Here is a 288,358-nt window from a genome sequence, read left to right on the forward strand (position 1 = left end):
AGGCACCCTGGTAGCCCTGTTGGCCTGGTACTGGATGAAGTGAGGCACCCTGGTAGTCCTGTTGGCCTGGTAGTGGATGAAGTGAGGCACCCTGGTAGCCCTGTTGGCCTGGTACTGGATGAAGTGAGGCACCCTGGTAGCCCTGTTGGCCTGGTACTGGATGAAGTGAGGCACCCTGGTAGCCCTGTTGGCCTGGTACTGGATGAAGTGAGTCACCCTGGTAGCCCTGTTGGCCTGGTACTGGATGAAGTGAGGCACCCTGGTAGTCCTGTTGGCCTGGTAGTGGATGAAGTGAGGCACCCTGGTAGCCCTGTTGGCCTGGTACTGGATGAAGTGAGGCACCCTGGTAGCCCTGTTGGCCTGGTACTGGATGAAGTGAGTCACCCTGGTAGCCCTGTTGGCCTGGTACTGGATGAAGTGAGGCACCCTGGTAGTCCTGTTGGCCTGGTACTGGATGAAGTGAGGCACCCTGGTAGTCCTGTTGGCCTGGTACTGGATGAAGTGAGGCACCCTGGTCAGGACCCGTTGGCCTGGTACTGTATGCAGTGAGGCACCCTGGTACCGCCCACCTGGCCTGGTACTGGATGAAGTGAGGCACCCTGGTCAGTACCTGTTGAGCCAGGTACTGGATGAAGAGAGGCACCCTGGTAAGACCAAGTAGGCCTGGTACAGTGATGAAGAGAGGCACCCTCGTCAGTCCTGATGGTCCTCGGTCAGCTGGATGAAGTGAGGCACCCTAGGTAGCTCCTCTTGGACTGGTACTAGATGAAGTGAGTTACCCTGGTAGCCCTAGTTCGCCATGGTACTGGACGAAGTGAGGCACCCTGGTCGTCCTGTTAGGCCATCGTACTGGATTGAAGTGATGCTGCCTTGTAGTCCTGTCGCCCTGGTCTGGATGATGTGCAGGCATCCCGTGGCCCTCCTGCTTGTGGCATCTAATGAGCAGCGTGAGGTTGTGTCATTCCAGGACCTCTTCTGTCACGTCTGGGCCCCATCTAATGAGCAGCGTGAGGTTGTGTCATTCCAGGACCTCTTCTGTCACGTCTGGGCCCCATCTAATGAGCAGCGTGAGGTTGTGTCATTCCAGGACCTCTTCTGTCACGTCTGGGCCCCATCTAATGAGCAGCTTGAGGTTGTGTCATTCCAGGACCTCTTCTGTCACGTCTGGGCCCCATCTAATGAGCAGCGTGAGGTTGTGTCATTCCAGGACCTCTTCTGTCACGTCTGGGCCCCATCTAATGAGCAGCTTGAGGTTGTGTCATTCCAGGACCTCTTCTGTCACGTCTGGGCCCCATCTAATGAGCAGCTTGAGGTTGTGTCATTCCAGGACCTCTTCTGTCACGTCTGGGCCCCATCTAATGAGCAGCTTGAGGTTGTGTCATTCCAGGACCTCTTCTGTCACGTCTGGGCCCCATCTAATGAGCAGCTTGAGGTTGTGTCATTCCAGGACCTCTTCTGTCACGTCTGGGCCCCATCTAATGAGCAGCTTGAGGTTGTGTCATTCCAGGACCTCTTCTGTCACGTCTGGGCCCCATCTAATGAGCAGCTTGAGGTTGTGTCATTCCAGGACCTCTTCTGTCACGTCTGGGCCCCAGTAGCAGCCTCCACCTCGCACCTCATTGGGGACACAGCCGTTCTGAGGCATGGGGGTTGCTCCACAGCATGTCCACAATCTGTAGCCCAGACAGACAACACCAGGGTACAATTACTAGTCAGTAGCACCACTAAGGAACGGAGTCATGGTCGCCTTCCACTCTATTCACTGGTCCTTTAGGAAAAATGTCCATCCAAATCCATCCATCCCAGCAATACATGTGGCATAAATCTAAGCATTCCGTCTGATGTCAGTCACCTGTTTTACTCTCTGGTGACAGCTGGTGCACGCAAGATTTACTTCTGAGGACAGATATTACCTGTTTCCAGTCGTCCTGTACTTCTCCAGCAGCTCCCCAGAGTCTCAGTCAGTCTGGGTCAGAGTTAGTCAGGGAGTTACGGAGATCTCCATAGGACTGGCTGAGGTCCACTCTGGCTATGAAGGGACGGTCTGTGGTGTCCAAGATTCCGCCATGCAGAACCAACACCTTGTGATCAATTAAACAGCTGAAGATCTTCTGAAGAAGCTTTAGAATCTCTTTGCCATGAAGCTGAGGACAAACCAAGCAACAGAATATTGATTATTATGCATAAGTTAAAGCTGCAATATGTAACTTTTTGGGCGACCCGACCAAATTCACATAGAAATGTAGATCTGTTATTCTCATTGAAAGGAAGTCTAAGAAGCTGTAGATCTGTTCTATTTCTATGCTTCCCGTTCTTAAGTTTTGTGCGTCTGACACTTTCGGTTTTGTACACCAGCTTCAAACGACTGAAAAAAACTATATTTTTGCTTATGGAAAATATTTCACAGCAGGTTAACATGGCACAATGATTCTCTACACTATACTTGATTGTTTTGTCACAAACTGAAAGTAGGCGAACTATTCAAACTTCAGCAACCAGGAAATCGTGGAGCGATTACAGCATAGTGCATCTTTTAACAGAGATTAAATATGTCAGCGTCTGTGATTACAGTGTCAAGGAGTTGGAAAGTATTCAAACTTTTTCCACATTTTGTTACGTTACAGCCTTATTCTATAATTGATTAAATCGTTTGTTTTCCCTCATCAATCTACACACAATACCCCATAATGACAAAGCAAAAACTGTTTTTTAGAAATCTTTGCTAGTTTTATAGGAAATAAAATGACTGAAATATCACATTTAGATAAGTATTCAGACCCTTTACTCAGTACTTTGTTGGAGCACCTTTGGCGGCGATTACAGCATTGAGTCTTCTTGGGTATGATGCTACAAGCTTGGCACACCTGAATTTGGGGAGTTTCTCCAATTCTTCTCTACAGATCCTCTCAAGATCTGTCAGGTTGGATGGGGAGCATCACTGCACAGCTATTTTCAAGTCTCTCCAGAGATGTTCGATCAGGTTCAAGTCCGGGCTCTGGCTGGGCCACTGAAGGACATTCACTCCTGCGTTGTCTTGGCTGTGTGCTTAGGGTTGTTGTCCTGTTGGAAGGTGAACCTTTGCCCCAGTCTGAGGTCCTGAGTGCTCTGGAGCAGGTTTTCATCAAGGATCTCTCTGTACTTTGCTCCGTTCATCTTTCCTGACTAGTCTCCCAGTCCCTGCTGCAGAAAAACCTCCCCACAGCATGATGCTGCCACCACCATGCTTCACCGTAGGGATGGTGCCAGGTTTCCTCCAGACGTGACGCTTGGCATTCAGGCCAAAGAGTTCAATCGGTCATCGCCGGTCTGGCCTGGCCCATCAGACCAGAGAATCTAAAGGTCTGAGAGTCCTTTAGGTGCCTTTTGGCAAACTCCAAGCGGGCTGTCATGTGCTTTTTATTGAGGAGTGGCTTTCATCTGGCCACTCTACCATAAAGGCCTGATTGGTGGAGTGCTGCAGAGATGGTTGTCCTTCTAGAAGGTTCTCTGGAGTTCAGTCAGAGTGATCAACGGGTTCTTGGTCACCTCCTTGACCAAGGCCCTTCTCCCCCGATTGCTCAGTTTGGCCGGGCAGCCAGCTCTAGGAAGAGTCTTGATGGCTCCAAACTTTTTCAATTTAATAATAATGGAGGCCACTGTGTTCTTGGGGACCTTCAATGCTGCAGACATTTTTTGGTACCCTTCCCCAGATCTGTGCCTCGACACAATCCGGTCTCGGAGCTCTACGGACAATTCCTTCAACCTCATGGCCTGGTTTTTGCTCTGACGTGCACTGTCAACTGCGGGACCTTATATAGGCAGGTGTGTGCCTTTCCAAATAATGTCCAATCAATTGAATTTACCACAGGTGGACTCCAAACAAGTTGTAGAAACATCTCAAGGATGATGAATGGAAACAGGATGCACCTGAGCTCAAGTTCGAGTCTCATAGGAAAAGGTCTGAATACTAATGTAAATAAGGTATTTCTGTTTAATAAATTAGCAAACATTTCTAAAAACCTGTTTTCGCTTTGTCATTATGGTGTATTGTGTGTAGATTCATGAGGATTTTATTTGTATTTAATCCATTTTAGAATAAGGCTGTAGCATAACAAAATGTGGAAAAATTCAAGGGGTCTGAATTCAAGGCACTGTATGAATTCTGTATGAATTCAAGGCACTGTATGAGCTTGTCTGACCACCATGCAATTTCTAAAAACCGGTTTTCGCTTTGTCATTATAGGGTATTGTGTGTAGATTGATGAGGAAAAAAAGTTATTTAATCAATTTTCGAATAAGGCTGTAACATAACAAAATGTGGAAAAAGTCAAGGGGTCTGAATACTTTCCGAATGCCCTGTATATTGGAAACTCTGGGACCTATTCTGTAACCTGTGTAGTGCTCCCAACCCCTTGGTGTGCTGCATATTTGTTTACTCTATTCATACATAAAACATTTGTATTTAATCAATAACTAAGTGGATGTGTTACCAGCCAACCTGTCACCAATGTAATAATGTAACCCAAAACGAACTGGTCACCCTAACCCTTAATGGGTCAGTGTCCTGGCTATTTACGGCTGGCTCACTGACGGACTGACACACACACACACACACACACAGAGAGAGAGAAGGAGTGAGAGAGATTGTCACACATTTGGCAGAGAGAAAGGTCCTGTAATCTCCCATATTGAAATAGAAATGGACAGACTTGGTAGAAGTGGACTCTGATCATGGGTACACATCGTGCTGGGGAAGATTAGATTATTCTGCTAAACATAATCAACTACCTGTGGTAAAATATATTGGTGTAGCCTGAACATTCTAGTTTATCATACCCTTGGTTTGGGGACATGAAAGACAAACATGTCCAGTCTTTTAGAATGACACAAGGTGAGCCCTGTATTTCCCAAGCACCTGAAAATAACATGTTAAAAGATTGCATGGGTTGAATGATGTTTCCTCTGGGGAGTACCAAAGAAGAAGATATTATACTGTACATACAGTACAGTATGTCTGACAGTACCTGAGGTTAAAATGTGGTCCTCTTTAGATTAGACCAGGAGGAAGGATCATTAGGTTAGACCAGGAGGAAGGATCATTAGGATAGACCAGGAGGAAGGATCATTAGGATAGACCAGGAGGAAGGATCATTAGGATAGACCAGGAGGAAGGATCATTAGATTAGACCAGGGGGAAGAATCATTAGGATAGACCAGGAGGAAGGATCATTAGAGTAGCCCAGGAGGAAGGATCATTAGGATAGACCAGGAGGAAGGATCATTAGGATAGACCAGGAGGAAGGATCATTAGAGTAGCCCAGGAGGAAGGATCATTAGGATAGACCAGAGGAAGGAAAACAGGATGTGGAGTGTATGCATGGAATCTTTTCCTCTATCCACAATGTCTCTGTTGAAGACATACGGCTTCTCAGACGATGGCAGGCCATTCTGATCAGGATAGGAAGAGACGTGTAAGGGGGGTGTTGATAAGAAAGTAAAGAGAATGTTGAAGGGCATGCACATGTCAAATGCTTAGAGAAAGCTGAAATTGTTTTGCATCTATTATGAAGAATAACCATGTATTCTTCATACAAAAAAAGACACCATTTTACCCACCTTGTAGAACACCAACAAAAGATCCTCAAGATACCCATGGAAACTCCTGTTGAGAGAGAGGAGCTTTACAAGTGAGTGACAGGCTGGTAAAACATGGCAACAACATAGTGACAGACTGGTAAAAAACATAGTGACAGACTGGTAAAAAACATAGTGACAGACTGGTAAAAAACATAGTGACAGGCTGGTAAAAAGACATAGTGACAGGCTGGTAAAAAGACATAGTGACAGGCTGGTAAAACGACATAGTGACAGGCTGGTAAAACATGGCAACAACATAGTGACAGACTGGTAAAAAACATAGTGACAGACTGGTAAAAAACATAGTGACAGACTGGTAAAAAACATAGTGACAGACTGGTAAAAAACATAGTGACAGGCTGGTAAAAAGACATAGTGACAGGCTGGTAAAAAGACATAGTGACAGGCTGGTAAAAAGACATAGTGACAGGCTGGTAAAACGACATAGTGACAGGCTGGTAAAACGACATAGTGACAGGCTGGTAAAACATAAAAAGAAGCTACTGTATGCAGCTATAAAACCAGGGTATTCTTTGAGGACTGCCACGTTGTTGCCATGTTGTTGCCACGTTGTTGCCATGTTGTTGCCATGTTGTTGCCATGTTGTTGCCACGTTGTTGCCATGTTGTTGCCATGTTGTTGCCATGTTGTTCCCATGTTGTTCCCATGTTGTTGCCATGTTGTTTTACCAGCCTGCCACTACGTTGTTGCCATGTTGTTGCCATGTTGTTGCCATGTTGTTGCCACGTTGTTGCCATGTTGTTGCCATGTTGTTGCCATGTTGTTGCCATGTTGTTGCCACGTTGTTGCCACGTTGTTGCCACGTTGTTGCCATGTTGTTGCCATGTTGTTGCCACGTTGTTCCCATGTTGTTGCCACGTTGTTGCCACGTTGTTGCCACGTTGTTCCCATGTTGTTGCCATGTTGTTGCCATGTTGTTGCCACGTTGTTGCCACGTTGTTGCCACGTTGTTGCCACGTTGTTGCCACGTTGTTGCCACGTTGTTGCCACGTTGTTGCCACGTTGTTGCCACGTTGTTGCCATGTTGTTGCCACGTTGTTACCACGTTGTTACCACGTTGTTGCCATGTTGTTGCCACGTTGTTGCCACGTTGTTGCCACGTTGTTGCCACGTTGTTGCCATGTTGTTGCCATGTTGTTCCCATGTTGTTCCCATGTTGTTGCCATGTTGTTGCCATGTTGTTTTACCAGCCTGCCACTACGTTGTTGCCATGTTGTTGCCATGTTGTTGCCACGTTGTTGCCATGTTGTTGCCACGTTGTTGCCACGTTGTTGCCACGTTGTTGCCACGTTGTTCCCATGTTGTTGCCATGTTGTTCCCACGTTGTTGCCATGTTGTTCCCATGTTGTTGCCATGTTGTTGCCATGTTGTTGCCATGTTGTTGCCATGTTGTTTTACCAGCCTGTCACTATGTTGTTCCCGTATTGTTCCCATGTTGTTCCCATGTTGTTCCCATGTTGTTCCTACCACCGATGGGGATCTCTTTGCTGTGGCAGGTGGAGATCTGCATGAGGTTGGGCAGGATCCTCAGCAGCCGCCAGGTCTCCCCAAGGAGTTGCAGCCAGGACATAGAGAGAATGAATGGAGCTGCTCCTGGAGGAAACAGACAGGGAAAACAAGAGGGGGAATGTTTGGTCTCCTGGAGGTGTATTAGAATAATGACATTGATTGATGGATGATGTAGCTAGGCAACAACACTACTGTAGGCATCGTGCTACATTTCTCCAATGCCTGTGGCGTAGTCGGCATGACGGCGTGAAATGGAGCTGCCAATGCCCGCATGTTATATTTGATGCATTTACTTAATATAAAAATTCACAACTCGTATGTTGTGGCCAGAAATGGGGATACCTACTTGTTTGTTCTTGAAGGCCTCCACCAGCTCAGCTGCGTTGGAGAAGGTCATAGGGAAGGTGAGGACCAGAGTATAGCTCTGGTACCTCCATGCTCTTGTAGCAGTAGTCCCTCTCCCACCCTATGTCACGACAGATGTGGTTCTCACGGAAGAGGTATGAGACCAGGCTCCCTAAGAGGAAGATTCAACACAGGCGCTTTGTTCCAATGTCCCTAGCATTGTACTGCTTAGCATGTATGCTAAATATATTGCTTCATTCTAATGAAATCCAAATCAAATCAAGTGGTATGTTAGTGTGGATATATACATGTTTTCCACAAGGGGTAGATTGGTTTTATTGGCTGATAGCAAAGTGAGCTAACGGAAAGAACTAGTAAAGCTAGTCTCCTGCGCCAGACTTTATCCCCTGTAGCCTCGGTTGGGACAAGGTTAGAGGAATGCTCTTACTCTCAGATGCCCTTTTCATTTTCCCAGACATTCTCAGAAAGTTATAAATGTCTTGTAAACAGTTTCACAAAAGGCCAAACCCAGTCCAAGGTTACAAGAGGCAGGCTAGATGCACTATAATTAAAAAAAAAGACAAAGTATGTTTGTTAACAACACAAATGTGGTTCAACGAACCGCCGCCAATCCATTACACATATTTCTTTCACAAACTGAAGGACTTTGTCTGTTGAATCTTTACTCATCACTATGTTTTCAAACACTCCAGGATCGTCATCTATGTAGTTTGCTTTTAGACAACCTGCGACACACCCTCTCAACACAACCTGCGACACACCCCCTCAACACAACCTGCGACACACCCCCTCAACACAACCTGCGACACACCCCCTCAACACAACCTGTGACACACCCCCTCAACACAACCTGCGACACACCCCCTCAACACAACCTGCGACACACCCCCTCAACACAACCTGCGACACACCCCCTCAACACAACCTGCGACACACCCCCTCAACACAACCTGCGACTACACCCCCTCAACACAACCTGCGACACACCCCCTCAACACAACCTGCGACACACAGCCTGTGAAAATAAGTACTTTGTGAGGCATTGATTTCCTCTCCACCAGGGCCTGTACTCCACCTCTCCACCAGGGCCTGTACTCCACCTCTCCACCAGGGCCTGTACTCCACCTCTCCACCAGGGCCTGTACTCCACCTCTCCACCAGGGCCTGTACTCCACCAGGGCCTGTACTCCACTTCTCCACCAGGGCCTCTACTCCACTTCTCCACCAGGGCCTGTACTCCACCAGGGCCTGTACTCCACTTCTCCACCAGGGCCTGTACTCCACCAGGGCCTGTACTCCACCAGGGCCTGTACTCCACCTCTCCACCAGGGCCTGTACTCCATCTCTCCACCAGGGCCTGTACTCCACCTCTCCACCAGGGCCTCTACTCCACCAGGGCCTGTACTCCACCTCTCCACCAGGGCCTGTACTCCATCTCTCCACCAGGGCCTCTACTCCACCAGGGCCTGTACTCCATCTCTCCACCAGGGCCTCTACTCCACCAGGGCCTGTACTCCACCTCTCCACCAGGGCCTGTGCTCCACCAGGGCCTGTACTCCATCTCTCCACCAGGGCCTCTACTCCACCAGGGCCTGTACTCCACCTCTCCACCAGGGCCTGTACTCCACCTCTCCACCAGGGCCTGTACTCCATCTCTCCACCAGGGCCTGTACTCCACCAGGGCCTGTACTCCACCTTTCCACCAGGGCCTGTACTCCACCAGGGCCTGTGCTCTATCTCTCCATGACACTCAGTGAGGAGACCGTGGGAAATAGGCCACAGTCAAGGTCTTTATTCATCTTCATGTTCTAACCATAAACAATGCCTTGCTGTGCACCTGCATTGTAACCGCTGCCTACTCTGGACCACGTATCCCCTCTGGCGACAGGGCTTTGATCCCCGGATCAGCCACTTTCCTGCCATGCCTCTCAGACTTACTACTGTCATGTCCAGAAATGTATAAGAATACGAAAGGAGGTCAAAATTCCAAACTATACTGAACAAAAATATAAGCGTAACCATTTAAAAGATTTGAATGAGTTACAGTTCATATAAGAAAACCAGTCAATTGAAATAAATTCATTAGGCCCTAATCTATGGATTTCACATGACTGGGAATACAGATATGCATCTGTTGGTCACAGATACAGTACCTTAATAAAAAGTAGGGGTGTGGATCAGAAAACCAGTCAGTATCTGGTGTGACCACCATTTGCCTCATGCAGCGTGACACATCTCCTTCACATAGAGTTGATCAGGCTGTTGATTGTGGCCTGTGGAATGTTGTCCCACTCCTCTTCAATGGCTGTGCGAAGATGCTGGATGTTGGTGGGAAATGGAACACGCTGCCGTACACATCAATCCAGAGCATCCCAAACATGATCAATGGATGACATGTCTGGTGAGTATGCAGGCCATGGAAGAACTGGGACATTTTCAGCTTCCAGGAATTGTGTACAGATCCTTGCGACATGGGGCTGTGCATTATCATGCTGAAACATGAGGTGATGGCGGTGGATGGCACGACAATGGGCCTCAAGATCTCGTCACGGTATATTTGTGCATTCAAATCGCCATCAATAAAATGCAATTGTGCATTTTTCAAAACCGAAACAATCCCTGTCACCGTCCCCTAAAATGAAAAGTGTGGGTTTAGTCAAGTCTTTGGCTCGTCCGTTGGACCGAGATATTGATTCAGCATTTGAGAAACTGCCGGTTGTGTTTCCTTAACTGGAGAACAAGCTGATCAAAAGCCCATACGAATCTTACGAGACACCGGTGCAGTCAGTAATGGTTACTGATGCTTTACCCTCGTCTCCTGAAACGTATTGAGGCTCGCATGTCATATTACAGGGGATAGAGACAAAAACAGTACCTGTACCATTACACTGGGTCCACTTAGTGTCTAGACTTGGTATCAGGACGTTTCCGTGTTGGTGTAGTGTCTACACTACCAGTAAAAGGAGTCACATTGCTACTAGGGAATGATATCGCCGGTGGTAACATCACTCCTGTGTTAGAGGTAGTAGACAACCCAGAAATCAAAACTACAGATGATAAATTGGTTCAAGCATTTCCCCATGTGTTTCCTGCTTGTGTGTTAACGAGGACACAATCTCGCAAGCTAGGAGATGTGGTGGATTTGTCTAGTTCCATTTTTGAGAATGTTGAGGTAGAAGACAATGCACCGAGTATTCCTTCTGCAATGCTGACAGTTTTTACCCCCGTAAAAACTAAGGCAGGGGAAAGAAAAATCGCGCCCCAATTACATGACATTCTTTTGTCTGTCACCCCCGAGAAGGTGATTGAATGTCAAAAGGGAGACACCAGTCTTCGCAAGTGTTTTGCTTCGGTAATTTCCATTGAGGAAGCTAAAACTAGAGAGACCGCCTACTTTATGGAAGCAGGAGTTTTGATGCATAAATGGGCAGCTCATGACACCGTTAGTGACTGGAGTGAAATGTGTCAGGTGGTTGTTCCTACACCGTTCTGACAGCAGGTGTTGTCACTCGCCCATGACCAGGCGTGGTCCGGACATTTGGGGATCATGAAGACTTATAACCGAGTCCTTCGACATTTTTTCTGGCCAGGTTTGAACTTTGACGTTGTCCAATTTTGTAAAACATGTCACGTATGCCAACTCACTGGGAAAGCGAATCAAACAGTTCTTCGTGCGCCACTCTGCCCGATTCCTGTGGTGGGGGAACCGTTTGACAGAGTGATAATCGATTGTGTAGGTCCATTGCCGAAAAAAACAGGTCAGGTAACCAGTTCTTACTAACAATAATGTGCAGTGCTACTTGATACCCAGAGGCTATCCCTCTCCGTACTATAACAGCTAAGACTGTGGTGAAGGCACTAGTGAAGTTCTTCTCTACGCTTGGACTCCCTAAAGTAATCCAAACTGATCAGGGATCCAACTTTTTGTCAACACTGTTCTCAAATGTGTTAAAGACGCTGTGTATCTCCCATCAGGTCTCCGGTCCGTTTCATCCGGACAGTCAAGGGGCACTCGAACACTGGCATCAGACGCTAAAGGTGATGCTACGCAAGTATGCATGGATACCAGTACCGATTGGGATGAGGGGGTGCCCTTTGTCCTATTTGCTATCAGGGAAACCATACAAGAGTCCTTAGGGTTCAGCCCTGCTGACCTTGTGTTTGGACACACCCCACGGGGTCCGCTGAAAGTTTTGAAGGAGCATATCCTATCTCCTACACCCAGTAGCGCCCCTAAAAATGTGTTGGATTATGTCAGTAAGATGCGGGAGAGACTGCACGCCGCATGTGCATTAGCCCAAAAGTCTCTCTCCTTGTCTCAAAAACGCCTGAAGTTGCATTATGACAAAAAGGATGTTGGCCGTTCTTTTGCACCAGGGGATCAAGTTTTAGTTTTGTTGCCAATCCCTGGCTCATCTCTGTCAGCACGTTTTTCTGGGCCATATCTTGTGGAAAAGAAACTCAGTGACACCAATTATGTGATAAAGACCCCGGATCGAAGGCGTTCTTCCTGTGTGTGTCATGCTAAAATGCTGAAAGCATATTATGTGCGGGATTCTCTCAACAGTTCCTCAGGTAAGCCGGTCCAGCCCGCCGTCTCCAGTGTGGCTGCGGTGGTGCTGAAGCCTGGCTGGGACCTAGAGGAGGATAAGGAGTACGGGTTGGAGTTACGCCATACGTTACAGCAGTGTGAACGCTTATGTAATTCAGAGATGCTGAAAAAGTTACCCTCTCAAATGGAATAGTTTTCTCAATGTGTTCAGGACGTTCCAAGTCGCACGTCCATCTTGGAACATGACGTGGATGTGGGGAATGCTGCTCCGGTACGTCAGCATCCATACCGGGTTAATGCAAAGAAAAGGGAGGTAATGAAAAGTGAGGTAACTTATTTATTACAGAATGACATGGCAAAACCCAGTAACAGCTCTTGGAGTTCCCCGTGTATTCTTGTTCCTAAGCCTGACGGTACGTCCCGCTTATGTACGGACTATCGTCGAGTAAATGTGGTTACAAAGTCTGATTCTTTTCCTCTACCTCGCTTAGATGACTGCATTGATAGAATTGGCTCTGCTTCTTACGTAAGTAAGTTAGATTTGCTAAAAGGTTATTGGCAGGTGCCTCTGACCTCTCGAGCTTCTGACATCTCGGCTTTCGTTATGTCTGATAACTTCGTACAATACACTGTGGAATGTGTAATGCACCTGCTACTTTTCAGCATCTAGTTAACATTGTGTTCGCGAATGTGCCAAATTGTACTGCTTACCTAGACGATGTGGCGATTCATTCGTCTACTTGGTCTGATCATCTCTCCACCTTGAAAAGTGTGTTTCAGCGGTTGGAGGATGCTCCTTTAACCCTCAATTTGGCAAAGTGTGAGTTTGGGAAGGCTACAGTGACTTACTTAGGGAAACAAGTGGGACGAGGTCAAGTGCGCCCAGTAACTGGCGAAGTGGAAGCAATTGTTGCTTTTCCAGCTCCCACGCCTTGCCGCCAGTTGCGCAGATTCCTGGGGATGGTAGGGTACTATTGTACATTCTGTAAGAATTTCTCAACGGTAGTAGCTCCCCTTACATCTCTGCTTAGTCCCAAGGTACCATTTATGTGGTCCCAGGACTGTAACTATGGTTTTGAGTCCGCCAAACCGCTACTTTGTAGTGCCCCAGTGCTTGCCGCCCCCAACTTTGACAAACCTTTTAAGTTGGAGGTAGATGCTAGTATAGTGGGGGTGGGTGCGGTTCTCTTGCAGGAAGATGGAGTGCATCGGCCCGTCAGTTTCTTCTCCCATAAGTTCAACTCGTGTCAGTCAAGGTACTCCACCATTGAATAAGAGACGGTGGCTTTATTGCTAGCCTTACAGTTTTTTGAAGTATATGTGGGCTCCAGTGCCTTGCCTATACTGGTCTTCACGGACCATAATCCTTTGGTGTTTTGAAGCAAATGTACAATCAGAACCGCCGCCTTATGTGGTGGGCTCTGATTGTACAAGGATACAATGTACAAATAGCCTATGTGAAGGGTTCGGCGAATGTCGTGGGTTTAGTAACTGGGGATGCGTTGGTTTTTGTTATTGCAAACTGTATGTTTGCATGTTCTGTGGTGGGCGTATTACATTCCCCAGTTCCTGTGTTGTGGTTTTGTTTTTATGTGTGTGTTTCAGGATGGCTTTCTGAAATTCCCCCAAGCAGCTGATTGGTCGGCCCCATTGCTAATTGGAGATGACCCCGCCCTCTCGTCAGGATACAGCTGTATCCCATTACAGACTCCTTCTCCAGCTATATAAGCCAGTGTTCTGTTGCTCAGAAGGGAGATGATGATGAGTGTGTGTGGGTGTGTGTGTGTGTGTGTGTGTGTGTGTGTGTGTGTGTGTGTGTGTGTGTGTGTGTGTGTGTGTGTGTGTGTGTGTGTGTGTGTGTGTGTGTGTGTGTGTGTGTGTGTGTGTGTGTGTGTGTGTGTGTGTGTGTGTGTGTGTGTGTGTGTGTGTGTGTGTGTGTGTGGGGGGGGGTTGGTTGGTGTAGAGAGAGAGAGAGAGAGAGAGCAGCAGGGCATTGCGTTCCCTCTTCCTAGAGGCGTGCGTAACAGTCCGTAGCTTATGCCTGGCCATACCATAACCCCACTGCCACCATGGGGCAAACCGCTCATCCACACGACGCAATACACGTGGTCTGCGGTTGTGAGGCCGGTTGGACATACTGCCAAATTCTCTAAAATGACTTATGGTAGAGAAATTCAATTCTCTGGCAACAGCTCTCTCTTTGTCAGTGTACCTTACGGAACTGTTGGCTGTCGTTTTGTTATTTTGTTTAAGTGTTATCATAAAATAAAGGAAATATGAGCACTTTACACGCTGCGCCTTGGTCCCCTTTCAACGAACCCTGTGACACACGCTCCCTCAAAACTTGAGACATCTGTGGCATTGTGTTGTGTGACACAACTGCACATTTTAGAATGGCCTTTTATTGGCCCCAGCACAAGGTGCACCTGTGTAATGATCATGCTGTTTAATCAGCTTCTTGATATGCCACACCTGTCAGGTTGATGGATTATCTTGGAAAAGGATAAATTCTCACTAACAGGGATGTAAACAAATTTGTGCACAAAATCTGAGCGAAATAAGCTTTTTGTGCACATGAAAATGTTCTGGGATCTTTTTATTTCAGCTCATGAAACATGGGACCAACACTTTACATGTTGAATTTATATTTTTGTTCAGTATACAAGTAAAAATGCCTTCTTAGCCTACAGTGATCACAGGAAAGTCTTGAGTCTTTAAATATCACAGCTGTACATGGATATTCTCTCTGGGTCGCCTATTGGAAAATGTATGGTAAGAGTCAGAAAAGGATATTACATGATGATGGACAACTTTGATACTATGATAACAATAGTGGTAAATCAATGGCCCAAGGGGGAACAAGCTATCCTGACAATATAAAAGGATGTAACGCTGGGTATATTGGAGCGATCTGGCTGTGCCTACCAGATCTAAGATGTTTAAGAGGACATTTCCACCCCTGATTGTTCCAGCAACGTTGAGCAATATAAATAATCTCACTCTCACTCTTCACCGATAGGACGGTCACAAAAGACTACAGTGATAGTGATGTCAGATTAATCCTTTCCCCTTAGTTGAACCTCTAACTGACATATCGGTTCATGTCAAGCTTGCTAAAGACCCCATTTGTAGGCCAGGGTCTTCCTGTGATGTCTATCAGATACAGCTTAGGCTGTTCTGGATGAAGAAACCCTGCATGTTCTGTATCAGCTTGTCTAAATTTACATTTACATTTAAGTCATTTAGCAGACGCTCTTATCCAGAGCGACTTACAAATTGGACATGTCTCTGTTGATGTTATGGTTCATGGGTTCTCTGGCTATTTGAAGTATTTGAAGTGTCAGAGAGAGAGAGAGAGAGAGTTAAAGTTCATCTCGGGTCATGTGTGTGAATGTTTACTTTGACTGACCCAGTTTGAGTCTCTGTAACGAGATCTGGACTGATCATGTGAGATCCACAGTAACAGACGCTACAGTAGCTGTAATCATAACTTCTATTTAACTCTCTCAGACAGTTTGGCTGGTTTCTGGAATTTATGTCCTTGAATGGCAGGTGCAAAGCAAAAATAACATTTTCTTGGTTATCAGAGGAAGATTGCCACCTTTTCATGTTGGGCCAGCACTATAGGGAGGTGATGGTTGCAGTCCCCTTTAACAAGGAGGACTGTCTGGTTATGAATCCAACTCCCAGTTTTCACGGCGAGTTATTATTATCAACAGGTTGAGTCACAAATGGCACCCTATTCCCTACATAGTGCACTACTTTTTACCAGAGCCCTATGGGCCCTTTATAAGCAATAGGGTGCCATTGGAGACGGAGCCTTCATAAAGAGCGATCTTATGATTCTCCGCTTCCCTCGATGATGGGCTGAAAAAAAATCCAAAGCTCAATCAATGGTATCTTTTGTGTTTGTTTTTTTTTCATGTGTAGCTTGTTTGCTGGTGTCCCAGCTTGCTGGATGTTTCATGTGTAGCTTGTTTGCTGGTGTCCCAGCTTGCTGGATGTTTCATGTGTAGCTTGTTTGCTGGTGTCCCAGCTTGCTGGATGTTTCATGTGTAGCTTGTTTGCTGGTGTCCCAGCTTGCTGGATGTTTCATGTGTAGCTTGTTTGCTGGTGTCCCAGCTTGCTGGATGTTTCATGTGAAGCTAGTTTGCCATGCCAGATGATTCAGGTAAAGTAATATCAAATATAAAGTTTTAAATACAAAGCATATAACAGCAGCTGTACTCTCAGGTGTTGTACCAGATATCGTAGACACGGTTGCTCTTCTCCATGAAAGAAGCATCTCCCCCTCCTTCAACATATTACATTACATCATTTAGTTTCATTCATGAGAAGTAGGCTATTTCATTTATTTTATTTAAGAAACACCTGCAAATTAATGTTTGTATCCTATTATCTATTCTTCCAGGCTGTATCACAACCGGCCGTGATTGGGAGTCCCATAGGGCGGCGCACAATTGGCCCAGCGTCGGCCGGGGTAGGCCGTCATTTGTAAATAAGAATTTGTTCTTAACTGACGTGCCTAGTTAAATAACGGTTACACACACATCTCTTCTGAGGTAACAGCCAGCCACACATTATGTATTACCCACTTGACAAGACCGTTATCTCCTGTTGGTTTCATAACCACGTCTTTATAACAATTCAATAACGATGAGACAGGAATCAGTTCAACCATTTAATGTGCTCAGTCTCAACGCACATTACCCAGGATGCTCTTTGTCTATACAACTACGGTAAGTAGTCTCTCTCGCTCTCTCTCTCTCTCTCTCTCTCAATCTTTCTCTCTCAGCTCTCTCTCAATCTTTCTGTCTCTCCTAATCTTTCTCTCTCAGCTCTCTCTCTCTTTCTCTCTGGTCCTTCTCTATCACCCCAACACTGTTTCATACTTGCAGGACATAAACAAAATGAAAAATATTCCAAGGACAACCTGGTGTACGAGGAGATAAAGCTGAGGTTTCCAGGCCAATACAAACAATAGCTATTCTCTTCCTGCCCCGTTGTGAGCTTCCATTGGATACCCAGACCTCTACCAGAGCATCATTATCAGTCAGACCAGTACAGCCTCCTCCTCTGCCAACTGAAGAACACCTAGTTCTTCCTCCATTACTGAACAGAGTCAAATTCATTTATTGCCACAAAACCAGAAGTTGGTGGTATTTGCTCTGATAGTTGCATAGTGGCCAGACTGACCACCATCTTTCCAAAATGTATTTTGCGCACTTTGTGATGATGCTGGTGCTCTTTGGTTGTTCTCTGGGAAAGTCGTTTGTCCTCCAGCCCTCGGAGAAGGAACCTGCTGCTTCCACTGGCTCTGCAGTCCTCCACCCTGACAGGTTAGTATTATCACCCCTCGCTGGACGACACATCACTAGATAGTCAGAAGGTCATAGAGGACACATCAATTCTGAAAATGAAATTTTCATTCAAAATGGCGTTTTGGTTATGCAATCTGTCCGTCTAACCAACACAGAAACTCAGTATGTTCTCATTGTGCCAATCTCTGACATAAACTATGTTCTAAATTACATGCCCAGTTCTACGGGTCATCAAGACTTGAAATAGCCAACCATAACCAGTGATAGGCTATTTTAAATCTTGATGACCCATACAGCTGCACCAGGTTATAACATGACTTGCTAGCTCACAGTTGATGGATGCTTGCTGAGGCCTCGTGAAATGAGCCAGGGCTTGTTTGAGAGGTTTACTTGGCTGCATCTAGATTTGAGAGAGCTGACCTTACAGTTCTAAGTGTAACATTGTGTTCTCCTCAGGCATGAACAACACTATCAATCTTTCTTACATGACAACATTCAGGGCATAGAGACAGAGCAACGCTGTCCGCAACACTATCTTTAGACATGGAGCCGATCCACCTCAAATAGAGATTGTGAGAACAAACTCCCTGAAAAAGTATGGCCTCCGGTTATAGATTTAACAATGCGTGCTTTGGTAGCACAGCCAACTTTAGTCTGAGTGAACAAGCTGTTTTAATACTTTAGAATTTAAAGGTTGAACTGGTTGGATTTGTAAAATCATCTTCAGGTTAAATCTATTCCATTAAATTACCTACATTACCCCCAATTTAACAGCATGCCATTAATACATTGATTGAAGTCCACCCCAAAAATTTCACTTACAAAATGCTGCTGTTGATTCTTTTAGAGATTGCCAGATCTCACAAAATGGATGCAAGAGATTCAAAAGTATCCATGGTTAGGCCCATGGGCCAAATTCGGCCATTTTGCAATTTTATTTGACTTACCAAAGATGTCTTAGTAAAAAAATTACAAATAAAACTTTTTTTTTTTTTAAGTCACCAGGAATTGTGTTAAAAAATCACCAGGAATTGTGTAAAAAAAAGTCTACACAAATTATGTTAAAAATGTCACCAGAAATTGTTTTATAAAGTATTTCCATGACCATATACTGAAAATAAATAAAAAATAAAAAAGACAACTGGAATGCTGAAAATATTTTATTTTTAGAAAATAAGCAAATCAAGTTCAAATGACTGATTTACAAATAAACTAATTTGATTTGCAATAAACTAATTTGTCTGTTTCTGTTCCGTGTGCAGGTGCCATGGAGAGTTGTTGAATGGCATCAGAAAGACCCTTCTTGGAGCCCTCAACCTGCAGCAGGAACCCCAGGTGGCGACTGACAGACTTACTTCCATCAGAGAGCAATGGAAGACAGCATTCTCTGCCATCTCTCACAAGACCCAGGACAAAGCAGGTAGCCACATGTTTGAGGGCAATAGAACTTCAGGATCCAACTTAATTTAGATAGTATGATCCTCTGGTCTACTGTATAGGACTAACACGATACACACACGTACATTATAATATTGTTGTACAGTGGTATCACACATTTTGTATTGTGGATATGTGGTGGTGTGACAGTGTTTATATGATGTACTGTTTTATATTTTATTTTATGTGTGATATACGTGTCTTAATGTGTCTGGAAGAGTATCTGCTACCTTGGCGGGAACTAACGGGGAGCCATAATAAACCCCACATAGAGTAGCTTCTACCTTGGCAGGAACTACTGGGGATCCATAATAAACCCCAGGAAGAGTAGCTTCTACCTTGGCAGGAACTAATAGGGATCCATAATAAACCCCAGGAAGAGTAGCTGCTGCCTTGGCAGGAACTAATGGGGATCCGTAATAAACCCCAGGAAGAGTAGCCGCTGCCTTGGCAGGAACTAATGGGGATCCATAATAAACCCCAGGAAGAGTAGCTGCTGCCTTGGCAGGAACTACTGGGGATCCATAATAAACCCCAGGAAGAGTAGCTGCTACATTGACAGGAACTACTGGGGATCCATAATAAACACAAATACACAATACAAATACCATCAGATGGTCAAATTATCAACAAACTATCTTTTGATAAGCAATTGCTTGCTAAGGTTACGGTTAGGGATGGGCTAGGTTTAGAATTAGGGTAAGGGTTAGAGTATGGGTTAAGTTTAGAATTAGGGTATGGGTTAAGTTTAGAATTAGGGTTAGGGTATGGGTTAAGTTTAGAATTAGGGTAAGGGTTAGGGTATGGGTTAAGTTTAGGGTTAGGGTAAGGGTTAGGGTATGGGTTAAGTTTAGGGTTAGGGTAAGGGTTAGGGTATGGGTTAAGTTTAGAATTAGGGTAAGGGTTAGGGTATGGGTTAAGTTTAGGGTTAGGTTAAGGGTTAGGGTATGGGTTAAGTTTAGGGTTAGGTTAAGGGTTAGGGTATGGGTTAAGTTTAGAATTAGGGTAAGGGTATGGGTTAAGTTTAGAATTAGGGTAATGGTATGGGTTAAGTTTAGAATAAGGGTATGGGTTAAGTTTAGAATTAGGGTAAGGGTATGGGTTAAGTTTAGGGTTAGTGGATGTTTAGTTGAAATGTTGTTGACAGTTATTGAACATCTACTGACTATCTACAAACCATTTACTAAGGACTATCCTAATAAAGTGTTCCCAACTTCAGTACCATCCTAATAAAGTGTTGCCAACTTCAGTACCATCCTAATAAAGTGTTCCCAACTTCAGTACCATCCTAATAAAGTGGTGCCAACTTCAGTACCATCCTAATAAAGTGTTCCCAACTTCAGTACCATCCTAATAAAGTGGTGCCAACTTCAGTACCATCCTAATAAAGTGGTCCCAACTTCAGTACCATCCTAATAAAGTGTTCCCAACTTCAGTACCATCCTAATAAAGTGTTCCCAACTTCAGTACCATCCTAATAAAGTGTTGCCAACTTCAGTACCATCCTAATAAAGTGGTGCCAACTTCAGTACCATCCTAATAAAGTGTTCCCAACTTCAGTACCATCCTAATAAAGTGGTGCCAACTTCAGTACCATCCTAATAAAGTGGTCCCAACTTCAGTACCATCCTAATAAAGTGTTCCCAACTTCAGTACCATCCTAATAAAGTGTTCCCAACTTCAGTACCATCCTAATAAAGTGTTGCCAACTTCAGTACCATCCTAATAAAGTGGTGCCAACTTCAGTACCATCCTAATAAAGTGGTGCCAACTTCAGTACCATCCTAATAAAGTGTTCCCAACTTCAGTACCATCCTAATAAAGTGTTGCCAACTTCAGTACCATCCTAATAAAGTGGTGCCAACTTCAGTACCATCCTAATAAAGTGTTCCCAACTTCAGTACCATCCTAATAAAGTGTTCCCAACTTCAGTACCATCCTAATAAAGTGTTCCCAACTTCAGTACCATCCTAATAAAGTGGTGCCAACTTCAGTACCATCCTAATTGTAGATAATAGCAGAGGTGAGTAGCTTCCAATGCGGAGAATAAAACCCGGTTCGCCTGACCAAACGTGCAAGTGTGCTAGCCAGTTTGTAATGGGCTTAAGAGGGCTATATGATCATTACAGTATTCTGCTTCTAGTATTCTGATGCAGAGCATCATCTCAATGTTTCATATTGATTGATATATGTTCTTTCCCTTTCTCCATAGTGGCTGTACCCCAGGCTGAGGGTCCTGCAGCAGACAACAGTAGTGGTCTGAAATGCTGTCCGCTGGCCTCACAGATCTTCCTGAAAGGTGACCAGCTCTGTTCACACAAAAATTTAATAAAACACTGTTCATCTATGAAACATAAATTGTGAGGTGTGTGTGTGTGTGTGTGTGTGTGTGTGTGTGTGTGTGTGTGTGTGTGTGTGTGTGTGTGTGTGTGTGTGTGTGTGTGTGTGTGTGTGTGTGTGTGTGTGTGTGTGCATGCACATATCTGTGGCCATCACCATAGCATTTAAGCCTTCTGTGCTATCTGTCTTCATTTCTCTATTAGATCTTGGCTGGGACAACTGGGTAATCTACCCTGAGAGTTTCACCTACGTCCAGTGCTCACCCTGCAACTCCCAACTGGATCTGAGCCCCTCGCGCTGCCCATCACTTCACACATCTCCCCCCGCACAGGACAGCCCCTCAAAGGTCAAACAACCCTTCATGTTTCTTAAAAAAGAATGTCCTACTACACACCAGTAAAGTGCCTTTGTGTGGATTATGATAAAGATCAATGTATTAGCATTATGTGAATAAGCTTACTATAATAGGTTTTTGGCTTGTTCGATTGGATAATTGGATTCTGAGTTGGTCCGCTACCCCGAGATCCACACCTGGTTTCCATTTTAGTCAGTCCGTAAGTCAAGCTCGATGTTCAGTTTAGTTCCTAGGAAAACAGCGGACCAAATACATGAATCAAAAACACTCAAATACTTGAAGTCATCAGCTTGCCTGGTACAGTAGGAAAGTGCAAAGACTTCCCACCCTACATACCAGTAAAGCTAAAAAAAGAATCAGGCGCACATCAAGATAAAGAGAAATTGTCTCAGGTCTGGGAAAACAGCACGGAAACAGAGTGTCCTGGAGAGACCACAGGCTGTGCTAGTGGAGATATCAATGTTTTGTCTAGGTATCTGTGGAAATAAGCAGCTCAGCCAGGTGCAAGGTCGATCATGAGGAACATCTAGCAGCTTTAGACTTGTCACGTTTCTCGCAGTGTTTCAACTTACTGTTAACATCTTTTTTTTTATATACAATTTATGTTTAAATGTATTTGGCTAAAACTTGCCATTCTAAATCCACTAATACGTCAGCTTAATGACTTTAAATACTGTTTCCATCAAGATAACATTGTGCCACCAGTAGGACTGGGACCACCATTGAGACACCAATTTTAGGTTATTGAGGATTTTCTTCAAAGGAGGTCACAGATGCTCAAATCTAAGGTCATTAACCCTTTAAAAAAACGTTTACTAAAGGCACATGATTCATAATTTTGCTCATAATGTTATTTCCCTTCATTTAAATTGACTAACACCAAGTGACACGGGATTCAGACAAACCAAATTATCAATGGGATCCTCAAATTTGTAACATACTAAAAGTGTGTGATTGCAAAAAAAAAAAGAGATTTATTATAAATTGGGTGGTTCGAGTCCTGAATGCTGATTGGCTGACGGCCGTGGTATATCAGACCGTTTACCACGGGTATGACAAAACATGTATTTTTACTGCTCTAATTACATTGGTAACCAGTTTATAATAGCAATAAGGCACCTCGGGGGGTTGTGGTATATGGCCAATATAACACGGCTAATGGCTGTATCCAAGCACTCCCCGTTGCGTCGTGCTTAACATCCCTTGGCCGTGGTATATTGGCCATATACCACAGCCGTTCTGGCCTTATGGCTTAAATATAGACTCCTCCCCATGTAAATATATTGTATATGCTAGTGGTTGTCTAGGTTAAAAGAAGGCTACTAGAAGTCTTCCAGACAGCACTTCAACTCCGAAGGTTGTGTTCAGGTTACTATATGATACTCTATTGTTGACTCCTCCCCCCTCTCTTTAACCCTAACCCCAGATGTTGACTCCTCCCCCCCTCTCTTTAACCCTAACCCCAGATGTTGACTCCTCCCCCCCTCTCTTTAACCCTAACCCCAGATGTTGACTCCTCCCCCCCTCTCTTTAACCCTAACCCCAGATGTTGACTCCTCCCCCCCTCTCTTTAACCCTAACCCCAGATGTTGACTCCTCCCCCCCTCTCTTTAACCCTAACCCCAGATGTTGACTCCTCCCTCTCTTTAACCCTAACCCCAGATGTTGACTCCTCCCTCTCCCTCTCTTTAACCCTAACCCCAGATGTTGACTCCTCCCCTCCCTCTTTAACCCTAACCCCAGATGTTGACTCCTCCCTCTCTTTAACCCTAACCCCAGATGTTGACTCCTCCCTCTCCCTCTCTTTAACCCTAACCCCAGATGTTGACTCCTCCCCCCCTCTCTTTAACCCTAACCCCAGATGTTGACTCCTCCCTCTCCCTCTCTTTAACCCTAACCCCAGATGCCGTGCTGCCAGACCACTTCTACAGAGCATGTGCCCTTCCTCTACATGGATGAGTTCAGCACCCTCACCATCTCCTCTGTGCAGCTCACCCGTGCCTGCGGCCCAGGCAACCCCCAACTGCCGGCTGAGGACTGATCATTGACCCCCCCTACCCCATCCCAGGGAGCCCCCATCCCAGGGAGCCCCCACCCCATCCCAGGGAGTCCCCCTACCCCATCCCCCTCTTCTGCTCATGAAATACCTATAGAGTGGACATGGTTGCAACATTCCGGTAATTATCCCAAAATTCCCAGGATTTCCAGAATTCCCATTTCGAAGATTCCCAGAATCAAGAAGGAATTTGCAGGAAATTCAGAATCCTCCAATCAGGAGTTCTGGAAAATCTGTCAATTTTGGGAAAATTACAGGAACTTTGCAACCTTAAATGTGAAGGTTTTGGCTTGCAGCTTTGTTTTGGCACATAGCCTACATTCCAAAATAGATTATGGCTATTTCCTAGTTATTTCCTAGTTAATTTTCAGAAACATTTGAATATTGAAATATGTTAATCTTGAGGAGCATAAAGAAAATTGATAATTGTGGCTTCATAGAATCTCTAGACTAGTTCCCATATGAAACCCTGCTCTCCTCTCTTTTCCCAGAAGGGGGATTTACTGTAAGAAGTAGCTACATAAAAAAATAGACCAAGAGAATCCTGCACATGCGGAGAAGCTTAGGGACATTTAGGCGGTCTCAAAATAAAAAAGGTCTGAGAAAAATCAGATCTGCAGCCAACTGACGGCTATTAGTTCTGGTTGAAGAAACGTTGGCAGTCTTGCTTTAATGACATTTCATATGTGCTTTGATGCTATTTTTAACGACGATATTTCACAACCCTGAAGCTCTAGACTGGCAAGGGATTAAAGCAGTGCTACTCCATGGGTCCCCACAAAAAGTCCAAAACTAGGTCCACAGCATTTTCTGGTTTTAGCAGTTGGATAAATATATACTATTTTTATATTTTCTTTGAGATACACTAAATAAATGTTTTCCTTTTACATTTACCTCACATTGTCACCTTTTTCACAATGTATTTTCATCATAATATTTATCACCACGATATGGAATGTGCCAGAGGTTGTCACAGCTTCACTAACAAGTTTTGGTTAAAAAAAATGTGGTGAAATGTGTTATTGGCATTGATCACACAGTTTGAGAATTTGTATCAATTATATGTCTATCTGATTAAATTCTTTAATAAACGCTACTACAAGAATTCTGGATTCCAATTTCATTATTTCCCGAGATTAAACAGTCAAATATTAGTATTTATTTTTTTATGTATTGGACAATTCTTACTATTTATAAATGCTGTCAAAATGTATCTTTATTCACTGACATTTTAACACTGCATTTGAAGTGTAACCTAAAAGTTAATAACTATTTATACAGTGACCTCTTAATAGAGGTAGTGATTCATAGCCCCCGGCTGTGGGATCAGTTTGACAGGAAACCTAAATGTACAGGGGACGCCAAGAGGGAAAACAAGGTTTCTGGGTCACTGCTCCAGCAATGCAGCACCATCTGTAAAACAGCATCGACATCCTGTTGCGCACTTCTTATTCTGGGTCGTTCCGTCGAAAATACTGCCTTTTGCATCCCTTTTGATATTTGAAGTAGAAATTGTGCACCAATATTGAATTTTAAATGCCTTTTATATTAAATAAAGTCCCCTTTAATATGGACCACTTGAACAGATCAATAAATCAGATTTGTAATGTAAATAAAGACTTGCTAAAATGCCAAGATTAAGTATTTTGACATTTTTCCTTCATGCACCATCTGTGACTTCTAGGAAGATTTTAACCCACTCAACCCCAACATTTCTCCCAAGTTATCACTGTCATTGTAAAGCCCTAGTTGGTCTCCCGAGTGGCGCAACTGTCTAAGGCACTGCAGTGTTTGAGGCGTCACTACAGATCCGGGTTCGATCCCGGTCTGTGTTGCAGCCAGCCGCGACCGGGAGACCCATGAGGCGACGCACAATTGGCCCAGCGTTGTCTTGGTTATGGGTGGGTTTGGCCGGCCAGGATGTCCTTGTCCATTCGCGCTCTAGCGACTCCTGTGGCGGGCCGTGTGCATGCACGCTGACACGGTAGCCAGTTGGACAGTGTTTCCACCGACACATTGTTGCGTCTGACTTCCGGGTTAAGAAGCAGTGCGACTTGGCGGTGTCACGAATTCCGCCGAAGTTGGTGCCTCTCCTTGTTCGTTCGGCGGTCGACGTCACCGGCTTTCTAGCCGCCACCGATCTACGTTTCTTTTTCTATGTTGTTTTGTCTTGTTTGTACACACCTGGTTTCCATTACGTTGTAATTTACTCCCTATTTAACCCATCTGGTTCCCACATGGTTTTGTGTGTGTTTGTTCATTGTGAAGTGGTCAGTATTTCTGTGAGCTGGTGTGTTTCCCAGTCTGGAATATATGTTTGGTTTATTTTAGAGTAAAGTTAAGTTTATACTCAGTTCTGTGTCCTGCGCCTGACTTCGTCCGACCCGCTACACACTGACACTTGACAGGCGGGGTCGTGTTTCGGAGGACGCATTGGCTATCGACCTTCGCCTCTCCCGAATCCATATGGGAACATCTAATAGTCCAGTCAGTGTAAAAGCAGATGAGCTGGTTCTACACTTTTTGGCAATTTTCTGGTGTTTTGTGGTGGAAAACTGAGCAGGTCTAGCATAACACGTCAACCCTGTTACCCATAAATAGACAGGCTAGATTTTTTTGTGAAGCTTGCATTCAATTGCCACTCCCTGTTTCACACAACAAGCTTCCATTCCCCCTATCACAAGGGGATTTATGGCTGGTTAAACATTACATCGTCACCCTGTTACTTTATTTGGCACTTAATAGGTACTTACTTTAATCTTGTTTTATTTTTTGGAGATGGGAAAATGTGTTTTTTATTAAGTTGAACATGTACTATTTATGACAGAATGTTCAAATTAGGTGAAATCATTTTTTTTTTTTTGTCAAGTTACATATCTCAAAAGCATCAGAATTGGTGGAATGTTGTTTATATTTAGTAGGTCCCGCGGGTCAAAGGTCATGTACACTACAGTGTGTTTATGCAATGTCTCTTTCTGTTTACTGGGGGTGTGACAGTTTTCCAAATGCTTAGAAGCTTGTCATCTCTTAACATCTTTCACACTGCCACATTCAAGGAGCAGAAAGCTCATTTGGACGCTTCTAAGAAATCCTGCTACGCCCTCCGACAAACCATCAAACAGGCAAAGCATCAATACAGGAGTAAAATCGAATCCTACTTCACTGACTCTGATGCTCATCGGATGTGGCAGGGCTTGCAAACTATCACGGATTACAAATGTAAATCCAGGCACGAGCTGCTCACTTTTAACTATTTAAATAGTTTTTTGAAGCTTGCATTCAACTGCCACTCCCTGTTGCACACAAGCTTCCATTCTCCCTGTCACAAGGGGATTTATGGCTGATTTAAGCAGACATTGAAACCCATTAGAAAAAGTTTAACTAAACTGAAACTATTATATTTGACTCCAAAACGAACTAAAATGGAATAAAAACCATTATGAATGATCTTGTTTTTTTCTAACTGTTGGGTAGGCAGGTAAATGCTGCCAGAAGGCAATGTTTCAAATAGGCCAAGCATCACTATTACTAGCTGTTAGTATCTAACAGGGGAACAATTGTCTAGGTAGTTAACTTGATCTGCCACGCAGATCCTCAACATTGAGGCCCCTCAGTGGTGTGTACTCAGTCCCCTCCTGTACTCCTTGTTCACCCACAACTGCGAGGTCAAGCACAACTCCAACACATTTTTTTTACATTTTAGTCATTTAGCAGACGCTCTTATCCAGAGCGACTTACAGTAGTGAATGCATACATTTCATTTTTTTCCCCCGTACTGGTCCGCCGTGGGAATCGAACCCACAACCCTGGCGTTGCAAACACCATGCTCAACCAACTGAGCCACACAGGACACTGTCATTAAGTTTGCTGACGACACAACAGTGGTAGGCCTGATCACCGACAACGATGAGACAGCCTATAGGGAGGAGGTCAGAGACCTGGCAGTGTGGTGCCAGGACAACAACCTCTCCCTCAACGTGAGCAAGACAAAGGAGCTGATCGTGGACTACAGGAAAAGGTGGGCCGAACAGGCCCCCATTAACATCGATGGGGCTGAAGTGGAGCGGGTTGAGAGTTTCAAGTTCCTTGGTGTCCACATTACCAACAAACTATCATGGTCCAAACACACCAAGTGAAGAGGACACGACAACACCTTTGTTTTTACACTGCTGCTACTTGCTGTTTATTATCTATGCATAGTCACTTTACCCCAACCTACATGTACAAATTACCTCGACTAACCTGTACCCCTGCACATTGACTCGGTACCAGTATTCCCTCTATATAACCTCATTATTGTTATTTCATTGTGTTACTTTTTTTTTAAATTATATTTTTGTTTATTTAGTCAATATTTTCTCTAATTCTTGAACTGCATTGTTGGTTAAGGGCTTGTAACTAAGCCTTTCATGGTAAGGAACATCAGATCATGTTGTGATGTCATGACGTGGGCCAAAAGTTCCATCCCACCTGAACAGGCAGAAATTCCCGGGATTTATTTCAAACAGCTTTTACACAAAAAGGGCATTATCCTAATTTTCACAATTTACGAGTGTTATTTTGACCTTCTAGTGTGTAAATATTATTTAAAAAATGAAGGAAATACATATTTTTAACTGCACTGATCCTTTTTTTTTTTTACCAAGTTACACTTCTCAAAAGGCACCGAATTGGTGGAATGACCCAACTGCTATTTCAGCAGCAGTGCCAACATTTGCTTTCTAAACAAATCTTTTTGGGGTGGGAGTGATGAGCAATGAAAATGCTTATTGGATTTTGGATACATGTCCACAGCTGCTACGACACAGCACAGCACAGCAGCTGCAAGAGGCAGCAGCTCAACCTTTTTTCCTGACTTGACTTTTGGCTGGTTTGGGTCAGAATGGCTAACTACTGGTCTGTTCAGGTTTTCTGTGGGCTTTTGTCTACCATGCTCTTGGCCATGGGGGCACTGGATGGTGGGATGGAATGTACAGACAAGGACAGATTACTGACAGAGATATCCAAAGATCTGGACCCACCGTCGGAGTGTGTGCTAGGCTGCACTGGACTGACTTACAGAGCTATGCTGGAGACCCAAAATATACAGACTGTACGCTTCAAAGACTCTACAGCAGGTGAGAACATGATAGATATATTCTGTGATGGGCACTGATATGGAAAATCGATATCAATATCAGTTGTATTTTTCAATTCAATGTTGATATCAAATCGGTTTGTAGAAAATACATTGAAAATGTGTGACTGTTCACTTTTCTGTGAAGTCCAGACAACTGATTGCAGATTTTCCATTTGGGAATTTTCTGGTAACATAAACTTACCTAACCAGTTTGAATTACAATGGGAAGCCCATCCACTGTTGATCGACCATCAGCAGGCAGTTCAGTATGTTAAGTCCAGAGGGTTTTGTTCATGCAGGAAGAGTCATGTATGCTTTTCTTACAGAACAGTGTAGGTTACCAGGAAGAAAAAAACGATTGATTACACAATATGCCTTGCTCATTTCGATATCAAATGATATCAATATCATATTGAATTATCGATATTGGTGCCCACCGCTAAAAATATGATATTAGGCACCATATAGCATGATATATCATACTCTAAGGGAATTGCTGATTGCTGAGAATAAAAAGCATTCATTTCTAGAAAACTATTTTTTTTTGGCACTGATTTAAAGGATATGCAGAATGTGGTGCTGTGTGTGGCTCAGTTGGTAGGAGTGTGGGGCTGGCAACTGCTAAGTGGCATATATCATATACCATGTACCATGCTAAGACCATCCCCTTTTTCTACAGGTGAGCATGGAGAATACTGCTGGTCCATGAGAACGAAGTGTAGCCCTGGAGAGAGCCTGATTCATGCCTACATCGTGTTACCTGTGGATGTGTCACTGGTTAACGAGGATACCCTTGGATTGAAAGCTACTCTCCCCCACCATAACAACATACTAACGCCTCACAACGGTCCCACGCCACTCTCCAAACTCTGTGGCCTCCGCTTTGACATCACAGACCAGTTCACCATGACAAAGAGATCGCCAATGTTCTGCGTGCAGGTTGTCCCACAGCAGAGCACCTTGGAAAACAAAATGCCTATTAGATGCCCACCTTTCCTGGTGACGATGTGGCAGAGGCTGAATAAGTAACCTACAAAGCAACGGAGGGGGATGAAATGGACTTGTTAAACCGACGACCATCCAAAATGTTTAATGGCATCAAGATTATTTTGTCCGAATTGTTAGGTAACCCTTCTCCTATTGTAAATGCATCTGGATCTGATAGTCTTGCTTATTTCACAGCTATCTATCTCGTCAGCATCATATTGTATATAACACAGTGTTTCCTTCATATTTTGATTTAGCAGCGGTGCCCCGCCACTCCCCCCCCCAAAAAAAAATATAGAGTGACAAGTTACGACGTATATTTGGTCTTTAGATTCCTGCTACCATTGTCACTGCTGCTGAAAGAAATCTTTAGGGGGGGGGGGGGGGCGACACTGTAACAGTCACAGTAGCTTATATCATGTTTATGGAAAAGAAAAAAGGATGTCCGATTCAAATGGAAAGTCAGTTAAAACAACGGATTGTCCGATGAAATACCCAGAACTTTTTGACACAAGACTGTTGACTAAATGGAGTACAATTAACGATGACTTGAAATGGACTCAGTTTGGCAGCGAATCTTTAACTCTGAGATGTTAAGGATGACGTTGAGAAGGAATGAGCAGAACCCGAGGTAAATGTATGGAAGGTGAAAATTAACCGTTGTATTTGATAGATAGATAGATAGATAGATAGATAGATAGATAGATAGATAGATAGATAGATAGATAGATAGATAGATAGATAGATAGATAGATAGATAGATAGATAGATAGATAGATAGATAGATAGATAGATAGATAGATAGATAGATAGATAGATAGATAGATAGATAGATAGATAGATAGATAGATAGATAGATAGATAGATAGATAGATAGATCATTGTTAATATACTGTATGGATGTGTGCTTTTGGGTCAATAGTTGATTCTAGATTGAGATGACATTTCAAATAATAATAAGGCCTTTGTGTTAATTTGTGCTCTATTGTGTGGAGCAAACATTTGATGGTACATATGTATATAGAATGTATAAGCTTCTTATATGAAATATACATAGTTACTAATTTAAGTGTGTGAACACCAGAAACTGTCCTAAAGCACATTTATTTTACTTAACTTTTATTATATTTACTTTAACTTTTATTTTATTTACTTTAATTTGCTATAACACCACACTAATTGGTTTGATGTAAACTGTGAGCTTTACTAGAATGCTTTTCCAACCATGTCAAGTATCCACAACATTAAAACAACTTCACGTGATTGTGTATGTCTGTGAGCTTGCACAAAAAGAAGGCCATAGTTTGATCTTACCATAACAAATCATTAAAAATTGAGAGAATAGGAACTGTTTCAGACCTGGATTTTTTTTTACACTTTATATAGAAGCAAGAAAGAGGAAAATGGTGGACAGTTTGCAACAACAGTGGGCGTTACCTCACCACAGCGAGCTGTAGAGAGCATTATATTGACTATAGCTCCCTCTGCTGGCAGAAACACAGTATCATGCACATGCCTACATTGCCCTATTTTACTCAGCGTGGCACAAAGCACATTATGGTCCCCACCAGAGCTGAAATTAAAATTCTAACTTGAAAAAAATATATGTTCAATGACTTCTCAATAGGAGAAGAAGCTATTTATTTGAAATGTTTTTTATTTTTTTTAAATGTTAAATAAAATCCCTTCCTGAATTGACTGCTTTCAATTCCAATAGACCCCAGCCCTGGTCCCCACTCCCAGCTATGGGAAACCCTGCAGCCACCCACTTATTCCCTGTTATCACATAATTCTACACATTTCTAATTCTCTACACAGCTGAATAGGGAGTATACAATTTGATGTCAAGTATAAGAAAGACTACTGTTTGCAAAACACGTAGGAAGATCTAGCATCCACCAAGCTGGCCTCTTTTGATTGTGGTGCCAGGAAGAATCTTCAGAGAGACTCGTGCCTGGACTGTACACTGAACTGGAACAGTATGTCCCCTGAAGAGTTTTCACCAGAGAGGGACATGCAGTGAACTGATGAGGGACATGCAGTGAACTGATGAGGGACATGCAGTGAACTGATGAGGGACATGCAGTGAACCAGTGAGGGACATGCAGTGAACTGATGAGGGACATGCAGTGAACCAGTGAGGGACATGCAGTGAACTGATGAGGGACATGCAGTGAACTGATGAGGGACATGCAGTGAACCAGTGAGGGACATGCAGTGAACCAGTGAGGGACATGCAGTGAACCAGTGAGGGACATGCAGTGAACCAGTGAGGGACATGCAGTGCAAGTGCAGTAGAGTCAAATAAAATAAAATACAATTGTATTCGTCACATGCTTCGTAAACAACAGGTGTAGACTAAAAGTGAAATACTTTTGATTACACAGTTGCTTGCCTCGAAGCGAGCATAGAAAACCTCTAGCTCGTCTGCTACGCTTACGTCTCTGGGCAGTTCGCGGCTGGGATTCCCTTTGTAATCCGTGATAGTTTGCACACCCTGCCACATCCGACGAGCATCAGAGCCAGTGTAGTAGGATTCGATTTTACTCCTGTATTGATGCTTTGCCTGTTTGATGGTTTGTCGGAGGGCGTATCAGGATTTCTTAGAATCGTCCAAATGAGCTTTCTGCTCCTTGAATGTGGCAGTGTGAAAGATGTTAAGAGATGACAAGCTTCCAAACATTTGGAAAACTGTCACACCCCCAGTAAACAGATAGAAACATTGTATAAACACACTGTAGTGTACATGACCTTTGACCCACGGGACCTAATGTAAACAACTGTGTCATTCCAACAAGTTGGATGCTTTTTGAGAAGTGTAACTTGGGAGAATTGTTTTGTTGATTTCACCTCACCTACAACAGTGTAATTTGGGAAGACGTGTTTTTTATTAAGTTGAACTTGTGCTATTTATGACAGAATGTTAAAATTAGGTGAAATCTATTTTATCTTTTTACCAGGATTGACCGTAACAGGGATGACCGTAACAGGGATGACCGTAACAGGATTGACCGTAACAGGGATGACAATTTAATCTTAAAATCAGCCATAAATCCCCTTGTGACGGGGGAATGGAAGCTTGTTGTGTGAAACAGGGAGTGGCAGTTGAAGGCAAGCTTCACAAGAAAAAAAAAGCTAATTGTAAAAAGAATTCTAGCCTGTCTATCTACAGGTAACAGGGTTGACGTGTTATCCTTGACCTGCTCAGTTTTCCACCACAAACACCAGAAAATGGCCAAAAAGTGTAGAACCAGCTCATTTGCTTTTACACTATGATTTGACTATTAGATGTTCAATGTTTCTTTTGAATAAAAAAGAAAAAAGTACGTTTCACCTTCTTAAAATGAGAGTTCAGTTCACGTACCAGGGTTGTACTGTTTAACCTTAAACGAGGGACAGACTTCAATGAATCACAAATCACATGAATAAATAATAATCTCCAGAAATGACTTTGTCAAAGCAACACAATAACTAGGTCTTATTATTTATTTACTTATTTTTCTGCCTAATTCCGTGATATACAATGGTAAACACAGTCTTGTCCCATCGCTGCAACTCCCGTACGAATTCGGGAAAGGCGAAGGTCGAGAGCCAATGCGTCCTCCGAAACACAACCCAGCAAAGCCGCACTGCTTCTTGACACACTGCGACCCTTAACCCAGAAGCCAGCCGCACCAATGTGTCGGAGGAAACACTGTCCAACTGGTGACCGAAGTCACCCTGCAGGCGCCCGGCCCGCCACAGGAGTCGCTAGAGCCCAATTGGACAAGGACATCCTGGCCGGCCAAACCCATCCATAACCAAGACGACGCTGGCCCAATTGGGCGTCGCATCATGGGTCTCCCGGTCACATTTACATTACATTTAAGTCATTTAGCAGATGCTCTTATCCAGAGCGACTTACAAATTGGTGGATTCACCTTATGATATCCAGTGGAACAACCACTTTACAATAGTGCATCTAAATCTTTTAAGGGGGGGGGGGGTTAGAAGGATTACTTTATCCTATCCCAGGTATTCCTTAAAGAGGTGGGGTTTCAGGTGTCTCCGGAAGGTGGTGATTGACTCCGCTGTCCTGGCGTCGTGAGGGAGCTTGTTCCACCATTGGGGTGCCGAGTGGCGCAACTGTCTAAGGTCACGGCTGGCTGCAACACAGACCGGGATCGAACCCGGATCTGTAGTGACGCCTCAAACACTGCAGTGCCTTAGACAGTTGCGCCACTCGGGAGACCAACTAGGGCTTTACAATGACGGTGATAACTTGGGAGAAATGTTGGGGTTCAGTGGGTTAAAATCTTCCTAGATGTCACAGATGGTGCATGAAGGAAAAATGTCACAATACTTAATCTTGGCATTTTAGCAAGTCTTTATTTACATTACAAATCTGACTTATTGATCTGTTCATGTGGTCCATATTAAAGGGGACTTTATTTAATATAAAGGACATTTAAAATTCAATATTGGTGCACAATTTCTACTTAAAATATCAAAAGGGATGCAAAAGGCAGTATTTTCGTGGAACGACCCAGAATAAGAAGTGCGCAACAGGATGTTGATGCTGTTTTACAGATGGTGCTGCATTGCTGGAGCAGTGACCCAGAAACCTTGTTTCCCTTTTGACATCCCCTGTACTTTAACCTGTTTAAAGGTCTTACTCACCTCGGCTACGGAGAGATTGATTACTTAGTTGCTTGCCTCGAAGCGAACATAAAAAACCTTTAGCTCGTCTGGTAGGCTTACGTCACTGGGCAGCTCACGGCTGGGATTCCCTTTGTGATCCGTGATAGTTTGCAAGCCCTGCCACATCCGACGAGCATCAGAGCCAGTGAAGTAGGATTCGATTTTACTCCTGTATTGATGCTTTGCCTGTTTGATGGTTTGTCGGAGGGCGTATCAGGATTTCTTAGAAGCGTCCAATTGAGCTTTCTGCTCCTTGAATGTGGCAGTGTGAAAGATGTTAAGAGATGACAAGCTTCCAAACATTTGGAAAACTGTCACACCCCCAGTAAACAGAAAGAGACATTGCATAAACACACTGTAGTGTACATGACCTTTGACCCACGGGACCTAATGTAAACAACTGTGTCATTCCAACAGTTCCGATGCTTTATGAGAAGTGTAACATGGGAGATTTATTGTTGTCAACCCTGGTAAAAAGATAAAATAGATTTCACCTAATTTTAACATTCTGTCATAAATAGCACAAGTTCACAAAAAACATGTCTTCCCAAGCTACACTGTTAAAATGAGGTGAAATCTATTTTATCTTTTTACCAGGGTTGACCGTAACAGGGATGACGATTTCATCTTAAAATCAGCCATAAATCCCCTTGTGACAGGGGGAATGGAAGCTTGTTGTGTGAAACAGGGAGTGGTCAATGAATGCAATCTTCACAACAACAAAAAAGCAATTTCGAAAACATTGCTAAAGTATTTCTAGCCTATCGGGAACAGGGTTGACATGTTTTGCTCAACCCGCTCAGTTTTACAACACAAAACACCAGAAAATGGTCGAACAGAGTAGAACCAGCTCACCTGACTTTACACCATGATTTTACTATTAGAATAGTTATTTTAAAGTAAGTTTGAAGTTTTAATGTCACATGCACACATACAGGGAAATGCCTTCCTTGAAAACTCAAGTTTCACCATATTAAAATGAGAGTTCCATTAATCAATCAAATCAAATTTTATTGGTCACATACACATGGTTAGCAGATGTTAATGCGAATGTAGCGAAATGCTTGTGCTTCCAGTTCTGACAATGCAGTAATATCTAACAAGTAATCTAACAAATTCACAATGACTACCTTATACACACAATGTAAGGGCTGGAATATGTACATATAAATATATGGATGCGCGATGGCCGTGCGGCATAGGCAAGATACAATAGATGGAATAAAATACAGTATATACACATATGAGATGAGTAATGTAGGATATGCAAACATTATTAAAGTGGCATTATTTAAAGTGACTAGTTATACCTTTGTTAAATGAATTTATTAAAGTGACCAGTGATTTGAGTCTGTATGTTGGCCGCAGCCTGTCTGATGGCCTTGAGATAGAAGCTGTTTTTCAGTCTCTTCGGTCCCAGCTTTGATGCACCAGTACTGACCTCGCCTTCTGGATGATAGTGTGGCGAACAGGCAGTGGCTCGGGTGGTTGTTGTCCTTGATGATCTTTCTGGCCTTCCTGTGACATCGTGTGCTGTAGGTGTCCTGGAGGGGAGGTAGTTTACCCCCGGTGATGCGTTGCGCAGACCGCTCTACCCTCTGGAGAGCCTTGCGGTTGAGGGTGGTGCAGTTGCCGTACCAGGCGGTGATACAGCCCGATAGGATGCTCTCAATTGTGCATCTGTAAATGTTTGTGAGGGGTATTAGGTGACAAGCCAAATTTCTTCAGACTCCTGAGGTTGAAGAGGCGCTGTTGTGCCTTCTTCACCACGCTGTCTGTGTGGGTGGACCATTTCAGTTTGTCCGTGATGTGTACGCAACTTAAAACTTTCCACCTTCTCCATTACTGTTCTGTCGATATGGACAGGGGGCTGCTCCCTCTGCTGGTTCCTGAAGTCCACGATCATCTCCTTTCTTTTGTTGACATTGAGTGTGAGGTTATTTTCCTGACACCACACTCCGAGGTCCCTCACCTCCTCCCTGTAGGCCGTCTCGTCGTTGTTGGTAATCAAGCCTACCACTGTAGTGTCGTCTGCAAACTTGATGATTGAGTTGGAGGCGTGCATGGCCACGCAGTCATGGGTGAACAGGGAGTACAGGAGAGGGCTGAGAAGGCACCCTTGTGGGGCCCCAGTGTTGAGGATCAGCGGGGTGGAGATATTGTTTCTTACCCTCTCCACCTAGGGGCGGCCCGTCAGAAAGTCCAGGGCCCAGAATATGTTCGTAAACACACCAGCCAGCTGGTCTGCGCATGCTCTGAGGATGCGGCTAGGGTAGCGGGCCATGTCGGTGGCATCAGACCAAAAACTACGATCTTTGTCCCCATGTCCAGTTGCAAACCGTAGTCTGGCTTTTTTATGGCAGTTTTGGAGCAGTGACTTCTTCCTTGCTGAACGGCCTTTCAGGTTTTGTCGATATAGGACTCGTTTTACTGTGGATATAGATACTTTTGTACCTTTCTCCTCCAGCATCTTCACAAGGTCCTTTGCTGTTGTTCTGGGATTGATTTGCACTTTTCGCATCAAAGTACGTTCATCTCTAGGAGACAGAACGCGTCTCCTTCCTGAGCGGTATGACGGCTGCGTGGTCCCATGGTGTTTAAACTTGCGTACTATTGTTTGTACAGATGAACATGGTACCTTCAGGCGTTTGGAAATCGCTCCCAAGTATGAACCAGACTTGTTGAAGTCTTCAATTCTTTTTCTGAGGTCTTGGCTGATTTATTTTGATTATCCCATAACGTCAAGCAAAGAGGCACTGATTTTGAAAGTAGTCCTTGAAATACATCCACCGGTACACCTCCAATTCACTCAAATGATATCAAATGATATCAATTAGCCTATCAGAAGCTTCAGCGGGCTGAACCCGCCCCAAGCAAGGTGGGTCCTTTTTTTCACGAGATTTTCTTCACCCTGTCATATTGCCCAGGCTCAAAGAACATCAAACCCACGATTCGGGAGAGGTTCCAGTTCTGAGTGTGCCTTTCATTCCGCCCTCCCGAATCGTTCCCCTCACACCTCCGTACCTTCAGGCTCTGATCAGTCCCTACACCCAAACAAGGGCACTGCGTTCATCCACCTCTGGCCTGCTCGCCTCCCTACCTCTGAGGAAGCACAGTTCCCGCTCAGCTCAGTCAAAACTGTTCGCTGCTCTGGCACCCCTTTGGTGGAACAAGCTCCCTCACAACGCCAGGACAGCGGAGTCAATCACCACCTTCCGGAGACACCTGAAACCCCACCTCTTTAAGGAATACCTGGGATAGGATAAAGTAATCCTTCTAACCCCCCCCCCCCCCCCCCCTCCCCCTAAAAGATTTAGATGCACTATTGTAAAGTGGTTGTTCCACTGGATATCATAAGGTGAATGCACCAATTTGTAAGTCGCTCTGGATAAGAGCGTCTGCTAAATGACTTAAATGTAAATGTAAATGTAAATGTGCTGGAGAGGTAGGAACCCCGCGCCTGCTACCTACCCTCGAGAGCACACCTACATCCCCACGTAGGTAAGGGATTGGCTGTTGACCTGGACACATCCCTTTCAGCTGGAGACCCAGATATCGCCCGCACCATTCAATCCATCTCTGCAAAGTACTGGTGGCCCACCTTGGTGCAAGATGTCGCCCGCTACGTCAACTGCTCCATATGTGCCCAAACCAAATCTCCCTGGCACGCTCCAGCAGGGAAACTCCTTCCCCTTCCCGTGCCTCAGCGGCCTTGGTCCTATCTGCCATAGATTATGTTACTGATCTTCCCCCGTCTGATAGTTTCACCACTGTTATGGTTGTTGTGGACAGATTTTCCAAATCCTGCCGTTGTATCCCTCTCTCTGGTCTCCCTACTGCCCTATCGTCTCTGACCGTTGCCCCCAATTCACGTTGCGGGTATGGAGAGCCTTCATGGAGAAGCTCGGGGAAAAGGCCAACCTCACATCTGGGTACCGGACTCAGTCCAACAGGCAGGTGGAGAGGACCAACAAGGAGCTGGGGAGGTTGCTTAGGAGTCAGTGCCAGGACCGGCAGGGGGAGTGGCCCGGTTCCTTCCCTGGGCAGAGTATGCCCAATACTCACTTTGTCACTCCTCTACCGGGCTGACTCCAGTACGCCCTGGGATATCAGCTGGCCCTGGCCCCATGGACCCCGAGCCAGACCGAAACCCCTCCAGTAGACGAGTGGTTCTGGCGCGCAGTGGAGGTTTGGATCACTGATTATGTGAGGCGCCAACGCATTGTCCCCACCAGAAGGTGCAGGTGGACCGCCACCGCAGTGAAGCTTTTGTGTTCCATCCTGGTGATCGCGTCTGGCTCTCAACCATGAACCTCCCAATCCGCCTTCCCTGCCGGAAGCTGAGCCCCCAGTTTGTGGGACCCTTTAAGGTCCTCCGGAGGGTCAATGAGGTAACATATCATTTACAACTCCCCATCAACTACCGGATCTTTTCATGTTGCCCTCCTCAGGCCATTGGTTCCTGGTCCCCTGGCTGGTGCCGTCCCCCGCGACACCCCTCTGCCTCCCCTGGACATTGATTGAACCCCCACCTATGCTGCCGACGTTGTGGGGGTCGGCTCCAGTACCTGGTGGACTGGGAGGGATACGGCTCAGAGGAGAGCCGTTGGGTCCCGGCAGCCAGCATCCTGGACCCCATCTCCGCTGTCTGGACCGGCCCTCTCCTCACCCTCGGGGCCACCCCCCTGGCCGGCGTCGTCCTGCGGCTGGAGCCATGCGTCTGGAGCCAGTAGCGTCCGTGTTCAGGCAGTATTGTTTTTTTTGTCACATTCAATACGCTTCTCCTGTTTTTGTTATCTACCTTTCTTATCATTAAACATACCTTCTGCACCTGCTTCCTGACGCCAAGCGTATACGTTCCAATCCTTTTCAAAATGCTAGTGGACGATAAATAAATCTGGCTCATTAATCTATACGGTCCAAATAATGATCCACACATCTTCTAAAATATTTCTAACAATCTATCAGAATCAACAAACAAGCCTATTATTATTTTTGGAAGATTATAACACGGTTTTGAGTACTTCAATGGACCATAAAGGAAATCACACTACAAACTATCACCCTCATGCACTTAAGGAGATCACAACTATCATGGACACATTAGAACCTGTGGATATATGGAGGCTTAAATACCGATCCCCTTGTTGTATGGGATACTTTCAAATGCACCTTTAGAAGCCATTCAATTCAATACTCATCTTTAAAACAAATTCAGTTTCTATCAAAAGACTAAGGAAATAGAGGAACTAATGGAACATGTAGCAATAACAACTGTACTATAGAGGCACAGAATAAGTTAGAGGAAAAACAAAAAGAACTGGAGGAACCTATTCAAGAACAATCAAGTGCAATTTACTACAAAAATAAAGCGAACTGGATGAAAAATGTCAACATCTAAATGATTCCAAAAATGATTTACAGAAACCCGTTACAAATGACGAAGTCATACATGATTGAGCAAATTATATTTTGATAGAGGAAGCAAAATATTTTAAATATATGTTTTCTTTTCAGTCTCCTCAATCTCCACTGAATGATGTAAGGATTTATTTCCTAAAAATAATAATGTAAAATGTAAAACTTAATTAAGACTTGTGCGAAGGCCAACTTACAGAGGAGGAACTTCTTGAGGCAATTAAATCCTTTCAGTCTGGAAAAACCCCAGGGCTTGATGTCCTAAAAAATGTGTATGTCCTCAAAGATCCATTATTAACATGTTTAAACTACTCCTATAAATAACTTTTAATATCTGGTGCTCAGCAAGAAGGTCTGATTGCACTATTACTGAAACAGGAGCCAGGGGGTAAGTATAAAGATCCAGTCCATAAAAAAATACTTCAATGTTGCTAAAATCCTGGCAAAACGCATAGCACATAGAATTTAAAATGTGTGGCGGCAGGTAGCCTAGCGGTTAGAGCGTTGGGCAAGTAACTGAAAGGTTGTTGGATTGAATCCCCGAGCTGACAAGGTAAAAAAAATAAAAGATTATGTAATTCTGCCCCTGAACGAGGCAGTTAACCCACTGTTCCCCAGTAGGCTGTCATTGTAAATAAGAATTTGTTCTTAACTGACTTGCCTAGTTAAATAAAGGTTAAAAGAAAAATAGGTTTAGCCAGATATTGTTAATTCTGATCAGACAGGTTTTTTACATGGACGATACATTGGAAAAAATATACCTCAATTACTTGAAATAATATGAAACATAAAAGAATCCAAGTCTTTATAGTAGAGGAAGCAGGCGCACAGAAAAACATGCTGGATGACTTGACAAACAAGACGAACGGGCACAGAGAGAGAGGAAACACAGGGATAAATACACTGGGCAAAATAAGCGACACCTGGAGGGGGTGGAGACAATCACAGGGACAGGTGAAACAGATCAGGGAGTGACACTTTGAGGATCTAGATAATTTCTCTAACTGTCACGTCCTGACCATGGTAAGCTGTTATTTTCTATGGTAGAGTAGGTCAGGGCATGACAGGGGGGTTTATTCTATGTGTTCTATTTCTATGTTCTTAGGTTCTAGTTTTTGTATTTCTATGTTGGTTTGTTTGGGATGATCTCCAATTAGAGGCAGCCGGTCCTCGTTGTCTCTAATTGGAGATCATACTTAAGTAGGGGTTTTTCTTCCTGGGTTTTGTGGGTGATTATTTTTGAGTAGTGTTTGTTTCTCCTCTGCGTCACGGTTTGTTGTTTTGTCTATTCAGTTTTTTGATGTATTGCATAGTTTCACAGAGTAAATAAAATGTGGAACTACACACACGCTGCACCTTGGTCCTCTCCTTTTGACAGCCGTGACACTAACCTCTGTATTACAACTAAACTATGACAACTGTACCATATTACCTATTGGATCGCAAAAAAATACAAGTTTTACATTACCGTGTAGTTGACCAATTAAATGGTCTGACGGTGAAGTGGACATACTCGGAATTCATATCCGAAATAAATGACAATAAAATACAATACATTTTAATAGAAAGTTAGCAAAAATAGATCAAATATTGCTACCATGGTGGGAAATTCATCCTGATGAACTCTTTAGTCATATTCCAGATTACTTATGGATCCGACTACTCCAGACAATTCCCTTTTTAAATCATATGAGCAAAAAATATTTCACTTTATTTGGAACTCTAAACCAGACAAAATTAAACATGCCTACTTATATCATGAATACAAATTCTGAGGGCTGAAATTCTTAAAGTATATTAAAGTATTAAACCTCTCACTAAAAGCTTCACTCATACAGAAGCATACTTAAACCCGAACTGGTTCTCCGGTAGATTACTAAGAATGATCATCATACCCCCAAGACATGCTAATCTCTCACCAATACAATAACAGGGGAGGTAAGCATTGTATGTCATACCCCCAAGACATGCTAACCTCTCACCAATACAACAACAGGGGAGATTAGCATTTTATATCATACCCCCAAGACATGCTAATCTCTCACCAATACAATAACAGGAGAGGTTAGCATTTTATATCATACCCCCAAGACATGCTAACCTCTCACTATTACAATAACATGGGAGGTTAGCATTTTATATCATACCCCCAAGACATGCTAACCTCTCACCATTACAATAACATGGGAGGTTAGCAATTTATATCATACCCCCAAGTCATGCTAACCTCTCACCAATACAACAACAGGGGAGATTAGCATTTTATATCATACCCCCAAGACATGCTAACCTCTCACCAATACAATAACAGGGGAGGTTAGCATTTTATATCATACCCCCAAGACATGCTAACCTCTCACCATTACAATACCAGGGGAGGTTAGCATTTTATATCATACCCCCAAGACATGCTAACCTCTCACCAATACAATAACAGGGGAGGTTAGCATTTTATATCATACCCCCAAGACATGCTAACCTCTCACCATTACAATAACAGGGGAGGTTAGCATTTTATATCATACCCCCAAGACATGCTAACCTCTCACCAATACAATAACAGGGGAGGTTAGCATTTTATATCATACCCCCAAGACATGCTAACCGCTCACCAATACAATAACAGGGGAGGTTAGCATTTTATATCATACCACCAAGACATGCTAACCCCTCACCATTACAATAACAGGGGAGGTTAGCATTTTATATCATACCCCCAAGACATGCTAACCTCTCACCAATACAATAACAGGGGAGGTTAGCATTTTATATCATACCCCCAAGACATGCTAACCTCTCACCATTACAATAACAGGGGAGGTTAGCAATTTATATCATACCCCCAAGACATGCTAACCTCTCACCAATACAATAACAGGGGAGGTTAGCATTTTTTGGGGAGGGGTATGATATTTGTGCATCTGTAACTTTCTCACTCATCATCATTTCACAATTCATCACTACGTACAAGAAGTGCCGTAATTTCGAAACTCTTCAACCGATATGGATGAAAATACCCTCAAATTAAATCTGACAATCTGCACTTTAACCTCATATGGTCGTTGTTTAATTTAAAATCCAAACTTATGAAGTATAGAGCCAAAGACAAAAAAATTCTTCACTGTCCCAATAATTATGGAGGGCAATGTAAATGGGAATGTTTGCTCAATCCAAAATTACAATCAACTGATTGCAGCATTACCGGAAAAATGGAGGAGACAAGTTAAAGGGGGAGAAGGTAGGGAGCTTGGTTTGTCTGTCATATATTAAAGACCAACATTGGCTGAAGAAGATTGTCATAAATAGACAAATATACCAGTTTCATTTGAGGACAAAAATGTTCACAGCAGGGGCCTCTCGAGTGGGGCAGCTTTCTAAGGCACTGCATCGCAGTGCTAGCTGTGTTACTGCAGATCCTGGTTCAATTCCGGGCTGTGTCGCAGCCGGCTGCAACCGGGAAACCCATGAGGCGGCGCACAATTGGTCCAATTGGTCCGGGTTAGGGGAGGGTTTGGCCGGCTGGGATGTCCTTGTCCCATTGCTCTCCAGTGACTCCTGTGGCGGGCCCGGTGCAGTGCACGCTGACACGGTCACCAGGTGTATGGTGTTTCCTCCGACACATTGGTGAGGCTGGCTTCTGGGTTAAGCGGTTATTGTGTCAAGATGCAGTGCGACTTGGCAGGGGTCATGTTTCGGAGGTTGCACGGCTCGCGACCTTCGCCTCTCCCGAGTGCGTACGGGAGTTGCAGCGATGGGACAAGACTGTAAACTACCAATTGGGGAGGGAAAAAAAATACAATAAAAAATATTTATATAAAAAATTAAGAATAATAAATTCAGAGCTTGCAAAATAACTGGGAAGAGATTTTTGTTGTTATGATTCCATGGCACATGGTATATGAACTGATAAACAAAACCACGCTTCATTCAACACTTAAAGTTCTTAAATTTAAATGATTATGAACATTTCATGCCAGCAATAGCATGTTTTATATATATATATATATATATATACAATATAATATATAATATAATATATATATACAACAATCTCAGCTCTGTAGATTTTGTGTGAAGAAACAGAATCAACAGATTATTTATTCTGGTACTGTCCCCCATGTAGATTGGTTCTGGTCACAGGTTCAGGAATAGCTGAAAATTCACAACGTTCATTTAAAATGAAATCTACAAATAGCAGTGTTGGGCAATTTGGAAAGCCATAGTCAATCAATCAACAATATAATAATGCTCTTAGGAAAAATATTACTCTTTAATTTACAATCTGTGGATACTAAACAATTATAAAAATTGAAGATTATGTAAGACGTCACAGCACAGTTGAGCTCATGATAGGTGGGATGGACAGAGAGTAGCAGAGGGGTGGGATTAAAGAGCTCATGATAGGTGGGATGGACAGAGAGTAGCAGAGGGGTGGGATTAAAGAGCTCATGATAGGTGGGATGGACAGAGAGTAGCAGATGGGTGGGATTAAAGAGCTCATGATAGGTGGGATGGACAGAGAGTAGCAGAGGGGTGGGATTAAAGAGCTAAGGATATAGAACACTAGATACAGCACCTTGTGCCACAGTATTCATACCACTTGATGTATTTCACATTTTGTTGTGTTACAGCTTGAATTCAAAATGGATTACATAAAAAAATGTCTTACCTATCTACACACAATACCCCATAATGACATCACAATACCCCATAATGACATCACAATACCCCATAATGACATCACAATACCCCACAATGACAAAGTGAAAACATGTTCTTAGAAATGTTAGAAATGTATAAAAAAAATGTAATACAGAAACATCTAATTTACTTCAGTATTAACAACCCTGAGTCAATACTTTGTAGAAGCAACTTTGGCAGCGATTACAGCTGTGAGTTTTTCTGGGTCTCAAAGAGCTTTCCACACATGGATTGTGCAACATTTGCCAATTATTCTTTCAAAAAGTATTGGTTGCGGAACACTCGGGAACATTCATTGTCTTCTTGGTAAGGAACTCCAATGTAGATTTGGCCTTGTATTTATGTTATTGTCCTGCTGAAAGGTGAATTAATCTTCCAGTGTCTGGTGGAAAGCAGACTGAACCAAGCACAGGATTTTGCCTGTGCTTGGCTCCATTCCGTTTCTTTTTATCCTGAAAAACTCCCCAGTCCTTAGCGATTACAAGCATACCCATAACATGATGCAACCACCACTATGCTTGAAAATATGTATACCATCAAGGGCGACATCTTGATGACTGATACACAGGAATGTTCTTGCAACGTTCCCATGAAAAGTTTCTAGAACATTCATATTTTATATTCTGAAAACATGGCAACAGTGTTCTGTGTATGTTTGGTGGGACATTGATGGAATATTCTCCTAACCCTTAAAAAACTGTACACAAGAATGTTCTTGCAACATTCCCATGAAACTTGTCTAGAACAGAATATTGAATATTCTAGAACATGGTAACCACATTCTGGCTAAGTTCTGTTAAGCATTAAAGGAATGGTCTCTTGGAAACAGTTCTTGCACGTCACTGGAACATTCATATGAAAACATTAGGTAATGTCCTAACGAGACTTTTCAGGGAACGTTCTCTAAAGTTGTGGAAAACGTTTGATGTCAGCTGGGAAGGCAATAATAATGTTAGCGAGAGGATGAGAGAGAGCCTTCAGGGCCTGACTCTAAATGTCAAGATTGACGGAGCTCCACTGCCCCACAGCCAATAAGTTACAGCATATTTGTGACACACTTCGAGCGAGGCACCCTCCCACCCCTGAGCGACCTGCGTATTCCAACACTTCTCCGGATAAATAGTTTCTGGCAGCAGTGCTGTATGTAATCCCTCAGCCAGAGCAGAGCAGCAGAACAGCAGAGCGGGAGGTAAGGCCCTAACACAGCCAAGCCTGCGAGGTGAGGGGAAGTTCCGTCCAAAATGGCACCCTATTTCCTATCTAGTGCACTACTTTTGACCAGGGTCTATATAGCAAACTGGGAAAAAGTAGTGAACTAGGGAATAGGGTGCCATTTAGGACGCCGACAGATTTTTATCTGCTCTGGCTCTCGGCAGCCTGCCAGACAGCCCTATGGAGAGAAAAAGAGAGAGAAAGGGAGAGAAAGGGAGAGAGAGAGAGAGAGAGAGAGAGAGAGAGAGAGAGAGAGAGAGAGAGAGAGAGAGAGAGAAAGAGAGAGAGAGAGAGAGCGTGTCCAGTGACTGACCTTTCTTAGGCAGGCAGACTTCGTTCTGGGCGTATTAAGGACTGGCTGCACAGCTCACAGACATTATTTGCTTGCCTGACGTGCCTTGGCCCAATGCCATCCAGTAGCCATGCACAGAGGGAGAGGCACACATTTGATTGGTTTAATCCAGCCCAGTGTTTTTGTTCTGTCGTCTAAACACACTCAGGATCATATTTCTACCCAGGCATCTTTACATCCAGCCATATGATCCCTATGTGACATATAGCCACATGTATAGCACACAATAGGCATCAGATCTCATTTACAGGCTGAACGAGATATAAATATAAATCTAGGGCTTGAGTTTAGTTTGAGTTTATTATTATTTTTAAAGGGACAGTGCACATTAATCAACGTTTCAGTAAAAGTGACGGTTTTAGCCAGCCGGCTAATTTTCAACCGCAGTCCCTGGGACTCGTCCCCAAAACTGAACATTCCACATTTTAAGACTTCAAAAAAACACTTGGGAATCAGTTGCATTTAACTACCATTTAACATTATCTCCTCTGTGAAACAAAAAAAAGCTTTGCATTCCATTCCAGGGTTGTCATGCTGATTAGTGTTAAAGCTCCTCCATGAGACATTAAAGCAATGCTTCCGGCTGGGGTACAGGACCAGCTTCCTTTGGAAAACAAAGTGCTTTATTGGCATGGGAAACATATGTTTACATTGCCAAATCAAGTGAAATAGCTCTCTCTCTCTCTCTCTCTCTCTCTCTCTCTCTCTCTCTCTCTCTCTCTCTCTCTCTCTCTGGCCCCCTGACTGTGCAGTGGGGTCTCTCTCTCTTCCTCTCAATTCAATTCAATTCCAATGGGCTTTATTGGCATGGGAAACATGTTTACATTGCCAAAGCAAGTGAAATAAACAATGAACACAAGTGAGAAGAAACAAAGACAACTTTAACAACAAACTGTTAGAGATGAACAGTAAACAGGTTTGAAAAAGATAAAGACATATCAAGTGTTATAATAGCAGCTATCTACAGTGTTTTAGCAATGTGCTAATAGTTGTAGTACGAATAGTAGGGGAAGATAAATAAACAGATACATTTTGGTGGTATTTACGATACTGTGTGTACTCCACTGGTTGCCCTTTCGTCATGGCAACAGGCCACACATCTTGCTGCTGTGATTGCACATTGGGGTATTTCACCTAACAGATATGGGAGTTTATCAATATTTGATTTTTCTTTTCAAATTCTTTATGGAACTGTGTGATCTGTGGGAAATATGTGTATCTTATATAGTTGTACATTTGGCAGGAGGTTAGGGAGTGCAGGTCAGTTTCCACCTCATTTTGTGGGCAGTCTGCCTATGGCAGCCTCTCTCAATAGCAATGCTCACTGAGTCTGTACATAGTCAAGAATGTTCTTAATTTTGTCTCAGTCACAGTGGTCAGGTGTCCCTCTCTCTCTCTCTCTCCGCTGTGTGGGATAAACAATAAGACTAGAGTCACAGTTAAGCAGGGGGAGTTCACGTCACACATGAAGTTTACACGTGCAGCAGGACACATGACTGAGCAGTTTGCTACCCCACAACTCAGGCTCAAATTCAGTGGAGGCTTGTGGGAGGAGCAATAGGAGGACGGGCTCATTGTAATGGCTGGAATGGAATTCATGGAACGGAGTCAAAAAATGTGGTTTTCATTTATTCCATTCCAATCAGCATGTCCTCCTATAATTCCTCCCACCAGCCTCCACTGCTCAAATTACACTGTGTGGGGTTATAAAATGGTTTCAGGGATTTCAAGTGTTGTAAAGGTGTTTTTCTTCTTTATCCTAAACCTAAAGGATTATAGCTTTTGAGTCATATTGAAACTACACATTTGCCTAATACCTTCTGGTGAATTAAAGGGACATACGAAATCATTAAACTATACTGAGCAAAAATATGAACAGAACATGTGACAATTTCAAAGATTTTACTGAGTTACAGTTCATATAAGATGTCAGTTCATTTAAATAAATTCATTAGGCCCTAATCTATGGATTTCACATGACTGGGAATACAGATATGCATCTGTTGGTCACAGATACAGTACCTTAATAAAAAGTAGGGGTGTGGATCAGAAAAGCAGTCAGTATCTGGTGTGACCACCATTTGCCTCACGCAGCGTGACACATCTCCTTCACATAGAGTTGATCAGGCTGTTGATTGTGGCCTGTGGAATGTTGTCCCACTCCTCTTTAATGACTGGTGCCAGAGGAGATGGCTGCTGGTTTACAGTCTCCTAACCAATTGTGCTATTGTGTGTTTTTTCACGTTATTTGTAACTTATTTTGTATATAATGTGTCTGCCACCGTCTCTGTTTATTATCTATGCATAGTCACTTTAACTCTACAGTTTTTTTAAATTCTTATTTACTATGATGGCCTACCAAAAGGCAAAACGCCACCTGCATGGACAGAGGCTGGGATTAAAAATTAAAAATGTAATAAAAATACAGGACAAAACACACATCACGACAAGAGAGACAACACAGCACTACATAAAGTGAGACCTAAGACAACAACATAGCAAGACAGCAACACATGACAACACAGCATGGTAGCAACACAACATGACAACAACATGGTAGCTACACAACATGGCAGCAGCACAACATGGAAGCAGCACAAAACAGGGTACAAACATTATTGGGCTCAGACAACAGCACAAATGGCAACAAGGTAGAGACAACAATACATCATGCAAAGCAGCTACAACCTACATACCTACATGTACATATTACCTCAATTACCTCGACTAACCTGTTCCCCTGCACATTGACTCTGTACCAGTACCCCCTGTATATAGCTTCGTTACTGTTAAATTACTGCTGCTCCTTAACTATTTTCTATTTTTCTTTTTTACTTATCTACTTTTTACTTTTTCTTAAAACTGCATTGTTGGTTATTAAGGGCTTGTAAGTAAGCATTTCACTGTAAGGTCTACACCTGTTGTATTCGGGGCATGTGACAAATTGATTTGATTTGTACAAAGTTGATGGATATTGGCGGGAACTGAAACACGCTGACATACACATCAATCCAGAGCATCCCAAACATGCTCAATGGGTGAAATGTCTGATGAGTATGCAGGCCATGGAGGAACTGGGATATTTTCAGCTTTCAGGAATTGTGTAGAGATCCTTGCGACATGGGGCAGTGCATTATCATGCTGAAACATGAGGTGATGGCGGTGGATGAATGGCATGACAATGGGCCTCAAGATCTTGTCACAGTATCTCTGTAGATTCAAATGACCATTGATAGAATGCAATTGTGTTCATTGTCCGTAGCTTATGCCTGACCATACCATAACCCCACTGCCACCATGGGGCACTCTGTTCACAACGTTGACATCAGCAAACTGCTCGTCCACATGATGCCTTAAATGTGGTCTGCTGAGCCGGTTGGGCGTACTGCCAAATTCTCTAAAACGACGTTGGAGGCGGCTTATGGCAGAGAAATTAACATTCAATTCTCTGGCAACAGCTCTGGTGGACATTCTGCAGTCAGCATGTCAATTACACGCTCCCACAAAACTGGAGACATCTGTGGCATTGTGTTGTGTGACAAAACTTCACATTTTAGAGTGGCCTTTTATTGTCCCCAGCACAAGGTCCACCTGTGTAATGATCATGCTATTTAATCAGCTTCTTGATATGCCACACCTGCCAGGTGGATGGATTATCTTGGCAAAGGATAAACGCTCAATACCAGGGATGTAAAGATGTTTTTTGTGCATATGGAACATTTCTGGGATCTTTTATTTCAGCTCATGAAACATGGGACGAACACTTTACATATTGTGTTGATATTTTTGGTCAGTGTAGTTTAACCAAAATAACTGCCATTAAAACAATCTTACACAACATTCTGTTGCATCTAACAATTCAACAACAAAAAGAGCAGCCGGCTGGCTAATGACCCAGTGATTATTTTAATGGCTGCTGGTCCGCTCACTGATACAGTAACGGCACGGCTTCTCTCAACGGACAGGTTGGATGTGTGTTCTGTCTCTGGCTCCAACCGATTTGTTAGGATGATAGATAGAATTGCCTACTACAGTCTGGTCTGTCTATCTACGTCTGTCTCTGTGTGGGTCAGGCTGCCACTATGCTACAGAGTCATGCCCTTATGTTGCCTACTGGCTCTAGCTCTAGAGACCTGGGGATTTCTGAGTCTCCACCATGGGGAGGTGAGGAGAAACAGGGCTTAAGAGCTTTTCAACATAGAAGCCTGACCTGATCACATGACCACAACAGCCCTAGCTATGAAAAAAGCGGTGCACGTGTTGCCAGCTGGAGAGACATCCAGTAGGATCTAAACACTGTGCTTCATTCACATCAGGTTATGTAAGAGCGGGCTAATACAGCATACAGTACAGTTGCCTTTCAAATGATTTCTTACCTGAGCAATGAGGATTTACTGTCCCCAATCACAATATCTGTGTCCATGGCAGTTACAGATACAACACAGTGACTTCATGCATGACATTTGAACATACATTTAGTGAAGCTCCCTCTCCAAGCTGTGGTGAACTGGTAATTGTGGAATAACTGATACAAATCTAGTATGTGTTTTTTAAAAGACTTACTTTCAAGGTTTAGAACCAAGTGACAAATGAACTCTGTAACATCAAGTACAACAGTCTGATCAGTTATTTTGTTTTCCAACTCAGCATGATTGTGTGAATAGAACGGATGAATAATAAAACTCCCTGCGCGCAGTTATCTAATGGCACAATACCACAACAATTAAGATAACTTATTGACAACATAGATTTTAGATTGTATTAAAATCATAATAATGTTTTACACTCTTGATTTATTGTAACATTATATTAACATGATTAGAGTAATAAACATGGGATATGCCTTTTCCATTATTATCAACACTGACCTAGTCCAGTAAGAAAATAACATTTGGTGTTATTCTGAGCTTCAAGGTTCCAGACTGGGGAGGTGGAATGGGTACAGTGACCTTTAAAATCCCGGTGCAAAGTCTGCTGGCGACTGATATTCACTACCATTGCCTGCTGTGTTGCTGTGTGCGGTCTGTTCCAGGCTTCTCCTTTCCTGGCTACCCAAACTCCTTTCTCCGGCCAAATGCTACGCCATATCCATGGATGTTCGTTTCTTCTCCTCAATGAGTCTGGATCTGAGTACCTCCCCGACAATTTCTAGAATGGATTTCCATTCTAGACTGTCTGATTTGTCCCAGAAACCAATGTGCTGGGCCAGAGCCAGAACACACGTGGGTAAAGTGACATTTTGAAAATTCGTCGTTGGTTTTGATACTCTGCGTGGTTAGAGTATGATCCAATAGCTGATGACTTTGTTTTGTACAAAACCCCTAATTTTTATGTCACCACAAACGACTTCAATGACTAAAGACTAAAGTATGCACTGAATGACAGGGCAGTGAAAGGATTCAGTTTGAGTCGTCAGGCAAGGCTTTTCCTCCCAACTCTTTACAGTATTAACCCCAAGGTGCCTAGGCCAAGCGACAGCTCCAGTAGCCTACACAGCAATGACTTGAAGTCGGAAGATTACATACACCTTAGCCAAATACATTTAAATAATCTGTCTAAACATTTGTTGGAAAAATTACTTGTGTCATGCACAAAGTAGATGTCCTAAGCAACTTGCCAAAACTATAGTTTGTTAACAAGAAATTTGTGGAGTGGTTGAAAAATGGGTTTTAATGACACAAACCTAAGTGTATGTAAACTTCCGACTTCAACTCTATATATGAATGGTCAAAGCCATCGATCACGTGACACAATTCATTCCTATCTGAAGACTCAATAGCACATTGAAGCCAAATTAAGTTGGTTAAGATGGCGTCTCATGGAGACATAACATGCGCAGTTTGAGCTACTCCAGGAAAGTACATTGCCATGTTGCCCCCTCTCATTGAGTAACTCAAGTGGAAGGCCGACCAGTATACAGCAACTAAATTATCCTTTTTTTTTGTTGTTGTAATTTTTCCCCCTTTATCTCCCCAATTTCATGATATCCAATTGTGATCCAATTATGATCTTGTCTCGTTGCTGCACCTCCCCAACATGCTCGAGAGAGAGGCGAAGGTCAAGTCATGCATCTGCCGAAACATGACCCGCCAAGCTGTGCTTCTTAACACCAACTCGCTTATCCAGGAAGCCAGCCGCACCAATGTATAATAAAAACAGACGATGTAGCTGTACAATTCTAAATCTCAGCTCTGGGAAGTCTGTATGAGTAATAAAGGACACAGGTCCTCGAAATGAAAACAGGTACAAGAGAACAGTATAGGCTCAGAGTACAGCACCTGTAACATTTACAGCAAGATATAGAACCCTTGTAATGAAACGGAAATGTAACCATTTTGAATGACACAGTTCAACTGACAACGAAAGTCAGCTTGCAGGCACCCAGCCCACCACAAGAGTGCGATGAGCCAAGTAAAGCCCCCCTGGCAAAACCCTCCCCTAACCTGGACGACACTGGGCCAATTGTGCACCGTTTTATGGGACTCCCGGTCACGGCCGGTTGTGACACAGCCTGGGATAGAACCCCAGGCTGTAGTGACGCCGCAACACTGCGATGCAGTGCCTTAGACCGCTGCGCCACTCGTGAGGTCCTAAATTATCCTTTTAACTTCTTCTGTGTGTGATTGTATAATAATCGGTTCAAGGACGTACATCTGGTGTATTAGAAGCAATTATTGCCTTAGAATTTGTTTTGTATTTACACGAAGGATTACCACGAAGATTGCCGTTTGTCCATTCACTATAAGAAGGGTTAGCTGGCGACTTCACGAAAACGATGTGCGCGCTTTCATGGGGCAGAAGCGTGTTGTTGTGATTCTCGATGGCCAGATTGTTAGTAAGAGTTACAAGAAGCTGACATGTGGTGAGTCGTAAGGGCCTCGTTTCATCTTGTTCTTGATACCATGTCTTGTTTTGAGGTGTTTTGACTGATTTCATGTCCACGCTAATATAGCTCAAATTCTCTAGATAGCTAACCAACAACTGTAACAATGTATTTGAGAGACAAATCAAATCAAATCATCAAATCAAATCAAATTTTATTGGTCACATACTCATGGTTAGCAGATGTTTTTGCAAGTGTAACGAAATGCTTGTGCTTCTAGTACTGACAGTGCCACAATATCTAACAAGTGCTCATTGTGCAAATGTATTTATATTTTCTATTAATATTAGAGATATAGCTTACATGTTGGCAGGTAGCCTAGCGATTAAGAACATTGGGCCAGTAACTAACTGAAAGGTCGCTGGTTGGAATTCTCGAGTTGGACGAGGTGAAAAATCTGGCGATGTACCCTGGGGAAGGCACTTAACACTAATTAAAGTCTCTGCGGATAGGAGCGCACTGCTAAATGGCGAAAATTGTAAATGTAAAAAACAATCCATAGTTGGTCTATAATGGTGATCCTGTTTTCTGCAGCAATGAGGTCGGCCTTTCTCTTCCTTGGCTTCATTGAGAGGGGGCAGTCGTTCTCTCCTGCGACACGGTATGAATTACAGGCCTTACACATTAAGGCTCCATTGAACTTTGTTTTTCATATCACTCTATTCAATTCAATGAGTGTCTCTACGAAAATATAATTTATTTAAAAAAAAAAAACGACTATTGGAATGTTGTTCAGGATCTATGGGATGCCATTATCAGATTGATTCTTCACATTTATCAATAACTTAGATTCATTTATAGCAAGGCATATTTTAAATATACACATAATCATAAAATATATCAGTAATTTTAATTTAATTGGGGGAAATTAAGATGAACTCTTTCAATATAATTCTGTATCCAGCAGTAGCCTGTGCTGTCTAATGGTATGTGTAATTCTCAGTTCAGAGATAAAATAAAACTGTTGAATGCTGTCCCTAGCAATAGTTTAGGAGGTGATTCAGAGAGAAGAATAACATGTCCATAATAGGAATGGTGTGGCTGTACCATTTCCAACGTGCAGGGGGGAACTGTGCAAACTTTGTTTTAAAGTTGACAATTGAAAAACGCAAGAAAGAAAACACATTCTATAATATACAAAAAAATAATAATATACAATTTGGAAATAAGTGAATATGAACAGTCGTTTGGTGTTTATTGCAGGTTGCTTTTCTGTTTAAGTACAAAGGCCATCGTATCAGACTCCACTGTGTCCCCCTGGATGACTGCATGAAATGGAACAACCCAGTATGCCCTGAGACCAGGATCCATATGCACAGTTACTAGCAGAGAACTATGAAAGAACAGTTAATTCATGTAAAGATTTCGATGGCATTTGACTGGTAAACAATGTAATCAAGAGGGGAGATTATCCAATCAAGGATTGTCAGAAACACATGGCAAGCAACTTGCAATTTGTTTTTTGAGGCGCACCATGGCAGCTCGCTCAAGGTAAGCAGACAACGATAACGTTAGCTAGCCTACGAACTCTCAAATCAATGTACACACCATAGCTAGCTAAAAGACGCTAGTCCAAAAGTTGAGTTTGGCTTGTTACTTTTGATAATTACGTTTTGGATATCTCTAGAAGCGTGTTGTAATAATTTTTTTTTTTAAACAGATTTTGGCAAAGTTATTTGCCATTTTTAAGCGTACTAAAACTGAATGGTAACGCAGCTAGCGTAGCAGAAGAAGGTGGAATCAGCTGGAAGTAGCCTGCTCACTCCCACAGCTGTGGTGTGATTTAGCTTGCAAGCTGGTGCCACTGCTAACCAGCTGATCGACGATGTCAGTGTATTTTTAGATAGTAGCTAACATTTTAGTTAGCTCATTTTAAAAACAATTCCGTCGTGTTTAAAAAATAAATAATTATATATATATATTTATATATATATAGTTTGCTAGCTAACAACAATATTTTTTGGGATAACAAAAATAACTGGCCATTATGTAACGTGGTCCTGCGAGTTTTAACTAGCTAGTTAGCGAACGTTACTCATGAATTTAGCTACTAGGTATTTAATTGGCAAGTCAGAAGTTTGATAATTCACTCACTCGTAGCCAGCCTGGCAGTGTTAGTGGGATGCCTAACTAGCTCTTATCTAGCAGTTCGTAGGCTGTTTTATAACTAGCTTTTGCGTTTTAACTTGATACTGATCGGTAACGTTAACCGTAGTTAAGCTTCGTACAGAAGAACTAGCTACTAGTGTACTTTCAATCATTCCTTGGTATACATTTTTATTTGCTAACCAGCAGAATTGAATATGGCGAATAGCTAACCACCGCGCATGAACAGCTGACTGCATTTTTAGAGGTCTCAAATCGAAACTTGTTTGTTTTGCAAATAAATCCCAATTTCCCTAAATGCAGGAAAAGGAAGGAATGCGAGTTGACCATGTCCCCATTCATTGTACCTTTTTAAAGTATTCTTATTTTTAGTTACTCAACAACTTTATCAGGTTTGAAATGAATTGCAAGTGATTCACAGTGTTGTCGAACACTACACCACTGACTTTAGAAACGGAGCGTCTCATTCACGTGAATGAGCATTGTTTATTGTTGACCAAACCCATCAATAGTTGCTGATAGTCCCTTGTCTAAAACTCTCCATACTGTCTCTCTGCGTAAAGCCATAATAGTCGTAGATATAGATGTATTATTTGCCTTATTAGGCCAATCAAAGTTAATTATGCCCACAGTACCCTGCAATCACATCCTTACATTGAGTACAGGCCCACACATCCCATGCAGACACACACCTGTGTTTAGGTTGATGAAAGTTAATTCCGTCTACTGCCTTTGTATAGCATTGAACCCTACCCTTGTCTACTACTGGGAGAAACAATTGCACCAGCTGATGTCGAGGGATAAACTGTCCTCATGAAGCTAAACCTTAAAGGTGTAGCGCAGGAGAAATGGACCCATGTTTATATAAAGAATGTAGCTATTTGGGCTTAGATATCAACTCAGTAGTCTCTTCAAATCACTCTTTAAGCATTTCACTGTAAAGTCGACACGCATCTTTTGCGCATGTGACAAATAGTTGATTTTTAAATCTAGACTAGAGAAAAATAAATGCTGTTGCACCTTGCTTACCAACCAAGGTGGAATAAAGATATTTGGCTAATTTAAAAAAAAAAGCCATCTTTTTACTGAAACAAACTTCCTTTGTTTACCATCAGTGGCTGAATATCTTTTCACCTCCAATGTATACTAGAGTCAGTGGATTGTGAGTAGTGATACAGGGTGAACCACATGTTGACCTTTGCCCACTGCAGGGGAAGGAGTCTCTCTGTCCTTCCCCTCCCCCACTCATCACACAGCCCTTCTCTTTAGTTGAGGCTAGTATGCTGCGTGTTGCTTCTACTTTGCTAACTACAGACAGCCCTGCGCCTCTTATAAAACTTAAAAGCCTGCCATCAGCCGACTTTTGTGGTTCGAAGGAATTTCAGTGCAGGCGCCTGCCAAGGTTTTGCCTGTAGGCCCCTCAGCTAGGCCTACGTTAGCTTATAGTATGCAGTTTGTATTTTAATGATGTCATGCAGACATGGTTGTGTTATAGGCCTACATTTTGGATAAAGGCTCATTCTTGCATCCCTTCTGAAAAGCCAGACACGACACATAGTCTACATCTATGGGACGGCTGGATTTAGAAGTAGGCCTAGCTTGATGAATGATCATTCTAGTCCTTATCAGTCTGGTGTGTTCTTGTGCTTTAATGTAAGAGACAGGAGAGGAGAAGAATAGATGTAAGATGAGATTTTGGGTAATCAGTTTTAAGGGGACCTAGGGGTTAGTGTGCATCAGACCACCACTGGGGTACCAGTACTGAGTAATGATAACTTGGCTATATACATGGGGTAGCAGTACTGAGTAACGATAACTTGGCTATATGCATGGCGTACCAGTACTGAGTAATGACTTGGCTATATACAGTTGAAGTAGGAAGTTTACATACAGGTTTTAATGACTCCAACCTAAGTGTTTTTCAACCACTCCACAAATTTCTTGTTAACAAACTATAGTTTTTCTAAGTCGGTTAGGACATCCTACTTTGTGCATGACACAAGTAATTTTTCCAACAATTGTTTACAAACAGATTATTTAACTTGTAATTCACTGTATCACAATTCCAGTGGGTCAAAAGTTTACATACACAAAGTTGACTGTGCCTTTAAACAGCTTGGAAAATTCCAGAAAATGATGTAATGGCTTTAGAATCTTCTGATTGAGTCAATTGGAGGTGTACCTGTGGATGTATTTCAAGGCCTACCTTCAAACTCAGTGCCTCTTTGCTTGACATGGGAAAATCAAAAGAAATCAGCCAAGACCTCAGAAACAATTGTAGACCAAGTTCATCCTTGGGAGCAATTTCCAAACACCTGAAGGTACCACGTTTATCTGTACAAACAATAGTACGCAAGTATAAACACCATGGAGCCGTCGTACTGCTCAGGAAGGAGACGCGTTCTGTCTCCTAGAGATGAACGTACTTTGGTGCGGAGTGCAAATCAATCCCAGAACAACAGCAAAGGACCTTGTGAAGATGCTGGAGGAAACAGGTACAAAAGTATCTATATCCACAGTAAAACGAGTCCTATATAGACATAACATGAAAGGCCGCTCAGCAAAGAAGAAGTCACTGCTCCAAAACGCCATATAAAAAAACACTACGGTTTGCAACTGCACATGGGGACAAAGATTGTACTTTTTTGAGAAATATCCTCAGGTCTGATGAAACAAAAATAAAACTGTTTGGCCATAATGACCATTGTTATGTTTGGAGGAAAAAGGGTGAGGCTTGCAAGCCGAGAACACCATCCCAACCTTGAAGCGCCCCCGCCCCCGTGCTAGCAAGCCGAAGAACACCGTGAAGCATGGGGGTGGCGGCATCATGTTGTGGGGGTGCTTTGCTGCAGGAGGGACTGGTGCACTTCCCAAAATAGATGGCATCATGAGGCAGGAAAATTATGTGGATATATTGAAGCAACATCTTAAGACATCAGTCAAGAAGTTAAAGCTCGCTCACAAATGGGTCTTCCAAATGGACAATGACCCCAAGCATACTTCCAAAGTTGTGGCAAAATGGCTTAAGGACAACGAAGTCAAGGTATTGGAGTGGCCATCACAAAGCCCTAACTGCAATCCTATAGAAAATGTGTGGGCAGAACTGAAAGTATGTGCGAGCAAGGAGGCCTTCAAACCAGACTCAGTTATAACCAGCTCAGTCAGGAGGAGTAGGCCAAAATTCACCCAACTTATTGTGGGAAGCTTGTGGAAGGCTATCCGAAACGTTTTGACCCAAGATTAACAATTTAACCTTTCTGGGAAGGGGGTTCCGCTAGCGGAACACCTGGCCTACAGCCAGTGAAATTGCAGGGTGCCAAATTCAAACAGAAATCTTATAATTAAAATTCCTCAAACATACAAGTATTATACACCATTTTAAAGATAAACTTCTTGTTAATCCAACCACAGTGTCTGATTTCAAAAAGGCTTTACCGCAAAAGCACACCATTCGTTTGTTAGGACAGCGCCTAGCCACAAAAAACCATAGACATCTTCCAGCCAAGGAGAGGTGTCAGAAATAGCTTTAAAATTAATCACTAACCTTTGATCTTCATCTGGTGGCACTCCCAGGACTCCATGTTACACAATAAATGTTTGTTTTGTTCGATAAAGTTTATCTTTATGTCCAAATACCTAATTTGAAATTGGCACGTTATGTTCAGAAATGCATTGTCTCAAACTAACATCCGGTTTTGTGTGAAAAGGAGGTTTTGCCTGCCATATGAGTTCTGTTATACTCACAGGCATTATTTTAACAGTTTTGGAAACCTTAGTTTTCTATCCAAAGCTACTAATTATATGCATATTCTTGCTTCTGGGCCTGAGTAACAGGCAGTTTACTCTGGGCACGCTTTTCATCCAAACTTCCCAATGCTGCCCCCTATCCCTAAAGAGTTAAAGGCAATGCTACCAAATACTAATTGAGTGTTTGTAAACTTCTGACCCACTGGGAATGTAATGAAAGAAACAAAAGCTGAAATAAATAATTCTCTCTACTATTATTCTGACATTTCACATTCTTAAAATAAAGTGGTGATGCTAACTGACCTAAAACAGGGAATTTTTACTTGGATTAAATGTCAGGATTTGTGAAACTTGAGTTTAAATGTATTTGGTTAAGGTATGTAAACTTCCGACTTCAACTGTACATGGGGTAGCACTAATGAGTAATGATAACTTGGCTATATACATGGGGTACCAGGTAATTGAGGTAGATGTATACTGAACAAATATATATAAATGCTACATGCACATCGATGCTCCTTTAACTTGGGTGATCTGTGGCATTGTGTTGCGACAAAACTGCACATTTTAGAGTGGCCTTTTATTGTCCCCAGCTGAAGGTACACCTGTGTAATGCTTTTTAATCAGCTTCTTGATATGCCACACCTGTCAGGTGGCTGGATTAACAGATGTAAACAAATTTGTGCTAAAGATTTCAGTGAAATTAGCTTTTTGTGCCAATGGAAATATTCAGGGGCTTTTTAATTCGGCTCATAAAACATGGGACCAACACTTTACATGTTGCGTTTTATTTTTGTTCAGTATACATACAGGTATACCTAGGAATACAGTGACAGATAGGTAGCAGCAGTGTACGGTGTATTCAGAAAGTATTCAGACCCCTGTATTTTGTTACGCTACAGCCTTATTCTTATTCTAAAATTGATTAAATAAATGTTTTTCCTGAAATCTACACACAATACCCCATAATGACAAAGCAAAAACAGTAACAAAAAAAAAATATTTACGTTATTTACATATGTATTCAGATCCTTTGCTATGAGACTCGAAATTGAGCTCCGGTGCATCCTGTTTTTATTCATCTTTTGATGTTTCTACAACTTGATTGGAGTCCGCCTGTGGTAAATTCAATTGATTGGACATGATTTGAAAAGGAACACCCCTGTATTTATAAGGTCCCACAGTTGACAGTGCATGTCGCCATGAGGTCGACGGAATTGTCCGTAGAGCTCCGAGAAGGGATTGTGTTGAGGCACAGATCTGGGGAAGGTGCCAAAAAGATTCTGCAGCATTGAAAGTCCCCAAGAACACAGTTGCCTGCCTCCATTCTTAAATGGAAGAAGTTTGGAACCACCAAGACTCTTCCTAGAGCTGGCCGCCCGGCCAAACTGAGCAATTGGGGGAGAAGGGCCTTGGTCAGGGAGGTGACCAAGAACCTGATGGTCACTCTGACAGCGCTTCAGAGTTCCTCTGTGGAGATGGTTGTCCTTCTGGAAGGTTCTCCCATCTCTGCAGCACTCCACCAATCAGGCTTTTATGGTAGAGTGGCCAGACGGTAGCCACTCCTCAGTAAAAGGCACATGACAGCCCGCTTGGAGTTTGCCTAAAGGACTCACACCATGAGAAACAAGATTATCTGATCTGATGAAACCAAGATTGGACTGAATGCCAAGCATCACGTCTGGAGGAAACCTGGCACCGTCCCTACAGTGAAGCATGGTGGTGGCAGCATCATGCTGTGGGGAGGTTATTCATCGGCAGGGACTGGGAGATTAGTCAGGATCAAGGGAAAGATCAATGAAGTGAAGTACAGAGATCTTTCAAGTCCTGTGCATTCTGGAGCAGGTTCTCAGACTGGGGCGACGGTTCACCTTCCAACAGATCAACAACCCTAAGCACACAGCCAAGACAACGCAGGAGTTGCTTTGGGACAAGTCTCTGAATGTCCTCGAGTGGCCCAGCCAGAGCCCGGACTTGAACCCGATCGAACATTTCTGGCAAGACCTGATAGTAGCTGTGCATCGGCGCTCTCATCAAACCTGACAGAGCTTGAGAGGATCTACAGAAAAGATTGGGAGAAACTCCCAAAAAACTGGTGTGACCAGCTTGTAGCGTCATACACAAGAAGACTCAAGGCTGTAATCGCTGCCAAAGGTGCTTCAACAAAGTACTAAGCAAAGGGTCTGAAAACTTATGTAAATGTGATATGATGATTATAAAAAAATAAAACATTTTTTTTCTAAAAACGTTTTTATGCTTTGTCATTATGGGGTATTGCGTGTAGATTGGTGAGGGGGGAAAAAACTATTTAATCAATTTTGGAATAAGGCTGTAATGTAACCAAAATGTGGAAAAAGTCAAGGGGTCTGAACTTTCCGAATGCACTGTATGTGATGAGTCAATGGGGACCTTATATGCTGCAGAAATGTTTTGGTACCCTTCCCCAGATCTGTGCCTTGACAAAATCTTGTCTCGGAGCTCTACGAACAATTCCTTCAACCTCACGGTTTGGTTTTTGCTCTGACATGCACTGTCAGCTGTGGGACCTTACCAAATCATGTCCAATCAATTGAATTTACCACAGGTGAAATCTAACCAAGTTGTGGAAACATCTCAAGGATGATGGGCTCCCGAGTGGCACAGCAGTCTAAGGCACTGCATCTCAGTGCAAGAGGCGTCACTACAGTCCCTGGTTTGAATCCAGACTGTATCACATCCAGCCGTGATTAGGAGTCCCATAGGGCGGTGCACAATTGGCCCAGCGTCGTCCGGGTTTGGCCGGGGTAGGCAGTCCTTTGTAAATAAGAATTTGTTCTTAACTGACTTGCCTAGTTAAATAAAGGTTTAAATAAATGATCAATGGGGATAGGATGCACATGAGCTCAATATATTAATTACTATATTAATATTTTGTATTTTTAAAACGTTTTTTTTTTTGTTGATGCATATCCAGGGGCACACTCCAACACTCAGACAGAAATGACCAATAAAACATTTGTGTTTAGTGAGTCCGCCAGATCAACGACAGTAGGGACGACCAGGGATGTTCTGTTGGTAAGGGTGTGAATTTAGCAGGACAGAGAAATGGTTAAGTATAAAAATAAAAAAAATGTAACGAGTACTTTTAGGTGCCAGGGAAAATGTATGGAGTAAAAAGTACATTATTTTCTTTAGGAATGTAGTTTAGTAAAAGTTGTCAAATATAAATAGTAAAGTACACATACTCAAACTGCTTAAGTAGTACTTTAAAGTATTTTTACTTAAGTACTTTATACCACTGGATTGTGAGTGTGTTCTAGGAACCTCCTATAAAATTACTTGATGCCGGGCAGAGCAGGACGATAGCCTAGCTGTTTGAGGGCAGTCTATATTTTGTTGCCAGATTTCCAAATGACAATTGAAGCTACATCCAAGTTCTCCACCCAGATCAAGTGATCCACACCCTTCTTACTTCAACAGAGCTGATTTTTTTTTTAAGATTTTTTTTTTTTAATCCAGTAAAGTAAGTCGTTGTCCTTTTTACATGTATTCTGGCAGCGTGCCATTCTAGAGGGAGTGTTTGAAACCGATGATGTCAACCCCATAGGACTGTATGTCTATAATTACACCTGTCTCCAGATACAGTGCCTTCAGAAAGTATTCATACCCCTTGACTTATTTCACATTTGTTACAGCCTGAATTCAAAATTGATAAAATATATTTTCTCTCTCACCCATCTACACACAATACACCATAATGACAGTGAAAACATGTTTTTAGACATTTTTGCCAATTTATTGAAAATGAAATACAGAAATATCTCATACAAATGTTTTTACACCCCTGAGTCAATACTTTAAATGCACTTTTGTCATTGATTACAACCGTGAGTCTTTCTGGGTTCCATACCTGGACGGCGCAACATTTGCCCACTTATTTATTTGCAAAATTCTTCAAGCTCTGCCAAATTGGTTGTTGATCATTTTTAACCATTTCAGGTCTTGGCATATATTTTAAAGTAGATTAACTGAAAGACCTTCACTGTCTTCTTGGTAAGCAACTCCAGTGTTAATTTGGCCTTGTGTTTTACTTAATTCACCTTTCAGCAGAATAATTTGTCTCCCAGTGTCCGTTGGAAAGCAGACTGAACCAAGTTTTTTACTCTAGGATTTTGCCTGTACTTGGCTCTATTCCGTTTCTTTTTATCCTAAAATAATTCCCATATCCATAACATGATGCGGCCACCAGCATGCTTAAATATGAAATTAACGCTTTGTATTCATAACCAAAAGTCAATTTCTTTGCCAAATATTTTGCAGTATTACTTTTGTGCCTTGTTGCAAACAGGATGCATGTTTTGGAATATTTTTTATTTTGTACAGGCTTCCTTTTCACTAGGTTAGTATTTTTGGAGTAAAAACTGATGGATCAACATTGTATTCTCCTATCACAGCCATTAAACTCTAACTGTTTTAAAGTCACCATTGGTCTCGTTGTGAAATTCCTGAGCAGTTTCCTTCCTTTCCGGCAACTAAGTTAGGAAGGATGCCTGTATCTTTGTCGTGACTGGGTGTATCAATACACCACCCAAAGCGTAATTAATAACTTCACCATGCTCAAAGGGATATTTTAATGTCAGCTCTTTTTCCCTTTTTTTTCCCATCTACCAATCGGTGCCCTTTGTGAGGCATTGGAAACCCTCCCTGGTCTTTGTGGTTGAATCTGTGTTTGAAATCCACTGCTCTACTGAGGGACCTAACAGATAATTGTATGTGTGAGGTACAGAGATGATTTTTGAATGACTACCTCGTGTTAAACAGTTATTGCTCACAGTGAGTCGATGCAACTTACGTGTTTAGCAAATTTTTTTGGGGGGGTCCTGAACTTATTTAGGCTTGCCATAAAACAAAGGGGTCTAAATACTTATTAACTCAAAAGATTTTCGTGACACAATGGGGTATTGTGAGTGTATACCAGTGAAATGTGTTTTCTCAATTGAATCACTTTTTAAATTCAGGCTGTAACCCAACACTGTGGGAAAACGTTAAGGGGTGTGAATACTTACTGAAGGCACTCACTGTATGATGTGCACCCCCCCCCCCCCCCCCCAATTACACCTGTCCCCAGAAATGATGGGAACACATCCCCCGTTACACCTGTCCCCAGAAATGATGGGAACACATCCCCTGTTACACCTGTCCCCAGAAATGATGCGAACACATCCCCCGTTACACCGAAGTGATTTTGGACCCTCAAAATCCTTCGTCAGTCATTGGATATTTTTTTCCTGGTAATGGTGTACTTTGTGTAATATCAATTATCAATCCAACTTGCTCTCCTATAAAGCCCAAATCTTAACCTGAGATCTACCCAAGTCTTCCATTTTTGATATCTGTGCATAATTTAATTGACTGAAATCTTAAGTGTATACTGACTTCAGAAATGTGTACTGTTCTAAGTGACCACTCTAAACCTATCTGTCTGATTCCCCACAGCTACAATGAAGAGAGGAACCTCCTTCGCATCCGAGAGCGGGAGCGGCGGAATCAGGGAACCTTCCAGGAGAAGGAGTTCTACCAGGAGACCGTTCCCCTGTTTGGGGAACCCTATAAGGTCAGACTACTTCCTGTTTTTTTCCCCCCTTTTCTCTAGGCCCTTATTAGGACTGCAGGAGGACATACTAACAACTACAAACATGCGACGTATTCCCAAAATGCAGGTTATTTCATGATGCTATTCATTATTCCATTCTATTTGAAATAAGAGAATTAGAGGCCAGAGGAAGTGTTTTGCTTGATGACATCATGACCAATGCATTTGCATGTTGATAATGTAACAGTTTGTTTTGTAACACAGTCCACGTGTCAGTGTCCAAGTGTAGCCTTCCCTGTGGCTCAGTTGGTAGAGCATGGTGTGTGCAACGCCAGGGTTGTGGGTTCGATTCCCATGGGGGGCCAGTACAAAAAAATAATAATGCATGAAATCAAAATGAAATGTATGTATTCACTACTGTAAGTCGCTCTGGATAAGAGCGTCTGCTAAATGACTAAAATGTAAAATGTAAGTGTGTTGCTCTTAAGAGATGAGCTGTTGTGAACCCGACTCCAACCTTTTATTAGAAACTCTTCAGAACATCTCGTTGATGTATTTAGGCGTTGCTCTGGACATGATGACCTGCGTTCATACTAGAGGTCGACCGATTAATCAGACTTTAAAAAAAAAATAATAATGACAATTACAACAATACTGAATGAACACTTATTTTAACTTAATATAATACGTCAATAAAATCAATTTAGCCTCAAATAAATAATGAAACATGTTCAATTTGGTTTAAATAATGCAAAAACAAAGTGTTGGAGAAGAAAGTAAAAGTGCAATATGTGCCATGTAAAAAAGCTAACATTTAAGTTCCTTGCTCAGAACATGAGAACATATGAAAGCTGGTGGTTCCTTTTAACATGAGTCTTCAATATTCCCAGGTAAGAAGTTTTAGGTTGTAGTTATTATAGGACTATTTCTCTCTATACGATTTGTATTTCATATACCTTTGACTATTGGATGTTCTTATAGGCACTTTAGTATTGCCAGTGTAACAGAATAGCTTCCGTCCCTTTCCTCGCCCCTACCTGGGCTCGAACCAGGAACACATCGACAACAGCCACCCTCGAAGCATCGTTACCCATCGCTCCACAAAAGCCGCGGCCCTTGCAGAGCAAGGGGAACAACTAATCCAAGTCTCAGAGCGAGTGACGTTTGAAACGCTATTAGCGCGGACCCCGCTAACTAGCTAGCCATTCACATCGGTTACACCAGCCTAATCTCGGGAGTTGATAGGCTTGAAGTCATAAACGGCTCAATGCTTGAAGCACAGCGAAGAGCTGCTGGCAAACGCACGAAAGTGCTGTTTGAATGAATGCTTACGAGCCTGCTGTTGCCTACCATCGCTCAGACTACTATATCAAATCGTAGACTTCATTATAACATAACACACAGAAATACGAGCCTTTGGTCATTAATATGGTCGAATCCGGAAACTATCATCTCGAAAACAAAACGTTTTCTTTCAGTGAAATACGGAACCGGTCCGTATTTTATCTAACGGGTGGCATCCCTAAGTCTAAATATTGCTGTTACATTGTACAACCTTCAATGTTATGTCATAATTATGTACAATTCTGGCTAATTACGGTCTTTGTTAGGAATAAATGGACTTCACACAGTTCGCAACGAGCCAGGCGGCCCAAACTGCTGCATATACCCTGACTGCTTGCACGGAACTCAAGAGAAGTGACCCAATTTCCCTAGTTTTAAGAAATTCATGTTAGCAGGCAATATTAACTAAATATGCAGGTTTAAAAATATATACTTGTCTATTGATTTTAAAGAAAGGCATTGATGTTTATGGTTAGGTACACATTGGTGCAATGAGTGCTTTTTTTTGCGAATGCACTTGTTAAATCATCACACGTTTGGCGAAGTAGGCTGTGATTCGATGAGAAATTAACAGGCACCGCATCGATTATATGAAACGCAGGACACGATAGATAAACTAGTAATATCATCAACCATGTGTAGTTAACTAGTGATTATGTTTGATTGTTTTTTATAAGATAAGTTTAATGCTAGCTAGCAACTTACCTTGGCTTCTTGCTGCCCTCGCGTAACAGGTAGTCAGCCTGCCACGCAGGCTCCTCGTGGAGTGCAATGTAAGACAGGTGGTTAGAGCGTTGGACTACATTTACATTTTTACATTTTAGTCATTTAGCAGACGCTCTTATCCAGAGCGACTTACAGTAGTGAACATTTCATTTCATATTTTTTTTTTTTTTTTTTTTTTCTGTGCTGGCCCCCCGTGGGAATCGAACCCACAACCCTGGCGTTGCAAACACCATGCTCTACCAACTGAGCTACAGGGAAGGTTGCAAAAACGAATCCCCGAGCTGACAAGGTAAAAAGCTGTCGTTCTGCCCCTGAACAAGGCAGTTAACCCACCGTTCCTAGGCCGTCATTGAAAATAAGAATGTGTTCTTAACTGACTTGCCTAGTTTGAATAAAGGTGTTAAAACATTTTTTTAAATTCGGCCACAATCGGTGTCCAAAAATACAGATTACCGATTTGTTATGAGAACTTGAAATCGGCCCTAATTAGTCGGTCGACCTCTAGTTCATACCGTGACCCCCCTCTGTGGCCTAGGTCTAGTTACCACGGAAGTCAAATAAAATTGAAAAAAATAATGGATTTGTCATATGCTTCCTAAACAACAGGTGTAGACTAATCGTTAAATGCATAATTACGGGCCCTTCCCAACAATGCAGCGAGAACACACAAGGAATAAATACACAATGAGTAACGTGGTACCAGTACAGAGTCGATGTGCAGGGGTATGGGGTAATTGACGTAGAGATGTATGTATAGGTAGGGCTAAAGTGACTAGGCAACAGCATGGATAATAAAGAGTTAGTGACAAAAGGGTCAATGCTGATTGTCCAGGTAGCTATTTGGTTAGCTATTTAGAAATCTTATGACTTGGGGGTAGACGCTGTTCAGGGTCCTGTTGGGTCCAGACTTGATGCATCGGTACTGCTTGCCGTGCGGTAGCAGAAACAACAGTCTATGATGTGGGTGGCTGGAGTGTTTGACAATTTGTAGGGCCTTCCTCTGACACCACTTGGTCCTCATTGGCTGGGAGCTTAGCCCCTGCGATGTACTGGGCCGTGCACACAACCCTCTGTAGCGGTTTGATGCCAAGCAGTTGCCATACCAAGCGGTGACGCAGCCAGTCAAGATGCTCTCATTGATGCAGCTGTAGTAAAGGCTAGCTCCAGGCTTAAGGGCGTTTTTTGATATTCTCTTATGTAACTGTCTCAGCCTAGTGCAGGGATGGGCAACTCCAGTCCTCTGGGGCCTGATTGGTATCACACTTTTGCCACAGCTAACACACCTGACTCCAATCGTGACCTTCAGTTTAGAATGCAATTAGTTTAATCAGCTGTGTTGACTAGGGATGTGGACAGTGTGTGACACCCCTCCAGCCCCGGAGGACTGGAGCTACCCGTCCCTGATGTAGGGAATAGGCCTAGTGCCCTGGCTTTGAGTCATTCTTAGGGAGGTCTGAAATGAGTAGGGGGCAGGGCCTATATACATGCATTTGGAAAGTATTCAGACCCCTTGACTTTTTCCAGATTTGGTTACATTACAGCTTTTATTCTAAAATTGATTAAATGTTTTTCTTCAATCTACACACAATACCCCATAATGATGATGCGAAAACAGGATTACCGGATACCTTATTTACGTATTCAGACCTTTTGCTTTGAGACTCCAAATTGATTCAGCTGCATCCTGTTTCCATTGATTATGCTTGATGTTTCTACTACCTGATTGGAGTCCACTTTTTGGTAAAATTTCAAATTGACTGGACATGATTTTGGAAAGGCACACCTGTCTATACAAGGTCCCACAGTTGAAAGGTACCAAAAACGTTCTGCAGCATTGAAGGTCCCCAAGAACACAGTGGCCTCCAACATTCTTAAATGGAAGATGTTTTAGAACCACCAAGACTCTTCCCAGAGCTGGCCACCAGACCAAACTGAGCAATCGGGAGAGAAGGGCCTTGGTCAGGGAGGGGACCATGAACCTGATGGAGCTCTGTCAGAGTGACCATAGTTCCTCTACGGAGATGGTCATCTTTCTGGAAGGTTCTCCCATCTCTGCAGTACTCCACCAATCAGGCCTTTATGGTAGAGTGGCCAGATGGAATCCACTCCTCAGTAAAATACACATGACAGCCCACTTGGAGTTTGCCAAAAGCCACCTAAAGGACATTCAGACCATGAGAAACAATATTCTCTGGTCTGATAAAACCAAGATTGAACTCTTTGGTCTGAATGCCAAGCATCATGTTTAGAGGAAACCTGGCACCATCCCTACGGTGAAGTGTAGCAGTATCATGCTGTGGGGATGTTGGAGACTAGTCAGGATCGAGGGAAAGATGAACAGAGAAAAGTACAGATCCTTAATGATAACCTGCTCCAGACCTTAGACTGGGGCGATGGTCCACTACCAATGAAACAATGACCCTAAGCACACAGCCATGACAACGCAGGAGTCTCCTTGAGTGTCCCAGCCAGAGCCTGGACTTGAACCCGATCGAACATCTGAGGCGAGCTGATAATAGCTGTGCAGCGACGCTCCCCATCCAATCTGACAGAGCTTGAGAGGATCTACAGAGAAGAATGGTAGAAACTCCGCAAATACAGGTGTGCCAAGCTGGTAGCGTCATACCCAAGAATACTCTAGGCTGTAATTACTGCTAAGGGTGCTTCAACGTACTGAATACCTATGTAATATTTCACTTTATTTTGAATACATTTACACATTTCTAAACCTGTTTTTGCTTTGTCAATATTGGGTATTGTGTGTAGATTGAGGGGGGGGGACTAATTTAATACATTTTAGAATAAGGTGGTAACGTAAGAAAATGTTAAGTCAAGGGGTCTGAACTTTATGAATGCACTGTGTATACAAAAGTATATGGATACGAATGCACTGTGTATATGGAAACGAATGCACTGTGTATATACAAAAGTATATGGATACCCCTTCAAATTAGTGGATTCGGCTGACATCACTCGCTACCGAGTTCCAAACTGCCTCTGGAAGCAACATCGGCACAAGAACTGTTCATCGGGAGCTTCATGAAATGGGTTTCCATGGCCGAGCAACAGCACACAAGACTAAGATCACCATGCGCGATGCCAAGCGCAGGCTGGAAGGGTGTAAAGTTTGCCACCATTGGACTCTGGAGTAGAGGAAATGTGTTCTCTGGAGTGATGAATCAAGCTTCACCATTTGGGAATCTGGGTTTGGAGGATGCCAGGAGAACACTTCCTGCCACAATTCATTGTGCCAACTATAGTTTTGTGGAGGAGGAATAATGGTCTGGGGCTGTATTTCATGGTTTGGACCCTTAGTTCCAGTGAAGTTACATCTTAATGCTACAGCATACAATGACATTCTAGATGATTCTGTGCTTCCAAATTTGTGGCAACTGTTTTGGGGAAGGCCCTTTCCTGTTTCAGCATGCCAATGCCCCTGTGCATAAAGCGAGGTCCATACAGAAATGCTTTGTTGAGATCGATGTGGAAGAACTTGACTGGCCTGCACAGAGCCCTGACCTCAACCCCATCAAACACCTTTGTGATGAATTGGAACGCCGGCTGCGAGCCAGACCTAATCGCTCAACATCAGTGCCCGACCTTACTAATGCTCTTGTGGTAAGTTCCCGCAGCAATGTTCCAACATCTAGTGGAAAGCCTTCCCAGAAGAGTGGACGCTGTTATAGCAGCAAAAGGGGGAACAACTCCATATTAATGCCCATTATTTTTGGAATGAGATGTTGGATGAGCAGGTGTCCACTTTACCAAAAGTAAGTTGTTTATATACCAGAGGATTAAATCTGGGCCTTTCCAGGTTAGAGGAACTACTTTATTGCTTTTCAGTTGTGTACTGCAGAAAATCCATATCAGATTGTAACAGGGGAGTCCGTTACGAGGCACATCTAGCTAATATGTTATTGTGCATGTTTCATAGTACTCACACCTTGAGGAGCTCTAGCAAGCTGTAGCAAGGAAACGGTGCCTAAATGATTTTATAATAGCATTTCATGAGGAATTGTTTATAGTACTACATCCTCATACACTGTACAGCAGTGGTTCTCAAAACTCATCCTAGACGGTTTACAATGTTGTTGTTAGCCCTGAACTAGCTCACATGATTTACCTAGTCAAGGGCTTGATGATTTAGTTGACAAGTTGAATCCGGTGTGCCAGCTCTGGTTGTAGATCAAACACATGGTTTTGAGAACCTCTGCCTAACAGACTACAGAGAGTAGGCTATGCAAGTAGCTATGAGATTTTGATAGGTTTGCCTCACACAGTTTGGTTTATTGATGACATCACTGAGGATGGGGCCATGTGGATGGAAATCCCAGCCTGTGATTGGAGACAGATGGGAACCCCCAGTCAGCCATGTCCTCTGGAAATAGATGGAATCCCCAGCCAGCCACTTCTTCTGTAGACCATGGAGCTGTTCGGGTAATGAGGCCTCTTGGAGCCACTACTCAGGAGGGAATGGGAACCCCTGAGGAGTACTCTAAACCGGAGGACCAACCAGTTGGTTCTGTCCCCCGTCAGAACCTGTCAGCTCCAGCAGCCGCTTGTTATTTAAAGCAGGGATGGTTTTGTCTAGAATGGATACAGCTTTAGTCTAAATTGACTTATTTTCATAGCAGGTTAATATAACTTGTGCAGCAAGTTGGGAGAATTGACATGGCAGATCAGGATAATTAGGTTAAGGTTAGGAAAATGGTTTGGGTTAGCTAAAATACAAAAAGTAATACATTTTTGTTGTCAATTTGACAAAAGCTATTTAGACTAAAGGTTCAGATATCTGAATTTGTAGTAATCATGGTCAAATTACCGACCATGAAATTAGTTATAAAATTGCTAAATCTTCTCTCTGCCCAATGGCAAAATGTGTAGAATTGCAGAAAAAGAACTCTGCATGAATCTCTGCAGTCAAGTGGGGCTGATAAAATGTTTTGCTTGCAAGGTGGGGGGGGGGTGCCCCGGAAAACACAACTTCGGTCCCCCAAAATGCTAGGGCTTTTGTCGGTATGGATGTGGGTACGCAGACCCTCTTCCTCATGAGTTACAATCAAAGTTGTCCACCCCTGATTTTAAAGGAACACAGTTAGCTATTTAGGCTCCTAGAAAATAAGAGGGTGCAGCTTAAAATAATGCAATTTGGTGAGGCTCTTTTTTAATTCCGTGTCTGTGTGCTGGTTGGCCTTGGTGTCCAGTGGGTCCGTGAGAGAGAGGCTGTATAATATATATTTTTAAACCTTTTATTTAAGTCAGTTAACATTCTTATTTACAATTACGGCCTACCAAAAGGCCTCCTGTTGGGACAGGGGCTGGGATTACAAATATAGAACAAAACACATCACAAGACACCACAACACTACATAGTCAGACCTAAGACAACAAAGCGTGATAGCAACACATTACGATGACAACAACATGGTAGCAGCACAAAACATGGTACAAAACATTATTGGGCACATGGGAAGTGATGCAGGGGTGTGTGTGTGTGTGTGTGTGTGTGTGTGTGGTCAGGGAAGTAGGCTAAGGCTTGAGACGTTTCTAAGCAATCCTTAAAAAAAAAAAATAGAAAATTACAAATGATTGTGAAAATATGAACCTAATAATGTTATTAGATCATTTTATAGTCCACCCTTTCTACTTAACACCGTCTCAATCACTTTCTTTCAGTCTTTTCTCCTGTTAACTCAGTTATTTCTTATAAAGAAGCACTACTTTCCCTTGGTGGCTGGCAGCTGTAAAGTATATCCCTTTACCATGGCTAAGCTGATTGCTTTGTTTGTTCAGTGGATGAATGGGAGGCTCTGTTTCCTTGGTCGGCTGCCTGTTGTGATGCATTTGGTTCATTCTGGCAAATCCTTATGTTGCGTTGTCGTCAGCTGGGTCTGTGAACAAGGCCAGCCTCTCAAGGTGAACAATGTTGTAGGATGTGAATTAGCTGTCACTAACATCCCAGGCTTAGGGTTAGGTACTGCTGGTTGATTCACAATGCATAGCGTCTCATATTGACCAGAGAGAGGCGAGGTAGGAGTCTTTTAGGGACAGGCATTGTACTTGCCCAGGCCATGTGAATTGATGGTGAAGCAAAGCGTAGGTGAATTCTTGGTCTTCACGAGGTGGTGCTGTACCAAAGGTGCTGGATAAATGAAGATGTCTTAGGCTGGTTTTTTTTCACCATTTTGACCCCAAAAATTGGCACAGTTCCCATCTGCTTAAGGGGTGGCTCTCCCATAGGCACCAATGCGATTGCAGCTTGGCCTGGTCTACTTAGTTCATTGACTGTATATGAACCAGAAATAAGGAGCCAGCGAGTTGTCTCGCTTTCTCTTCGGTTTCTGTGTCTTCTACTGTTGGTACTTTGGCAACCTTATTCTCCACCCTTCTCCTGACGTGTACTTGTGCACACTCCCCGCCATGCATTCCACAATAGTGGAAACTCCCTTCAAGCCAATGCTTACGCCAATCCTATACTTTAAAAAAAATCCATGACAGGGAGTGTGTTGGTGAAGGCTATTTTTCTATTTCCTGAACCACAGCCCAACGTTGCCCTTTTTCTGAGGAGGATGTTTTGGTGTGATGCAGTGAGCCCATACATGCAACCCACAGCCTGTGGGGTTAGCTAGCTAATGTAACAGAGAACTTCGTCTTGTCTACTCTCCTGCTTTTTAAAGGTCATATTGATTGGTTGCCAAAAAAGTCAGCTACATACAGAGACGAAGGGCAACAGTAATATTTAGATAGTTAAACTATCTAGAAAGAACACAGTTTAGCTGATTTTTCTATCTGTGAAACAACAGTTTCATCCTCACTGCATGTTACGGTGTTTTGGTTTTTAAAGGTAGACTCAGCGACACAAAGTAAACATTTTAGCAGTATCAGGTCAACTTTCGCAACAACAAAGAGCGTGTAGCAAGATGTTATTCTCCTCCTCAGTCTCAGACTGTATCGTTCTTATTCATTTTCAAGGCTAACTACTGCAGAGCTGATAAGAACCCTGCTATGATCCATCTTCTTAACAACACTGATGTACCTGAGTAACCTTTTCTTTTCTGTTTCAGACGAACAAAGGAGATGAGCTGTCCAGCCGTATCCAGAGGATGCTGGGTAGTTATGAAGACGTGAACAATCCCATCACTCACCAGTGTTTGGACAGCTTCTCTAAGGACCCTCAATCTCACGTCACCACAAAGTATGGGCGGCCATCTCGCAGCCGAGACCGAGCGAAGCCTCCATTCCAGAACCCTCCTCAGTACGGGGCAAGCCAGAGCCAGAGTGGTGGTCCTCCCCGTGGCAGCCACTCTGGCCAGCCTCTGAAGAAGATCCAGGGTCCTTCCTCCTCCTACACCCAGTCCTCCCTGGGTCTCAGCCAGGGCCAGGCCTGCCCAGACCCACACCAGAGAAAGACTGAGCTCTGGCCAGACCTGAGGGAGTGTGCCAGTCTTCCTCCAGTCCTCTCCGCCTTGTCCCCCCCAGCCGAGCCCCTATCCCCCCTACATTCCAGTGACCCCAGCGACTCTGAACACCAGGACTCCCCCCTGCACCCTGAGAGGCACCCGGCCTCTCCCCTACACCCCGACTCGCACTTCCCCATGGTGTCCCCCCTGGATGACCCCCAGAAAGACATCCCGCCTCCGGCCATCGAGGGGACAACCCTGCCCTCTCAGACCTTCCCTCCACCGCTGGCCTCCAAACCCAACCTGGTTATGCCCCAGAAGCCCACAGCCTACGTCCGGCCCATGGACGGCCAAGACCAGGTGACCAGCGAGTCTCCGGACCTCAAGCCCTCCCCAGAAGACTTCCATGGGCAGTCTTATCATGAACCTTTACCAGACTTGAAAAGCACCAAGCCCAGCCTTTCCAAACTGAAGATACCATCACAGTCTATAGAGGTAAGCAGAACCATGTTCTGTTTTTAACCGCGTGTGCGTGTGTGTGTGTGTGTGCGTGTTCCTTTTTTTGACTAGCCTATATAGCCTGCTGTGTGAGAAATATCAGTTAATACCAGACGCATAATGAACACACAAGCCTGGGAGATTGGGTTTGAACTGGACTTTAGATAAGAACTGGACGGTGGACTTTAGATGGAAGAAATAGTTGGTCAGCAAAGAGAAAGATAAACATCAAACTAACAAACCTTGAACATATCCTAAAATGGAACATGTATCAGATGGACCTGTTTCTTAGTTGGTTAATATTGTACTTTTGTGTGACTCGACTTGCTCTGGAAAGTAGCACTTCGATGTTTGATCAGCTTAAAACTACAGATGGATGACAATTTTTGGAGAGACTGCATTCATGTCCAGTGTCGATGTAGCTTATTGACACACCCTGTGAGGCTTGGTCAGCTCAGTGGAAATCATGCAGAACCAAATGTCAGATTTGCATGCTCTAGTCTAGTCCTATTCTCTCTATGGGGGAATATTTCCATAATTGGCATTGATGAGACTTTGTCTGTTTCCCAAATGGCACCTTGTTCCCTACCTAGTGTACTACTTTTGAGCAGGACCCCATAGGGCTCTGATTTAAAAGCAGTGCACTATAAAGGGAATAGGGTGCCATTTGGGAAGCAGACTTTGCGGTGGGACCTCATCCTGCCTGTTTACCTGCGGGAAGAACAGAAGACGGACACCAACAGCGAAATAATCTGTCCCCTAACTTTAGTGTATTCACACGTGTGTCCTGTAGTGATGGTCATTACAGTAGTCTCCAATGATAATGAATGCTCACCGAGACAGACAGGTGACAATTTGTCTCAATAAGTGAATTCTGGCATAATTAGCCTAGTCGTTAGGGTTGTGCATCTTTCTCTTTTTCATGATGATTTCACGCGTGTCTTGATACAGGGTCGCTTGGTAGCCTAGCGGTTAAGAGCATTGGGCCAGTAACCAAAAGGTCACTAGTTCGAATCCCTGATCCGACTTGGTTAAAAAAAGAAAAATGTCTGTCTGTGCCCTTGAGCAATTGCTCCTGTCTCTCTGGATCAGCGCTAAATGGATAAGATGCATTACCTTAAGATAGTGTTCATATTCCACTTATTGCAGCATGAATGCATTTTTTTTTTTTTTTTTTCTTCAAAATAAATCTCACACACTACAATGGAAACAGGATACCCCCATAATGACAAAGTGAAAACATGTTTGCACATTTTATTGAAAGTTAAATATCTAATTGACGTAAGTATTCATACACACAGAGTCAATGCATGTCAGTGACCTTCGGCAGTTGTGAGTCCATTTTCAAGTCTTGCCATAGATTTTTCAAGTAGATTTAAGTCAACTGTAACTCGGCCATTCGGGAACATTCATTACTTCTTGGTCGGAAACTCCAGTGTAGAATTGGCCTTGTTTTAGGTAGAGATCGACCAATTTATGATTTTTTAAAACACCGATACTGACTATTGAAGGACCAAAAAAAGTCGATACTGATTTAATCGGCCATTTCAAAAAAAAAATAATAATATATATATATATATATATATATATATATATATATATATATATATATATATATATATATATATATATATATATATATATATATATTTTTTTTTTTGGTGGTTCAATATTCCCAGTAAAGAAATATTTGGTTGCAGTTATTATACAATTCCTTCGATATCATGGCTTGTTTTTTGCTCTGACATGCACTGTCAACTGTGGGACCTTTATATAGGCAGGTGTGGCTTTCCAAATCATGTCCAATCAATTGAATCTACCACAGGTGGACTCCAATCAAGTTGTAGAAACATCTCAAGGATGATCAATGATAACAGGATGCACCTGAGCTCAATGTTCGAGTCTCATAGCAAAGGGTCTGAATACTTATGTAAATAAGGTATTTCTATTTTTATTTTTAATACATTTGCTTAAATTTCTAAACCATTTTCTCTGTCATTATGGGGTATTGTGTGTAGGTTGACGAGGATTTTTATTTTAATACATTTTAGAACAAGGCTGTAATTTTAACAAAATGTAGAAAAAGTCAAGGAGTCTGAAGACTTTCCGAATGCACTGTGTATAGCACAATCAAATGGTTTTTGACCGTTTGGAAGTTTTTATGGAGTGATCTTCTCGCTTCGTCCATGCAGTGCGCCTTGCAAAAGATTCCTCGTTATACAGGGTTTAGTTGATAATTTCATATCTAAAAATGACCATATACACTGATTTTGTTTAAAGAAACACTTTCAAAGCTATTGCTGATGGTGAAATGAAACAATCCAAGTAAAATCTATTGTCAGCCCCGTTCAGCAGGTAGACAGACGAGTTGTCTTCGGTAGCTTACTTTTATTCCAGTAAAACACAATTAGATGACCAGTAACCAAGGAAGTGACATGGGTTGTCACTCAATGAAGAAGACTCATCAATTGTCACAAAAGATTATGTATTTTTGGAGGGTAGAAAGAATGTAATATAATCAATAGATTTTGTAACGTTTGAATCCATTTTCAGAGCTATGCAGGCTAGATTTGGACCAATTTCACTAATCACCTCATGGCCCTCATCAAATCCAACTAGAGAATTCTCCGTCTGGTTGTTTTCACAGGGATTTTTCCGGATCAAAATGGGGCTTAGGTGGTGGGCATGGCGAAGGTGTGACACATTTTGCGATGGTTTATGCCGTATTCTTATTCTGAGTGACTCAAACATTATAGCAAAACCAATCATGACATTTTTTGGAATTTTAGAGTCTCCTTTTCAATTTGTATTTTTTTTATGTTGCCTGTCCAAGACTTTTCTATGCATAAAATAACCCTGGAAGAGCTGAGCTTGTTGACGATACTGTTTAGAGCCAAGATTATTCTCTAACTTTCTCTCCACCTAGAGAGGACATCTTCTGAGAGCAGAGCAGCACACGTCATAGTTTTATTAAGCCAGCCTTTCCAAGGCTGTCCACAATCCAGTTATATTAAACGTCTCTCTTGTGTGGAATGTGGCCAATCTCCTGTCCTCCCCCTCTACCCCCTCTCACCCTCCCTCCCACAGCCCAGGCTGCACCTGCAGCAGCTCTGCTCATTGTTGGGGCCCCTTTCTCGCCCTGCCCTGGCCCCTGCCTCGCCTGGCCCTGGTACACGTGGACACTAACCCAGCAGTGCTGATTTGGCAGGCTGCCGTTTCCACCCATTTGCGGGCGCTAATCCAGCAGAGGATAGCTGTGTAGTGACTCATAACCCCGACCCTTCAACTCACCCCCTCACTCTACAAACTGGACACGAAAAAAGCTGACGGGTCAGATAACTCCCCTAGTCATTGTCAGAGGGGCACATCTGTTCTAGATTATATATTTCTATCTGAACATTCCACAATGTTACGTCTTACTGAACACATGCAGCCCTGATGTTCCATTGATTTTGAATCCATAGTGAATGTCTTGGAGAGTGGGTGATGTTCAGGTGTTTTGTGTCTGGGGTTCCATTGGTTATCGAGCTTGAAGCTGCCTGCGCTCTCCCTCCCCGGATAATTTGAAGCATTGTGCTTCTACTCTGCTGTCTAAGCCCTGCCTCAGTCATACAGTAGTGTAATGCTTCTGCCATTTTATATTTTTTTTAAATTATTTTTATTTTATTATTATTATTATTATTATAATTTTTTTTTTTTTTTTTTTAAGAATGGAATTTAGCACAATAATCTCTCTCTGGTTGTTTGCCTGGGCAACTTAGACTCTGAGACACCCGGGAACTTTAGAGTGTGGCTGAAGGTACTGAGAGAAACTGTTTGGTTCAGTACATTTCCACATAGACCTACGAACTAAAACTAAAGAAATGCCTGCTTGTGAACGATCTTCAATACGCTCAGCAAATGTTTGCTGTTTTTAAATAAAGTACTGATTTACAAAAGTGAAGCCGAGACTAAACATAGTAATAAACATAGTAAAGCGTTGGATCTGTAGCACACATGTTGGCCATAATGACGTACGCTTAGTAGTGCGGACAGTCGGGAAAGTCTTCTGGGGTCAGTGACGAGGTTGAAGTAAAGGCGCTCCGAGAAATGGGTGTGTGTGTTTGTGTGGCTTTGCACTTCAGCAAAACGCCCACACGCACGCACTGTCATTAGGCCCAGCATTCTGGTGATTGTTTAACACGCAGTGAGACGATCACAGTCAGTAGTAATACATGGTTGTTGAGGAGGCTTCTCTGTAGCCACTGGCCAAACTCAAGGTAGGCCAAACGGATTCCTAGATTTTTATCACACAGCTGTACATTTCTGAGGCTGTATTTATACATCAGCCAAATTGTTTTTTCTACTATTTGGTCTCTTAACCAATCAGATCAGATCGTTTGGCCATAATTGGGCTGCCTATGTAAACACAGCCTAAGTCTCTCACCTAGAACTGCAATGCTCAAAGTAGCTAGACTATACTACTACCTGTCTGGTACACATAAGGAATGCAGTGAGGTGGTGTTGCTATGGTGATTGTTTATGTTGTGATCCAGACCTGCTTCCTGTTTGGAAACAGTCCATGCCATTGTACCCCATCCTAAATCCCCAGCGTTGGTTAGTCGTGTGTGTGTGTGTTGGAATGTGGCTGAGCAGTAGTCTGGTGGCCGACTACAGTAGTATGGGGTTTGGAAAGAAGGGTGTGTCGTGTTAACAGTAAATATGATTCATCTTGGCTACTGAGTTAAAAAAAAAAAAATTAATCTTGACATTTCGAGGCATACTCTGTAGGATTGCCAGGGACCTCATGATACCATATCGTTACGATACTTAGGTGCTGATACAATGTGTGTTACGATTCTATATGTATTGTAATTCGATGTTCCAAACATTGCTCACCATATGTCTGCTGCATATGTCTGCTGCAGAGACATGAGAGAACTAGTTTTGATCAGTCATGGAAATAATAGTGCAGACTTTTCTTTTTTTTTTGCTCCCTATTTAAAAACAAGATGGAGAACAAGCTATGGAAAAATACTGGGATTTCGGTTCAGATGCAGCCAACTAGCGCAAAAATTATATTGCGACATTGTCAACCCCCCCCCCCCCCCCCCTTCAAGAGGCTGAAGAAATTCGGTTTGACCCCCTAAGACCCTCACGAACTTCTACAGATGCACCAATGAGAACATTCTGCACTGCCTGCAACCGCACACTGCCTGCCCTCCAGGAGATCCACAGCACCCGGTGTCACAAGAAGGTCAAGAAGGTCAAGAAGATCAAGGACCTCTGCCACCCGAGCCACGGCCTGTTCACCCTGCTACCATCTAGAAGATCATCAAGGACCTCAGCCACCCGAGCCACGGCCTGTTCACCCTGCTACCATCTAGAAGATCATCAAGGACCTCAGCCACCCGAGCCACGGCCTGTTCACCCTGCTACCATCTAGAAGATCATCAAGGACCTCAGCCACCCGAGCCACAGCCTGTTTACCCTGCTACCATCTAGAAGGCAGAGACGGTACAGGTGCATCAAAGCTGGGACCGAGAGACTGATAGAAGCTGTTTATCTCCAGGCCATCATTAGCCAATCATTAGCCGGCCTCTGCCCGGTACCCTGCCCAGAACCTTACACTGTCCCTTTAGAGACTGCTGCCCTATATACATATTCATTGAACACTGGTCACTTGAATAATGTTTACATACTGTTTTTCCATACATTATCTATACTGAAGAACAAACTTCAATGATTTTACTGAGTTACAATTCATAAAAGTAAATTAGTCAATTTAAATACCTTTTTTTATTAGGCCCTAATTTATTGATTAGCAAACCTAATATACTAGCTAGTTAGCTAGAAAGCTAAGTGGTTAGCTTATTCCAGATTAGACGGAGTCTGAGGACAAAGTGAGGGAAATGATCTCGGAGAAACTGAAGATGGACCACAGGAAGATCTGAGTTGGAGTGCGCCCACAGGACTGGAAAACCCAGCACCGGCCCAGGTGACAGGCCCAGGTGACAGGCCCAGGCCGATAGTGGTCAAGTTCCTGAGGTTCAAGGACATGGTAGCGGTTCTGGAAAGAGCCAAGAACTTGAAAGGAGCAAACATCTTCCTCAACAAGGACTATCCTGAAGCTGTGTGCCAGAAGAGAAAATAACTATCCCGGCCATGAAAGCTGCCAGAGCGCGTGGGGACATTACTTACATCTGATATGACCGGCTCATTGTCCACCCTCCCTCCCAGGAGCCTGGAAGTAATGAGAGAACCAAGCCTATGGGTTCGTAGCTTCAACCCCGCAGCACACACACGCACACACACACACACACCAAATGATTAATGGACAAAATGTATATTTAGCTTTGTTTGCTCTTCTCCATATTATGACTATCTTGGAGAAGCTACCCAGGAAAGGGCTGAAAATAGCCCATATTAATATGTAGCCTTAGAAATAAGGTTCATGAAATCAATAAATTGCTAACATCAGATAGCATTCATATATTAGCTATTTTTGAGACTCGCTTAGATAATTCCTTTTATACTGCAGTAGTAACAGGAATGCTTATGGGGGAGGTGTTGCTATATATGTGTGTATATATATATGTATGTGTGTATATGTATATGTTCGTTCGTTCGAGAAAATCTCATGTCAAGTGTTATTGAAGTGTTGTGGTTGCAGCTTCACCTGCCTCATCTAAAGCCTATTATTTTGGGGTGTTGCTATAGGCCACCAAGTGCTAACAGTCAGTGTCTAAATAATGTGTGTGAAATGCTAGATGGTGTATGTGATGTAAACACAGAGGTGTACTTTCTTGGGGACCTGAATATTGACTCTTTCATCAAGCTGTCTGCTCAAAAGGACGCTTCACTAACCAGTGCCTGTAATCTGGTTCAGGTTATTAATCAACCTACCAGGGTGTTTACAAACACTACAGGAACAAGATCATCCACATGTATTGATCACATGTTTACTAATACTGTAGAACTCTATTCTAAAGCTGTGTACACACACACACACATTGGATGTAGTGATGACAATATAGTGACTATATCTAGGAGAACCAAGGTTCCTAAAGCGGGGCCTTAAAATAGTGTTAGAGATCATACCAAAGTTATTGCTGTGACTCTTATGTGAATGGTGTAAAAAATGTGTTGGTTTGGCGTGATTTAATAAGGAACATCCAGGCGCTACTCCTTAATGAATGTATGAAATTGCTTCTTCCAATTATTGATAAACATGCAACTGTTAAACTAACTTTTTAAACTGGCTCCATGGATTAATGAGGAGTTGAAATATGGGGGGGGGGGGGGGGGTCAGTCAAAGGGAGTGGCTAAGTCTGGCCGACTTACTGGAAATTGTGACTAAACTTAACAAAAATAAGAAACGGTTATAAAGCCAATATCAATGATATGGAAAACAGCTTTGGCATACTTTAAATTACGTTATGGGTGGAAAGACACATTGAACTCCATTGAATCAGATGGCTTCCTTTCGCTTTCACTGAATCAGATGGCTTCCTTTCGCTGAATCAGATGGCTTCCTTTCGCTGAATCAGATGGCTTCCTTTCGCTGAATCAGATGGCTTCCTTTCGCTGAATCAGATGGCTTCCTTTCGCTGAATCAGATGGCTTCCTTTCGCTGAATCAGATGGCTTCCTTTCGCTGAATCAGATGGCTTCCTTTCGCTGAATCAGATGGCTTATTCATGACAAAACTATGTAATATTGGCTATTATTTTAATGATTACCTCATTGCCAAAGTGGGTGAACTTAAGCAGGAAATGCCAACAACGAACAGTGAGCCATGTATTCATGCATAAAAATAAAAAAAAAATAATAATGAAAGAAAAGCATTGTAAGTTATAATTTTGTAAAGTTAGTGTGGGACAGGTGGAAAAATGATTGCTCAATACTGACAACTCCTGGCATTGACAACTAACACGGAACCCAAACCGGCTGCGCCATCGTGCATCAATTTATTTTGTCCCCCAACACCAAACGCGATCAGGACACGCAGGTTCAAATATCAAAACAAACTCTGAACCAATTACATTAATTTGGGGACAGGTCGAAAAGCATGAAATATTTATGGCAATTTAGCTAGCTTGCACTTGCTAGCTAATTTGTCTGCTGTTGCTAGCTAATTTGTCCTGGGATATAAACATTGAGTTATTTTACCTGAAATGCACAAGGTCCTCCACTCCGGCAATTAATCCACACATAAAACGGTCAACCGACTCGTTTCTAGTCATCTCTCCTCCTTCCAGGCTTTTTCTTCTCTGGACTTTATATTGCGATTGGCAACTTTCATAAATTAGGTGCATTACCGCCACTGACCTTTCGTCTTTCAGTCACCCACGTGGGTATAACCAATGGCACGTGGGTACCTGCTTCTATAAACCAATGAGGAGATAGGAAAGGCAGGACTTGCAGCGCGATCTGTGTCACAAATAGAACTGACTTCTATTTTTAGCCCTTGGCAACGCAGATGCTCGTTGGCGCGCATGAGCAGTGTGGGTGCAATAATTGGATAATATAGATTTCTAAATGTATTTTGTAACGCTCGCGTACGCAACGCGGTGTAGTCAGGGTATTAGATGGAAAGCTGCTGAGGATGGTAGCTGACTCTATAGCCACTCCTATCTTTAATCTGAGCCTAGAGGAAAGTCTTTGTCCTCAGGCCTGGAGGGAAGCCAAAGTCATTCCGCTACCCAAGAGTGGTAAAGCGGCCTTTACGTGCTCTAACAGCAGACCTATAAGCTGCCAGCTCTTAGTAAACAGTTAGATTTTATTTTTTTTTTTACCAAATACAATGCTATTGCTCAGTAAACAAATTAACAGGCTTGTAGAAAAAGGCAATCAACATGTTCTGACTGCACTGATACACATGACTGATTGGTTGCAAAATATTGACGATAAAATGATTGTGGGAGCTGTACTGTTAGATTTCAGTGCAGCCTGTTGAGAACTTGTTTTATGGCTTTTCAACCTTTGCTATATCGTGGATTCAGAGCTATGTATCTAATAGAACTGAGGGTTTTCTTTAATGGGATGTCAAACATGTAGGCCCTCTAGTTGAAATATTTTACCGACGACACGCCACTGGCATTAAAGCCTGTTCTTTATCTATTTGAGATTCTTCAAAGTAGCCACCCTTTGCCTTGATGACAGCTTTGAACACTCTTGGCATTTTCTCAACTAGTTTTATGAGGTAGTCACCTGGAATGCATTTCAGTTAACAGGTGTGCCTTGTTATAAGTGAATTTTGTGGAATTTCTTAATGCCAGTCAGTTGTGTTGTGATGAGGTAGGGGTGATAGCCCGATTTTGGTAAAATACCATGTCCATATTATGGCAAGAACAGCTCAAATAAGCAAAGAGAAACGACAGTCCATTACTTTAAGACATGAAGATCAGTCAATCTGGAAAATTTCATAGACTTTGAAAGTTTGTTCAAGTGCAGTTGTAAAAACCAAGCGCCATGATGAAACTGGCTCTCATGAGGACTGCCACAGGAAAGGAAGACCCAGAGTTACCTCTGCTGCAGAGGTTCAAGTAACACACATCTCAACATCAACTGTTCAGAGGAGACTGTGTGAATCAGGCCTTTATGGTGAAATTGCTGCAAAGAAACCCCAACTAAAGGATGCCAATAAGAAGAGACTTGCTTGGGCCAAGAAACACGAGCAATGGACATTAACCGGTGGAAATCTGAGCTTGCCTTTGTGAGACGCAGAGTAGGTGAACTGATGATCTCCACGAGTGGTTCCCACTGTGAAGCATGGAGGAGGAGGTATGATGGTGCTTTGCTGGTGAAACTCTGATTTATTTAGAATTCAAGGCACACGCTACCACAGCGTTCTGCAGCGACATGCCACACCTCCAGGCTGTGTAAGGGCTATTTGACCAAGAAGGAGAGTGATGGAGTGCTGCATCAGATGACCTGGCCTCCACAATCACCCAACCTTAACCCAATTGAGATGGTTTGGGATGAGTTGGACCGCAGAGTGAAGGAAAAGCAGCCAACAAGTGCTCAGCATATGTGGGAACTCCTTCAAACTGTTGAAAAAGCATTCCTCATGAAGCTGGTTGAGAGAATGCCAATAGTGCAAAGCTGTCAAGGGAAAGGGTGGCTACTTAAGAAATCAAAATATATTTTTGGGTTACTACATGATTCCATATGTGTTATTTCTTAGTTTTGATTTCTTCAATATTATTCTACAATAGTAAAAATAAAAACCCTTGCATGAGTTGGTGTCCAAACTTTTGACTGGTACTGTACACGTTAGCAACCACAGCTAATGAAGTCACCGAAGCCCATAACGAGGCGTTGCAGTCAGTTTTGGAATGGGTGGGCAGTATTAAGCTGGTCCTAAACATCTCTAAAACTTAAAGCATTGTATTTGGTACAAATCATTCCCTCAGCGCTAGACCTCAGCTGAATCTGGTAATGAATGGTGTGGCTGTTGAACAAGTTCAAGAAACGAAATTGCTTGGTGTAACCTTGGCTTGTAAACTGTCATGGTTAGAACCATATAGATTCAGTGGTTGTAAAGATGGGGAAAGGTCAGTCCGTAGTAGATGTTCTGCTTTTTTGACACCACACAACACAAAGCAAGTCCTGCGGGCTCTAGTTTTATCTTGATTATTGTCCAGTCATGTGGTCAAGTGCTGCTAAAAAATACATAGTTAAGCTTTAGCTGACCCAGAACAGAGCGGCACGTCTTGCTCTTTATTATAGTCAGAGAGCTGATTTTATAAATACTATACTACTATAAATACTATGCATGCCAGTCTCTCTTGGCTAAGAGTTGAGTAGCGACTGACTGCATCACTTCTTCTTTTTATAAGAAAGTGTTGATAACGCACAGCTCTGACACGCACACTTACCTCACCAGACATGCCACCACGGGTCTCTTCACAGTCCCCAAATCCAGAACAAATTCAAGAAGGCCTGCAGTATTATATAGAGCCCTTATTACATGCAACTCTGTTCCATCTCATATTGCTCAAATAAACAGCAAACCTGGTTTAAAAAAATATATAAATCGACACCTCACGACACAAGGCCTCTCCCTGATTTGACGTAGATAGTTTGTGTGTATGTATTGATATTAGAGGTCGACCGATTTTATGATTTTTTGATATCGATTATTGGAGGACAAAAAAAGTCCATGCCGATTATTATTTTTTTTTATATTTGTTTTATTTTTTTATTCATTTATTTTTTATTTATTATTTTATTTATTTATTTTTATTATTTTTTATGTATGTATGTGTTGTAATAATGACAATTGCAACCATACTGAATGAACTTTTATTTTAACTTAATATAATGCATCGATAAAATCAATTTAGTCTCAAATAAATAATGAAACGTGTTCAATTTGGTTTAAATAATGCAATAACAAAGTGTTGGAGAAGAAAGTGAAAGTGCAATATGTGCCATGTACAAAAGCTGATGTTTAAGTTCCTTGCTCAGAACATGAAAGCTGGTGGTTCCTTTTAACATGAGTCTTCAATATTCCCTGGTAAGAAGTTTTAGGTTGTAGTTATTGTAGGACTATTTCTCTCTCTACCATTTTGTATTTCATATACCTTTTGACTATTGGATGTTCTAATAGGTACTTTAGTATTGCCAGCCTAATCTCGGGAGTTGATAGGCTTGAAGTCATAAACAGCGCAATGGTTGAAGCATTGTGAAGAGCTGCTGGCAAACGCAGGAAAGTGCTGTTGGAATGAGTGCTCTACGAACCTGCTGCTGCCTACCACCGCTCAGTCAGACTGCTCTATCAAATCATAGACTTAATTATAATATAATAACGCACAGAAATACGAGTCATAGGTCATTAATATGGTCAAATCAGGAAACTATAATTTCAAAAACAAAACGTTTATTCTTTCAGTGAAATACGGAACAGTTCCGTATTTTATCTAACGGGTGGCATCCCCTAAGTCTAAATATTGCTGTTACATTGCACAACCTCGAATGTTACGTAAAATTCTGGCAAATTAGTTCGCAACGAGCCAGGCGGCCCAAACTGTTGCATATACCCTGACTCTGTGTGCAATGAACGCAAGAGAAGTGACACCATTTCCCTAGTTTAATATTGCCTGCTAAGATGAATTTCTTTTAGCTAAATATGCAGGTTTAAAAAAATATACTTCTGTGTATTGATTTTAAGAAAGGCATTGATGTTTATGGTTAGGTACACATTGGTGCAACGACAGTGCTTTTTTTTCTCGCAAATGCGCTTGTTAAATCACCCGTTTGGCGACGTAGGCTGTGATTCAATGATAAATTTAACAGGCACCGCATCGATTTATATGCAACGCAGGACAAGCTAGATAAACTAGTATTATCATCAACCATGTGTATTTAGCTTGTGATTATGTTAAGATTGATTGATTGTTTTTTTATAAGATATGTTTAATGCTAGCTAGCACCTTAGCATGTCTCCTTGCTGCACTCGCATAACAGGTGGTCAGCCTGCCACACAGTCTCCTCGTTGAGTGCAATGTAATCAGCCATGATCGGTGTCCAAAAATGCCGATTACCAACTGTTATGAAAACTTGAAATCGGTCCTAATTAATCGGCCATTCCGATTAATCGGTCTACCTCTAATTGATAGACTATATATATATATATTAGACCTAGATTGTGTGTGTGTATGTATGTACACACATTTAAAAAAACAGCACATATATGATAGATATACATCTATCTATCATATATGTGCTGTTTTTTTAAATGTGTGTACTTCTGTTCTTGTCTATTTTTAATGCTCTGTTATGTAATGTACTGTGTGGACATGTGGAAGAGTAGTGGTGGCTTTCGCAAACGCTAATGGGGATCCTAATAAAATACAAATATTTGAAAAGCAACCTTGCTAACAGCTGAGAATCCCCTCCTGGATCAAGAGCGTTGCTGTCTCTAATATTTGGTTTGTGCGTGCAGCAAACAGAGTATTTTTTTTTTTTAGTTAGTTGTATAACTTTATGAGCTGGGATGTCTGTCCTACAAATAGTTTTCGGACTGTATAAAATGTTTGCAATGCGCTCGTTAGCGTTTCTCTATAGGATGTTTTTACATACACTTGTTAGCATTGCTGACCTTCGGATTACAGAAGCCCAGTGGGGTTTTGAAAATAGAGGCCCTTGTGTTCAGTGCCAAATATCCCGGTATGACCATCTGGATACCGCCCAAGCCTACAGTATTCTAGCCATGGATCATCCTATATAACTACTGCTGAACACTGTTTCTATTCATATACGGTCCATACTGTCAATACACACCATTGACATACATACAGTTGAAGTCAGAAGTTTACATACACCTTAGCCAAATACATTTAAACTCCGTTTTTCACAGTTCCTGATATTTAATCCTTGTAACAAATATCTTGTCTTTGGTCTGTTAGATCACCACTTTATTTTAAGAATGTGAAATGTCAGAATAGTAGTAGAGTGATTTATTTCATCACATTCCCAGTGGGTCAGAAGTTTACATACACTCAATTAGCATTTGGTAGCATTGCCATTAAATTGTTTAACTTGGGTCAAACATTTTGGGTAGCCTTCCACAAGCTTCCCACAATAAGTTGGGTGAATTTTGGCCCATTCCTCCTGACAGAGCTGGTGTAACTGAGTCAGGTTTGTAGGCCTCCTTGCTCAAACACACTTTTTCAGTTCTACCCACACATTTTCTATAGGATTGAGGTCAGGGCTTTGTGATGGCCACTCCAATACCTTGACTTTGTTGTCCTTAAGCAATTTTAAGCCAACTTTGGAAATATGCTTGGGGTCATTGTCCATTTGGAAGACCCATTTGCGACCAAGCTTTAACTTCCTGACTAATGTCTTGAGATGTTGCTTCAACATATCCACATCATTTTCCTGCCTCATGATGCCATCTATTTTGTGAAGTGCACCAGTCCCTCCTGCAGCAACGTACCCCCACAACATGCTGCCACCCCCATGCTTCACGGTTGGGATGGTGTTCTGCGGCTCGCAAGTTTCCCCATTTTTTTTTTTTTTTTTTTCTCCTCCAAACATAACGATGGTCATTATGGCCAAACAGTTCTATTTTTGTTTCATCAGACCAGAGGACATTTCTCAAAAAGTACGATCTTTGTCCCCATGTGCAGTTGCAAACCGTAGTCTGGCTTTTTTATGGGGGTTTTGGAGCAGTGGCTTCTTCCTTGCTGAGCGGCCTTTCAGGTTATGTCGATATATGACTTGTTTTACTGTGGATATAGATACCTTTTGTACCGGTTTCCTCAAGCATCTTCACAAGGTCCTTTTCTGTTGATCTGGGATTGATTTGCACTTTTCGCACCAAAGTACGTTCATCTCTAGGAGACAATGTGTCTCCTTCCTGAGCGGTATGGCTGCGTGGTCCCATGGTGTTTATACTTGCGTACTATTGTTTGTACAGATGAACGTGGTACCTTCAGGCATTAAGAAATTGCTCCCAAAGATGAACCAGACTTGTGGAGGTCTACAATATTTTTTCTGAGGTCTTGGTTGATTTCTTTTGATTTTCCCATGATGTCAAGCAAAGAGGCACTGAGTTTGAAGGTAGGCCTTGAAATGCATCCACAGGTACACCCCCAATTGACTCAAATGATGTCAATTAGCCTATCAGAAGCTTCTAAAGCCATGACATTTTCTGGAATTTTCCAAGCTGTTTAAAGGCAGTCAACTTAGTGTATGTAAACTTCTGACCCACTGGAATTGTGACACAGTGACTTATAAGTGAAATAATCTGTCTAAACAGTTGTTGGAAAAATTACTTGTGTCATGCACAAAGTAGATGTCCTAACCGACTTGCCAAAACTATAGTTTGTTAACTTCTTTGGGGCGGTATTTTGATGTCCGGTTGAGAAGCATGCCCTAAGTAAACTGCCTGCTACTCAGGCCCAGAAGCTAGGATATGCATATAGAAAACACTAATGTTTCTAAACTGTTAAAATAATGTCTGAGTATAACAGAACTGAAATGGCAGGCAAAACCCCGAGGACAAACCACCCCCCCCCCCCCCCAAAAAAAGGATTTCATCATACAACTGATTTCAATGGCTGGCAGTTTTATAATGGGGCGAAATCGTGCCCGATTGCAGTTCCTAGGGCTTCCACTAGATATCAACAGTCTTTAGAAAGAGGTTCATGCTGGTTTTTGGACAAATGAGCCAGAAATTGTAGTTTTTCTAGGTGGCTCCCATTTTGGCTGTAGTGTTTCCAAGTGTGTGAATGAGAGCGAGTTCTTTGTTATTTTTTTCCCGGTAAAGACAATAACGATTCTCCGTCTTAAATTTGATCATTTATTTGCGTATTGGGGTACTTAATGTTTGATTATAAACGTTGATTGACTTGTTTGGATAAGTTTATTGGTAATGTTTGGGATTCATTTTGTATGCATTTTGAAGGAGTGAAACCGAGTGGATTTTTGACTGAAGCGCGCCAGCTAAACTGAGTTTTTATGGATATAAAGAAGGACATCATTGAACAAAAGGACCATTTGTAATGTAACTGGGACCTTTTGGAGTGCCAACAGAAGATCTTCAAAGGTAAGGCATATATTATATCGCTGTTTCTGACTTTCGTGTCGCAACTCCCTGGTTGAAAATGATTTGTTATGCATTTGTGTGCTGGGCGCTGTCCTCAGATAATCGCATGGTTTGCTTTCGCCGTAAAGCCTTTTTGAAATCTGACACGGCGGCTGGATTAACAACAAGTTAAGCTTTATTTTGATGTATTGCACTTGTGATTTCATGAAAGTTTAATGTTTATAGTAATTTCATTTGAATTTGGCGCTCTGCAATTCCACCGGAAATTGCTAGCGTCCCACTAGTCCGCAAGTAGTTAACAAGACATTTGTGGAGTGGTTGAAAAACGAGTTTTAAATGACTCCAACCTAAGTGTATGTAACCTTACGACTTCAACTGTATATATTTATATTCCGGACTCACATTGCTCTTTTTGATACTGCTCATTCTGTCTTAATTATTTTATAAACTTGTGGATGTGTGTGTTGCGAGATATTGCTGCTCTGTTGTAACTAGAAACATAAGCATTTCGCTGCACCTGCGATAACATCCACAAATCTGTGTATGCCACATATAAACTTTGATTTACATGTTAGGTTGGGATGCCCCTCTCTCTTCGCCCAGCCCCAGGTGGTGTAGTTCTGTCTGAGCAGTAGTAGCCAGCGAACGCCCACACACACACACACACACACACACACACACACACACACACACACACACACACACACACACACTCCCCTCCTTTTCTAAAGACTAAATCCTGGAACCCTTGATGTGTGGCTATCTACATTTAATGACCTAGTCAGCACTGGTTGGCTAAGTATTAAGTGGCTCTCCGGTCCAGGCTGTGTTTGTGCTGTGGTGTGGCATTGTTCACTCCAACAGAGAGAAAAGCCCTCCCCCACCCCTCCACGCTTAGTGCTGTTTGTGTGGTAGCCAGCCAGGCAGCTATTGACCTCAGCTGCCACTGAGAGCTTGCCAGCAGCAGTTCTCCACTCAGCCCTCCCTTCAGCAGCACAATACATTTGCTTTGTCATCACCACCTTACGTAACTATTGCTGTGAGCTGAGTGAGGACCACTTTAGTCCCCTTATCTGAAACATGGAAACCTGAGGGAGGGGGGGGGGGGGGGGGGGGACACAGCGAAAGACTTGTCACACAACACCATGTTTTCTGCTGAAACTTTTTGTTGTTGAGTAGAAATACCGTATCGGAGACATAATCCCTTCCACAGTTTTTATAAACAAATATTTCACTTCAAGATGGTATGTTGGAGTACAGTAGTTGGTCACTAACCCCTAACCACTGTTATTGTGCAGCAGTAGTCTGAGGAGAAGAAGTCTGATTTGTATTGCCTGTGGTTTGACATCTCTACTGTTTTGTGGTGTTTGTCCCAAAATGGCACCCTATCCCCTACATAGTGCACTACTTTTGATTTAGAAACCATAGGGTCCTGGTCAAAAATAGTGCACTATTTGGGGGTGTAGCCTAGGAGTCAGTGGGTAATTGTCTGAGTGCTGTTATGTTGATGAGTCAGTCTGTCTGACAGACAAAACACCTACACAGTTGAATTAAATCTAATTTAACTCACTGTTGTGTGTAGAGGGGTGCTGGAACTATGCAAGCGACTTCATCTTAACCACATTACACTCTTGAGTAATGCAACAATTAACAAGCATGTGCAGACAGAGTTTATTTTTCTCATCTGTAGGCTACACTCCTTTCATTTTTAGCTTCAAGACAAAAGTGCAGAGTTGTTAAAAGCATGTCTTTAAGTAACATTAGCCTATTAAAAAATACATATTCATATGAGAGGGTTAATCGTTAAAGTACGGTACACTTACTGTACAACATTACAACTAACCAGACTGCATTTTTATCAATATCATGCAAATCATTACATATGGTAAAAGCAAATTGTGACAGAAAACGGGGGTACAAGTGAATTCACTGTGGATTTGTGTCAGGTTGACAGATGCAGGTAGCCTAGAGCAGCCTACTGATTACAACCGCAGGTAGCCTAGAGCAGCCTACTGATAACAACCGCAGCTGCAGGTAGACTAGAGCAGCCTACTGATAACCACAGCTGCAGGTAGCATGGAGCAGCCTACTGATAACAGCCACAGGTAGCCTAGAGCAGCCTACTGATGACAACCACAGGTAGCCTAGAGCAGCCTACTGATGACAACCACAGGTAGCCTAGAGCAGCCTACCGATGACAACCGCAGGTAGCCTAGAGCAGTCTACCGACGACAACCGCAGGTAGCCTAGAGCAGCCTACCGACGACAACCGCTGAAATCACCACAATGTTACAAATGAAAGACAATACAAATAGGATATGTTTAGATGGTATCGTCATAAAAATATATATTTTACAAAGTTGGCGGTGAGGATGGGGTTCCATAGTTTTAGGCAGCTACTGCTGAATTTAACATACTGCACTTTCCAGTTTAAACTCTCTGAAATATTCAGAACATTTCTACATTTTACAGATTATACAGAAACATTGCTTTGCTATTACCATTTATACTGTAGGAGTGTTGGGCTGAACGAGATTCTGTTTTACACAGTCCTGCTTTGAGCGAGGCAACTGTCGGGCACGACCTCCGGAGGTAACGTTAGCGCACGAGACGTGAGAATTTTGCAAGTTTACTTCACAATAATGTCTTGAGAATCGATCCCTCTCAAAATTTTGTAGTGAAAAAAAGATGGAAGATAATAATTTCCAATGACATCAACCAGTTAGTAGGCAATGCTTACTCATAATTGGTTAAAACCACACGATGTACACCGCTGTCATTGAAAACACATTGTCCTCTATCTTTACTATGAAACATAATGTGTAATTTTCACATGTTGGTTGTGCTGGAGATAAATATGAAGTAGATTTATTTTATTTTTAAAGCTAATTTTGCTGCAATTCTGTGCATTTTGTCATGGTTAGTGTTATTTTGCTCAAACAAAATAATATAATCAATACTCTCTAAATTCTTGGGTTTTTGGAATTTTTTTAAATTCATGCTGACTGTCTAGCTCAGTGTTTCCAAGCTATGGGTCACGAGACACTGTGAATTAAAATACATTTGCGCTTGGTTCATGGAACCGAGGTTACCTCAGTAGCTGCTAGATGCGTCAGGAACACTGTCCTATCTCCCCCGACAACCATGGAACTCCAAACGCGCAGTGCCTTGGAAAATATTCATTTATTTTATTTTTTTGCTCAGCAATCGACACAAAATACCAAATAATGACAAAGCGCAAAACATTTTTTTTGATTTACACAAGTATTCAAATCCTTGGCTATGAGACTCAATTGAGCTCAGGTGCATCCTGTTTCCATTGATCATCCTTGATATTTGAAAAAATAGATTATAGTACACTTGTGGTAAATTGATTTGACATGACTTGGAAAGGCACAAACCTGTCTATATAAGGTCCCACAGTTGACAGTGCATGTCAGAGCAAAAACCAAGCCATGATGTCGAAGGAATTGTCCGTAGAGCTCAGATAGGATTGTGTCGAGGCACCGATCTGGGGAAGGGTACCAAAACATTTCTGCAACATTGAAGGTCCCCAAGAACACAGTGGCCTCCATCATTCTTAAATGAAAGATGTTTTAGAACCACCAAGACTCTTCCTAGAGCTGGCCACCAGACCAAACTGAGCAATCGGGGGAGAAGGGCCTTGGTCAGGGTGGTGACCAAGAACCTGATGGTCACTCTGGCAGAGTTCCTCTGTGGAGATGGTTGTCCTTCTGGAAGGTTCTCCCATCTCTGCAGCACTACACCAAGCAGGCCTTTATGGTAGAGTGGCCAGACGGAAGCCACTCCTCGGTAAAAGGCACTTGGCAGCAGTGATGTAAAAAGTACCATAGTGTCATATTTGAGTAAAAGTAAAGATGCCATAATAGAAAATGAGTCAAGTGGAAGTCACCCTTGAAAAAAAGTTTTGGGGTTTAAATATACTTAGGTATCAAAAGTAAGAGTATAAATAATTTCAAATGCCTTATATTAAGCAAACTAGATAGCACTGTTTTATTTACAACACTCAGACATAATTTACAAACGATGCATTTGTGTTTAGTGAGTCCACCAGATCAGAGGCAGTAGGGATGACCAGGGATGTTTTCTTGATGAATGCATATATTTGACCATTGTCCTGTCCTGCTAAGCATTCAACATTCAAAAAAAGTACTTTTGGGTGTTAGCGAAAATGTATGGATTAAAAAGTACATTTATTTTCTTCAGGAATGTAGTTAAGTAAATGTTGTCAAATATAAAATCAGCAATAAAAGAAATGTCCCTTTTTCAGGATCCTGTCTTTCAAAGATAATTAGTAAAAATCCAAATACCTTCACAGACAGATCTTCATTGTAAAGGGTTTTAACCTCTATGGGCTAGGTGGGACGCTTGCGTAACAGCCACTGCCAGCCTGTGGCGCGATTTTCAAAACCTTAAAAATCCTATTACTTCAATTTCTCAAACATATGACTATTTTACAGCCATTTAAAGACAAGACTCTCGTTAATCTAACCACACTGTCCGATTTCAAAAAGGCTTTACAACGAAAGCAAAACATTAGATTATGTCAGCAGAGTACCAAGCCAGAAATAATCAGACACCCATTTTTCAAGCCAGCATATAATGTCACCAAAAGCCAGAAGACAGCTAAATGCAGCACTCACCTTTGATCTTCATCAGATGACAACCCTAGGACATTATGTTATACAATACATGCATGTTTTGTTCAATCAAGTTCATATTTATATCAAAAACCAGCTTTTTACATTAGCATGTGACGTTCAGAACTAACATACCCCCCGCAAACTTCCGGGGAATTCGCTAACATTTTACTAAATTACTCACGATAAACATTCACAAAAAGCATAACAATTATTTTAAGAATTATAGATACAGACCTCCTCTATGCACTCGATATGTCCGATTTTAAAATAGCTTTTTGGTGAAAGCACATTTTGCAATATTCTAAGTACATAGCCCAGGCATCACGGGCTCGCTATTTAGACACCCGGCAAGTTTAGCACTCACCATAATCATATTTACTATTATAAAAGTTTGATTACCTTTTGTTGTCTTCGTCAGAATGCACACCCAGGACTGCTACTTCAATAACAAATGTTGGTTTGGTCCAAAATAATCCATCGTTATATCCGAATAGCGGCGTTTTGTTTGTGCGTTCCAGACACTATCCGAAATAGTAAAGAAGTGTCGCGCGCATGGCGCAATTCGTGACAATAAAATTCTAAATATTCCATTACCGTACTTCGAAGCATGTCAACCGCTGTTTAAAATCAATTTTTACGACATTTTTCTCGTAGAAAAGCGATAATATTCCGACAGGGAATCTCCTTTTCGGCAAACAGAGGAAAAAATCCCAAAGGCGGGGGCGGTCGGGGTCACCGCATAAGCCCAGTGTCCCTTGATCGGCCACTTGAGAAAGGCGATAATGTGTTTCAGCCTGGGGCTGGAATGACGACATTCTGTTTTTTCCCGGCTCTGAGCGCCTATGGACGACGTGGGAAGTGTCACGTTAGAGCAGAGATCCTTAGTAAATGATAGAGATGGAAAAGAAGTTCAAGAAATGGTCAGACAGGCCACTTCCTGTAAAGGAATCTCTCAGGTTTTGACCTGCCATTTGAGTTCTGTTATACTCACAGACACCATTCAAACAGTTTTAGAAAATGTAGGGTGTTTTCTATCCATATGTAATAAGTATATGCATATTCTAGTTACTGGGTAGGAGTGGTAACCAGATTAAATCGGTATGTTTTTTATCCAGCCGTGTCAATACTGCCCCCTAGCCCTAACAGGTTAACACTGTTTCCCATGCTTGTTCAATGAACCAGAAACAATTAATGAACATGCACCTGTGGAACGGTCGTTAAGACACTAACAGCTTACAGACGGTAGGCAATTAAGGTCAGTTATTAAAACTTAGGACACTAAAGAGGCCTTTCTACTGACTCTGAAAAACACCAAAAGAAAGATGCCCAGGGTCCCTGCTCATCTGTGTGAACGTGCCTGTGTGGGGATGTTTTTCAGCGGCAGGGACTGGGAGACTAGTTGGGATCAAGGGCAAGATCAATGGAGCAAAGTACAGAGCGATCCTTGATGAATACCTGCTCTTTGAGTGGCCCAACCAGAGCCCGGTCTTGAACCCAATCGAACATCTCTGGAAAGACCTGCAAATAGCTGAGATCCTCGATGGAAACCTGTTCAGGACTTCAGACTGGGGTGAAGGTTCACCTTCTAACAGGCCAATGACCCTAAGCCAAGACAACGCAGGAGTGGCTTTGGGACACGTCCTTGAGTGGCCAAGCATGAGCTCAGACTTGAACCCGATCGACCATCTCTGGAGAGACCTGAATATAGCTGTGCAGCAATGCTCCCCATCCAACCAGACAGAGCTTGAGAGTATCTGCAGAGAAGAATGGGAGAAACTCCCCAAATACAGGTGTGCCAAGCTGGTAGCGTCATACCCAAGAAGACTCGGCTGTAATTGCTGCCAGAAGTGCTTCAACAAAGTACTGAGTAAAAGATCTGAATACCTTTGCAAATATATTTCCAGTTAATTTTTTTTTTTTTATACATTTGCAAACAAACAAAAGTTTTTGGCTTGTCATTGTGGGATATTGTGTGTAAATTGAGGTGGGGGGACCCATTTAATCCATTTTAGAATAAGGCTGTAACAACGTAAAATGTGGAAGAAGTCAAGGGGTCTCAATACTTTCCGAATGCACTCTATATACCTTCTGTTTCCCTCTACAATGTCCACAAGCCTCATTAGAACAGAGTGGACGAGACCAGACACTAAGACCGGGGGGGGAAAGAACCTCAATGATGAGCTGCTTTTCTACACAGAAATTCATTTAAAAAAATTATTGCCTGATGATGATCTTTTGAACTTCCCAATACCTTTTCTGAATTATTTGTCACTTCAAACCATACTTCTTTCACAATAAAAGACCGTCAAAAGTACTGTTAGACTGATTTGTAATTGACTGTCATAACCCCAATTAAAACAAAAAACAACTAAAGAACCATTGGCATTAGATTACATCATTCTACATGGTGTGGTTGCATATCTATATATTTTTTTGTATCAAAATGGGGTCAAGGGTCAAAAGTTTGGGAACCCCCTGGTTTAGCTTTTATTTTGGTGATTTTTGTTAGTTCCCGAAGATGGTTATTTAATAATATAGTGATCCATTATCTTTTCTTCATGTTAGATATCTACCTGTTTTTATATCTGGATGTAGTTGAAGTTTACACTGAAAGCATATTTTCATCCCCAATGTATAGTTTTAAAAAAATATATATGTTTTTAACACTGTTTGGACTTAGACGACCCTGAAAAAACCGCTTAGGTGGCCCGCCCAAGGATTACAATGGCAGAAAAATCCCTGACATGATGTAATTTAGGCCTACATCTTTTAAAAGTCTGTCTTTGGTACTCTATAGGCTACTGAAACCAGGCAGTTGAAATGTTTCACTGAAAACTGCCTGGCTCAGCTGACTAAGCTGAAGTGACAACTGAATACTGTTGTTTTGTTTTGTCAGAATGTGTCCCACAATGTTAATCTGATAAAATAATTTGATGCGCCGCTACATCGTTCCTGCCTTGTTTTTACATTCCTATCAATGAATAGCCTAAATCATGTAAGCCTTTTAGTTGACACGTCTGTGCACTCAAGACATTGCTGTTCTTATAAGAAACAACTTAAAAAGTTGCTGTAAACAATTATCCCAAATCTTGAACATTTATTTGTTTGTGTGACATACAATGACGAGAGAGAGAGAACTAAAAAGGCAAGTTGTTAAATATGAAAGTCCACCCAAAAAGGCAAATTCTTTGATTGTCCGAACTTGAACTGAAATCCTGTGACCATCTTTGAGCTCTGAGATTCCAATCATGGAGAACACACACACACACACACACACACACACACACACACACACACACACACACACACACCCTGTCCTGGCCTCAGACTGACCTCTGAGAAGGGGCCTCTTCTCAAGCTCACTGGGCTGTATCGTGTGTGTGTGTGTGTGTGTGTGTGTGTGTGTGTCAGGGGAAAGTCACATGATCGTAGTTGTTTCAGAGCATTTACCACCATGCCTGTGTTATGTATGTGTTTTGTTCAAGCTTCCCCTATTGGCTGGTTTCTGTGTCACTCAAACAGTGTTGTGCTGCCTTCCAGACGCCGTCAAATGAAGCTGACTGTGTGGAAGACATTCTGAGGGTAAGCACTTCTCAAATCTTTACTAATGAATCGTGGAGAGGTGGAGGTGGCTCAGTTTGCTAGTGTTCATTATCATCATGGCTAAATAGGGATTTAGCCGCTGAGCACTTTTCACATTCTTGTGTTAAATCCAACCCATGTTTAAAGAGCTAGCTAGCTAGCTAGCATTTATTCAGGACAGAACCCCACTTCATGTGCTGTATGAATGAGTCATAGGTGTCCTGCTGGGTAGGGTAGTTAGTCCTCCTCTCTGGGTCCTGCTGGGCAGGGTAGTTAGTCCTCCTCTCTGGGTCCTGCTGGGTAGGGTAGTTAGTCCTCCTCCTCTCTGGGTCCTGCTGGGTAGGGTAGTTAGTCCTCCTCGTCTCTGGGTCCTGCTGGGTAGGGTAGTTAGTCCTCCTCCTCTCTGGGTCCTGCTGGGCAGGGTAGTTAGTCCTCCTCCTCTCTGGGTCCTGCTGGGTAGGGTAGTTAGTCCTCCTCGTCTCTGGGTCCTGCTGGGTAGGGTAGTTAGTCCTCCTCCTCTCTGGGTTGACTCCCCTCTCTCTCTCTGCCTCTCTCCCTCCTTCAGGAAATGACCCACTCTTGGCCTCCTCTCCTGACTGCCATCCAGACACCCAGCACAGTTGAGCCCTCCAAGTTCTCCTTCCCAGTCAAGGTGAGCCTGAAGGCCCTCTGCATTGCCTGAGCTGCACAACCTACTGTAACTAGTATTCACTTTAGGTATTCAACCTCAAACACTTCAGGCCATGGGTTCTACTCTAAATAGCAACTCAGAATCCCCCCCCAAAAATGTCCTTTTACGCATGTTCCACTTAGTCATTCACAGCACCTACACTACATACATTAATCATCAGTGTTGTAGTCTGTTGTCGTAGATTCTGAGGGAAAGCATAACGCCTCCCTTGTCGTGTGTGTGGGAGTCTATGTTAGTGTCACTAAGGCTGGTTGCCTCTACTTTGTCCCCCTCACAGGAAGCACAGCATGTCCCACCTGCATCTCCAGGACAAAGTAAGTCAATGTGGGGGATTGGGAGTCTATACTCACTGGATATACCATATTACAACACGTTAATGTGGGGGATTGGGAGTCTATACTCACTGGATATACCATATTACAACACGTTAATGTGGGGGATTGGGAGTCTATAGTCACTGGATATACCATATTACAACACGTTAATGTGGGGGATTGGGAGTCTATAGTCACTGGATATACCATATTACAGCATGAAGTTAAACACTAGCTCAGCAATGTACTTCTCAAAGTAGAACAAGGCTTTTATTAGCTCATTGGCAGTTGATGGGGGGGGTCGCTCTTGTGCAGCTCTGTTTCCGTGGTTGTGCTCTAAATACCACCTGGGTGCCCTCTCTTGCTTTCTCTCTCTATCTACATTTGTTCCTCTTGTGTGTCTTGCTCCCTCTCCTTCCTTCCCTTTCACTCCTCTCTCTCTCTCTCAATCCACCACGACGACACCTTCCCTTTTGGTGTCAGATTGTATTATCCTCATGACAGAGGAGACTTTAAAACCCTCCCATGGCCTCTTAACATCAAAACTACTGGAGAATGGTCACTTCCTCCACTCCTGTCGCTCTCTCTCTTTCGCCCGCCCTCTCTCTCTCTCTCTCGCCCGCCCTCTCTCTCTCTCTCGCCCGCCCTCTCTCTCTCTCTCGCCCGCCCTCTCTCTCTCTCTCTCTCGCCCGCCCTCTCTCTCTCTCTCTCTCGCCCGCCCTCTCTCTCTCGCCCGCCCTCTCTCTCTCGCCCGCCCTCTCTCTCTCTCTCTCTCGCCCGCCCTCTCTCTCTCTCTCTCTCGCCCGCCCTCTCTCTCTCTCTCTCCCGCCCTCTCTCTCTCTCTCGCCCGCCCTCTCTCTCTCTCGCCCGCCCTCTCTCTCTCTCGCCCGCCCTCTCTCTCTCTGTCTCGCCCGCCCTCTCTCTCTCTGTCTCGCCCGCCCTCTCTCTCTCTCTCTCGCCCGCCCTCTCTCTCTCTCTCTCTCTCTCTCTCGCCCGCCCTCTCTCTTTCGCCCGCCCTCTCTCTCTCTTTCGCCCGCCCTCTCTCTTTCGCCCGCCCTCTCTCTCTTGCCCGCCCGCCCTCTCTCTCTCTCGCCCGCCCTCTCTCTCTCTCGCCCGCCCTCTCTCTCTCTCTCTCTCTCTTGCGCTCACTATGCCTGAATCTCCTCCACTGAGCTCACTGATTTGGTGACGGGCCGTGATGCTGTTTAGTGCTGCATCCTTTATTCTGTCTGCGTTTTAGTAATGATGTTTGGTGTTATCTCTTCTCTTCCCAGAACACTATGGATCACCTCCACTAGACCCGCCCTCCATCTGTCAACAGAGCTCAGGGTGAGTATACACTCTTCACCCTGTGTCAAGTCCCCAACAAGGAGCTACACTGTGCCCCAGGCCCTGGCCTTCCGTTCGGGTTGAAAAAATTGTATAGATCGCTCTCAGATTAGAGGTTTCACCGGCAGGGACACATAGAGCCTCTAGTCACATGTGGGAGTGCCATTTGCATGAGTGCCACATACTCCATTTCTCTCTTTACAGACTGAGCCTGCAGAGGGCCAGCGTCCTCACACAGCCGTGTGTGTCACGGTTTCTTACCTAAACATCTTTCTATGTGTTGTAGTAGAACACAGCTGGGAAATTCCCACCCCGTCTCTTTAACGTCAGTGAGGACATGGTCAAAAAACAGCCGCGAAATTACGTACCAAAACTTTTTGAGGTGAGATGAATTCCCCCTTACAATATGACATACAAAAACGCCATGTCATGCATGCTCCTCACCTGTGTGTGATGGGGACCTCTGAAACAAAGTTTCCCCCAGGTGACCTCCCCCCCCACAACACCTGAGCCACCTGAGCACAGGAAGGAGTTGAGGGCTCAGGCTAGTGGGCCCCAAGCGTAAACGGCTTCTGTTGGGGTATGCACCCAGGGGACAGTCCTATTACAATAGACAGGTGGGCTGACAATCCTATTTATAGCTACAGTACATGTTGGATGGATGGTGAAAGAGCTCTACAGTATCCCCTTTCACTCACCTACACCTTGTTTTTAAGGAATTGTATTCTCTTTATTCAACCCTTCATCCACACAATATTTAATGACCGTAAACCCGTCCGCCCGGCGGATATAACCGCGGTTGACCACTGGTTATGAGTCAACACGCGCGTCATTAACCTCCACTCACTCTTAGGGGGCCAAACATTTTTTTGCTAGCTCATGGAATGTGTTCATCTCTTGTCAAATTGCAGCTATGCCACCTAGCCTAGGCTATATGAATTTGTGTAGGTAGCCCTCAATTCAGGGTATATAGTGATGTTGCAGGGGGAAAATCACCGTCTTTACTAGGGCTGTTCTGGTGACCGTATTACCGCCACACCGGGAGTCATGACCGCAGTAAAATAAAGGTTGGGTGGATGGTGAAAGAGCTCTACAGTAACCCCCTTTCACTCACCTACACCTGAAAACAGGAAGGTTTCCAAGTTGGTAGAACATGGTGTTTGCAACGCCAGGGTTGTGGGTTCGATTCCCACGGGGGGACCAGTACGGAGAGAAGAAATGTATGCATTCACAACTGTAAGTCGCTTTGGATAAGAGCGTCTGCTAAATGACTAAAATGTTGTTTTTTTTTAAATGTAAATGTGAATCTCCACAGAGGAAATCTGGAGCTCTGTCAGAGTGACAGGCATGCCTGCAGGATTTCTTTTTGTCTGATTTTAGATATGTTCCTGCTTATCATTTCTAACATTTTGGTAGGCTAATTGTTAGTCAACTTTGACTATAATTGGATACATACAGCTTCTCTTCTGTCATTATATGTTGCCCTAGAAGACTAAATCAACTCTTGCTCACCAGAATGTCATAAATCGATAGAATGAATGCTTCAATTTAGTTGACAACTGTAAAGTTTTCCTTGTCATCTCTGCTTCTTTCGTGGAGCAAAGACATTTAGGGACCGGGGAGAAAATGCAATAACAAAAAAGATTTTCCGTCTAAACTTTTGACCGGTTGTAAGGAAATAGAAAGCTGTGAAAAATGACTCAACATGTTTCTGATCATATTTCAGTTCGGCCTGGATGAATAGTATAAATTAAGATGTCAGCTTTTATGACGTTGGTGAAGAAAGCACCTGTACAGATGGTATCGAACTGCACATTCACACCCTCTCAAGATTCTGAAAGAAAGAAATCCTATTTCTCCACTCTTGTTCCCGAGTGAAAATCTTAATTTCATTTGGTGTGTCATGATAATGCAAGGAATGCTTAAATCTGCAGGAGTTAAGATTAAGGCAATGTGAGAGGTTAAAGATGCACAGTCAGTATCCAGATTTCAGTTTACATCTGAACAGTAGCCTGCAAGTTCCCTTAGGCCTATTAGAAGTACCCGTCTTGTGACTGTCGAATATGTTTGGCGCCTCACAATCATCACGCATAACATCACTGCTATCATCCTTTTTTTACCACGTCACCAACTTTTTTAAAAACATTATTTATTTTCAACTCTCTTTTTCTCTTACTGATTTAAACTCCGACATTGTCCTTTTTTGCCACCGTGGATCGATGTTAACTTTTTAATTTTTTTTATTTATTTTGCCCATCCCCAAAAGGATTTGGCAGTTGGCTTGTTGGCTATTTGGCGCACATGCAGTTAGGCCCTAAGCCTTAGGCTTTAGTCAATGATGCCAGATAGCCAAAAAGAATGAAAAGAAATACCTAAATGTAGCCTGTAAATATACATTTCACAAGAATTATACATTTATGTGACCGTTGGGTCTGCGTAATCTCCTGTTATGCACTATGGACATGCGTTTTGTAGTACCCAACTCGCTAATGATCCTCAGGTCGCTACTGGCCTGTTAGTCAGGACTCTATTTTCCCTCTAACCACTCTGACATCAATGCAAATTAAATCTAAAATCACATCAAACACTGTATCGTGCTTTTAAAACTCACCTCACTGTGATTTGATCCATTTTAAAGATGGAAGTTCAACAGCAGGTTGAAACTGAGTGTAAAACATGGTCCTTGTGGATGTTGTTTTAAAGCCTAACCTATTGAAATGGACAGCACTTTCTAAGGAGGTGATTAAATTCAAAACACCCATATGAATAGGCCTATATATGAGCCCAATCAGCCTACTGCATATCACACACAGCAGAAAAACATTTACAAATATATATTTTTTTAACCGTTTTTATTTGACCAGGTAAGTTGACAAGGGCAAATTCTCATTTACAGCAACGACCTGGGGAATATTTACAGGGGAGAGGAGGGGGGATAAATGAGCCAATTTGGAAGCTGGGGATGATTAGGTGACCATGATTGTATGAGGGCCAGATCAGGAATTTATCCAGGACACCGGGGTTAACACCCCTACTCTTACGATAAGTGCCATGGGATCTTTAGTGACCACAGAGAGTCAGGACACCAGTTTTAACGTCCCATCTGAAAGACGGCACCCTACACTGTGAATTGTAAGATGTCATAATTGATCTAGCAAGCCTATACTCCACAATTAATCATTCTAGTAATCACCTTTTTGAGTGTGGACTGTAAATGTACAGTACATCTCAAACAGCGTGTTTATATACACAATCTATTATTAATAAATGCGCTACAAAATGTTATCATCAGGTAAATAAGCCCACATCTATGTATAGTGGATGGACTTGGTTACTTTGTGCTACACATCACTTTTATGCTCAACATAGCCACTTCATATGAGCACTCGCTCCGCAATGGACTGGCCTACAGCCTGTGGCATGGTGCACAGCCACTTATACAAGGGTGGGTCTAATCCTGAATGCTAGTTAGTGATAACCGCATTCCAGCCAGTGTCTATTCCACAAATTACCACCGGCTAAATCTATGACGTTAAAATGCCTATTTACTCTGTTCCATCTGACTGCAATCCACTTTTTTTTTAGTGATGGTGAATATTAAATGGATTTTATTAGACATTTTTAAATGTAGATGTTCCAACGGCGCATATCAGTGGCTTTTAAATGTGTGGAAGCCTAGAGATGCTAAACGTGTTTTATTAATTAACGGTCAATTACCGTGAGACCGGGAGTCATCTGCATGACCATAACCGGCTGACAAAATGTCATCACCGATTCACCCCTAATCGTAACTCATTACATTTGCTTTTTAAACAGTATTGTTTTTTTTGTTGGTCATGCTGTGTCAGGATATGAGACTTTCATTCTCTGGCCTATCTTAACCTGCTGATCTGATTTTAATCTGTGTCTGTCTCTGTGTTCTCTGGTTGCAGGTAACCCTACTCTGTCTGTTTGGTTGTAACCCTGTTCTTTCTCTTTCTGGTCCCTCAGTACGGTTACAGCAGCACATTCCAGTGGGGTGGAGTCAGCCAGCTCCAGTGACTCTGAGAGCAGCTCAGGGTCAGAGTCAGGCAGTGAGAGCAGTGAGAGTGGGACAGAGGCCCCACCACAGCCCCTCAGGAGTAGCAGCCCACCTGTGACAAAGGTACAATCACACAGCACACTGATTAGTCATGCACTCAGAACACTTAAATAAATGTGCTTTGATCATATATACACTAATTTGTGTCCAGGAAACTGACCCCACAAAGTCCTGGACTAAAAAAAAAATTGCTCAATGGACAATCTCAGAACTAGATTTAGTCCTCTAATCTGTGCCTGGTCCAGTCAAACGTTTGGACACACCTACTCATTCAAGGGTTTTTCTTCATTTGTACTATTTTCTACATTGTAGAATACTAGTAAAGACATAAACTATGAAATAACACATATGGAATCGTGTAGTAACCAAAAAAGTGTTAAACAAATCAAAATATATTTGAGATTCTTCCCAAGTAGCCACCATTTTGCCTTGATAACCGCTTTGCACACTCTTGGCATTCTCTCAACCAGTTTCATGAAGTAGTCACCTGGAATGCATTTCAATCAACAGGTGTGCCTTGTTAAAAATTAATTCTTGGAATTTCTTTCCGTATTGCATTTGAGCCAATCAGTTGTTGTGTTGTGATAAGGTAGGGGTGGTATACAGAAGATAGCCCTATTTTGTAAAAGACCAAGTCTGTATTATGGCAAGAACAGATCAAATAAGCAAAGAGACACGACCGTCAATATGGAACATTTGAAGAACTTTGAAAGTTTCTTTCAGTAGAAATCTGTCGTTTGAGATTTTTGGACTCATCAGACCAAAGGACAGATTTCCACCGTTCCATTGTTCATGTTTCTTGGCCCCAGCAAGTCTCTTATTATTATTGGTGTCCTTTAGAAGTGGTTTCTTTGCAGCAATTTGACCATGAAGGCCTGACTCACACAGTCTCCTCTGAACAGTTGATGTTGAGATGTGTCTGTTACTTGAACCTCTGCAGCAGAGGTATCTCTGGGTCTTCCTTTCCTGTGGCGGTCCTCATGAGAGCCAGTTTCATCATGGCGCTTGATGGTTTTTGCGACTGCACTTGAAGAATCTTTCAAAGTTCTTAAAATGTTCCATGTTGACTGACCTTCATGTCTTAAACTAATAATGGACTGTCTTCTGTATACCAACCCTACCTTGTCACAACACAACTGATTGGCTCAAACGCATTAAAGAAGGAAAGAAATTCCACAAATTAACTTTTAACAAGGTACACACCTGTAAATTGAAATTATTTATTTAACACTTTTTTGGTTACTGCATGATTCCATGTGTTATTTCATAGTTTTTATGTCTTCACTATTCTACAATATTAAAAATAAAGAAATCTTTGAATGAGTAGGTGTCCAAACTTTTGACTGGTACTAAAATATATATATTTTATTTATTTATTTTTGTGGTAATGACTGGAGTAGCATGGTTTCCATGGTTTCCAGGTGTCTGATGCCATTCCATTCGTTCCGTTCCAGCCATTCTTATGAGCCGTCCTCCCCTCAGCAGCCTCCGCTAATATATATTTGTGTTTCTTTTCATTGATCCTATATTGTCTGTCCAGACGGAGGGCCCCGTGGTGACTAACTGGCAGTTGAACAACTGGATCCGAGTGAGCCAGCAGAACCCCAGCACAGAGAGCCAGAGTGACACTCTACTGAGCCCTCTACACAAACAGCAGCAGAGCCATGAGGAGGAGGCCATTCCTCCCAGGGACTACAAATCCCACACACCCCCACATCGCCCAGAGTTCAGTGACGGTGAAGCCAAACCTCAACGCAGTGAAGGCGCTGCCCACAACCAGCATGTCCAACACAAGTCCCCGGCCGCCTCGCACATTGGGACAGCAGCAGCAGCCAGAGAAAGACAGTGGGGAACAAACACCCCTCCAGACCAGCCAAGGCTACCCGCCCTGAAGACCCTCAGGCTGGGTTACAGGTGGAGAGTGTGGAGGTGGTCCCCCGTGACAAAGACTCCTCGTTCACAGACAGGCCAAAGGTCAAAACGAAAACCGGCCACAGCAGTAGCAAGAGCAGCGGAGCCAAAACAAACAGCAGGAAGCCTGCCAAGCGTGGCGCCTCTGAGAAGAAGACCGAACAACCAGAGTCACAGGGTGGCCCCAAGGTGACTCTGGTGTTGGACTGTAAGAGGGAGAAGTCTCCTAGTCCCAACCCTGCCCAGGAGGTAGACCAGCCAGCCCCAGCTGTGGTGAAGACCACCAGTGTCAGGACAGAGACCCTCCCGGCCCCTCAGAAGGGCCAAAAGAAGCCCCGGCGCCACTCTCTAGACCCGTCACACAAGGCCAAGCGGGAGTCCTCAGCCAAAGCTTCCAGGGTCCGCCAGGGGCCAACACGGGCCCTGCTGGTAAAGATAGAACTGAGCCTGCTGTCCAGGGTGCCCTCCCAGGGCTCCAGGCCTCCTTCAGGGGGCCAGGAGCCAGCCATCAGGAAGGGACCCAACACGGCCCCAGAGAGGGGGGACACCAACCCTGCTGCCCCCATCCCTACCAAAGTCTGCAAGAAGAGACCGGTATGTTGGCTTTTTATTGTTATGATGAAATGGTATGGTGTTGCAGGTTAGTAGTGGTTGTTGTTTTTTGCTTGATGAGCTGGTCTTGGTTCAGCAGCCCTTTGTATTAGTAGTAACCTTCTCCCACTCCTAGCCCGGTGTAGGTGTATCAGCAGTGCTAAAACACAATGGGGTTGTGCTTGCTATCATACCGGCAGACACCGTGTCCCGTACTACCTGTACACCTTCCTGTTACGCAACGGCACCGTCCGCAACCGCAGGTCTCTCCAGAGGGTGGTGCGGTCAGCCCAACGAATCACCGGGGGCAAACTACCTGCCCTCCAGGACACCTTCAGCCAACGGTGTCACAGGGAAGGCCATGAAGATCATCAAGGACCTCAGCCACCTGAGCCACGGCCTGTTCACCCTGCTACCATCTAGAAGATCATCAAGGTCCTCAGCCACCTGAGCCACGGCCTGTTCACCCTGCTACCATCTAGAAGATCATCAAGGACCTCAGCCACCTGAGCCACGGCCTGTTTACCCTGCGACCATCTAGAAGATCATCAAGGACCTCAGCCACCTGAGCCACGGCCTGTTCACCCTGCTAACATCTAGAAGGCGGAGACCGTGCAGGTGCATCAAAGCTGGGAACGAGAGACTGAGAAACAGCTTCTATCTCCAGACAGTCAGACTGTTAAACAGTCACCATTAGCAGGCCTCCGCCCTGAACATCAGTCACTGTCACTAGCTAGCTATCACCCAGTACTCTACCCTGCACCTTAGTGACTAACATATGCAAGGAAAACCATTCTTCACACCATGACACCAGGCAGGATGGGGTCCATGGACTCATGCTGCATACGCCAAATCCTGACTCTGCCATCAGCATGACGCATCAGGAACCAGGATTCGTCGGACCAGGCGATGTTTTTTCCACTCAATTGTCCAGTGTTGGTGATCTCATGCCCACAGGAGCTGCCTCTTCTTCTTCTTGTTTTTTAGCTGATAGGAGTGGAACCCTGTGTGGTCGTCTGCTGCAAATAGCCAATCCCGTGACAAGGAACGATGAGTTGTGCGTTCTGAGATGCCGTTCTGCAAACCGCTGTGGTTCTGCGCCGTTATTTGCCTGTTTGTGGGTCCGCCTGTTAGCTTGCATGATTCTTACCATTCTCCTTCGACCTGTCTCTCATCAACAAGCAGTTTTTTTTCGCCCACAGAGCTGCCGCTGACGATCATACCACGCTTTGGTCACTCGTTGTTGCACATTTTAGCGTTCGATCAAACCGTAATGGAAAGTCTCAATGTCTGCCTGCTTTATAGTATATAGCAAGCCACGTGACTCACTGTCTGTAGGAGCAAATCATTTTCATAAAGGGTGTGGTGTACCTAATAAATGTATAACTACTGCTGTACACACCTTTTCTATTCATATACTGTCCATACTGTCTATACACACTATCCTATATAACTACTGTCTATACACACCATCCTTTATAACTACTGTCTATACACACCATCCTATATAACTACTGTCTATACACACCATCCTATTATAACTACTGTCTATACTGTCTATACACACCATCCTATATAACTACTGTCTATACACACCATCCTATATAACTACTGTCTATACACACCATCCTATATAACTACTGTCTATACACACCATCCTATTATAACTACTGTCTATACACACCATCCTATATAACTACTGTCTATACACACCATCCTATATAACTACTGTCCATACTGTCTATACACACCATCCTATATAACTACTGTCTATACACACCATCCTATTATAACTACTGTCTATACACACCATCCTATATAACTACTGTCTATACACACCATCCTCTATAACTACTGTCTATACACACCATCCTATTATAACTACTGTCTATACACACCATCCTATATAACTACTGTCTATACACACCATCCTATATAACTACTGTCTATACACACCATCCTATTATAACTACTGTCTATACACACCATCCTATATAACTACTGTCTATACACACCATCCTATATAACTACTGTCTATACTGTCTATACACACCATCCTATATAACTACTGTCTATACACACCATCCTATATAACTACTGTCTATACTGTCTGTACACACCATCCTATATAACTACTGTCTATACACACCATCCTATATAACTACTGTCTATACACACCATCCTATATAACTACTGTCTATACACACCATCCTATATAACTACTGTCTATACTGTCTATACACACCATCCTATATAACTACTGTCTATACACACCATCCTATATAACTACTGTCTATACACACCATCCTATATAACTACTGTCTATACACACCATCCTATTATAACTACTGTCTATACACACCATCCTATATAACTACTGTCTATACACACCATCCTATATAACTACTGTCTATACACACCATCCTATATAACTACTGTCTATACACACCATCCTATATAACTACTGTCTATACACACCATCCTATATAACTACTGTCTATACTGTCTATACACACCATCCTATATAACTACTGTCTATACACACCATCCTATATAACTACTGTCTATACACACCATCCTATATAACTACTGTCCATACTGTCTATACACACCATCCTATATAACTACTGTCCATACACACCATCCTATATAACTACTGTCTATACTGACTATACACACCATCCTATATAACTACTGTCTATACACACCATCCTATATAACTACTGTCCATACTGTCTATACACACCATCCTATATAACTACTGTCTATACTGTCTATACACACCATCCTGTATAACTACTGTCTATACACACCATCCTATATAACTACTGTCTATACACACCATCCTATATAACTACTGTCTATACACACCATCCTATATAACTACTGTCTATACACACCATCCTATATAACTACTGTCTATACTGTCTATACACACCATCCTATTATAACTACTGTCTATACACACCATCCCATATAACTACTGTCTATACACACCATCCTATATAACTACTGTCTATACACACCATCCTATATAACTACTGTCTATACACACCATCCTATATAACTACTGTCTATACACACCATCCTATTATAACTACTGTCTATACACACCATCCTATATAACTACTGTCTATACACACCATCCTATATAACTACTGTCTATACACACCATCCTATTATAACTACTGTCTATACACACCATCCTATATAACTACTGTCTATACACACCATCCTATATAACTACTGTCTATACACACCATCCTATTATAACTACTGTCTATACACACCATCCCATATAACTACTGTCTATACACACCATCCTATATAACTACTGTCTATACACACCATCCTATTATAACTACTGTCGATACACACCATCCTATATAACTACTGTCTATACACACCATCCTATATAACTACTGTCTATACACACCATCCTATTATAACTACTGTCTATACACACCATCCTATATAACTACTGTCTATACACACCATCCTATATAACTACTGTCTATACACACCATCCTATATAACTACTGTCTATACACACCATCCTATTATAACTACTGTCGATACACACCATCCTATATAACTACTGTCTATACACACCATCCTATTGTAACTACTGTCTATACACACCATCCTATATAACTACTGTCTATACTGTCTATACACACCATCCTATTATAACTACTGTCTATACACACCATCCTATATAACTACTGTCTATACACACCATCCTATATAACTACTGTCTATACACACCATCCTATATAACTACTGTCTATACACACCAGCCTATTATAACTACTGTCTATAAACACCATCCTATATAACTACTGTCTATACACACCATCCTGTATAACTACTGTCTATACTGTCTATACACAGCATCCTATATAACTACTGTCTATACACACCATCCTATATAACTACTGTCTATACACACCATCCTATATAACTACTGTCTATACACACCATCCTATATAACTACTGTCTATACACACCATCCTATATAACTACTGTCTATACTGTCTATACACACCATCCTATATAACTACTGTCTATACACACCATCCTATATAACTAATGTCTATACTGTCTATACACACCATCCTATATAACTACTGTCTATACACACCATCCTATATAACTACTGTCTATACACACCATCCTATTATAACTACTGTCTATACTGTCTATACACACCATCCTATATAACTACTGTCTATACACACCATCCTATATAACTACTGTCTATACACACCATCCTATTATAACTACTGTCTATACACACCATCCTATATAACTACTGTCTATACACACCATCCTATATAACTACTGTCTATACACACCATCCTATTATAACTACTGTCTATACACACCATCCTATATAACTACTGTCTATACACACCATCCTATATAACTACTGTCTATACTGTCTATACACACCATCCTATATAACTACTGTCTATACTGTCTATACACACCATCCTATATAACTACTGTCTATACACACCATCCTATATAACTACTGTCTATACACACCATCCTATATAACTACTGTCTATACACACCATCCTATATAACTACTGTCTATACTGTCTATACACACCATCCTATATAACTACTGTCTATACACACCATCCTATTATAACTACTGTCTATACTGTCTATACACACCATCCTATATAACTACTGTCTATACTGTCTATACACACCATCCTATATAACTACTGTCTATACACACCATCCTATATAACTACTGTCTATACACACCATCCTATATAACTACTGTCTATACACACCATCCTATATAACTACTGTCTATACACACCATCCTATATAACTACTGTCTATACACACCATCCTCTATAACTACTGTCTATACACACCATCCTATATAACTACTGTCTATACACACCATCCTATATAACTACTGTCTATACACACCATCCTATATAACTACTGTCTATACACACCATCCTATTATAACTACTGACTATACACACCATCCTATATAACTACTGTCTATACTGTCTATACACACCATCCTATATAACTACTGTCTATACACACCATCCTATTATAACTACTGTCTATACACACCATCCTATATAACTACTGTCTATACACACCATCCTATTATAACTACTGTCTATACACACCATCCTATATAACTAATGTCTATACACACCATCCTATATAACTACTGTCTATACTGTCTATACACACCATCCTATTATAACTACTGTCTATACACACCATCCTATTATAACTACTGTCTATACACACCATCCTATATAACTAATGTCTATACACACCATCCTATATAACTACTGTCTATACACACCATCCTATATAACTACTGTCTATACACACCATCCTATATAACTACTGTCTATACACACCATCCTATATAACTACTGTCTATACACACCATCCTATTATAACTACTGTCTATACTGTCTGTACACACCATCCTATATAACTACTGTCTATACACACCATCCTATATAACTACTGTCTATACACACCATCCTATATAACTACTGTCTATACACACCATCCTATATAACTACTGTCTATACACACCATCCTATTATAACTACTGTCTATACTGTCTGTACACACCATCCTATATAACTACTGTCTATACACACCATCCTATATAACTACTGTCTATACACACCATCCTATATAACTACTGTCTATACACACCATCCTATATAACTACTGTCTATACACACCATCCTATTATAACTACTGTCTATACTGTCTGTACACACCATCCTATATAACTACTGTCTATACACACCATCCTATATAACTACTGTCTATACACACCATCCTAAATAACTACTGTCTATACACACCATCCTATTATAACTACTGTCTATACTGTCTATACACACCATCCTATATAACTACTGTCTATACACACCATCCTATTATAACTACTGTCTATACACACCATCCTATATAACTACTGTCTATACACACCATCCTATAATAACTACTGTCTATACACACCATCCTAAATAACTACTGTCTATACACACCATCCTATATAACTACTGTCTATACACACCATCCTATATAACTACTGTCTATACACACCATCCTATAATAACTACTGTCTATACACACCATCCTAAATAACTACTGTCTATACACACCATCCTATATAACTACTGTCTATACACACCATCCTATATAACTACTGTCTATACACACCATCCTATATAACTACTGTCTATACACACCATCCTATATAACTACTGTCTATACACACCATCCTATATAACTACTGTCTATACTGTCTATACACACCATCCTATATAACTACTGTCTATACACACCATCCTATTATAACTAATGTCTATACACACCATCCTATATAACTACTGTCTATACTGTCTATACACACCATCCTATATAACTACTGTCTATACACACCATCCTATTATAACTACTGTCGATACACACCATCCTATATAACTACTGTCGATACACACCATCCTATATAACTACTGTCTATACACACCATCCTATATAACTACTGTCTATACACACCATCCTATAATAACTACTGTCTATACACACCATCCTATATAACTACTGTCTATACACACCATCCTATATAACTACTGTCTATACACACCATCCTATTATAACTACTGTCCATACACACCATCCTATATAACTACTGTCTATACTGACTATACACACCATCCTATATAACTACTGTCTATACACACCATCCTATATAACTACTGTCTATACTGTCTATACACACCATCCTGTATAACTACTGTCTATACACACCATCCTATATAACTACTGTCTATACACACCATCCTATTATAACTACTGTCGATACACACCATCCTATATAACTACTGTCTATACACACCATCCTATATAACTACTGTCTATACACACCATCCTATAATAACTACTGTCTATACACACCATCCTAAATAACTACTGTCTATACACACCATCCTATATAACTACTGTCTATACACACCATCCTATTATAACTACTGTCCATACACACCATCCTATATAACTACTGTCTATACTGACTATACACACCATCCTATATAACTACTGTCTATACACACCATCCTATATAACTACTGTCCATACTGTCTATACACACCATCCTATATAACTACTGTCTATACACACCATCCTATTATAACTACTGTCTATACACACCATCCTATATAACTACTGTCTATACACACCATCCTATATAACTACTGTCTATACACACCATCCTATATAACTACTGTCCATACTGTCTATACACACCATCCTATATAACTACTGTCTATACACACCATCCTATATAACTACTGTCTATACACACCATCCTATTATAACTACTGTCCATACACACCATCCTATATAACTACTGTCTATACTGACTATACACACCATCCTATATAACTACTGTCTATACACACCATCCTATATAACTACTGTCTATACACACCATCCTATTATAACTACTGTCCATACACACCATCCTATATAACTACTGTCTATACTGACTATACACACCATCCTATATAACTACTGTCTATACACACCATCCTATATAACTACTGTCTATACACACCATCCTATTATAACTACTGTCTATACACACCATCCTATATAACTACTGTCTATACTGTCTATACACACCATCCTATATAACTACTGTCTATACACACCATCCTATTATAACTACTGTCTATACACACCATCCTATATAACTACTGTCTATACACACCATCCTATATAACTACTGTCTATACACACCATCCTATATAACTACTGTCTATACACACCATCCTATATAACTACTGTCTATACACACCATCCTATATAACTACTGTCTATACTGTCTATACACACCATCCTATATAACTACTGTCTATACACACCATCCTATATAACTACTGTCTATACTGTCTATACACACCATCCTATATAACTACTGTCTATACACACCATCCTATTATAACTACTGTCTATACACACCATCCTATATAACTACTGTCTATACACACCATCCTATATAACTACTGTCTATACACACCATCCTATATAACTACTGTCTATACACACCATCCTATATAACTACTGTCTATACACACCATCCTATATAACTACTGTCTATACTGTCTATACACACCATCCTATATAACTACTGTCTATACTGTCTATACACACCATCCTATATAACTACTGTCTATACACACCATCCTATATAACTACTGTCTATACACACCATCCTATATAACTACTGTCTATACACACCATCCTATATAACTACTGTCTATACTGTCTATACACACCATCCTATATAACTACTGTCTATACTGTCTATACACACCATCCTATATAACTAATGTCTATACACACCATCCTATATAACTACTGTCTATACACACCATCCTATATAACTACTGTCTATACACACCATCCTATATAACTACTGTCTATACACACCATCCTATATAACTACTGTCCATACTGACTATACACACCATCCTATATAACTACTGTCTATACACACCATCCTATATAACTACTGTCTATACACACCATCCTATATAACTACTGTCTATACTGTCTATACACACCATCCTATATAACTACTGTCTATACACACCATCCTATTATAACTAATGTCTATACACACCATCCTATATAACTACTGTCTATACTGTCTATACACACCATCCTATTATAACTACTGTCCATACTGACTATACACACCATCCTATATAACTACTGTCTATACACACCATCCTATATAACTACTGTCTATACACACCATCCTATATAACTACTGTCTATACTGTCTATACACACCATCCTATATAACTACTGTCTATACACACCATCCTATTATAACTACTGTCTATACACACCATCCTATATAACTACTGTCTATACACACCATCCTATATAACTACTGTCTATACTGTCTATACACACCATCCTATATAACTACTGTCTATACACACCATCCTATATAACTACTGTCTATACACACCATCCTATATAACTACTGTCTATACACACCATCCTATATAACTACTGTCTATACACACCATCCTATATAACTACTGTCTATACACACCATCCTATATAACTACTGTCTATACACACCATCCTATAATAACTACTGTCTATACACACCATCCTATATAACTACTGTCTATACTGTCTATACACACCATCCTATATAACTACTGTCTATACACACCATCCTATATAACTACTGTCTATACACACCATCCTATATAACTACTGTCTATACACACCATCCTATATAACTACTGTCTATACACACCATCCTATATAACTACTGTCTATACTGTCTATACACACCATCCTATTATAACTACTGTCTATACACACCATCCTATATAACTACTGTCTATACACACCATCCTATTATAACTACTGTCTATACTGTCTATACACACCATCCTATATAACTACTGTCTATACACACCATCCTATATAACTACTGTCTATACACACCATCCTATATAACTACTGTCTATACTGTCTATACACACCATCCTATTATAACTAATGTCTATACACACCATCCTATATAACTACTGTCTATACACACCATCCTATATAACTACTGTCTATACACACCATCCTATATAACTACTGTCTATACACACCATCCTATATAACTACTGTCTATACACACCATCCTATATAACTACTGTCTATACACACCATCCTATTATAACTAATGTCTATACACACCATCCTATATAACTACTGTCTATACTGTCTATACACACCATCCTATATAACTACTGTCTATACACACCATCCTATATAACTACTGTCTATACACACCATCCTATATAACTACTGTCTATACACACCATCCTATATAACTACTGTCTATACACACCATCCTATATAACTACTGTCTATACACACCATCCTATATAACTACTGTCTATACACACCATCCTATTATAACTACTGTCGATACACACCATCCTATATAACTACTGTCTATACACACCATCCTATATAACTACTGTCTACACTGTCTATACACACCATCCTATATAACTACTGTCTACACTGTCTATACACACCATCCTATATAACTACTGTCTATACACACCATCCTATATAACTACTGTCTATACACACCATCCTATATAACTACTGTCTATACACACCATCCTATTATAACTACTGTCTATACACACCATCCTATTATAACTACTGTCGATACACACCATCCTATATAACTACTGTCTATACACACCATCCTATATAACTACTGTCTACACTGTCTATACACACCATCCTATATAACTACTGTCTATACACACCATCCTATATAACTACTGTCTATACACACCATCCTAAATAACTACTGTCTATACACACCATCCTATATAACTACTGTCTATACACACCATCCTATATAACTACTGTCTATACACACCATCCTATATAACTACTGTCTATACACACCATCCTATAATAACTACTGTTTATACACACCATCCTATATAACTACTGTCTATACACACCATCCTATATAACTACTGTCTATACACACCATCCTATTATAACTACTGTCTATACACACCATCCTATATAACTACTGTCTACACTGTCTATACACACCATCCTATATAACTACTGTCTATACACACCATCCTATATAACTACTGTCTATACACACCATCCTAAATAACTACTGTCTATACACACCATCCTCTATAACTACTGTCTATACACACCATCCTATAATAACTACTGTTTATACACACCATCCTATATAACTACTGTCTATACACACCATCCTATATAACTACTGTCTATACACACCATCCTATATAACTACTGTCTATACACACCATCCTATATAACTACTGTCTATACACACCATCCTGTATAACTACTGTCTATACACACCATCCTATTATAACTACTGTCTATACTGTCTATACACACCATCCTATATAACTACTGTCTATACACACCATCCTATATAACTACTGTCCATACTGTCTATACACACCATCCTATAATAACTACTGTTTATACACACCATCCTATATAACTACTGTCTATACACACCATCCTATATAACTACTGTCTATACACACCATCCTATATAACTACTGTCTATACACACCATCCTGTATAACTACTGTCTATACACACCATCCCATATAACTACTGTCTATACACACCATCCTGTATAACTGCTGTCTATACTGTCTATAAACACCATCCTATATAACTACTGTCTATACACACCATCCTATATAACTACTGTCTATACACACCATCCTATATAACTACTGTCTATACACACCATCCTATATAACTACTGTCTATACACACCATCCTATATAACTACTGTCTATACACACCATCCTATATAACTACTGTCTATACACACCATCCTATATAACTACTGTCTATACACACCATCCTATATAACTACTGTCTATACACACCATCCTATATAACTACTGTCTATACACACCATCCTATATAACTACTGTCTATACACACCATCCTATTATAACTACTGTCTATACACACCAGCCTATTGTAACTGCTGTCTATACACACCAGCCTATTGTAACTGCTGTCTATACACACCATTTTATATATGTATTCCGAACTCTGCATATGCTCGTTTTTTTATTTTTTATTTATTCCTTTCTTTGTAGTTTGGTAATTTGTGTGTATTGTTAGGTATTGCTGCACTGTTGAAGTCAGAAACATTTAGCTGCATCTATGATAATATGTGTACTCGTCCGATTTTTGATTGCATTTAGAGAGACCAGTCTATGGCTTAGTTAAAAAATTGAGTCGAATTGTTATGTACAGTATCTGGTTTGTTTTCTTTGGCTCTCTGCTGTTGAGGTGTACAGGGCAGCCTGGCCTCGTTCACAAGGCTCTTATCTAGGCTGTGTGTCATTGCCCATCTGAGGGCTGCCAACCTGTATGGTTGACTGACGTTATAAAGTGGTAGTACTGTGATAATGGTGGTTTCGCCATAGTCGCTTGGTTGGCCCTTTTTAGAACTGGAAGAAGAGCGAGCGTGTCTCTAATACGTTTTGTTTCTCAGGCTGAGAAGGATGTGAAAACCGTGCCAAGGAAGAAGCCAAAGCTGCAGAATGATCTTAAACCCTCCTCTTCAGGTCCTGGTTCCCGCAAGTCTGAGTGAGTAACACTACACCTGCTCTCTCCTCCTCCTCCTCCTAGCTAGTGAGTAACACTACACCTGCTCTCTCTCCTCCTCCTAGCTAGTGAGTAACACTACACCTGCTCTCTCTCCTCCTCCTAGCTAGTGAGTAACACTACCACTGCTCTCTCTCCTCCTCCTCCTAGCTAGTGAGTAACACTACCACTGCTCTCTCCTCCTCCTCCTAGCTAGTGAGTAACACTACACCTGCTCTCTCTCTCTCCTCCTAGCTAGTGAGTAACACTACACCTGCTCTCTCTCTCCTCCTCCTAGCTAGTGAGTAACACTACACCTGCTCTCTCTCCTCCTCCTCCTAGCTAGTGAGTAACACTACACCTGCTCTCTCTCCTCCTCCTCCTAGCTAGTGAGTAACACTACACCTGCTCTCTCTCCTCCTCCTCCTAGCTAGTGAGTAACACTACACCTGCTCTCTCTCCTCCTCCTCCTAGCTAGTGAGTAACACTACACCTGCTCTCTCTCCTCCTCCTCCTAGCTAGTGAGTAACACTACACCTGCTCTCTCTCCTCCTCCTCCTAGCTAGTGAGTAACACTACACCTGCTCTCTCTCCTCCTCCTCCTAGCTAGTGAGTAACACGACACCTGCTCTCTCCTCCTCCTCCTAGCTAGTGAGTAACACGACACCTGCTCTCTCCTCCTCCTAGCTAGTGAGTAACACTACACCTGCTCTCTCCTCCTCCTCCTAGCTAGTGAGTAACACGACACCTGCTCTCTCCTCCTCCTCCTAGCTAGTGAGTAACACGACACCTGCTCTCTCCTCCTCCTCCTAGCTAGTGAGTAACACTACACCTGCTCTCTCCTCCTCCTCCTCCTAGCTAGTGAGTAACACTACACCTGCTCTCTCCTCCTCCTCCTCCTAGCTAGTGAGTAACACTACACCTGCTCTCTCCTCCTCCTCCTCCTAGCTAGTGAGTAACACTACACCTGCTCTCTCTCTCTCCTCCTCCTAGCTAGTGAGTAACACTACACCTGCTCTCTCTCTCTCCTCCTAGCTAGCTAGTGAGTAACACTACACCTGCTCTCTCTCTCTCCTCCTCCTAGCTAGTGAGTAACACTACACCTGCTCTCTCTCTCTCTCCTCCTCCTAGCTAGTGAGCAACGCTACACCTGCTCTCTCTCTCTCTCTCTCCTCCTCCTAGCTAGTGAGTAACGCTACACCTGCTCTCTCTCTCTCTCTCTCTCTACTCCTCCTAGCTAGTGAGTAACGCTACACCTGCTCTCTCTCCTCCTCCTAGCTAGTGAGTAACGCTACACCTGCTCTCTCTCTCCTCCTCCTAGCTAGTGTGAGTAACGCTACACCTGCTCTCTCTCTCTCCTCCTCCTAGCTAGTGTGAGTAACGCTACACCTGCTCTCTCTCTCTCCTCCTCCTAGCTAGTGTGAGTAACGCTACACCTGCTCTCTCTCTCTCCTCCTCCTAGCTAGTGTGAGTAACGCTACACCTGCTCTCTCTCTCTCCTCCTCCTAGCTAGTGTGAGTAATGCTACACCTGCGCTCTCTCTCTCTCCTCCTCCTAGCTAGTGTGAGTAACGCTACACCTGCTCTCTCTCTCTCTCCTCCTCCTAGCTAGTGTGAGTAACGCTACACCTGCTCTCTCTCTCTCTCCTCCTCCTAGCTAGTGTGAGTAACGCTACACCTGCTCTCTCTCTCTCTCCTCCTCCTAGCTAGTGTGAGTAACGCTACACCTGCTCTCTCTCTCTCTCCTCCTCCTAGCTAGTGTGAGTAACGCTACACCTGCTCTCTCTCTCTCTCCTCCTCCTAGCTAGTGTGAGTAACGCTACACCTGCTCTCTCTCTCTCTCCTCCTCCTAGCTAGTGTGAGTAACGCTACACCTGCTCTCTCTCTCTCTCCTCCTCCTAGCTAGTGTGAGTAACGCTACACCTGCTCTCTCTCTCTCTCCTCCTCCTAGCTAGTGTGAGTAACGCTACACCTGCTCTCTCTCTCTCTCCTCCTCCTAGCTAGTGTGAGTAACGCTACACCTGCTCTCTCTCTCTCTCCTCCTCCTAGCTAGTGTGAGTAACGCTACACCTGCTCTCTCTCTCTCTCCTCCTCCTAGCTAGTGTGAGTAACGCTACACCTGCTCTCTCTCTCTCTCCTCCTCCTAGCTAGTGTGAGTAACGCTACACCTGCTCTCTCTCTCTCTCCTCCTCCTAGCTAGTGTGAGTAACGCTACACCTGCTCTCGCTCTCCTCCTCCTAGCTAGCTAGTGAGTAACGCTACACCTGCTCTCGCTCTCCTCCTCCTAGCTAGCTAGTGAGTAACGCTACACCTGCTCTCGCTCTCCTCCTCCTAGCTAGCTAGTGAGTAACGCTACACCTGCTCTCGCTCTCCTCCTCCTAGCTAGCTAGTGAGTAACGCTACACCTGCTCTCGCTCTCCTCCTCCTAGCTAGCTAGTGAGTAACGCTACACCTGCTCTCTCTCTCCTCCTAGCTAGCTAGTGAGTAACGCTACACCTGCTCCCTCTCTCCTCCTAGCTAGCTAGTGAGTAACACTACACCTGCTCCCTCTCTCCTCCTCCTCCTAGCTAGTGAGTAACACTACACCTGCTCTCTCTCCTCCTAGCTAGCTAGTGAGTAACACTACACCTGCTCTCTCTCTCCTCCTCCTAGCTAGTGAGTAACGCTACACCTGCTCTCTCCTCCTCCTCCTAGCTAGTGAGTAACGCTACACCTGCTCTCTCCTCCTCCTCCTAGCTAGTGAGTAACGCTACACCTGCTCTCTCCTCCGCCTCCTCCTAGCTAGTGAGTAACGCTACACCTGCTCTCTCCTCCTTCTCCTAGCTAGTGAGTAACGCTACACCTGCTCTCTCCTCCTCCTCCTCCTATCTAGTGAGTAACACTACACCTGCTCTCTCTCTCTCTCTCCTCCTAGTTAGTGTCTTCATATCTATGCAGCGGATCCATCCTTCCATAGCTTCTCTGCCCCAAACTACTTCTGGTATATCATTCTTCTTGTTTACCTTCTAACATTACAAAGATATTGGAGATGCATCAAAGAAAAGGTTTGGTGATTTCCAAGCACCTTAATTACCTCTCATTTGGCCATATGCCACCCTAGAGACTGGTCTGGGTGTCAAACTTGGAAAGTCCCGCCCCCCCAGTAGAGATCAACAGCATTCCTATTCCCCTCATTCTACTCTCCCCTCTGTAACATGCTGTCTGGCCTGCTTTCTCACAGGACTGAGAAGAAGCGGTCCAAGGGGGCTCTGCTGCAGCCCACTACCACTCAGGACCCTGGGAAAGGGCAGGGGGGCCACAAACGGCACGAGGTGGATGCCCCAGAGCCGAGCACAGCATCTGCAACCCACCGCAGGGACAGGGAGGCCTCCACACCGGTCAAGCACAAGAAGAGCACTGGAAAACAACGCACAGAGCATGCCAAGGTAGTATATTTGAGTCCGTTTTGATGTTATACATTAACGCATGTGTGTCAGATGTTATACAAAGGAAAGAAGCTCAGTATTTTATGTAGCATTTAATTGGTTGTATGAAGCTTATATGAAATAAATGAAAATCAGATGTTGATATGAAGGCTGTTCTAATACTTTCTCGTCTGTGGTTCTGGCAGAAAGCCCCCAAGAGCAGCGTTGCCTTCTCCGTGCCTTCTCAGCCCACCAGGGCTGCCCTGTCCTCCAGACCCCTGCTCCAGTTTGAAGACAGGTAAACGTCCCTCCCTGTTTGTCATTGTTGTACGAGTGGCCATTTCTCCATCTCTCCGAGGGGTGTTGTTGTGTCTGATCAGTAACTCTGTTCCTGCCGCCCACAGGCAGCAGCCAGTGGAGTATCATATGAAGGAAGCCAAAACACTCAAGCACAAAGCAGATGCCACGGTAACTGTCCAGTCTTTCTCTCATTCTCTCTCAATTCTACATTTCTGTTTCACTTTCTCATAAGAGACGAGCTCAGTGGATTCGGTGTCCCAATTTTAAATCAAGGTCTGTGTGTTTTAATCCAGCCGGATAAGGTGGGCAAAGCTTTCAACTACCTAGATGCTGCCATGTCCTTCGTGGAGAGCGGCATCGCTATGGAAACCGATCCCCAGACCCCGAAGTCGGCATATACGATGTTCGCTGAAACCTTGGATCTGATCAGGTGAGCAACCGAAAACAAATATGTTCTAGATAGGGCTTCTTAGCTGTAGTGAGTAGTCTACGCACTGAGACTATCCACAGAATAATAGAAACAAGAAAAATGGAATGAAACTATGATGAAAGTACTCCCTCTACTGTCCCCTTTCTGACTGCTGACGTAACACAATTTGGATGTGTGATCTAGGACACGATGTGAAACTCTCCTTTTGCTTTACTGTGTTTGCTGTGCTTCGGCTAGTTGTGTTTTTTTTTTAAATACCACATCTGCCGGTCTTCACAGGTTCATACTGAAACTAAAGGGCTCTGTCAACCCCTCGGCCCCTGCTACAGACAAGGACTTTACAGTTTTATGGTAAATGGATAACCACAACTATATTTAATGTGTACCCTGCTACACCACATAATAGTTTACCAAATGTAACCGAAATGTAAAGTAGTGGCACATTTGGGATACATTTTTTACCTCAGAAAGTAATTTAAATGAAATGTTCCTTGGAGAGGATTATGAGAATGTAACCTTGTTATTTTCTGTCTGGCAGTATGAGGGGCCTGTCCCTTCTACAGATGGCCATGTTTCGCTACAAACGAGAAGCAGCACTTAAGTATTCAAGGACCCTCACAGATCATTTCAAGGTAGGCTTCTAGGATTACGTATTTGTCGTTTTGTTTCTTAGTCTACACACATGTTCTGAGGAGTTGAGCAGCAGGGGGAGTTCTGAGGAGTCGAGCAGCGGGGGGAGTTCTGAGGAGTCGAGCAGCGGGGGGAGTTCTGAGGAGTCGAGCAGCGGGGGGAGTTCTGAGGAGTCGAGCAGCGGGGGGAGTCCTGAGGAGTCGAGCAGCGGGGGGAGTCCTGAGGAGTCGAGCAGCGGGGGGAGTCCTGAGGAGTCGAGCAGCGGGGGGAGTCCTGAGGAGTCGAGCAGCGGGGGGAGTCCTGAGGAGTCGAGCAGCGGGGGGAGTCCTGAGGAGTCGAGCAGCGGGGGGAGTCCTGAGGAGTCGAGCAGCGGGGGGAGTCCTGAGGAGTCGAGCAGCGGGGGGAGTCCTGAGGAGTCGAGCAGCGGGGGGTGTCCTGAGGAGTCGAGCAGCGGGGGTGTCCTGAGGAGTCGAGCAGCGGGGGGAGTCCTGAGGAGTCGAGCAGCGGGGGGAGTCCTGAGGAGTCGAGCAGCGGGGGGAGTCCTGAGGAGTCGAGCAGCGGGGGGAGTCCTGAGGAGTCGAGCAGCGGGGGGAGTCCTGAGGAGTCGAGCAGCGGGGGGTGTCCTGAGGAGTCGAGCAGCGGGGGTGTCCTGAGGAGTCGAGCAGCGGGGGGAGTCCTGAGGAGTCGAGCAGCGGGGGGAGTCCTGAGGAGTCGAGCAGCGGGGGGAGTCCTGAGGAGTCGAGCAGCGGGGGGAGTCCTGAGGAGTCGAGCAGCGGGGGGAGTTCTGAGGTTTCACCGGATGTATAAATCTGAAGCATCCGGTTGGCATTTCCACTCACCACTAAATATTGTGACGAGAGGAAGTGGATGAAGATGGAGCAATGGACTTGGACCGTCATTCTGCTAATTTTCTCATCGATTTAAACATTGGATCTCCATACAGTTTTCTGTTTCCAAAACTAGAATCTGTTTTTATGAAGAGTGGACTACATCTTTTATTGTTTTATTTCCTGTTTGCCCAAGTTGCCAAAAATTGCATTGTTTATGAGTGGAAGGGTAAATTGAGTTATTGCACACATTCACTTCAGAGTAGATGTTCCCTAACGGAAATATGCAAATACATGCTAGAACGCGACAATAGGATCTCGTTAGCTCGTGCTTGGCACTGCCCACCTCCTTGCTTGTTCTGCCCAATATGATTAATTTGCTCCCATTGGAAACGATAAGTCGTGGTCCAGCTTGACTTAGTTTAATGAAGATAACTAAGCTAAGATTTTTTTATTTTATAAAAAATATCATTGTTGAAGTGCTTTTTTTTTTTTTTTTTTCAGATCTAGATCAATGACACTCATCAAAGTCAGATTTACTATAAGAAAAATGTTATTACCTTTGCTGTCTTCGTCAGAATGCACTCCCAGGACTTCTACTTCAATAACAAATGTTGGTTTGGTTCAAAATAATCCATCGTTATATCCAAACAGCGGCGTTTTGTTCGTGCGTTCAAGACACTATCCGAAAGGGTAAATAAGGGTGACGAGCATGGCGCAATTCGTGACAAAAAAAATCTAAATATTCCATTACTGTACTTCGAAGCATGTCAACCGCTGTTTAAAATCAATTTTTATGCCATTTTTCTCATAAAAAAGCGATAATATTCCGACCGGGAATCTGCATTTAGGTAAACAGACGAAAGAAAATAAACCATTCGGTCGACTCGGGCACACGCCTAAGCCCATAGTACTCTGATCGGCCACTTGCCAAAAGCGATAATGTGTTTCAGCCAGAGCCTGCCTCGATATCGTTCAGCTTTTTCCCGGGCTCTGAGAGCCTATGGGAGCCGTAGGAAGTGTCACGTTATTGCAAAGATCCTCAGTCTTCAATAAAAAGAGCCAAGATGAAACACAATTTGTCAGACAGGCCACTTCCTGCATGGAATCTTCTCAGGTTTTGGCCTGCCATATGAGTTCTGTTATACTCAGACACCATTCAAACAGTTTTAGAAACTTTAGGGTGTTTTCTATCCAAAGCCAATAATTATATGCATATTCTAGTTACTGGGCAGGAGTAGTAACCAGATTAAATCGGGTACGTTTTTTATCCGGCCTTGTCAATACTGCCCCCTAGCCCCAACAGGTTAAGTCAGTTAAGATGGCGCCTCATGGCGAGATAACATGCTGTTTGAGCTACTCCAGGAAGTGATGTTGCAGGCTAGCTCAGTGCTGCCCCCTCTCATTGAGTAACTCGAGATGAAGATCGAACGGGGTGCTGCAATTAGCAACTAAATTATCCTTAGAACTTCTTTGTGCGATTTTTCAAATAATTGGTTCAAGGACATACATCTGGTTTATTAGAAGCAATTATTGGTGCCATGATTGTCTTCTAAACATTTTGTTTATTTACATAAAGATTGACCAAGAAGATTGCAATTTTTCTATTCACTATCATGGGGAGTCCTGTTTTCTGCAAACAATGACTGCAGTACTGTGGTCGGTCTTAAACTTCCATGGTTTCAATGAGAGGGGGCAGTCATTCTCCCCTGGTTTAAATCTATACTGAACAAAAATATAAACGCAACTTGTAAGGTGTTGGGCCCATCGTCGCTGCGGGAAGTAGGGGCGCTAAGGATGATGTAGCACTCTGAAAAATCTGAAGACTTTTTTTTCACAAGTAGTGCACTGGGCCTTTAATAGTCTTGTATTAGCTGACCGATATAGCCGTCTGCAGCGCAGGCAAACACGTCCCCCCACCCAGGTGTGGCATATCAAGAAGCTGATTAAACAGCATGATCACTACACAGGTGCACCTTGTGCTGGGGACAATAAAAAGCCACTCTAAAATGTGCAGTTTTGTCACACAACACAATGCCACAGATATCAAGTTTTTAGGGAGCGTGCAATTGGCATGCTGACTGCAGGAATGTCCACCAGAGCTGTTGGAAGATAATTTAATGTGAATATTTCTACCATAAGCCATCTCCAACGTAGTTGTAGAGAATTTGGCAGTACGTCCAACTGGCCTCACAACCTCAGACCACGTGTAACCATGCCAGCCCAGGACCACCACATCCGGCTTCTTCACCTGCAGGAGAGACCAGCCATCCGAACAGCTGATGAAACTGAGGAGTATTTTTGTCTGTATTAGAGCCCTTTTGTGGGGAAAAACTCATTCTGATTGTCTGAGCCTGGCTCCTCAGTGGGGGGCCTATGCTCTCCCAGGCCCACCCATGGCTGTGCCCCTGCCCAGTCACGTGATATCCATAGATTAGGGCCTAATGAATTTATTTCTATTGACTGATTTCCTTAAATATTTTTTTTTACCCTTTTTTATTTAAGTGGGCAAGTCAGTTAAGAACAAATTCTTATTTACAATGCCGGCCAAACCTGGATGACGCTGGGCCAAATGTGTGCCACCCTGTGGGACTCCCAATCACGGCCGGATGTGATACAGCCTGGATTCGAACCAGGGACTGTAGTGACGCCACTTGCACTGAGATGCAGTGCCTTAGACCACTGTAACTCAGTAAAATTGTTGAATTTGTTAGATGTTGCGTTTTTTATAGTTTTGTTCAGTATATGATTCTGGGGATACTGATCTCTGGAGCAGTCAACCTATGTTTTATTTATGTATTTATTTAAACATTTGAAATTAAAATAAGACATTGTTTCACATCCTCTTTTTCAGAGTTCCTTAAAGTCTGCAGCCCAGGCTCCTTCACCATGTGTCTCAAAGTAAGTAATTTCACCTAATGTGTCTTCTCTCCAGCCTGTCTCCTTTTAGACATGTACCATTTCTCTAATACACAATCAATCAATAGCACTTTGACAACTGTTCATATGAAAAAGGCTTTATAAGTAATGATTGATTGACAGTGAAGTATACAGCCCAGTGAACCCACATAATACCTATATGGACTGTTGTAGATCTGTGTTTGTTTATATTATAGATCCCCATTAGTTCCTGTCAAGGCAGCAGCTACTCTTCCTGGGGTTTATTATGGATCCCCATTAGTTCCTGTCAAGGCAGCAGCTACTCTTCCTGGGGTTTATTATGGATCCCCATTAGTTCCTGTCAAGGCAGCAGCTACTCTTCCTGGGGTTTATTATAGCTCCCCATTAGTTCCTGCCAAGGCAGCAGCTACTCTTCCTGGGGTTTATTATGGATCCCCATTAGTTCCTGTCAAGGCAGCAGCTACTCTTCCTGGGGTTTATTATGGATCCCCATTAGTTCCCGCCAAGGCAGCAGCTACTCTTCCTGGGGTTTATTATGGATCCCCATTAGTTCCTGCCAAGGCAGCAGCTACTCTTCCTGGGGTTTATTATAGCTCCCCATTAGTTCCTGCCAATGCAGCAGCTACTCTTCCTGGGGTCCAGCAAAATTAAGGCAGTTTATACAATCTTAAAAATGTTACAATACTTTCACAGCACACTGTGCCCTCATGCCCCTACTCCACTACTACCACATATCTACAGTGTGTGTGTGTATATAGTGCGTATGCATGTGTCTGTGCCTATGTTTGTGTTGCTTCACAGTCCCTGTTGTTCCATAAGGTGTATTTTATCTATTTAAAAAAAAAAAAAAAAATCTGAATCTACTAAGGTGTAGTTTTATCTGTTTTTTATTTTAATCGGATTTTACTACTTGCATCAGTTACTTGATGTGGAATAGAGTTCCATGTAGTCATGGCTCTATGTAGTACTGTGTGCCTCCCATAGTCTGTTCTGGACTGTGAAGAGACCTCTTGTGGCATGTCTTGTGGGGTATGCATGGGTGTCCGAGCTGTGTGTCAGTAGTTTAGACAGACAGCTCGGTGCATTCAACATGTCAATACCTCTCATAAATAAAAGTAGCGATGAAGTCAATCTCTCCTTCATTTTCAGACAGGAGAGATTGACATGCACATTATTGTTAGCTCTCTGTGTACATCCAAGGGCCAGCTGTGCTGCTCTGTTCTGAGCCAAATGCAATTTTCCTAAGTCCCTTTTTGTGGCACCTGACCACACGACTGAACAGTAGTCCAGGTGTGACAAAACTAGGGCATGTAGGACCTGCCTTGTTGATTGTGTTGTTAAGAACGTCCGGACGTGCTTGTTGCACCCTCGACAACTACTATGATTATTATTATTTGACCATGCTGGTCATTTATGAACATTTTAACATTTTGACCATGTTCTGTTATAATATCCACCCTGCACAGCCAGAAGAGGACTGGCCACCCCTCATAGCCTGGTTCCTCTCTAGGTTTCTTCCTAGGTTTTTGGCCTTTCTAGGGAGTTTTTCCTAGCCACCGTGCTTCTTTCACATGCTTTGCTTGCTGTTTGGGGTTTTAGGCTGGGTTTCTGTACAGCACTTTGAGAATATCAGCTGATGTACGAAGGGCTATATAAAAATACATTTGATTTGATTTGAAATTTGAAGAAGACAGAGCATCGCTTTATTATGGACAGACTTCTACCCTTCTTAGCTACTGTTGTATCAGTATGTTTTTTGACCATGACCGTTTACAATCCAAGCAGTTTAGTCACCTCAACTTGCTCAATTTCCACATATATTTCTTAGACGATTTAGTTGAGTTTTAGGGTTTAGTGAATGATTTGTCCCTCAGTCTCATGCCCTGGCTTGCTCTCTCTTCCCCAGAAGCACGGGTACCCCATCCCCCATGTCTCCCATGCCATCTCCTGCCAGCACAGCCAGTTCTGGGCCGGGCTCCAACCACAGCAGCAGCGGGGCGGGGGCAGGCACCGTCAGCACCGTGGCCATTCCACAGGTCATCCAGCAGGTGGCGTCTTCCTACGTCAACATCACGGCACTCTTCCTGAGTGCTCACGACATCTGGGAGCAGGCTGACGAGCTGGCCCACAAAGGCAGTGGTGAGGAGGAGCAAGGAAGGAAGGAAGGGAGGGTTAAAGTCACAGGAATGGATTCTTTATAGCTGTAGTTCTGTATGTCACCACTGGAGGTCATGATCACTGTGGGGAACAGATACTGGTGATGAGGCTTCAGGCTGGGTGTCTGTACAGCACTTTGACATCGGCTGATGTAAAAAAGGGCTTTATAAATAAATTAGATTTTGATTGTAGTAATATTCATGTGAGTGTTTTCATTACTCCTACTGTCTATTTCCTTATCTTTCTAGGTTTGCTGTCTGAGTTGGACTTGGCTCTGGGCCCGTTGAGCCTGACGTCCACCATGACCTCTCTGGTGCGTCACACACGGCAGGGACTGCAGTGGCTCCGACTGGACACCCGCGAGACACAGTGACCGCTTCTCATCCCCGTCCCTGCCCTGGATTTCCCTGCCCTGGATTTCCCTGCCCTGGATTTCCCTGTCCACGACATCCTTTTTGGTTTTATTTATAGACGGGCCATCAGATGAATGCAGGATCCCAAGTCCCTCTACAAGTTGTTCACATTGATATCAAGTCACCTTTTATTTCATTTTCTCTCAACTACATATATCTATATATATCCACACACACACACACACACACACACACACACACACACACACACACGGATTACATGCATTTCCGGGTCCCTGTCCTCTATTGGTCACATTGAAGGTTCCATTAACAAACAACTACCACATCCTCTGGAGCTCAGGGGGGGCTGATGGAGGCTGAGCTGAATAGGACTCCCTCCCTTTCTCAACAACGGGCCACACAGCCAGCTGACTGGCCCTGCCACCCCTCTGGGGGTCAGTAGGGGTGTCTCCCCGTGGCCTGCCCCACCCCTCTGGGGGTCAGTAGGGGTGTCTCCCGTGGCCTGCCCCACCCCTCTGGGGGTCAGTAGGGGTGTCTCCCCGTGGCCTGCCCCACCCCTCTGGGGGTCAGTAGGGGTGTCTCCCCGTGGCCTGCCCCACCCCTCTGGGGGTCAGTAGGGGTGTCTCCCGTGGCCTGCCCCACCCCTCTGGGTCCTGTCTGTCTTGGAGGTCAGTGAGGGCGTGTCCCTGTTGGATGGTTGTCTGAAGATACCTGCTTGTTTTTTTTTGGTTGGGGTTCAGAGGCTTTCTCACCTTTTCTCCTGTGGTAATGCAAAGCAGTGATGACAAAAAAAAGCTTATTTATTAGCCTCATTATCTTGATCTTTATTATTATATCACTATAAATATGTTGTTGATGTTTTTTTTTTGTTGATCAAAAGCGTTGATATGGCCAATGTTTTACTTCACAGCCAACTAAAAGGTCCTATAGCAGGGATCTATGCATCCCAGACACGTCTAATAATACTGGTCGAATTCGGCAGGATATAGTTAGTATGTCTCTGCTCTACCATAAAGTATTTTAAAGTGACTAGATGCATTGTCCTGAAATATGGACGTCAGTATTCTTGAAAGGAGTCAAAGATGGTCCTTGATGCTTTTTGTGACGATTTATTATTCTTTTTCCCATTTTTATTTTTTTTCACTCTTCAAAAGAGATGGATTCTACGTGCCAGGGTGGGTCCACTATGTTCAATCAGTCATAACAGAAATATGATTTCAGTTGGATTTTGTACTTACTTTCCCTTTTTTTATCAACAATAACTGTTCATCTAAGACATTTAGATAAGAAACCAAATAGTCTGATTTGACCAGTAGCCCTGGTCCCTACTCTTCAGACAGGAAGCAGGAAGTAACTACCTCATCTTCACTGCACATGGGAAGCAGAGCAACGCTGTCTGATGGTAGGGGAGAGAGGGAGGGACTGTGGCCTAATGTGATGGTTGAGAGCGTTTTCTCTAGTTCTGCAATCTATTCAGCGTACATGCTTTTTAACACGCAGGCTGAAGCTGCGCATCAAACCAGTTTTTATACAGACATGGCATCGTTCAGTAGAAATAAAAGTGCCTTAATGTTGTTTTTTTTTAAGGACACTTGCGTCTGTCTTCCCAAATGAAATACTTATTGAATATATCATCATCTTGTATTGATCATTGACAAAGCAAGTCCCATTAACTGAAGTCAAAAGTAGATTGAGTATGTGGTAGGAGTATTGAAAGCAGGATACTCTTCTCTTTACTAACAGCCATGACAGTTGGAAATGATTCACTGTAGGACTGGCAACCTGTGAGGAAGCGTTGACGGGCTGTTTTGTTTACACCCTTTGCGTAGCTCTGGTGTCACATCCTGTGCGTACATACAATAACAGCCCAAGTCATTTGAAAATAACACTTGTCAACACATCTAAATGATTGATGTTTTTTTTTTTTTTTTGTACGGTATTCGAAACTACAATTTATGTACCACACAGGTCAACAGAAGTGGCTGGGCAAATGATTGGCTAAATCTTACAACTGGCCTTTGACCCTATTGCCCATTTTATCTCTTCAGTACCTATTACCACCATTTTTAGACCACACAACTCCCTAGATGACAAGATATGCGTCCCAAATTGCACCCTATTCCCTATATAGTGCACTATTTTTGACCAAGTAGTCTACTATGTAGGGAACATGGTCCAATTTGGGACATAGACAATGTCTCTAGAGGAGTATTACATTTTTATCTTGGACATTTATCTACATCGTGTGTGTTCAGCACCGTCTATTCATGGAGATCAAAGATTACCACACCTAGACAATGCCTTTCTGTAGAATGAATTGACATAATTTCCCTTTAAAAAGCGCCCTGTTCAATTTCTGTAGAATGAATGACTTGGTATTTGTTTTTCTGATTTCAAAAAGGTTGGGGGTTTGACGCTATTACAATTACACACTTGTATTTGATTAAATCAGTGGTTTATTTAATGTTTAACGGATGTTATTGATGGCGAAATACTAGTGGTCCTTATTATTTTGTATCAGTCAATCAATATTCTGATATTTAATCCTATACAACCCTGCCTCTCTCATTTCAGCATTAACACAATGCTTACAGCAAGATAAAACAACGTGTATCGTTTGCACTTGTTTCAGTGTATTTTCGGTTTCCTTCAGTGTTCCTCCTCCGGGTTGGACAGAAAAGACAACGATGACGTGTCACAGTCCTCTTGCTCGTTGTAAGACTTTGGTTAAGAGCAATAAAACAGAGCGGCGAATGCAAAACAATACATAGAACATTAAATAAAATACTGTTTTTGATGAAAGATTGGAGATTGGTTTACATCACCATGCTTTGCTTAAAATGGACTAAATCTATGCCGTTTAGTTGATTGAATTGTTTTATTGTTACTATACTGTTTAAAAAAAAATAAAAAAATTGGAGCTCACTGGAAAAGCTATTTCTATTGGCGTGCAAATATATAAGGGCTGCACATGGAACCACAAAAGAAAAATGCGTTCATGTATTTATTTTATCACAAATATGAACCGTATGAATAGACTATACTGGTAACATGGCTTTTTTTAAATATATTTTCCTCCAAAGTAGGCTGCTTTGTAGGTAATCAATCATACTTTGAGTTACCCAACTTGGATGTCAAAATGCACATGAAATGAAATGTTGTCCTGTTTTGATATGACATTCTACATTTTGTACTTACTAAAACGTTGCTCTGGTTTCTGTCATGCTACATGTCCTTTTCATATTTGTGAAGCTTTATTGTCATGCTTCATTTCAATCTTTTTTTCTTTTTGCGCTTCAGTTGTAGTTATTGTGTGCAGAATTTAGAATTATTGTCCATAAATATATGATATCACACTAAAAGGAACAACGTCACCTTGGTCATTTACTGGGAAAATGTGTAGAAATCTTTTGTAATTAAACTTTTTTGCCTTGTGGAAATATGTAAATAGTTTGAGCTGCAATGTACAGAGATGTATAAAGACTGATTTGACAATGAATTTTGGTTTTCTTTGACTCAAGTTCCTTTTCCCCCAAAGATGCTGTTTTGCAGACCTTTTGCAACTTGGCTGCTGTAGCTGATGAGTTGTTGATAATGTTTTAACTGGCTCAACAGTACATCTAGACCAGACCCCCTGCACTGTAAAATGTTTGAGGCAATAAACTTTGGGGAAAATGTGCTGGCTCTGTGAATTATTTTTGCTATAAGTACAGTGCCACATCGAACTATAACATTCTGATTTATTTCATAATTATGACGTCTGCTATAAAACATGAATTCAATGCAAGAACATGTAACCCCGGATACTTTCAAAAAACTGAATGAACTACTGTGTTGCTGATGACTCAGCCATGCCTCCTTGCCCGTCCAACATTTCCTCATCTCCCACCCCTTCTAATGCGACTCTCCCCGATGCTCCTCCCTCTTTTTCCCCTGCCCAGCTACAAAGTTTCTCCCTGCAGGCAGTCACTGAGTCTGAGGTGCTAAAGGAGCTCCTTAAACTTGACCCCAAAAAAACATCTGGGTCAGATGGTTTAGATCCTTTCTTCTTTAAGGTTGCTGCCCCTATCATCACCAAGCATATCGCTAACCTTTTTTAACCTCTCTCCTTTCTGGGGAGGTTCCCATTGCTTAGAAGGCAGCCACAGTTTGTTCTTTATTTAAAGGGGGAGATCTTGCTGATCCTACCTGTTATAGACCTATTTCTATTTTGCCCTGTTTGTGTTGGAAAAACTTGTCAATAATCAACTGATCAGCTTTCTGCAGTCTGGTTTCTGCTCAGGTTATGGATGTGTCACTGCAACCTTAAAGGTCCTCAATGATTGTCACTATTACCCGTGATTCTAAGCAATGTTGTGCTGCTATTTTTATTGTCTTGGCCAAAGCTTTTGATACGGTAGACCAGTGGTTCCCAAACTTTTCATAGTCCCGTACCCCTTAAAATTCAACCTCCAGCTGCGTTACCCCCTCTAGCACCAGGATCAGCGCACTCTCAAATGTTTTTTTTGCCATCACTGTAAGCCTGCCACACACACACACTATGCGATACATTTATTAAACATGAGTGAGTTTTTGTCACAACCCGGCTCGTGGGAAGTGACAAAGAGCTCTTATAGGACCAGGGCACAAATAATAATAGAATAATCAATCTTGCTCTTTGTTTAATCATCTTACCATATAAACCTTATTTGTTCCTTGAAAATTGTGAGTAACTCACCACAGGTTAATGAGAAGGGTGTGCTTAAAAGGATGCATATAATTCTGCAATGTTGGGTTGTACTGGAGAGAGTCTGTCTTAAATCATTTTCCTCACACAGTCTGTGCCTGTATTTAGTTTTCCTGCTAGTGACAGCTGAGAATCCACTCTCACATAGGTGCATGGTTGCAAAGAGCATCAGTGTCTTAACAGCCCGATTTGCCAAGGCAGGATACTCTGAGCGCAGCCCAATCCAGAAATTTGACAGTGGCTTCTGTTTAAATTCAATTTCCACATAACCGCTTGTTGCAATTTCGATGAGGCTCTCTTGTTCAGATATCGGTAAGTGGACTGGAGGCAGGGCATAAAAGGGATAACAAATGAATTTGTGTCATCCGTTTCGGGGAAGTACCTGCGTAATTGCGCACCCAACTCACTCAGGTGCTTCACTATATCACATTTAACATTGTCCGTAAGCTTGAGTTCATTTGCACACAAAAAATAATACAATGATGGAATGACCTGTGTGTTGTCCATGTTAATGCAGACAGAGAAAAGCTCCAACTTCTTAATCATAGCCTCAATTTTGTCCCACACATTAAATATAGTTGCTGAGTCCCTGTAATCCTAGATTCAGATCATTCAGGCGAGAAAAACATCACCCAGACAGGCCAGTCGTGTGAGAAAGTCGTCGTCATGCAAGCGGTCAGACAAGTGAAAATTATGGTCAGTAAAGAAAACCTTAAGCTTGTCTCACTTTTTTTTAAGTGTCAATACTTTGCCCCTTGATAACCAGCGCACTCATGTATGTTGTAAAAGCGTTACATGGTCGCTGCCCATATCATTGCATAGTGCAGAAAATACAAGAGAGTTCAGTGGCCTTGCTTTAACAAAGTTAACCATTTTCACTGTAGTGTCCAAAATGTCTTTCAAGCTGTCAGTCATTCCCTTGGCAGCAAGAGCCTCTCGGTGGATGCTGCAGTGGACCCAAGTGGCGTCGGGAACAACTGCTGGCACCCACGTTACCACTCCACTATGTCTCCCTGTCATGGCTTTAGCACCATCAGTACAGATATCAACATGAGCAGCAGCTACGTTTGGCTACATACGGAATTCCCGTGAGAGATTAACAGTTAATGTGATTGGATGTTAATTATTTGACTAGGCTACCTGTATTAGACATTGTGTTGTTATTTCGCTAAACAATAGATGGTTTAATTATATTTTTGGCAGTGAAACAAGGCTACTCAGGCGAGAAAAACACCTTACCCAAATGTATAACCCTGTTGGAAAATACAAATCGACTGTTTGAAAATGTGAAGTAAAAAAAGATATATATATTTTTAAATGTGAATCACAGCATTGCGCGTACCCCTGGAGGTACGCATACCCCAGTTTGAGAATACCTGCAGTGGACCAATCCATTATTTTGGGCCAGCTAAGGAGTATTGGTGTCTCTGAGGGGTCTTTGGCCTGGTTTGCTAACTACCTCTCTCAAAGAGTGTAGTGTATAAAGTCAAAATCTGCTGTCTCAGCCACTTCCTGTCACCAAGGGAGTACCCCAAGGCTCGATCCTAGGCCCCACGCTCTTCTCAATTTACATCAATAACATAGCTCAGGCAGTAGGAAGCTCTCTCATCAATTTATATGCAGATGATAGTCTTATACTCAGCTGGCCCCTCCCCGGATTTTGTGTTAAACATCAAAGCTTTCTTAGTGTCCAACAAGCTTTCTCTGCCCTTAACCTTGTTCTGGACACCTCCAAAACTAAGGTATTGTGGTTTGGTAAGAAGAATGCCCCTCTCCCCACAGGTGTGATTACTACCTCTGAGGGTTTAGAGCTTGAGGTAGTCACCTTATACAAGTACTTGGGAGTATGGCTAGACGGTACACTGTCCTTCTCTCAGCACATATCAAAGCTGCAGGCTAAAGTTAAATCTAGACTTGGTTTCCTCTATCGTAATCGCTCCTCTTTCACCCCAGCTGCCAAACTAACCCTGATTCAGATGACCATCCTACCCATGCTTGATTACGGAGACATAATTTATAGATCGGCAGGCAAGGGTGCTCTTGAGCGGCTAGATGTTCTTTACCATTCGGCCATCAGATTTGCCACCAATGCTCCTTATAGGACACATCACTGCACTCTATACTCCTCTATAAACTGGTCATCTCTGTATACCTGTCGCAAGACCCACTGGTTGATGCTTATTTATAAAACCCTCTTAGGCCTCACTCCCCACTATCTGAGATATCTACTGCAGCCCTCATCCTCCACATACAACACCAGTTCTGCCAGTCACATTCTGTTAAAGTTCCCCAAAGCACACACATCCCTGGGTCGCTCCTCTTTTCAGTTCGCTGCAGCTAGCGACTGGAACGAGCTGCAACAAACACTCAAACTGGACAGTTTTATCTCAATCTCTTCATTCAAAGACTCAGTCATGGACACACTTACTGACACTTGTGGTTGCTTTGCGTGATGTATTGTTGTCTCTACCTTCTTGCCCTTTGTGCTGTTGTCTGCGCCCAATAATGTTTGTATCATGTTGTGCTGCTACCATGTTGTGTTGCTACCATGCTGTGTTGCCATGTGTTGCTGCCTTGCAATGTTGTTGTCTTAGGTCTCTCTTTATGTAGTGTTGTCTCATTTCTTGATGTGTTTTGTCCTATATTTATATATTATTATTAAAAAAAATGTAATCCCCCGTTAATATGCGCACTGTATTAAATGAAATATGAACAGTTAGACAAGGATCCACAATCACCATGTAAACCGTTCAGTGCATTTTTTGCCTCAACAGCTTCCCATCCCAATACAATTAACGTTACTACGATGATACCAAGCGTATCTGTGATACCCCGGCGATACCACCACCAGCTCGTGACTTGAGTAACGTTTCCTACTGCTGAGCTAGCTAGCATATTAGACGTTTGGATAGGGGGCTACACATAGAATTAGGAATTAGAATACTAATTCATGATAGTAATTCAATAGGATCTCTCTGGGACTACAGCTAAAAGGCCATCCCTAATCGATGGGGGATTAAGAACTCTAGTCACCCATGTCTTATAAACTAGCTAGCTACTAACGTTAGATAGCTAGGCTCTAAAAGGCCCAATCCAGCCAATATCTTAATATCAAATCATTAACCTAAATATCTTACTGTAATAGTTTTCCATTATTAAAATGGTCAAAAATAAACTTTTTTTTTTTTTTTTAAGCAAAAAAGCGAATTATGTGAGTGGTGATGGGAAGGGCACCAATTAAGCAGTGGATGGGCTTTAATGGGATTTCTTCATCCCGCTCACACAGTTTTTCATACAGCAGTCATCTGTTCCCGCTGTTTTTTTGTCCTATCCGGCGCCCACAACAACTGGTCCCGAACACAACCGCAGTACAGCAAATTTTATTTTAGTCGTGACGCAGTTTGCTTGGCAGCCATGGTCCAAGCAATTTTACGCCCTATAGTAGAAAAGAGGGAGGCTACTGAACTTGAAGCCGCAAGAAAGATGAGTGGACACTTGCACTTTCTCTTGAACTACACTACTGTTCAAACGTTTGTAGTCACTTAGACATTTCTTTGTTTTTGAATTAAAAGCTTTTTTTTTTGTCCATTAAAATAACATAAAATTGATCAGAAATACAGTGTAGACATTGTTAATGTTGTATATGACTAATGTAGCTGGAAACTGCAGATTTTTTATGGAATATCTACATAGGCATATGTAACAGTGTAGGTTCCGTCCCTCTCTTCGCCCCAACCTGGGCTCGAACCAGGGACCCTTGCACACATCAACAACTGACACCCACAAAGCATTGTTACCCATCGCGCCACAAAAGCCGCGGCCCTTGCAACGCAAGGGGAACAACCACTTCAGGTCTCAGAGCGAGTGACGTCACTGATTGAAACGCTATTAGTGCGCACCACCGCTAACTAACTAGCCATTTCACTTCGGTTACACCACCGCTAACTAACTAGCCATTTCACATCGGTTACACATACAGAGGCCCAATATCAGCAACCATCAACTGTGTTCCAATGGCACGTTGTGTTAGCTAATACAAGTTTATCATTTTAAAAGGCTAATTGATCATTAGAAAACCCTTTTGCAATTATGTTAGCACAGCTGAAAGCTGTTGTCCTGATTAAAGAAGCAATAAAACTGGCCTTCTTTAGACTAGTTGAGTATCTGGAGCATCAGCATTTGTGGGTTCGATTACAGGCTCAAAATGGCCAGAAACAAATAACTTTCTTCTGAAACTCGTCAGTCTATTCTTGTTCTGAGAAATGAAGGTTATTCCATGTGAGAAATTGCCAAGAAACTGAAGATCTCGTACAACGCTGTGTACTACTCCCTTCACAGAACAGCGCAAACTGGCTCTAACCAGAATAGAAAGTGGAGTGGGAGGCCCCAGTGCACAACTGAACAAGAGGACAAGTACATTATAGTATCTAGTTTGAGAAACAGACGGCTCACAAGTCCTCAACTGGCAGCTTCATTAAATAGTACCTGCAAAAAAACAGTCTCAACGTCAACGGTGAAGAGACGACTCCGGGATGCTGGCCTTCTAGGCAGAGTTCCAAAGAAAAAGCCATATCTCAGACTGGCCAATAAAAATAAAAGATTAAGATGGGCAAAAGAACACAGACACTGGACAGAGGAACTCTGCCTAGAAGGCCAGCATCCAGGAGTCGCCTCTCCACTGTTGACGTTGAGACTGGTGTTTTGTTAAGAACAAACTCTTGAGCTCTGTCAGTGGGACCATCAGGTTCAAATCAAATGTTATTAGTCACATACACATGTTTAGCAGATGGTATTGCAGGTGTAGCGAAATGCTTGTGCTTCTAGCTCCAACGGTGCAGTAACATCTAACAATTCACAACAATACACACAATACACACAAACCTAAAAGTAAAATAATGGAATTAAGCAATATATAAATATTAGGATAAGCAATGTTGGAGTGGCATAGACTAAAATACAGTAGAATAGAATACAGTATATACATATGAGATGAGTAAAGCAAAAATATGCAAACATTATTAAAGTGACTAGTTTTCCATTATTAAAGTGGCCAGTGATTTCAAGTCTATGTATATGGGGCAGCAGCCTCTAAGGTGCAGGTTTACATAACTGGGTGGAAGCCGCCTAGTGATGGCTATTTAACAGTCTGATGTACTTGAGATAGATGTTTTTTAGTCTCTCGTTCCCAGCTTTGACGCACCTGTACTGACCTTGCCTTCTGGATGATAACGGGGTGAACAATTGGCACAGGGTCGTCCGGGTAGACCGTCATTGTAAATAATAATTTGTCCTTAACTGACTTGCCTAATTAAATAAAGATTAAATAAAATAAAATAAAAACAGGCAGTGGCTCAGGTGGGGAGTATCCTGTCAGGCTGTATCACTGACCGGCTGTATCACTGCCGCTGTTGCGCCTTCTTCACCACACTGTGTGGGTGGACCATTTCAGATCGGCAGTGACGTGTACGCCGAGGACCTTGAAGCTTTCCACCTGCTCTACTGCTGTCCCGTCGATGTGGATAGGGGCGTGCTCCCTCTGCTGTTTCCTGAAGTCCACAATCAACTCCCTTGTTTTGTCGACATTGAGTGAGACGTTATTTTCCTGGCACCACGCCCCCAAGGTCCTCACCTCCTCCCTGTAGGCTGTCTTGTCATTGTTTGTAATCAGGCCTACTACTGTTGTGTCGTCTGCAAACATGATGATTGAGTTGGAGGCGTGCGTGGCCACGCAGTCATGGGTGAACAGAGAGTACTGGAGGCGGCTAAGCACGCACCCTTGTGGGGCCCCTGTGTTGAGGATCAGCAAAGTGGAGGTGCTGTGTCCTACCTTCACCACCTGGGGGTGGCCCATCAGGAAGTCCAGGACCCAGTTGCACAGGGCGGGGTTCAGACCCAGGGCCTCGAGCTTAATGATGAGCTTGGAGGGTACTATGGTGATGAATGCTGAACTATTGTCAATGAACAGCATTCTTACATAGGTATTCCTCTTGTCCAGATGGGATAGGGCAGTGTGCAGTGCGATGGCGATTGCATCGTCTGTGGATCTATTGGGGCGGTAAGCAAAGGGAAGTGGGTCTCTAGGGTGTCAGGTAAGGTAGGTCCCTGACCAAGGCCCTTCTCCCTGACCAAGGCCCTTCTCCCTGACCAAGGCCCTTCTCCCTGACCAAGACCCTTCTCCCTGACCAAGACCCTTCTCCCTGACCAAGGCCCTTCTCCCTGACCAAGACCCTTCTCCCTGACCAAGACCCTTCTCCCTGACCAAGACCCTTCTCCCTGACCAAGACCCTTCTCCCTGACCAAGGCCCTTCTCCCTGACCAAGACCCCTTCTCCCTGACCAAGGCCCTTCTCCCTGACCAAGGCCCTTCTCCCTGACCAAGACCCTTCTCCCTGACCAAGACCCTTCTCCCCTGATTGCTGTTTGGCCGGACTCTTGGAAGAGTCTTGGTGTTTCCCCTTTTTTTACATTTTTGCCTAAAATGACATACCCAAATCGAACTGCCTGTAGCTCAGGACCTGAAGCAAGGATATGCATATTCTTGATACCATTTGAAAGGAAATACTTTGAAGTTTGAGGAAATGTTAAATGAATGTAGGAGAATATAACACATTAGATCTGGTATTTTGGCATTTTTTTTGTACCATCTTTGAAATGCACGAGAAAGACCATAATGTTTTATTCCAGCCCAGGCTCAATTTAGATTTTGGCCACTAGATGGCAGCAGTGTATGTGCAAAGTTTTAGACTGATGCAATGAACCATTGCATTTCTGTTCAAAATGTTGTATCAAGACTGCCCAAATGTGCCTAATTAGTTTATTAATACATGTTCAAGCTCATAACTGTGCACTCTCCTCAAACAATAGCATGGTATTATTTCACTGTAATGGCTACTGTAAATTGGACAGTGTAGTTAGATTAACAAGAATTGAAGCGTTCTGCCAATATCAGATATGTCTATGTCCTGGGAATTTTTCTTGTTACTTACAACCTCATGCTAATCACATTAGCCTACGTTAGCTCAACCGTCCAGTGGGGGACCCACCGATCCTGTAGAGGTTGATGGAGGCCACTGTGTTCATGAGGACCTTCAATGCTGCAGAAATGAACCCTTCCCTAGATCTGTGCCTCGACACAATCCTGTCTCAGAGCTATATGGACAATTCCTTCGACCTCATGACTTGGTTTTTGCTCTGCCTTGCATTGTCAACTGTGGGTGGACTCCAATCAAGTTGTAGAAACAGGGATGATCAATGGAAACAGGATGCACCTGAGCTCAATTTTGAGTCTCATAGTATAGGGTCTGAATACTTATGTAAATAAGGTATTTCTGTGTTTTATTTGTACATACATTAGCAAAAAATTCTAAAAACCTGTTTTTGCTTTTGCATTATGGGGTATTGTTTGTAGATTGATGAGGGTATTTTTTTTAATTTAATCCATTTTAGAATAAGGCTGTAACTTAACAAAATGTGGAAAAAGTCGAGGGGTCTGAATACTTTCCGAATGTACTGTATATCTCTAACTAGGAGAGGAGCGGTGGGCTACTGAACTTGAAGCAGCGAATGCTGAGTGTGAGAATAATGCCAGAAATAGGAGTGTTTAATACAACAGGTAAGCTAACGCATACAAAGCAGGAAGGCTTCTAAATCATTTGCAGGAGAAAAAACATTTTCATCCGAAAGTTCTTTCTGGAATGCTGCCCTCTAGTTTGGAACTCTCTTTGTTATTGGTCTATTCATTTATACCATCTAGTGATGTCACCTGGCAAGCTAAAACTCCACCCATACAAAACCTGGTAATTAGAAGGTCCTGGGTGACGTTATATACCCTAAAAAAGTCTTCTTCCTGGGTCAGGTCCCGTACTGTTTTTGAATGGGCTTCAAGCTTATATCATCAAATTCATGAAAATTGGGTAATTTAAGACATATTAAATTATATTATTTTCATGGATTAATTTACCTTGACCTTTTCCAAAAAACGAAATCGAAAACCTTGATAAAATGTATCAGGTAGAAGTAAATTAATCCCAGAATCCACAAATACACTACATGGGGCATTGTCATGCTGCAACAGGAAAGGGTCTTCCCCAAACTGTTACCACGAAGTTGGAAGTACAGAATCGTCTAGAATGTCATTGTATGCTGTAGCATTAAGATTTCTGTTCACTGGAACTAAGGGGCCTAGCCCGAATCATGAAAAACAGCCCCAGACCATTATTCCTCCTTCACCAAACTTTACACTTGGCACTTCGCATTTGGCCAGGTAGCGTTCTCCTGGATTCATCCGTCAGACTGCCAGATGGTGAAGTGGGATTCATCAAATCCAGAGAATGTGTTTCCACTGCTCCAGAGTCCAATGGCGGCAAGCTTTACACCACTCCAACCAAAGCTTGGCATTGCGCATGGTTGATCTTAGGCTTGCGTGCGGCTGCTCGGCCATGGAAACCCATTTTATAAAGCTCCCGACCAACAGTTATTGTGCTGACGTTGCTTCCAGAGGCAGTTTGAAACTTGGTAGTGAGTGCTCCAACTGAGCACAGACGATTTATACGCGCTTCAGCACTCGGCGGTCCCGATCCTTGAGCTTGTGTGGCCTACCACTTCACAGCTGAGCCGTTGTTGCTCCGAGATATTTTCACTTCACAATAACAGCACTTACAGTTGACCTGGGGAAGCTCTAGTAGGGTATAAATGTGACGAACTGACTTGCTGGAAGGGTGGCATCCTATGACGGTGCCATGTTGAATGTCACTGAGCTCTTCGGTAAGGCCGTTATACTGCCAATGCTTGTCTATGGAGAAAGAATGGCTGTGTGCTCGATTGTATACACCTTATCAACAACGGGTGTGGCTGAAATAGTCAAATCCACTAATTTGAAGGGTGGCCACGTAGTCTACTTTAATAACATTCAAACAAAAAATAAAAGCACAACACAAGCTATAGCATACACTGTATGAATTTACAAAACATAAAAATTGGCAAGTCACTATACAAGCAGTGAAACGCTGAATATATCAAGGCAGGTAGACTAGTGGTTAGAGTGTTGGAACTAGTAATGGAGAGGTTGCAAGATCAAATCTCTGAGCTGACAAGGTAAAAAAACTGTCATTCTGCCCCTGAACAAGGCAGTTAACCCACTATTCCTAGGCTGTCATTGAAAATAAGATTTTTTTTCTTAAACTGACTTGCCTAGTTAAATAAAGGTGAAAAAATATATATATTGCTTTACCATAACAGTTAGAAGAATACTGTGGGGCCTCAGGCCCCTACTCCACCACTACCACATATCTACAGTACTAAATCCGTGTGTTTGTGTTGCTTCACAGTCCCCGCTGTTCCATAAGGTGTTTTTTAAATCTAATTTTACTGCTTAGCGTCAGTTACTTGATGTGGAATAGAGTTTCATGTAGTCATGGCTCTATGTCGAACTGTGTGACTCCCACAGTCTGTTCTGGACTTAGGGACCGTGTAATAGCAGTCTAACACAAGCAAACTGAGTTATGAGGTGAAATGATAACAAAACATTTATAAAACAAAAGTAAAATCAGATGATAGGATGATATAACAAAAGTAAATCAGGGGAAAATATAACTACGATATTTTCAGTCACAGACACATTTGAAATAGTATAAAAAATTTAATTAAAAAAAAATTCACACCTCTTTTAGAAAATAGTGCATTATGAATACATTAAATACAACAGTAAATAATAATATTCCATACATTATCGTAAAATAGCTTGACCATTTGGCAGATATATTAAATCTCCATTGGTCTTTGTAGCTCAGTTTGTTTGGTATTCAGAAAAGTGATTTTATTACTAATGTAGTGCGATATATATACTACCACAGACAAGCATAAACCTAAAAAAGTATAAACATTTGAAATTAAAATATTATATGTTGCCGACTTATAAGAATTAAAGAGATTAATAGAAAATATATTCTCTCAAAAATGAATGTCTCAAAAACAGTTCTTAGAGATTGTTGTATTCATGCTTTATTTAAACAGACCTAAGTTATTGACATGGTGATTTCTTATACAAGAGAAACTGTGGCAATCATGGTTCATTACAAATATACAAAAACTGATCCAAATCCCATGTTTCATGTTTCCGATTCTCCTCCAAAGTTGGGGTTGTTAAAAGCAGGCTGCAATATAAGAACAAATCGTGTCATTTGAGGGAAGATTCATTCTTAAATTTGAACATTTGGAGAGTGTTCATGAATCCCTGTAAACCTCCTCACATGAACATCGCCCCTTATCTCAATAAAGATAAGAGGAACTAGGCAAGGATGTCTATTATCCCTGTTGTTATTTGCTTTGTTTATAGCTAAGTGCTATTTCCTCTCTGGTGCTCTGTTACCATCATGTACATATTTTATAGCAACCGTGGTTTCTTAAGCATAAGCTTCACTTACCACATCAACGCTCCTTCCCGTTCTTGTTGGGAAGCTGACGTCACTCAGCTTGACTCCCCTGATGCTGAAGACGTAATATAGCAGTCCAAATATCAAGGTGAAGACAACAATGGCCCCAATCACAGCCCCAGCTATCAGTCCTGCACCTGTTTAACAAAGGACAAAATATGAATGAATATTTTTATGATCTATGGTTTTCGGGAAAGAGCTATGCTTATTTTTTTTAAATGTTACAACTAGTATAGCAAACTTACTGCTAGCCTGGGGAGCATCAGTGGGAATGACTATACCACCACCATCTGTGGTGTAGTCTGCAGGAGAAATAACAGTGGCATTTACATCTGAAAATACTGCATCAATGGACCCTGTGCCTGTCGGTATCAGTTATACGGAGTACTCACATTGGCGGTGGCGACAGGCATATCCTCTCTTCTGCATACAGTTGTTATCATTCCATTGTCCGTCAGGGTACATCTCGACACAGTTCTCTCCTCCAACGTCTCCTTGGTGGAAGGCTTCGTTGGGCTCGTTAGGCGCCCAGTTTAGGAAAGCCAAGGGCTGCATGTCTGTCCAACTCCAGCCAACTGGAAACAGTTATATATATTAGTATAATGTTCGACACTTAGGTGAGAAAACAACACAGTGAAAAGTCAGTGCACAATGGGACTTGGGTCGTTCCACCAATTCGATGCCTTTTGAGAAGTGTAACTTTTGGTTTAAAAGTCTGTAATGAAGAGCACATGTTCAACTTAATAAAAAAACAAGTTTTCCTATCTCAAGAGGTTAATTAAAGGAATACTATAGTAAGTGTCTATTAAGTGCCAAATAAAGTAACACGGTTAACCGTAACTCTGTCATCTTAAATCAGCCATAAATCCTCTCGTGATAGGGGGAATGGAAGCTGGTTGTGTGCAACAGGGATTGGCAATTGAATGCAAGCTTCACCAAAAAAAATGTAATTGCTCAAACATTTCTAGCCTGTCTATCTATGGGTAACGGGGTTGACGTGTTATACTCGACCCGCTCAGTTTTTCACCACAAAACACCAGAAAATGGCAAAAAAAGAGTAGAACCATTTCACTTGCTTTTACGCTATGATTTGACTATTAGATGTTTAATGTTTCTATTGAACCAAATATGTAAAAGAATAGTTTCACCACATTAAAATGAGAGTTCAGGTCACGTAACAGGGTTGACCTTAAAATGAGTGACAGATGTAAATGAATCACTAATCACATTAAATAAATAATCATCTCCAGAAATGACTTTGTCAAAGCAACACAATAACTAGGTCTTTACAATAGAGAAATGTATGGATTAAGCGGTTTGAAATCTTCCTAGAAGTGACACAGGGCTGGTGGAGGGACCTGTCAAAATGCTGAATTTTGGCACTTTAGCAAGACTTTATTCATATTAAAAAATCTGATATATTGAATTCTCCATGGGTCTATTTTAAAGGGCACTTCAGTTAATATAACAGGTTTTTATTTCTACTTCAAATAATGAAGGAATGCAAAAGGCACGGTTTCGTGGAACGACCCACTTACAGTTGTTGTCCCTGGTCAGGCCGATCCAGACATTGTGTACTCGGGTGTAATTCATTTTCAAGATGAACTCCACGTCTGCTCTACTGTGGATGGACGCCAGGTCTCCTCTCACTGTTTGACAGTAGTGTCTTGCCTCTGGCCAGGAGATTCCCTGGGGCCCGTTGTATACAAAGTAGCAGTAGCGACCAAAGGGAACCCAGCCAAAAAGGCATTTCCCATCTCCGGGGGCTGGGGTTGGAGGAGGAGACTCTGAGGAGAGAGGAATATAAACATTTAGTATTTTAACAGGTGACATCTGCAATTATCGGAAACCTGTGGAAAATATAGTACACTTGTCAAGAGTGGGCTAGTTAAATTAGTTTGCTTATCCCATAAGAGTCTAAGCCCTGTCTAAGACGGGGGAGGGCGTTCTACTAAGCTATATGGAATTGTTTTAAGAAGGTCATACCAAGGATAATTTTGCTATTTGATTTAGAATTTTAATACCCCTTTGAAGAATCCAAAAAATATATAAAAAATGTTTCTGATTAAACATTTTATTTGCCCTTACTGCTATTAGCCCATACAAACGCATTGAATAACAGGTTCACTACATTGAACAACAGATAGTCCCCAAAGAATAATCTAAAGGAAGTTTGTTCTGAAGTGTTTGTCCAATATCTCAGAGATATAAGAAAAATCAGGAAACTTTTTTAAAATCTTTTTTATAATTTTTATAACTATCTAACCTCTTATTTTTGGAACTAAACATATTAGTGTGTATCCCAAACTCTTTGGGAAGCTTCAGACAGAAGTTGGCAGACCAACTTCAGACGAGTCCCAAAACGATTGTGGGGGTCGTAGAACAAAACGGAGAACACCATTGTGTTCGTGAGAGTCTCATCTTTTTCGGGATGTCTCATGGTCTGACAAACACCTCTCTAGCTCTGTCACATTTTACCGCAGATGCAGAAGAGCAACATAGGTGGATGCAGTGGATTGAGAGACAGATTTTAATGGGGATGTTTTCGTTATGCAAATCAGATTTCCGCAGGGGCGTGGACATAGACCTTAGGGGGTTATGCTGCAGTGGAGATGTAAAGTGCCTTCCGACTTTACAAATATTTCTATTTTGTGTCACTGGCCTACGCACAATACCCCATAATATCAAAGTGGAATTCTCTTTTAAGAAAGTTTTACAAATGAAGAAAATGTTTAAATAAAAATATTCTAAAACATGCATCCTGTTTGCAATAAGGCACTAAAGTAAAACTGAAAAAAAATTGGCAAACAAATTAGCTTTATGTCCTAATACAAAGCATTATGTTTGGGGCAAACCTGGGTATGCTTGTCATCGGCAAGGACTAGGGGGAAGAAAAAAAAATAGATATAAATAAACGAAATAGAGCTAAGCAAAGGCAAAATCCTAGTGGAAAACTTTGTTTCATTCTTTCCAACAGACACTGGGAGACAAATTCAGCTTTCAGCAGGACAATAACCTAAAACTCAAGGCTACATATAACCTGGAGTTGTTTACCAAGACAACACTGAATGTTCCTTAGCGGCCTAGTTACAGTTTTGATTTAAATCACCTTGATAATCTATGGTAAGACTTAAAAATGGCTGTCTAGCAGTGATCAACAACCAACTTGAAGAATTTTTTAAGAATAATGTGAAAATATTGTACAATCCAGGTGTGCAAAGCTCTTAGAGACTTACTCAGAAAGACTCACAGCTGTAATCGCTGCCAAAGGTGATTCTAACATGTATTGACGGAGGGGTGTGAATACTTATGTAAATTAGATATTTCTGTTTTTCATTATCAATACATTTGCAAACATTTCTAAAAACATGTTTTCACTTTGTCATTATGGGGTATTGTGTGTAGATGGGTGAGATTTAAAAAAATATTTCATCCATTTTTGAATTCAGGCTGTAACACAACAAAATGTGGAATAAGTCAAGGGATATGAATACTTTCTGAAGGCTCTGTAGCTCCTACCTGAGGAGGTCTTGCAGATGTAGGCCTTAGCAGAATTACAATCGGTGTCGTTCCATGTTCCGTGGAAGATAGGGTCTGCATGCATGCTCACACAGCCCTCTGCTTTGTGGTTACTAGGCTCCCCAGGTCCCCAGTGAGTGAAGAACACTGGCCAGCCGTCTGTCCATGTATATGAACTGCTATCAACCTGCAGATACAACAAACCATCAACCAAGAGCACCCTGTCCACTTACCGTAATCAAACAAATGACAACTTCAAATGATCTTCGTTGTGATTAATGCCAGTTCAATTCTATAAAGAGGATTGGGCTAGTACCTTGCGTCTTAATCCAATCCATGCGTCTGCTTTGCCCTGGAGTATAGCCCCAGCCACAAAGGCCTGGTCGTAGCTCATGTCTACGCTGGCCAAGTTACCACCTTCCTGCTCACAGGCCACCTGAGCTGCCTCCCATGTCTTCGGTTCCTCCACCAGCTTGTAGCAGTTCTTATACCAGGAGACGTAACCAGAGGGGCAGGGGTTTTGAGTTGGAGCTGGCGGAGCCATACTGCTTGCTGTCGGAATTATATTATAGAACTTTTAACAAAAGGTCACAAAAATCATTAAGCTACAAAGAGTGAGTTGTGTGCAAAAAAAAAAAAAAAACGTTTGTTTTAAAAAAAAATTGTCAGCACTAACATTTCTTCATGGAGCAGACCCAGCTATGCTCCTCAGTGCACAAGTCATCATTCCAGCGTCCACTCACCAAGTAGTTATGGGTAATGGCGGTGCAGTGCTCCTGGGGGGAGGAAATAGGTCAAAGTCTAATCTTTGTGAAACTTGTAGCTTATTATCTCGTTTTAAACCGATCCAGTCTATGAGTGGAAAAACCTTAGAATCTTTGACATTCATGGTGACCTTCAAAAAAACCCTCATCTGAAGTATGTTGGAGCTGTGCATTATTCTCACCCGTCCTCCATTGTTGTTGGGTTCCTTGTCGGCCCAGTTGGTGTACAACACTGGACTCACACCATCACTCCAGCCAAACCCTCCCTCCACCAGGCTGTCTGTCAAGCCAATCCATGTTGGCAGCTTCAGATCCCTTAGATAGCTGGACACAAAGTCTGGAGAACAGAGGCCATTCAAATATAAAACCACCATGTAAAAAGTCAAAGGAACTTTGATCGACTGGATCTCTAAAGCTAGACTTTCTTCTGTAGCTTACCGTTCTCATATTGATTGTCGATGACAGCTAATTCTGCTCCTTTACTTTGGCACCAACTCCGAGCAGAGTCCCAGTTGGCTTTCTTCCCGTGCTTGTGCCCTTGGAACATGAAGCACTTGTTTCGGAACAGCATCCAATCTAGAACAGACAAAGACACTGGTTACTACTAGTGTTTAGGGGATCATTTCACAATCAGCACCTGTAGTATTAATGGGGATGTGTCTGCTGTACCCGCTGGGCAGTATCCCGTCCAGGGTTGGGTGGGAGGAGGAGGAGTGTGGTCTTCACCAGGGTATTTCTTACACAGGTAACCTGCATTGGTACGGGCGCAGTTGACATCATTCCAATTACCTACGAGACACAAGATGCAGAATATGTTGGACACAGGGCTCTAAATGAACCATTTTCAGTGGTAGAATGGTGCTCCCAAAATAAAAAAGTTAGAAGTACAACATAAAAGTTCGGAGCACAACAGAAAAGTTAGGAGCACAACAGAAAAGTTAGGAGCACAACAGAAAAGTTATTCTATTTTATTGAGATATTTCAAGTGTCTTTTTCATGCATTTCTAAATCAAGCCTGTGTTTTATGAACTCATTCTGGTTACATAAAAGCACCAGAAAATAAGATTTTTTAAATTGATTGAGATACAGCCTATATTAGGCCTATATAAAGTTCTAGCTACTTTCGTGCCTTAACCCCGTAAAAAGCCATTGTTTCTTATAAAAATCTAAAATGTTGATACAAAAACCTGTCATTGACATTCCAGTCATTTGTGGAATAGTAGGTTTCTACATCGTGTATTGAGATGCATCCAATTGAGAATTCTACACTGTCTCTTTAAGAGCGTCAAGTTCACTGCAATGATATGATTATTGATCTTCTGAAGAAGTATCCCTTTTCCTTTCTTTCCTCAAATGTTTGGATATGCTGCTAATTAAGTTTGCTAGCTAGCTAATGAATTTACATGACTGAACAAGGTGTCAACAAATTCCCGCGAGGGGTTTTGGTACAGCCTGCGAAATGGTTTAACGAACGTATAGACAATTCACGATAGGAAGAAAAGAAAACATTGAGTCGGCAATATATGGGTCATACATTATCTTTTTACCTGACAATCCGTTTATCGCTGTAGTAATGATGAAACAACAACAGTAACGAATCTGTGCGCACTTTTATCTCTAAGGCACTGGAAAACAACAGTACAATGAAGACTAATCATTATTATCTGGTTGATTCTTGTTGTAGGCACCGTAATGTCAGGTCGCACAGCAAAATATGCGACCAAAATTGTTGGATGGGAGTTGAATATTTTTTATTTCTATTTTTATTTAAAAAAAAAATTCTCAGAAAATTCAACCTGTTTACATCAGTACCTTGATGTCTGTTCATCTGGACACACTGTTCCTCCCCATTGGCATTATTAGGCTCTCCCAGACCCCAGAAAACATATGTGACAGGAGACCTGTCCACCCACCTGGGTAGGGGAACAGAGATCGGTGGTTAGCAGTCTTGACAATGTCCCACACCATATTATACAACAGTATGGGTAGTATCAATACAAAAAAAAAGACATACTGGTATTGGTCTGCTGCGATCCCAAACACAAGCATTCCAATCCATGATGATTCAGCCCGTCCCGTCCCAATCTGCAACGTCAAGAAACGTTACTGAGAGGAGCCGCCCACTGAGATGTTTGTAACATCTCCTGCACAACCGATAAACAAAACAAACAAACAACAACAAAGGTCTGCTTGGACAAGCATATCACACCATCGTGTTGATGTACGCCTGTTCATCTTTGTTTAAGATGGAGACCAGTTGAGCCTTCTCATCGTAGCAGCGGGACATAGCTGTCTGGAAGTCTACTATGTCGGTGTCATTGTAGTAGTAGCAGATGCCATTGTTCTTCCTCCAGACAGCGTTGGTACCGCAGTCAGGTGCTGGAAAAGATACAAGCCAATTCTCAGGGTCATACAGGTCATAGAAACTTCTAGAACAAATCAATGATCATGACTCTATGGTGCTATCTTATGGTTTAACGGTGCGATCAGAGGTGCACTACGCTGGTTACCTGGAACAGGAGGAGGAGGTACTGGAGGAACGATGGGTTTCTTCCCCTTGGAGATCATGCAGATCCAGTCCTGATGGGCATCACAGTTGAGATCGTTCCACCAAGAGGACGTTCCATTTGAGTTGCTCACCATCTCTACACAGTCCTCACGACCCTCATGGTTGTTGGGCTCCCCATGTCCCCAGTTGGTGTGGCTCACAGGAGTAGCGTCACTCCAGTGGTAACCTCCATCTATAGGGTTGTGTTGCAGACCGATCCACTTGGACTTCCCCTTGGTGTGCGTGGACAGGAAGTTCTCTTCCTCCATGTTATGGATACTGACAAGGTCTGCCCCCCTGGAGGTACAGTCTTCACGGGCTGCGGACCAGCTCTTCTTCTTGGAGAAGTCCACCATGAAGAGCTACAACAAACATTTAGAGATTCAACCTGTAGCACTTCAGTTAACGCTATGTTGTTGTTTCTTCAGTTCATATAGTGTTTGAGGCTCTTTACCCTGTATCAGTTCAGATGAAGCTAGTCTGTATCTTTACCCTGTATTAGTTCAGCTGAAGCTAGTCTGTATCTTTAGCCTGTATCAGTTCAGATGAAGCTAGTCTGTATCTTTACCCTGTACTAGTTCAGCAGTTCAGATGAAGCTAGTCTGTATCTTTAGCCTGTATCAGTTCAGATGAAGCTAGTCTGTATCTTTAGCCTGTATCAGTTCAGATGAAGCTAGTCTGTATCTTTAGCCTGTATCAGTTCAGATGAAGCTAGTCTATATCTTTACCTTGTAGCAGTTCCTGAAGTGTCGCTCAGCCGTCCAACCGTCCGCACAGTCCGGTGAAGGGGGAGGAGTTGGAGGTTTAGTGGGCGGGGTGATGTCAGGCCTTGGTGTCTCACACACGAATGGGAACACCTCAGTGCATGGCTTGTCATCCCAGAACCCACCAGTAAGGCCCGTAGTCATGCCAACGCAGGTTCCCGCATGGTTATCTGGAGGATCACAAAGACAATGGTAAACAATTCAACTGATATACTAACATGAAAATACTTCAGATTCGTTAATGGGTGTAAAATGACTGTACCTGGCTGGTTTCGATCCCAGTGTGTGAAGGTGAGAGGTGCTCCATTATCCCAGATGTAATCCACCCCTCCTGAATCACCACTGGCCCTCAGTCCAATCCACCACAAACCAGTGTATCCAGCCAGTTTCACCGTGAAGTGGGACTGTTCATAACTGGGAAAGACATCACAGATATTATATTCAACACCAATCAAAGACCAGCATTATAGACATCTTGAGGCATGCCAAGATTCGAAGGGTTTGTTGGTCTTGAATGTGATGCCCCTTTTGGATAAAAATAAAATGGACCAGCCGGTGTCCAACAGATTGAAGTACACCAGACTGATGATCTGTATCTGCCACAACATACACATAAACACTTCTTGTGAGATGCTGAGGTAATCACACTCACATGTCCCCAATGTGTAGAAGTTTGCTGTTTTGCTGCTCACAGAAAGCCTTGGCGTCTGCCCAGCTTCTGGCGGTCTCTTCCATCCAGTAACAGGAATAGCCATAGGCGTCCCAGCCCTATGACACACACACACACACACACACACACACACACACACACACACACACACACACACACACACACACACACACACACACACACACACACACACACACACACACACACACACACACACACACACACACACACACACACTGATGTGGTGCTGCAGAGGGATAGCTATAGACAGGTACAGGTACAACAGGACAAGCACTCACCTGTGTGCATCCGTACACAGTGGGCATGACGGAGGGAAGCGGGTAGTGGGCTTTGGACATCTTGCATATATAAGTGTTCAGTTCTGTGCAGGGGACATCATTCCATCTACCAGTCTGTAATAAAGGAACATAAAACCGTTGGTTGGACAAGCGTCAGGTTAAAGTGACGATAACAGTAAGGTTAAGAGTATAGGGGTAATAGTGAAGAGTTAAGCATGTGAGCCCAAGCTAACCGTGTTACCTGATAAAACATCTCCACACAGTCCTCATTGAAGCCTTGATGGTTGTTGGGTTCTCCTGGTGACCAGTAGGTGAAAGTGACCCAGTGGTTGTCTGACCAGGAGAACAGGCCTGAGAAGCCCAGATCATTCAGCCCAATCCACACATCATTGGTGGCTACAAGGAAGACATATCAAAAGAAGTCGTCAGCTAAGCTTTCCAACAATAAGCAGCGTTTATGTTCCCCCATACGGACCCATACTTCCCCATACGGACCCATAGAGATCCATACTTTCCCATACGGACCAGGTGGACTCTTACCGGAGTAAAGGTAGCTCTCCAGCCAGCTCTGTTCTGTCATGGACTGAATGGACACCAGGTCAGCTCCCAGCTTCCTGCACTCTCCACGGGCTGCATGCCATGTCTTTTTATCTCCATAGGGCTTGTAGCAGAACTCCCCAAATTCATACCAGTCAGGCCCCGAGCATCTCAACTCTGCAAAGGAATCAAAGTAGGAGTTGAGACAACATGTAGCCTACAGCACATTCAATAACATTTTCTTTATTTAACTAGGCAAGTCAGTTAAGAACAAATTAGTATTTACAATGACGGCCTACACCGGCCAAAACCCGGACGACGCTGGGCCAATTGTGCGCCGCCCTATGGGACTCCCGATCACAGCCAGTTGTGATACAGCCCGGGATCGAACCAGGGTCTGTAGTGACACCTCTAGCACTGAGATGCAGTGTCTTAGACCGCTGCGTCACCCAGGAGCCCATATTAGTGTCCTTAGGTTACGTGATTGATGTCTGAGCATTGGTGTAGTCTAGTCTAACATACCTTCCTCTGCAAACTGGTATGATATTTGATAGTTCCCATCATACCTGTTGAAGGTCAAAGGTTACTATGTTGGTATTGGCTGCATGGTTTGGGTTCGTAATTAATTCATTCATTAATTTAGTGTAGACAGTGCCATGCAATAATGAGACACTCACTGCCTGGATGTGATGCCGTTCTTGGTGGAACCGCTGTAGAAGTTCTGGCCTGGTTCTTTCAACATAGTACAGTCTCCTCCGATATCATTCAGGATTACTCCTGCATGGATACCAGCTGCACAGATGTTGGAGTCCTTCGTGTAATGCAAGCACATATCAACATACATCAATATCCTCACATTCCTCACTCCAAATTTTCTGTTGAATCATTGGGAGTTGATGGTTAAATCACTTAATTCACTCACCCCACGATATACGATAGAGCCAAAAACAGTATATGGTAGTTGCGCACATCCTGCTGGGCAGTGTACACTGAAAGATACACAATGTGAAATTAGCTTCATGTATTTTCCATTCATGTCTTATTAAAATCCTATTTTGCCTCTACTTCACACTGCCTGCTCAGCTCAGACCCCAAATAACTTGACACAGTAGTCATCAGGATCTTGGCGTAGTGGTCAGGACCTAGGCAACTGAGCAGGCATTTTGGAGTAGAGGGCAGAAGTTGAAGGGACTTACGTCATACGATCATTTGCAAAGTTAAAGTTGGGCTTTGCATCACAGGACACAGCATCTGTGAAAAAAAACACCTCTCTCTGTATTCTGAGTGGACACAAAACATTTCTCAACAAAGAAATGCTAAAAGGTTAGCAAAACAGTTTTCGCCTACAGTCAGGTATACATCCCAGGATGTCAAAGCGAAGACCAGTCTGTCCGTTGAATTCCTGGGGAAGAATCCTGACATACTGGGCAGAGACAGGAGTGCCCAGAAGCTGTGTCTCTGGAGTGTTTCTGTCCATACAGCCTGTGAATACCTGGACAAATAGGAAGAACAAGTGCAATTATGATCTGGAGTTTATAATCCAGCTATCCCAATATGGTGCATTGGACCAAAGACCTACAAATTGTGGGCTGGCTTCCCAGACACATATTGAGCCTGGTTTTAGACTGCTTTTTAGTCTAGGACTAGGCATAAACTGTGCCTGGGAATCCAGCCGTGAATGTTTGATGTGATTTACCCCTCCATCGTCTTTGTAGTCAGTCCATTTGCTTCCATCCATACTGTGCTGGATCTTGAATTTAGTCACCCAGTGATCTGCACCAGGACACCCCTGGATCACAACACCTGTGATCTTTTTGGCCTCACCCAGGTTCACCTGGATCCAGGAGTTTACTGTGGTGATGTCAGTGGAGAGGGAAATGAACGTGATTGAAGTTAATTTCTGGAAAAATCTAATTCTTTCACAAATACCAAATGTGAGATGAAGGAGGAGGTGCCAGGTGGAACGTACAGGGATTTGATGGCATCCAGCAAGAGCCACCTTTCAGACGAGCTCCGTTCGGACCATGTGAACTCTGTGAAGACGAGGCGGACAGCATGGAGTCAGTGACGTTACCATCCTCCACACCCAGTCCCCTCAGACACACTGAAAGATCAAAACACGACCACAAGAGGCACATCATGTAAATAAGTGCAGTAAAATAATGTAACAGTGATTCATGGTTTCAGTTTTTTTGGGGGTTGGGTTTGGTGGGGGTTCGGTCTGGTGGGGATTAGATCTGGTTAAGGTTGGGGTTGGGTCTGGGTCGGGTGGGGGGTTGGATTGGATTGGGTTGGGTCTAGTTGGGTTGGGTCTGGTTGGGTTGTGTCTGGTTGGGGTTGGGTCTGGTTGGGGTTGGGTCTGGTTGGGATTGTGTCTGGTTGGGGTTGGGTCTGGTTGAGTCTGGTTAGGGTTGGGTCTGGTTAGGGTCTGGTTGGGGTCTGGTTGAGTCTGGTTGGGGTTGGGTCTGGTTAGGGTCTGGTTGAGTCTGGTGGGGGTTGGGTCTGGTTAGGGTCTGGTTAGGTCTGGTTGAGTCTGGTGGGGGTTGGGTCTAGTTAGGGTCTGGTTGGGGTTGGGTCTGGTTGGGTCTGGTGGGGTTTGGGTCTGGTGGGGGTTGGGGGTTGGGTCTGGGTTGGGTCTGGTTAGGGTCTGGTTAGGGTCTGGTTGGGTCTGGTGGGGGTTGGGTCTGGTTGGGGTTGGGTCTGGTGGGGGTTGGGTCTGGTTGGGGTTGGGTCTGGTGGGGGTTGGGTCTGGTGGGGGTTGGGTCTGGTTAAGGTCTGGTTGAGTCTGGTTAGGGTTGGGTCTGGTTGGGGTTGGGTCTGGTGGGGGTTGGGTCTGGTTGGGGTCTGGTTGGGGTTGGGTCTGGTTAGGGTCTGGTTGGGTCTGGTGGGGGTTGGGTCTGGTTAGGGTCTGGTTGGGTCTGGTGGGGGTTGGGTCTGGTTGGGTCTGGTGGGGGTTGGGTCTGGTTAGGGTCTGGTTGGGTCTGGTGGGGGTTGGGTCTGGTTGGGTCTGGTTGGGTCTGGTGGGGGTTGGGTCTGGTTAGGGTCTGGTTGGGTCTGGTGGGGGTTGAGTCTGGTTAGGGTTGGGTCTGGTTAAGGTCTGGTGGGGGTTGGGTCTGGTGGGGGTTGAGTCTGGTTAGGGTTGGGTCTGGTGGGGGTTGGGTCTGGTTGGGTCTGGTGGGGGTTGGGTCTGGTTAGGGTCTGGTTGGGTCTGGTAGGGGTTGGGTCTGGTTAGGGTCTGGTTGGGTCTGGTGGGGGTTGGGTCTGGTTGGGTCTGGTGGGGGTTGGGTCTGGTTAGGGTCTGGTTGGGTCTGGTTGGGTCTGGTTAGGGTCTGGTTGGGTCTGGTGGGGGTTGGGTCTGGTTGCCTACCATTTTGCTCACAGCTGTACACCACTTCCAGGTATTTGGAGATTGAAGGGCAGGGGTCAGTTTCAGTATAGGCATACAAGAAGCAGAAAGGTCGGTTGTCACACGCCTTTCGTACCAAAGGCAGGATGCCATCTACAGTGCATGTTCCTGATAGGGATAACCAATGCGTTAGTAACATGGCTGTCTGAAGCACTGTATTAAGCCCAACACATAAATAATATTCCATTAGGAGTTAGTTGCTCTCATAGCTATAACCTATTTGAGTTTCAGAGGTAAAAGCAATTTGTTCTGAACCTGAAGCTCCTTCCTGGTGGGGGCAGATCTTGTCACTCTTGCGGCCAAAGAAAGCTGACTGAATGTTGATGACACTGTTGGTATCACAGTGGAGGACAGCACTGGAGTCCTCACAGATGTAAGCAGTTTCAAAGCCTATAGGAGATCACAACCCGTACAAACACGGTCAACAGGTTTGAAAGACAGTGAAAAAGGAGTCTTCCAGACTCTTAAATCAGATTTAAAAAAAGGCAATAGTAAACATAGGCATTAAAAGTCCACAGTTTATTCCAGCCTTGACCATCCCAGGTAGAGAGCTTTCTAACTCACTTCTAACAGTAGAGGCATCTGAGATTACTGTGAACAAGGGAAATTGTTTAAAACTACCATTGAATAATGTGGCTGTTCTGATGGACGACGTGGTTTTATCTAACTCTACTACAGGTCAAACCCTCCTCGCCAAGTTTATTGGGGTGCCAGGTAGCCTAGTGGTTAGAGCGTTGGACTAGTAACCGTAAAGGTTGCAAGATTGAATCCCTGAGCTGACAAAGTAAAAATCTGTCGTTCTGCCCCCTGAACAAGGCAGTTAACCCACTGTTCCCCCGTAGGCTGTCATTGAAAATAAGAACTTGTTCTTAACTGACTTGTCTAGTTAAATAAATGATTTATCTATAAGAGCAGGGTTCATTTATCTTACCATCGTGGGGTGGAGGAGAAACTGGTGTGTTTCCTGAAAGAAACCATGGAAGTAGGGTTTAAAAATAACATTTAAAAATGTTCAAAAACACAACCATCTGTACAGGACCAGGTCACCTCTACGCTTGCATATGTATCCTCTATTGTAATCACAGTTGTCATCGTTCCAGTAGCCGGTGTTGATAAGCATGGAAAGGCAATCCTCTCCTCCATAGTTATCTGGGTTGCCTGAGTGGGGCAAAGAGGAGGTAGAGAAATGTGATGCATGGTATTTGTACCACCTCGCCACTCGGGGGAGTCACCCCTCTAAAATACATGCAAAAAAATATACCAAAATAAAAAAAAGAAGCATTACCTGTGTTCAAGTGGATAAGCCATAAGACTGCTGGATAAGCCTTATGGATAAGACTTATGGATAAGCCATAAGACTGCTGAACAGCTAATCAAATGGTTACCCGGACTATTTGCATTGACCCCCCCCCCCGCCCTTTTTTTACGCTGCTGTTATTCCCTGTTTATTATCTATTATCTATGCATAGACACTTTACCCCTACCTACATGTACATATTACCTCAATTATCTCAACTAACCTGTACCCCTGCACATTGACTAGGTACCGGTACCTCCTGTATATAGCCTCATTATTGTTATTTTAATGTCTTACTCTCATTTTTCTTAAAACTGCATGGTTGGTTAAGTGATTGTAAATAAGCATTCCACTGTAAGGTTGTATTCGGCGCATGTGATATATACAATTTGAATTGATTTGATGTATCTGAAAGCATTAGGACTATTACCTGCGTTCCAGTGGATGTATCTGAAAGGAGAGCCATCAGTCCACTCCCAACCACCCTCTGTAATGGAGTCATGTCCACCCATCCACACGGAGACCCCCGTAGGAATCAGCTGGACTTTCGCTGTTCATAAACACAACACATCACAGTACTAATCATTTGAATTGCCATTGTGAATAAACAACATTGTTGTAGTACTTTTATTTTTTTGTTTTACTGAGAAGATTAATAGCACTTTTTAACCCATCTGTACATTGAATGAAGGCCTGCTCAAAGGGCTCGGTGATGCTGAGAAGGTCCCCTCTCTGGTTTACGCAGTCGGCACGTGCATCAGCCCAGTTCCTCATGGACAGGTAGTTAAACAGGTAGCAGTATTCATTGAACGGGTCTGACATCCAAGAGCCACACTTCTCATTCCAATCTGCAGGAAAAATCGGATGATATCTTTTGGAATAGGTTAGGGCTTAGACTACAGCCCTGTCTTACGACACACTCTGAAAAAAATAAACCTGTTTGTTTTGCATTTTAACTGCACAAAAATAAATGTGTGTGGTTAAAATGGCCAACTGTCAAACTGATTTCTTGTTGGAAATTGCAAGTGAGAGATTTTTGAGAGGCAAAGAATGGTAAACTGAGGAGAGAAGCTGCTCCTTTTACCTGGCCCCGATGTGGGAGGTATGAGTGGGGGTCCTTGACCTTTTTCTGAGGATTAGAAAGACAGTTGAGTGATGAACATTCTGTGGTCAACAGGCATTTACTTTTGAACAGTGAGCCAATATACAGTGCCTTCGGAAAGTATTCAGACCCCTTGACTTTTTCCAAATTTTGTTACGTTACAGACCTAAAATTGATTACATACAACAACAAAAAACTCAGCAAGCTACAGGGGAAGGGCACCAAAACATTTCTGCAGCATTGAAGGTCCCCAAGAACACAGTGGCCTCCATCATTGTTAAATGGAAGAAGTTTGGAACCACCAAGACTCTTCCTAGAGCTGACCGTCCGGCCAAACTGAGCAATCGCGGGAGAAGGGCCTTGGTCAGGAAGGTGACCAAGAACCTGATGGTCACTCTGACAGAACTCCAGAGTTACTCTGTGGAGATGAGAGAACCTTCCAGAAGGACAACCATCTCTGCAGCACTCCACCAAATCAGGCCTTTATGGTAGAGTGGCCAGATGGCAGCAGCTCCTCAGTTAAAGGCAAATGACAGCCCGCTTGGAGTTTGCCAATAGGCCCCTAAAGATTCTCAGACCATGAGAAATAAGATTCTCTGGTGTGATGAAACTAAGATTGAACAATTTTGCCTGAATGCCAAGTGTCACGTCTGGAGGAAACCTGGCACCATCCCTACGGTGAAGCATGGAGGTGGCAGCATCATGCTGTGGGGATGTTTTTCAGCGGCATGAACTGGGAGACTAGTCAGGATCGAGGCAAAGATGAATGGAGCAAAGTACAGAGAGATCCTTGATGAAAACCTGCTCCAGAGTGCTCAGGACCTCAGACTGGGGCAAAGGTTCACCTTGCAACAGGACAAAACGCCTAAGCACACAATCAAGAAAACACAGGAGTGGCTTCGGGACAAGTCTCTGAATGTCCTTGAGTGGCCTAGGCAGAGCCCGGACTTGAACCCGATGGAACATCTCTGGAGAGACCCGAAAATAGCTGTGCAGCGTAGCGTCATACCCAAGAAGACTCGAGGATGTAATCGCTGCCAAAGGTGCTTCAACAAGGTACTGAGTAAAGGGTTTGAATACTTGTAATACATGTAAATGTGATATTTTATTTTTAATACATTCGCAAAAATTTCAAAAAATCTGTTTTTGTTTTGTGGGTGGTATGGTGTGTAGATTGATCAGGGGAAAAACTAATTTGATCAATTTTAGAATAAGGCTGTAAAGAAACAAAATGTGGAAAATGTCAAGGGGTCTGAATACTTTCCGAATGCACTGTATGTATATTTATTTTACAAAGAACATTCCCTCAATGGGAAATGGTGAAAGGACAAATCATACCTTTTCTGCAGACAAATTCTAATGTGGAGGTACAGAACTCATCGTTGAGTAGCCCTGCTTCGTGGTGGTTGAATCCCCTAATATTGGAACAATCCTCATTGCCCTGCCAGTTATCAGGCTGGTTGGGCGCCCATGGTAGAAAGTCCTGGAAGAGAGAGTGAAGCCAAACTGAATGTTAATTTAAGCTAGACTCTCTCAAATGTGTATACCATAAAAGATTGGGCCCACAAACTTTTAATCAATGGCATATTTGTCACTCACGGATGGAGTCCCATCCGACCAGACCCACACTCCTTCTGTCCTACTGTCACTAAGACCAACCCAGGATGGTGCGGGCATATGAGCTGCAAAATAACATTTCCAATGGAATAGAATATTTTTAAGAAAAGAAAATACTACCTGTTATTTGTACAAAATATAGATGTTTTTTGTTGTTTTTGTTTTTTACATTTAGTCAACCACTCACTAGTAATGAAGCTTAGTTCCTCTTGAGTATGAAAACTTGCCAGGTGGCCTCCTTGACTGGCACAGTAACTCTCTGCATCTTGCCAATTTTTCACCATTTCAGTCTCAAAGTGATAGCAGTAGTCTCCATAGAGAAGAAATCCAGCATCACAATGAGAATCTACACCAACACAATGTAAAGTATTAGGTTATATGTCAAACAATATATTGATAGAATAAAGAACATATTAGTTTGCATTGACGTGATTTATAGGAATACAAACAAAGGGCTTCCAGTTGTCAGCCACAGTTGTTCCACTAACCTGGAACAGAGGTAGGCTTAACATTTTGACCCCCCACCATTTTACAAATGTATCCCAGGTTTTTGAAGCAATTGGTTGTTTCCCATTTTCCAGAGAAATCTCCTGTAAGACAAAAACAATAAAACAAAGTTCTGTACCTTTCTTGGTCTATGATCCAGAGAGTTTGTTGATTGATTAAGTGATAAGTGTAGTACAGACCACATGCCCTTACCGGTGTAGATTTGACCACAGTCCCAGAGGTTTACTGTGTTCTTGGGAAAGCTAGGTTTCCAATTGGAGAACGTAATATCTGTTTTGTCCACCCATCTGAATGTACCATCCTGGTCCTCATCTAGTGACATCACAAATCAGGAAATTGTAGACTTGGTCTTTTCATTGATTTAAAATTTGAGTTTTAGTAAATATTCTGCAGTCTCTCTTTACAACGATGCAACCAGCAGTGCACGTCAATGCCAAATCGGTCAAGTGTCACAGATTACAGTGAAAAGCTCATAAGATATTGGCCAAATAAAGCTAGTGGTTAAATCTGTACGTCTGATATACCTGCAACACCAATCCAGACATCAGGCACTTCCCCTTGATTAAGTTCTGGCAGATGAGTGTTGATGAAGTATTGCTCCTCTTGACTAAAACAACAAGTGATACGAATTAGAAAATGTTTTTCATTTTCTTATCAATCATTATGTTCAGTAAATCATGTGTTGTTTCTTACGTCTTAATTGTCACCAGGTTAGCCCCCTCACTTGAACACTTCTGTTGAGCCTCATGCCAGCTGGTCAGGAACATCTTGTTGCTGACCACCCAGTAACAGTTCCCACTGAAGCTGATCCAACCAGGAGGGCAAATTGCTTTTCAGAGGAAAACACAACACAGTACAGAGAGCAGTGGTCACCAACCAGTCCATCACAAAACCTGCCTACCCGGGCGGGCCCAGAGAGCAAATCAAGTGCACTATAGGTCTACCGCTGGCCAATCAGATGGCTCAGATGGCAGTGTCTGCTGTAACGTAGCAGCATCAGAGAAAGCTACGGCGAAGTTGATACTGTGAGATTTCAGAACGTTTAAAACAACGACTAGAGAGAGAGACTGTCATACGAATACAGCAAAGAGCTGCTGTTTTTATGACTGAGTTTATGTTTAAGTTCTTACTCAGCACTGTCAACACTTTGTATTCAACACTTTTATAAGTCGTAAAATGCGCATCCTTCCTATTTCCACTCAGCGCTACAACCAGCACTGCAGCTGTAATGAACGAGTAGGAAAGTGTATCTATAGGCTGGCGTTGTTGTTATTATTAGCGGCTTGGGTATTTTTTAATATCGAGGAATATTTCACATTCTCTGTTCATAGGAGTGACAACATGAATTTGTGCATTAATGCGGTGCGACTCGAGTTTCACCATCATCTGGAAGATGTCAGTGGAGGGAAGGGAGACCAGAGGGATGATGAGAGACAGACCCTCAGTCTGCTGCTCTCTCCCTCTGCTGAGACTGACCCTCAGTCTGCTGCTCTCTCCCTCTGCTGAGACTGACCCTCAGTCTGCCGCTCTCTGCCTCTGCTGAGACTGACCCTCAGTCTGCTGCTCTCTCCCTCTGCTGAGACTGACCATCAGTCTGCTGCTCTCTCCCTCCGCTGAGACTGACCATCAGTCTGCTGCTCTCTCCCTCTGCTGAGACTGACCCTCAGTCTGCTGCTCTCTCCCTCCGCTGAGACTGACCATCAGATGCAGGCACCATCAGCCCAGTAAAATAAAAAAAAATAAAAAAAAGCAAATGATTTAAATGTATGCTCACTCAGCTGTGCTTCATAAGTAATACAACAACAGATCTATTACCGGGGTGATCATAAAGCCTACCTCAAATGTTTAAATATAATTTTTTTAAATGGCCCGAACAACAATGCATTGGCAGGGCAATTCAAGCAAAGCCCAATATGCAGTGATAATGAATTAGCTATATTAGCTTACTGCACAAACCTCATTGCTAGAGTACTGTTTTTAATGTGTTAATGATGCATAGGCTTACGTTTTTTTAAGTAATGTTTAAAAAAGAAATCTGTATTTTGATTCAAAGTGATCTTGACTCAAAAAAGGTTGGTGACCACTGGTATAGAGCATTCACTCTGCTCTGTACCAGTGTATAGAGTGATTTATATATTATGATTTATATTATCTTGTTTGATATTGTATATCACTCTATATTACTGCTGTACAATGTAGCGAAACACGGGCCGTTCAAGAGGGTGCTACGAAATCAATGTCAAAACGTTGTTTTCTTTGCCCTATGTTATTATAAATTACATATTGTCCTGTGTTATTATAAATTACATATAATTAATCATTAGATTGTTCTCTATAATATTGTCACCTTAGCTAATATACGTGCACTTGACAGTGTTGATGAAATAAGAACATGAATTTGCTGTGATCGTTGCTCGTCTAGACAGCGCTGCTCTTGGCAGTATCTCTTCCATATTTGGTGTTGTGAGGTGGTACCATTTTGGAAGTGTTTCCGCTGGTTGGACAAATCAAAATCAACTTCATACCTTCGTCATTTTCCCATACAGATCATTGGCTTTCATTGCATATAACCGCGATCAATCTACGTTGAGAGGGGCCGTTTCTTCACGGAGGATGGATATTGAAATTCAGTCTTTTAGCTTTGTAAATAAATATATATTTTACTCCCTATTTAGTTTTGTATTGAGCAGATTTCATTTAGAAAAAGCCCATGTTTTCACTCAGGAGCCTCAGTAGCCGAGCAGCGACACAGAGTTCTATTGAGCAGTGACCACTTTTATCTGCATTGTTGCGTTATATTGAATTGCCTTGAGATAATTAAATTGGACCATATCAAACCATATAATAATTATCAGCGTATTAAGTTGAATCAAGATCGCATGTCATGTCACAGTAATTTCAGCTAATACCACATAATTCACATGGTTATTTATCCAGTAATGTTTTCTGAAGATCTGAGCTTACTGTTGAGTCCTCTTTTGCACATGTAAGGACGCTCATGACGGCATATATGTGACTTCCACTTCCCAAAGTCCTGTCCTGCCTCCTTGACCACTGCGACACAAATCCCGTTCTGCTTTTCACTGTCGGGAAGAGAACATATTTTGACTACGAAGCTAGAATAAACCCTCCACAATCACTGTGATACAGTTGATTATATAGATCTGTCACCCCACATGTGCTGTCCTAACCTGAGATCTGGCTGCACAGGATCAGTTGCCCAGTTGGTGTAGCCCTCAGGAGAAGCATCAGACCAGCTGAACTGAGTGCTGTCAATTTCAACCTCACATGATATTGTTGTGCATTTCTGTGAAAAAAAAAAAAAGGGGTAAGTTTCAGAATACACTTAGCTAGCACACACTGGTTGAATCAATGTTGTTTCAACTGAATTTGTCTATGTATTGTGAAGAGGGATCAACGTAGAAAATACATTTTATTTGAAAAAAGAAATGAACCATTACTCTACTCATTTCATTTCAACCGGCGTTGTAATCAATTCATTAGGGTAAACCTTCAACTGAAATACATTGACTTAACCTGACTAACAGGTTGTTACATCAATCTAATTTCAACATAATCATCAGAACTATGTGTAACAGTATAGGTTCTGTCCCTCTCTTTGCCCCAACCTGGGCTCGAACCAGGAACCCTCTGCGCACATCAACAACTGACACCCCGCGAAGCATTGTTACCCATCGCGCCACAAAAGCCGCGCTCCTTGCAGATCATGGGGAACAACTGCTTAAGGTCGCAGAGCGAGTGACGTCACTGATTGAAACGCTATTAGTGCGCACCACCGCTAACTAGCTAGCCATTTCACATCGGTTACATACGTATACGTTGAAAAGTCCACATAGAAACATAACAAATATTTGTCATCCTATATTCGATATATATTGGGTTGTTGAAATTACGTAGAATTGTATATTTCATAAGACATATGTTATTTGACTTCGTTTCAATGTTGATCGTAAAATGGTTGTTTGAATCAACGTCATTGTTTCAACATCATGCCTTCAACCTAAATAAAGCGTTACACTACATGATCAAAAGTATGTGGACACCGGCTCGTCGAACATCTCATTCCAAAATCATGGGCATTAATATGGAGTTGGTCCCCCCCTTTGCTGCTATAACAGCCTCCACTCTTCTGGGAAGGCTTTCTACTAGATGTTGGAACATTGCTGCGGGGATTTGCTTCCATTCTGCCACAAGAGCATTAGTGAGGTTGGGCACTGATGTTGAGCAATTGGGCCTGGCTCGCAGTCGGTGTTCCAATTCATCCCAAAGGTGTTCGATGGGGTTGAGGTCAGGGCAGACCAGTCAAGTTCTTCCACACCAATCTCAAAAAAACACTTCTGTATGGACCTGGCTTTGCGCATAGGGGCATTGTCATATTGAAACAGAAAAGGACCTTCTGCAAACTGTTGCCACAAATTTGGAAGCACAGAATCATCTAGAATGTCATTGTATGCTGTAGCATTAAGATTTCCCTTCACTGGAACCATGACAAACAGCCCCACACCATTATTCATCCTCCACCAATCTTTAGAGTTGGTACTATGCATTCAGGGATCTCTTGGCAACCGCCAAAGCCAGATTCATCCATCAGACAGTGAAGCATCAAGAGAACACATTTCCACTGCTCCAGCATCTAATTTTTGTTGTTGTTGTTTGTTTTACCTTTATTTAACTAGGCAAGCCAACGGTGGCAAGCTTTACACCACTCCAGCCAACACTTGGTGTTGCACATGGGGATCTTAAGCTTGTGTGCAGCTGCTTGACCATGGAAACCCATTTCATGAATCTCCTGACAAACAGTTCTTGTGCTGACATTGTATCCAGAGGCAGTTTGAAATTCAGTAGTGAGTGTTGCAACCAAAGATAGACATTTTGTTACACACTTCAGCACTCATGTGGCCTACCACTCTAGCAGGGCAGAAATTTGACGAAATTATTGTTGGAACGGTGGCATCCTATGAAGGCGCCACATTGAAAGCCATTGTTGCTCCTAGTCATTTACGTCATTTAGCAGACACTGTTATCCAGAACAACTTACAGTAAGTAGTACGTGCATATATTTGCATACTTGTCCCCTGTGGGAATCGTACTCACAACCCCAGCATTACAAACACCATGCTCTACCAACAGCTACACCAGACCCCTGATGTTTCCACTTCACAAAAACAGCACTTACAGCTGACCAGGGCAGCTCTAGCAGGGAAGAAATTTGACAAAATGACTTGCTGGAGAGGTGGCATCCTATGAAGGTGCCACATTGAAAGTCAATGAGCTTTTCAGAAAGGCCATTCTATTGCCAATCTTTGTCTATGGAGATTGCATGGCTGTATGCTCGATTTTATACACCTGTCAGCAATGGGTGTGGCTGAAATAGTCAAATCCACCATTTTGAAGGGGCGTCAACATACTTTTGGATATATAGTGTATATTGAAATAAAGGTTGAACCCACAGTCCAAGGACTCCTGCCTGAACAGTGACTCCTACTGGTATGTGAGGATAAATGCACTTCAGTGAGAATAAGTCTACCATCCAGATGCCTGCCTCTATGAACGCTGCTTAGCTTTGGCAACAAGCTGTGTTCGATTCAACTGAGCTATCATGTCAACACTGGTCAGCTTCAATACTAATTCATGATCTTAATAATACACTTTTACCATTAAATATTGTATTTTACAAATGTTATTCATAATATATACAGTACCAGTCAAATGTTTGGACACACCTACTCATTTATTTATTTTTTACTATTTTCTATATTGTAGAATAATAGTGAAGACATCAAAACTATGGAATAACACATATGGAAACATGTAGTAACCAAAAAGGTGCTAAACAAATCAAAATATATTTTATATTTGAGATTCTTCAAAGTAGCCACCCTTTGACTTGATGACAGCTCTGCACACTCATGGCTTTCTCAAAACTAGCTTCACCTGGAATGCTTTTCCCACAGTCTTGAAGGAGTCGCCACATATGCTGAGCACTTGTTGGCTGCTTTTCCTTCACTCTGTGGTCCAACTCATCCCAAACCATTTCAATTGGGTTGAGGTTGGGTGATTGTGGAGGCCAGGTAATCTGATGCAGCACTCCATCACTCTCCTTCTTGGTCAAATAGCCCTTACACATCTTGGAGGTGTGTTGGGTCATTGTCCTTTTGAAAAACAAATGATAGTCCCACTAAGCGCAAACCAGAAGGGATGGCGTATCGCTGCAGAATGCTGTGGTAGCCATACTGGTTAAGTGTCACCAGCAAAGCACCCCCACACCATCACACCTCTTCCTCCATGCTTCACGGTGGGAACCACACATGTGGAGATCATCTGTTCACCTACTCTGCGTCTCGCAAAGACATGGCGGTTGGAACCAAAAATCTCAAATTTGGACTCCAGACCAAAGGACAAAGATTTCCACCGGTCTAATGTCCATTGCTCGTGTTTCTTGGCCCAAGCAAGTCTCGTCTTCTTATTGGTGTCCTTTAGTAGGGGTTTCTTTGCAGCAATTTGACCATGAAGGCCTGACTCACGCAGTCTCCTCTGAACAGTTGATGTTGAAATGTGACTGTTACTTGAACTGGCTGGAATTTCTGAGGCTGGTAACTCTAATGAACGTATCCTCTGCAGCAGAGGTAACTCTGGATCTTCCTTTCCTGTGGCGTTCCTCAGGAGAGCCAGTTTCATCATAGCGCTTAATGGTTTTTGCAACTGCACTTGAAGAAACTTTCAAAGTTCTGTTGAAGAAACTACAATGTAGAAAATAGTAAAAATAAAGAAAAACCCTTGAATGAGTAGGTGTGTCCAAAGTTTTGACTGGTACTGTATATATATATATATATATATATATATATATATATATATATATAATATATATATATATATACGGTGCATTCAGAAAGTATTCACGCCCCTTCCCTTTTTTCACATTTTGTTACATTACAGCGTTATTCTGAAATTGATTAAATTACATTTTTCCTCATCAATCTACACACAATACCCCATAATGACAAAGCGAAAACAGGTTTTTAGAAGTTTTTGCAAATGTATAAAACATAATCAAAAACAGAAATACCTTATTTACATAAGTATTCAGACTCTTTGCTATGAGACTCGAAATTGAGCTCAGGTGCATCCTGTTTCCATTGATCATCCTTGAGACATTTCTACAACTTGATTAGAGTCCACCTGTGGTAAATTCAATTAATTGGACAGGATTTGGAAAAGCACACACCTGTCTATATAAGGTCCCACAGTTGACAGTGCATGTCAGAGCAAAAACCAAGCCATGAGGTCAAAGGAATTGTCCATTGTCCAAGGCACAGATCTGAGGAAGGGTACCGAAAAATGTCTGCAGTATTGAAGGTCCACACAGTGACCTCCATCATTCGGACAAAGTTTAGAACCACAAAGACTCTTCCTAGCTTCACGGTTGTAGGAAACCTGGCACCATCCCCACTGTGAAGCATGGTGGTGGCAGCATCATGCTGTGGGGATGTTTTTCAGCGGCGGGGACTGGGGGACTAGTCAGGATTGAGGGAAAGAGGAACGGGGAGCAAAGTACAGAGAGATCCTTGATGAAAACCTTCTCCAGAGCGCTCAGAATGGGAGAAACTCCCCAAATAGAGGTGTGCCAAGCTTGTAGCAACATACCCAAGAAGACTCAAGGCTGTAATAGCTGCCAAAGGTGCTTCAACAAAGTACTGAGTAAAGGTTCTGAGTACTTAAGTTAATGTCATATTTAAGTTTTTATTTGTTATAAATTTTCAAAAATGGCTAAAAACCTGTTTTGTCATTATGGGGTATTGTGTGTATTATGGGGTATTGTGTGTAGGGATTAAAAAATATATATATTCTAGAATAAGGCTGTAAACTAACAAAATGTGGAAAAAAGTCAAGGGGTCTGAATACTTTCCGAATGCACTGTATATACTATTAGTGATGTGGGGAAATTGATTACTTATCGTAATACTATTTCAGAGACGATATCATATTAATATTTGACTCCCAGGTATTGATTTGTTTATATATATACAGTGGGGAGAACAAGTATTTGATACACTGCCGATTTTGCAGGTTTTCCTACTTACAAACCATGTAGAGGTCTGTAATTTTTATCATCGGTACATTTCAACTGTGAGAGACGGAATCTAAAACAAAAATCCAGAAAATCACATTGTATGATTTTTAAGTAATTAATTAGCATTTTATTGCATGACATTAGTATTTGATCACCTACCAACCAGTAAGAATTCCGGCTCTCACAGACCTGTTAGTTTTTCTTTAAGAAGCCCTCCTGTTCTCCACTCATTACCTGTATTAACTGCACCTGTTTGAACTCGATACCTCTATAAAAGACACCTGTCCACACACTCAATCAAACAGACTCCAACCTCTCCACAATGGCCAAGACCAGAGAGCTGTGTAAGGACATCAGGGATAAAATTGTAGACCTACACAAGGCTGGGATGGGCTACAGGACAATAGGCAAGCAGCTTGGTGAGAAGGCAACAACTGTTGGCGCAATTATTAGAAAATGGAAGAAGTTCAAGATGACGGTCAATCACCCTCGGTCTGGGGCTCCATGCAAGATTTCACCTCGTGGGGCATCAATGATCATGAGGAAGGTGAGGGATCAGCCCAGAACTACACGGCAGGACCTGGTCAATGACCTGAAGAGAGCTGGGACCACAGTCTCAAAGAAAACCATTAGTAACACACTATGCCGTCATGGATTAAAATCCTGCAGCACACGCAAGGTCCCCCTGCTCAAGCCAGCGCATGTCCAGGCTCGTCTGAAGTTTGCCAATGACCATCTGGATGATCCAGAGGAGGAATGGGAGAAGGTCATGTGGTCTGATGAGACAAAAATAGAGCTTTTTGGTCTAAACTCCACTCGCCGTGTTTGGAGGAAGAAGAAGGATGAGTACAACCCCAGGAACACCATCCCAACCGTGAAGCATGGAGGTGGAAACATCATTCTTTGGGGATGCTTTTCTGCAAAGGGGACAGGACGACTGCACCGTATTGAGGGGAGGATGGATGGGGCCATGTATCGCGAGATCTTGGCCAACAACCTCCTTCCCTCAGTAAGAGCATTGAAGATGGGTCGTGGCTGGGTCTTCCAGCATGACAACGACCCGAAACACACAGCCAGGGCAACTAAGGAGTGGCTCCGTAAGAAGCATCTCAAGGTCCTGGAGTGGCCTAGCCAGTCTCCAGACCTGAACCCAATAGAAAATCTTTGGAGGGAGCTGAAAGTCCGTATTGCCCAGCGACAGCCCCGAAATCTGAAGGATCTGGAGTAGGTCTGTATGGAGGAGTGGGCCAAAATCCCTGATGCAGTGTGTGCAAACCTGGTCAAGAACTACAGGAAACGTATGATCTCTGTAATTGCAAACAAAGGTTTCTGTACTAAATATTAATTTCTGCTTTTCTGATGTATCAAACACTTATGTCATGCAATAAAATGCAAATGAATTGCTTAAAAATCATACAATGTGATTTTCTGGATGTTTGTTTTAGATTCCGTCTCTCACAGTTGAAGTGTACCTATGATAAAAATTACAGACCTCTACATGCTTTGTAAGTAGGAAAACCTGGAAAATCGGCAGTGTATCAAATACTTGTTCTCCCCACTGTACGTGCTAGTTAGCGTTAGCTGGCGCTAGTTGGCTGTACCTGTGCTAAAACTCCAGTATTTTTCATCCTATAGCTTCTTCTCCATCTTCTTTTTAAATAGTGAGTCAACATGTTTTCAGCACTTCTATTTCCCTGAATGATCAAAACTCCTCTTCTCATGCTCTTTCTTGTCTCTCTGCAGCAGATAAAGTTGAAGTTGAGAGTTTACACACACTTAGGTTGGAGACATTAAAACTCATTTTTCAACCACTCCACAAATGTCTTGTTAACAAACTATAGATTTGGCAAGTAAGTTAGGACATCTACTTGTCAAATCACATGTCAATTAAGCCTATATAAACCCAAATTCAAATTCATTCAAAATGTACTTTTGCATAAAACTTTTGTACGAAAAGTTAGAGGAGTTACTTTGAACTATTCAATGTTACTTAGACTCCCAAGTGGCGTAGCGGTCTAAGGCAAAAGAAAAGATAGTGCCGGAGAGGATGGCTGCAGTTTTATTGGCTCTTAAAAAACTGTGCTATTTTGTTTGTTTTTTCGTATTGTTTGTAACTTATTTTGTACATAACGTTGCTGCTACCGTCTATTATGACCGAAATGAGCTTTTGGACATCAGAACAGCGATTACTCACCTCGAATTGGACAAAGAATTTTTCTTTAATGAGTCGGATAGGTAGGATATACTCCGAGAACCCTGAACAGGCCCTCATCCCCGTCATTCGCTGGAGAAAGAAACTGAGATTTCGCGGAAAGATAACAGGGTGCCTTGTGAGGATCAGGCGATGAGTGGCTATCTGCCTTTGCCGTCTGTACTGTTAGCTAACGTTCAATCGCTGGAAAATAAATGGGACGAACTGAAAGCATGTATATCCCACCAACGGGACATTAAAAACTGTAATATCTTATGTTTCACCGAGTCGTGGCTGAACGACGACATGAATAACATACAGATGGCGGGATATACACTCTATCGGCAGGACAGAACAGCAGCCTCTGGTAAAAAATGGGGCGGGGGCCTATGTATCTTTGTAAACAACAGCCGGTGCACGATATCTAAGGAAGTCTTGAGGTTTTGCTCGCCTGAGGTAGAGTATCTCATGATAAGCTGTAGACCACACTATCAATCTAGAGACTTTTCATCTGTATGTTTTGCAGCTGTCTACATACCACCACAGACCGATGCTGGCACTAAAACTACACTTAATGTGCTGTATACCGCCATAAGCAAACAGGAAAACGCTCATCCAGAGGTGGCACTCCTATTGGCCGGGGACTTTATTGCAGGGGAACTTAAATCAGTTTTACCTCATTTCTATCAGCATGTTAAATGTGCAAACAGAGGGGGAAAAAACTCTAGACCACCTTTACACCACACACAGAGACGCGTACAAAGCTCTCCCTCGCTCTCCATTTGGCAAATCTGACCATAATTCTATCCTCCTGATTCCTGCTTACAAGCAAAAATTAAAGCAGGAAGCACCAGTGACTCGGTCTATGAAAAAGTGGTCAGATGAAGCAAATGCTAAACTACAGGACTGCTTTGATAGCACAGACTGGAATATGTTCTAGGATTCTTCCAATGGCATTGAGGAGTACACCAGATCAGTCACTCTATTCATCAATAAGTGCATCGATGACATTTTCCCCAAAGTGACTGTACGTACATACCCCAACCAGAAGCCATGGATTACAGGCAACATTCGCACTGAGCTAAACGGTAGAGCTGCAGCTTTCAAGGAGCGGGACTCTAACCCGGAAGCTTATAAGAAATATTGCTATGCCCTCTGACGAACCATCAAACAGGCAAAGCATTAATACAGGACTAAGATCGAATCGTACTACACCAGCTCCGACGCTCGTCGGATGTGGCAGGGCTTGCAAACTATAACAGACTACAAAGGGAAGCACAGACAAGAGCTGCCTAGTGACACGAGCCTACCAGACGAGATAAATAACTTCTATGCTCACCTCGAGGCAAGTAACACTGAAACATGCATGAGAGCATCAGCAGTTCCGGACGACTGAGTGATCACGCTCTCCGCAGCCGATGTGAGTAAGACCTTAAAATAGGTCAACATTCAGACGGACGGATTACCAGGACGTGTAATCCGAGCATGTGTTGACCAACTGGCAGGTGTCTTCACTGAAATTTTCAAACTCTCCCTGTCTGAGTCTGTAATACCAACATGTTTCAAGCAGACCACCATAGTCCCTGTGCCCAAGAACACTAAGGTAACCTGCCTAAATGACTACCGACGCGTAGCACTCACGTCTGTAGCCATGAAGTGCTTCGAAAGGCTGGTCATGGCTCACAGCAACACCATTATCCCAGAAACCCTAGACCCACCCCAATTTGCATACAACAGATCAACAGATGATGCAATCTCTATTGCACTTCACACTGCCCTTTCACACCTGGACAAAAGGAACACCTATGTTAGAATGCTATTCATTGACTACAGCTCAGCGTTCAACACCATAGTGCCCTCAAAGCTCATCACCAAGCTAAGGACCCTTGGACTAAACACCCCCCTCTGCAACTGGATCCTGGACTTCCTGACAGGCCGCCCCCAGGTGGTAAGGGTAGGTAATAACACATCCGCCACGCTGATCCTCAACACGGGGGTCCCCCAGGGGTGCGCGCTCAGAGTCCTCCTGTACTCCCTGTTCACTCATGACTGCACAGCCAGGCACGACTCCAACACCATCATTAAGTTTGCCGATGGCACAACGGTGGTGGGCCTGATCACCGACAAGTTACGATGAGACAGCCTATAGGGAGGAGGTCAGAGACCTGGCCGTGTGGTGCAAGGACAACAACCTCTCTCTCAACGTGATCAAGACAAAGGAGATTATTGTGGACTACAGGAAAAGGAGGACCGAGCACACCCCCATTCTCATCGACGGAGCTGTAGTGGAGCAGGTTGAGAGCTTCAAGTTCCTTGGCGTCCACATCACCAACAAACAAACCTGGTTCAAGCACACCAAGACAGTCGTGAAGAGGGAACGACAAAACCTATTCCCCCTAAGGAGACTGAAAAGATTTGGCATGGGTCCTCAGGTCCTCAAAAGGTTTTGCAGCTGCACCATCGAGAGCATCCTGACGGGTTGCATCACTGCCTGGTATGGCAACTGCTCGGCCTCCGACCGCAAGGCACTACAGTACATCACCGTGGCCAAGCTTCCTGCCATCCAGGACCTCTATAACTGGCGGTGTCAGAGGAAGGCCCTAAAGATTGTCAAGACTCCAGCCACTGTAGTCATAAACTGTTCTCTCTGCTACCGCACGGCAAGTGGTACCGGAGCGCTAAGTCCAGGTCCAAGAGGCTTCTAAACATCTTCTACCCCCAAGCCATAAGACTTCTGAACCTCTAATCAAATGGCTACCCAGACTACATAAGACTCCTGAACTTCTAATCAAATGGCTACCCAGACTATTTGCATTGTCCCCCCCCCCCCCCCCGCCCCTCTTCTACACTGCTGCTACTCTCTGTTATTATCTATGCATCGTCACTTTAAGAACTCTACCTACATGTACATATTATCTCAATTACCTCGACACCGGTGCCCCCGCACATTGATGCTGTACCGGTACCCCCTGTATATAGCCCCGTTGTTGTTATTTACTACTGCTATTTAATTATTTCTTATTCTATCTCTTACTTTTTTAGGTATTCTCTTAAAACTGCGTTGTTGGTTAAGGGTTTGTAAGTAAGCATTTCACTGTAAGGTTGTATTCGGCCCATGTGACAAATAAAATTTGATTTGATATCAGTGCTTGAGGCGTCACTACAGACACCCTGGTTCGAATCCAGGCTGTATCACAACCGGCCGTGACTGGGAGTCCCATAGGGCGGTGCACAATTGGCCCAGCGTCGTCCGGGTTTGGCAGCCATTGTAAATAAGAATTTGTTCTTAACTGGCTTGCCTAGTTAAATAAATAAATAAAAAGGTAGTCTACACAAATTAGTATTGAAGCTGACCAGCGTTGACCAGTGTTGACATGATAGCTCAGCTGAATTGTACACAGCTTGTTGCCAAAGTTAAGCAGGGTACGTAGGCATCTGGATGGGAGACTTATTCTCACTGAAGAGCATTACCTCTCACATACCAGTAGGAGTCACTGTTCAGGACTGTGATGTCACATTTTATTTCAATATAAGGCCTAAACTCTTCATTTAGGTTCATGGCATGATGTTGTAACAATGACATTGATTCACACATACCATTACTATCAACTTTGAAACAACGTCATATAAAATCTGTGCAATTAAATTCAACAATTTTAACCACCCAATATTGAATTATTCTATATGAAATATTCAATGCAATTTCAACGTATGCATAGTTCTGATGATTATGTTGAAATTAGATTTATGTAACAACCTGTTAGTCAGGTTAAGTATTTAAGTTCATGTTTTACCCTATTTTCAAAGTTTACAACGCTGGTTGAAATTAGATGAGAACAATACTGGTGGTATTGACTTTTTCCAAATACAATGTATTTTCCACGTTGATTCCACGTCACAGTCCCTTGACAAATGATGTTGAAACAACGTTGATTCAACCAGTGTGTGCCCAGTGGGTAATGTACATTGAAATGATATCTGTCTAAGGATTACATTTTCTTTCATTAATTAATCCTGGATTGTACTGAATATATTGATTTTGGGGGCTGGGTCTGATAGCTTTTGGATGGGTCATATACTGTATGTTTTGATTACCAGAGTGGTGTAGCCAAGCCAAAGGTCAAAGAAGGAATCGTCCAGTCGTCCTGTGATGTACTGCTCCTCTTCCGCTGATGCGATGGACACCAGGTCCGCCCCATCTCTAACACAGTCGTGTCTGGCTCCCAACCAGCTCTTCCTGGTGTCTGTCTTTAGCTTGTAGCAGTTGGATCCATACTGGCGCCATCCGTTGGCTGTGTCGCACATTGTTGGAGGATTAGCTGAGGAAAGGAGTGAAATGTGTACTTATGTCATTCACCTTCTTAGGTCCCATAAGTATTATTGTAGACAACAGGCAACGGCAAATGTTGATTGGCCAGTTAAACCTACGGTTGGGGCGCTTGCATATATATTTCCGCAGGCTAGTGCAGACGTCATCATTCCATTGTCCTTTCTCTCCCCCCACCACCTCCCCACAATCCTCGTTGTCCTCCCAGTTGTCAGGATTCCCTGGTTTCCAGTATCTGTATAGAGTGCACAAGCACACATGAGAAAATCAGAGGTGAATATTAACAATCATGTGGTCAAATGATGGCTTGATACCCAACCATCCTGGGAAGTATGGTGCCCATCAACCAATCACCAACAACCTTCACACAACAAAAGCTACTATAGAGTGATACAAGTCAATGGTTAACAGCACTTGATTACCCCCAACCAAATGGTTCATTTCATGGAGCCATAATTTGCTGATGTGTTTTAATATAGTGTCAGATCATTGAAGATCATAAGATGGCTACGTACGCTAAGAAGGGGAGGAAGGTGCTCCCGTCAGTCCACTCCCACACTCCCTCAGCAGCAATGTCATTCAGACCGATCCAGAAAATCTCTGTACCAACCTGAGTCCGTACCCATGTCTACCAGGAGAGAGCAGAGGTCGCAGTACAGAGTCATATACAGTAGTTATGAACTAGACTACTGTAGAACGCATCTCAAACCCAGAAACTCACCCTCTCATGAATGTCCAGGATGCTCATCAAATGGCTCCCCCGTCCCACACAGTCTGTGCGGGCATCATCCCAGGACTTTCTGTCGGTAGAGAAGTAGTAACACTTGTCCTCATAGGCCCTCCATCCCTCCTCACACTGACTGAAGGCTGAGAACACAACAATCAATAGGAGGGTTTAGCTGCAGGTCTAACTGATCATAGTTCAGTTTATGGGAAAATAACAAAGCAAATACAATAAGATGTATGGAAATTTATAAACTGGGTGGTTCGGTCCCTGAATGCTGATTGGCTGACAGCCGTGGTATATCAGACCGTATACCGCGGGTATGACAAAACATGTATTTTTCCTGCTCTAATTACGTTGGTAACCAGTTTATAATAGCAATAAGGAACCTCTGGGGTTTGTGGTATATGGCCAATATACCACGGCTAAGGGCTGTGTCCAGACACGACCTTGTGCATTATTTCTTAATTACACAACAAGAAGAAAAAATAAATTACTTCAGTCCAGTATAACTGATCGTAACTTATCATGGCTATTCCTAATGTTGTTATTTTTATCCTTATTTCTATTGGGTTAGATGAGGAAACATTCCACAACCTCTTCGTGCCAAGGTTGAAAGGGCATCGTGCCCTCCTTCCAACATAAACTTTAACATTAATGTGGATGCTACCATGATTACGGAAAATCCTGAATGAATCGTGTATAAATGATGAGTGAGAAAGTAACGGAGGCACAAAGATCAAATCCTCCAAGACATGCTAACCTCTCACCATTACAATAACAGGGGAGGTTAGCATTTTATATCATACCCCCAAGACATGCTAACCTCTCACCATTACAATAACAGGGGAGGTTAGCATTTTATATCATACCCCCAAGACATGCTAACCTCTGACCATTACAATAACAGGGGAGGTTAGCATTTTATATCATACCCCCAAGACATGCTAACCTCTCACCATTACAATAACAGGGGAGGTTAGCATTTTATATCATACCCCCAAGACATGCTAACCTCTCACCATTACAATAACAGGGGAGGTTAGCATTTTATATCATACCCCCAAGACATGCTAATCTCTCACCAATACAATAACAGGGGAGATTAGTATTTTTTGGGGGTATGATATTTATACCTGGGTAACTTTCTCACTCATCATTACACACGATTCATTCAGGATTATCCGTAATCATGGTATCATCCACATTAATGTAGAAGTAATAAGAAACATATTATATTGTTATTTACAATAAAAGTGACTCCAAAATGTCACAATACATTATTTTCATTTTTATTGGGCACAAAATAATCTGAAACACAACCAAAAACAAACAGCAGATGCATCCAACAAGTTTGAGTCACAAGCTTGATGTAATCATTGCGTGCTAGGAAAATAGGACAAAATATTACACTTTTGACTTCTTTAAAGCACATATAACTGAATCTGTCCAAATACTTATGCCACCTTCAAATGAAGGGGACTCAATACATAAAGTGCTTTTGATTTCTAAACAGTAAAAACAGATTTGTAGGAAAATACCGTCAAATAAAAGGTGACATTCTGTACTGTTGCCTCATGAAACATTTGATCTCAAATCCGAAATGCTGGAGCATAGAGCCAAATGTAAGGTTTTAGCTTCACTGTCCAAATAAATACGTAGGGCAGCGTAAGTATTCCATGTAAATTATAGCAATGTGAACTTGATATTAAACTAGATGAATTTAGGTTCTACAGAAAGATAATTTTGGATATAAAATAATGATTATACTTACCACAACTGAGCAGACTACAGAGAGTCAAAAGCAGTAGCAGCATGCTATGTGTTTTATCCAGCAGATCAATACGTAGTCTTGGTTTAGTTCTCAGGGTCTAATGCATCCTAAAGGAGTAGTCTCCAGAAATGGGTATGTACCTGCTGCAACTCAACACAACTTTGAACATCCTGGCAAAGTTTCTCTTCTTTTAAGAACCAGCCCAAGGTCCAAAGATTGAGGGGCAGTAAACCAGGGATGACAAACACTTGACCTGAGCTGTGATGCCAAGCCATCACTAAAAGTGGCCTATTTGTTGGTGGGGTTAAGTCCACATTTCTTTAAGTACATGAAGGTGCTCCGCAGGGGTCGATACTAGGACCTGTTCTTTTCACTATTTATAGAAACGTTATTCGTCAATCTGTTGTAAATGTATTCTACAGTGCCTTCAGAAAGTATTAACACCCATTGACATTTACAGACAGAATTTAAAATGGAATTGATATACTTTTTTTGTTACTGGCCTATACACATTTTACATTTTTACATTTTAGTCATTTAGCAGACGCTCTTATCCAGAGCGACATACAGTAGTGAATACATACATTTCATTTCATACATTTTTTTTTTTTTTTTTTTTCGTACACAATACCCCATAATGTCAAAGTAGAATTATGTTTTAAAATTTTTATTTTACAAATTAATTAAAAATGAAAATCTGAAATGTCTTGAGTGAATAAGTATTCAAACCCTTTGTTATGGAAAGCCTAAATAAGTTAATGAGTAAAAATGTGCTTAACAAGTCACATAATAAGTTGCACAGACTCACTCTATATGCAGTAATAGTATTTAACATTATTTTTTTATGATTACCTCATCTCTTTACCCCACACATACAATTATCTGTAAGCAGTGAATTTCAAACACAGATTCAACCACAAAGACCAGGGAGGTTTTCCAATGCCTCGCAAAAAAAAGCAGTCATTGAGTATCCTTTTGAGCATTTGCTACACTTTTTACTCAGACCCGCTTTAGCGTCGTTTAGCCTTGTTTACAAGTTCTAACACTTGCGGGTCTGAGTAAAAAGTTAAAAAGTAACCATTCAAGGCAGTTTCGGTGATATAATGTTTACAGACTAAAAGTATGTGGGTTTTAGGAGAATCATAAAACATCTTTTGGACTTTGAGATTTCATAATTGATATTGTGTCAAATGATGATAGAACCCCTCGTTATTTAATTTAAGGATTTTTCAATTTCAGCGTCATTATTTCCATATAGCCCACACTTTCTCGTTCTGAACTTCTAACGCGAGTAGGACGATTTGTCTTCGTGGTGAAGAGCAGCTGCTCACCTATTTGACACCTCCAACACGGCCAAAGCATCAGCATCAGCGTGTCGCTTATCGCTTGAGCTGATTAAATCGAGGCCTTGATTTATGTAGGGTGAGTTGGTGGAGCAGCAAAACCATCAGCATAACAATAAAAGCATAGAATCCTAATATACATACATAAAACATAAAACGGTTGAATCTGTACCTTCATCTGAATCGAAGTTATATTGTTCACTGATACACAGTGGTGGAAAACGTACCATAGTGTCATACTTGAGTAAAAGTAAAGATACCTTAGTAGAAAATGATGCAAGTCACCCAGTAAAATTCTACTTGAGTAAAAGTCTAAAAGTATTTGGTTTTAAATATACTTAAGTATCAAGTCATTGCAATTGCTAAAATAAACTTAAGTATCAAAAGTAAAAATCTTTTCAAATTCCTTATATTAAGCAAACCAGACAGCACCATTTTCTTTTTTTAAATGAATAGACAGGGGGGCACGCTCCAACACTGACATCATTTACAAACAAAGCATGTATTTAGTGAGTCCACCAGATCAGAGGCAGTAGGGATGACCAGGGATGTTCTCTTGATAAGAGTGTGATCATTCAGCTACAAATGCCTCTCCCTAATGTCAATATGCCTTGTCCATTGCTGTTTTGGTTAGTCATTTTTTGTCTTATTTCACTGTAGAGCCTCCAGCCCTGCTCAATATGCCTTAGCTAGCCCTTATGTTCCACCCCCCACACATGCGGTGACCACACCTGGCTTAAATTGTGCCTCTGGAGACAAAACCTCTCTTATCGTCACTCAATGCCTAGGCTTACCTCCACTGTACTCACATCCTACCATACCCTTGTACATTATGCCTTGAATCTATTCTTCCGCACCCAGAAACCTGCTCCTTTTACTCTCTGTTCCGAACGCACTAGACTAACAGTTATTTTAGCCTTTAGCCGTACCCTTATCCTACTCCTCCTCTGTTCCTCTGGTGATGTAGAGGTTAATCCAGGCCCTGCAGCCCCTAGCATCACTCCCATTCCCCAGGCACTCTCAATTGTTGACTTCTGTAACCGTAAAAGCATTGGTTTCATGCATGTTAACATTAGAAGCCTCCTCACTAAGTTTGTTTTATTCATTGCTTTAGCACACTCCGCCAACCCGGATGTCCTAGCCATGTCTGAATCCTGGCTAGGCCACCAAAAATCCTGAAATTTCCATCCCTAACTATAACATTTTCCAACAAGATAGAACTGCCAAAGGGGGCGGAGTTGCAATCTACTGCAGAGATAGCCTGCAGAGTTCTGTCATACTATTCAGGTCTGTGCCCAAACAATTCGAGCTTCACCTTTTAAAAATCCACCTTTCCAGAAACAAGTCGCTCACCGTTGCCTCTTGTTATAGACCCCCCTCGGCCCCCATTTGTGCCCTGGACACCATATGTGAATTGATCGCCCCCCATCTAGCTTCAGAGTTTGTACTGTTAGGTGACCTAAACTGGGACACGCTTAACACCCCGGCAGTCCTACAATCTAAGCTAGATGCCCTCAATCTCACACAAATCATCAAGGAACCATATCAAATGAGATTTTGTTTTACTACAATGTAAAAACAATTTAAACTGAGCCATGTTGGTTTAAAAAGCTGACTCTTCCAAATGATTTTTTCCCCCAAATGAATAATTATGAATAGATCCACCATTGAGCACAAAAACAACACTTGTTACAGAATATTTTACATAGAAATAACATCTATCAGATAAACCATGCCTGACAACATGATCCAATAAGACAGAAGAATAGAAGAAAATGTAAAGGCTGCTACAACCCTGCTACAACCCTAAATCCGTAACCATGGGCACCCTCTTAGATATCATCCTGACCAACCTGCCCTCTTAATACACCTCTGCTGTCTTCAACCAGGATCTCAGCGATCACTGTCTCAAAGCCTGCGTGTGTACTGGGTCCGCGGTCAAACAACCACCCCTCATCACTGTGAAACGCTCCCTAAAACACTTCTGCGAGCAGGCCTTTTTAATCGACCTGGCCTGGGTATCCTGGAAGAATATTGACCTCATCCCGTCAGTAGAGGATGCCTGGTTATTCTTTAAAAGTGCCTTCCTCACCATCTTAAATAAGCATGCCTCATTCAAACAATTTTGAACTAAAAACAGATATAGCCCTTGGTTCACCCCAGACTTGACTGCCCTTGACCAGCACAAAAACATCCGATGGCGTTCTGCATTAGCATCGAATAGCCCCCGCAATATGCAACTTTTCAGGGAAGTCAGGAACGAATATACTCAGTCAGTTAGGAAAGCTAATGCTAGCTTTTTCAAACAGAAATTTGCTTCCGGTTGCACAAATTCCAAAAAGGTTTGGGACACTAAAGTCCATGGAGAATAAGAGCACCTCCTCCCAGCTGCCCACTGCACAGAGGATAGGAAACACAGTCACCACCGATAAATCTACGATAATCGATCATTTCAATAAGCATTTTTCCACGGCTGGCCATGCTTTCCACCTGGCTACTCCTACCCTGGCCAACATCTCAGCACCCCCTGCAGCAACTTGCCCAAACCGGAGGGCCTGTTGTTCGGACCTCTGGCAATCTCTATGGGTGTGCCACAGGGTTCAATTCTCGGGCCGACTCTCTTCTCTGTATATATCAATGATGTCGCTCTTGCTGCTGGTGATTCTCTGATCCACCTCTACGCAGACGACACCATTCTGTATATATCTGGCCCTTCTTTGGACACTGTGCTAACAAACCTCCAAATGAGCTTTCAACGCCATACAACACTCCTTCTGTGGCTTCTAACTGCTTTTAAATGCTAGTAAAACTAAGTACATGCTCTTCAACCGATTGCTGCCCGCACCCTAACGCCCAAATAGCATCACTACTCTGGACGGTTCTGACCTAGAATATGTGGACAACTACAAATACCTAGGTGTCTGGTTAGACTGTAAACTCTCCTTCCAGACTCACTTTAAGCATCTCCAATCCAAAATGAAATCTAGAATTGGGTTCCTATTTCGCAACAAAGCCTCCTTCACTCATGCAGATCCTTGACTTCGGTGATGTCATTTACAAAATAGCCCTCAACACTCTACTCAGCAAACTGGATGTAGTCTATCACTAAAGCCCCATATACTATCCACCACTGCGACCTGTATGCTCTCGTTGGCTGGCCCTCATTACATATCCGTCGCCAAACCCACTGGCTCCAGGTCATCTATAAGTCTTTGCTAGGTAAAGTCCCGCCTCATCTCAGCTCACTGGTCACCATAGCAACACCCACCTGTAGCACGCGCTCCAGCAGGTATATTGCACTAGTCATCCCCAAAGCCAACACTTCCTTTGGCCGCCTTTCCTTCCAGTTTTCCTGTCCTGTCCTGCTAAGCTTTTAAAATGTAACGAGTACTTTTGGGTGTCAGTGAAAATGTATGGAGTAAAAAGTACATAATTTTCTTTAGGAATATAGTGAAGTAAAAATAGTAAAGTATCGATACCCCAAAAAACTACTTAGTAGTACTTTCAAGTACTTTTACTTAAGTACTTTACGCCACTGCTGATACAGACCATAAGAACATGTTAACTTAAATACACAATCCAAAAAAGTAAAACAAATAATGACATTTTGGAGCCATATCATGGATAATGACAGATTTATTATAGTAACGTCAACAAAATGAAGATTTTAGCTGTATAAAATACAATGCAAGACACAGCATTCATCTGAACCAATAGCAACACATTTACAAAAGCATGAACTGACACGTTCTATATTACGGTTGGCAAGTCAGTACACACCCCTGGCATACAGTATGACACACCAGAGGTATTACAGTTCTATTGTAGAATACAACAAACCAATGGTGCAACAATTCAATATTCCCTTAATGGAGGGTACAACAGCAAATATGCATATAATGGAGTGTACAGAACATTAAGGACCATCAGACGGCCTCAATTCGTCAGGGGCATGGACTCTACAAGGTGTCCAAAGTGTTCCACAGGGATGCTGGCCCATGTTGACTCCAATGCTTCCTAAAGTTGTGTCAAGTTGACTGGATGTCCTTTGGGTGATGGGCCATACTTGATACACACGGAAACTGTTGAGCGTGAAAAACCCAGCAGCGTTGCAGCTCTTGACACTCAAACCGGTGCACCTGGTACCTACTACCATACCCCGTTCAAAGGCACTTCCGGCTTGCCCCATTAAATCTTTTGTCTTGCCCATTCACCCTCTGAATGGCACCCATACACAATCTATGTCTCAAAAATCTTTCTTTAACCAGTCTCCTCCCCTTCATCTACACTGATTTAAGTGGATTTAACAAGTGACATTAATAAGGGATCATAGCTTTAACCTGGATTCACCTGGTCGGTCTATGTCATGGAAAGAGCATGTTTTCCTAATGCATATCATCTCTTCAAACATGTGTATTTCTAAATCAAAGTCTTGGGTCAATCTGTTGACCAACAACAGTCTTACAAATCAAATCCAGAATTACCTGAAAGGCCTTGAATTGACCAGGAGTCACAAGAAAATAAGGTTGAGGAAAAACCTTCTCAAAAAAAAGATCAGACACTCACTGTCAAAACATTTTGAAAATAGCATAAACATTTCCATAGGACAAAATATAGTGAAACCCCTGACGACTACAGGAAGATAGTGCACAACAACAAGTCCAAGACAAGACAGTAAAGAACAACACCAAAGATAAGCACTGATTTCATAAAAACGCCCAAATATAAAAATATACAATCGGAACCATTTGGCAGATAGAGGATTAATCTCTTCACACGTCTGAAAGCACACTTGTTTACTGACAGCCCAGCTATCTTTGAGTAGAACACAGAGAATATGAGGGTTAGCATTCTGCTAAGACCCTAGACTGTCTGTCCTGAGAGTTATCACTAGTCCCTCAGTCATTTCAAAACTGCACACGTTCAGTCTGGTAACAAAGACATGCATCAACCTCTTATTGCTTCACAATTTAGTCCAACTCTGCCAAAGACCGCCATAGTTTAATCTATCTCAATTAGAATCAGTCTGTTAGGAATGATTGTTCAAAACGCAAATACAGGCTACAGCTAGCTAATGCTAACACAAAAGCGGTTTCAGCATCACGGAGCCTACAGCGGATAGATCTGAATGAAAGCCCTGAAATCCTAAAAAAATAAACATTGTCTATGTGCGAGTCAATAGAATGTCAACAGATTTTTTTATTTATTTTTTATCCCAAACACTGTTCTGTTCACAGAGTCTTTACTTCACAGCTTTCCATCCTCCAGATGCTGTCCATCCTCCAGATGCTGTCCATCCTCCAGATGCTGTCCATCCTCCAGATACTGTCCATCCTCCAGATACTGTACATACTTCACAGTTCTCTCTCTCTCTCTCTCTCTCTCTCTCATACTGGTTTTATATGTGAGAGACTCGCTGGGAAACCTAGGAAGATCTCTCAGTTCAGACAGTGATGATTGTGAAAGTGAGATCTGACAGAGCAAAGGTACTAACTGGTTGATCTCTTAAAAAATACAAGTTGATATGCAAGGCCTGTCTAAGGAGACGTCTAAAGCTCAACTATCTGTCAGCCATTTTCCTTTGATAAAGTTCCAAAGCAGTCAAAACGCAAAGAAAATCAATCACTTTTTCAAAATACACCAAATCACTGAATTGCATCTGTAAACATCACAAAAAAGAGAAAATATATTGATTGTTTGTAGATCAGTTCTCCACTGATAAGGTTCAGTCAGAGAAGTGTCTTCAGCTGAATAATAACAATGCACACCACCCTACGTAGTGAGACTGGTTACATTACAGTCAGTGCTAAAGGGAAGTGCTGCTTTAAGGACAGCTGCTCCTAGTCAGTGTCCGTGCAGTGTGATTGAGTGCTTGTGGTTGTGAGTGGGAATGGGTTCTGTTCTGTGCACGTCTGATCTTGTGCAGTTTTCCGGGTCAGCCTGTGGTCAGACAGCGGTCACATGCAGTCGACCACGTTGCTGGAGCCCTGGCCCACGTCTCTGATCTGGCTGATGTGAGTGGAACAGACGGCCACTCCTGCTCCGGCCCGGCAGTGGGAGACAGACCCCACCAGCTCCCATCTGAGGAACACACAGTCAGACCAGGTGGTTATGTATTATGATAAAGCGTCAGTTAACTCACCAGACCTAAAAAGACTAGACCCTCTTTAAGTAGAAAACAGTTATCCATCTGTGCTAGAGCCTTGAGCATACCACACCTGGGTGAAATACTTGGTGTGCTTGTTTAAACTTACATAGTACAACCTCTTCCTTGAACCTGAACTGTAACCCTGCTCTCTCTCTCCCCCTCCCTCCCTCTCCCTCCTCTCCGTGTCTCACCTGTTCATACGGGGGTCGAAGGCCTCCACTGTGTTAAGATAAATGTTCCCATTGTGACCGCCGACTGCGAACACTCGACCCATGACCGTGGCCACGCCCACTCCGCCTCGGGGCGTGGTCAGCTCAGAGACGTAGTTCCAGCGGCAAAGACGGGGGTCAAAACGTTCCACAGAACTCAGCGGGGAGTTGTCATCAAAACCGCCTGCCGGAAGACGGGAGTTCAGTAACACCTCGGTGGAGCACTGACTAACAAACTATAAATGAGCAATTACAGAGTTGAAGGCTTGTATACGCCGTGTCCCGAATAAAGTAAAGTGTGTACATACTGTAGGATAATGGCTCAATCAGTGCAAGATGAGATATGAATAGCGTAACCCGGTCAGTGAAGCAGCAGGCAATAAAGATCCACTCCTCTGCCCAGCAAGGTCAATGCTTATGGTAGACTGAGATAATCAGCAGCTTAACCTCCTCCACAAACACAGCAATGCTGACTCATTTCAACTAGGATCAGCTAAAGGTCATGCCAGAGCTGTGAAACAGCCTTAGAGGACTCTACAAATTCAGCTGATAACATCACCCCACCCTTACGGATCACTTTTAAATCAGTAACCAATTTGACAAAACATGACCTTTTCTCTGTTCTGTCTCATGTTTACAAGCGAACTCCTTGTGTTTGGGTGTGTGAGAAGCATGTGACCCATGTTAAATAGCAGCCAGTAGGCTGGGTGGTAAACACTGATAAGAAATACAACGTGACAGTGATATGTGGTTGTCTCACCTCGTTTAGTTGAATTCACTTACTGTAAGTCAATCACATCGTCTAAATCAGTGTTTCCCAAACCAGGTCCCGGGGACCCCAAGGAGTGCACGTTTTGGGATTGGCCCCTAGCACTACACAGCCGATTCAAATAATCAACTCATCATTAAGCTTTGATTATTTGAATCAGCTGTGTAGTGCTAGAGCAAAAACCCATAACGTGCCCCCCCTGGGGTCCCCGGGACCTGGTTTGGGAAACACTGTTGTAAATGATTAACATGTCAATTCAGTAGTACTGTGCAGTGTTCTTACCCACGACATAGAGGCACCCGTTCAGCTCACTGACTCCATTCCCTGCTCGTCTCTGGCCCATCTCCCTGACCTCTGTCCACTTGTTGAGGTGGGGGTCAAACCTCTCCACACTGGACAGAGAGGCCACACCGTCGTTACCTCCCACAGCGTACACATGACTCTGACAGGACAGGACAGGAGAGGGTTAAACAAGTCATTCTCAGTGCTTGTGGACTGAATTAGGTGCTGCTACTGAGGCTTAGCAATTCAAGAAGTACAACATTTGAGGTGTGTTCCTGTTACTGATTATTATTGCCCACGGACATGGTCAGACTTCAATCACACAAACAGCACAGGGAATAAAATCTCTTTACTGAATGGTGTAACTTAATATTTCGTGAGGGTAATGTCACCTGTTGAGTGTTAAAATTAAGTTTCTCTATTCACAGCCATTAAACTCTAACTGTTTTAAAGTCACCATTGGCTAATGCTCAAAGGGATATTCAATGTCTACCAATACGGTGCCCTTCTTTGAGAGACATTGGAAAACCTCCCTGGTCTTAGCGTGGGGGGGGGGGGGGGGTAAAACCTCCATGGTCTTAGCGGGGGGGGGGGGGGTGGTAAAACCTCCCTGGTCTTAGCGGGGGGGGGGGGGGGGTAAAACCTCCATGGTCTTAGCGGGGGGGGTGGGGGTGTAAAACCTCCCTGGTCTTAGCGGGGGGGTGTAAAACCTCCCTGGTCTTAGCGGGGGGGTGTAAAACCTCCCTGGTCTTAGCGGGGGGGTGTAAAACCTCCCTGGTCTTAGCGGGGGGGTGTAAAACCTCCCTGGTCTTAGCGGGGGGGTGTAAAACCTCCCTGGTCTTAGCGGGGGGGTGTAAAACCTCCCTGGTCTTAGCGGGGGGGTGTAAAACCTCCCTGGTCTTACCGGGGGGTGTAAAACCTCCCTGGGCCCAGTGAGATTCCCAGAGTGAGTCCATGCAACTTATTATGTGACTTGTTAAGGAAATGTTTACTCCTGAACTTATCTAGGCTTGCCATAACAAAGGGGTTGAATACTTATTGACTCAAGACATTTAAACTTTTAAATAATTTGAAAGAAAAAAAATCTCAAAACATAAATCCACTTTGACATTATGGGGTATTGTGTGTAGGCCACTGACACAAAATCTCAAAATCTGTCTGGAACACAACGAAATGTGGAAAAAGTCAAGGGGTGTGAATACTTTCAGAAGGCTCTATATAATACTGTATGTTCAGTGCAGTCATGTAGCCATGCTGTTCTTACCCCTAAGGCCACAGAGCCCACCCCTCCTCTGGGTGTGTTCATGGACGCCACAGCAGTCCAGCGGTCGCTCTCGATATCGTATCTCTCCACGTCGTTGAAGCACGAGTTGTCATCTAGACCTCCGATGGCGTAGATAGGACCTCCCAGAGCTGCCAGAGCTATGCCCCTTCTACACACATACAGGACAGCATTGACAATAGGGCAGTATATCAGAGTGAGTATAATTAGGGATCTTTATGGACGGCTGTAAAACGACATTTCTGAAACAAAACTCATTAGAGAATTGCCTCCCCCCCCCCCCAGACATGACATACCGCTTAGTGTTCATGGAAGCCTTCATCATCCACTTGTTAGTGAGAGGATCAAACATCTCCATGTTGCCCAGGTGTTCACTACCATCATGCCCCCCTACTGCATACACTTTACCTGAGGACACCAGAGCAACGTTAGGACTACGAGACCATAGACAACCTGACATTCTAAATATGGACAACTCCACAACTTTTAACAGTTTTAATTCTACACGTTTTGCCATGAGGCGGAGAGAAAATGTGCAGTTTTAAAGTAACTGTCCAGTGAAAATATCACTCTTAAAAAGTTAATATTCTGTTAGCTCATACCCAAATAATGTTGTGGACTCATTCTATACTTGTATTTGTGGCCAAAACATAAATTGGAGAAGAAAAAAAATGTATGTCTCAAAAATGCTTGCTATTTCCTCATTGAGTATGATGTCATATTCCTGAGGAGGATGAGCTGGCCAATCAGCAGTCTACTCGTATTCATATGTTTTATGACGGTATACGCCCACACCATTCAAAACACAGAAAAGCTGATTTTTAACATGCTTAACATTTTTTGTCAGGAAAACCATTTCACTCATATTGTAAGTAATTATAGGTCATATTTCATAGAAATCTGGAAACACTGGACAATTACTTTAAAGCACATTTTCTGCAATTCCACACATTTTGCCATGGCTTATGCTATCTGAGTGATTCAAACATAATAAAATCAATGGGGATCCCATGCCATTTTGGGATGTTTTTATTCTTCCTGTCTAGTTATTATTCTGGTGGTTGTTAGTTCTCAAAGATGATCTTATTTTAAAATATATAGGTCCATTATCTTTTCTACATACTTTATATCTGGTTTTAGTCATTTAACTATATAGTCGTGGCCAAAAGTTGAGAATGACACAAATATAAATTTTCATAAAGTCTGCTGCTTCAGGGTCTTTAGATATTTTTGTCAGATGTTACTATGGGATACTGAAGTATAATTACAAGCATTTCATAAATGTCAAAGGCTTTTATTGACAATTACATGAAGTTGATGCAAAGACTCAATATTTGCAGTGTTGACCCTTCTTTTTCAAGACCTCTGCAATCCGCCCTGGCATGCTGTCAATTAACTTCCTGACTGATGGCAGCCCATTCTTGCGTAATCAATGCTTGGAGTTTGTCAGAATTTGTGGGTTTTTGTTTGTCCACCCGCCTCTTGAGGACTGACCACAAGTTCTCAATGGGATTAAGGTCTGGGGAATTTCCTGGCCATGGACCCAAAATATCGATGTTTTGTTCCCCGAGCCACTTAGTTATCACTTTTGCCTTATGGCAAGGTGCTCCATCGGGCTGAAAAAGGCATTGTTCATCACCAAACTGTTCCTGGATGTTTGGGAGAAGTTGCTCTCGGAGGATGTGTTGGTACCATTCTTTATTCATGGCTGTGTTCTTAGGCAAAATTGTGAGTGAGCCCACTCCCTTGGCTGAGAAGCAACCCCACACATGAATGGTCTCAGGATGCTTTACTGTTGGCATGACACAGGACTGATGGTAGCGCTCACCTTGTCTTCTCCGGACAAGCTTTTTTCAGGATGCCCCAAACAATCAGAAAGGGGATTCATCAGAGAAAATGACTTTACCCCAGTCCTCAGTAGTCCAATCCCTGTACCTTTTGTAGAATATCAGTCTGTCCCTGATGTTTTTCCTGGAGAGAAGTGGCTTCTTTGCTGCCCTTCTTGACACAAGGCCATCCTCCAAAAGTCTTCGCCTCACTGTGTGTGCAGATGAACTCACACCTGCCTGGTGCCATTCCTGAGCAAGCTCTGTACTGGTGGTGCCCCGATCCCGCAGCTGAATCAACTTTAGGAGACGGTCCTGGCGCTTGCTGGACTTTCTTGGGCACCCTGAAGCCTTCTTCACAACAATTGAACCGCTCTCCTTGAATTTCTTGATGACCTGATAAATGTTTGATTTAGGTGCAGTCTTATTGGCAGCAATATCCTTGCCTGTGAAGCCCTTTTTGTGCAAAGCAATGATAACGGCACATGTTTGACAGAGGAAGAACAATGATTCTGTCTAAAAATCTGTCGTTCTGACCCTGAACAAGGCAGTTAACCCACTGTTCCCCGATAGGCCGTTATTGTATATAAGAATTTGTTCTTAACTGACTCGTCTAGATAAATAAAAGGTTAAAACAAAAAACAAAGAAGTTAAGAGAGATGGCTGGCCCTGGACAAAGGTAAGATTGCTGTCTCCTTGGGCACATGGATTTGTCACATAAATGCACACATTCATTCAGGTTGCAGACCATGTAACTAGGGAGTGCAACAATATCCATAGCCTAGTTATTGGGTTCGTAACATAAACCTAATTCTTATTATTATTATGATGGCTGCTCTCCCAACACACATCTATTCTCCATCCTTAATCTGCAAAGCATTCAGTGAGTACAGGGGGAAAAACAGCACCTAAGACCAGTTTTGGAGTTCTGGCTCTCTATCCATTTTCTATTTCCCCCCTCCCTCTCCATTCTCCACCTCTCTCCATCCATCTCTCACCTCCTACAGAGATGACTCCAACGTGTCGTCTCCTACTGTTCATCTCAGGTCCAAAGAACCAGCTGTTCTTGCTGATGGAGTAACACTCGATGCTGCGGAACGGGTCACCAGAACCACCCCGCCCACCCACACAGAACAACACACCTGAAGATGAGGCAGAGGTCAGAGGTTAGAGCAGGTAAAAATAAAAACACCACACTCTGCAATGCCAAGCTCAACACATTAATATCCACCCTGAGGAATCAATCAACCATTTAGGGTTTAGTTATTTGTCAGGCTCGTATAATATATAAAATTAAGATTTTTCCTTTATCACTGTTCTGCAATGTCCTCAACGCTATCACATAGCTGATTGACGATTAGTTGGACAAGCTGCCAGTCTGTTACCTGCAGTGTGTTTCCTAGGCGTTGTTCTGACAGAATACTCAAAGTCCGGGACAACGTTGTTGCTAAGGTGCAGGTGATAGTTTCTGGCCTCATCCAGCAGATCTCTGCAGCTCAGGTTCCCTCTGATCATCTCCTCTTTGGCCACAGTGGCCGTCAGGAAGTCTACTGGGAGCAAGGGGAGACGCACCTACAGGAGGTATGGATACACAGCACACAGTCAACACACACTGCACAGCACACAGTCAAACACTACCCACACACACACACACACAGTCAAACACTACCCACACACACACAGTCAAACACTACCCACACACACACACACACACAGTCAAACACTACCCACACACACACACACAGTCAAACACTACACACACACACACACACAGTCAAACACTACACACACAGTCAAACACTACACACACAGTCAAACACTACACACACAGTCAAACACTACACACACTCAAACACTACACACACACACACACTCAAACACACACTCAAACACTACACACAGTCAAACACTACACAGTCAAACACTACACACACACAGTCAAACACTACACACACACACACACACAGTCAAACACTACACACACACACACAGTCAAACACTACACACACACACACACACACACACACTCAAACACTACACACAGTCAAACACTACACACAGTCAAACACTACACACACACAGTCAAACACGACACACACAAACACACACACAGTCAAACACTACACACACACAGTGTCACACTACACACACACACACACACACAGTCAAACACTACACACACACAGTCAAACACTACACACACACAGTCAAACACTACACACACACACACACACACACACACACACACACACACACACACACACACAGTCAAACACTACACTACACACACACACACACACACAGTGTCAAACACGACACAGAACTACAACTAAGTATTGATGAGGAAAATGTTCCACAAACACAACATACTACTACACACAGCACCTACAAGCATAAATTAAACAAAATACCCAAATCTCCCCAACCAGCCCAAGCTGTGTGACTAAGGCAGCGTTTACACAGACAGTCCAACTCTGACATTTGTTTCACTACATGGTCTTATGACCAATCAGATGTGTAAAAATCTAATGCAATTAGACAAAAGACCAAATAGTGGCGAAAACTAAATATTAGAATTGGGCTGCCTGTGTAAACACAGTCTTTCAGACCTACCTGGGTCATGATCTGCTGCAGCCAGGCATCGTGGTGTTGAGGGTTATTCTTCAGCCACTTGACAGCAGCGGTGTACACCTGAGTCTCAGAGTGAATGTTCAGATCACTGGAGGACAACAGGGTTCTCAGGTGAGGAGGCGACACGCACGGGAAGTCCTCACAGTCCACCACTTCCCGGAAGTGCTCGCAAGCGTAGCGATCCGCCATGTCCATTAGGTCGACGCGGTTGTGGCTCTCGGCAAAGGTGCGGACAGCCAGGCAGTTAGAGGGGTGGAAGTGGGCCTTCATGTACTCACAGCAGGCTCTGGCTACCAACTCTACCTGCAGTATACAGGCTGCGTAGAGGAGGGGCTGCACGTTGTCCACTGTCAGGGTCAGACGAGAGGAGTAGGCGAAACGCACCAGGTCGTGGATGGCGTCTCCGTCAAAGTCCTTGATCTCAATCAGGTCCTGTTTGGCCTCGGACATCTCAGACAGGAACATGGCCCTGAAGTAAGGGATGACACAGGCCAGCACCAGCTTGTGGCATGGTATCAGCCTGCTGCCCACCTGAACACAGGGAGAGAAAAGGAGAGAAAGAGTTAACACAAGCTCACACGTTATTCATTCCCTGAACTATTCAGCCACAAAAGGTTTTGTTGGTTCATTTGTGTCTTTTATTTATTATATATATATTTTAAATAAGCCTAACTGGTTTCCACCAAACTTCACAAAAACAGACATAAGGCTATTATTTTTTGCCTTGGAGACAAATAGAATTAGGAATTAGACAAATAGAATTAGGAATTAGAATACCAGAGTAGACATGAACCTTCTTATGTTGGGATAAAGGGCAGCCATTTTGGTCAGGGAGTTGGTCAACCATGATTTGCCAGCGCTTTGATAAGACATTGTAAAATAATGAATTTTGAATAATTTTCTGCACTATATGTTTGTTAGCTAGCCAGACAGTTTTAGAGGAATGATTCCATAGATGATTCATTTTAAAAGGCCAATATGCCAACATTCCATTAAAAAAAATGCAGTCCATCCACAGTCATACTTCAGTTGATGATCGGACTTAGACAAGTTGTAAATGCAAGTACTAATATTTTATCATAATAGTACTCACAGCTTTCCAAGAAAACTAAAAAGTAGACATTTACATATATTTTAGAGGCTATTTATACAGAAAGTGTGTAAAACCCGAATAAACTGTATTTATAATTATGACTATTTTAGGTTGACAATAATTAAACAATTTATGATACCACATGCCTTACTTTTATTTTCCTGCATAAGTCAAATCAGGATTAAGCCTCTACTGCCATTGGCTACTGGGGGCGGCAGGTAGCCGCTGGGGCGGCAGGTAGCCTAGTGGTTAGAGCATTGGGCGAGTAACCGAAAGGTTGCTGGATCGAATCCCTGAGCTGACAAGGTAAAAATCTGTCGTTCTGCCCCTGAACAAGGCAGTTAACCCACTGTTCCTAGGCCGTAATTGAAAATAAGAATTTGTTCTTAACTGACTTGCCTAGTTAAATAATGGTAAAATAAAATAATTAAATACACATTCTAATTAGACTGGTTTGGATTTCTCCCTGACCAATATGGCAGCCATTTTCACTCCATTCTGGAACTTTGAGTATTAATGACATCTCAACCCCTCTAGTAATTTAATATCATCTCTATGCTTTACCCATTTCACAAATAGCTAGTAGCCAAAGAGCTAGTGGCTGAGCATTGTGAACACTATAAAACCCCACTCTGCCTGTCCCTCGCATCTATGTCCAGACCAACCTTCAGTGTGACATCACAGAGCTCCCCCACTTCGTAGAACTGCCTCAGGGAGTCGTGGAAGTCCTTCCATGCCTCATGGGCCTCAAAGACAAAAGATCCGTCAGGCTCAGAGTCTCCATCAGGCCTGGTGGTGGTGGTGGTGGTGCCCTGACGGTTCTCCTTCTCCTGCTTGAGCTTATGCTGCTTGGCATGCTCCGGCACCATGTCGCCTGGAGCCATCACAGTCTACAGGGAGTCAGACCTGGGAGGAGAGAGAGGGGCAAGATGAAGGGGAGAAAATTCAGAGAGCTTGTTAGAAGGAAGGGAGGGGGTAGCCTAGTCCTGTACATTTACAGCCAACCAAATGTTCCCTCTGTCCCACACTCAGTGGAAAAAACAGGTCAAGCCAATTCTCACAAGAGGCTAACTGTATGATGACACGGTTGGGAGTAGAGAGCTGTAACTAGAGACGCCCCTGTGTGAGCTCTCTCTCTCTCTCTCGCTGTCAAACTGATATGGCACAGCCTATAAAACAGAGCATCGCAAAGCACATTTCGACCCACATTCGACAGATTATGTGGCTTCTCTGGTGAGCTTTCTGCTGCTGAATAGACTCCCTGAGATAATGTGGCCAAAGGCTTCACCACCCCCCTCGTCACTATTCTAAAGGACAGAAGACATCTATTGTAGGGGTGTAACATTCACCATTACACAACGGTCCTTGATTCAAATGTTTAAGATTCAAATGTTTAAGATATGACTGCATCAGTCCGCAGACCACAAACCGATCCAAATTGTAGCATCGGTGAGAAAAATCGATTCAAAACGTTATGAATAGCCGATTCACTTTTTTGTTGTTGTTGCTCATATTAGTTTCTACCTCCCGAAAATAACTCATTTTGTGACAACTGATGCGTCCCCTCTTCCAGTATCGAAACTAAGCATTTAACTGCATTGAGTCATTGAGCATGCAGAACAACCCTAGGGAGTAGCCTAGTCAAACTGCACACTGTGCCCAGCTTTGCTCGCTATATTAGACTTTATAAAAGTTGAGTGACAACCTGTGTAATTTGCTAGGTTATTGTTATCTATGCGCTGTTGAAAATTGTGTTTTTCCAGAATAAAGGTTAGCTTCCAGAGACAACTCATCTGGCTACAGCTGCTGAATGAGGCTGACAATAGATTTTTATTTTGATTGTTCACCATGAGCAATATTTTTTTTAGTAGTTCAGTGTATAAAAAGGTCATTTTTAGATATACAGGGTAAAGTGATATTTTCATAACGGGGAATCACTTTTTGCGAGGTGCCAAAGCCGCAGGACAAAATGAGCTGACTAAAAGCTTCCAAAAGGTCAAAACCATTTGATTTTGAGATGGGGGGGGGGGGGGGGGGGGGTGAAATCCAAAGTTGTACTATATATTCACTGGCTATGTCATAGCTCATTTGTAAAGAATAAGTATTGATACATTACAAGCTGAAACACTTCATCTGTTAAAAATGACAAGTTAATGAGTGGGTGATGGTGATTTCAGAACCAGTGGAGGGGGACAAAAAAAACTAATCTGATAGTGGTAGTGGGGTGGTAGAGAGGCCCAGCTCAGAGAGGCCCAGCCCAGACAGGCCCAGCCCAGAGGGGCCCAGCTCAGAGGGGCCCAGCCCAGAGAGGCCCAGCTATTGAGCGCCATCAGCAGCAGATTTTAATTTAGAATGGAACATGAATGTTCATGCAACAAATGTTCAGTGCATTTTGTTCACTAATTAAATTAAACCTAATTGTTTCAAACCAAAACGTAGCATTCCTGTATAGTATGAGAACCCATGTATCTACACTGAGCAAAAATATAAACGCAACATGTAAAGTGTTGCTCCCATGTTTCATGAGCTGAAATAAAGATCGCAAAAATGTTCCATACATCAAAAAGCTTATTTCTCAAAAATGTTGTGCACAAAATTTGTTTACATCCCTGTTGGTAAGCATTTCTCCTTTGCCAAGATAATCCATCCACCTGACAGGTGTGGCATATCAAGAAGCTGATTAAACAACATGATCATTACACAGGTGCCCCTTGTGCTGGGGACAATAAAAGGCCACTCAAATGTGCAGTTTTGTCACACAATGCCACAGCCGTCTCAAGTTGAGGAAGTATGGAATTGACATGCTGACTGCAGGAATGTCAACCAGAGCTGTTGTCAGAGAATTGAATGTTCAGTTCTCTACCGTAAGCCATCGTTTTAGAGAATTTGGCAGTACGTCCAATCGGCCTCACAACCGCAGACCACGTGCATGGCGTCGTGTGGGCGAGCGGATTTGCTGATGTCAACGTTGTGAACAGAGTGCCCCATGGTGGGGCTGGGGTTATGTATGCTATGGGCTGGCATAAGATACGGGCAATGAACACAATGGCAATTTGAATGCACAGAGATACCGTGACGAGATCCTGAGGCCAATTGTCATGTCATTCATCCACCACCTCATGTTTCAGCATGATAATGCACAGCCCTGTTGTAAGGATCTGTACACAATTCCTGGAAGCTGAAAATGTCCCAGCTCTTCAATGGACTGCATACTCACCAGACATGTCACCCATAGCTAGCTAACTATAGCTACTGAAACAGATGATGTCGTTTTTCTATGTTTTTGGGGAGGAACATTGTTTGCATCCATGAGCTAGCTAGCTTTTTTTTATGACCAGCACTGTAGGTGTGTGAGACAACTTCACCAGCATCATAGCAGACGTATCGATGAATCATTGTGACATATGAAATACGAGTGATAGTGTAATCAATGTTTAATAACTACGTAAAACATTTATGAAAGCATTAAATTATTATGTGACGTGCAGTCATATTCAGTTCCTGATTGGTCAACAAGATTATTTGACGTCTCTTTTTTGACATGCAAAGACCCAAACGGCGTTACATAGAAATTCTGGTTGAGAATGAAACGACTGAACAAATGAACAACCAAACAGCACAGCAAGTGAAAGAAATAGGTTTTGATTATGTTTTACTGGTAATGGGGACATATGTAAATGCCAACAAAATAACTTTTTGGTCAGTGTGGTGTGTATGTGTGTAACCTTTACTTAACTAGGCAAGTCAGTTAAGTACAAATTCTTATTTACAATGACGGCCTACCCCCGGCAAAAACCCGGACGACGCTGGGCCAATTGTGCACCGCCCTATGGGACTCCCAATCACGGCCGGATGTGATACAGCCTGGATTCAAACTAGGGACTGTAGTGACACCTCTTGCACTGAGATGCCGTGCCTTAGACCGCTGCGTCAACTATTTAACTGTACCAGAATGCTTAAAAGGCCGCAAAAATGTTAAATATCGGTTATCTGTTTTTTTGGCAAGAAAAATATTGGATATCGGTATACTAATATATATATTACTAGTATACATTATATTAACTGCCTGCATTTGGATATGGAGCAATTACAGTGCCTGTAGCAGGGTTTATGGACAACCGGCATGTAGAAGGTGCTACAATGTAGCCAATGTTGACATTCTAATTAACTTGCTAGACAACCAACAATGTAAATTACACTTGGCTAACTTAGGGACGATTGCTATGCTAACCAGTCTTTGGCAACTAGCTAACTAGCCATCTGCTTATGTTTTCAACCAAATAGGTGACACAAGCTAGCTGATGAGAGTTTATCTGTATTCATCTGTCACCATACCACCACAGACCGATGCAGGCACTAAAACCGAGCTGTATACCTCCATAGGCAAACAGGAAAACGCTCATCCAGAGGCGGCGCTCCTAGTGGCCGGGGACTTTAATGCAGGGAAACAAATAAGTTTTACCTCATTTCTATCAGCATGTTAAATGTGCAACCAGAGAGAGAAAAAAAATTGTAGACCACCTTAACTCCCCCTCCATTTGGCAACTGCTGAATATACCCTGACTCTGTTGCACAGAACGCAAGATAAGTGACACAATTTCCCTAGTTAAAATGCCTGCTAACATGAATTTATTTTAACTAAATATGCAGGTTTAAAAAAATATAGTTGTGTATTGATTTTAAGAAAAACATCTATGCCTACGGTTAGGTACATTGGTGCAATAACAGTGCTTTTTTTCACAAATATGCTTGTTAAATCATCACCCGTTTGGCGAAGTAGGCTGTGATTCGATGATAAATTAACAGGCACCGAAATTGATTATTTGCAACGCAGGAAAAGCTAGTTAAACTAGTAATATCATCAACCATGTGTAGTTTAGTGATTATGTTAAGATAGATTGTTTCTTATAAGATACGTTTTAAGCTAGCTAGCAACTTAACTTGGCTCCTTGCTGCAGTAGCGTAACAGGTGGTCAGCCTGCCACGCAGACTCCTCGTGGAGTGCAATGTAATCCGTGTCCAAATATGCCAATTACCGATTGTTATGAAAATTTGAAATCGGCCATGCCGATTAATCGGTCGACCTCTAGTACGTACATACCCCAACCAGAAGCCATGGATTACAGGAAACATCCGCACTGAGATAACGGGTAGAGCTGCCGCTTTCAAGGAGCGGGACTCTAACCCGGAAGCTTTTACGAAATCCCACTATGGTGTCAGACGAACCATCAAACAGACAAAGTGTCAATACATGACTAAGATCGAATCGTACTACACCGGCTCCGATGCTCGTCGGATGTGGCAGGGCTTGCAAACTATTACAGACTACAAAGGGAAGCACAGCCGATAATTGCCCAGTGACACGAGCCTACCAGACAAGCTAAATCACTTACATGCTCGCTTCGAGGCAAGTAACACTGAAACATGCATGAGAACATCAGCTGTTCCGGACGACTGTGTGATCACGCTCTCCGCAGCCGATGTAAGACCTTTTAAATAGGTCAACATTCACAAGGCCGCAGAGCCAGAAGGATTACCAGGACGTGTACTCCGAGCATGTGCTGACCAACTGGCAAGTGTCTTCACTGACATTTTCAACCCCTCCCTGTCGGAGTCTGTAATATCAACATGTTTCAAGCAGACCACCATAGTCCCTGTGCCCAAGAACACGAAGGTAACCTGCCTAAATGACTACCGACCCGTAGCACTCACATCTGTAGCCATGAAATGCTTTGAAAGGCTGGTCATGGCTCACAACACCATTATCCCAGAAACCCTAGACCCACTCCAATTTGCATACCACACCAACAGCTCCACAGATGATGCAATCTCTATTGCACTCTACACTGCCCTTTCTCACCTGGACAAAAGGAACACCTAAGTGAGAATGCTATTAATTGACTACAGCTCAGCGTTCAACACCATAGTGCCCTCAATGCTAATCACTAAGTTTAAGGACCCTGGGACTAAACTCACCGACAACAACGAGACAGCCTATAGGGAGGAGGTCAGAGACCTGACCGTATGGTGCAAGGACAACAACCTCTCCCACAACGTGATCAAGACAAAGGAGATGATTGTGGACTACAAGAAAAGGAGGACCGAGCACGCCCCCATTCTGATCGACGGGGCTGTAGTGGAGCGGGTTGAGAGCTTCAAGTTACTTGGCGTCCACATCACCAACAAATAAACATGGTCCAAGCACACCAAGACAGTCATGAAGAGGGCACAACAAAACCTATTTCCCCTCAGGAGTCTGAAAAGATTTGGCATGGGTCCTCAGATCCTCAAAAGGTTTTACAGCTGCACCATCGAGCATCCTGACGGGTTGCATCACTGCCTGGTATGGCAACTGCTCGGCCTGCACTACAGAGGGTTGTGCGTACGACCCAGTACATCACTGGGGCCAAGCTTCCTGCAATCCAGGACTTCTATACCAGGCGGTGTCAGAGGAAGGCCCTAAAAATGGTCAAAGACTCCAGCCATCCTAGTCATAAACTGTTCTCTCTGCTACCGCAAGCAGTACTAGAGCGCCAATTCTAGGTCCAAGAGCCTTCTAATCAGCTTCTACCCCATAAGACTCCTGAACAGCTAATCAAATAGCTACCCAGACTATTTGCATTGCCGCCCAGCCCTACGCTGCTGCTACTCTTTTATTATCTATGCGTAGTCACTTTAATAACTCTACATGCATGTACATATTACCTCGACACTGGCGCCCCCGCACATTGACTCTGTACCGGTACCCCCTGATTATAGCCCCGCTATTGTTATTTACTTTAATTATTTGTTATACTTATCTCTTAATTTTATTTTCTTAAAACTGCATTGTTGGTTAAGGGCTTGTAAGTAAGCATTTAACTGTAACGTCTACACCTGTTGTATTTGGCGCATGAGACAAATACAATTTGATGTACGGTTGTTATGCTAGCTCACTTGCTAATGACTGTTAGCTGGGTAAATAGCTAGCTAGAGGTAGCGGTATTTATACGTCTCTCATATCTTTGCGGTACTATAACTTAGAGTATAAGTGTCGGTAGGAGTATAAACAATCATAAGTAATAGCTTTACTGGTGTAGTTATATTTTTGCTAGTTAACAACAAGTAATCTGTTCAAATTCATTGGCTAGCAAGAAGCTAGCGAACGTTAACTAGCTAGCTGAAAATTAGCTATTAACGTTACTGAAGTCATGCAAGATGTTTGAGGAAACTAATTACTGTTACCCTCGCTATACATTTACTACATGGTACACGTTGAGCCAATCTACATTAGACAGAGACATTTATTTTTCTGTTACCTCATCTTGTAAAAATCCAATCCCACTTTCATTTACAGGCACAGAAATTAAACCATTCGACTCGCTCTGCGCAGACATCAATTCGGGGCGTTTCTTGATGTGGGCGTTCCTTGATATCAGGAAATAACCATCGGTGCCTGCCATTGGTCAGTTCCGGTGTTATGAGACTAATGTTCTCTCGACACAGATTATTTGTTTACATAGCAAATTAGGATAAGTAACAAAAAAATACAAAAAACAAGTTAGGATAATTGGCGTGATTAGGAGAATAGGGTTAAGGTTAGGCGTATCTACAGCTGTCCCCGAGCAAAAGAAACGTCAATGGACCAATGGCGAGTATCAATGGGTGTAAATTAATATCAAGAAACGCTGATAACAGAAAACGGCCCTAATTGCGGTCGGCAATTACACCTTTCTCGCTCTGGCACAGATGTTGCCGTTTCATCTTCTTTGTCTTTTATATTATAATGGCAGTCCTCAAACAAACGTTTTAGGTGCATGCCGCCACCTACTGTGCTGGAGTGTGCGATCATTATGGTTTGCCAAATTCTGTACTGCAAATTGTTTATATATATATATATATATATATATATATATATATATATATATATATATATATATATATATAAACAATTTGCAGTACAGAATTTTATATATATATTTGCAGTACAATTTGCAGTACAGAATTATATATATATATATATATAATAATAATAATAATAATAACAAATAAACAAATACCTCCCTACTAACTTCTAACAAACCCTCCCACATCCCCAAACACTCTACCAGTGTGATTGGAGGAAGCCAGCTGTGTCCAACCAGGTTCAGTCAGTGGAGGACTTGTACCGGGACGGACAGTACAAGCCTCTGTACCTAGAGACCGCAGAGTAGGATCTTCAGTGGCTAAGGAACCATCTCCCGGGCAGATTCAGTGGAATGGCATACCTCCTTGAACCTGAGCCAGAACAACTGATACCATCCCTGTCTGTACAAGTGGAGGTCTGTATTTAATCCCTTATAATCTCTATATGAAGGAGGTGAAATCTATTTAATTTAATGGTGTCAGAATGTACTGCTGTATTAAATCAATTCAGAACTAACTTGTTGACATGTTCTATTGCAGATTCAAAACCAGATGCATTCTGCAATAAATGTATCTATATTCATCAACGAATAAGCATATTTGACAAGAATGCACCTAGTCACCCATCAATCACCTGAACTCCAACAATCACATTGTTTTAAAGAAATCAAAATAGTAAACAATGAATACATATGCCTTTCATACATAACATATAACCATCTGACTCTAAGTAAAGATGAAATAATTTATTAATCAATGCCACAAACCTGGGACATCGAAGAGCACCATATGAACTGTTATTACCATCAGATTCTTCCGTCAAACAGTGTATTGTGCTTTTTGGGTGGGTGAGTTACAAACTGAGAAACAACTGGATGCGTCAGGTAGATTTAATATAAAATACTAGGTCAACTTCAACAGAATGAGGAACACACTTAACGGACTCAGAACAAGGAAGCTATGCCTAAAAGCAGCTATAGCAACCGTTCTTGTCATGTTGCTGCTTTCTGTAGTGAGCAGCACATTTAACACTGCATTCAGTCTGAACCCCAGAATAAGCAGGAGGACAGCATTACACAGGTGACAAAAAAGGTAGCAAAAACAGTACACCACAACACTTTTAAAACGTGTTACTGGTCACTTAGGCCTGAACATCAACCAGTACTGGGACCATTGGAGACTTGGGATGCTCGCTCTCAAAGTACTGCTTGAATATCTTCGGGTCTGCATCTATAAAGGTCAAGTACAGAATGGAGGAAGTTAGCAATCTGTGGCTTAGATTAAACTACACTAAGAAATACATTGCAACAAACTACTATACATATGAAAGACGGTAGCACACAAGCCAGTACAATAGCCTACACATGGGGAGGAACAGTACCAACCAATACTACTCACCCGACAGACAGGGCAGGTGTGGACCAGTGCTGCCTTGGCTGCAGTCTTCTGATCCGCTGCTGCTCCCTTCTAATTAGCAGCCACCGCCTTGGCATCAGTCAACAACTTCAACTTGAGAGTGGATCATGCATTTTATCAATACCATATACAGTTGAAGTCAGAAGTTTACATACACCTTAGCTAAATACATTTAAACTCAGTTTTTCACAATCCCTGATATTTAATCCTAGTAAAAATTCCCTGTCTTAGGTCAGTTAGGATCACTTTATTTTAAGAATGTGAAATGTCAGAATAATAGTAGAGAGAATGATTTATTTCAGCTTTTATTTCTTTCATCACATTCCCAGTGGGTCAGAAGTTTACATACACTCAATTTGTATTTGGTAGCATTGCTTTTAAATTGTTGAACTTGGGTCAAACGTTTCAGGTAGCCTTCCACAAGAATTTTGGCCCATTCCTCCTGACAGAGCGGTAACTGAGTCAGGTTTGTAGGCCTCCTTGCTCGCACACGCTTTTTCAGTTCTGCCCATAAATTTTCTATAGGACTTTGTTGTCCTTAAGCCATTTTGCCGCAACTTTGGAAGTATGCTTGGGGTCATTGTCCATTTGGAAGACCCATTTGCGACCAAGCTTTATCTTCCTGACTGATGTCTTGAGATGTTGCTTCAATATATCCACCAAATTTTCCTGCCTCATGACGCCATCTATTTTGCGAAGTGCACCAGTCCCTCCTGGTAGCAAAGCACCCTCACAACATGATGCTGCCACCCCCGTGCTTCACCGTTGAAATGGTGTTCTTCGGCTTGCAAGCCTCCCCCTTTTTCCTCCAAACATAATGATGGTCATTGTGGCCAAACAGTTCTATTGTTGTTTCATCAGACCAGAGGACATTTCTCCAAAATGTATGATTTTTGTCCCCATGTGCAGTCTCTCGGTCCCCACTTTGATGCACCTGTACTGACCTCGCCATCTGGATGATAGCGGGGTGAACAGGCAGTGGCTCGGGTGGTTGTTGTCCTTGATGATATTTTTGGCCTTCCTGTGACATCGGGTGGTGTAGGTGTCCTGGAGGGCAGGTAGTTTGCCCCCGGTGATGCGTTGTGCAGACCCCACTACCCTCTGGAGAGCCTTACGGTTGTGGGCGGAGCAGTTGCCGTACCAGGCGGTGATTCAGCCCGACAGGATGCTCTCGATTGTGCATCTGTAAAAGTTTGTGAGTGTTTTTGGTGACAAGCCGAATTTCTTCCGCCTCCTGAGGTTGAAGAGGCGCTGCTGCGACTTCTTCACCACGCTGTCTGTGTGGGTGGACCATTTCAGTTTGTCGTGATGTGTACGCCGAGACATTGACATTGAGTGCGAGGTTATTTTCCTGACACCACACTCCGAGGGCCCTCACCTCCTCCCTGTAGGCCACCTCATCGTTGTTGGTAATCAAGCCTACCACTGTAGTGTCGTCTGCAAACTTGATGATTGAGTTGGAGGCGTGCATGGCCACGCAGTCGTGGGTGAACAGGGAGTACAGGAGAGGGCTGAGAATGCACCCTTGTGGGGACCCAGTGTTGAGGATCAGCGGGGTGGAGATGTTGTTACCTACCCTCACCACCTGGGGGCGGCCCATCAGGAAGTCCAGGACCCAGTTGCACAGGGCAGGGTCGAGACCCAGGGTTTCGAGCTTAATGACGAGTTTGGAGGGTACTATGGTGTTAAATGCTGTGCTGTAGTCGTTGAACAGCATTCTTACATAGGTATTCCTCTTGTACAGATGGGTTAGGGCAGTGTGCAGTGTGATTGCGATTGCGTCATCTGTGGACCTATTGGGGCGGTAAGCAAATTGGAGTGGGTCTAGGGTGTCAGGTAGGGTGGAGGTGATATGGTCCTTGACTAGTCTCTCAAAGCACTTCATGATGACGGAAGCGAGTGCTACGGGGCGGTAGTCATTTAGCTCAGTTACCTTAGCTTTCTTGGGAACAGGAACAATGGCGGCCCTCTAGAAGTTTGTGGGAACAGCAAACTGGGAAAAGGATTGATTGAATATGTCCGTAAACACACCAGCCAGCTGGTCTGCGCATGCTCTGAGGACGTGGCTGGGGATGCTGTCTGGGCCTGCAGCCTTGCAAGGGTTAACACGTTTAAATGTTTTACTCACGTTGGCTGCAGTGAAGGAGAGCCCGCAGGTTTTGGTAGCGGGCCGTGTCAGTGGCACTATATTGTCCTCAAATCGAGCAAAGAAGTTGTTTAGTTTGTCTGGGAGCAAGACATTGTGGTCCGCGACAGGGCTGGTTTTTCTTTTGTAGTCCGTGATTGACTGTAGACCCTGCCACATACCTCTCGTGTCTGAGTGAATTGCGACTCTACTTTGTCTCTATACTGACGCTTAACTTGTTTGATTGCCTTGTGGAGGGAATAGCTACACTGTTTGTATTCGGTCATGTTTCCGGTCACCTTGCCCTGATTAAAAGCAGTGGTTCGTGCTTTCAGTTTTGCGCGAATGCTGCCATCAATCCACGGTTTCTGGTTGGGGAATGTTTTAATAGACGCTGTGGGTACAACATCACCGATGCACTTGCTAATAAAACTCGCTCACCGAATCAGCATATTCATCAATGTTGTTGTTCGATGCTATGCGGTATATATCCCAGTCCACGTGATCGAAGCAATCTTGAAGCGTGGAATCCGATTGGTCGAACCAGCGTTGAACAGACCTGAGCACGGGTGCATCCTGTTTTAGTTTCTGTCTATAGGCTGGGAGCAACAAAATGCAATCATGGTCAGCTTTTCCAAAAGGAGGGCGGGGGAGTGCCTTATATGCGCCGCGGAAGTTAGAATAACAATGATCCAGGGTTTTGCCAGCCCTGGTAGCACAACCGATATGCTGATAGAATTTGGGGAGCCTTGTTTTCAGATTAGCCTTGTTAAAATCCCCAGCTACAATAAATGCAGCCTCAGGATATGTGGTTTCCAGTTTACATAGAGTCAAATAAAGTTTGTTTAGGGCCGGCGATGTGTCTGCTTGGGGGGAATATACATGACTGTGATTATGATCGAAGAGAATTCTCTTGGTAGATAATGCGGTCGGCATTTGATTGTGAGGAATTCTAAGTCAGGTGAACAAAAGGCCTTGAGTTCCTGTATGTTGTTATGATCACACCACGTCTCGTTAATCATAAGGCATACACCCCCGCTCTCTTTCTCACCAGAAAGATGCTTGTTTCTGTCGGCGCGATGCGTGAAGAAACCAGGTGGCTGTACCGACTCTGATTGCGTGTCTCGAGTGAGCCATGTTTCCGTGAAACAAAGAACGTTACAGTCTCTGATGTTTCTCTGGAAGGCAACCCTTGCTCAGATGTCGTATACCATATTCCCAAGAGACTGGACATTGGCGAGTAGTATGCTCGGGACCGGTGCGCCATGTGCCATCTACGGAGCCTGAGGTCTTGGCTGATTTCTTTTGATTTTCCCATGATGTCAAGCAAAGAGGCACTGAGTTTGAAGGTAGGCCTTGAAATATATCCACAGGTACAACTCCAATTCAGTAAAATAATGTAAATTAGTCTATCAGAAGCTTCTAAATCCATGACATAATTTTCTGGAATTTTCCAAGCTGTTTAAAGGCACAGCCAACTTACATGCTGACCATTCTGGACACGTCGCGTGTGCGAGCTTCGCAAAATAAATTTAGAAATCCATGTTATTCAATTATTGCACCCACACTGCTCGCGCGCGCCAACGAGCATCTGCGATGCAAAGGGCTAAAATAGAAATCATTTATATTTCTGACGCAGATCGCGCTGCAAGTCCTGCCGCTCCCATCTCATTGGTTTATAGAAGCAGGTACCAACGTGCCAACCCCTCATTGGTTATACCCACGTGGGTGATTGAAAGACGAAATGTTTTGCCGGTTGTCGTGGTAATACTATGAAAGTGTAGATGCCAATCACCATATAAGTTAAAAGATTAAAAAGCCTGGAAGGAGGAGAGATGACTAGAAACGTTGTATGTGTGGATTAATTGTCGGAGTAGAGGACCTTGTGCATTTCAGGTAAAATAACAACTCAATGTTTATATCCCAGGACAAATTAGCTAGCAACAGCAAGCTAGCTAAATAGGACAAGCTAACTAGCTAAATTGCCATACATGTTTAATGCTTTTCGACCTGTCCCCAAATTAATGTCATCGGTTCAGAGTTTGTTTTGATATTTTAACCTGCGTGTCGTGATCGCGTTTGGTGTAGGGGGACATAATACATTTATGCACGATAGTGCACGCGCGCAACCGGTTTGGGTTCGGTGTTTGTGTATGTACACGTCTGACCCACTGGAATTGTGACACAGTGAATTATAAGTGAAATAACCTGTCTGTAAACAATTGTTGGAAAAATTACTTGTGTCATGCACAAAGTAGATGTCCTAACTAACTTGGCAAAACTATAGTTTGTTAACAAGAAATTTGTGAAGTGGTTGAAAAATGAGTTTTAATGACTCCAACCAAAGTGTATGTAAACTTCCGACTTCAACTGTAAGTCGGAAGTTTAGCAGCATTAGCCTGGCTAGTACTTGTACCCATTTACAGAATAATTACTTACACGGGTGGAAATCTCCAGATCTGAATGGTGGGAGTGTGTATAAGCGTTTGTTCCAGACCAGCCCATACCTGATTACAAATCATAGCCTATTGTGGTGATTCGTCATGTTGATTATTTAAGTCGGGTGTTAGAGCTGGACTGGGACAAAATCCTTCACACACTCCTGCTCTTCAGGACTTCCTACAATGACTGAAACATACCAAAGCAGTGGAATTATGTTCCAGGTTAAAACAGCTGACCTAGTTGAGTGGTGATAAGTCTCAGGCACACCCATTGGTTCTGGAATAGAGAAGGTCCAAATAAAGTTTGCAATTTGGCATCAATAACATGACAGTAGTTCTACCTCAAAAACAAACATGTGAATACCAATTCATTTAATACACACTATAGCAGGAAGGACTAAATAAGGTTACATAAACTTGCCTAATAGCTATACTAATGATCTGCTATCCAGAGGGTAAAAACAAACAGATCTATGTCTTCTGAGGTAAAGTAAGCACACTTTTGACTCAAGAGATGCTCTGAAACCTCTCAAAAAGCCAGGCCAAAATAATACAGCTAGTGTCACGTTCTGACCTGTAAAGGTGTGATTTGTTAGTGTTTAGTTTGGTCAGGACGTGGCAGGGGGTATTTGTTTTATGTGGTTCAGGGTGGTTGTGTGTATGTGTCCATGTAGAGAGGGGTATTTGATTTATTAGTCCAGGGTTTTGGTTATTGTTCTATGTTAGTTTATTTCTATGTTCTGTCTAGTCATTTGTATTTCTATGTTTAGTTAATTGGTGTTGGGGCCTTCAGTTGGAGGCAGCTGTCTATCGTTGCCTCTGATTGAAGGTCCTATAATTAGGGGTGTGTTTGTATTGTGGATTGTGGGTAGTTGTATTTTGTTTTGTGTTCTTCACATGACAGAACCGTTAGTGTCGTTTTTGTAATTGTATACTTGTTTCACCTTCTTCAATATTAAAAAAAGATGAGTATACACTTCCTGTCACGTCCTGACCAGTTTAGGTATTATTTGTATTGTAGTTTGGTCAGGACGTGGCAGAGGGTATTTGTTTTGGTTGGTTTGGGGTGGTTGGTTGTGTTTCGGGTGTGTGATTTGTTAGTTCTGGGTGTTGGGTATATTCTAGGTTGTATTTTCTACGTTCTGTCTAGTTTAGGTTTTCTATGTTTAGGTTTGGGTGTGGACTCTCAATTGGAGGCAGGTGTTTCTATTTTCCTCTGATTGAGAGTCCTATATATAGGTATGTGTTTGGGGTTGTTAATTGTGGGTAGTTGTATTTCGCACTGCTGTTATTATTGTAGCCTGTGAAACTGTCGGTCTGTCGTTTCTTGTTTTCCGTGTTCACGTTTATTTAATAAATTATAATGATGAGCACGCAACCCGCTGCGCCTTGGTCCTCTACACAACGGCAGCCGTGACACTTCCCTGTTGCGTCTTGGTCCTCCACACACGACACTCGTTACAGCTAGCTAGGGTAGCTGCAAGTCGAGTAGTAGGCTACTTGACGTAAACTACCCACAGACACAAACATTATCAAGAACGCCTAGCTTCACCATCTAAGTTAGCTAGTAGTTACTTACCATGATAGACTGTTGGTTTATAAAAGCCATAGAAAGCTTAAATAGCTTATGAAATTCTCATGCATTTAAATGGCTAGACAAATAGATGGCTAATGTAGCCATCTAGCCAGGCTAATGGTGCTAACTAGCTAGCTAACCATGAGCTATCTCGATCGCAAGATAAGTACTGTGTACATTTTTAACTTGCTGCAGACATTTCACAGAATTGTCCGTTTAAACAAATGTAGCCAATGTATTCATTACCAAATGTAGCTAACACTAGATATTTAATACAGAGATTCTCACCTTTGCCTTGACTGAGCAGTCTCTTTCAGATCATCATGGCCCTGGTGAATGATGTGAAGCTTGAGACAGGCATTTGAAGTTCTGTATGATAGCCAAGTTAGCAGTTAATTAGAATGCCATTTTGGGTGGTAAATACAGGCAAATATATTTATAAAGTCACCTTGTCAGAGAGATGTATACGGTTATCAAAACGTCGTGCCAGGGTAAGCCTACATGTAACACAGCCCTTGTTTTAAATGTTTCAAAAATCCCCTATGGGAAAAATGAGTAGTGGAAAAACGATTGGATTCATTTCCGTGTTTGATCGCTAGGTTTTATGGGTATTATGACCCATACTGTGGTACCCTATGGCATCATCATATGAAAGATGTTGACATTGTACACAAATTATTGTACGTGATTTATCTATTGTCACGTTGAAAAAAATATTAGAAATTAAATGAATAAAATAAAAATAAATATATATATATTAAAACTCATCATATCATGTTATCATTTGAAGAACTTTATCAATGAATCACACCACAGTCCATTAACACAGGCCAAAACACATTAACAATAACAAACTCAAAATACTGTAGCTACGGTATATCAAACATAGTCTCATAACATTTCAATACATGCATTCTATCTTTGACAGAGTGACAAGAGTCACGCCACTCAAAACATCAACCAGCACATCAGCCAGTAGGACGATGTTTTTAGTCTCCTAAAACAAAAGAGCAAACACAAACACAATGGGATCAGTTCATATGGGAACATTCTTCATTATTGATTCTTGTTATCAATGGCTATTCCTAGTTACCCATATTGTTTTTGTAGTTGAATAAGCTTCATTATCAAAGAGCCTAATGCAGGCCCCTGTGGAAACATTCAGTATGTTATAATGGAGAATATAGGGCAGTCAGCTGTTATTCTTATCTATTTTTATCTGTGACAATATGAGAAAAATATCAAGTTCTCTGATGATACTCACTGCTGATCCTATGGGGTACGTCATAACTGTTCCAAGATAATAACAAGCGATGAAGAAGCCACACTGACTGACAAACTGCATACCTGCTGATATAAAAGCTACAGAAGAAGAATTATTTCTCCATTTTCATTTTCAGATCACACATATGTATTTTCTGCTTTCTACACACACACACACACACACACACCTGAGAAACACACATTGAAGGTTGCTTTTGGTGGAGTGGTTTAGCCGTGGGCTATTAAGGACGTTGGAATAAGGATGTGGCTGGTAATACATACTTTGATGGGAGAAACGGCCTGTTCTTCCTCAGCGTACAATACCCAAAGGAATGCCATGGAGGTGGTAATACTAATCCCTGTCATGAAAGGGAAAAGGAAGTCCAAATCTGGAGAGGAAACAACAAATAGACAATCACAACTTGTGTCAAATGGTCAACGATTCATGTAACTTAAGTATGATGAAGATATTACTAGCGTTGATACCTTTATCAGTCTGAATGTTTTCATTAGTTTTATTTGATTATAATAGTTATGCAGTAGCTGACAATCGTACCGTACTGGCTGGCTCCTGGAAATGCTGTACCATTCCTCATGTTCTTTATGTGGATGATTGTGATGTGAGAACATTCATACACTAGCCCTGCTAATGCAGCAAGTGAGCAGCCACTTACAGAAACACGAGTTCACTCACAGAATAATTTCAGTATCCAAACCCTCAACAGTGCACCTGAAATTTGATGAATAGAAAGAGACATCTGTTATAAAACATCCAGGTGTATTGTAAGGACATTCTGCTATTGTCATTAGGCCTACACTTGTAGCCTGAATTGATTTATCCACAGTTGTCCTTGGTCTCGGCCACTCATCTTTTCCATCATAGCCTGGTTCCTCTCTAGGTTTCTTCCTAGGTTTTGGCCTTTCTAGGGAGTTTTTCCAAGCCACCGTGCTTCTACACCTGCATTGCTTGCTGTTTGGGGTTTTAGGCTGGGTTTCTGTACAGCACTTTGAGATATCAGCTGATGTAAGAAGGGCTATATAAATACATTTGATTTGAAATTTGATTTGATTGTCCACTAGCATCTCAGTTAGGAGCATATACCACCCGGTTTCCAGTCAATTCGCAAATTTTTCATGCATCATTTTTTATTTTACCTTTATTTAACTAGGGAAGTCAGTTAAGAACAATTTTTTATTTAAAATGGCTGCCTACTTGAGAAAAATCCATCACAGATCAGACTTGCAAAGACTAGGCTGCCTATCATACACCACAGATTTCAAACTTCAGATCTATGTCCATGGTAAGCTAGGGTAAAATTAATTTAGACCCAGCGTTTATTTGAAACAGGCTTTTATTTGCCAAAATGTGTGTGCCAATGCATTTAAATGGGACAGGCGGCTGTTTGAGGATCAACGTTTAATTCTAAAGTTTTACTGTGAGAAAGCCTGTCCCTTTAAATGACGACTTCACAGTTAGCACGGGTTCCCAGGCTGTTCATTCATTCCCGGTTCAGCTGGCCGCCTGCGGCTGGGGAGAGGAGAGGCAGCTTCAAACATGATTATTTCTAGCTGTTAATTATTCACTGTGCGTGAATGTAAATTCTGTGAGTACAGTATATTGTTTCCGTATGTTTTTCCTGACGAAGTTGTCATTATTGTAACATTTAGGGCACTAGCCTAAGTAACCACATGTTGCCTGTCATAATATTGGCTGGTTAGCTAGCTAAGTTGTATCTCGTTTTTTGAGGGACTGTTATAGCAAATGACAACTGTTTGTCCGATTTGTTATTTGCTAATGAATATGTCCTTTATTCTAAGATGTCAAGCCATTGTATTGTTGCAATTCTAATTTATTGTTTGACTTTCAGACGACAGTGTATGGACACACATTGGATAATTACAGCTTAATGATGGCACAGAAGCCTGACGTTTATGTTAAACCTACCGTCAAGAGCACAATCTCCATATCTTTGCCTACACACACACCAGTAATAAATATCAGAGGTTTCACCCTCTTCAACATTTTACTGTATCGTAAAGCATGTACCTCACAGTAGCAAGCCCAGTTCCAATGTAATTCAATGTGGGGCTTGGTACATCTTGCTGATCCAGTCAGAACCAAGTCTGATGTGAAGTAAAACATTAGAATCCCATAAAATAATGTTAATGTGTCAAGAATTATGCAACCATCCTACAGTAATCATAAACATAAAATAAAAGTTGGCAGATTCCAGCAGATCAAAGAACTCGATACATATTGTATTATAAAAACTAATTTTAAACACATAAAACATTGATGTGATTTACCATGTGATTGATGAGGTCAAATTAAACAAATCAGACCTCAATTACCTGTATTTTTACCCCAGATTTGTTTTGAAGTATCTATTACTGAAATACACATCACCTTGCAGTGGCACATGCCATAAGAAAGAGGAATCCCATACCAAGTCCAATTGTTTTTATGATTGGTATAGTGGTGAGATTCTCTACAAAACATGCAATCACAGAATCAGGTTAGAAGTAGGCCTGTCACATGACACACACTGCTTTTGTTATGTGTTTTGTAGTGTTATTGTTTACTTATTAAATGAAACCCCCTGTTCTGGTCTGGTACCTGCGCTGAACAGGAATCCGTCCAGTAAGCTGAGCATCCAGATGGTTGGGCAGCCCTGGGTCATATAGACCATCAGAGACCCTAGATGGAGAGTGTTGGTGAACACCAAGTGAAAGACCATGCCTTAGAAAACACAGAAACACACACACACACACAGAAAGCAATCTATAACTCCAGACATGGGACTCTGCTCACACTTGTTCAAAATACTCCAGGATGTTGACAAATGAACTCAAACTAAACAGTTAAACGTGAGGTACTGAGATGGGCCTGTGATGTTTTCAAAGTGCACGCTAGATACGCTGGAACTCAATAAACAGTTGTGTTTGATGATGACACAGAGAGGTGCCGAAGCCGATGACAGACAGTCCCAGAGAGGTGAAGCCCTTAATGAATTGGAACCCAGTTTCTGTGGAGTTGTTCTGGGGACCGACCAGAGTAGTCTTATGCACGTGTCACAATCGCATTTCCCCTTAGGGGGGGGGGATCAATAAAATATATGATCTTATTTGTCCACCTACATACTGGTATGCTGAGTCAATCAAATGTTAGGGAAGCCATTACAAAATCAGTGATGCTCATGTCTGTTTATTGCACAGTAGTTGTATAACAGAATGTTGTGCATCAGTTAAAAGTATAAAATATAGTGTTATACAATCTATGCTGAGGCCCATTACAGAAAAATGTGCGATGTAGGCAATTAAAGATATACTTTATAGAGTCATATGAAAGCCATTCAGTTTAACTATCTAAGCCAATAAAATCATGCAACAAATTATGAACATCTTATCTCTGTAGGGAAGAGGGAAAAAAGCCCCGCCCCCTATGTTGATGTTATATTTTCATATGTATGTTTAGTCTCTGACACATACAGTTGAAGTCGGAAGTTTACATACACCTTAGCCAAATACATTTAAACTTAGTTTTTCACAATTCCTGACATTTAATCCTTGTAAAATCCCTGTCTTAGGTCAGTTAGGATCACCACTTTATTTTAAGAATGTGACATGTCAGAATAATAGTTGAGAGAATTATTTATTTCAGCTTTTATTTCTTTCATCACATTCCCAGTGGGTCAGAAGTTTACATACACTCAATTAGTATTTGGGTAGCATTGCCTTTATATTGTTTAACTTGGGTCAAACGTTTCGGGTAGCCTTCCACAAGCTTCTCACAATAAGTTGGGTGAATTTTGGCCCATTCCTCCTGACAGAGCTGGTGTAACTGAGTCAGGTTTGTAGGCCTCCTTACTCGCACACGCTTTTTCGGTTCTGCCCACAACTTTTCTATAGAATTGAGGTCAGGGCTTTGTGACAGCCACTCCAATACCTTGACTTTGTTGTCCTTAAGCCATTTTGCCACAACTTTGGAAGTGTGCTTGGGGTCATTGTCCATTTGGAAGACCCATTTGCGACCAAGCTTTAACTTCCTGACTGATGTCTTGAGATGTTGCTTCAATATATCCACATAATTTTCCTCCTCATGATGCCATCTATTTTGTGAAGTGCACCAGTCCTTCCTGCAGCAAAGCACCCCCACAACATGATGCTGCCACCCCCGTGCTTCACGGTTGGGATGGTGTTCTTCGGCTTGCAAGCCTCCCCCTTTTTCCTCCAAACATAACGATGGTCATTATGGCCGAACAGTTCTATTTTTGTTTCATCAGATCAGAGGACATTTCTCCAAAAAGTACGATCTTTGTCCCCATGTGCAGTTGCAAACCATATTCTGGCTATTTTATGGCGGTTTGGAGGAGTGGCTTCTTCCTTGCTGAGCGACCTTTCAGGTTATGTCGATATAGGACTCGTTTTACTGTGGATATAGATACTTTTGTACCGGTTTCCTCCAGCATCTTCACAAGGTCCTTTGCTGTTGATCTGGGATTGATTTGCACTCCGCACCAAAGTACGTTCATCTCTAGGAGACAGAACGCGTCTCCTTCCTGAGCGGTATGACGGCTCCATGGTGTTTATACTTGGGCACTATTGTTTGTACAGATGAACGTGGTACCTTCAGGTGTTTGGAAATTGCTCCCAAGGATGAACCAGACTTGTGGAGGTCTACAAGTTTTTTTCTGAGGTCTTGGCTGATTTATTTTGATTTTCCCATGATGTCAAGCAAAGAGGCACTGAGTTTGAAGGTAGGCCTTGAAATACATCCACAGGTACACCTCCAATTGACTCAGAAGCTTCTAAAGCCATGATGTCATTTTCTGGAATTTTCCAAGCTGTTTAAAGGCACAGTCAACTTAGTGTATGTAAACTTCTGACCCACTGGAATTGTGATACAGTGAATCCTAAGTGAAATAATCTGTCTGTAAACAATTGTTGGAAAAATCCCTTGTGTCATGCACAAAGTAGATGTCCTAACCGACTTGCAAAAACTATAGTTTGTTAACAAGAAATTTGTGGAGTGGTTGAAAAACGAGTTTTATCGACTCCAACCTCAGAGTATGTAAAGTTCCGACTTCAACTGTATATGCACCCCTAACAAAGAGTTGTCTGAACTCTGTAAGAAAATGGCTCTGGCTGTACTGCTTACGTATCCACAGAGCCGTGCTGGAAAGGATAATGTGACAAGAAAATATCTGAGCCAGCACAATACAGTACTGGTTAGCAGTATTGTTCACACAGTTTACTTTCCCTCTTCCTGTTATAGGCATCATCACAGATAGAGTATTGCTTTGTTACATACTGCCACAACCATGCCGTTCCTAGTGTGGACATAGAGAAACTAAACACAGTTAGACATGCAGCCTAATCCATGTGTCCTCACCCTGTTCTGGGTCACCACTGCTCTGCTGGTGGCAGGCTCCACTGCCCTGGTGCTCCACGACACAAGCCTCTACCACTAAGTACACCAGCACTCTCTTCTCTACCACTGTAAGTACAGTAGCTCTCTCTTCTCTACCACTGTAAATACAGCAGCTCTCTGTTCTCTACCACTGTAAATACAGTAGCTCTCTGTTCTCTACCACTGTAAATACAGCAGCTCTCTGTTCTCTACCACTAAGTACAGCAGCTCTCTCTTCTCTACCACTGTAAATACAGCAGCTCTCTCTTCTCTACCACTTAATACAGCAGCTCTGTTCTCTACCACTAAGTACAGCAGCTCTCTTTTCTCTACCACTAAGTACAGCAGCTCTCTGTTCTCTACCACTAAGTACAGCAGCTCTCTGTTCTCTACCACTGTAAATACAGCAGCTCTCTCTTCTCTACCACTGTAAATACAGCAGCTCTCTGTTCTCTACCACTAAGTACAGCAGCTCTCTGTTCTCTACCACTAAGTACAGCAGCTCTCTGTTCTCTAACACTAAATACAGCAGCGCTCTGTTCTCTACCACTATAAATACAGCAGCTCTCTGTTCTCTACCACTGTAAATACAGCAGCTCTCTAACACTAAGTACAGCAGCTCTCTGTTCTCTACCACTAAGTACAGCAGCTCTCTGTTCTCTACCACTAAGTACAGCAGCGCTCTGTTCTCTACCACTAAGTACAGCAGCGCTCTGTTCTCTACCACTTAGTACAGCAGCTCTCTGTTCTCTAACACTAAATACAGCAGCTCTCTGTTCTCTACCACTAAGTACAGCAGCTCTCTCTTCTCTACCACTGTAAATACAGCAGCTCTCTCTTCTCTACCAGTGTAAATACAGCAGCTCTGTTCTCTACCACTAAGTACAGCAGCTCTCTGTTCTCTACCACTGTAAGTACAGCAGCTCTCTGTTCTCTACCACTAAGTACAGCAGCTCTCTGTTCTCTACCACTAAGTACAGCAGCGCTCTGTTCTCTACCACTAAATACAGCAGCGCTCTGTTCTCTACCACTAAATACAGCAGCACAGCAGCTCTGTTCTCTACCACTATAAGTACAGCAGCTCTCTGTTCTCTACCACTGTAAGTACAGCAGCTCTCTGTTCTCTACCACTGTAAGTACAGCAGCTCTCTGTTCTCTACCACTGTAAGTACAGCAGCGCTCTGTTCTCTACCACTAAATACAGCAGCTCTCTCTTCTCTACCACTGTAAATACAGTAGCTCTCTCTTCTCTCTCACAAACTCACCAACATCTGTTAGTAAGCATGGGCTAAGAGTTGATTCTAAACTCGATTGAACTTTGTCATTCCTAAGCCTTCATGGATCACTGGATCAATGTATAATTGCCCATTTTATATAGTAATAACTGGATAATAGTGTTTTCAGCAGAACAAGGAAGCAAAACTTTGCACCATATCGACTCAACTGGTCATATACAGCAGTATCGACTCAACTGGTCATATACAGCAGTATCGACTCAACTGGTCATATACAGCAGAATCGACTCAACTGGTCAGATACAGCAGAATCGACTCAACTGGTCAGATTCAGCAGAATCGACTCAACTGGTCAGATTCAGCAGAATCGACTCAACTGGTCAGATTCAGCAGAATCGACTCAACTGGTCAGATTCAGCAGAATCGACTCAACTGGTCAGATACAGCAGAATCGACTCAACTGGTCAGATACAGCAGAATCGACTCAACTGGTCAGATACAGCAGAATCGACTCAACTGGTCAGATTCAGCAGAATCGACTCAACTGGTCAGATTCAGCAGAATCGACTCAACTGGTCATATACAGCAGTATCGACTCAACTGGTCAGATACAGCAGAATCGACTCAACTGGTCAGATACAGCAGAATCGACTCAACTGGTCAGATACAGCAGAATCGACTCAACTGGTCAGATACAGCAGAATCGACTCAACTGGTCAGATACAGCAGAATCGACTCAACTGGTCAGATACAGCAGAATCGACTCAACTGGTCATATACAGCAGAATCGTCTGGTGAGATGTTATGCAATATCTTTGACCTCACAGTAGCATCCACAGAGTAGGATATCTGTTCTGCCGTAGCAACAAGGTTGATCCAAAAGGGGAATCCTGAGTAAAGTGACCTCTTATCAGGGCTCACATGAGCACCGGTAGACCTCATGTCCATTATATAAACACAATGCTTTGATACTTCTGTTTCACTCAAGGTATAAAAATGCTGTTTAAGGTTTTTTTTTCTTCATCTTTATTTTTCTGAAAAAAAAATTACTTTCAAATGCAACACTAATATTAGAAGAATCAGTGTATTAAAAACATCACGTCTGTACTTCTAGAATACATTGATAAAGTATAAAACAATAACTAGGCTAATTACTTTCAATGGACTAGAACTCCATTGAAAACCTGTGGTTTGAATAGAAGAGGGTAGTCCTTTAAGCACAGACTGAAAAGGTATCAGGGATCTGGAAAGATTCTGTATGGAGGAATGATCCCTCACACTGTCTTCTTCATTCTGAGGGATCATTCCTTATCCTCACAAGGGGAGTTTTGCCAGAGTATTAAAAACAGGGGTGCCAATAATTTTGATAAATATAATTATTTTCTCTTTCTCTCAGTAATTGTATTAGTTAAAATAATACAATTTCCCACTAAAATTATTTGAAGACTATATAGCTCAGCATTTGTATTATTTATCTGATGTAGTCTTTTCTTCTCATCTATTTTGGAGGTGACTGTATAAATGGCTTTGTTCATTCCACACTTCACTTTCATCCTCGAATCGGGTATCCCCAGTATGGCTCCATTAGTTTGTATGGTCGTGGGGATAGTTTGTTCATTCTCTAATGCCACATTGACTTCCCCAATTTCCACCATTGACACTGGGCAAGTTCTGCAGGTCCTCTCCAGAGGGGACATCAGATACCATCTGTAGGCATGTCCATTTATAGCTCTGATACACTGTAATGGGAAAAATACAGCCGTTGTAAATTATAAACTTACTTAGAATGAGAAAGTGCACTAAAAGAAAGAAACAGAATTGTGTGTTTTGAGTTTTGACAGGCACCGTAGAAGTTATTTTGAACACTTCTGTGTACTATAGTATCCACATGACGGACGGTGGCTTCAGAACAGCACCCCCTGTCAGTCCTCTAGTATAGTGAACATACGTCTTGATGCAGGATTTCATTAACAGACCCCTATGCCCTACACAGATCTGAGGATTTGATAGGTGGTGAAACTTGGAGTTATAGCCATATTGCTTACACCCGTCAAATCCTCTCAGATCTCCACAAGTGCATATGCCGGTAGGGTTTAGGGGTCCATCATTTGGGATTGGGGCTAGGTGTGATACTGCCTGTTGTACTTGTGGCCAGCAGCAGGAAGCCCGTTGAGCAGCAGGAAGCCCGTTGAGCAGCAGGAAGCCCCTGTACATGAGGGGGAAGGTGAACATCAGGACCAGCCATACGTCAACATCCAAATCATATAGCCAAGAGGTCAGCAACTGCAGCCTCATAACGGTATGTGATGTTGTGGAGTCTTTGTAACTGGGACCGCTGGCCATCTGTATCACGCAGTGAAGTACAATGAACAAAACAGTGTAGTAGTAATATTATGTATTAGTTGGCTCATTAAATAGTTCATCTTAGGTCCCAACAGGAAGTCCACTGGTCACAGACGTCAGTTCAACATCTAAGTTTTGATTTACATTTGGTTGGGTTGTAAACTAACGTGAATTAAACATGAAATTAAAAATTTAAAAAATGTCACCTTCATTGTATTTAGGTTAAAAGTTGGGTGAAAAAAAGACGAAATTCCCTGACACTGATTACTGATTTCAAATCCAATCAGTTTTCGACGTTGATTCAACGTCATCACATAGATGTTTTTGTTTGTTAGTTGAAATGATGTGGAAACAACATTGATTCAACCAGTTGTTGCCCAGTGGGAGGAAGATTACATAAACCCAGAGGAGCTGCACCTGCCTGCATCCCATGGTCATGCTACAAATTCTCAACCTGGCAGGAGAGGTAAAGGAGAAGCAGATGTCTGTTGTTGTTTTCAGGTCCTTTTGACATGTGGCCTTGTCATAGTTCACTGCCTTAGGGATAATGAGAAGGGTTGGCCATATCAGAGTCATTCAAATACAACGATAGGATGAATATTTTCTGACGTCTTGTCATGGCTGCTGTTACGTCACAGTTATCGAATAACTCATCATCTTCGCGAGAAAGACGACGGGGTGTTTGGTGATATTCTGATTTCTGCCGTGGCTGCCTGACGATGACAGCGGTGATGAACCGGGCGCTGTAGCCTATCAGGGGGAAGATGGTGAAGGGTCTGGAAAAGTCAAAGGTCAGTGTTTGGTCCCCCGTGCCATTGAATATAATAAAGGCTTAGACATAGTCATTGTGACTTGCACTAGACATATAGCAATAGACCACAATGATTTGTCATTCTCAACATATAGAAATATGCCTCATTGTGTTTTGTTTGTAAGCTCAAATGGACAGTGAGCAGTGATGTCCAATGGGCCTTCGAAAAAACAAAATACTTTCTCTGACTTATCATAGAATATGGGGTCATCCTGCAGGTGGTTTCTGAAACGGATTAAATCTTAGTCTAAGTTAGGGAGTGTTTCCTCCCAAGGTCGAGAGAGAAGGCCCTGTTGTAGACTCCAGCTGCTAACAAGCTACTTGTATCTGTGGTTTCATGGCAACAACACTGATGTCAGCAGCATACCACCCTGCATACCACTGCTGGCTTGCTTGCTTGTGAAGCTAAGCAGGGTTGGTCCTGGTCAGTCATTGGATGGGAGACCAGATGCTGCTGGAAGTGGTGTTGGGAAGGCCAGTAGGAGGCACCCTTTCCTCTGGTCTAAAAAAAAAAAGTATCCCAGTGGGGACATTGCCCTGTGTAGGGTGTAGTCTTTCAGATGGGATGTTAAACTGGTGTCCTGACTCTCTGTGGTCACTAAAGATCCCATGGCACTTATTGTAAGAGTAGGGGTGTTAACCCCAGTGTCCTGGATAAATTCCCAATCTGGTCTTCATACTGTACCATCATGGCCATCTAATCATCCCCAGCTTACAATTGGCTCATTCATCTCCTCTCCCCAGTTTCGTTTCTGTAAATGAGAATGTGTTCTCAGTCAACTTACCTGGTAAAATAAGGGTAAAATGTAATGGTTAAGTTTGTCACCGGAAAGCTTAGCCAAATATGGTCTACCGGTTTATTGAAACTCAAGCTGTTGTGATATGTTGAATTTGATTATTGCGAGACACATTATGATGCAAAACCAGGTATAAACAGAGATGAACAAGGAAGTAAGGCTTTGAGAAAATGTACTTGAGAGTTTTCTCCCGGGCTCCTGTCATGTCTCTGCTCGTCTTTGTCAATAAAACATCTCATACTCTGGAAGACATCCTAATCTCTCTTTATTATTGATTACCCTGATACCTTCAATGGCTCCTATGATGACCATGATAGAGGTGTCTGTGTGCCAGGGACCTCGGTAGAGAACAGCACTGTGCCAGGAACCTCGGTAGAGAACAGCACTGTGCCAGGAACCTCGGTAGAGAACAGCGCTGTGCCAGGAACCTCGGTAGAGAACAGCGCTGTGCCAGGAACCTCGGTAGAGAACAGCGCTGTGCCAGGAACCTCGGTAGAGAACAGCGCTGTGCCAGGAACCTCGGTAGAGAACAGCACTGTGCCAGGAACCTCGGTAGAGAACAGCACTGTGCCAGGAACATCTGTAGAGAACAGCACTGTGCCAGGAACCTCGGTAGAGAACAGCACTGTGCCAGGAACCTCTGTAGAGAACAACACTGTGCCAGGAACCTCGGTAGAGAACAGCACTGTGCCAGGAACCTCGGTAGAGAACAGCACTGTGCCAGGAACCTCTGTAGAGAACAGCACTGTGCCAGGAACCTCGGTAGAGAACAACACTGTGCCAGGAACCTCGGTAGAGAACAACACTGTGCCAGGAACCTCGGTAGAGAACAGCACTGTGCCAGGAACCTCTGTAGAGAACAGCACTGTGCCAGGAACCTCTGTAGAGAACAGCAGTGTGCCAGGAACCTCAGTAGAGAACAGCAGTGTGCCAGGAACCTCGGTAGAGAACAGCAGTGTGCCAGGAACCTCGGTAGAGAACAGCACTGTGCCAGGAACCTCGGTAGAGAACAGCACTGTGCCAGGAACCTCGGTAGAGAACAGCACTGTGCCAGGAACCTATGGTTGTGAGGTCTGGGGTCCGCTCACCAACCAATAATTCACAAAATGGGACAAACACCAAATTGAGACTCTGCATGCAGAATTGTGCAAAAATATCCTCTGTGTACAACATGAAACACCAAATAATGCATGCAGAGCAGAATTAGGCAGATACCCGCTAATTATCAAAATCCAGAAAAAAGCTGTTAAATTCTACAACCACCTAAAAGGAAGCGATTCCCAAACCTTCCATAAAAAAGCCATCACCCACAGAGAGTTTAACCTGGAGAAGAGTCCCCTAAGCAAGCTGGTCCTGGGGCTCTGTTCACAAACACAAACAGACCCCACAGAGCCCCAGGACAGCAACACAATTAGACCCAACTAAATCATGAGAAAACAAAAAGATAATTACTTGACACATTGGAAAGAATTAACAACAAAACAATGAACAAACTAGAATGCTATTTGGCCCTAAACAGAGAGTACACAGTGGCAGAATACCTGACCACTGTGACTGACCCAAACTTAAGGACAGCTTTGACTATGTATAGACTCAGTGAGCATAGCCTTGCTATTGAGAAAGGCCGCTGTAGGCAGACCTGGCTCTCAAGAGAAGACAGGCTAAGTGCGCACTACCCACAAAATGAGGTGGAAACTGAGGATTTTTCCAGAATGTAGCCCTTTGGAAAAGCTACATAGACTACATCCTACGGGTATGGAATGCTACTAGTTCATTTCTTATATTAACTTATCTGAGCCCAATCTCAAATTCACAGCAGAGAGAAGTCGGAATGTATCACCACCTGGTACGGCAACTGCACCGCCCTGAACCGCTGTGGCTCTCTAGAGGGTGGTGCGGTCTGCACAACGCATCACCGGGGTCAAACTACCTGCCCTCCAGGACACCTACAGCACCCGATGTCACAGGAAGGCCAAAAAGATCATCAAAGACAACAACCACCCGAGCCACTGCCTGTTCACCCCGCTATCATCCAGAAGGCGAGGTCAGTACAGGTGCATCAAAGCTGGGACCGAGAGACTGAAAAACAGCTTCCATCTCAAGGCCATCAGACTGTTAAACAGCCATCACTAACTCAGAGGCTGCTGCCAACATACTGACTCAACTCCAGCCACTTTAATAAATGGATCACTAGACACTTTAAACAACGGCACTTTATATAATGTTTACATATCTTACATTACTCATCTCATATGTATATACTGTATCTTATACCATCTATTGTATCTTGCCTATGCTGCTCGGCCATCCCTCGTAAATATATTTACATGTACATATTCCATCTATTTAGATTTGTGTGTATAAGGTAGTTGTTGTGGAATTGTTAGGTTTGATTACTTGTTGATATTACTGCACTGTCAGAACTAGAAGCGCAAGCATTTCGCTACACTCTCATTAACATCCGCTAACCATGTGTATGTGACCAATACAATTTGATTTGGGAGAAAATAGACTTCTTGGATTTTACAATCCACAAAAATAAAGAAAACAAGTTCCGAGTCTAGCATCTTCCGCAAATCGCAGAGTAGGAATAAACGTTCAGGCGCAGACAGTAAACACCTCGTACACCTTCAAGCGGAACATACCGATGGGTAAATTCCTCGGACGGAACTGTAGTACAGATATAGATTTAGTACACCAGGTTCCTACCACGCGGGTATGATAAGTGTCAGATTGTCATTTAACAGGTCTATACCCGTGCTGGGGAGACTGGACGTCAAAGCCGTAACGTTTGTTTTTCCGCGGAGTAGAGCTCATGTGGTGGACGCTTCAAATGAATTGTATTGAAAACACTGGAACATTCTCAAAGCTGGTCAAAATCTACCAGAGTTCACAACATTGGCCCCTAGCGTCTAACCGATTCCGTTACACACGGCAAGCAGCTACCCAAGAAGCGTGACGCTTGGCTCCCAGCCCAATGGAAATTACAACGTCTGGCCACTGTGTACAATACGACCAATACTAACGTTGTTTACCACCCGAGAACAGTTCAATAATACAAAATACAAATCTTCAATATTTGTAGCACCACAAATGTCATATACATGTTGAAATGCATGTGCGGGGCAGCTTATATCGATCAATCTAAACGAGCATTGAAATGTAGCGTCGCAGAACATAAGGCTGCTATTTGTAGCCCAATAAAAACACTGACTATGCTACTGCATTTTAAGTCGACCATGGCTCACCTTCCTCCCACCATGGCTCACCTTCCTCCCTCCGCTTTGTAGCCATATAACACGGCCACATTTCACCAAGAGGTGACATCGTACGTAAACTAAAACAAAAAGAGGCATTCTGCAGCACTCCTTAGACACTGTGGGTCTAAAGGATCATTTTTCACTATCCTTATTCCTATATTATTGCCTTGATTGTTTTGGGTCTCTGACTTCCGGATTCACAGACACCGAAATATCACCTATGTATATTTTGACATGGCCTATTGATTAACGAGACACACTATTGCGCTTATTATTTTTGTGCGATTATTTACATTGAAACATTATCATTATAATAGTTTTTACATTGTTGTGTCTCATTGGGCCACTAGGCTATAAATATGAGTGCAATGGACAGGTCAGGTCAGTGTAGACGACAGCTTGACGTCGAAATGTCAATCACCTTTTTGCATCCTGTACAATGTATTAAAGTGAGCAAAAACTAATTAATCTCAGCCTTTTTTGTTGTTGTTGTGTGCTATTTGATCAAGAAATTTTTAAAAAAATGTCAGAACGAGCAATGTCAGAGTTCGAAATATAAATATATATACACATGTACAGTATATAATGGCATGTATGGACAGTGTACAAATAGGAAAGGTGTGTACAGCAGTAGTTATATAGGATGAGCCTTGACTAGAATACCGTTTATACATATGAAGTGGTTAAAAACAGCATGTAAACATTATTAAAGTGGCCAGTGTTACATGACTAGGAACATAGGGCAGCAGTCTCTAAGCTGCAGGGCAGAGTACTTGGTGGTAGCTGGCTAGTGACATTGTCTAAGGTTCAGGGCAGGGTACTGGGTGGAGGCCGGCTCATTGTGACAATTATGGCCTGAAGATAACCGTTTTTCAGTCTCTCGGTCCCAGCTTTGATGCACCTGTAGTGTCTCTGCCTTCTAGATGGTAACAGGGTGAACAGGCCGTGGCTGAGGTCCTTGATGATCTTCTAGATGGTAGCAGGGTGAACAGGCCATGGCTCGGGTGTAGCGGAGGTCCTTGATGATCTTCTTGGCCTTCCTGTGACACCGGGTGCTGTAGATTTCCTGGAGGGCAGGCAGTGTGCCCTCAATTATGTGTTGTGCAGACTGCACCACCCTCTGTAGATCCCTGTGTTCACGGACGGTGCAATTGCAGTACCAGGCGGTGATACAGGCCAACAGGATGCTCTCAATCGCGCATCTGTAAAAGTGTGTGAGGGTGTTAAGGGCCAAGCCAAATTTCTTCAGCCTCCTGAGGTTGAAGAGATGCTGTTGCACCTTCTTCACCACACTGTCTGTGTGGATGGACCATTTCAGGTTGTCTGTGATGTGCACGCTGAGGAACTTGAAGCTTTTCACCTTCTCCACTGCTACCCTGTCGACGTGGATGGGCCATTTCAGGTTGTCAGTGATGTGCACGCTGAGGAACTTGAAGCTTTTCACCTTCTCCACTGCTACCCTGTCGACGTGGATGGGGGTGTGCTCTCGTTCCTGTCTCCTGTCATCCACGATCAGCTCCTTTGTTTTGTTGACGTTGAGGGAGAGGTTATTTTCCTCCTAGACTACTGGTAAAACTTTTATTACATTCCAGTGCATTTGAAGATTCTTATTACAGTCTCTGACCTACAGAGTTTATCAAACGACTCTCTCCAAGGGAAAAGGTTGAGTAGTCAGATAGAGGAAAAAGGGAGCGAGTGAGACCGAAGACAGAGAAGATTGAAAACATCAAGAAACAGCCTGGAAAACAGAAACGGTCATTACCTAAATTAAAGTATGGTGTTGTGATGGTGCCTGCCTCCACCCCAGGCGTGTGTGTAGACGTACTGTCACAGAGACATCATGTCCATACCACCTACTGACACAGAGACATCATACCACCTACTGACACAGAGACATCATACCACCTACTGACACAGAGACATCATACCACCTACTGACACATCATACCACCTACTGACACATCATACCACCTACTGACACAGACATCATGCCACCTACTGACACATCATACCACCTACTGACACAGACATCATGCCACCTACTGACACAGAGACATCATGTCACCTACTGACACAGAGACATCATGCCACCTACTGACACAGAGACATCATGTCCATACCACCTACTGACACATCATACCACCTACTGACACAGAGACATCATGCCACCTACTGACACAGAGACATCATACCACCTACGGACACAGAGACATCATGCCACTTACTGACACATCATACCACCTACTGACACAGAGACATCATACCACCTACTGACACATCATACCACGTACTGACACAGAGACATCATGCCACCTACTGACACATCATACCACCTACTGACACAGAGACATCATGCCACCTACTGACACATCATACCACCTACTGACACAGAGACATCATACCACCTACTGACACAGAGACATCATACCACCTACTGACACTGACACATCATACCACCTACTGACCCAGAGACATCATACCACCTACTGTCACAGAGACATCATACCACCTACTGACACAGAGACATCATACCACCTACTGACACAGAGACATCATACCACCTACTGACACAGAGGCATCATACCACCTACTGACACAGAGACATCATACCACCTACTGACACATCATACCCCCTACTGACACATCATACCACCTACTGACACAGAGACATCATGCCACCTACTGACACAGAGACATCATACCACCTACGGACACAGAGACATCATGCCACCTACTGACACAGAGACATCATACCACCTACTGACACATCATACCACCTACTGACACAGAGACATCATACCACCTACTGACACAGAGACATCATACCACCTACTGACACAGAGACATCATACCACCTACTGACACAGAGACATCATACCACCTACTGACACATCATACCACCTACTGACACATCATACCACCTACTGACACAGACATCATGCCACCTACTGACACATCATACCACCTACTGACACAGACATCATGCCACCTACTGACACAGAGACATCATGCCACCTACTGACACAGAGACATCATGTCCTTACCACCTACTGACACATCATACCACCTACTGACACAGAGACATCATGCCACCTACTGACACAGAGACATCATGCCACCTACGGACACATCATACCACCTACTGACACAGAGACATCATACCACCTACTGACACATCATACCACGTACTGACACAGAGACATCATGCCACCTACTGACACATCATACCACCTACTGACACAGAGACATCATACCACCTACTGACACTGACACATCATACCACCTACTGACACAGAGACATCATACCACCTACTGACACTGACACATCATACCACCTACTGACACTGACACATCATACCACCTACTGACACAGAGACATCATACCACCTACTGACACAGAGACATCATACCACCTACTGACACAGAGGCATCATACCACCTACTGACACAGAGACATCATACCACCTACTGACACATCATACCACCTACTGACACATCATACCACCTACTGACACAGAGACATCATGCCACCTACTGACACAGAGACATCATACCACCTACGGACACAGAGACATCATGCCACCTACTGACACAGAGACATCATACAACCTACTGACACATCATACCACCTACTGACACAGAGACATCATACCACCTACTGACACAGAGACATCATACCACCTACTGACACAGAGACATCATACCACCTACTGACACAGAGACATCATGCCACCTACTGACACAGAGACATCATACCACCTACTGACACAGAGACATCATGTCCATACCACCTACTGACACAGAGACATCATGTCCATACCACCTACTGACACAGAGACATCATACCACCTACTGACACAGAGACATCATACCACCTACTGACACAGAGACATCATACCACCTACTGACACAGAGACATCATACCACCTACTGACACAGAGACATCATACCACCTACTGGCACAGACACATCATACCACCTACTGACACAGAGACATCATACCACCTACTGACACAGAGACATCATACCACCTACTGACACACAGACATCATACCACCTACTGACACATCATACCACCTACTGACACAGAGACATCATGCCACCTACTGACACAGAGACATCATACCACCTACTGACACAGAGACATCATACCACCTACTGACACATCATACCACCTACTGACACATCATACCACCTACTGACACAGAGACATCATGCCACCTACTGACACAGAGACATCATACCACCTACTGACACATCATACCACCTACTGACACAGAGACATCATACCACCTACTGACAGAGACATCATGCCACCTACTGACACAGAGACATCATACCACCTACTGACACAGAGACATCATACCACCTACTGACACAGAGACATCATACCACCTACTGACACAGAGACATCATACCACCTACTGACACAGAGACATCATACCACCTACTGACACAGAGACATCATACCACCTACTGACACAGAGACATCATACCACCTACTGACACAGACACATCATACCACCTACTGACACAGAGACATCATACCACCTACTGACACAGAGACATCATACCACCTACTGACACACAGACATCATACCACCTACTGACACATCATACCACCTACTGACACAGAGACATCATGCCACCTACTGACACAGAGACATCATACCACCTACTGACACATCATACCACCTACTGACACATCATACCACCTACTGACACAGAGACATCATGCCACCTACTGACACAGAGACATCATACCACCTACTGACACATCATACCACCTACTGACACAGAGACATCATACCACCTACTGACACATCATACCACCTACTGACACAGAGACATCATACCACCTACTGTGGAGATACTCGTCATGGTGATGCTACACACAACACAAAACAACAAGACACAAAACAACAAGACACAAAACAGACACAAAACAACAAGACACAAAACAACACACCCACAACAAGACACAAAACAACACACCCACAACAAGACACAAAACAACACACCCACAACAAGACACAAAACAGACCCAAAACAACACACCCAAAACAACACACCCACAACAATACACCCACAACAAGACACAAAACAGACCCAAAACAACACACCCAAAACAGACCCAAAACAACACACCCAAAACAACACACCCACAACAAGACACAAAACAACACACCCACAACACAACACACCCACAACAAGACACAAAACAGACCCAAAACAACACACCCAAAACAACACACCCACAACAATACACCCACAACAAGACACAAAACAGACCCAAAACAACACACCCAAAACAGACCCAAAACAACACACCCAAAACAACACACCCACAACAAGACACAAAACAACACACCCACAACAAGACACAAAACAACACACCCACAACAAGACACAAAACAACACACCCACAACAAGACACAAAACAACACACCCACAACAAGACACAAAACAACACACCCACAACAAGACACAAAACAACAAGACACAAAACAACACACCCACAACAAGACACAAAACAACACACCCACAACAAGACACAAAACAGACCCAAAATAACACACCCAAAACAACAGACAGACAGATTAGCCTAGCAGGATGACCGGCCCATGACCCTGTAATGACGAGACACGTTCACAGAGAACTAGAGGATCATGGGATATATGTGACGATTCCATCAGCGTCATCTGGGTTAATCTTTACACTGGACCGTTTTAACGTCTGCACTGTTTCGAGTCATTATCCAGCAAAATGTGTAAACAGCTGGAATCTAACCTACCTAACACAATTCTAACCTATTCTAATAAGCTCTTTATTACTATACTAAAGTAAATGAGCATTATTCATTGGGATCAAGTCCCTTCCCATTTCCAGATGTTCATGGAGCTACCGTGGAATCTTCTCTCATCAGAATGACATCACGTTTACCTTTAGAACCAAGGTATTGTTTACAGTTGATTTGAGAATTCACAAAATTAAAATCTAATAGTGTACTACATTTTGACCAGAGACCTATGGGACCTAGTCAAAAGTAGTGCACTATGTAGGGAATAGGGTGCCATTTGGGATGCGGACCTAAGTAAACCCAACAACCGGAGGGCCATGTCCCCATCCATCCATTATTTGATGACGTTGGCGATGACTCCTCCAAGACAGCAGCCCGTGATGCTTATAGCCACCGCCTGTACAGAGAAGCCCAGAACCAGCAGGTAGGCCGTGAGGGGGCATGACGCCAAACTGGTACAGCAGCCCTACCAGGATAGCCCATGGCCTCGACGGTACAGCCCAGAGGCAAGACTACCTCGGTCAGCAAGACCCATCTGTCCATAGAACATTCTACAAAGAGCCTTGATCTTCCAGGTGCTTTTTGGCAAACTTGAGCCAACTTTTTGGACAAGATGGATCCAATTATGTCTTGCAAAAACCAAACACTGAATTCCACAGTAAAAACTTCATACCACCGGTCAAGCATGGTGGTGGTAGTCTGATGGTTTGGGGATGCTTTGCTGCCTCAGGACCTGGACGACTTGCCTTAATAGAAGGAACCATGAATTCTGCTCTGTATCAGAGAATTCTACAGGAGAATGTCAGGCCATCCGTCTGAGCTGAAGTGCATTTGGGTCATGGTCATCCAAAACACAAATCCATCTCCTGGGATATCGCTGTAATATTGTTCTGCTCTGAAGTTGGCAAGAAACTCATCTGCCCAACTGGGTGACTTCTACGAGTCTCTGCCCGACTGGGCGACTTCTACGAGTCTCTGCCCGACTGGGCGACTTCTACGAGTCTCTGCCCGACTGGGCGACTTCTACGAGTCTCTGCCCGACTGGGCGACTTCTACGAGTCTCTGCCCGACTGGGCGACTTCTACGAGTCTCTGCCCGACTGGGCGACTTCTACGAGTCTCTGCCCGACTGGGCGACTTCTACGAGTCTCTGCCCGACTGGGCGACTTCTACGAGTCTCTGCCCGACTGGGCGACTTCTACGAGTCTCTGCCCGACTGGGCGACTTCTACGAGTCTCTGCCCGACTGGGCGACTTCTACGAGTCTCTGCCCGACTGGGCGACTTCTACGAGTCTCTGCCCGACTGGGCGACTTCTACGAGTCTCTGCCCGACTGGGCGACTTCTACGAGTCTCTGCCCGACTGGGCGACTTCTACGAGTCTCTGCCCGACTGGGCGACTTCTACGAGTCTCTGCCCGACTGGGCGACTTCTACGAGTCTCTGCCCGACTGGGCGACTTCTACGAGTCTCTGCCCGACTGGGCGACTTCTACGAGTCTCTGCCCGACTGGGCGACTTCTACGAGTCTCTGCCCGACTGGGCGACTTCTACGAGTCTCTGCCCGACTGGGCGACTTCTACGAGTCTCTGCCCGACTGGGCGACTTCTACGAGTCTCTGCCCGACTGGGCGACTTCTACGAGTCTCTGCCCGACTGGGCGACTTCTACGAGTCTCTGCCCGACTGGGCGACTTCTACGAGTCTCTGCCCGACTGGGCGACTTCTACGAGTCTCTGCCCGACTGGGCGACTTCTACGAGTCTCTGCCCGACTGGGCGACTTCTACGAGTCTCTGCCCGACTGGGCGACTTCTACGAGTCTCTGCCCGACTGGGCGACTTCTACGAGTCTCTGCCCGACTGGGCGACTTCTACGAGTCTCTGCCCGACTGGGCGACTTCTACGAGTCTCTGCCCGACTGGGCGACTTCTACGAGTCTCTGCCCGACTGGGCGACTTCTACGAGTCTCTGCCCGACTGGGCGACTTCTACGAGTCTCTGCCCGACTGGGCGACTTCTACGAGTCTCTGCCCGACTGGGCGACTTCTACGAGTCTCTGCCCAACTGGGCGACTTCTACGAGTCTCTGCCTAACTGGGCGACTTCTACGAGTCTCTGCCTAACTGGGCGACTTCTACGAGTGTAAAAGAAAAGTGCATCATAATAGACGAACAGGAATGTTTGATTGAATTCTAAATACCAGTTAAGTGTGAATGAATTCCAGCTGAGAGAAGCATTACAACAACTCAAAACTGTCTTTACTTGTAGGGGTTGAAGGTGACATTGTAATGAAGTGGACTGATCTGGCCGTATATTATATATGTGTGTTTGTCCTGGAAATCTTGACATTTAAATGCTGTCTGCATTTATTTATTGTCTATCATGTCAATCTAGAGGAGTTACATTTCATTTGTTGGCAGGAACATAATCTTCACATCAAAAGGTGTATGGAAAAATGAAGCAAACTGAACAAAAATGCAAATAGGAGAAGGGGTAAACGATTGACGGTAAATCTTTTAATAAAAGGCAGTGTGATTACAGCCTACTACCTAAGAAAAAAAGGACAGCAAGATTTAACAGACCACGTTAAAATGAACCATTCCCCATCTTCATAACAGCCCAAGTTCAAGGAAGCCATCATTTCCTTAGGAATCAGAGTCCACGGCATACAGTGACATTGCTATTTGTATTGCTTCTTTCTCTTAATGAGTGCATCTCTTAGAGCAATCTGTATGGAGAGAGAGAGAGAAATAGACACAACATCGAGATAAATAATACTGACAAAAACACACATTTTCCAATTATGCTGAACACACAAAAAAACAAACTTCATGTACCTGTTTATCTCTGAAGGATCTCTTGTTCTTGGTCCGTACATTTCGACTGTGTCTCATCATCCTGAAGTCTTTGTTCCTCTTCTTGTCCTTGTTGCTGGTGGAAGCGAACGGGTTCAGCTTCTCCTTCCTCTTCTTCACAAACTCCTTCCTGTCTGAGCGGCCAGCCTACCATCAAAACAAAGCCACATGATCTGCTGAAATCCCAAGAATACGATAATTAGAATTCAGCACATTCTTGATTGAGATTGTCACCTGTGCGGTGGCCAGTCTTGATTCCTTGTCTGCCTTAGGTTTCTTGTGCAGCTTTTCAATGTCTCTCAAGGTAAGGATTTCCCCTCTGAAAACGGTTTGACATATTATTAGTTAAGATGCGCGCACACACACACACACACACACACACACACACACACACACACACACACTTAAAATATTTTCAACAGTTTGCATGATTGTTTATCACACTTATGCTGCATTTAGATGGTACGAGGTAGACAGCAAACCGGATCTCATTGTTTTCAATGAGAGCACAACGGTAAATGCCATTGAGGCTGGCAGTGAATGCCGTCAGCCGCCACTAGGGCTGTCCGCGACTAAATCAAAAATCTTGGTCGCCCGAGAGTCGTGTGTTCTTTCGACGAAATTCTAAAAAGTGTATTTTTCCCCTATATTGACACATCCTGTGTTTTAATCAAATCAACTATATATATATATGCACTGAGCTTGTCTGATGCTTTAAGCACACTGTTTGATGAAATAATTAAGACACACAGAAGACTAAAGGGAGTCTGAACGCAATTGATTTGTGCCAGGCTGGGCTCAGACTTGCTGTGCTGTGTGAGAAAAAAAGACAGCGAGTGACTGTAACTTGCACCCGTTGACTCCCTCTCCTCCCTGCTGCAACGACCACCAGAGAACATCAACAGTGTTTATTGTGCTGTTTATTGTGCTGTCCGTGTTGCTGAAGCTGTAACATACATAACCACTTCTGACTGAAAAGTTTTGTTACCCAAAATCCCTCATTTGTTTAGGGGGTAAAAAAACATTCCCTAAAACCTTGTTCTCTTTACTTGACACATGTATGCAAGGCATGCACGTGACCAACAGGGCAACCAAACTCAACTGGCGGTCCGGGTCCAGACCCAGAGAAGGGTCAATCTGGACCGGACAAAATAGCATTTTTTTTTATAGAAAAGTCACACTTTAAAAAATATATGTTTTAAAGCTGTCTAAAAATAAATCAACCGGGTCCAGGGGCCTCTAACTCAGCAACCTCTCCTTTTCTCTCTCTCGAAGCAACGGCCACCTCTACTACTGCCCCGTCTAATCCAATCGCGTGACTATATGCAAATACAAGAGGCTGCGTTTTACCCAATCACATTGATCCAAACATCCTTTGTGGAATCTTGGTACAAGCAGGCAGAAAGAATCAGAAAGATTTGACCGCGGTTCGACTGTAAATATCACAGATAGGAGCTTCGTTACCTGTATCTTTGTTAACATGGCTTGTTCAACAAAAAATAAAAAAGTTGACTCTGAAAACCATATATTCAAAGACGAGTGGGAGGAACAGTATTTATTCAACGAGCACAAAACCAATGTGCCTGATATGCAGTGAGTCTGTAGCTCTGGTGAAAAGTGCCAAATGTTAAGCGTCATTAAGACACCAGACATAGTGAATTAGATCGGACGTATCCCCTGAACATGGAGGTCAGATCAAACAAGATGAACCAACTCCACTACTGTAAGTCGCTCTGGATAAGAGCGTCTGCTAAATGACTAAAATGTAAAATGTAAAATGCAACTCAAATCCCAACACGAGAGATCCAGCAAAGCCCTTGTCAATACCCCGACAGACCAACAACATGCAGTGGAGTGTTCTCACCGAGGATACCTTGGGTTTCCAGACGCTGAGATGGTACAAGAACGCGTGTGTGAAGTTGTTTGAAGGTAAAAGATCAAACAGATCCCACTGTCAGATTCCACAGCAATGAGGAGAAGTGAAATATTAGCCAAAGATTTCAGTTCACAACTTAAAAAAGAGGCTATTCAGAAAGCATTTCATTAGCTGTGGAGGAATCAACAGACGACACTGATAATGCACAGATTCTGGTGTTTGTTAGATTTTATAACCAAACAAAGAAGGAATTCTGTGAGGAGCTGTTGGGCTTAACACATCTAGAAGCACACATACAGGGAGAGGATATCCCATGATGCCGTCGAAGAGATGCTGACAAAAAGGGGGAGAGATCTGAAGTCAGGGGTCTTCATCACCACAGATGGAGCTCCAGCCATGATAGGAAGAAGGTAGGGGACTGGTTGCACATTTGAAAGAGGACCGCCTTGACTTGACATCATATCACTGCATCATCTATCAATCTGTCCTGTGTGCCAGTCTGAGAAAATAGTATTCTGAGGTCATGACAACGATGATGAAACGGATCAACTTTTTGAGAGGCCAATGGCAGTTGATGACCTACTACTGCACAACAATGTCAGAATGCTTTTAGGCCATTCAGTAGGAAATCAAAGCTTTCTTATCAGAGCAAAAAAAGAGTGTCAAGTAAACTCAGTTTAAGTTTTCGGAAAATGAAAATACGCAAACAGTTGCATTTTGGCTGGAGCTCCAGAATTCTCACTTCCTGGTTAGATTTTTCTCAGGTTTTTGCCTACCATATGAGTTCTGTTATACTCACAGACATCATTCAAACAGTTTTAGAAACTTCAGAGTGTTTTCTATCCAAATCTACTAATAATATGCATATTCTAGTTCCTCGGCCCGAGCAGTAAAGCAGTTTAATTTGGGTACGTTTTTCATCCGGCCGTGAAAATACTGCCCCCTACCCTAGAGAGGTTAAGGCCTACACCTCGATAGTGGTTATACAAGACTGCTATACTAAGCCTACTAATGATAATGATTTTACTTATGATAATAATAATGATGATAATAACAAGGAGATCAAGAAGGTTATTATTATAAATATAATTTCAGACAATTTGAACAGTGTAAACAACACTAAATAAATAAGTAATTCCAGAGAGGCTGTTCCAGCAAAGCAAAGATTACAAACAGACACATTTGTGGAATTGTTTATCTGACATGTTGTGGTTGTGTGAGGCTTGGAGCTCACAGGATCAGTAGGCTATTAAACAAACACCGGCAACACAGGCAGGATCAGTCTTATTTCTGTAGATACAGTGCATTCGGAAAGTATTCAGACCCCTTCACTTTTCACACGTTTTGTTACGTAACAGCCTTGTTCTAAAAATGGATAAAATAAATGTCTCAATCTACACACAATACCCCATAATAACGAAGCAAAAACTGTTTTTTTTAGAAATGGTTGCAAATATAATGTAAACAAATACCTTATTTACATAAGTATTCAGACCTTTTGCTATGAGACTCTAAATTGAGCTCAGGTGCATCCTGTTCCCACTGATCATCCTTGAGATGTTTCTACAACTTGATTGGAGTCCACCTGTGGTAAATTCTACTGATTGGACATGATTTGGAAAGGTACACCATAAGGTCTCACAGATTACAGTGCACGTCAGAGCAAAAACCAAACCATGAGGTCAAAGGAATTGTCCATAGAGCTTTGAGACATGACTGTGTGTCGAGGCACAGATCTGGGGAAAGGTACCAAAAAATGTCTGCAGTATTCAAGAACACAGTGGCCTCCATCATTCTTAAATGGAAGAAGTTTGGAACCACCAAGACTCTTCGTAGAGCTGGCTCGCCCGGCCAAACTGAGCAATTGGGGGAAGGGCCTTGGTCAGGGAGGTGACCAAGAACCCGATGGTCACTCCGACAGAGCTCCAGAGTTCCTCTGTGGAGATGGGAGAACCTTCCAGAAGGACAACCATCTCTGCAGCACTCCACCAATCAGGCATTAATGGTAGAAGCCACTTCTCAGTAAAAGGCACATGAAAGCCCGCTTAGAGTTTGGCAAAAGGCAGCTAAAGGACTCTGACCATGAGAAATAAGATTCTCTGGTCTGATGAAACCAAGATTTAACTCGTCACGTCTGGAGGAAACCAGGCACCGCTCATCACCTGACCACCATCCATACAGTGAAGCATAGTGGTGGCAGCATCATGTTGTGGGGATGTTTTTCAGCGGCAGGGAGAGTAGTCAGGATTGACGGAAAGATGAACAGAGCAGAGATCCTTGATGAAAAACTGCTCCAGAGTGCTCAGGACCTCAGGAGCTTTACCTTCCAACAGGACAACAACCCTAAGCACACAGCCAAGACAACGCATGAGTGGCTTCAGGACAAGTCTGAATGTCCTCAAGTGGCCTAGCCAGAGCCCGGACTTGAACCCGATCGAACATCTCTGGAGAGACCTGAAAATAGCTGTGCAGGGACGCTCCCCATCCAACCTGACAGAGCTTGAGAGGCTCTGTAGAGAAGAATGGGAGAAACTCCCCAAATACAGGTGTGCCAAGCTTGTAGCTTCATACCCAAGGCTGTAATCGCTGCCAAAGGTGCTTCAACAAAGTACTGAGTAAAGGGACTAAATACTTATGTAAATATGATAGGTAATTTATTTTTAATACATTTGCAAAAATGTCTAAAAACCTGATTTTACTTTGTTATTATGGGGTATTGTGTGTAGATTGATGAGACATTTATTTGATCAATGTTAGAATAAGGCTGTTACGTAACAAAATGTGGGAAAAGTGAAGTGGTCTGAATACTTTCAGAATGCACTTTATAAAGCCAGGCACACCTAACAGTTAGGCTATTGATAATAGGCTATTGATTATAGGCCTAATTAAGTTGGGGTTTCCCCTCTCCTCTCTTTTCTTAGACAATTAAGGCCAAGGCTATTTTCTCATCTCCTAACTCCGCTGCTGCCTCCACCCCATTGTTCTCAACACCAATATGCTGGGTAACTTTGCTATTATGCACATAGCAACATGGTCTAGGAAAAAGGCACCAAATCCACAGCTTATTGATGTTTCAGAACCACGGACAGCAACCGCTATCCAACGCGGGAGAAAGCTCATTTGCTATAAAATATTAGTATTTTTATTAGTGTTGCACCATTGATCTTATGTAATATAACCATGTACAATTTCAGTAGCAAATGTCTGAGTGATGGACAGTGCCATCCCCACGGCCTGGATCAGTCCACTCAGACAGGTGTCTTGGTCACCACGGTTTTCATTTTTTGTTGCTACTACTCGACTCCAAAAAATCTTGGTCGACCAACTATCGACCAAACAATCGACCGGTCGACTAAATGGGGTTAGCCCTAGCCGTCACGGTATACGGGACTTGCCGCCAGAGTTAAAATATTACAACTTTTGCCGTAGCTTTGTTTTCTACCGGATGTTCATTTGCACTGTTTGTTTACGGATATCACCATAGCAACGCATACCGTCGTGCTGGCTTGCTTTTGTCGTCACCCTCCTTCCTTGCCTTCTTGTCCCGTTATACCAACTGGTATGACGGTTTCTGTCCCGTTATACCAACTGGTATGACGGTTTCTGTCCCGTTATACCAACTGGTATGACGGTTTCTGTCCCGTTATACCAACTGGTATGACGGTTTCTGTCCCGTTATACCAACTGGTATGACGGTTTTTGCGCCTTTCGTCTAAATGCAGCATCAATGCATTTTAAATAAGATATTCCCATCAGGAAAAACATGGATCCACAACCATCACTGTAACAAAAAGTCAGCCCTGTTTTGAATTATATGAATCATAGGAGCTGGAGGTAAAATAACAAGAAAAACAAGACTGACCTTTCACCATCATCATCATCTTCAACCATCTTCCTCTTCTGTCCCTTGCCCGGGGCAGCGTTGACCTCTTTAGCCATCTGAGCCAGACGGATCTTTTTGAAGTCGTCCTGAGTGAGGAGTCGACTGGAGCTGACCGCTGATGCCTTGGCCTTCCTCTCCTCTGGATCCATACTCTTCAGCTTCTCAGCCTGGGTGATACACATACAATTACCAATGAGGAGACGTTATTCACCAATCAGAACACGTTATTCACCAATCAGAACACGTTATTCACCAATAAGAACACCTTATTCACCAATCAGAACATGTTATTCACCAATCAGAACACCTTATTCACCAATCAGAACACCTTATTCACCAATCAGAACACCTTATTCACCAATCAGAACACCTTATTCACCAATAAGAACACCTTATTCACCAATAAGAACACCTTATTCACCAATAAGAACACGTTATTCACCAATAAGAACACGTTATTCACCAATCAGAACACCTTATTCACCAATCAGAACACGTTATTCACCAATAAGAACACGTTATTCACCAATAAGAACATGTTATTCACCAATAAGAACACGTTATTCACCAATAAGAACATGTTATTCACCAATAAGAACATGTTATTCACCAATCAGAACACCTTATTCACCAATCAGAACACCTTATTCACCAATCAGAACACCTTATTCACCAATAAGAACACCTTATTCACCAATAAGAACACCTTATTCACCAATAAGAACACCTTATTCACCAATAAGAACACCTTATTCACCAATCAGAACACGTTATTCACCAATAAGAACATGTTATTCACCAATAAGAACACCTTATTCACCAATAAGAACACCTTATTCACCAATAAGAACACCTTATTCACCAATAAGACACGTTATTCACCAATAAAAACATGTTATTCACCAATCAGAACACCTTATTCACCAATCAGAACACGTTATTCACCAATAAGAACACGTTATTCACCAATAAGAACACGTTATTCACCAATAAGAACACGTTATTCACCAATAAGAACACCTTATTCACCAATAAGAACACCTTATTCACCAATCAGAACATGTTATTCACCAATAAGAACACGTATTCACCAAAAAAACACCTTATTTCACCAATCAGAACATGTTATTCACCAATAAAAACACCTTATTTCACCAATCAGAAACACTAAGCACCAGGGAAGTGTTCATTCAGCACCAAATGGCAGAAAACGGACAGAAACAGGGAGGGACAACCTGAACCTGTCCAATAAGAAGTGCTCATTTTAGTTTTCTGATTCAAATTGTTTTGCTACAGTGTGCTCAATTGAACACGAGCCAGCCCAGCTTTTCAAAATCAGGTCACCATCCCAGAAGACCTAATGGACATGGGGTTGATGCAGAACCATACCATTTCTGCGGTGTCTTCATCAGAGGAGTGGTGAACATTGATCCATTCTCCGTCATCATCATCATCACCACCACTGATACTGCTGGCACTCTCCCAGCCATCTAGAGATGAAGAGGAAATGCAGAGGAAGAAATGATCAAACAATCGATATTTAAACCTATTTTCCCACACAGAATATCATCTATTTTATCTTGGAAATACAGTCCTTGATAAATCCAAAATGAGGGTCCTTGCAGCAAAAACTAAACAAGTAGATGTTTCCAGTTCTATAATAATGACTATACCACGATCCAATCCTTACCACCATCCCCATCTTCTCCCTCCTCTTTCTCCTCCACCTCCAGAACCTCTGCTCCAGGGATGTAGGTCTTGGCCTCCATCTCGCCATAGTCCTGGATCTTAGCCTCGGTAGACAACTCTGTGGGTCGACCCTAGTAAAACAACGCAATGGTTAAGTTATCAGTTAGCACAGCCTCCATGACATTTCACAGCACCTCAGCCCTGAGGGGACTTCCACATAGAGGAGGAGCCTAGCATACCTCAGCCCTGAGGGGACTTCCACACAGAGGAACCACCTAGCATACCTCAGCCCTGAGGGGACTTCCACACAGAGGAGGAGGAGCCTAGCATACCTCAGCCCTGAGGGGACTTCCACACAGAGGAACCACCTAGCATACCTCAGCCCTGAGGGGACTTCCACACAGAGGAGGAGGAGCCTAGCATACCTCAGCCCTGAGGGGACTTCCACACAGAGGAGGAGGAGCCTAGCATACCTCAGCCCTGAGGGGACTTCCACACAGAGGAGGAGCCTAGCATACCTCAGCCCTGAGAGGACTTCCACACAGAGGAGCAGGAGCCTAGCATACCTCAGCCCTGAGGGGACTTCCACACAGAGGAGGAGCCTAGCATACCTCAGCCCTGAGGGGACTTCCACACAGAGGAGGAGCCTAGCATACCTCAGCCCTGAGGGGACTTCCACACAGAGGAGGAGCCTAGCATACCTCAGCCCTGAGAGGACTTCCACATTGAGGAGGAGGAGGAGCCTAGCATACCTCAGCCCTGAGAGGACCTCCATATAGAGGAGGAGCCTAGCATACCTCAGCCCTGAGGGGACTTCCACATAGAGGAGGAGCCTAGCATACCTCAGCCCTGAGAGGACTTCCACATTGAGGAGGAGCCTAGCATACCTCAGCCCTGAGGGGACTTCCACACAGAGGAGGAGCGTAGCATACCTCAGCCCTGAGGGGACTTCCACATAGAGGAGGAGCCTAGCATACCTCGGCCCTGAGGGGACTTCCACATAGGAGGGAGGAGGAGCCTAGCATACCTCAGCCCTGAGAGGACTTCCACATTGAGGAGGAGCCTAGCATACCTCAGCCCTGAGAGGACTTCCACACAGAGGAGGAGCCTAGCATACCTCAGCCCTGAGGGGACTTCCACACAGAGGAGGAGCGTAGCATACCTCAGCCCTGAGAGGACTTCCACATAGAGGAGGAGCCTAGCATACCTCAGCCAAGAGGGGACTTCCACATAGAGGAGGAGCCTAGCATACCTCAGCCCTGAGAGGACTTCCACATAGAGGAGGAGCCTAGCATACCTCAGCCCTGAGGGGACTTCCACATAGAGGAGGAGCCTAGCATACCTCAGCCCTGAGAGGACTTCCACATAGAGGAGCCTAGCATACCTCAGCCCTGAGGGGACTTCCACATAGAGGAGGAGCCTAGCATACCTCAGCCCTGAGGGGACTTCCACATAGAGGAGCCTAGCATACCTCAGCCCTGAGAGGACCTCCATATAGAGGAGGAGCCTAGCATACCTCAGCCCTGAGGGGACTTCCACATAGAGGAGGAGCCTAGCATACCTCAGCCCTGAGGGGACTTCCACATAGAGGAACCACCCAGTTTATGGGCCTTAGAACGAGGGAGGGAAAAACATGACGATGTTGAGATCATTTTAAATGTGTGTTACATTGGTCTCAGCAACATACCCTGTCTCTCTTATGCAGCATCTTTGGATCCAGGCTTCTGAAGAGCTGAATGAGTCCTCTGGCAGACATCATCACATCTAAAAATGACATTTTAATAACCCTCATTGAAACCCTTTGAATTGTTTTAATTATGACACGTGATGAATAATCTCTTGTAGCCACATGGTTAAAGAGAAAAAAGATTCAAAACAGACATGTTAGCCTACTACTGTAAGGACAGACTGCTTCCTGTAAGGACAGACTACTTACTCTTGTCTTTGTGCATCTTGTACTGAGCCAGGTCCTGGAGCAGCTCTTCTGTGATGGCTAGGGGACAACGAGCTGCCACCTCCTTGATGGCATTGATGCTGTACAAAGCAAGTCCCACACTCTGTTACTCTATATATCCATGTTATTAACCAATAACTGATGCTGTACAAATCTCAACTGTATATAACAGTGTTATATACAGTATCCATGGTAACAATCACAATGCAGAAGGTGAATGACTTTACAATGGCCATCCAACCAGGTTACAGAGGAATCATAGGTGTGAGTGACTCCCTTACCCAACACACATCACCTCTCCCGAGTTTCTGTCTGTCACAAAGTTATTGGCTATGGTCATGATGACAGGCTGGATGATCTCAGGTGGAACTAGTTGATGGGAGGACTGGGCAGCACACAGGAGAATCTTGGTGACCTCTGGAGAAGAAAAAAATAACACAAATATTATTTTCAACTCAAGTTCTATTAAAAACGCAACATGACTAATTGCACGCTTGTTTTTAATGACAAGCTGAGCCCTTTCTTAGAACATATCTCTTTGATGGGCCTGAAAAAAACCGCTGTACAGTCTTCACTGACATTTTCAACCTCTCCCTGACCGAGTCGGTAATACCTACACGTTTCAAGCAGACCACCATAGTCCCTATGCCCAAGAAAGTGAAGGTAACCTGCCTAAATGATTACCGCCCAGTAGCACTCACATCAGTAGCCATGAAGTGCTTTGAAAGGCTGGTCATGGCTCACATTAACACCATCATCCCGGAAACACTAGACCCACTCCAATTAGCATACCGCCGCAATAGATCCAAGGATGACGCAATCTCAATCACACTCCACACTGCCCTTTCCCACATGGACAAAAGGAACACCCATGTGAGAATGATGTTCATTGACTACAGCTCAGTGCCAGGACAACAACCTCCCCCTCAACGTAAACAAAGATGATGATCGTGGACTACTGGAAAAGGAGGGCTGAACAGTTTCAAGTTCCTTGGTGGCCACCCCCCATTGTTTTACACTTCTGCTATTCGCTGTTTATTATCCATGCATAGTCACTCTTCACTCGACTAACCTGTACCCCCCACATTGACTCAGCACCAGTACCCCCGGTATATAGCCCCATTATTGTTATTTTATTGTGTTACTTTATATATTTTTTTATTTTAGTTTATTTAGTAAATATTTTCTAAACTCTATTTTCTTAAAACTGCATTGTTGGTTAAGGGCTTGTAAGTAAGCATTTCACGATAAGGCCTACAGCGGTTGTATTCAGCGCATGTGACATAATTTGATTTGCAGGTTTTAATTACAAGAGGTGCCCTTGCTTAGAGCTCACCTCTTTGATGGGGCTGAATAAACCGCTGAACGAAGGGGTAGTAGTTGAAGAGAAAGAGCTGTGGGAAGAATAGAAATAACAACGTGAATGTCCATTTTGTTTTTACATTGTAGAATAATTGCACTGTTCATACAATTTCATATCATTTTCTTACCTCATGAATCCCAACCAGTCGGGATATTAGTTCCATCATCATGATCTTCACCTCAAAACGCTCGTTAGAGTCTTCCAACTGCTTTAGTAGCTTCTCTGAAAAATCTGTGCAAAGCAATGTCATATTTCTTAGGAAAACCAGAGTAGAGCGACATAAAATAAGTTCCAGATATAGTTTAGTTTATCAGCGTGTGCTTTTGAGGGTGACCATACATACCTTGAGGATCATGAATCAAGTGGATGGCAGAGAAATTGAAAACCTCTACCTTCTTCTTCTTCTTATGTTTCTGTGAATCATCAAGTTAAGATTCATTAACGAACAACCAACCAACAAAAACAATTGCCAGGTAAAGTCTTATCTTATCAGTAAAATAATACAAAACACAGGACTCTCAGCGTACCTTAAGGACCTTCATGGCCTTCTCCATCTTCTTCTTGTTCTTCGATGTCTTCCTCCCTGTAGAGTACCTCACCATCAGGTCTCTAGCCGACGGACCTTCCTCCTGGAGAGAAGAGACTGGCTTAGACCTGACAGAGCAAGGAAGTCTCTCCTCCAATCAAATCAAAATGTTCACCCCCCTCCACTATGTGGTGTACACATGCCTCCGATTCAGAATCACTCTCCCTCTTCTCATCTTCATCTTTGCCCAGGAAGAACTTCATGCCTGCCACGAGGATCTTTGTGACTTTGGAGAAACATGCTGTTGTGATCACGTTAACAGTTTTGGCATCATTCCTGTAAACGGAAAACAAGGAGCAAAAATGATATATATATCAGGTGACGTGTTTTTGAAGATACCAAGGCACAGAGCCAAGGCATGTAACTTACCAGATGTTCCTCTTGTACAACTCAATCATGACATCTAGCGAGATCTTGGCTGCTAGAGGATTGCTGTCTCTCAGCATGGTGTACATGAAGTTCTGTAATGTTGTGTTGACTTTGTTGTTCTTGTGTTTGGAGTTGATGTTTTTTATGTCATGGACAATGTGCGAGTACAGCGTCTGGGAAGAGATGAACAGGAGACTAAGCGAGAGGCAGACCGTGACTCACACTGCAGACAGACAGACCATAGAAATGGAATAACAATACCGGGGTGCAGAGAGACAGACACACTCCGGGCTCACCTTCCTGAGGAGCTTGTCGTGACAGCGCAGCAACTCAAAGAACAGCTCGAGAAGACCGGTGGGGTTAATCAGATCTTTGTTCCTCAGCAGAATCAGGGCTTTGCAGAATGTCTGAGCGAGTGACAAACACACAACAAAAACAACACATTAAATACACCTATTTTTAACAGCTGACAAGGGTGAGAAAATATCTGTTGATGATATGTTCTCTTACCATCCGTAGATCAGGCTCGAGGACTGTGTGATGATTCATAAGGAGCTCCGACAACTCCTGAGGGAAGGAGGCAAGTTGCTGCAGATAGCAGTGTCCAACCTGGAACAGGACAATAGTGGATTTAGCTTCATAGCTTCCCATCAGGATTAACGTTTAGCAGGGTACTTGTGTCTACAGTTGGCGATCTATAAATAAATGGACAGCTTATGGTTTTCCAATAAGATCCAGAAATACAGCAGGCCTACAGACATTTCCTGATTTGAGATAGCTTCGGTACTCCTGTGCCATTTATCTTACGTTTCGGTACTCATGTGACATATATATATTATACGTATATCTGTATATATATATATATATATATATATACATACATACACACACAAATGATTATTAATATAATGAATTTGGCATAGTATTTATAGGACTAGATTTGAGAGTGATGATCGTACCTGAGCGAGGAACATGACCAGGTCTGACAGCTCCTTGTTGGGTTTGTCTGGCTGGAGTTTGAAGATCTGGACATTGGACTGGTAGTGTCGATATTGTTGCAGGAACTGTAGATGAGAAATTAAAGACGATCTTCGTGAAAAATACGTAATCAAAATCAGCAGGAACTGACATAGCGAGCCTCTCCCGATTCAGAGTTTGGACTAGATACGCGTCCACTCTCGTCTCTAATATATAGGGTCCAAAATTCTGAACAGTCCCTTTATAAATCAGAAGAATGTTGAGTAAACTTAATCTGAATTTACTCCACTTGTTGTCCGCTGATTTCGTCCTTATAACCAGCGCGGTATTACAGTCTGATGTATTACTACTAAGCAATGACATAGCTAGCTAAATAGTCACTGACTGTATAAAATATGTAACCAGGCCTACGAAAGTCTTCATCACGTATACAGTATGTTCAGTTATTTTAACAGTAATGTTCAGTCTTCGCTTATTCCATAGCGATAGCTTGTGAGTATTTTGCCCGACTCGTTGCTGTACCCGTTTTGTCAGCATGTGTCCCACGTTGGAAGGTATCCGTAATTGGTAGATAGTTCTGATGGAAACATTGTCGTTTGCGTCGACGAGCAGTTCCCAAGACAGCATTAAATCCAAGTGTTTGATGCCAACATCACCCCTCCAAATAAAAACCAAACATGGATGTCAATGTTTGCGCTCACACGCTCCATTCTACTTCCTGTCTGCAGCAGCATGTTGCTGAATGTATTGCGAGGCTGATTAGACAGACAAGCAGGTGTGAAACACCAACAGGTGTGTGATTAGAATCTGTTTGTTTTGATTTGGAGGGGGTGGTAGCATTAAATAATTGGATTTAATATTTTCTTGGGCACTGCTTGGCGATGCAAATGATAACGTTTCCATCAGAACTAGCCTCTGTGGTTCGGTTAGGCTCTGCCATTTCGTCTAAGTGTTTGTCATGTGCGAATTGTGTCAGTATTGAAAATAAAAACAACATACAGACCAGCATATGGAAGGTTATGTTGATAACGCTTCCCTGTGGATATTTTGTATCAGATTACCTCTGACATAGGGGCAAAATCAGCAGACAACAGGTAAAGTAGACATGAAGTTTGTTCAACATGGGACTGTTCGGGGAAGCTGAGCCTACATGTTACAACCACCACAGAAGGAGGGGCAGGAGCAACAACGGTAGCCTTACACCAGTAGACAGTGTCCTTCGCCCCCGCCTGTCGGGCACTGTGCGTGTTCGGCAGGCGACAGCGAGGGACTGTGTGCTAGCGTAGCCAGCTAGTTCTAAGGAGGACTCTGGTACACAGCAACCGGGAGCGACAGTGTGCTAGCTAACTATTTATATTTAATTAATTACATTTGAATTGAATTAACCTTTATTTAAACTAGGCAAGTCAGTTAAGAACAAATTCTTATTTACAATGACGGCCAAACCCGGACGACGCTGGGCCAATTGTGCGCCACCCTATGGGACCAGATGTGATGCAGATTCAAACCAGGTACTGCAGTGACATGCAGTGTCTTAAACCACTGCGCCACTTGGGAGCCCAACGATCAACCTAGCTAGTACACGGTGTTGCCTTGGCCTGCTGTGCTAGCGGGGGCGACCAGTAGACAGTGTCCTTTGCCCGCCTGCAGGGAACGGTTTTCCCACAATTCTGTTATAAACGGAGGGCATGTGTTCCGCAGGCGGGAGCAAATTACAGTGTCTTTTGAGTAGAGGTCGACCGATTAATCGGAATGGCCGATTAATTAGGGCCGATTTCAAGTTTTCATAACAATCGGTAATTGGTATTTTTGCCCACCGATTTGCCGAATTAGTTTTTTATATATATATTTTTTAGACCTTTATTTAACTAGGCAAGTCAGTTAAGAACACATTCTTATTTTCAATGACGGCCTAGGAACGGTGGGTTAACTGCCTTGTTCAGGGGCAGAACGACAGATTTTTACCTTGTCAGCTTGGGGATTCAATCTTGCAACCTTACGGTTAACTAGTCCAACGCTCTAACCACCTGCTTTACATTGCACTCCACGAGGAGCCTGCCTGTTACGCGAATGCAGTAAGAAGCCAAGGTAAGTTGCTAGCTAGCATTAAAAAACAATAAATCAATCATAATCACTGGTTAACTACACATGGTTGATGATATTACTAGTTTATCTAGCCTGTCCTGCGTTGCATATAATCGATGTGGTTCGCATTCGCGAAAAAGGACTGTCTTTGCTCCGATGTGTACCTAACCATAAACATCAATGTCTTTCTTAAAATCAATATACAAGTATATATTTTTAAACCTGCATATTTAGTTAATATTGCCTGCTAACATGAATTTATTTTAACTAGGGAAAATGTGTCACCTCTTGCAAACAGAGTCAGGGTATATGCAGCAGTTTGGGCCGCCTGGCTTGTTGCAAACTGTGTGAAGACTATTTCTTCCTAACAAAGACAGCCGACTTCGCCAAACGGGGGATGATTTAATAAAAGCGATTTGCGAAAAAAAGCACAATCATTGCACGACTGTACCTAACCATAAACATCAATGCCTTTCTTAAAATCAATACACAGAAGTATATATTTTTAAACCTGCATATTTAGCTAAAAGAAATCCAGGTTAGCAGGCAATATTAACCAGGTGAAATTGTGTCACTTCTCTTCCGTTCATTGCACGCAGAGTCAGGGTATATGCAACAGTTTGGGCCGCCTGGCTCGTTGCGAACTAATTTGCCAGAATTTTACGTAACTATGAAATAACATTGTAGGTTGTGCGATGTAACAGGAATATTTAGACTTATGGATGCCCCCCATTAAATAAAATACAGAACGGTTCCGTATTTCACTGAAAGAATAAACGTGATAGTTTCCGGATTCGACCATATTAATGACCTAAGGATCGTATTTCTGTGTGTTATTATGTTATAATTTAGTCTATGATTTGATAGAGCAGTCTGACTGAGCGATGGTAGGCAGCAGCAGGCTCGTAAGCATTCATTCAAACACCACTTTACTGCGTTTTGCCAGCAGCTCTTCGCAATGAATTGCGCTGTTTATGACTTCAAGCCTGTCAACTCCCAAGGTGAGGCTGGTGTAACTGATGTGAAATGGCTAGCTAGTTAGTGGGTGCGCGCTAATAGCTTTTCAAACATCACTCGCTCTGAGACTTGGAGTAATTTTTCCCCTTGCTCTGCATGGGTAACGCTGCTTTGAGGGTGGCTGTTGTCGGTGTGTTCCTGGTTTGAGCCCAGGTAGGAGCGAGGAGAGGGACAGAAGCTATACTGTTACACTGGCAATACTAAAATGCCTATAAGAACATCCAATAGTCAAAGGTATATGAAATACAAATCGTATAGAGAGAAATAGTCCTATAATTCCTATAATAACTACAACCTAAAACTTCTTACCTGGGAATATTGAAGACTCATGTTAAAAGGAACCACCAGCTTTCATATGTTCTCATGTTCTGAGCAAGGAACTTAAATGTTAGCTTTCTTACATGGCACATAATGCACTTTTACTTTCTTCTCCAACACTTTATTTTTGCATTATTGAAACCAAATTGAACATGTTTCATTATTTATTTGAGGCTAAATTGATTTTATTGATGTATTATATTAAGTTAAAATAAGTGTTCACTCAGTATTGTTGTAATTGTCATTATTACAAATAAAAAGGAAAAAAATAACAAAAATCGGCATCGGGTTTTTTTGGGGGGGGTTCTCCAATAATCGGTATCGGTGTTGAAAAATCATAATCGGTCAACCTCTACTTTTGAGGGGGTGTTCCTGGAATGTCCACATGTACAGTCGTGGCCAAAAGATTTGATAATGACACAAATATGAATTTTCTCAAAGTCTGCTGCCTCAGTTTGTATGATGGCAATTTGCATATACTCCAGAATGTTATGAAGAGTGATCCGATGAATTGCAATTAATAGCAAAGTCCCTCTTTGCCATGCAAATGAACTGAATCCCCCAAAAACATTTCCACTGCATTTCAGCCCTGCCACAAAAGGACCAGCTGACATCATGTCAGTGATTCTCTCGTTAACACAGGTGTGAGTGTTGACGAGGACAAGGCTGGAGATCATTCTGTCATGCTGATTGAGTTCGAATAACAGACTGGAAGCTTCAAAAGGAGGGTGGTGCTTGGAATCATTGTTCTTCCTCTGTCAACCATGGTTACCTGCAAGGAAACACGTGCGTCATCATTGCTTTGCAGAAAAAGGGCTTCACATGCAAGGATGTTGCTGCCAGTAAGATTGCACCTAAATCAACCATTTATCGGATCATCTAGAACTTCAAGGAGAGCGGTTCAATTGTTGTGAAGAAGGCTTCAGGGCACCCAAGAAGGTCCAGCAAGCGCCAGGACCATCTATCAGCCAGCAGCAAACCACCCTGCATCCCACTGCTGGCTTGCTTCTGAAGCTAAGCAGGGTTGGTCCTGGTCAGTCCCTGGATGGGAGACCAGATGCTGCTGGAAGTGGTGTTGGAGGGCCAGTAGGATGCACCCTTTCCTCATCACGGCCACCTAATCATCCCCAGCTTACAATTGGCTCATTCATCCCCCTCCTCTCCCCTGTAACTATTCCCCAGGTTGTTGCTGTAAATGAGAATGTGTTCTCAGTCAACTTCCCTGGTAAAATAAAATCTCTTAAAATTCAGCTGCAGGATCAGGGCACCACCAGTACAGCGCTTGCTCAGGAATGGCAACAGGCAGGTGTGAGTGCATCTGCACACACAGTGAGGCAAAGACTTTTGGATGATGGCCTTGTGTCAAGAAGGGCAGCAAAGAAGCCACTTCTCTCCAGGAAAAACATCAGGGACAGACTGATATTCTGCAAAAGGTACAGGGATTGGACTACTGGGGTAAAGTCATTTTCTCTGATGAATCCCCTTTCTGATTGTTTGGGGCATCTGGAAAAAAGCTTGTCCAGAGAAGACATGGTGAGCGCTACCATCAGTCCTGTGTCATGCCAACAGTAAAGCATCCTGAGACCATTCATGTGTGGGGTTGCTTCTCAGCCAAGGGAGTGGGCTCACTCACAATTTTGCCTAAGAACACAGCCATGAATAAAGAATGGTACCAACACATCCTCCGAGAGCAACTTCTCCCAACCATCCAGGAACAGTTTGGTGACGAACAATGCCTTTTCCAGCATGATGGAGCACCTTGCCATAAGGCAAAAGTGATAACTAAGTGGCTCAGGGAACAAAACATTGATATTTTGGGTCCATGGCCAGGAAACTCCCCAGACCTTAATCCCATTGAGAACTTGTGGTCAATCCTCAAGAGGCAGGTGGACAAACAAAAACCCACAAATTCTGACAAACTCCAAGCATTGATTACGCAAGAATGGGCTGCCATCAGTCAGGAAGTTAATTGACAGCATGCCAGGGCGGATTGCAGAGGTCTTGAAAAAGAAGGGTCAACACTGCAAATATTGACTCTTTGCATCAACTTCATGTAATTGTCAATAAAAGCCTTTGACACTTATGAAATGCTTGTAATTATACTTCCATATTCCATAGTAACATCAGCCAAAAATATCTAAAGACACTGAGGAAGCAGACTTTGTGAAAATTAATATTTGTGTCATTCTCATAACTTTTGGCCACGACTGTAGGAACACCCCGAATTGCGGACTGCAGTTGCACACTATTGCCGCATTCAGCCAAGGGTGTTTAACTTAAGTTTTCCGAAAATGTGATGGAAAATTGTGTTTTATTAAGATTGTGCACATTTTCCCTGTCGTCGTCCCCCGGGGGCTCGCCATTAAAGCTATGCCTTTAAAGCCTGAATGGAGGATGCGTTATATGTACGAGCCGGTTCATGGGGGACACGAGTATATTATCCGGAATGCACATCAATCAAAGACATGCAGATCTAGAGGCTACGTCAAAACCGTCTACGGAAAACATACGGCCCAACGCGGGACACATGCTGCTAAAAGATGTACAACAACGGGTTGGGCGATATCTCGCAAGCTGTGTCGCTATTGACAGCCATCAGACACAGTTTATTAATAAATTAGATAATTAATAAATGGTGTCTAAAATTGGCCTAAGATATAACTAGTTAGCTAGTTTAGCTAGCTGGCTAGCTAGCGTTAGCTATATAGTAATGCAATCCAATATAGTAATGTATAGCTAATTAACGTTAGCAATATAGTTATATGATTCATGACATCATTAATTGATCCCACAACATAGCTCGCTTTCTAATGTTAGTTAAATGTAAAGCAGATAACTAGCAAGTTAGCCAACAAGTTTGTTTATTAGTCAAACTAACGTTAGCTAGTTGGCATGCGTTACCTAGCTACGTTTTATACACTCACTTCTTCCGTGTACGACTGTGGATCTCTCTTGATCAGGTTCTGCAATTGCGGCAGATTGGTTGGCAATTTGTTGCTGTGTCGACCCGACAATATTTTATTCATTTTCGGTGTTAAAAGCAATATCTATATTTTAAAAATGTTATCAAAATACCAACGTGGCTCACTGGTGTATCGCCATTTTTTCCAGACTCACAACGGAACGTAACGAAGGACAAACGAAGTGGCAATGAAACGCGTTGCCAAAACCCAGTGAATTCGGAGGAAATCAAATATTGCCAACAGTAGGCACTCGTGTTGCACAAAGAAGAATATTGAAATCAAGGTCCTTACATAACCCACTTAAAAAATGTTACATTATGATATAGAACCATATGCAATACAGTACTGTTTTGAACATCTAGATAGGAAATCATCATAAGCCACACCCAAATGAAATTTACGACCGATTGCTAATGGCATACATCAGATTCTAGCCTATTGAAACAGACAGAGCAGACCACCCCCTCCCCAAACCCCCCTGCTGCACACCTGAACCTTATTTAGATTTGGATTGTGGTCGGTGGTGTACACGCAAGGTCATTTGAATAGGTTGATCAAATCTAATCTAATTTTATTTGTTACATGCGCCGAATACTATAAGAATATTTTGAAGATAAATACACAACTGAGAGGATGAGAGGACTGAAAACTAGAGTAGTAATGGTCAATAGGTAATTGTAAATAGGTGTTGGGTTTCAGTTCAACATCTGTTTAGAATCTGTGGAATGTGACTCCTGAACTCAGAGCGATGTGTGCTATGCTCTGTACATTGAGTCGGGAGCAGGATACTTGTTATTTGGCCGTTGGCCAGTTGTACTGCAAGGACTTGGGATTGGTCGACCCCAGGCTAGGGTGGGGGGTTAAATGGAATCCTGTTCCTTTGTTCAGTGGAGATAAGCTGAGGACAGGGGAGACTGAACATCTACCTCCCAGCATAGCATCTTGATTTGTCCTTCTCAAATAAACCTATTTTACTCCCCCTGATTTGCTTTGGAGTTTGTGTTATTGAAGAATAACATAATTTGCTAACATGAATTACAAGCCCTTAACCAACAGTACTCAGTACTCATGCAGTTCAAGAAATAGTTAAGAAAATATTTACTACAATACACTAAAGCAGAAAATATCAATAACGAGGCTGTATGCTGGGGGTACCGGTACCGAGTCAATGTGTGGGGTTACAGGTTAGTCGAGGTAATTTGTACATGTAGGTAGTGGAATCAATTCTCAATTACGATATGGTCCTAGAAACATAAAGAAACATAAAGCCTTCTACTTTCATATCACATCAAAATACACACTTAAGTGTTGCTTTTGTCCAGCTCCTTGCGCCAGCCAGACGTCTATAGCCATAACGGAGATTTCTGTAACCTTATTTGACCTTTTCTGCTGCTTTTGAGACATGGTTCAATCACAACCCCGGGGCACTACTTCTTCACTAATTAAAACTCTAAACAATCACAATACATGAACTATTGGTCACTATTATGGATTATTATTCTAATATGTATTCATTATAGAATTGTCAGTTTATTCATGTTTATTTTCACTCTAGCGTTGTAGGCCTAGATATCTCCAATCCTAAAAGCATATATAAAATAAACAATTACAATTTAGTTACATACTGTGTGTGTGTGCGTGTTGTTTAATTTTTCCTCGTCAGTCACCCATCTCTGCTTTTCTGCTTCACAAAAAGTTGAGGTCTGGAATTCCCTCCAGGTCATCCCTCTCTCTATTCATTGGCCTTGGTTGCCTGAAGACTTACCCTGAATTGAATACCTCTGCTCTATCAATCGCTACATAAATTAATTGTGGGGAAGAAATGTCCCCGTTTGGCTGGAGCAATGTGGATGGGTAGCCAGGGAATGGCCTTGGTACATAAAAAATATTTTTGCAGGACAATAAACATATTTGCCTGCCACTCCTGGGAATCCTGTAAATATGTGAGGGCTGTTGGGGCCCTGTTTCAACTCTAGATGACCAAACCTGCACACACGCCCAGAGGGTTGCAGGTCTGCCGACTTCCTTTTGGTCACTCATTTTAATCAGAGCAAAATCCAATAAACCAAAGACTTTGCTTTATCTGTGAGTGTACTTTATTTCACACAATCCTCTAAGAAAATGGAGCATACATAAAATAAACGAGTTATTAACATTTATTTACATTGAGTCTAGTGTGTACTTAAGTAAAAATACTTTAAAGTACTACTTAAGTAGTTTATTTGGGTATCTTTACTTTACTATTTATATTTTTTAACAACTGTTACTTCATTACATTCCCAAAGAAAATGATGTACTTTTTACTCCATACATTTTCCCTGACACCCAAAACTACTCGTTACATTTTGAATGCTTAGCAGGACAGAAAACGGTCCAATTCACACACTTATCAAGAGATCATCCCTACTGCCTCTGATCTGGTGGACTCACTAAACAGAGAACATCCCTGGTCATCCCTACTGCCTCTGATCTGGTGAATTCACTAAACAGAGAACATCCCTGGTAATCCCTACTGCCTCTGATCTGGTGAATTCACTAAACACAAATGCTTTGTTTGTGTTTAGTCATTTTCTATTAAGATATCTTTACTTTTACTCAAGTATGATAAGTAGGTACTTTTTCCACCACTGTGTGTGTTTGGGGGGAGGGGAGCATGTTTTTAAACTCATATTTTTCTCTTCCTCAAACTGTTCACATTAAACAATACTGTATTACAATATTATCAAATAACATTTTCATTGGATAGATATTTAGAATAATAGTTATGTATATATTTATAATGGATATGTAGGCCTAGATATCTCCAATCTTAAAATAAAATGGAGCATGCATAAAATAAACAAGAAATTACATTTTATTTTCATTTGGGCTAGACAGACAGACAGACAGCAGACAGACAGACAGACAGACAGACAGACAGACAGACAGACAGACAGACAGACAGACAGACAGACAGACAGACAGACAGACAGACAGACAGACAGACAGACAGACAGACAGACTGTTGTGTTTTATTTTTCCTTCCCATCTCTGCTTTGTCAGTCTTGATAGGCCAAGTGTATACACTTCTGGGTGAGGTTGCCGGGCAGTGTTGGAGTGCAAGGCAGATCTGAAAGAGAGATGCACAAAGTGACCGTGAGTATACAGCTCAACAACATGTTGGTGTGAGTGTATGTATATGTAATATAATTCTGAATTACCTGAACAAGTTGAGGTGACTAAACTGCTTGGAGTAACCCAGGATTATAAACTGTCATGGTCAAAACATGATACAACAGTAACTAAAATGGGGAGAACTCTGTCCATAAAGCGCTGCTCTGCCTTCTTAACAACACTATCAACAAGGCAGTCATCGATGAACTTTTAAACTTCTTGAAGAATGATCTGGCCTAAATGGCTGTACTCTAATCTCCACCGGCACAGCCAGAAGAGGACTGGCCACCCCTCTGAGCCTGGCTCCTCTCTCTTCTTCCTAGGTTCCTGCCATCCTAGGATATCTTTCCTAGCCAATGTGCTTCTACATCTCCATTGCTTGCTCTTTGGGGTTTTAGGCTGGGTATATGTATAAGCACTTTGACAACTGCTGATGTAAAAAGGGCTTAATAAAAAAACGATATATTGATTGCCTATATATATCCTAGTGGTTAGAACGTTGAGCCAGTAACCGTAATTTTTGCTATATGTGTAATTGTATGATAATGAAATATGACATTTGTTTCCACCACTAAAGTGTATTACTTTATAGTATGCATGGTTTCAGTATCGGCATGTGAGGCAGCTAACGAGGAGGAGGCAGCTAACGAGGAGGAAGCAGCTAACGAGGAGGAAGCAGCTAACGAGGAGGAAGCAGCTAACGAGGAGGAAGCAGCTAACGAGGAGGAAGCAGCTAACGAGGAGGAAGCAGCTAACGAGGAGGAAGCAGCTGAGGGGCCTGTGGTGATGGCGGAGCAGGTGACCATTGTCATGACCTGGCCCTTTCTGGGTGTAGATCGTGGCTTCCCTCTCTCTCACTCTCTCCTACACCCAGGTTCTGTTATCTCAGGTCCTAAATTCCTGGCGGAGGCTCTCTTCCCCTTTTCAGGCAGAGAGAGAAACCACAGAGTAAACAAAGGATTTCACGTGGCCAAACTCCTAAATCCCCAAAATGAGAAAATGAAACTATATGTCCACTTGTGAGAATGTGGGAAGGGTCCGTGGACACTTAAGGGACAGTTATGTTGAGTGTGTTTCATTTGGTGACCTCACGAAGGACAGGAAACACACATAACTATATCTCTGAATGTGTACATTTCTCAATTATGGTGTTTGTATCTAATTTTTGTATAAAATGAATGAGTAAAGATGAAACTCTTTGTGAAATGATGTAATGTGATGTTAACCTTTAATTTTGAGAGAATTGTATTCCCGTAAAGTTTAACTAGTTAGCGGCCATGCCCCCATGAGCACAGACATGATCTGGCGTCATGGAACCACCTTTTCTACTGTTACGAATAAAACCCCCTCCTGAGGAAATCCTCACCAGACCACGCATACCTCGGTGTAAGCTGAGGTGGCACAGGTTTGAGTACCAAGACTAGAAAACCATACCACGTGGAGCATTGATTACACGGCTGGAAATGGTTCAACTCTGAGACTATCGATCCCTACAGAATAAGAGCAAATCTTAGATCCTAATTACTAGTCTGCAGCTAGAAATTATGTAAACCTGGGATGCGAATACCGACAACCGCCGAAACATCTATTCTAAGAACAATGGACGCCTGACGTATCCATTACAACAGACACTATCAGGAGCCGCCGATAGACCTACAACCATTCTCTGATGAACTGACTCTCCAGCAGACAGACCGACGATTCCAACAGAGAAGACAGCAATGACATATGGGAATAAATATATTGATTGCAATTATTCCCGAATGAGCGAGTGTTGCAAAGGATTAGCATTAAAATTAATATAATTATCCACTGTGTGGTGAAGCTTTTGTCTTTCCCACTCCTTTCTCAGTACACACCCCCTTCCCTTTGTCCACCAAGCCATCATATCGGTTTAGCCCACTTGGGGATTTTCCCTATCATTGTTAGTAACCAATATCTACTGTTTGTTTGTTTATGCATTTCTGTGATTATTTAGTTAGTTAGTAAATAAATGATTAAGCCAATTGGTGTATGGATGATTCATGGTTTAGTCTGAGTTCGTGCAGGTAACCAAGAATTCTATGACATTTGAAATGAGACTAACGTGAGGTAAAGAATAATTCATTAATAGAAGACTAATTGATCAGATATTAAAATACCTGAAGAGTTATATTCGGAAAATTATAACTTTGTAATCTGAAGATTTTCCGTGGTGCCCCGACATTCTAGTTAATGAAATTTTTACATGATTAGCTTAATCACGTAATAATAATTACAGAGAATTGATTTGATAAAATAACAGTCTTCACATTTAATGATACTAAAGACACGACACCGTGGTCACCATAGAGGAAGCAGCTGAGGAGGAGCCCGTGATGACAGATGATGCCATATAGGAATCATCCAATCAGGGCAGGCAAGTGAGAAAGCTGAATCTTAACCAGAAATAACACTTGAGAGGCGTCAACCACGTGCGACATTAGTAAGCGTTAATTCACATGTACAGCGTAATGTATGTCAGCGTAATTGTCAGGAAAAGCCATTTATAAAGAGTTGTATTCTCTTTTGAAATCGAAGTTACCTCAAGTTACCGAAATTACCCCATTCCTCAGCTGTAAGCAACAACTGTGATAACAACTGTGATAAGGTCAAGAAAATGACATTGAAAATGTGATATATCATTCCGAAAACACAATCCAGATTATAAATGTAGAATAACGTTGCGTTCATACATTGCCTCATAAGCACTCGACTATATATAATTTTGGCTTGCAGTTAAACTTATTTACGCTAAATAGACACTTTTTAACTGAACTTCACAAGCATGTTGACATTTATTGTCATCAATCTTGTCTTGGAGGCAGAACTGAGCAATTTAATCTTAGCTAGGCCAGCTGGCTATTTTGTAAAAATTCATGACAATTTTAAGGTTAGGGTTAGCAGTGTGGTTAGGGTTAGCAGTGTGGTTAGGGTTAGCAGTGTGGTTAGGGTTAGCAGTGTGGTTAGGGTTAGGTTTAAATCAGATTTTATGACTTTGTGGCTGTGCCTGCTAACGTTAACCTGCACTTCACAATTCCAGATTCGGTAACAATGTACAAAGTTGTTTTCAGAGAATTTATCAGCTCATTTTATCAGCAGTGCATCGTGAGAAAAATAGCTTTTTAATTTGCGCTTTCTATATACTTATGATGTCATTGACACTCACAGCCTGTCTGTTTTCTTTCATTGACTCCCATGCATTCTATTTCCAGCGTAAGCATGCTTGTTCACACACGTATAAAAAAAGCTCCCAGTGTAATTTGGGCTTTACCCATTGTGAATCAGCCATTCCCATTTCACTCCCTAACTCGTTCCCTTGGCCCTAACCCTTCAATGTATGTGTTATGTGTAAGATGTAAGCAATACGGTGTAAGCTCCACCACTTTCCTGATTATACCTATCCAGACCCTTCAGAGAAATCTAAGGGTTAGGTCAAGGCTAAGGAAGAGGGGTAGGGAGAGAATGTGGACCTGTAATAAACAGGTGAAATACTTTGATTTTCTGTAAACAGTAAGAATATACAGTTGAAGTCGTAAGTCGTACATACACCTTAGCCAAATACATTTAAACTCAGTTTTTCACAATTCCTGACATTTAATCCGAGTAAAAATTCCCTGTTTTAGGTCAGTTAGGATCACCACTTTATTTTCAGAATGTGAAATGTCAGAATAATAGTAGAGAAAATGATTTATTTCAGCTTCTATATTTTCCATCACATTCCAAGTAGGTCAGAAGTTTACATACACTCAATTAGTATTTGGTAGCATTGCCTTTAAATTGTTTAACTTTGTCAAATGTTTCGGGTAGCCTTCCACGAGCTTCCCACAATAACTTGGGTGAATTCTGGGCAATTCCTCTTGACAAAGCTGGTGTAACTGAGTCAGGTTTGTAGGCCTCCTTGCTTGCACACGCTTTTTCAGTTCTGCCCACAAATTTTCTATAGGATTGAGGTCAGGGCTTTGTGATGGCCACTCCATACCTTGACTTTGTTGTCCTTAAGCCATTTTGCCACAACTTTGGAAGTTTGCTTGGGGTCATTGTCCATTTGGAAGACCCATTTGCGACCAAGCTTTAACTTCCTGACTGATGTCTTGAGATGTTGCTTCAATATATCCACATAATTTTCCTTCTCATTATGCCATCTATTTTGTGAAGTGCACCAGTATCTCCTGCAGCAAAGCACCCCCACAGCATGATGCTGCCACACCCGTGCTTCACGGTTGGGATGGTGTTCTTCGGCTTGCAAGATACCCCTTTTTCCTCCAAACATAACGATGGTCATTAAGGCCAAACAGTTCTATTTTTGTTTCATCAGACCATAGGACATTTCTCCAAAAAGTACGATCTTTGTCCCCATGTGCAGTTGTAAACTGTAGTCTGGCTTTTGTATGGCGGTTTTGGAGCAGTGGCTTCTTCCTTGCTGAGCGGCATTTCAGGTTATATCGATATAGGACTTGTTTTACTGTGGATATAGATACTTTTGTACCTGTTTCCTCACAAGGACCTTTTCTGTTGTTCTGGGATTGATTTGCACTTTTCGCACCAAAGTACATTCATCTCTAGGAGACAGAACGCGTCTCCTTCCTGAGCGGTATGATGGCTGCATGGTCCCATGGTGTTTATACTTGCGTACTATTGTTTGTACAGATGAACGTGGTACCTTCAGGCATTTGGAAATTGCTTCCAAGGATGAACCAGTCTTGTGGAGGTCTACAGTTCTTTTTCTGAGGTCTTGGCTGATTTATTTTGATTTTCCCATGATGTCAAGAAAAGAGGCACTGAGTTTGAAGGTAGGCCTTGAAATGCATCCACAGGTACACCTCCAATTGACTCAAATGATGTCAATTAGCCTATCAGAAGCTTCTAAAGCCATGACATCATTTTCTGGAATTTTCCAAGCTGTTTAAAGGCACAGTTAACTTAGTGTATGTAAACTTCTGACCCACTGGAATTGTGATACAGTGAATTATAAGTGAAATAATCTGTCTGTAAACAATTTATGCAAAAATTACTTGTGTCATGCACAAAGTAGATGTCCTAACCGACTTGCCAAAACTATAGTTTGTTAACCAAAAATGTGTGGAGTGGTTGAAAAACTAGTTTTTAAACGACTCCAACCTAAGTGTATGTAAACTTCCGACTTCAACTGTATGTCACCTCTATTTGACTGCGCCTAGTTATTTTCAAGGAAGTAAAGTCAGTATAGTAAACTCCATCATTTACACAAAACCACAAAGCAAGCGGTTGCAAATACTACATTTTTTTAAATTCTGTTTAGTCCAAGTCAAGTGCTGCACCTAAAACCACTATTCGATTCTTCCTTAATCCCAAATTAGTCTCTTCCCCTCACACCTCCATTTGTGCGTGAGCCTCTGCCATATGCACAAGTGTCCCAAAACAGAGAAGTATGTAAGTTATGTAAGTCAGGTTTTTTTTTTTTTTTAAACATAAGTTATTTCTTGAATTCTTCCATTTGACCTATCTTGATGTGGTTTGTTAATATTGTTGTTGGTGGTTTCATTGCAGTGGCAGAAAATGACAGAGCACCTGGGTCCATCTACCTACCATCTCCTAAAGCCCAGTCCTGTCCCTATACCTGTGAAGGAGCTCTCTCCTCTTCAGTTTCCAATGTGTGGTCTGTGCTTTTATGAAGACATTTGTTAAGAATTATTAGAATTCAATATAATCCTATATTATTGTTTAATGGCATAAACATGCAGTATGACAGATCTACAAGTTGTTCAATGAATCAGGAAAGCAGCAGAAACAGCAGTCAGCACAGCCAGGAGGACACAATGGTAGATGTCATACATGTAGTCTGTCAATATGGAATGGGACCAGGGAGGACAACCAAATGTTCCTCCATGACACTACAATTGTTCTAATCTACCCAATTAATATTGGTTTATCAATATTATTACATGTGTAGATCTAATATCAAAGCTAGTCTGCAATCAGGGTTAGGCCTAGTAGAATTTACTTATATTCTTTTATTAACCTTTATTTAAACAGAGAGTCACATTGAGAAAACAAATTTACAAGAGAGCCCTGTGTACGTTTACAAATAAAACCCAGTACATAAATACAACATCCTTGCATAACCATTACAAATAAAACACACTATAATAATACACAACAGCCCTACATAACCATTACAAATAAAACACAGTATAATAATACACAACATCCCTGCATAACCATTACAAATAAAACACAGTATAATAATAATACACAACATCCCTGCATAACCAATACAAATAAAACATACTATAATAATACACAACATCCCTGCATAACCATTACAAATAAAACACAGTATAATAATAATAATAATACACAACAGCCCTACATAACCAATACAAATAAAACATACTATAATAATACACAACATCCCTGCATAACCATTACAAATAAAACACAGTATAATAATAATAATAATACACAACAGCCCTACATAACCAATACAAATAAAACACACTATAATAATACACAACAGCCCTGCATAACCATTACAAATAAAACACAGTATAATAATAATAATACACAACAGCCCTACATAACCAATACAAATAAAACACACTATAATAATACACAACAGCCCTGCATAACCAATACAAATAAAACACACTATAATAATACACACTATAATAATACACACTATAATAAAACACAACAGCCCTACATAACTAATACAAATAAAACACACTATAATACACATAAATACACAACATTAAACATATTTAAGAAAAGCAATCGCATTCTGTATTATAAAAGTCTCCAATCAATAATGTGAAATGTCTGAAAGACACTAGAATATCAAACTGCAAGGAATGCTGTTTATTGTTCCACACATAAGGGACAAAAAAAAACTAGCCAGATTTTCCCAATTCTGTGGAGACCAAAGGGAACTCCAGAGTTAAATTAAGATATTAAGATTTTGTCCCATAACATGAACAATTCTCAGGTCAATAAACTACTACAGCATGTACAGAGGATACATTCATTAGTTGGCAATAAAATTCATACTTAAATCAGTATGTTCCTGGTCAATTATGAAGTGTTATAGTTTGATTGTACCGCTGACACCATTGCCTCTACACAAAGCATTTCTACGTGACCGTTCTGTAATGTTGAGGCCTGCTGAACATGTCCCGTATTTTTGGCAACAGGGACATTTGCTAGTAAAGCTCACAATCTCTTGTCTTATTATTACAATTAGAGGAAATAAATTGTACATTTTACAGGTTATGATCAATAGAGCCCACATTACGCTGTGCTGCATCAGCACATGTCAACTCAATCAATCAATCAAATGTATTTATACAGCCCTTCTTACATCAGCTGATGTCACAAAGTGCTGTACAGAAACCCAGCCTAAAACCCCAAACAGCAAGCAATGCAGATGTAGAAGCACTGTTTAAAGTGTTTCACTTTTAAAAATGTGTTTTTCAGTCCGTAATATTTAATCTTGAAATGTGGGAGCCTCATTGTTTAATTAGGGTCCCTTGTCAAATAATGTTGGGATATGTTCATGTGTTCTTGACTTACAAATCATTAAAGTTTGGAGAAATTGTACCTTTGGAGGGCGCTACTGAGCACCCAATGGCCACAAAATGGGTATGGGATCGTAAAATGTCTGATTCATCCCAAATATATTTTGTGCCAAGCCACAAGTCTCAGCTACAAAAAAAACAAAAAAATATATATAATTTTGGATTCCATGAAGAGACATGGCTTATTAAAATATAAGGTTTTCTAGGGGTGTAGAGCTTCAAGGCATAAACAAGTGTATGTATATAAATGTTTATAAAAACTATTTTATATTGGTATTGGAGCCTTGGGAACCTCGTAAATATATTATTTAAACATTCTGAACCTGTTATATGGCCACGTAACCCCTATACCCATTATTCACATAATGGACATAACCACACCTCTTTTACCATGGTGTTCAGCACAGCATATTTCTGATGAGAAAGATAATTATGTACTGAATTCTCTCTGCCTATCCAAACAGAGCAGCTGGGCCATGATTTGGCTTTCACCTTCAGACAATACATCCCTCTGTTAAGTAGCCCACAGAACCCAAGCAGATAAACACACCTGTCGCAAAACATGCCACATATGAATGATACATGATACAGTAGTAGCCTACAGAACCCAAGCAGCATGTCAATATGATACAGTAGTAGCCTACAGAACCCAAGCAGCATGTCAATATGATACAGTAGTAGCCTACAGAACCCAAGCAGCATGTCAATATGATACAGTAGTAGCCCACAGAACCCAAGCAGCATGTCAATATGACACAGTAGTAGTCTACAGAACCCAAGCAGCATGTCAATATGATACAGTAGTAGCCCACAGAACCCAAGCAGCATGTCAATATGACACAGTAGTAGTCTACAGAACCCAAGCAGCATGTCAATATGATACAGTAGTAGTCTACAGAACCCAAGCAGCATGTCAATATGATACAGTAGTAGTCTACAGAACCCAAGCAGCATGTCAATATGACACAGTAGTAGTCTACAGAACCCAAGCAGCATGTCAATATGACACAGTAGTAGTCTACAGAACCCAAGCAGCATGTCAATATGATACAGCAGTAGTCTACAGAACCCAAGCAGCATGTCAATATGATACAGTAGTAGTCTACAGAACCCAAGCAGCATGTCAATATGATACAGTAGTAGTCTACAGAACCCAAGCAGCATGTCAATATGATACAGTAGTAGTCTACAGAACCCAAGCAGCATGTCAATATGACACAGTAGTAGTCTACAGAACCCAAGCAGCATGTCAATATGACACAGTAGTAGTCTACAGAACCCAAGCAGCATGTCAATATGATACAGCAGTAGTCTACAGAACCCAAGCAGCATGTCAATATGATACAGTAGTAGTCTACAGAACCCAAGCAGCATGTCAATATGATACAGTAGTAGTCTACAGAACGAATGTACGTAATAAACATAACAGCATGGCAGGCTATATATACACAACATATAAACTATGATGATATACACGTAGGACTATATCTATTTGAATCTATAGCTACACCTAGCCAATTATAGGCCTATAATAAACTCCTCTATGAAGATGCACTTCTCATATAGCCCCATAGCCTTATTTTGAAGGTCCGTCGGCAATATAAACGATATAATATGTTGATCCCTGTAACAAACGGTATCAGGAGCCCTGCACAACCCTGTATCAGCCCCTTCAAAACGCTCTCATTCTTCCTGATACCCCTCACGCAGGTCCACTGATGTGGGAATTTGCCTACATATTCGCTATAGTAGTTGCTTTTCAAAATGTAATATTCCCTTTTGATTGATTTTCTTGTGATTTAATGAAAAAAATCATGTTCAGACCAATCCACTGCTCACAACTAATAGATAGGCACCTGGCACAATGCTGATTATCTTAGTAGGCTATAGTTTGTGAACTGTGTACTGTAAAATTCTATATTTTTGTATATATCAATTGACAATTAATTTTGGTAAAGCAACTATTAAATCATATTCTGCTGTAAATATCATACTACGTTTTTGTCCTTCATCAGCCAGTATGCTTCAGTAGGACACATGGAAAGAGTCCCTATGTCCTACCATTTGAAATGATGGTGTAGGGGTACAATGCACTGCTGAAATATATGGGTTGGCAACAGTACATTCCACTCAATATCAGATTTTCCTCCATACACTGTTAACTGATTTAAAGGCCAACATAAAAAAACGAGTGATAGGCTACTGTTAGATTAGGCGAGTGACATTCTAGAAAGGTGCTGTTGTACTTACAGTGTTGCAAGGGGCAGTAATGGCTTATAGCGTGCTGCAACAACACTATTGCATATACAAATATTAATTTCATACTATATAATCGATTGAACACACACACACACACACACACACACACACACACACACACACACACACACACACACACACACACACACACACACACACACACACAGAGCTGTTAATGCGTAATTCATTTATTTAATAAGAACTTTATTTATATTAGCAGTCCCATTGAGGCCAAGGTATCTTTTGCAAATCACAATAACACAAAAACCACAATCCCGGCAGCATAGAAAATACTACATGAAAATACAAAAAAAACCAAAAAACTATAACTACAACAACCACATTCCTCAGTAAAGAGGTCCTCAACCAACATTCTGAGTTGTTAATGATGTCGCCATAGTCGAGGACCGGAAAGAAACGGAGGAGAGGCGGTGAGGAGAGGAAACATGGCAACAAATGCGCTGAAATGAGACATTCCTTTTCCACTAGCGTGTCATCAGGTAAATTACATTTCCCTGGATGGGTTCAGAAGGTGAGGGGCCATGACAATACCAGTGAGAGGAACATACTGTGTTTCTGCCTAACAACAGAGGAGGATTGTTTAACTTAGACATGCAAGGCGGTGATTCTGCCGAGTCGGAATACATAAATATATGCGTTGTGTGTTGAATAAACTTAGTTTGAGCTTTTTCTGATTGTCCGTTTGGAGTTTCTGCTCTATTTGTTCAGAACCTAACATACCTTCAGGCCACTGCTGGACCTCAGCAACCCACTCTTGAAGCACAGCGTCGTTAATGTCCAGCTCTGCCCGCTTTTCTTCAAGGAGGCTGGTCTCCTCCTTCAGTCTTTTGTCATTCTGAAAAAAATACAATTCAATGTTTTCCTACATCAAGATGCTTAGTAAAAATTATAAAAAAGCTGAGCCAGGATTGCAGACAGACGATCAAACATGTAGAAATAGATAAAGAAGAATGATAAAGCAGATACAGGTTAATAAAAAAAATATATATATTATGAAAGCCCCCCTCCCCCAAAAATGCCTTCACATATCTCTTTGCCAACATGCAATACATGTTGGAAAACTTCCTCTTATTCCAGCCCATTGCCAGTAGTGTGATAATGTCTGTCAGTACTGTTGGGAAAAACATCTTCAGTCAGCTATTTGTCACACTTACTCCCACTCCCCCTCTTCAGTGGTCGGCGTCGTCAGTCTGCTAACCACCGTCCCTGGCAACCATTATTACACACCTGCTCCCAATCATTATGGACACACCTGGACTTCATCATCACTTTGATTACCTTCCCTTTATTTAGCCCTCAGTAGCCTCAGTCATCAGGTAGTATTGGTTTGTGTTCGTTCACTTACTATACGCTGCTCGTGGTTTGTTAATCTGCATTCTTCATTATTAAACTGACCTTCTGCACCTGCTTCCTGACTGCCTGCATATACGTCACATTAATAACGTTTCTACTGTGTGTCTAACCAATCAACATAAAGACATAACATAACATAATATCATCAGTTGAGCCCCAAAAGGTAAATGTCCTTCACCGTCAGCCTCCCCCTTCAGCAGTAACATGTGTCCAAGACAATGTCCTGCTTTGGGGCAATTCACTTGGTTTCCATTGGTCAATGTTTCTGTTTTTTTTCTTCCAGGGTAGGGTAGTTAGCCCCACGCCCAACATGGAGGACCATGGACTGCTTTGTCTGCCTCCTACCCTTTGACCTGGCCGGCTTGGTTGCAAGCCTCTCCACCGTGGCAAAGTGACAGTCAAGGAGAGGAGTAATTAGGTTTATCTTATTAACTGAAATGTGCTGGAGCTCAAATATAAAGGACCACTTAATAGTTCAACATTATTAAGGGAATTATGTTCCAATCCTCAACCTTCTTCAGCGTTAGTTATGACATCATAATACACAGCCTTGGACATGTACTTTGTCATGACAGTAGCTCTGGATATAAAACTATTTACCTGCTTCTACTTCCTCTTCGGTAGTATTGCCGGCACCAGGCTGACTGCGGCCTCCCCATTTGAGCTATAATGCCATAATGAATTATTATTTTTTTGAATGTATTAATTGTATTATTTAAAAAAGCATTACAATATCCTTTCTGCATAACGGAGAAGAGAGGGGTGCATTTTTAGAAGCTCCTTTAAAAGCTTCTCCTTTAGAGAATAATTACATGATTGGTATTTGTATGGACAAATGTTTGACGAAAGATGACATCATCGTCTTTTGCCAGGAAGACACCGTCATAGAAGCCCTTCTCAACACTACATAGAGAGTCAAACTGCAAGATTACATCACAAAAGTATACATCAAACCAAACCACCAAGGGGTCGCAGGTAGCCTAGAGGTTAGAGAGGTGGGTTGCTGGTTCAAATCCCAGACATCTGACCATGTTGTTCCAAACTCTCTGTGTCTGTGTGTCTCGGAGGGGTTTGGATAAAGCAAAAAGACAAAATCACTGTCCCACAATTTGTCTTTGTGGAAAATGACCTTCTAGTTGACAATTAACATTCTTCTAAAAAGAAGACAAACTGCAATATAAACATCACAATCATATACTTCATAACAAAGTACCTCATTGGGGCAAAGCTTTCTGCTATCCAGGACTTATATATTAGACGGTGTCAGAGGAAAGCCCAAAAAAGTCATTGACTGTTCTCTGCTACCTCACGGCAAGCGGCACTGGAGCGCCAAGTCTAGGTCCAAAAGACTCCTTAACAGCTTCTACCCCCCAAAGCCATAAGACTCCTGAACAGCTAATCAAATGGTTACCCAGACTATTTACATTGAAGGGTCTTTAGAGAGGTCCAGCCACAGGGTCTTGGCCCATCAGGGCATTTACTGTCAATCGTGAGATGTATTTCGACAGATAAATGTAATTGTTACTATGAGGGGCAAAGAATTATGTAGTGCAAAAACTAAATGAAACAGTTTCTTTCAAATTCTGTCATTGTAATGTACTTGGTGTAAAGCGGTTTGTATGTATATGGGTTGTTACCTGGGTTTCTCACCAGGTTGCTGAGCTGTAGGAGGTTTCTGGAGCTCCTGCATGGTCTCGAGGTTCACCCAACGCTTGGGGGGAGGGAAAGAATGAGGAATGTGGAGGTTTAGTGTACTGATAACGTGAAATTATAAAAAGACAACTATTCATTGACTGCATAGGATCCATCTCCTACAGACTTTGTTATAACTCACTCCGAGGTTGGATGCAGGTCTACCTGATATTCCTGCCATCAGTTTTTTTTTACTTACCTAGGCCTCTTCTCACTTGTGATTGCACAAGTTCTTCAATTGTTGGTGGAGGAATAGGTGGGTAGGAGAGGGTGGCCATAGAGAGGGTTTTATTCTCTATGTTGGTTAGGCCAGGGTGTGACTAGGGTGGGCATTCTATGTCCTTTTTTCTATGTTTTTGTATTTCTTTGTTTTGGCCTGGTATGGCTCTCAATCAGGGACAGCTGTACATCGTTGTCGCTGATTGGGAGCCATACCTAGGTAGCCTGTTTTCTTTTGGGTTTTGTGGGTGGTTAATTTCCGTTTAGTTGTAATGTACCTGACGGAACTGTCTGCTGTCATTTTTTTGGTTGAAACTTTTAAGTGTTCATTCTTCTTTCATTAAACCTACAAGATGAACATATTCCATGCTACACCTTGGTCTACTCATTCAGACGGCCGTTAAATTAGGGTTCTTCTCCTTGGCATCCCGTCATCAGATGCCAACCGCTTCCTCAAAATCTTGCATTGGAGGTCCAGATGTCTTCTTAGTCTTGAATGAGTCGATACTCAAACATTTAGCTTTTTTTTAATACAGTCTTTTTCAGCTATAAACGAACAACATTTGAGAGTATGCGTTGTTGTTATAAAATACAAAAAAAATGTACATTCAAGGACAATTTGTAAGGTCACAGATCTTGCATTCAGAGTACAACAGAACAAAATAAGGTTGTGCATCATCTCCCTCAATGGTTTAGAGAAAGGAGATTGGACGGTTTACAATACTGTACGCTGCAAATACACATAGAAGTTCCTGTTTATATTCAATAACTAAATATTTATTGCATCCCACGTCCTTGCCTACTCCTCAATCCTATGGTAGAAGAAGGTCCAGAGTCACACCCCTCTGACCCTCTTCTCCAATAGGTTTTGAAAAGGAGGCAAGGAGAGAGAATGTAAGCAATTCAGGAAATATTCACTTAGAAAGACCATGTGTTTCGTCAATGTGTGAGTTAAAAAACAGATGCGTGGGGCAGACTTGAAGTTCTGTTGTTCAAAACTTCCTTCTCTAGCCTATTGACTTCGAATAGAGTGGGGGCTGACATCTTGGTTCCGCCTGTGTTCTGCCTGGCTGGTCTGTCCTTGTGGAAGTTGTAATCTAGTGCCGCCAGCAGTGTTCTGGCCTCATTGACTGGTGGTGAAAAAGAAAAACGCTTGCTGGTGTACATCAGAATATGGTTCTGCTAGGACTCAAGATCAGCTGTTGATGTAAAAAAAAAAAGACAAGTCATAAATGAATGAGTCAAGAAATCAACTAAACAAATCCTCATTTGGCTGTGTGCATGTCAACCATCACCCTTATGCAGGGTTCCTCAACCATCACCCTAATGCAGGGTTCCCTAACCATCACCCTAATGCAGGGTTCCCCAACCATCACCCTAATGCAGGGTTCCCCAACCATCACCCTAATGCAGGGTTCCCCAACCATCACCCTAATGCAGGGTTCCCCAACCATCACCCTAATGCAGGGTTCCCCAACCATCACCCTAATGCAGGGTTCCCCAACCATCACCCTAATGCAGGGTTCCCCAACCATCACCCTAATGCAGGATTCTCTAACCATCACCCTAATGCAGGGTTCCTCAACCATCACCCTAATGCAGGGTTCTCTAACCATCACCCTAATGCAGGGTTCCCCAACCATCACCCTAATGCAGGGTTCCCCAACCATCACCCTAATGCAGGGTTCTCTAACCATCACCCTAATGCAGGGTTCCTCAACCATCACCCTAATGCAGGGTTCCCCAACCATCACCCTAATGCAGGGTTCCCCAACCATCACCCTAATGCAGGGTTCCCCAACCATCACCCTAATGCAGGGTTCTCTAACCATCACCCTAATGCAGGGTTCCTCAACCATCACCCTAATGCAGGGTTCCCCAACCATCACCCTAATGCAGGGTTCCCCAACCATCACCCTAATGCAGGGTTCCCCAACCATCACCCTAATGCAGGGTTCTCTAACCATCACCCTAATGCAGGGTTCCCCAACCATCACCCTAATGCAGGGTTCCCCAACCATCACCCTAATGCAGGGTTCCCCAACCATCACCCTAATGCAGGGTTCCCCAACCATCACCCTAATGCAGGGTTCTCTAACCATCACCCTAATGCAGGGTTCCCCAACCATCACCCTAATGCAGGGTTCCCCAACCATCACCCTAATGCAGGGTTCCCCAACCATCACCCTAATGCAGGGTTCTCTAACCATCACCCTAATGCAGGGTTCCCCAACCATCACCCTAATGCAGGGTTCTCTAACCATCACCCTAATGCAGGGTTCCCCAACCATCACCCTAATGCAGGGTTCCCCAACCATCACCCTAATGCAGGGTTCCCCAACCATCACCCTAATGCAGGGTTCCCCAACCATCACCCTAATGCAGGGTTCCCCAACCATCACCCTAATGCAGGGTTCCCCAACCATCACCCTAATGCAGGGTTCCTCAACCATCACCCTAATGCAGGGTTCTCTAACCATCACCCTAATGCAGGGTTCCTCAACCATCACCCTAATGCAGGGTTCTCTAACCATCACCCTAATGCAGGGTTCCTCAACCATCACCCTAATGCAGGGTTCCCCAACCATCACCCTAATGCAGGGTTCCCCAACCATCACCCTAATGCAGGGTTCCTCAACCATCACCCTAATGCAGGGTTCCTCAACCATCACCCTAATGCAGGGTTCTCTAACCATCACCCTAATGCAGGGTTCCTCAACCATCACCCTAATGCAGGGTTCCCCAACCATCACCCTAATGCAGGGTTCCCCAACCATCACCCTAATGCAGGGTTCCCCAACCATCACCCTAATGCAGGGTTCCCCAACCATCACGAGAGACTGATAAATAACTCTATCTCAAGGCCATCCAACTGCTAAACAGCCATCACTAACACAGAGAGGCTGCTGCCTACATACAGACTTGAAATCATTGGCAACTCTAACAAATGGATCACTAGTCACTTTGTTAATGCCACTTTAATAATGATGTTGACATATCTTGCATTACTCATCCCATATGTATATACTGTATTTTATACCATCTATTGCATCTTGCCTATGCCGCTCGGTCATTGCTAATCCATATATTTATATGTATATATTCTTATTCCATCCCTTTACTTAGATTTGTGTGTATAAGGTAGTTGTTGTGGAATTGTTAGATTACTTGTTGATATTGCTGCACTGTCGGAACTAGAAGCACAAGCATTTCGCTACACTCGCAATAACATCTGCTAACCATGTGTATGTGACCAATAAAATTTGATTCAAATCCATTTTGAAGCAGAGAAATGCACATCAAATGTTAGCTAGCCGCCAACGCAAAATGTAAGTAGTTTCTAAATGATCATGACTGTCAAAAAACACACATGCTTATGTCAATATCCTGACTGGTTTTAGATCGTAAAAAAACGATGTACACCTTAGTTATGTAAGGATTGGCGCTGGTAGACGAGAAGCAAGTACAGGGAGTGAACATTTAATAGGCAACAGACATGGAACAGGAACAGGACAGCCTCTGGACATGAACGCATAACGACATTAATGGTACATTTCTTCTTGTCTTCCATAAGACACCATTGTCTGCAAATAGAGATCTTCCAATTTACGTCCGTACCTGAGAGTAAACATCATTGATCATGATTGAGAACAAAAGAGGACTAATCACGCACCCCTGTGGTGTACCGTTATCCAGCAAGTAACTGCCTGATAGACTTCCCCACCCTCACCTGGAAAGACCTTCCAAACAGGAAGTCATCCAGTTGTACATTCTTCCTCCTACCCCCAAAACATGTATTGTGTATTGTATGTATTGTATTGTAATGGGGTTGATTAGCAACCCCTCCGTCCACATCATATCGTACACCTTGTCCACATAAAAAAAGACAGCCACATCCTTCTCCTTGTTCACCAGGGCCTTCCTGACCTCTTCTTCTACACTGGGTCTATATAGTTCCTCTCCCCTTCCTGAACCCACTCTGATGTGGCGATACTAACCCCCTGCTATCCAGGAAGTAGGTTAGTCTCTCTGTGATCAAACGTTCCATAATCTTACATACATGAGATGTTAGGGCTATTGGCCAATAGCTTGTTGGCCTCGTTTGGTCCTACCCTAGCTTCTGGATTGGCACCACTCCAGGTTGCTCCTTTCTCATTCTCTCACTCCCCCTCTATTCCTCCTCTGACAGATTAGCTGAACTGTTTGTATTTATTATGGATCTCCATTAGTTCCTGCCAAGGAAGCAGCTACTCTTCCTGGGGTCCAGCACAATTAAGGCAGTTACTGTATATACAATTTGAAAAACATTACAATACATTTCACAACAGATTTCACAACACATTAAGTGTGTGCCCTCAGGCCACTATAAGCCTGAACCAGGTTGCAGACACTGGTTACAGTTTGAAGCTTTTTTTCAGTGTGCAGCTTGATGAAAACCAGGTAATATATAGGTCATCCAGAAAATATACCTCTCTGTTAATATCAACTACATTATCAAGCATTTCACCCTTATTATCCATGTACTGACTGTTAGCACTTGGTGGTCTATAGCAGCTTCCCACCAGAATGGGCTTCAGGTGAGTGAGCCAGGTGAGCCTTTAGCCATATTAATTTAACAGCATTTGACATTAGATCCTCTCTAAGCTTTAAAGGAATATGACTCTAAAAATAAACGGCAACACCTCCACCAAAGGCATTCCTGTCTCTTCTGAAGATGTTGTAACCATGCATTGCAACACTGTATCATGTCTAAGTGAGTTTCAGAGATAGTAATAACAGAACATTTACATACTGACTAAGTTATCGATTTCATGAACCTTGTTTCTTAGAATACATATGTTAATGTGGGCTATTTTTAGCACTTTTTTGTCATTCTTTATTGTTTTCATTGTTTTACTGAGCGGCTTATCAGAAGTAGACATGACAGTGATATTTATATTGGAGCTGATAGTGCAGGGTGAGCTGCTGCACACAGTGGACTTCCTACTAGGGCACACCGCCTCAGTGCTAACAGTATAAGTCAGGTTCATAGGCACATGAACACTGTATACAGTAGCTGTACATTATGACCAGGGGAGCACATTTTACTGGGGATGGGGGGGAACATGCCCCCCCCCCCCCACATTCTGAAATTGTATTTTTGTCCCCCACAGTTTTATCATTGTAATGTGATACAAAACATGGCAACGGTGTGCTTCAGGACCATGTGGACGTCTCCGAGCGGTCGGATAGGCTGTTTGGAGTGTTTATCCGACTGGTTTTAGGACGATACGGACGCCACAGAGTGGGCTGACAGGCTGTGTGAAGGCAAAGCTTCTGGAAGGCTAACTGGACCAGCACGGGAGAGTTGAGCATAGTGTGGATGTGTTGCACTCTTTCACCGAATTGTAAAAGAAAGCAGAACAGAAACTGGCTACTCTTTAGTTGACTGATGTAGCTGGCAAGGTAACTGCTGTTTCACTTAACAGAAGAAAAAAAACGAGTGTTTATTCGCAGTGCTGAACTAATATTGTAACTGACGTGTAACGTTAGCCAATGTTTCATCCCCCTCGACTGAGGTGAATGGTACGTTAGTGAATGTACGTTAGTGAGTAGCTATCACAGCCAGGTCAGCTCTAGCCTCTAGTTATCTGTCAGATAGCGATATGAGGCGGCTATTATTACTATCTAACAGCAGTTGTTTGTATGGACATGTTTTGTAGCCTTTGTTTTTTTTTAAGTTTCAGAAGTAAATGAACTTGGCAAGCTTTCACCAGTTGATGTACCATTAGAGAGAGAGAGCTGACCAAAAGTTGGCTTACATTAGCTATTATCTTTGCCTCAATCAAACTAGACCTGAATCAAACGATGAAACCATCGGCCAAACGATTGAAGATTGATATTCTGATGGGTTTTTTTCAGTGCAATGTCAGTTGTATTAGTCAGTATGGCAATGTAACATTATTGATCTGTCAGTTTCCTAAGCCAATTCCCTACTTTCACACTGACACAGTAATAAACAGCTCTAAGGTTACAGGCGTCACTGTCATGGTGCACAGTAGAGGTCTGCGCGGGACCGATTTCTTCATCCCACTCCTGCCAGCACCTGCTGGCTTTCTGTCCGACTCCCACCCGCTACTGCAAGAACTGGTCCCAAACCCAACCGCAGTCCCACAAGAACTGGTCCCAAAACCAACCGCAGTCCCGCAATGTTAATTTAGGCGTATGTGACGTAGCTCACTTGCCAGCCATGGTCACAGCAATTTTGCGCCCCTATGGGCAATATCAAATGCGTAAAAATAATAGGTTCAATTTGTAGAGATTCTCACATGGCCCTTACATTGTATTACTGGTCTATATCAGCCAATATGCTAGATGTAGATTGAAGAGAGCAAAGTTGGAGAGACTTGCACTTTCTCTTGAGCTATTTTTATAGCCTTTCGTTTTAGGAGTGGGAAGATATATGGGTGATCAATACGGAGGCCTATTTATGGGCAATGTAGTAATCTATAGCCTAATCATAGGCCTATTTAGGAAGTTCATTTCCTTGGAAAGACAACTGCCCCGTGCTTCTTCGCCTATGCATACATAGGCCATAGTCTACTCTATTTGATTGAGACCACACACACACCTGATTTCACAGGTATGGCTATTGAACTGGAAGCAGCAAGAATGATGACAGCGACACTTGCTACATTTAGCATAGTCCTATAGGATATAGCCTACCTTTAAGGAGGACGAATTGCAGGCAGAGACAAATAAATGGGTAATCCATACTTATTGAACATTTTCTTTAGATGTCCCCAAAAATGGGAGGGTGTCACGACTTCTGCCGAGGTCGATGCCCCTCCTCGTTCGGGTGGTGCTCGGCGGTCGACGTCACCGGTCTTCTAGCCATCACTGATCCATTTTTCATGTTCCATTGGTTTTGTCTTGTTTTCCTACACACCTGGTTCCAATCCCATTCATTAGACGTTGTGTATTTAACCCTCTGTTTTCCCTCATGTCCTTGTCCGAGATTGTTTGGTGTTATTGTGTTTCGTGGATTATGTACAGGTGTGCGACGGGTTATGTTACCCATGTTATTTTTGTACGCTTGTTTTTTGGAGTTTGTTTTTATCTCATTAAACCACTCCAATTACATCAAGTTGGTTTCTCCTGCGCCTGACTTCCATGCCACCTACACCCACGTCAATGGCAGAGGGTCCCCAGACCCCCTGCCAAGTTATGTCCCCCACTGCAAATAATACTGCTGGGTGATTTTAAAAGGTCAATCGATCATTAATATAATAATACTCCAAGCAAAAATATATTTTTTTAAATTTACAATATGTAGAATCTATAAGAATAGAAAGGTTCAGAACTTTTGTGAAACATCACAGCACAGTTGAAAAATTATATGGCAAATCAAAACTGGATGGTCTTCAAAGGTAGATGGGAGAGGTTGAATGGAGCTGAAGAATGGGACTAAAAACAAACGAAAGATAACTAATGTAAAATATACTGTGTCTGTAAAATGTATATAGTATGTACAGTGGGTAGAAAAGGTATGTGAACCCTTTAGAATTACCTGGATTTCTGCATGCATTGGTCATAAAATTGTATCTGATCTTCACCATTCCTCTTTACTAAACTGTTTCAGTTCAGCAATATTATTGGGATGTCTGGTGTGAACCGCTCTCTAGAGGTCATGCCACAGCATCTCAATCGGGTTGAGGTCAGGACTGACTGGGCCACTCCAGAAGGCGTATTTTCTTCTGTTGTTGATTTACTTCTGTCTTTTGGGTCGTTGTCCTGTTGCATCACAAAACTTCTGAGATTCAATTGGCGGATAGATAACCTTACATTCTCCTACAAAATGTCTTGATGAACTTGGGAATTCATTTTTCCGTCAATGATAGCAAGATGTACAGGCCCTGAGGCACCAAAGCAGCCCCAATCCATGATGCTTCCTCCACCATAGTTTACAGTTGGGATGAGGTTTTGATGTTGTTGTGCTGTGCCTTTTTTTTCTCCACACATAGTGTTATGTGTTCCTTCCAAACACCGCAACTTTAGTTTCATTTGTCCACAGAATATTTTGCCAGTAGCGCTGTGGAACATCCAGGTGCTCTTTTGCAAACTTCAGACGTGCAGCAATGTTTTTTTTTGGACAGCAGTTACTTCTTCCGTGGTGTCCTCCCATGAACACCATTCTTGTTTAATGTTTTACGTATTGTAGACTCGTCAACAGAGATGTTAGCATGTTCCATAGATTTCTGTAAGTCTTTAGCTGACACTCTAGGATTCTTCTTAACCTCATTGAGCATTCTGCGCTGTGCTCTTGCAGTCATCTTTGCTGCCACTCCTAGGGAGAGTAGCAACAGTGTGGACTGACATTTAGAGATACTTTTGTAACCCTTTCCAGCTTTATTCAAGGCAACAATTCTTAATCTTAGGTCTTCTGAGATCTCTTTTGTTCGAGGCGTGGTTCACATCAGGCAATGCTTCTTGTGAATAGCAAAGTCAAATTTTGTGAGAGTTTTTTTATGGGGCAGGGCAGCTCTAACCAAAATCTCCAATCTCGTCTCATTGATTAGATTCCAGGTTAGTTGACTCCTAACTCCAATTAGCTTTTGGAGAAGTCATTAGCCTAGGGGTTCACATACATTTTCCAACTTACACTGTGAATATTTAAATTATGTATTCAATATAGACAAGAAAAATACAATAATGTATGTGTTATTAGTTTAAGCCCACTGTGTTTGTCTATTGTTGTGACTTAGATGAAGATCAGATCAAATTTGATGTCAAATTTATGCAGAAATCCAGGTAATTCCAAAGGGTTCACATACTTTTTCCTGCCACTGTATAAACTGGAGGCAGAAGACTAAATGTTGTTGTCCATTAGTTTACTCCAATTAGGGGAGGGATGGTAGGGTTAGGGAAAATATATGTATTTACCCAAAAATATTTGGGGGACTGGAAATGATGCAGAGAATTACATTGACGGAGGCCTTAATCAATCTTCAATATTAAAGCTGATCTAATCGGCCTTATTTGTGGAATCTTTCAGAGCTAGAATCAGTTCTTTAAAATCAATTTTCAACAGTTCTGAGCTGTTATGTCGTTTGACCCCACACGGACTACGACAGCATCAACCCCCGTCATCTGTCATAGAACGGTAGGAAGCAGTCTTGTAATACCCTGTACTCGTGCTCCAGGACAGCAAAGGGTTTTTGCCCCAGGAACCGAGATATTTCTCACCATAGAGCTGCCGATGACGACAGTTGGTGAAATGGCTGAGGAGGTCCGGCCGTTCTTTCACCTCGAGTGGTTTAGAAGATTCCTGCGAGAAACCGATGAGAGATGGGGCCCGATGGACGCAAGCCAGCCCGTAGAATCCATTATGGCTGATGAAAGGGGCTGGCGTCTTAGATACCCTCACGGTCCGATGAGGGGGGCAGCTCTGAAGATCTGAACCTGAGGTAGAAGCCACCGGAGAGGGAGACAGAACAGAGGACGAAGGAACTTGGACAAATGTTTTGGCTATCATCTGTTACGGACATATACTGTACATAGGCTGTTAGCCAGCCTGCCAGCTTAGTGGAGTCTGCCACTAGCACAGTCAGCGTAGTCAGCTCAGCTTTCCCCATTGAGACCGTGTCTGTGCCTCGATCTAGGTTGGGCAAAATTAAAAATGGCGGTGTTCGCTTTAGCAATCTCACTAGTATAAAGACCTCCTCCATTCCTGACATTATTGAAAGAGATTGTGATACCTCACATCTCAAAATTGGGTTACTTAATGTTAGATCCCTCACTTCCAAGGTAGTTATAGTCAATGAACTAATCACTGATAATAATCTTGATGTGATTGGCCTGACTGAAACATGGCTTAAGCCTGATGAATTTACTGTGTTAAATGAGGCCTCACCCCCTGGTTACACTAGTGACCATACCCCCCGTGCATCCGGCAAAGGCGGAGGTGTTGCTAACATTTACGATAGCAAATTTCAATTTACAAAAAAAAAAACAATGACGTTTTCGTCTTTTGAGCTTCTAGTCATGAAATCTATGCAGCCTACTCACTCACTTTTTATAGCTACTGTTTACAGGCCTCCTGGGCCATATGCAGTGTTCCTCACTGAGTTCCCTGAATTCCTATCGGATCTTGTAGTCATAGCAGATAATATTATAATTTTTGGTGACTTTAACATTCACATGGAAAAGTCCACAGACCCACTCCAAAAGGCTTTCGGAGCCATCATCGACTCAGTGGGTTTTGTCCAACATGTCTCTGGACCTACTCACTGCCACAGTCATACTCTGGACCTAGTTTTGTCCCATGGAATAAATGTTGTGGATCTTAATGTTTTTCCTCATAATCCTGGACTATCGGACCACCATTTTATTACGTTTGCAATCGCAACAAATAATCTGCTCAGACCCCAACCAAGGAGCATTAAAAGTCGTGCTATAAATTCTCAGACAACCCAAAGATTCCTTGATGCCCTTTCAGACTGCCTCTGCCTACCCAAGGACGTCAGAGGACAAAAATCAGTTAACCACCTAACCGAGGAACTCAATTTAACCTTGCGCAATACCCTAGATGCAGTTGCACCCCTAAAAACTAAAAACATCTGTCATAAGAAACTAGCTCCCTGGTATACAGAAAATACACAAGCTCTGAAGCAAGCTTCCACACAATTGGAACGGAAATGGCGCCACACCAAACTGGAAGTCTTCCGACTAGCTTGGAAAGACAGTACCGTGCAGTATCGAAGAGCCCTCACTGCTGCTCGATCATCCTACTTTTCCAACTTAATTGAGGAAAATAAGAACAATCCGAAATTTCTTTTTGATACTGTCGCAAAGCTAACTAAAAAGCAGCCTTCGCAAATGGAGGATGGCTTTCACTTCAGCAGTAATACATTTATGAACTTCTTTGAGGAAAAGATCATGATCATTAGAAAGCAAATTACAGACTCCTCTTTAAATCTGGGTATTCCTCCAAAGCTCCATTGTCCTGAGTCTACACAACTCTGCCAGGACCTAGGATCAAGGGAGATACTAAAGTGTTTTAGTACTATATCTCTTGACACAATGATGAAAATAATCATGGCCTCCAAACCCTCAAGCTGCATACTGGACCCTATTCCAACTAAACTACTGAAAGAGCTGCTTCCTGTGCTTGGCCCTCCTATGTTGAACATAATAAACGTCTCTCTATCCACTGGATGTGTACCAAGCTCACTAAAAGTGGCAGTAATAAAGCCTCTCTTGAAAAAGCCGAATCTTGATCCAGAAATTATAAAAAACTATCGGCCTATATCGAATCTTCCATTCCTCTCAAAAATTTTAGAAAAAGCTGTTGCACAGCAACTCACTGCCTTCCTGAAGACAAACAATGTATACGAAACGCTTCAGTCTGGTTTTAGACCCCATCATAGCACTGAGACTGCACTTGTGAAGGTGGTAAATGACCTTTTAATGACGTCAGACCGAGGCTCTGCATCTGTCCTCGTGCTCCTAGATCTTAGTGCCGCTTTTGATACCATCGATCACCACATTCTTTTGGAGAGATTGGAAACCCAAATTGGTCTACATGGACAAGTTCTGGCCTGGTTTAGATCCTATCTGTCGGAAAGATATCAGTTTGTCTCTGTGAATGGTTTGTCCTCTGACAAATCAATTGTAAATTTCGGTGTTCCTCAAGGTTCCGTTTTAGGACCACTATTGTTTTCACTATATATTTTACCTCTTGGGGATGTCATTCGAAAACATAATGTTAAATTTCACTGCTATGCGGACGACACACAGCTGTACATTTCAATGAAACATGGTGAAGCCCCAAAATTGCCCTCGCTAGAAGCCTGTGTTTCAGACATAAAGAAGTGGATGGCTGCAAACTTTCTACTTTTAAACTCGGACAAAACAGAGATGCTTGTTCTAGGTCCCAAGAAACAAAGAGATCTTCTGTTGAATCTGACAATTCATCTGGATGGTTGTACAGTCGTCTCAAATAAAACTGTGAAGGACCTCGGCGTTACTCTGGACCCTGATCTCTCTTTTGAAGAACATATCAAGACTGTTTCAAGGACAGCTTTTTTCCATCTACGTAACATTGCAAAAATCAGAAACTTTCTGTCCAAAAATGATGCAGAAAAATTAATCCATGCTTTTGTTACTTCTAGGCTGGACTACTGCAATGCTCTACTTTCCGGCTACCCGGATAAAGCACTAAATAAACTTCAGTTAGTGCTAAATACGGCTGCTAGAATCCTGACTAGAACCCAAAAATTTGATCATATTACTCCAGTGCTAGCCTTCCTACACTGGCTTCCTGTTAAGGAAAGGGCTGATTTCAAGGTTTTACTGCTAACCTACAAAGCATTACATGGGCTTGCTCCTACCTATCTTTCCGATTTGGTCCTGCCGTACATACCTACACGTACGCTACGGTCACAAGACGCAGGCCTCCTAATTGTCCCTAGAATTTCTAAGCAAACGGCTGGAGGTAGGGCTTTCTCCTATAGAGCTCCATTTTTATGGAATGGTCTGCCTACCAATGTGAGAGATGCAGACTCAGTCTCAACCTTTAAGTCTTTACTGAAGACTTATCTCTTCAGTAGGTCCTATGATTAAGTATAGTCTGGCCCAGGAGTGTGAAGGTGAACGGAAAGGCTGGAGCAACGAACCGCCCTTGCTGTCTCTGCCTTGCCGGTTCCCCTCTTTCCACTGGGATTCTCTGCCTCTAACCCTTTTACAGGGGCTGAGTCACTGGCTTACTGGTGTTCTTCCATGCTGTCCATGGGAGGGGTGCGTCACTTGAGTGGTTTGAGTCACTGACGTGGTCTTCCTGTCTGGGTTGGCGCCCGCCCTTGGGTTGTGCCATGGCGGAGATCGCTGTGGGCTATACTCGGCCTTGTCTTAGGACGGTAAGTTGGTGGTTGGAGACATCCCTCTAGTGGTGTGGGGGCTGTGCTTTGGCAAAGTGGGTGGGGTTATATCCTGCCTGTTTGGCCCTGTCCGGGGGTATCATCGGATGGGGCCACAGTGTCTTCTGATCCCTCCTGTCTCAGCCTCCAGTATTTATGCTGCAGTAGTTTATGTGTCGGGGGGCTAGGGTCAGTCTGTTACATCTGGAGTATTTCTCTTGTCTTATCCGGTGTCCTGTGTGAATTTAAATATGCTCTCTTTAATTCTCTCTTCTCTCTTTCTGTCTTTCTCTCGGAGGACCTGAGCCCTAGGACCATGCCTCAGGACTACTTGGTATGATGACTCCTTGCTGTCCCCAGTCCACCTGGCCGTGCTGCTGCTCCAGTTTCAACTGTTCTGCCTGCGGCTATGGAACCCTGACCTGTTCACCGGACGTGCTTGTTGCACCCTCGACAACTACTATGATTATTATTATTTGACCATGCTGGTCATTTATGAACATTTTAACATTTTAACATCTTGACCATGTTCTGTTATAATATCCACCCTGCACAGCCAGAAGAGGACTGGCCACCCCTCATAGCCTGGTTCCTCTCTAGGTTTCTTCCTAGGTTTTTGGCCTTTCTAGGGAGTTTTTCCTAGGGAGTTTTTCCTAGCCACCGTGCTTCTTTCACATGCTTTGCTTGCTGTTTGGGGTTTTAGGCTGGGTTTCTGTACAGCACTTTGAGATATCAGCTGATGTACGAAGGGCTATATAAAAATACATTTGATTTGATACTCCGATTGCCCTGTTCCTACTGCTCACCGATACCCCACACTCCTCCGTCCAATATGGGACTGCTCTCCACCTCCCTTAAAACTAACGTTGCTCTCTGTAACGGCCGTCGGAAGAGTAGACCAAGGTGCAGAAAATTTAGTGTTCATCTTCAGGAATTTATTAAACGTAAGAACACTATACAAAAACAAGAAAACCGACAGCCAAACAGTACTGTCAGGTGCAAACACGAAACAGAAACAATCCCCCACAAAACCCAAAGGAAAAACAGGCTCCTTATGTGTGACTCCCAATCAGCAACAACGAATGACAGCTGTGCCTGATTGGGAGCCACACACGGCCCAAAACAAAGAAATACAAAACCATAGAAAAATTAACATAGAATGCCCACCCAATGTAACACCCTGGCCTAACCAAAATAAAGAACAAAAAACCCCTCTCTATGGCCAGGGTGTTACACTCTCATGCAGTTATTCACACTATGCACATCCCCTCTCATATCCACCTGAGCCAGAATACTATCCTCTAATGTTTACATATTTTGCATTACTCAACAGTTGAAGTCGGAAGTTTACATACACTTATGTTGGAGTCATTAAAACTCGTTTTTCAACCACTCCACAAATTTCTTGTTAACAAACTATAGTTTTGGCAAGTCGGTTAGGACATCTGCTTTATGCATGACACAAGTACATTTTCCAACAATTGCTTAGACAGATTATTTCACTTAAAAATTCACTGTGTCACAATTCCAGTGGGTCAGAAGTTTACATACACTAAGTTAACTGTGCCTTTAAACAGCTTGGAAAATTCCAGAAAATGATGTCATGGCTTTAGAAGCTTCTGATAGGCTAATTGACATCATCTGAGTCAATTGGAGGTGTACCTGTGGATGTATTTCAAGGCCTACCTTCAAACTCACTGCCTCTTTGCTTGACATCGTGGGAAAATCAAAAGGAATCTGCCAAGACCTCAGAAAGAAAATTGTAGACCTCCACAAGTTTGGTTCATCCTTGGGAGCAATTTCCAAACGCCTGAAGGTACCAGGTTCATCTGTACAAACAATAGTACGCAAGTATAAACACCATGGGACCATGCAGCCATCATACCGCTCAGGAAGGAGACGCGTTCTGTCTCCTAGAGATGAACGTTCTTTGGTGCGAAAAGTGCAAAATCAATCCCAGAACAACAGCACAGGACCTTGTGAAGATGTTGGAGGAAACAGGTACAAAAGTATCTATGTCCACGTAAAACGAGTCTTATATCGACATAACCTGAAAGGCCGCTCAGCAAGGAAGAAGCCACTGCTCCAAAACCGCCATAAAAAAGCCAGACTACAGTTTGTAACTGCACATGGGGACAAATATCGTACTTTTTGGAGAAATGTCCTCTGGTCTGATGACTATCATTATGTTTGGAGGAAAAAGGCAGAAGAAAACCATCCCAACCGTGAAGCATGGGGGAGCATCATGTTGTGGGGCTGCTTTGCTGCAGGAGGGACTGGTACACTTCACAAAATTGATAGCATCATGAGGTCAATTATGTGGATATATTGAAGCAAAATCTCAAGATGTCAGGAAGGTAAAGCTTGGTCGCAAATGGGTCTTCCAAATGGACAATGACCCCAAGCAAACTTCCAAAGTTGTGGCAAAATGGCTTAAGGACAATAAAGTCAAGGTATTGGAATGGCCATCACAAAGCCCTGACCTCAATCCTATAGAAGATTTGTGGGCAGAACTGAAAAAGCGTGTGCGTGAGCAAGGAGGCCTACAAACCTGACTCAGTTACACCAGCTCTGTCAGGAGGAATGGGCCAAAATTCACCCAACTTATTGTGGGAAGCTTGTGGAAGGCTACCCAAAACATTTGACCAAGTTAAACAATTTTAAGGCAATGCTACCAAATACTAATTGAGTGTATGTAAACTTCTGACCCACTGGGAATGTGATGAAAGAAATAAAATCTGAAATAAATCATTCTCTCTACTATTATTCTGACATTTCATATTCTTAAAATAAAGTGGTGATCCTAACCGATCTAAGACAGGGCATTTTTATAAGGATTAAATGTCAGGAATTGTGAAAAATTCAGTTTAAATGTATTTGGCTAAGGTGTATGTAAACTTCCAACTTCTACTGTATGTATATACCGTATTCTACTGTATCTTAGTCAAGCTCCCATATCTTAACACTTTAGAATTAACAACTTCTAAAAAGTATTTGGTTTAAAATATACTTAGTAATCAAAAGTAAATGTAATTGCTAAAATATACTGCTCAAAAAAATAAAGGGAACACTTAAACAACACATCCTAGATCTGAATGAAAGAAATAATCTTATTAAATACTTTTTTCTTTACATAGTTGAATGTGCTGACAACAAAATCACACAAAAATAATCAATGGAAATCCAATTTATCAACCCATGGAGGTCTGGATTTGGAGTCACACTCAAAATTAAAGTGGAAAACCACACTACAGGCTGATCCAACTTTGATGTAATGTCCTTAAAACAAGTCAAAATGAGGCTCAGTAGTGTGTGTGGCCTCCATGTGCCTGTATGACCTCCCTACAACGCCTGGGCATGCTCCTGATGAGGTGGCGGATGGTCTCCTGAGGGATCTCCTCCAAGACCTGGACAGTCTGTGGTAAAACGTGGCGTTGGTGGATGGAGCGAGACATGATGTCCCAGATGTGCTCAATTGGATTCAGGTCTGGGGAACGGGCGGGCCAGTCCATAGCATCAATGCCTTCCTCTTGCAGGAACTGCTGACACACTTCAGCCACAAGAGGTCTAGCATTGTCTTGCATTAGGAGGAACCCAGGGCCAACCGCACCAGCATATGGTCTCACAAGGTGTCTGAGGATCTCGTCTTGGTACCTAATGGCAGTCAGGCTACCTCTGGCGAGCACATGGAGGGCTGTGCGGCCCCCCAAAGAAATGCCACCCCACACCATGACTGACCCACCGCCAAACCGGTCATGCTGGAGGATGTTGCAGGCAGCAGAACGTTCTCCACGGTGTCTCCAGACTCTGTCACGTCTGTCACATGCTCAGTGTGAACCTGCTTTCATCTGTGAAGAGCACAGGGCGCCAGTGGCGAATTTGCCAATCTTGGTGTTCTCTGGCAAATGCCAAACGTCCTGCACGGTGTTGGGCTGTAAGCACAACCCCCACCTGTGGACGTCGGGCCCTCATACCACCCTCATGGAGTCTGTTTCTGACCGTTTGAGCAGACACATGCACATTTGTGGCCTGCTGGAGGTCATTTTGCAGGGCTCTGGCAGTGCTCCTTCTGCTCCTCCTTGCACAAAGGCGGAGGTAGCGGTCCTGCTGCTGGGTTGTTGCCCTCCAACGGCCTCCTCCACGTCTCCTGATGCACTGGCCTGTCTCCTGGTAGCGCCTCCATGCTCTGGACACTACGCTGACAGACACAGCAAACCTTCTTGCCACAGCTCGCATTGATGTGCCATCCTGGATGAGCTGCACTACCTGAGCCACTTGTGTGGGTTGTAGACTCCGTCTCATGCTACCACTAGAGTGAAAGCACCGCCAGCATTCAAAAGTGACCAAAACATCAGCCAGGAAGCATAGGAACTGAGAAGTGGTCTGTGGTCCCCACCCGCTGAACCACTCCTTTATTGGGGGTGTCTTGCTAATTGCCTATAATTTCCACCTGTTGTCTATTACATTTGCACAACAGCATGTGAAATTTATTGTCAATCAGTGTTGCTTCCTAAGTGGACAGTTTGATTTCACAGAAGTGTGATTGACTTGGAGTTACATTGTGTTGTTTAAGTGTTCCCTTTATTTTTTTGAGCAGTGTATATTTAACAATCAAATTTTCATATATTATGCAAACCAGATGGCGCCATTTTCTTGTTTTTTTTTAATTTATAGCCAGGGGTACACTTCAACACTCAGACATCAATTTTCCTGTCCTGCTACGCATTCAAAATGTGACGTGTACATTTTTGGTTTCAGGGGAAATGTAAGGAGTAAAAAGAACATAATTTTCTTTAGGAATGTAAGCGAAGTAAAAGTTGACAAAAATAGAAATAGTCAACTCAAGTGCAGATACCCCCAAAAACGACCAAACTAGTACTTTAAAGTATTTTTACTTAAGTACTTTACACCACTGGTCTTCCTCCTCTGAACTGGCGATGGAAACTATGTTTCTCTCCTCAAGCTTTATTTTCTTCTTCTCTTCCTCCATAGACCTCTCAGTCCTCTTCAAACCCCTGCTCCCTTTTGCCTCCTGCTTTCTCCTTTTTTTTCTCCTTTCGTATTCCCCCTCTTTATTAGTCCTCACTTTCTTCTCCATCACTACCTCCTGCCATCTCTGACCCAGTCACAGCAGAACCGAGTAAACTTTGATTGTTTGCCTTTTTTTTGAAACCCGCGCCACATATCACCATATGAATGTTGTGATTGGTAAGATTATTTATTTTCTTTTTTTTTTTTTAATGGGATGATTGTAGTCAAATCGGGTGCACCAATGGTAGCAGAAAAGACAGTACCAAAGATTTTTTTATAACTAACCCAAGACAGACTACAGCCTGTCTTCTTCGATGGGGTTTAATGGCGGTTTGCGTCCAATGTTAATGGTTACATTACTGCCACCAACTGGACGGGGTATTGAACAGGAGAAGAAGAAAAAAGTCAATTGCGGGAAAGGGGGGAAAAACAACATAATACAATATACAAAATAGACACGTCAACAAACAAAACCCATTCCATTGCCTTAATCACAGTCCATTCTAAATGACATCCCTACACAGGCTCAGTGGACTGTGAGGGTGAAACATTTACTGCCAGAATTCCTTGCAAGGCCACAGCTGTGAAATTACGAAACCCCCAAAAACTTTCAGCTGCATTCACATGATTCCAAGTTTCTCAGACCTCTTCTCCGCTTGTGCTGTACAGTTTATGACCATTGCAATAAATAATACAAAGTCCACATT

At 42.7% G+C, this 288,358-nt stretch overlaps 5 protein-coding genes across 5 annotated transcripts; 2 read left to right on the top strand and 3 right to left on the bottom strand.

The window, feature by feature from the left end:
- The first annotated feature begins 17,068 nt into the window (after positions 1–17,068).
- LOC106568506 (uncharacterized) lies at positions 17,069–23,657 on the top strand. Its single transcript, XM_014138924.3, has 5 exons — positions 17,069–17,403; positions 18,648–18,805; positions 21,035–21,121; positions 21,366–21,508; positions 23,421–23,657. Exons 1-5 carry the CDS (start codon positions 17,276–17,278, stop codon positions 23,556–23,558), a joined length of 654 nt encoding a protein of 217 aa, XP_013994399.1. The 5' UTR covers positions 17,069–17,275; the 3' UTR covers positions 23,559–23,657.
- A 14,596-nt stretch (positions 23,658–38,253) lies between these two features.
- LOC106568507 (AF4/FMR2 family member 1) lies at positions 38,254–133,966 on the top strand. Its single transcript, XM_082959761.1, has 24 exons — positions 38,254–38,427; positions 38,595–38,750; positions 38,925–39,088; positions 64,254–64,371; positions 73,485–74,315; positions 77,406–77,487; positions 79,469–79,604; positions 98,008–98,104; positions 98,670–98,756; positions 99,073–99,109; positions 100,384–100,438; positions 104,429–104,582; positions 106,060–106,249; positions 106,282–107,024; positions 119,176–119,270; positions 122,487–122,691; positions 122,877–122,968; positions 123,075–123,138; positions 123,264–123,400; positions 123,680–123,751; positions 123,939–124,032; positions 127,712–127,758; positions 129,665–129,897; positions 130,164–133,966. The coding sequence occupies exons 1-24, from the start codon at positions 38,254–38,256 to the stop codon at positions 130,286–130,288; spliced, it is 4,188 nt and encodes a 1,395-aa protein (XP_082815887.1). The 3' UTR covers positions 130,289–133,966.
- Positions 133,967–144,987: 11,021 nt separating this feature from the next.
- Positions 144,988–179,756, bottom strand: LOC106568508 (uncharacterized). Its single transcript, XM_014138928.3, has 49 exons — positions 179,583–179,756; positions 177,806–177,951; positions 177,600–177,712; positions 177,186–177,319; positions 176,853–177,076; positions 165,666–165,781; positions 165,439–165,557; positions 163,168–163,303; positions 162,999–163,081; positions 162,667–162,786; positions 162,456–162,557; positions 162,155–162,313; positions 161,950–162,032; positions 161,689–161,833; positions 160,333–160,377; positions 159,929–160,096; positions 159,679–159,798; positions 158,999–159,109; positions 158,883–158,915; positions 158,207–158,341; positions 157,913–158,059; positions 156,515–156,649; positions 156,242–156,396; positions 155,893–156,037; positions 155,742–155,796; positions 155,468–155,534; positions 155,223–155,356; positions 155,068–155,111; positions 154,549–154,722; positions 154,250–154,404; positions 154,009–154,122; positions 153,692–153,807; positions 153,302–153,453; positions 153,004–153,209; positions 152,238–152,637; positions 151,937–152,106; positions 151,742–151,812; positions 151,540–151,640; positions 150,397–150,516; positions 150,166–150,303; positions 149,910–150,064; positions 149,640–149,739; positions 149,280–149,515; positions 148,964–149,150; positions 146,983–147,231; positions 145,837–146,019; positions 145,690–145,746; positions 145,436–145,581; positions 144,988–145,165 (listed from the first exon to the last, which is right to left on the bottom strand). Exons 1-49 carry the CDS (start codon positions 179,623–179,625, stop codon positions 145,121–145,123), a joined length of 6,492 nt encoding a protein of 2,163 aa, XP_013994403.2. The 5' UTR covers positions 179,626–179,756; the 3' UTR covers positions 144,988–145,120.
- Positions 179,757–184,543: 4,787 nt separating this feature from the next.
- On the bottom strand, positions 184,544–202,601 carry klhl8 (kelch-like family member 8). The gene is made up of 10 exons (XM_014138929.3): positions 202,464–202,601; positions 195,831–196,071; positions 194,055–194,603; positions 192,827–193,013; positions 192,440–192,583; positions 189,912–190,023; positions 189,598–189,766; positions 188,334–188,493; positions 187,265–187,466; positions 184,544–187,006 (listed from the first exon to the last, which is right to left on the bottom strand). Exons 2-10 carry the CDS (start codon positions 196,047–196,049, stop codon positions 186,883–186,885), a joined length of 1,866 nt encoding a protein of 621 aa, XP_013994404.1. The 5' UTR covers positions 196,050–196,071; positions 202,464–202,601; the 3' UTR covers positions 184,544–186,882.
- A 31,410-nt stretch (positions 202,602–234,011) lies between these two features.
- On the bottom strand, positions 234,012–253,591 carry sdad1 (SDA1 domain containing 1). Its single transcript, NM_001140453.1, is given in 19 exon segments — positions 234,012–234,245; positions 234,355–234,519; positions 234,607–234,691; positions 240,111–240,298; positions 241,521–241,621; positions 241,822–241,951; positions 243,508–243,584; positions 243,757–243,854; positions 244,056–244,191; positions 245,111–245,168; positions 245,265–245,368; positions 245,481–245,550; positions 245,665–245,766; positions 245,867–245,999; positions 246,093–246,265; positions 246,389–246,499; positions 246,603–246,701; positions 247,052–247,156; positions 253,415–253,591. Coding segments are annotated over 19 exon segments (2,085 nt in total). The 5' UTR covers positions 253,517–253,591; the 3' UTR covers positions 234,012–234,197.
- Positions 253,592–288,358: the final 34,767 nt, after the last annotated feature.

The sequence above is a fragment of the Salmo salar genome, chromosome 13, assembly GCF_965601325.2.
Source record: "Salmo salar chromosome 13, fSalSal1, whole genome shotgun sequence".
Classification (NCBI taxonomy): Eukaryota; Metazoa; Chordata; class Actinopteri; order Salmoniformes; family Salmonidae; genus Salmo; species Salmo salar.

Coding starts and splice junctions, on each gene's coding strand:
- LOC106568508 (XM_014138928.3), bottom strand. CDS start 179,625: ATGCTGCTACTGCTTTTGACTCTCTGTAGTCTGCTCAGTTGTG. Junction 149,516..149,639: donor GGTCTGCTCCATGAAGAAAT/GTTAGTGCTGAC, acceptor TAATTCCGACAG/CAAGCAGTATGGCTCCGCCA. Junction 145,747..145,836: donor TGCCTGTCGCCACCGCCAAT/GTGAGTACTCCG, acceptor TTTCTCCTGCAG/ACTACACCACAGATGGTGGT.
- LOC106568506 (XM_014138924.3), top strand. CDS start 17,276: ATGTATTTTGCGCACTTTGTGATGATGCTGGTGCTCTTTGGTTGTTCT. Junction 18,806..21,034: donor CAAGACCCAGGACAAAGCAG/GTAGCCACATGT, acceptor CTTTCTCCATAG/TGGCTGTACCCCAGGCTGAG. Junction 21,122..21,365: donor CTCACAGATCTTCCTGAAAG/GTGACCAGCTCT, acceptor TTTCTCTATTAG/ATCTTGGCTGGGACAACTGG.
- klhl8 (XM_014138929.3), bottom strand. CDS start 196,049: ATGGCTCCAGGCGACATGGTGCCGGAGCATGCCAAGCAGCATAAGCTC. Junction 189,767..189,911: donor GCTTCCATGAACACTAAGCG/GTATGTCATGTC, acceptor GTATGTGTGTAG/AAGGGGCATAGCTCTGGCAG. Junction 187,007..187,264: donor TTCGACCCCCGTATGAACAG/GTGAGACACGGA, acceptor TGTGTTCCTCAG/ATGGGAGCTGGTGGGGTCTG.
- LOC106568507 (XM_082959761.1), top strand. CDS start 38,254: ATGGAGAAGCTCGGGGAAAAGGCCAACCTCACATCTGGGTACCGGACT. Junction 98,105..98,669: donor GTGTGGAAGACATTCTGAGG/GTAAGCACTTCT, acceptor TCCCTCCTTCAG/GAAATGACCCACTCTTGGCC. Junction 123,752..123,938: donor AAGGACTTTACAGTTTTATG/GTAAATGGATAA, acceptor TCTGTCTGGCAG/TATGAGGGGCCTGTCCCTTC.